This window comes from Chionomys nivalis, chromosome 7 (assembly GCF_950005125.1).
Source record: "Chionomys nivalis chromosome 7, mChiNiv1.1, whole genome shotgun sequence".
In the NCBI taxonomy this organism is placed as follows: domain Eukaryota; kingdom Metazoa; phylum Chordata; class Mammalia; order Rodentia; family Cricetidae; genus Chionomys; species Chionomys nivalis.
This window is the reverse complement of record NC_080092.1, coordinates 46,547,212-46,806,315: the sequence shown is the minus strand read 5'-3', so window position 1 is coordinate 46,806,315 and position 259,104 is coordinate 46,547,212. Positions and strand designations below refer to the sequence as shown.

General features: G+C 45.5%; 2 protein-coding genes and 1 pseudogene across 7 annotated transcripts; 2 read left to right on the top strand and 1 right to left on the bottom strand.

Annotated features, from left to right (window-relative positions):
* The first annotated feature begins 19,844 nt into the window (after window positions 1-19,844).
* Window positions 19,845-170,648, top strand: Arhgap44 (Rho GTPase activating protein 44). 4 transcript variants are annotated; one of them, XM_057775760.1, is made up of 22 exons: window positions 19,845-20,212; window positions 99,080-99,119; window positions 99,961-100,065; window positions 107,804-107,880; window positions 114,487-114,598; window positions 117,113-117,189; window positions 123,017-123,134; window positions 131,679-131,747; window positions 134,013-134,094; window positions 134,491-134,618; window positions 140,885-140,996; window positions 141,352-141,433; window positions 146,938-147,018; window positions 149,581-149,694; window positions 150,255-150,346; window positions 151,318-151,498; window positions 160,478-160,495; window positions 161,273-161,500; window positions 163,289-163,446; window positions 164,990-165,367; window positions 167,672-167,723; window positions 169,587-169,725. In XM_057775760.1, the coding sequence occupies exons 1-21, from the start codon at window positions 20,160-20,162 to the stop codon at window positions 167,677-167,679; spliced, it is 2,313 nt and encodes a 770-aa protein (XP_057631743.1). In that variant the 5' UTR covers window positions 19,845-20,159; the 3' UTR covers window positions 167,680-167,723; window positions 169,587-169,725. The 4 variants fall into 4 exon arrangements, with proteins under 4 accessions (XP_057631743.1, XP_057631741.1, XP_057631742.1 ...); XM_057775758.1 differs by lacking the exon at window positions 167,672-167,723 and having other exon boundaries at window positions 169,587-170,648; XM_057775759.1 differs by lacking the exons at window positions 160,478-160,495; window positions 167,672-167,723 and having other exon boundaries at window positions 169,587-170,648.
* On the top strand, window positions 135,582-136,603 carry LOC130878588 (adenylate kinase isoenzyme 6-like; annotated as a pseudogene).
* A 340-nt stretch (window positions 170,649-170,988) lies between the features above and the next one.
* Elac2 (elaC ribonuclease Z 2) lies at window positions 170,989-192,042 on the bottom strand. Of its 3 annotated transcripts, XM_057775755.1 has the most exons (25): window positions 191,759-192,042; window positions 191,282-191,332; window positions 191,074-191,144; window positions 190,261-190,325; window positions 189,287-189,344; window positions 188,026-188,094; window positions 186,719-186,853; window positions 184,576-184,634; window positions 184,191-184,249; window positions 184,029-184,101; window positions 183,337-183,449; window positions 182,045-182,140; window positions 181,074-181,212; window positions 180,905-180,990; window positions 179,084-179,202; window positions 177,058-177,154; window positions 175,264-175,402; window positions 174,876-174,914; window positions 174,637-174,746; window positions 173,758-173,857; window positions 173,556-173,676; window positions 173,213-173,291; window positions 172,578-172,722; window positions 171,812-172,030; window positions 170,989-171,117 (listed from the first exon to the last, which is right to left on the bottom strand). In XM_057775755.1, the coding sequence occupies exons 1-25, from the start codon at window positions 191,983-191,985 to the stop codon at window positions 171,097-171,099; spliced, it is 2,490 nt and encodes an 829-aa protein (XP_057631738.1). In that variant the 5' UTR covers window positions 191,986-192,042; the 3' UTR covers window positions 170,989-171,096. The 3 variants fall into 3 exon arrangements, with proteins under 3 accessions (XP_057631738.1, XP_057631739.1, XP_057631740.1); XM_057775756.1 differs by lacking the exon at window positions 191,759-192,042 and having other exon boundaries at window positions 191,217-191,285; XM_057775757.1 differs by lacking the exons at window positions 182,045-182,140; window positions 183,337-183,449; window positions 184,029-184,101; ... (7 more) ...; window positions 191,282-191,332; window positions 191,759-192,042 and having other exon boundaries at window positions 171,035-172,030; window positions 181,079-181,180.
* Window positions 192,043-259,104: the final 67,062 nt, after the last annotated feature.

Below are 259,104 nucleotides of genomic sequence, written 5' to 3'. Positions count from 1 at the left end.
GTCCCCGGGTTTTACTGGGACGTAAGTTCACACGACAGTTTGTCTCAGGCATTACTGAGGCATAAGCTCACACTGTTAGCTTTTGTTCTGAATTTACTAAACATTCTATGGAAGGAAAATACAGCCTCCAGGGAGGGCAGGGAAACCAGTTCCTCAGAGGCTCTGGAAGCCATGCCATGGTGGAGGCAACTTCCTACTTGTCCAACATCTATCTGTCAGAAGAGCAGGGCCTATTTCAGCCGATAGAATCCTTAAGGCAAAAGAGAGGGACAAAACCAATCCATTCCAAAAAAAAAAAAAAAGCAACAGCAACTCAGTGCCCCTCAAGCCCCAAATTGCCCCACTGGACTGGTGATCACTGACAACAGCTAACTAGCATTGCCCAAAGAATCCATTCAGAACATGTCACTTTTAACCAGCCATCCAATTGTTGCTGCCGTCTCTACGATCGTCAGCAATGTATAGAAGGTGAGAAGCTTGAATCAAAAGAACTTCATGCTGTGGCTCTGAAATATAACTACCTCTAGTTCCAAAGACTAGAAGTAAAATCATCAGAAAGGCAACTGGAGGTCCAGGAAGTCACACTGGGGCAAGTTAGAATTGGAGAACAATGTCATTTCACATTCCAGGAAAGGAACACCATGGATTGTTATTATAGAACTAATGAGCAGGGCCAACTCCTCTCCCTCCTTCTTTTTTCTTATTATGGACAGAGGAAGCCTCAATTCATCATCTTCTAACTACTTTTCTTTCAAAGTATCGATCCTTAACTGTTCTTTTGGAGTTGATAATCTCCATCTATCTATCTATCTATCTATCTATCTATCTATCTATCTATCTATCATCTATCTATCTATCTATCATCTATCTATCTATCTATCTATCTATCTATCCATCTATCTATCTACCTATAATCTATCATCTATCTACCTACCTACCTACCTACCTACCTACCTACCCACCCATTTATCTCTTTCTCCCACACATGGGGAAAGGCAAGATTCTCAGCTATAAGAAGTTGCCATACTCCTTTTAAAGCCTTCTTTTTTTAAAAAAAAAAGAATATTAAAAGTCCAAACTCTCTTACCAAACTTGTTTTTCACTTGCACATTGATTGGCTGCAAGCAGAATTTACAAGAATTTCCTTAAGAAGAAACTGGGGACGTGGCCTACTGGTCACAACGCTTGTTTTATTCTTGTTTGATTTATGGACAATCTTTGGTTTGTGTTGCTCTGGAGAAATTGGAAATCATTGTAGGGTGGAGAGAGATCAGAGTAACATCTACGGTAGACAGCATTTCAGTCAGGTTTCCGAAGGAAAGCATGATTGCACATTGCAAACAATGGGAGGGTGAAAGACGGTGGTCTTGACAAGTGCTCCTTGTTGCCCCCGTGTTTGGTCTGGGCACAGGGGACAGAGGAAGACAACACAGATTGCAGGAGTCTCCCAGAGGCTCACTGTGGCGCCAGTTCTAGTAATTATAATGTTGCATGCTATAGAACGTAGCTGTTGCTGTTTTGTTTTGTTTTTAATTTGAATCACAAAGGCACTGTTTTCTTCTTTTGTAAAAAAAAAATTCACTGTGCACTTATAGAAAAAGTAATCAACAATGTTGTGAATTTTTTAGAAGTTGTCTTTTTGATAAACCAAAGAGTTAGAAACCATTCCATTGTCAACCTGTAAAAAAAAAAAAAATATTTGAACACTGAGTGTTTTTGGTGACTGCTACTCTGAAAGCCACCACCCTACTGTAGGGAAGAAAACACACGGATGTGCACACATATGTAGTTCTATACTTGTGTGTATGGAATATGTGTATACACACAGGTCCACATAGGTATACAAATGCGTATGTGTGCACATATCTGAAAAGTGACATTCAGAGTGCCTGGAACCCTCAGTCTGCTGTGAATGATGTGTGGCCTTTGCTACTTTGAGTTGCTTATTAACCAATCAGACTCCACATATATGACTGTAGATGACTAAGGACTCCAGCCCAATGCTTATAGCCACTTGCTACCGTGAACAAGCTCCTCCTGGCAATGAATATGGATGTGAGAGGACAGAGCAGCCTCACCATCAGTGGCTGCCGAGGCTAGTGCCTTCTCTTGCAGAGAGTCAAAAGGGAGCATAAACTTTGTTCTGACATTCCTTGATCTGCATTGTGCTTGGAAGGGTCTACGTGATGAACTTTGCGTTGTGTTTGTATGTCCATCATCAGAACCACAAATCCAGAGGCAAAGCTTAGCATGAAGATGAAGCTATGGGGAGAAACCTTTATTGCCACATTCCAAACATTGGTTTGACCTCCAATGCTGATGTTTCATCTGAGTCTGGATGAAGCTTGCTGCTCTGTGCATTTTCCTAGGCTCCAACTGTACCATATATGTTATCTCTTCCTTGCTTCCTTGGAAAACAAACCCACACAGTGTCCTGCCTCCAAACCTCTCATCTGAGTGGTAATAATTTTTTTGGGGGGGGGAATTCCTGCCTGAGCAATTAGCTGGCTCTGTTTTTATCTAGACTGTGGGAGATTTTTAAAGATATTATTCAAACTGATAGACGCACTTCACAGTAGACGAAAGGGAAGATGGCTCTGGTTTGTTACTGCAAGCCAATACAGCTAGAGTGGGTCCCTGGATACTTGACCTCAGCCTGCTCCGCCATCTCCCCAGGCCGTGTTTACTCTGTTTTAACAGCACAGGTAGGAGATTGGAGACAATTGGGAGAGGATTGATTAAGATGGATCAAATACTCATGTTTAGCTTATTCATCTGTTTTCTATTGGTTTTGTTTTTGTCTTGTTTTTTATTTTAACTTTAGGTTTTTTTAATGCAGAGATGGCCACCCCTGGGTTTAGCAGTATTCCTAGGAGCCTCAAGGGACCACATCGTTAAGATGCCTGGAATATCCCCATAGGAAGGAGAGTCTTGGTCATTCCTACTGTGGCTACAGGACAGCAGATCCCTCTAGATCCAAAGGAGCCCAATTTCCCCTCAAGCAAGATCTTCCAGTAAGCAGGGCTCAATAATGATGCCTCTGCTGCTAACAGTGTTATCAAGACAACAGGGACAAAAGAAAGAATTCAGGAAAAAAGGAGGAAAAAGAAGGAAAAGGGAGGAGAGGAGATGGAGAAAGAAGGAGGGGGAGGGAGATGAAAGAACAGAGAGGAAGGAGAGAAGGAAGGAAGGAGGAAAGGGAGGAAAGAAGAAAGGAAGAAAGGAAGGAAGGGATGGAAGAAAGGAGGGGCAGGGAAGGGAACAGAGGAGAAAACCAGGGCCTAGCTTCCTGACTCATGAACCTCTTGGTTCAGCTATGATGTCATAAACAGTGAAACTCAAACTTGGAAGAAGGAAGCCCTTCTTCAGAGCAATGGAGTGATTCTCCCTGTAAACAGGGACATCAACACAGCCTCCATTCAGAAAGTCCAGGTCTACGAACTGGCAGTCTTATGCCTTTCAAAACCATTAACTGGGGACAAAAAAAGAATAAAACCTACCCCGAGCTCTCAAAACAGATCTTCTCAAAAGTTATTTATTTATGTTCAATCAATCAGCTTTCTTAGAGCTAGTCAGGCTGAAAACTCCCACGTGATGCATACCATCCGGGGAGTGGCCTCTGGTGCCTGCCATGTACAGAGCACAAGGACTTTCAGGGTTTGGTTCAGCACAGATGTTGATTGCCTGGGGCGCCACACTCCTCTAAGCAGGAATGCCAAGACTCTTCCAGCCCCTTGCACTTGAGTCCTCTTAGCAGTCATGACGGGGTCTTGTTTTTTTTTCAGAAACAGAAGACTGTTTTCATGAAAAAGCTCTCAGCACACAGTCTTGTCTTTTCTACCAGGGTCACAGGACAGTAGTGTATCTTAGAGATCTGCCTCTCACTGTTTAACCTGGGAGAAGTTTGAGGGATGTTCTAGCAGACAGAGAAGTCCTTTGGAAATAAGGAGTGGAGGGTGGGTATCCATGGTGAGCCTCCCTCCAGCAGAAAAGCTTCGTAGAGCCCAGTGGCCACTTGTTGCTGCTGCTTCTCCCAAGCTCCTTGCTGCATTCCCTCAGGAAGAAGTCCACGGATACTGGGGCATGGTTTGGTGTCAATTAGAAAGAAACTTGGAGTTCTGGTTAGTCTAACACAGAACAGCAGAGAGGTTTAGAGGTAGAAACTTCTGAAACTCCCTAGACAGATGGCATCAACAGACCTGGAGAGTTAGGATCCTAGAACAAGACGGTCCCATACTACTGAGAGCTGATTAGTTGTGTCCAGCAGCCCTCACTAGGAGAAGACAATCTGTAAGGAAATGGTTTCAAGGCAGGAAGGGATTCGGGAAGAACTCTGCAGCTCTCTGCCAGGGATATTGTACTAGCTGGATTCAGCGAGCATGAGTAAGCTCCCTTCTGATCCTAGGGAATCAATCATATTCCCCAAAGCCAGCCCCTGCAGAGTTCTGGTGCTCATTCCAACTACCAGCTTCAGCTTCTGGAGACTATGCTCCCACTAGATGCTTTAGGTGTGCTAAGGTACGAAGGGGTACAGTAAGGAGATCCAGGAAGGGCTTTTAAAGTTTTCCAAAGGAGCAAGACCCCCTGCTGCCAGGGCTCAGTTCCAATGACCTTGTCAAAAGGACCAAGGGCAAAGAATTGTGAGGAGGTGAAAAGTGGAGCAAGGCGGTGTTTTGGAAAGAACAAGGAAGCAAGCATGGTTTTCTTGGCTCCAGTGCGGCGGTGTTTTCATGTTGGTTTCCTTTGCTCTGTATAATATAAAAGAAATGTGATTCACTGGGCGAGCGAAGAAGCAATGGCTAAAATACCAAAGTTGGCATGTGTCCTTTTTTTAAAAAAAAAATGCATATATTTTTAAATAAAATGTTTATTTTAACGAGATGTAAACAGTGTTTTTCTTTGATTAGCTAATATGCCCGGGCTTAATGTTCTTTATATGTGTACTGCCTGTTCTCCTTTCAGCAGCTGAAGAAGTGGTGCCACTGTGACCCCCACCTTGCAGATAAAGAAACTGACGTTCAGAGAGACTAAGTAAACTGTCTAGGGTGGTATAACTTATAAACTAGCAGAATCAATCTTTGGTTTGCCCACCTCCAAAGCCCCTGCCTGTGCTCACTGCTGGCCATACTAACACAATGAACACTTTGTGGAACAGACCCACAAACCGCATTAGCATTCCCATCAAAATACTCACATGTACAAACATGTGTGCATCCTAATCAATCCGATGTTTTCATGACTTTAGCAACAGGTCGAACTAAAGAAGGTATAGAGTAAACTGGGGATCAAGATGGCCTGCTAGAGATAGACACCATCCCTAAGATGTAGACTTTTTGTATCTGCTTTTCTTACTTAAATGTATTTCCATCTGTCATTTTCTCATTGGATAATATGTAACCCGATGGAAGGGCTATGGTGCTGTGGATGACCTTTGGACCAGAGAGAGATCGACAACCTGGTCCAGATGAGAATGGCTATTTCTCTGTAAAGTAATTCTGCCTGCTCTCACATTGTCCTTCATTGGCATTTCTGCACAGCTCATGTGTAATTACAAGATCGTAGTTAATATCAACACAACATAAAAATTCTAGCACAAGAGAACTCATTTTAAAGGGCTTTGGCAGAAATTTCATCGCTGGCTGTCACTAGTGTCTCAGTTTCTCTTGAGTCTCTGAACTCATCTCTGTCACCTGGAGAAGCAGGCACAAGTTGGTTTTCATGGCCTAGATCCCCCAAGCTAAAGAGTAGAGCCATTTGAATCTTATGGACCACCGAGGGGATGGAGTGCTTTTACTCCAAGGGACAATGTAACCTGAAAATCCCGAGACAGATTACCACTACATAAGCCCTGTGTCTTAGTTACTTTCCTATGGCTATAATAAAACAGCATAACCAGAGCAACTCATAGAAGAAAGGGTTTGTCTGGCTTATAGTTGTAGAAGAATCAGTCTATTAGCTTCCAGTAGGGCAGAAACAGTAGGTAATAGGGGCAGGCAGCTAGCGCAGCTGCTGAGAGCTGAGAGCTCTACCACAAGCAGGAAGCACGGAACAAACTGTTCTTAGCATATGACTTTTGAAACCTCAACACTCGCTCCAGGAACATACATATTTTTGCCAACCACGCCATATACCCTAATCCTCTCCAAGCAAACACCAAGTAGGGATCTAAATAGAGTATTTGGAGACTAACTCATTCAAACCACTACATCCTGCTTTCCAAACTTTGCCCTTGTCTAGAGGACAGAGACAAATAGATACAGAATGATGTAGAATCTATTAAGCAAATAGTCTGGACTTCCAGTAGGGTGTTTAACAAAGTCGTGGTGGAAATGGAAGATACACAAGAAGGCTTCAGTGAAAAACATTTGAACAGGGTATGGGTTACAGAAGAGTTAGGAAGCAAAGGAGAAGAGAATATTGTGGGCAGAAGTCCAACCCATGCAAAGACTTCAGATTAGAGGAAATGACCATAGTCAAAGGACCTAAGACATGCTCATTGCATTATAGCCAGGGGATGGGATGCTGTGATTGAAAAGTGAAGGTGATGCGGAGGAAGTTGGGAGCTCTGTTTGTCAGAGTGGGCGTACAAAAGGCTACAAACTGGTAGCTAAAGCAGCAGAGATATTTTTTTGGTTATGGAAGTTTGAAGTCAAAATATCAATAGGGTTGGTTACTTTAAGAGTTGAGAGGGCTCTACTCCAAGCCTCTCACTGTGGCTTATCATTTTGTTGCATTGTGTGTGTATTTATGCACACATGCACACTTGTAGGAGTCAAAGAAAAACTTTAAGAGTTGGTTGTGTCCTTCCTGGATATTAAACTCAGGTTGTCACATATGGCAGCAAGTACCTTTTTCCTCTGAGCCATCTTTCTGGCACTTTCAAAGGCTATCTTCATGGGTTTGTGCAATTTGTATCTTTGAACTATCTTCCTTCTGTATGTCCCTGTGCTCAAATTTCCTGTTTATAAAGACATATCCATATTGACTTAGAGCTGGCTCTAAGGACTTTATTTCAATTAAATTCCCTCTATAAAGATCCTCTCAGTCTCCATGTTAAGGAATGGTGTCCCAGCTTGGAACAGAGGAGTCTAAAAGCTTTCCACTGGCTACTGCTACCCACTCTATGAGATCTTTAAAAAGTTATGGACTCCCTCCTGCTCAGGCCCTTGACCTTGAAAAGTAAGCATGAATTAAAAATGGATGCTCAATTTGGAAGAGCATAGTCTGAGTTCTCTAGATACTCTGCCAAGCCCAGGGAAGGGCTCAGATCCTCTAAGCTTCTGCAGAATAGCAAGCTGGTAAGGGTTTCCGAAAATCACTTTCCCTAGGGTCTGCCAAGGACAAGGTATAACGGGGCAATTACACAATTCATCACCCAGAGCACACGTTGTGGTCTGGGATTAAATGCTAAATCCAACATGAAGTCAAGACAACAGGCACATCCATGACTGTTCAAGGCAAAATCAGGTCACCTAGAACCCACATCTGCATTCTTAAACCCTCGGTATACAGGGGACACACAGAAATGAAGGTCTTTCTGGTGTGATGAAGCAATCTTAATGAGGAGTTTGGTCCTTGCCCACCTGACATCGGGTTTCCTTCTCTTCGTTCTTGAGACAAAGAGTACCTCTATATTATTTAGGCTGCCCTGAATCCTCCTGTTTCAGACTCCTAAGTTTTAGGATTACGGGCATGTATCATCAGGTATCCTTGAAGTTCAAGCCCTCATAGCTGCCCTGAGTAGCCACTAGCTGCAGTCCTTCATATTTTCTCATTAAACGCTTCAGAGCCTCTCCAAGTCCTAGGTACCTTGGTCACCTGTGATTGCATGACTGACTTCTGGGTCCAGTTTTTCCAGCGCTCACCGAAGGTAAGGCAGAATGTGAGCTTCTCCAGTTGTCTCTGTTCAGCATTGCTTTTTTGCTCTCTTTGGGCTTGTGTGGCTGCTGACAAGTCAGGGACTTCTGCAAAGCACACAGTGTATGATTTACACTGAATAATTGTTTTAATTTGAGCATATCTTTCATTATTTAATGCTAAAATCAGATTCAAGCTGGCCATGCAGCTACAAGTATGCCACGACACCTACTGTCAGGTAATGGTTATTGCACCTACTCTTGCTCAAACTTAACCACAGGTAAGATTTCTAATTTATAATATAAATTATAAATTTATAATTTAAAAGGGCAAGATTACAGAAAATTTAACAATCTAAGTACTCAGTAGCTTTCTTATATCGTGTATGATATTATACAAGATTTATATGATTTCTCTCCTACATCCCTCTATTTGATTTGGGGGATTAGCTTTGTCCTTCTAATTTAAAACTTCACCTTAAAAACATGGTTTGATAATAGGGCCAAGAATGAGGCACTTTTAGAAATGATACAGTCTTTACATACTGATAATAACCAACTAAAAGGAAAATTCAGCACTCTGGAGAAGGATGCAGCCAATTTGACAAACAAAACCCAGTCAATGACAGAGGGTACTGAGCATTGTCTGAGAGAATTCGTACTGTTAAATGTATTAATCAGACTCTGTCAAATAGTTATGATAGATTGACTGATAGGATGTCTCTCCAGGAAGGTAATATGTATGCTATAAAAATTATGTCCAAGGATGAGATGTTATCATTACTGGACAGACTTCACACCTTGAAATCCTCAATGAGGGCATTAGAACAGGACACTGAACAGGAGATCCAGACTTTACAAAACGCAGTGGTAAAAAGATTTTAAAAAGATTGAGAAATTTATCAAATTTGGTGACCAGGGACAAAAGGTACAAAGACATCAGTACATACCATACTCTGGGATAGCTTACCCAGAGTTCTACCTGCCTTTCAAGTGATTATCATCAGAAAGAGCATCTGGCACCAAATACCCTAAGGTAGTCAAAGAATATACATGGGAGCCCATGCATATGACTAATCTAAGGAAAATTAAACAAGATATTGTATTTTGTGGAATACATTCATCCTTTGTTAGGGAAATGGTTAAAACGTGGGCTTCAAGTAACAAGACAACGCTACAAGATTGGATTCAGTTAATCTCAGTGGTCCTAGAAAACATACCTCAGCTGCTTTGGAAAAGTTATTGGAGAAAAGAAGCAAAAATTTTAGAGCAACAGGGAAAAGCAAAAGGACTTGAGATTTCCTAAGATCAAATTCTGGATGAGAGATGTAACTCTAATCCACAGGATCAGGCTCTTTACGATGAACACACCTTGTCCCTATGTAGCACAGCAGCTTTAAATGTTTGGGACAGGATTCAAAAACCAGGAAAGAGTATTAAATCATATATTAGGATTAAACAGGGTCAGAGAAAACCCTTGAGTGACTTTTTACAAAGATTACCTAAGGCTGTACAAATAGGAGTAACAGACCGAGAAGCTAGACATGTGCTAATTAAATCTTTGGCTTTTGAAAATGCCAACATAAAATGCAAAAATATCCCCGGGCCTTTAAAGGTCAGCTCAACACCAATGGATGAATGGATCTTACATACATACATGAATGTTGAGACACTTAACTATAGGATTGAAGCTTGGGTAGGAAAAGCAACTTCCAATGGTATGAGTAAACATCAAAATACCAAGTGCTTTAATTGTGGTAGAATAGACATCTAAAAAGGGATTGTAGACAAGAAATTCCAGGGAATAAATGTCCTTGGGAAATGACAAAAATAGGAGGAATCAGCCTTCAGGTTTATGTAGGAAATGTGGCAAAGCCAACATTGAACCAATAAATGTAGGTCAACAGAAGATAGACAAGGGAACAAGATACTGTCAGAAAACTCCTTTGGGAGCCTCTTCCAGGCCCCCATGACAAACATGGTCCAATCATTCCCAGTTACTGTGGAGAACATGTTTCACCAGAAAAATTTAAAAATATGGTGTCTACTATAAAAAACCATACTGGTCGGGATGATAGAATAGATATGGAGGATGAATCAAAAACTCCAATAGGACATAGAAAGCATATATTCCGGTGGATGTCTATAAATGATCAAAGACCAAAACTAAGAGTGTATATAAATGACATTTTTATTAAGGGCTTACTAGATATGGATATGGATGTAAGTGTCATTACTCCAAAATCTTGGCATCTGAATTGGCCTCTTCAAGAGGTAGATGTTCAGTTCCTAGGAATTGAAGCCATATCTCAAGTGAAACAAAGAACAAGATGGGTTTAAAATGCATTAGGGCCAAAAGGACAGAGAAAAAGGCTGAGGCCATATGTAGCTAATATTGCAAAAAATTTTGGGGGTCATGACTTATTACAGCAATGAAATACCCAGATTAACATTCCTGGAGCCCCCAAAACTTATGTTTCTGGGGAAGATATTAGAAGATATTATAGAAAAAGGTTAACAGCCATTCAGGCTGTACAAGAACACAAAGCAATTGACAAACCTTCAGAGGTACTAATGGCTCTGCTTTTAAAATGGTTAACTGAGAAACCAATATGGGTTAAACAGTGACATCTAACAGAAGAAAAGCTGCAGACTTTAGAACAGCTGGTACAAGAGCAACTAGATGCTAGTTAGATTAACTTTAACAGCTGTATAAGAGCATAAAATTGTACATATTAATAGGGCAGTATATGATACCCAATGTATATAGACAGCATACAGAACAACAGGCATTTGACATAGAGAATACTAGTTTTGTATCCAATTTATGATACTTGAATGGGTATTCACCAAACCCCTCTGAGTACTGGATTATGTGATAGATACAAAAAGCTCTTATACTTCAATGATTCCTTTAAGGATTTAAACAAGACTTCCTCTAAGGATTAAGATGCATCTACTTGGCTGCATAGTTTATTATCACCTCCATCATTGTCATCATCAGCTCCATCTTCAATCCTCAAAACTCTTATATTGACCTGAATAGTTTTCTGTACTGAAGTCTGGTTAGTCCAGAATGGTGGCTGAAACACTGAAGGAGATTCTTTGTCAGAGAACCTATGGATATCAGTTTAACTTACTCCAAATGAAGCCATACGAGGTAGAATCTTGCCAGTTCTCTTGTCACTCAGAAGCCACTGAATATTTGTTTAACTATTCAAAGATTGCTGCATTTCTTTAATTTGTTTAAAGATGTGTTGCTGTTTTGCCTTGCTTGTCTAAGCCCCATGATTGGTCTAATAAAAAGCTGAACAGCCAATAGCGAGGGAGGAGGTATGGGTGGGACTTTCAGGCAGGGAGTAAGTAGAATGAGGAATTTAAGGCTCCGGAAAGAAAGAAAAGGAGACACCAGGGAGATGCTAAGGGTCAGCCAATCAGACGCAGAGGAAGCAGGAAAGTAGGGACATATAGAATGAAGGAAAGGGAAAATAGTCCCGAGGCAAAGCACAGATGAAGAGAAACAGGTAAAATTAAATTAAAAGACCTAGTGTGATAAGCCTAAACTAAGGCCAAACATGCATAATTAATAATAATCTCCATGTCTCTATTTCAGAGCTATTTGGTGACCCAAAGAAAATTTCAACTATAAGCCATCTATCTGCACCACAATTGGGCAAGCCCACGAAAGGAACCATTCTCCGATTTCCATGAAGGACACAGAATTGCCTTACTATCCTTAGGAACTTATGTCAAGTTCCTACTAGAGAAGATTGTTAAAATGACTAACTTTAGTTAACCTTTTAATACCAAGGGGAAATGTGGAGAGAGAGAGAGAGAGAGAGAGAGAGAGAGAGAGAGAGAGAGAGAGAGAATCATTAATGTGTACACATGTTTGTGTTTAAATGCATAATCTGTTAGAGCTCATTCACTAACACTCCATTAATAGTATTATTATTCTGTTTTTTGTGACTGATAATGGTTTATGGCTTGGGGTTTCTGTCGTCTTCCCCAGCTGTGGGAACATGGTGAGATCAATGCCAGCAGCAGGAGTCCTTCGCGTTGTCAGCATCAGGATGTTTTTCGTTTTATCTCGGTGTCTGGGAATTCCCTAAATAGCAGAGGAATTTTCTGTTCCTTGAAGCTCTGAGAGAACAGGATTGAAAATATCTGAATCCTCTTTAGATCACCACTCCCCATAAAGCCATCTGGGCCTGTCTGCTTCCGGGAGGGTTGTTCTTTGACAGTTTGTCGGTTTTCTCAGTGCTCTTGCTCTCTTCATACTTCCTAGTTTTTTAAAAACACCTGTAACAAGTCACACTTCCCTAGTGAAGAGAAAGCTTATTTTAAAATAATGAAACATGGCAATGGGAGGGAACTCTTTTGCAATTTAAATTATTTTTGTATCTGTGACTAAATCCTCATTCTCCTTTCTAAAGCTCTGTTTTAATTTTATTTTTGTCTTTTTTAAAAGACTTATTCACTTTCTCCCTTCTTTAAAAAATTTACCCCCCTGAAATCAATCTTTAATAATTAATGTTCTAATCTCTCCCATGATCTGTATCAGGCCTGCTCTACTGGTGCCCACGCTGGACAAAAAGGTGAGAAACAGCTACTGGGGCTGTGCCTCATTGTCTTCTGCATCACTGTTGCTGCCACGCCCAGAGTTCTACTTCTTCTAGGGTTCCCTGCTTCAAGGGCAACAGCACAAATGGCTGCATGAGTTTCCACACCTTTCTGAGAGACTTCTCCCATTCCTGGGACCTCACCCCAGTGTCACTCCAAAGCTTGGCAGAGCTATGAAACTGGTACTGGAGTTTTCCCAGAGGGATGTAAAGCTGGTTGCTCTCTCAACAGACGGTTGAGGGCCATTTTTCCTGGAGCAAGGATATCAGAGCTTACAATGGTGGTGAGCCCATAGAAAACTTACCTTCCTCCATTGTTAATAAGAATAGGAACAGTGCCACGCTGCTGGGTATGTTAGACCGAGCAAAGAGGGCATCCCCTGATGACCCGTGCGATTCATGCATCAACACAATAAAAAACTGTCTGTCCTCTACCCTCCACCATTGTCGGGGCCTTTGATGAGCTTCTCAGATATGTCCTTCTCTTCAGCTAGCGGCAGAAAGTACGGTTGCCATCCCAGATGACTGGAAGGATGGCGATAGTGTGATGGTTCTTCCCGCCACCCCTGAAGAGGAAGCCAATCAGCTTTTCTTAAAGCAGTCTTTATCAAAGTTTGGCTAAAAGCCCTAAGTCTGTTGGGTTGTTGGGGCTGCAGCTGCTCTTTCAACACTGGACCCAAAGATATTAGGCTACCTTGTAGCAGTTATGATCACAAACTGATGTTTCTCTATGTCTCTTGGATAGTTAAATGGAAATGCCAGCAAAACTTTCATATATGTGTGTGTGTGCGTGTGTGTACACACATATATTAACTTTTTAATTTTTTTTTTGAGACAGAGTTTCTTTGTGTAACATTGGCTGTCCTGGACTGTAGACTCATTCTGTAGACTAGGCTGGCCTTGAACTTGCAAAGATCCACCTATCTTTACCTCCTGAGTGCTAGGATTAAAGGAATGCACCGCCATCGCCCGGCTTTTCTTATGACTCTTCACTCTGTGTCTTCACCAGCATTCTGCCCCATCAAATGTCTCAGCACTCTGCTGGCTGGGTCTCTTGGAAATAGATTCTGTGTTTACCACTCAGACTTTTTTGGGCCCTTGCAGGTTTGTGATCAACAAGCAAGCAGTTTAAGAAGCTTGCTTCACTTCACCAAAGATCATCACTTTCGTAGTTGTCCTCACTGATCCATTCTTCTGTTACCCATTTTGGAGAGCAATGGGACTTGAAACTAAACTCTGTCCAAAGCATCTAAGGAACCTAGAGTAACACACACACTCTCAGGACTCTGTAAAATTTTTTTGTACATTTAAAGTAGCTATCTGAGGGAGTTCTTTAAGTATTTTGTTACAAAGAGAAATGTGATAATCTTCTATTGAATGAGAACCTCAAGGAGGCTCCTTTATCTGCCAAGGAGGAGGATGGACACAAAGGTGTGAGCAAGACTGTACAGGTAGCTCACAGCATTCCTGCCTCAGTCTGATGATTGGTGCCTGTGAGCACATCCTATGAGAGGAGAGGTGATGGAGACCGTCTCATTGCTAAACTGCCTAGCAGTGGGCTACCATTTTCTGAAGTTTCTTTTGTGGAAGAACAACAAATAAAACTCTTTTATGAAACCCGGGGAAATAAAGATGAATAATACACAGATACCTGTGGCTTCTTAGGGCAATGGCAGGCTTGGAAGAACAGACATGGAAAAAATGTGTGTGGTCTGTGAAGGTTTAGTGGGAAGCAGTACAGGCCGCTTGCACCACATCAGTCTCCTGATAGCCCTGCCTATGATTAGGCTATGGCTAAGCTACAGATCCAAGGAGGGTGGAAAAACTGGAATTGAGAAGGTGGGCATAGTAGCACATATCCTTAGTCCCAGCACTCTGGCGGCAGAGGCAGGAAGATCACTGGGAGTTCAATTCCAGCCTGGTCTACATTAGCAAAGTTCCAGGCCAGCAAATACTGCATAGTGGGACCCAGACACAAAACAACAAGAACAAAAGGAAATACTAAAGTTGATAATGTAACTTGCCATGCCGTGAGGAGGAGACATACATGCATAATATTCAAAAACTATCTTGAAGGGACCAGGGAGATGGCTTAGTGGTGAAGAGCACCATTGTTTTTGCAGAGGATCCAAGCTTGGTTCCCAGCATCCAAGAGATGGAATTACTTGAAAATAAAAAGTTTCCATACAGCAATGAAAACAGTCGGCAGAGTTAACAGACAGTCCACAGAATGGGAGGGAGTCTTTACCAGCTACAATTTGGACAAGGGACAAATATCCAGAATTTACAAATAAATAAAACACCAAGGAAATAAAATTGTCACTCAACATTTAAGGTTTTTTTTTTTTGTTGTTTTTTTTTTTTTTTTTTTGATTTTTCGAGACAGGGTTTCTCCGTAGGTTTTTGGTTCCTTTCCTGGAACTAGCTCTTGTAGACCAGGCTGGCCTCGAACTCACAGAGATCCGCCTGCCTCTGCCTCCCGAGTGCTGGGATTAAAGGCGTGTGCCACCACTGCCCGGCTCAACATTTAAGTTTTAAAAGTGTTCAATATCCCTAGCCATCATGGAAATATAAATTAAAACTCCTTTGAGATTCCACCTCAACCCAGTCAGAACGGTTATCACCAGCAAATCTGCCAATAAATTTTGGAGACAATATGGAGAGAAAGGAACCCTTATTCACTAGACCTACAATATGCCCCAACTATTTTATTCCTGAGCATATGCACAGAGAATTCTATACCCTATCCTAGAGAGACCTGCATACCCATGTTTATAGCAGTTTTATTAAGGATAGAAAAGAACTAGAATCAGCTTCATTGCTCATCACCAGATGAATGGATTATGGAAAATGTATTCATGTACACTCACATATATGAATACTATTCAGCTGTAAAGAAAAATGAAGTTAAAATTTACAGGAAATGGATGGACTTAGATGTAGATAAGGGAATATGTAAACAAATGCATACATGGGTTACAGTATAACATGAAATAAAGAAGAGAAGAAAGGCTAAATATGAGGGGATGAGGAAGGGATGAACACAGGTAATGGAGAACACGAGATATGAAATAGGATATAAAGATAATTGTTTTTCTAGTTCTGATTCTGTCAAAGAGTATTTTTGTTTGTTGTGGTAGATAGGTGCATATAATATATTCATTACTGAAAATTTAATATGAAGCCCCGAGTTTTCATTCTGAACGTCTATTCTCACTGCACAGAAGGGTTGCGCATACTTTGGGTCTGTTTAATTTGGGTGTCTAATGTTTTTATTTATTTGTAAGACTATTTTAATAATAAAATTTGTAAAATGAAAACAAACAAAACCTACCTCTTTCCCAATACTGTGGGACCTAAGAGGTTGCTTTAGAGGCACACTATTGATGGCTGTGTTTACAAAGGTGATCAGAACCTCAGGAAATCACATAACTTTTTCAGTTGTACACATTCCAGTTGTACAACATTTCAGTTGTACAAGCTTGCTGAACAGGTGGATTAGGAACTTAAACCGTAGAGATTTGGAACTACAAATTCCCATCTGAAGTGATAGAGGGTATTGTAGAAAGTCCTTGTTTGGTAGCTACCTGAGCTTGCGATCTCTTCTTCAGGCTGATTTTCCAGACAAGCATTGCTCGGTGGAGTTTTCTGTAGTGACAGACATGGTTCATTTTGCCCTTCCGTATACTGTAGCCAGAGTCATGTCACAGGTGGTACATTAATAGCTGCTTTGCTATACTTGCTGTGATAATACGATGACCAAGAGTAGAAAAGAGTTTGCTGTGGTTTACAATTCTTTTAGAATAGCATCCACCATGGTAAGTAAGACATGGAAGGCAGGACAACAGGAGCAGGAAGCTGGCTGAGCAGATTTTCATTTCCCCACACGAAGCGGGTGGGGAGGGGGAGAGAAGGAGGAGGAGGAGGAGAAGGAGGGAGGAAGGGAGAGAGGGAACAGAAAGCAGGGGCAGGGCAAAGCTATAAACTCTTAAAGTCCACTCCCTAGGGACATACTTCATCCAGCAAGATTCCACTTGCTAGAAGTTTCACCTTCCAGACACTAACTGGGGATCAAATGACCAAATACATAAGCCTGTGGGGGAGTAGTTATCACTCAGAAACCACGTGTGGTTCTTGGATATTAGAAATATAGTATATAACAGCTGAGGCGCTACTCTTAAACTTTATTTAATTTGATGCCAAAGACATTCTTACTCAGCGATTGGCTGTGAACTTGGCTACCATATTCCTAGGAAAATTTATTTCACATAAATAAAATTTTGAAGAAGATAATATAAACTTTTTTTTGGGGGGGGGGCAGAGTAATCCTCTGACCAAGCCAAAAGTTGACAGGTGCAGGGAATCGCACTCCTCCCATAGATCAAAATCAAGAATACAAGAACTAAAGTGCCTCCCTCCAACCCGCTTTTCTTCCTCATCTCTCATGCAAATGAACTTCACTTTTAAGCATATTTCCTCTAGGTGCAGAAATGACCTTTTAGGTAATTCCATGCAGGAGCTGCAGGCCTTTCTGCTCATCGGTGAGAGCCCAGCTGCTTCACTCCCCGCTCGTTCAGCTTTTGTAGGAACTGGAGATGGGACTTCTGTGGCCCCTCATGGAACTGCCCCTCCCCTACATATGATTTACGTGCAGGGACCTCTGTCTGGGGCTGTGAGACAGTGATGGAGACACTTCCTGTCCTGCTGGACAGCTTCACTACTTCCATTGCCGAGCACGGGCCACAGAAGGAAGAAGGCACAGGCTTCTATCCCAGACACATCCTCCAGAGCGGCATGATGACAACAAACCTAAACCTCTGGTGTAAAATAATCAAGGTACCCTTCTTACTCCAGCCACATGGCTGCCACTGTGCTCCACAGCACCTGAGAACAAATTCATTGCTGGTTTTATTATATAGTGGGAAGGAAGATGGGGGATGTTCTGTATATATTTCCTGTCCACAGAAAGTCACCTGACCTCAATAAATCATAACCCCTCCTGGAGGGATAGGTAGCATCTCATATATTTATTTTTGGATAATGATAGAGTCTGCGTGCTTATCATCTACTTCCCTTTTCCTTGACTTCATCTCCTGAGTCATCGTCTTCAACACCCCAGCAGCATGCTGAGTTCGAGTTCTTTAGGCCGCATGATATTGCAGTTTTTCATAAGCTACATGAAAGTGCCAGTTCTTGGAATTCAAACTCTTTTCTTTAAAAACTTCTTTTTCTTACACAGGTCTCTGAAGTCTGGTTTGGAAGCTCAAAAGCACAGACTCAATGGAATTTCCCCTTTTCTTCTGTGTTATATTTTCTGGAGGACAGGAAGCAGAAGATGCAGTTAGAGCACGGCTGGGGTGCCTGAGATGCTAAGCTCTTCCCTTTATTTAACTGAAATTTCAACAACCACACCTATCCATGGGCCGCTGTACTGAATAACACAGTTGTAAATGTGACCACCACCAGAATCCCCCCAAAACCAGTGCTATTTAAAGTCATATAGTGTTCTTAATGTCTCACTGCTACTTACGTACACAAAGTCACACTTACCAGGGTATTGGTGGCTTTTCCTGTTGCTGTGAAGAGACACACTGACAAAAGCAACTTCCAAGAGTCCATCTGGGCTTACAATTTGAAGGTGCAGTCCATCATAACAGGGAAGCCATGACAGCAGGACCCCAAGGCAGCTGGTCACAGGGCATCAGCTGTCATAAGAAAGAGAGAGATGGATGATAACACTCAGCTCACTCCCTCCATTTTACAGAGTCGGGGGCCCCAGCCCATAGAATGGTGCTGCACATATTTGATGTGTCTTCCTACCTCCATTAACCTAAACCCTTTCTTACAGTCGTGCCCATAAGTTTGCTTCTCTGGTGATTCCAGAGACTGTCAAGTTGAGAATCATTATTAACAACTGTGGTCATGTGTTTTTAAATTCAAAATAGAAATAATTTGCTTACATAAATATGGCGTTGACATTTTAGCCATATCCACTCAGTTAAAAGCAAATGATGCCTTCACTGGCTAATTGGCTAGAACTCTTGACCTAATAAGCAGAGGCTGAATTCACAATTAATTAAAGATTTCATGTTCATTCAGCCAAAACATGCCTCAAACCATCTTTTGTTCAGCTGGCCAGTGAGATACTTAGATCCATATTTAGGACATCCTTTTGCTGTAATCAACACATGCAAAATATCTCTGGTCATAGATGCTCTTTCATTTCTAAGAATAGGAATTATTCTGGATTTTCCCATGGTGCTAACTTTCACTGTATCCATCCCAGTGGACTATACGGTAGTTTGTATGTAATTGAATATGAAGAATGGTACTCTTTTATTTCTGTCTGTTGGAGAGCAGTGATTGCTATCAGAGATGGGGAGACTGGAGATGAAGGATGCCCAGCAGTTTCCCTAAAGTTATAATTACTAGTTATCTGGATGTTTAAGGGGAACTCACATCTGTTTGATCCAAAGCCCCTGCTGCCCAACAACTCTGACTTTACTTGAAACACATGATGACAACCAATTGGGATCATGTGCCATTTTCTTTCTTTTTAATATTTTAACATTGTGTGTGTGTGTGTGTGTGTGTGTGTGTAAGACAACTTGCGGAAGTCTCTTTTACCATGTAGGTTCTGGAGCTTGAACACAGGTCATCAGGCTTAGTGACAAGCACCTTTACCTGTTGAGTCATTTTGCTGTTCCCTGTTCCCTGCCACTTTCCAAGTCTAGCACCACAATTCCTTTCAATAAGCTGGTGGGCACCAGTGGCTGCCAAGCCAATGCCCACCAGTGGGCTTCCCAACCAATGCCCGTTCATAGTCTGGCAGTGGAAAGGAGATGAACACAGCTATGAAGCTAGAATCTAAGTCATACAAGAGAGCTGTCTCACGTTGGGCCAGTAGACAAGATGTCACTCATTCAATCCTATATTAGGTTTTGGTTACCTACTAGGTTTGGAGACGATTAAGGATGGCATTTTGAGATGCCATGCCTAGTTCGAAACCCCTTTGTGCCAAGCTTAACCCTGTAACTGAACACCAATAAGGTGACCTTATACAATTTAATGAGCACATCCCACTTGCATGTCTTCCTCTGAATTCAGCACTAAAACGTCTCACATTCTCTTGAGAAGCAACAGGAGACAGATGCTCATTCTATTTGCTGTTGTGTCCTTGGTTTCACCTTTCAAGCACGAAGATATTTACTGTCCTAGAAGGCTAAAGCTTGAACGCCTTGACAACACTGCCTTCTCCCACCTCTGCACTAAAGCTGTCCTTGCAAACTTTGGACAGAGGAAAGGTGGGAGCAGAAAACTACAAGTCCCAGCATGCACGGCACATTCCGCACAGGCGCAAGGGGACCACCCGGCCAGCTGGCCAGCCAGCCTGCGGAGGCTCCGCGGTTCGCTCGCCCGGCTCGGGCTAGGGTCTGCAGCCCGGGCGTACCGGCGGGCGCCAAGGGCGGCCCCGGGCGTGGCGCAGAGAAGGATGCGACTGGCGGAGTAGGCGGAGGTGCTCTCGGGAGGCTGGGCGCGGGCCAGGCGGCTCCCCAGGCTCCGCAGTGCCGCCGCCGCCGTCGCCCAGGAGGCTGGGCGCGGGAGCCATGTAACCCTGCGGCGGGCTCCGGGCAGCTCCGTCCTTCCCCAGCTCCCGGGCTAGCGCGGCAGCGGGGCCACGATGAAGAAGCAGTTTAACCGCATGCGCCAGCTGGCCAACCAGACGGTGGGCAGGTAGGTCACCCGCTGGCTGCCTGGGGCCGGCACGCCCGCGGGGCTGCATCTACCGGGCGCAGGTGATGGAGCTGCCCCGCCTGGAGCTCCTGCGTTTCTCCTGGGGCCGGCAGGCGCGACCTCTCTTCTCCTGACCCGACTCTTTCTTGCTTCCCGCCGGCCGGTCTAGGCTTGGGTTGCCCAGCTCAGAGAGTGACGCATCCTTCACCTGCGTCCCCAGCTGCCCCTTCACCTCGCCCTCCCTGCCTTTCCCAGGGACTCCCTTTCCCTCTGGCCGCGATTCTTACTGGAAACAGGTGTTTGCTCTGAGGGAGCTGGTGGCTGCTGAGTCGCTGGCTGCCTCCGGAGATCCCTCCCTACCTGTGCCCAGTTCAGGGCTGCTTATGGTCTTAGGGTAGTGTCGGGCCTGGTCGACACCCCCACCCCGCACTCCCCGCCGCGACGTGTTTGTTTTCAGGGACTGTGACTGTACAAGATGCTGGATCACTTTCCTGGCCGCTTTTCTTCAGGGTTTGGGGGTGGGGGAAGGATGGCGGGGAGGGGGAAGGTGCTGGTGGCATGGCGTTGTTGTAGGCTCGGTCCCGAGACTGATTTCAGTGTAGGGAGGGAGGCTGCAGAAAGCGAGGTTCAGCTCCCTTGGAAGACGAGAGGTTCAGAGGCTCGCAGCCAGGTAAGGGATGGGGACAGTCTCCCTCCCTCCTCCCAGTCCAGTACAGCTCGGCCCCGGGAATCTGCAGGACCCAGACTGTTCTCATCTTCGTGAACATGGACTAGATCTGGGCCAGTGTCTTCAGGAGCGGATCTGCGGGGTGCCAACATCTATTAAGGTTACATAAGGATTCTGGTGGGTCTCTTCCAAAGCTAGACATGCTCGAAACACAGGCTTGTTAGGTAGAGGGGACTTTTTCATGGAATCCTTGTGACTGGGGAAGAATTTCTTTGTGGTTGTCAAAGGAATTCAGGTGTGCAATTTAAAGCAATCAGAGAGCAAAGAACCCCAGCCTCGGGTGCAATTCAAGTGCAAGCTTCACACGTGGAGTGCGCTCAGCCAGGTTTGTTGAGAAACCAAATACCTTTCTTGGGTGGGAAGTGGAGCTTGAGCTGGCACCTGGGAGGGTGGGGGTGGGGGACTTCCCTGGAGACTCGAGGATGTCTCAACTCCATGGAAGCATACTGCCCTAGTTACAGTGGGCATTTGAGGGCAGGGGATGTGGTGGCTTCTTTGGGACTCCAGATGGTTTCCAAGTAACAGCGTCTAAACTAGACTTGGATTCATTTTCCCCTTCCCAAACACATGTGCTTTAACATGAGGGGGAATTTATGAATAGCAGAGTCAGATTAGCCCAGATTTTTGGCATGGTACTGCCACAAATATAGCTTCACGTGGACTGTCTTTGGTATGTTGGAGGCTGAGATAGTGTTTTCCTGTACTGGGGATGTCAGGCTGACCACTCTTTACCGTTTTGACTTCTGGATTACTCTCTGGGATCTGGTTTATGTGATGGCGTTAGGCATCTCAGGGGGCAGTGGTCAGGGGTTGCTGTCTTCCATGGTCTTGGAGTGTTTTTTTGGTGTTAGGATCTAAATGTCATGGGGAAAAAGCATTCTTGCTGCCTTCCTGAAACCCGAGTCTTCGATCTTCCTTCAGGACTTGTTAAGTTGTGAGATTTTTGAGTCATGGACATAGTAACCTTATTTTTACACCTTCGTTCATGGAGGAAATGAAAAACGGCAAAGACAAATCGGATTTTTTTTTTTTTTTTAAAAGTGGTTCTTACTTATTGCAAGAACATTCTTAGAAGTACAAATCCATGGTTATACCTTGCTCATCTTCAGGGCCGCTGGAGCTCTTGTATGGATGACCAAGCTGTACAAACCGAGGCCCTACTTGTATCTGTTTTGATGAAGTCCAGAGTGAACCCTTAAAGAAAAACTTAGTTCATGATGCTCCACTGCCCCACCACTCCCAGGGTCATCGCCTTCCACTTAGTAGTCCCCGAATTCCAGTGACCTACATGACCACCTCTGAACCGACAGGCCCCGCTGTCTCAACATGCTCGTTTTCTCTTCCCTTCTCCTGGACCCTGAACCCCTGCCACTTGCTCTCCTGTGCTTCAGACATGTCAAGCCCAGCTCCACTGTAGGACTGTTTTTCTTGCTGACTCCCAACTTTTACTGCCTGGTTGAGGATGTGGTCTTCTCAAATAGCTTTCTCATCCATCAGGACTTGGCTCACAGGCTCAAGTAGCCCCCGCCACCAGCTCTTGCCCATCACCTTTTTCATTTTTTTGCACAGCACTCACTGCTGCTTGAAAGCTTGTACTTTTTTGATTTTTGCCCATCTGTCTCCCATAGAATGTATTGATCGCCCTTGCATGCCAAGGACACACAGCAGCGCCTCGTAGGCAGTTGGTGCTCGGTCAATATTTATTGCCAAGATTAAAATTTTCATCCTGGTCCATGAGGGAAATGAAGGGGTGGCATGAGGTTCCTCTTCCTATTGAGATGTTGGGAGGCATGACCTGATGCATGGGGGAAAGGGCCTGGCTTTGCTTCTTAATATCTTCATTTACTAGCCGCTCATAGGGTTTGTGTTAGTGGTGGTTTCTATTGCTGTGAAGAGACACGACGACTATGGCAACACATATAAAGGAAAAACATTTAATTGGTGGCTGGTTTATAGTTTCAGAGGTTTAGTCCATTATCATCATGGTGGGACCATGGTAGTGTGCAGGCAGACATGGTGCTGAGGGTTCTACATCTTGATCTCCAGGCAACGGGAAGTGAACTGTGTTCCACACTGGGCATAACTTAAGGATAGGAGACCTCAGAGCCCACTCCCACAGAGACACATTTCTTTCAACAAAGCCACACCTCCTAATTATGCCCCTCCCTATGGGGGCCATTTTCTTTCAGGCCTCCACAGGGTTAGAAGTTTGGATGGTGTGTGTGGTGTTATGAAAGTGCTTTGTAGAGAGTAGTTCTAGTAGACGCTCGGTTCTCATTCCTATGGTCTTGGAAGTAGTGACTTTCCATATTTCTGGAGGAGAGGTGCGCTTGAGAGCTGCCCTTCTCCATGGCCCCCCACCTAGCTCACTTCCTGTAACTTGCAGGTTCTGGGATTATTCCAAATGAAAACCTTGTAGGGATTGGCTCGTGTCATTTGCACAGTGTAAGGGTTGCCCCCCTCAAGTATACTCTTGGGTTCTTAGTACTTAGCCTTGAACTGTGCATCTCTAACTAGACATCAACAACTGTGGAAAGAGTTGTTAAGAGCTCAGTTGGTAGGGTGTTAGTCTATCATGTGTGAAGCTCTGGGTTGAATCTTCAGTACCACATGGTGACTCATACCTGTAATCCACGTGGAGGTAACAGCAGGAAGATCAGAAGTTCAAGATCATCTTTGGCTCCCTAGTGAGTTCAAAGTCAACCTGGGATACATGAGGTCCTGCCTTGGTCATATTTTCCAGACAGTGCACTTGCTTCTGCCTTGATCTTCCCCATACCTCTGGAAAAGTCTTCCTGGCCATCTTTTACCTACTGGCTTGGAACACTTGTTATCAAGTGGGCCGTATTTGCTTGGGTGCTTAACAATCTTGAGATTGGCTCTCTGCACATTAGTTTTCTTATTGACAAAATGGGAATCATGGGGGTTACCCTGTGGAGATACAGGAATTGCAATGGCGATGATGTTACCACAGAAAAATGCCCAACATGGTGCTCAGCTTAATGGAGAGCATCTCTGGGATCTTTGGGCCGGTATTCAACTCTTTAGATGGCATGCTTGTGTTTAGTCCCTCAGTATATATAAGGTGGTTGGCTGTCTCCTATGGGCCGCACACCCTCTGCTCTAGGATATTACAGTGCCGGGCAAACAGTCCTCTTTACTGGAGCCTGAATTTTGCGGGTGTGCTGTGCTTCTAAAGGTTCGTTTGAAGTGTAATCTTTAACTTGTCGATCATTTTCCTGACTTGATTTTGTGCCCCTTGGGGGCAGATACAATTTGGCATGTAGAAGGTTGTCTGAAACTCCTTGGCAACTGGATCAGAAGATCCATGCATTGTAAGTAGAGGAGTGGTGGATAGTTTGGAGATGAGGGAGAGCACCTGGCGCTGCTGCTTTGATTTTTGTAATGGGAGTGGGTGCCTAGAGGACTGAGGGGCAGCTGCTGCTGACCTGGGGGCCGCGAAGGAGGGCTGAGCTTTTGCCACATACGTGGCACCGTTTGCTTTTTGTTGTTGTTGTTGTTGTTGTTGTTAAATCTTCAATACAGTCCAGTGTCTTCTGGGGTGTTACCCATCCTGAGAGTTAGTGTTCTTCTTGGAAGTGATATCTGGTTTGTGTTGGGTGAAACAAAGTGCTGAGCTGAAACTTTAGCACCCAAGAGACCTACAGGGTGAAAGAGAAGATGCAAGAAGCAAAAATCAGCCCCTGCTGAGGACGTTTTTTTTCTAGTCTGCATGTTGGGAGCCCAGGAAACCCCCATCTTAGAGGGCTGTGATGAGGTTGAAGGAAGCCTGGCCTGATGAAGGGCTTATCAGCTAGACCTTCAGGTTCTGAGCATTTTCCTTTAAAGCTCTCCCATTCAGCCTCCAGGAAACATTAGCCTTCTACATACACAGTCCTAAAAATGGATTCCAATAGTAACTGCCCAGCAGCTCTGCATCCGGTCTGCCCTTGTAGGGCAGTAAGTTCAAGAGTAGGCAAGTGTTGATGGACTTGTAGGTAGGAGCAAGGCTGTTTGGGCTGCACTGGATTGTGTGGGCTTAGAGGTGCTAAGTTGGGGGCGGAAGAACAAATTTCGTCTCCAGAGCTCTGCTTTCCATTCCTCGACTGCTTGCTAGTGCACAGGGCGGAGCTGAGAGGGCTTGGTCCCTCCTGCAGCCTTGCCAAGCCTCACTGCCTCAGCACCGACTGCACAGTTGAACTGCAGGCGGTTCAGACCTTGGCCAGTGGTCCCGGCTGGGTGTGAGGCCACACAACTTGTAGGAGCTCTGGCATGTCCTGCATTTATGCTCTGTCCAAAGCCACTGAGGACCCTTTCCTTGAAGTCACTGCTTGTCCTTCAGCGCGCTTCTGAAAGCCACCAGCCAATCAATAGAACCGGAGGGGAAAGTCAGAACAAGTTTTCATTAGTCATCACCTGCATTTTGCTGGCTGCGATTCGGACTTTGCAGACCAATGCAGGCTTCTGCAGCCACCTTCTATGAGTGCAGCAGGGCTCTCCAGACCTGAGACTGTGCCCTAGAATTCTTCAGTAGAGTCCTGGGAACCCAGGCCCCACCTCCTGGGAGGTGTGGCTGTGTGATAACAACAGGACTGGCTCACTGCTGAGAGGCTGCAGAGGCAGAGAGAAGGACCTTTGCCCTCGGTCTCCAAACTCCTTACTCTGCAGGCCTGCCCCATCTACCCTTTGCTGGCCTGGTTTCTGCAGTCAGCAGGAGGCTGCCTGGGTTTCTCTCAGAATTCTCTCAGCCCAGACCTGCAAGTCACTGTGAGGGAGCCTTTTTTTTTTTTTTTTTATCTTGAATAGCAATTAATCATCATCTCCCCTCCCAGTTTCCTCCTTGGTGGAATTCATCAACCCTGATTGGTGATCTTGTAATAGTGGGTGATAAGAAGCATTGTTTTTCTGTGGCTTTTTAAGAAAGTAAATTAGTAGCCACATGAATAAAACAGTAATTTGTGGTTATTTGTTTTAGAGGGATCTGTAATCATCCCTTTTATTAGTAGTCAAGAGCAGATTATTTCAAACGCTCTTTCCGCAATGATGGTAAACAGTGAAATTATGCTTGGCTCCGAGCTGAGGATGTTGGAGCTCAGAGAACAGGTTCAGGGGAGAGAGTGAAAGGGCCCAGCTTCCCTGTGGTTGGTGGACCTCCAACCCCTTGCTGCCTTGGGAGGCTGTGGTGCCCAGTAGTTTGAAACTCGCTTTTCTGTCCAGAGAGCAGATGTGGCTTTCATTTTCTAACTGTAGAGATTATTTTTAGAATAAATGTTTATTTTCCCACAGAATTCATTTTTTAACCATGATTTTTAGTTGCATAAGTAATGTCCATCATAGAGAAATGATAGACTTAGGGATCGTTGGAAAAAAGGGGAAATTTAGGGAGGGATTCTCTACATGGAGCCACAGTAATTCTTGGATGCAGTCTGTTAGCAGGCATCTGCAGTCTCTTAGCACGGTGATACCTTGGTTGTGTGAGCTTCCTGGAGAGTGCTTTGCTACTGTTGGTGATGCTGTCCTGTAGGGCCACCATTGTATCTGCAGCCCGTTGTTGATCCATACATCGTCATGGGCACATGACTGTATATTCTCAAAAAGAATAATGACCATATTATGTGTACTCTTGTAACCTTCTTAATCCCCTTCCTGTTACCTTGATTATGCTCTCATACCAGATACATATATGCATATAATCAATAACATAATGTTCTAGGGTATCTAATAGCCCACCATAGCTAACTGGTTTCCTTGTTGATCCTCCTACCTATTTATGTCTCTAAAACGACATTTTAGAAGTGTGATTGTTGGATCAGAGAGCATGTGAGGTTTTAATACTATGTGAATGTGTTGATTTCGTGCACGCATGTGTATGTGTGTGCATACACACACACACACACACACTGCTTTTCTATCCTTTGTAGAATTCTCCCTCTCCCCAACTCTATCAGCAACTAATATATTTTTTAGTGTGTGGCAGAAACCTTGAACTTTTAGTTATCTTGAACTTTTTTGTTTGTTTGTTTTCCTGGATATTTATCGCTTTTCTGAATTGCCTGCACTTGTTTTTGTCTTAATTTCCTAAATTTATGCTCACAATGTTGCTTGATTTTTAGGTAATTTCTAATATCCAAGTATGTACCTGCTTAGTCACCTGGGTGCACATTTCCCTGTAGTTCCCAAGTGCTTTCAGAGTTTGGTTTAGGTTTTTTGTTTTGTTTTGTTTTTCTCTTCATAAGGAAATCTAATATTTGTGGTTTGGGATTTGTTAATTTATAGTTTATGCTTATTGATTAATAAGCAGACCCAGAATATAGAGACACTCAAACATCTTCAACAGTTTCTGGAAGGCCTTGATTTTACCATCCAGTCTGGAATTCTCCAGCCATCCATTCTGATGTGTGATGTGTGTTAGAAGTCATGTTTCACTTTCTGGGTCCTTCTTGTTTTTAATCCTATTATTAAGTGGATGGTGTAATTCATATGTACTATACTGAAGTACCACTATTAGGTCCTTAAAATCCCAAACCACAAGTCTGTGCTTGAGGGTTTCTGACTTGTTTTCTTTCTTGCCTTATCAATTCCATTAGGAAGCTGAGGTGGGCTCAGTGGTGGGCAGTGGTAAGTTGAGTCTCATTCTAAGGCCCTGTTGAGGGGACAGCAGAGACATGCTGGACCCTGCACTCAAGCTTCTGTTAGGGCTGTTCCATGGCCCAGTCATCAGAGCTCTGAGCCTTTGGCTGGAGACTTTCCTCTCTGCCCTGTGGAAGAAAGGTGTTCACCGCCTATCCACATTTTCTTACATGTGGGTATTAAGATGGAGATGTTGCCGTCTTTGCAACTTTGGGTGTTGTGAGACTTCACCGTCCTTGCAGAGTTGGGTACCATAAGCATGCTTCTCAAGGAAGCATCAGTTTATTTAAGCTTGTCTGTCACTTTCTCTTGTAGTTGGTTATGATTTCAGTTCCCCTGGATCATGATTTCCTTTTTGGATGATTTAGACTTGTTGCTGTGCTTTGGGGATTAGAATCTCTCTCTCTCTGTCTTTGTTTCTCACTCTGTCTGTCTGTCTGTCTGTCTCTTTTTCCTTCTTCCTCTTTTTTATTCCATTGCTCTTAAACAATTTAGAACTTGGGTTACAGGATTCTCCAGTAGATCAATGTATCTTTTGCAAATAATAATTTTGTGTCTTCTTCTTAGTTTGTGCTTACTTCTTTTTCTTGTCTAATTGCATTGTCTAGTGCTCAAAGGCACTATGATATTGTGGTGATGTATAGGCGCCTTTGTTATTGACTCTAATAAAAGCACATAGTAGTTATTTTGAGATTTTTTTGACATACATTTATTTATATGTGCATGTGTGCATGGACAACTTGTGGGAATCAATTCTCTTCTTCCAGCATGCAGCCTGTGGATTCTGAGCATCAGACTCAGGCAGTCAGGGTTAGCGTGTGCCACGTGTGTCCCTGGCCCTCGGAAGAGTCTCCAGTACTGAGCTCTCCTCTCCTGTAGATTGTGGTTTGTTGGCTGTTTCTGAATTTATTGTTTGTATGGATTTGTCATCTTTGCTCTGTCTCTCACATTTTAGTAGCAGTGTAAAAATGGATTCTCCAGTCTTCCTTTCTAAGCAGTGTTGAAACCAGGACTTTCTCATTCCTTGAAGCTCATGAACAGTTTTCCAAGGACACTCATTGGATATAGTTCTTTGGCAGGTTTCCATTTTCTTCTCTGGCCATTAGACTAGTCATTTTTTCCTTTTTTTCCTTCCTTGAATCACTTTGAGTAATACATTCTTAAAATATTCATTTTATTATGATTTTGATGTTTAAAACAAGTTTAATAGACTTTGCATATAAATTGGACTTCCAGTGTGGTTTAATGTGAATTTCTCACTTTTTCCCCTTGACTAGCTTTGCCCCTGTCTCCCCACCCTCAAGATCTGCTTTTAGGCCTAGTTTACTCTCGTTTGAATTCTCTCGTGATTTTCTTGGGTTTGTTTTGCCTGCTCTGAGCAGTCAATGTCCCATGCTGTATGTGAGGCTAGGTCAGATCTGCTATGGGAACTCAAGTAACATAATGTCATAGTCCTTCCCTTTGGGCTCATGGGAAATGAACTGAGATGGAGGTGAACTCTCTCAAGGTCACTGTTTTTCTGTGAGGGGTCTGGGAATAGATTCTGATTCCCGCCACTCTTTCCTGGGCACTGCTAAAGGTGAGGAGAGAATAGAGAAATGACATTTCTTAGCATTCTGACTCTTCCGTCTCTGACCTAGAATTCACAAAGGCAGCTCTGCTCACATCTCGTAGACCAGAGATAGTCACAAAGTTCCCCTGGAAATGACCGAAGCCTGGCCACCCCCTCCCAGTTGCATTACCAGGGCTATGTTCTTTCTGCACATCTGTCTCCAGTCTTGCACTGTCTCCCCGCTGCAGATTTGAAGGAGCTGCTCAGCTCCTCCCTAGGGGCCAACATCAGGAAAATAGCCTCGCTCTTGCTGCTACTCCTGGTCTTTGTGCTGCAGTCAGAGGCATTTACTGCCATGCCCAGCTGCAAAGTTAGTTTTAACAAAGGTATTTTTAAATGCCCTTTCTACAGTGAAGGGAGTAATGAAGGGAACAGAAAGTCTCATCCTGCCACCATGACATGACACTTCATAAGATTATTGCTGGGCTTCAGTGAAATAGTAAATACAATATCTTTAGTGTAACACCTGTTTATAATAAGCAGCTAATAGATTATAGTTATTACAGGATCCCTCGCTGTGCTGAGAGTCTCTTGGACGCAGCGTATGACATACAGGTCCCCTTTGCCTGTGTTCCTGAGAACTTGAAACTTATAACTTGAAACTGATGGCCATTTGTCTTCGCCTCAAATCAAATCTAGTTTCTCTGTGTTTAACCAAGAACATGATTCATGGCATCAGTAATGGCAGTAATATAACAGTCAGAGCGTGCCAGATCTTAGTGGCTCCCAGCACTGGCCCATAGAGTGAGGACAACTCTCCTCGCTTCATGCCATCCTGGCCTCTGTTCCACAGTTGCCTCCGTGGTGGAAGAAAAAAAACACAAGACTGCCTTGAATCACACTCTGGCTTCCAACATGTGCCCCGTCTGCCCTTTCATTGGTCAGAGCACTTACTCCAGATACAGCCCTGAAAGCCAACATTGCTGCAGGCATGGAAGGGGAGACAAGGCTGCAGGACCTGTTCTAGGAGCCTGGCTGAGATACTTGGCAAGGACTCTTCTCATTGTAGCTTCCTTATGGATCGAGTGCTGCTTATAGACCCACTTTGCAGATGGGGAAATAGAGGCGGAAAACAGCAGGGCCAGATTTGCGGTGCCTTCGGAGCGGAGTGAGCCCTGATGGAGGCCTCCTGCTTTCTCCCTAGTACCATATTTTTGCAGCCACAGGGTCCCAAGACCCTGTAGTTTAGGTCAGTGGCTCTCAACTGAATGACCCTTTCACAAGGGTTGCCAAAAATCATCTGCATATCAGACATTTATGTTATGATATATCATAAATATATATTAAATATAACAGTAGCAAAGCTGCAAGTTACAAAGTAATTTTAGTTATGAAGGTATGAAGTAGCGACGAAATCATTTAATGGCCGGGGTCAGCACAGCATGAGGCACTGTGTTAAAGGGCTGCAGCATTAGGAAGGTTGAGAACCTTTGCTCTAGGTGGTTTTAGAAATGCTAATTAACTGCGCCTGACTTAAATAAAAATAAAACTGTCTCCTTTCCTTTAAGATAATGGAGTATCTTGTATGGAGCCTTAACCACAAGGCGCATAAATGAAATTTTGTCAATAGAATATTCGTTGCTGTGTTTCCTTTGAGCAGCGTCAGCAGAAAGGGCAGAAAAGCGCCCTTTGAAGGTTCTTTGCCTTCCATTGGGAAGGCAGACTGTATTTCTGCAAAAGCCTTGCAGTTTCTTCCCCAGCTCAGGACAAAACAGCAACCTGACAGCGGCGTCAAGAAGACCAGGCTCTGGCCTCACAGTGACCTCCCTGGCCCCCATCATCAGTGTGTGCATTCCCACTATTGAGGTGAGCATTGTCTCAATATTGTACCCCAAACTTGTGTGTTTACTTGACAGACCTCCGTTCTGCCAGTGCCCCCACTTTCGACATGGGGTAAGGGCAGAGTGCTGTGGCTGCTGCTTATGCAGCCAGTGAGGAAAGACCCTGGGGGCGACATGCCCCTAGCTGCTGTGCTTTAATGGTGGCAGTAGGGAACCGGGAGAGGACGTCTGACGTGAATAGAGTGAGGGCGTAAGTTCTGTGTTGACATAGTTGCAACTATTGTAGCATTTGCTTCACATCGGGGAAATGTGAGAAGATAAGGACACGGGATCCAGAAGTGCACTCAGAGGTGATGTCCCAATGCTAAAGCTAACTGCATAGGAAAACTTGGCAGGAAGTCTGGAGAGAGGGAAGGTTAAGCCTGCAGGACCAGTAGCCATTTGTGATTTCTGCTGCTTGTACATTTGCAACTGGAGTCTTTCAAATAAACACACATTTCATTAAGAAACAAACAACAAAAATGAAAACCTTCCAGGACTCAATGAGAGCAACTGTAGTCATAGTTTCTTGTAATAGTTTATCTTTTTGGATCTGAATGCAGCATGTTTGCAGGTCTTTTGAGCCCTGGTTTCAAATATGGGGGACTGATCATCTCTAGTGTTCTGGACATGATGGGAGACCTCATTTTGTGGCATAGACTAGCCTGCTGTTGGGAAGTGATACGGCCCTGGACTTTTAGATCAATGAAGCTAATCATGTTTTTGAGGGTTTGATGGTAATTTTTATCTTTCCCTTTTTAATCTATCTTAAAAACTTGTCACATTTATGTGCCATATTGGGAGCCATACGTGTGCATGATACATGTGTGGCGGTCAGAGATCAACTTGTAAATGCTGGTTCACTGTCATGTGGGTCTCAGGGATGGGCATAGGTGATCAGGTGGGGCAGCACATGCTTTTACCCACTGAGCCATCATGCTGACTTGCTTCTCTCTTTATAAACAAAAGTCACATAATTTAATGGATATTTATAAGAGACACTGAAAAATCTAAAGTATATAATGTTGAAATCAGGTTAATTAGCATTTTACCTTAAGTCCTAATATCTTTTAATCTGGTATGTAAAAGTGATACTTATTTTCAGGATGATCATGTGATTGTGATACATCTAGATAAGGAGACTCCTGATGATGTTGGTCATGTCTTTATGCAGAAACGCTTCAGAATTCTGTTGCTTTGTGGATGTGCATGCTCCATTGTTATCTGTCAGATCTACTGTGGAGAATGCCAGAGTAATTCATTCTTGTGTTTCATTGCTACCAGGGTTTTCCATTTTTAGAGTTTTAAGGATATGTGTGTGTGTGTGTGTGTGAGAGAGAGAGAGAGAGAGAGAGAGAGAGAGAGAGAGAGCATGTGTGTGTGCGTATACGTACATGTTTGTGTGCATGAGAGAGAGAGGGAGGGGAACAAGTGCCTTAGGAGCCCAGGGGGACTGGATGACCCTGGAGCTGGAGTTACAGGTGTCTGTGAGCTGCCGAGGTGGGTGTTGGGAACCCAACTTTATTCCTCTGCTCTTAACTGCTGAGCCACCTCTCCAGCCCCATTTGGAATGTGGTCAGCACCAGTCAGTCCCTGGGACCAGGGCTTCTACGTGGGCAGCCAGGCTTCTCTGGTTGTAGCAGCAGACTGTGGTCTGTTTGGGAATGGATGGGGACTACTCTCTAGACCAAAGGAAAAGTTGAACGGTGCATCTTGGGAATAGCTCCTGAGAGCCTGGTCACAGGGGATAGAAGACACTGGAGGACTTAATATTATGTGCTGTCACTGGGTCATTCAAGCTGCACAGACCAGAGTCTGATTGGTCAAGCTTGGGTCATGTCATTGGAAGGAGCGATGCCATTCAGCAAGCTCAGATGCTGACTGAGTTCTATAGGCAGCGGAGTTGGAACCCACCCACCTTGACCAGCTTGCTAGGGTCTCTTGACTTTTAAGGAAGTTATTTTTACTTTTATAATCCTGGTTAATTTCTGTGACTCTAACCCTGAAGTAATGTTTCTTCCTCCTTTGACTATGATCTTGGGTATAGCTCAGGCTAGACTTGAACTTGAGACTTCCCGCTTCAGTTGGTAGAGTGCTGGCATTGCAAAAGTATGTCACCCCACTCAGCTTGTCTGCACCTTTTCCTTTTTGTGTCATAACTATAGTTCATGTCTGCAGCCTGAGTGATTGCAGGGACCCTTCTACCTAATCTTGCCTTGAGGTGATTCTCCTGACTTTACACTGTAGTCTTGAACACAATTTGGAAGACTAAATCTTTTCTTCTATATTAAGTTTTCCGAGTGTGTTCTATGACTGTAGAAAATTCTGTGTACCACTAATATATCTTAGAAATTGTTCTGGTTAGATTGTTTCTTTTTCTTTTTCTTTTTTTCTTTCTTTGCTCTTTTCTTTGTTTCTTTCTCCCTCTCTTTTTTAAATCTTGATACGACCTAGGACCATTTGGGAAGAGGGCACCTCAGATGAACAACTGCTCCCATCAGGTTGACTGTAGGCAAATCTCTGGGGCATTTTCTTGACTCATAATTGATGTGGGAGGGCCCAGCCCACTGTGAGCAGGGCCACCCTTGGGCGGCTTGTATAAGACAGCAGGGCAAGCCATGGAGAGCAAGCCAGCAGGCAGCATTCCTCCGTGGCTTCTGCTTCAGCTCTTGGCTGACCTCCCTCTTGATGGAGTGTGACCTGAGAGTTGTAAGTGGAGTAACCCTTTCCTCTCCAGTTTGCTTTTGGTCATGGTGTTTTATTACAGCAATAGGAAGCAAACTAAGATAGAAACTGACAGTCTATTAAGGCTCTGGTAGGTTCTGCAGTCACAAAAGCCTGGTGATGTGTATCTCTAGGAATGCTTTAGTTACAGTAATGACGACTCTTGTTCAGTGTAGCTTACACAGTAAAGAAACCTTAACTTTCCTTTGTAAAAATTTATTTTAATGGATTGAAAACCAAAATAATCCATTTTGTAACAGTGTGAGGTGTCAGCCCACTGCACGGTGGCATAGTGTGCAGGTAGCTATAAAGGAGTGTTACTTCAAATGACAGGCCATCCAGAGGTGGGCCAAGTTCGAACACCTTGTCGTTTGAGGGCTCCTGTTGTCTTTGCTTTATCTTCGTTAGTATTTTGGCCTTCTTGGGCTTTTTTTCATGGTCCAAATACAGTTGCTGTGAGGAAGAATGCCGTGCCATTTGCAGCAAAGTGGATGGCACCAGAAATAGTCTTGCTCCACGGATCACTCCTCAAGGGACTGGAGGCTCTGCCTGCCTGTGCAGACAAGGCTCGTATGTTGAGTCCTGCTGGTGCCATTCATTATGCTTTGTCAGACTCAGAAATACAAGCATCCCGCGTTCTCTCTCATGCAGAATCCGTGTTTGCATCGCTATGTGTGTACCCATATATGTAAGGCACACACGTAGATAGGGTACTCTGAGAGGGGAGAAGCTGTCAGAATGAGTGGGGAGGAGATAAAGAGAGGGTAGTAGAATATGCATGACTATATAGAATATATAGGAGATTATTGACTGGGAGGGATAGGGGAGGGACTGTGTGTGGGTGAATATATACGAAGGATAATGATATAAATGTGTGGAAATGCCACAATGAACCCCTTTCCTGGTGCACTAACAAAGACTTGAGTGAGAACTGAGGTTGTTTGCAAAACAAAGGTGACTTACTTCCGCATTCTTCAATCACAGAGACAGGGAAAGGCACCAACTAGAAGGTTCTGCTCAGGAGATAAGAGTCCTTTCACCTAATCTAAGCACACTTATTACACAAGTTTATGACTGACCTAATTTACGATGGGACAGGGGAGGGAATGTGGTGGACTGGTGGGGCTCAAACCTGTGTCTTTGATCGACTGCCGACTGAAATAGGCACAGATCCATCAGGACTCCTTCAGAATCAGAGAGAGACTGTGGTAGAGGGATGAGCACCTCAGTGAAGTCAGAGCTCACCAGAAAGGAAGACCAGGGGCAGAAGCGGTGGCTCATCCACACAGTGCCTGCCCTCCAAACACAAGGACCTGAGTTTGACTACCCAGAACCCATGTTAAAACCAAACCGAACAGGGTGGCAGTGTGTTCCTGTAACCCCAGCACTGGTGAAAGGGGTGGGGTGGAGACAAGAGGACCTTGAAGCTCATTGGCTGGCCAGTTTGGTTAATTGATGAGCTTCAGGCTCGGTGAGAGAGTCTGTCTCCAAAACTGTGAGAACTCCAGATATTTGAGCATCCGCGGGTGTCTGAACACATACATGTGTGCCTGCACAGCTACACTAATAAGTACATGCCACCTCCCCCCCCCACACACACGCAAAGAGAAAGCCACACTGGGGGTGGTGGCACATGCCTGGAATCCTAGTACTTAGAAGGTAGAGGTAGGATCACAGCGAATCATACATAGTGATTTCTAGGTTAGCCAGCACTGAGGAGTGAAACCCAGTCTCAAGAAACAAAGGCAAGCAAGCCAAATTAACAACAAAGAAACAGAAAGGAAGGTGAGGTCACTGTGGTACAGAGCCAACACTGTTCTCAGTGACTTGCTTTAACCCAGTGATCTGTGGACTGTGTCTTGGGGAAAATCAGCCAGGGAAGGCCACGTGTTCTTCTTCAGGTGGTTTCAACTTTGACCAAACCTTGTTTCTTCTATCTCAGCAATCCCTTCTATTCCAGAGCAATAGTTCACAAGGACGTTTCTGCTTCTGACTGTGTCTTAGGCAAGTCTTTGCACCCTGGCACAGTGTCCACGGTATAGAATTAGTAAGGGCTCAGAAAACAGTTGGTCACAGTTATCTTCAGAGTTCAGCCCTCCCAGTCTCCCCGCACAGCTGCTCTGTATGCATCCCAGTGCTCTGTTCATTCTCTCCTGCGACCAGCCTCATCCCATTTTGATTTCTTGTTGCTGTGACTTCTCTACTAGGGTGGAAGCTGTGCACGCTCACATAGATAGGGTCTTAGGGTCACTCTGGTGCTTTGTGGGTCCTTTTCAAGAATGGGGTGATGAGACCCTCTGGATTATTCTGAAAGGACTCAAAGGTGAATAATTTTTTTTTTTTTTAGATTTATTTACTTAGTATGCATGGATGTTAACCCTATGATTGCCTGTTGGATTCCCTGGAACTGGGTTACAGATGGTTGTGAGTCACCACGTAGGTGCTGGGAATGGAACTGGATTATCTGCAAAAGCAACAAGTGCTCTTAGTCTCTGAGTCTTCTCTCCAGTCCCTCAAAGGTGGACTTTTTTAAATCACTATTTTTGATGATTGTTTCAGGCAGGGTCTCACTCTATAGGCTTGGCTGGCTGGTTTAGAGCCTGCTATACTGACTGGGCTGTCCTTGCCTCATGGAAATTCTTCTGCTCCTGCCTCCCTAGGGAAAAACCAAACTGAAGAATGCTTTTCTTATTTGAAGTTTCCCATGCTAAATATGTAGCTAACCATGCCTTCACTGGAGCCAAAAATGTTCTGGGCTAGAAGACAATCTGACATATCTTTAGAAACCTTAGAGATAATTTGTCTTTAACTCTAAAGCACAGTTTACAAATCTTTACTAATATTCTGCTATTACATAGTCCAATCACAGGGGGCCAGGGACAGTAGAAGGCATGCCTGTTCATGGGGCAAAGATGCCATTAAATGGATCTGTATTTGCAACCTAGTGCCATAGCTTAGGTCCCTGGAAAGCAGATCCTGAAAATAACCCGCAGAGTGTTCGTTAAGAAGCACTCTTAGCATCTCTCTGCATGCATGGAAGGGCACGAAAGGACTGGGCAGAGGGATTTGCATGGTGGTGTGTTTTTCGTGATGACCTCATCAGATTCCATGCTAATTTCCAGAACTAAAATAAGTTCAAAGTTACCATGCATTGAGGAGAGAGGGCAGGAGAGCCTTTGTACCTTTTCCCTGGTCAGCTCCCCTGAGGTAGGACATGTTTTGTGGTAGGGATGATGGTGAGGTCTTGAGGATAACCCACGGGAATAAAACAGGGTCTTGTCCTCAAGGAGTTTGTGTTTCATTAGGGACCAGGAGACTCAAGCACACTGCAGAAGCTGGTTTTTGTGTTTTGATTATGCCCACGATAGCCTGAACAATTAGGTTGTTTGGGAGAATGGAAGCATCACTACATCCTTTTAGAATCAATTGGCCTGGGAACAGAAACCTATTGAACCTGGGCTTTGAAGAGAGCATGTGGTCTTGACAGATGAAGATGAAGAAGAAGCATAAATGAAAACATAGATCAGGAATCTGTATGGTAACAAAGGAGACACACACACCTAAGATATATAGCTGTGTGTGTGTGTAGAATTTAGTCCTTAACTCATTAGATAGATAGTCGGAAGGCAGCGTGCTATCAGAACCAGATCTAAATGCATTAATAGGCAGTTATCTCAGAGACAGGCTGACGAATGGGAGAGCAAGATGAAGGACATTCTATGTTGTGTCTGACCTGGTTTCTATAAAAACCCCATCGGAGCAAATAGCTTCCTAAACACGAGTGGTTACCAGGTTTGTAAATGCGTGGATCGTCTCTGGGAGAATAGACTGTTTATAGCACCTTTGGATAACTGAGACAGGGAAGGGAGTCCCCAGTTTTGACTGCATGCATGGGCTTGTTTGACTCTTAAAAACAGAACAAAACCAAAACCAAGGTAGTAGTCTGCATAGCCTTTTGGCATTTTGAAATACCTTGTTTTTCTTAACCAAAGCAGTAGACCTGGAAATTACATGCTAGGTTTAGAAAAGCCCCTCCTTGCCTAGAGGGCTGTTTTTTTTTTTTTTTCCTTTTTCTTTGTTTGTTTGTTTTTTTCAGTACACAGATTAGAAAATGGCAGATCACATTCAGGCAGGTCAGGACCCTTGGTGACTGGGTCCCTGGTTTTCCTGGGCATCTTACCTGTCATCGTTGGTTGCAATGGGTGGGTCTCCCTGGAGCTGTCCTATACCATTCTGTCCATGCTGTGCCACTTGTTTTGAGAATGCTGTGCATGCATGGGCACTGTGTGTACCGTTGTTCTTGGCTAAGCATACACAAATGTATGGGCATACAGACTTAGCTCCTACTGCCAAGACTCATGGGCAAGTATTCTAGCTTGCTCTATGTTGCTATGGTAAAACACTGGCCAAAACCAACTCGGGGAGGAAAGGACTTATTTGGCTTACAAGTTACAGTCTGTCATTGAGGGAAGGCAAGGCAAGGCAGGAGCTCAAGCAGGAACCTGGAGGCAGGAATTGAAGCCACGGAGGAACACTGCTTACTGGCTCACTCAGCTACCTTTCTTAGGCAACTCTGGCTCACCTGCTCTGGGAAGGCTCTGCCCACAGTGAGCTGGGTTCTCCCACGTCAATCAACAGTTAGGGAAATGCCCAATGATCATTCTGATGGAGGCAGTTCCACAACTAAGATTCCCTCTTTCCAAGTATGTGTAGGGTTGTGTCAAGTCATCAAATCTAGCTGTGACTGAACACGCTAGCCTCAGAGTGATACAGGAAGGCTGTCTTTTCTCCTGGCTTATTGAGCTGCAGCTGACTCTCCTTGAGGCTCACTGCTGTGATGACCTCTTGCCTTGGGTTTCAGATATTGGAAGCTGCTCGCAATACTTGTAAAAGCAATACTTGTCTCTCTCTCAAGATATTTTAGTTCGAATACAAATGTCCTCTAGAGCTTCTTACATGGAGGATTTGTTGCCAGATGAGGACCTTTTGAGAAGTGGTTGGATTCTGAGGGCTGTTATATCACCATTAGATTTTGATGGATGGTGGTATTGTGGAGATATGGTGAGTTCCTAGCATGAAGGTGTTGCAGAGACGTGGCGGGTTCCTAACATGGTGGTATTGTGGAGGCGTGGTGAATTCCTAACATGGTGGTATTGTGGAGACGTGGTGAATTCCTAACATGGTGGTATTGTGGAGACGTGGAGTTCCTAACGTGGTGGTATTGTGGAGACGTGGTGAGTTCTAACATAGCAGTGTTGTGGAGACATGGTGAGTTCCTAACGTGGTGGTATTGTGGAGATGTGGTGAGTTCCTAACATGGTGGTGTTGTGGAGACGTGGTGAGTTCCTAACGTGGCAGTGTTGTGGAGGCCTGGTGAGGAGCAGGTGAGGAAGCTAGAGGAAGGTGGTCACTGGGGGATGAGTCCTTGGGGCTTTGTCCTGCCCTGTAATTTTCTTTGCTGCTTCGCCCCGGTGGCCATGATGTGAACTGCTCTACTCTGCTGTGCCCTCCCTACCGCGATGGGCTGAAGCCTCTGAAACACAGGCCGTGTAAATCTTCCATCCCTTGAGCTGTGTCTGCCCTGTGTTCAGGGATGATGGTGAAAGTCACCATTGCACCAGGGTCCTGGTGGCGTAAAGTTGTCCTCCACAGAAATATTTGCCAGACTTTCTTTTAGTTTTCCGGACCAGGCTGACATGCATGTGTCCCTCTAGATGGGGTCCTGTAGATTCTCATAGCCCTTCCTTTGACAGTGGGCAGCATGCCGAACCACGCATCCCCGTCTTGTCAGTGTCCACACTGGGTGCAGTCCTCTGCTGAGGATCTGCCTCTGCTTCCTCGAATCCCTTTTACCTCCAGCTTTCTCTCTACTTTCATTTGTTCTCCCTGCTTTTTTTTTTTTTTTATTTCAAAATACTTGTTTTACATTTTTAACTGGTAGGTTTTCTAAAATGGTTAACTGTTCAGGTCAGGTTGCTGGGAGGAAACTACCTGACTTTCCCACATCTGGTGACCCTTGACCTTTTCCCTCCTGCTTTGGGCCTCTCGTGCCTGTTCTTTCCAGAGAAGCCAGAGCAGAAGGGCTCTGATGCTGGTTGTTCTTCTGACTTTTGAAAAGATCCCCGCCTTCCCTTCCCTGATTCTCCCTGCCTCCTGGGTCCTGTGGACTATAACAGAGAAGGGTGCGGAGGAGGTACCCCAGCAGTTATGCTGCAAGTGGTTATGGTGAGCAGGGCTATACATAGGTGCCTTTTGCATTCCCTTGCAAAGACCTTCTCCTTATACTCATTCATGAAGGGGCGTGAGCAACCCCCACCCCCAGGCAGCAAATGCTTATTGTGTTCAGTACTGGGAGAAGTAGAAATACAGAAATAGTCTTAGTGGTGGTGGTGGGGGGTGAGTAGAGGAGGCTGGAACAGTGAACAAGACATTGTGACATCCAAAGAAGTGACGAGTAAAGGATAGGAAGGATCTGAGGTAGAACTGCAGTGATCATTGGGACCCACGGTAGGTGTGCAGTGACATGCTGCTTAGAGACATTCCAGTAAATAACAGGCTTGGGTGTATGATGTTAATCCCTGATTTTATCACCTAATCGTGTCATAAGCACAAAAATAATTTGCCTAGGTCTGAATTCTCTAGAGCGTGTTCCCATCACCAGGTATCTCAGGGCAGTGTAAACTGTAAAGCAGGTGGAACCCCTGGACCTCCAATTTTGAGGAGGCGGGCCAGCCAAGAAAAGGTTAAAAACAACGACTCCAAATCGAAGCGTATGACTAGCAGACTAGTGCCCAGTTAGTGCCAGATGCTGCCCAGGTTCTAAACTGGCCTTCAGTGAATGAAGCTAAGATTACAAAAACCTTACATTTCTGTTTCTTATTTGGGAGACTTTGTGGAGGACAAGAAATGTGAAAGTGAACCCTTAAGAAGAGATCAGTCAAATAAGGAGACAAGTAGGCAGTGCATAGGACGGGAGCAGAGTTCAGAGAGGGGGAATAGGAGTTTTGCGGGGCAGATGGAGTGTGTAGGAGGAAGTGGCTGCTATGGGGCTGGTAGCCCCTCACTGGGAAGGTTGGATGTACACTGACATGGGGCCTGCTAGGTTGTGGGAGGAACTAAGGGCAGTTGAAAAGGGTGCAGGATTATAGACATGATTGGTTTAGAATGTAGTGTAACTGAGAAGGGGGAACGGAGAAGGAAGGTAGCCAACTAAGAAAATGTCACTAGAAGGCCAGTGTCATTGAGCCTCTGAATTTGTAGCATATTTGAACTCCGGGAATGGTCTTCTTTATTCCTTCCTTTCCTGATTTCATTCATTGTAAAGCTGTGAACTTTAACAGTGAAGACGGCCTTCCTCAATTAGGAGCATTTGAAGGTAGCTACGCGGTACTCTGTTAATGGTGCTTTATGCTGTTCTTAAGCTGCAGTTAATTTTTGTAGGTAGTGGTGAGGGATTATATTAGGATAAGAACACTGCATATCCATCCCTGTCTTTCGGAGTGTATACCATGAACAGTCCTTGAACATGATAAAGAGCATGAAAAGTGGGAAGAAATTCCAGCCCATCATTATTTTAGATGTGGTTTTCTATGATGGAAGTCCAATCATCTCTGCTGAAAACGATTGGAATTGCTAAAAGTCTATTAAGTTTGCACGGTTGAAAGACAGAGTGGCTATAAATGTGTGGGACACACTAGGCCAGACCAGTGACTGATATAGGGATAACAGGCAGCATCACAAATGGCAGGTCCCACTCTCCAGTGTGACATGACAGCCTTCTCCTGTGCATCATATGAGAACAGTGTTTAGGTACAAACTTGGGCAGCAGTAGAGGAGAAGCAGATGGCTCACAGCGTTCCGGACCTCAACACTCCCTTCAGTTACTCTAGAGTTCTCACTACGGAGAAGTTCGCGATGGTTATGGCAGAACTGAAAAGAACCGTAAGTAATCTGGGTCCAGCACTAAGTGCAGAGTTCCCTCCTGTGCTCATGAAGCATTCACAGAGCTGGCCACATTCTCAATTAAAACCAACCATAAAAAATTGTAAAACTTAAAATTATACAAAGTATGTTCTTTGACCACAGTGGAATTCAGGTGGAAATCGACAATGACTTGATAAAGAAACCCCAAATGTTAAACAGTGTTCAAACTTTTACATAACCCACAGATTAAACAGGACATTTCATAGGGCATAAAATTATTTTGAAATAGAATAAAGATAAAAAATTTGTGAGGTTTGCTAAAAGTTTGGAACTTCATAGCATTAGCTGTTTTATAGAAATTAATAATTCCAGTTTTAATCTTAAAAATTACAAAATAGGTTAAAAATTAAGCAGAAGAAATAAATACTAGATATGAATGGAAATCCTTTTTAGAATAGAACCCAGAAAAAGAGTGGGAAGGAAAACCCAAAACTAGAAGCTAATATTTTGTAAATGTCATTATATCTAATCTGCCCAGGCCAACTATGGGAAGAGAGAAAACACAAAATATGACATCAGTCAAAGAGAGCTGCCACTATACTCAGTGAGTCACTTAAGGGCTTTTAAAGCTACCCTAAACCACTCTGAATATAAACTGAACAAGCTAGATAAAATGATTTCCCACAGATTTCCAAAAGTCCACATAAAGGATATGAAACCATGAATGGTCTCATTACCATGAAGAAATGGGGGAAAACTCCAGGTCGACACTGTTTCCTTGGCAAAGTCTGCCAAGCATTTAAAGAAATAATGTCCATTCTACTGGATTGTTTCAGGAAGCAGGATACTTCCCACTACGTGGTGAGGCCTGTCTTGACTCTGCTGATAAGGCAGGACAAAGGATGCAGCCATTCTTAAAAGCAACCAATCAAGCATAGCAGTATATCAAAGAATAACACTATAACCAAGGGAAGCTTACCCTGGGAATGTGGGCTTGGTCTAACATTTACAAAAGATTTCATGTAATTTTCCACAATAAACTAACTGACGAGGAAATATCATATGTTCATATCAACTTGTATAGGAAACACATCTTGTAAAGTTCAAGATCCATTCGTGATAAAATATCAAACTGGAAGTTAGAGGCTTTGATAAAGGGCATCCCAGAGCACCCAGAGCTGGATTTGTGCACTACATCCACTTCTCTTAAGACTGGGAAGGGTGGGGATGCTCTCCTTCACTTCCGCTTTCTCTTGTGGTGGAGATCCCGGGGAGTCCTAAAAGGGAGATGAACGAAAATGTGTGCAGTCTGAAATGAATGACCATTGTACTCATTTAAAAATCTTTTAAGCTTTCGTGTGCAGCTAAACATTTCCTAATAGAATTTTTGAAATGTCAACTGAAATTGAAAAAGGTGACTCCTTATGGTAGGTAGAGAATGCACTTCCATGCTTACGGGAGTTGAGATTCAGGTTTATTTCAGGGCTATAGCCCGGGAAGTAGATTTGGCAAACTTTTGTCAAGTCACCGCTTGGCATTATTATATAAATAAGTAAGACGAATCTTGTCCTTGAGACGCATGTATGCAATTCAAGAGCCATCGTGCTGGAGAGAGAGGATAGCAAGAAAGAGATTCTGCTTACAGTCAGTGTGTTTTCCCAACAGCACAGTCTCTTTGCTGAGCATGGTGCAGCGTATGGCGTCCAGTGATGGCAGGCTTTCCAAGCGGCTAGTGAAGCAGTGAGAATTAAATGTAGAGCTTGGCAAAGAAGAGGGAGTGGTGAGGATTTTATATCATACTACTGTGATAGTTCCAGGAAAGCTGAGTGCGTGCGTCTTTACCCCCTCTTGTTTTCAGCCAGCATCTCCCAAGTCCTAAGACCCGTGGGATACACGCTTCTTGGCATGGAAGAAGTCAAGGAGTTGACTGTGGTTCATTGCTCTAATCCCACTATTCCCAAGCATGCTGATTAGATATTAGTCTGTATTTGGAAAGATACTTGGCCCTCGTGACAATCTTACCAATTTGGAGGACTTAGGATCTGTGTGAACAAACAGCTGAGTTAGGAGAGGCAGCTCTGGACAGCTTAAGGTTCTGGCTCAATTGGACTTAAATCAATAAGAGTAACTTGATAAGGGTAACTTGATAAGGAGTAAGACACATTCACGAGAGCACTCTGATGAGTAAGGTCTTTGATGACCCCAGATGTTTTCACTCACTGGAATGTCAATGAGCGAACGAGGTCGGCATTCATGCGTAACTGGGGTTCTGAGACTAGACTGTTTTGCATGCTTGGTTTTCATTCACAAACTCATCAAAAGGTTGTTCACAGAAAATGTTCTCAGTGTGTACTGTACTGGTCATACGTATTCCCACATGTCAGCCTTCACACCCCCAAGGAAAATTAAATCCATTGCACTGTATAATAATCATGATTAGAAGACCATTCTCCATGTTGTATGAGGATGGGGCCAGTAGCTTTCCCTGAACCTCAACCCCACAGGCCCATAGCAGTGGCTATCTGACCAGCACTTTGCTCTCTGAATACTAGCTAGAGAAACAGAAGAGAGATCAGGAGCATAGCGTTTATCTTTCTTTTCTGAGTAGTATAAACCGTTGCCTTTGGGCTTTCTCTTTTCTAGTGCCATGTGTTAGGTTTAGTGATAGGTTGTGGTGAAAGTGATGGCAGCCTAGTTTTTCCTTCTCTTCTCTTCTCTTCTCTTCTCTTCTCTTCTCTTCTCTTCTCTTCTCTTCTCTTCTCTTCTCCTCTTCTCTTCTCTCTCTCTCCCTTTTTTGAATTTTTAAAATTTTATTTTTGTTGTTTTATTTATTCTTTTTCAACCTGATAGAAGCTAGGATATTTGGGAAGAGGAAGCTCCATTGAGAAAATGCCTTGATTAGATTGCTATAAGGAAGTCTTAAATGATTGATCTGGGAGGGCCCAGCCTACAGGGGTGGAGGTAGGGTGAAGGAGGGCAAAGCCATCCCTAGGCAGGTGGTCCTGAGTTATATAAGAATGCAGGTTGAGCAAACCGTGAGGAGTAAGTCAATGAGAACGGCTGGAGCATGTTCTCTGTTTCAGTTCCTGCCTTGAGTTTTTGCCCTGACTTCCCTTCCGATAGATTCTAACGTGTAATCTGAAATAAATCCTTTCCTGCCCAAATTGCTTTTGGTCATGGTATTTATTTTAGCAATAGAAACCCTGACTAAGACTCAAAGGTCCAAGGCTAGATTGTGAAACTTTTAGGCTTTGAGAGATAATGCTCAACTTTGTTGTTACAGTGTAAAGACATCATAGACCCTGAGTAGTGACAGCATTAATGTAACACAGTGAGGCTCATCAGACATCCATATTATATTCACATTCCAGCTTTAATTTACACAGATTACAAAATATTCCTTCAATACCCTACCCATGGACCATGCTGGGCTAATAAACCATGGCTGTTGATTATTCAGGGAAAGAAGCCCATGTAGGGTACCAACCATTTGCAAAGAACAAGGGCGAAACTGTCTAATAGGCTGTGGGGTAGTGAAGGCAGAACTTAGGCAGTTCTGTGAGAGTGGAGCATGGGAGAGGACCCACAGTGCAGTGATGGTTCCCCAGTTCCCCAGTTCCCCAGGCTGGTTTATCTACTAGTCTCCATTTCTCTGGGCAGATAGATATCGGACTCCACATACCAAAGGTAATATTTATTCTTTGTCTTTTTTTGTTTGTTTTGTTTTGTTTTGTTTTGTTTTGTGAGACAGGGTTTCACTGCATAATAGCCTTGACTCTCCTGCTTTATAGACCAGGCTGGCCTCATAGTCATAGAGATCTACCTCTGCCTCCTAAGTGCTGGGATTAAAGGTGTATGCCACCACCACCTGGCTGTTTATTTCTTTCTATAGCTTTGAAAACTTCTCCTTTGTATATACAACGTACTTTCTTTGGCCATTTTTCTGTTGATGGGCACCTAGGCTGGTTCCATCACTGGACCAGCATGAATAGTGCTGGCGTAAGCATGGAGGTGCCTGGATCTCTGTGTTCTGCTGACTTAGGTTCCTATGAGTATATACCCAGAAGTGGTACGGCCGGGTCATATGGTAATTCTATTTCTAGTTGTTTTAACCTTTGTGCTGATTTTCACAGTGGCTGCCTCCTTGACTTTCCCCTCAGTAGCATGTAAGGTATCTCCTACCCCACCCCACTGTGAATTCCTTACATCCAACTCACAGGGGCCCTGATTGTTGACTCCATATGTTCCTTTTGCTAGAAGAATTTATTCTTTCACTTCCTCAAACAAGACTATTTTCTTTTTCTTTTCTACTTTCTAAAGACTTCCTTGTCACCAATACTTTCTTTTATAGACACCTTTTCTTCCTGAGAAAATTGAAGCTTTGTTGTTGGATATGCTGGCTAATTTGGCATGTCAGCTTGACTGGATCAAGGGATAGCCAGGTGGTTTGTAAGCATCATGTCTCTGTCTCTGAGGATGTTTCTGGAAGGGGTTTGCATTTGAGTTAGTGAACTGAGTCAGGAAGACATGCCTTCATTTAGTGTGTCTTGGTTTTTGTAAAGTTGATAGTTAACACCATCACAGCTTCCAAAGATCTGTGTGCCAGCTATCCCAATAAATCTTCATAAATCTCCTCCCACCATCCTTCCTGCACTATTGATTTTTGTCCTTCAGCAAGCACTAATACAGATGAGTTTACTGTGCCATTCAGCTGCAAAGCTGAAAGATCTGCTAGCTAAAGCCACCACACCGCCTGTTCTGATGGAGAAGGCAGCTTCATGCTGTCTTCTGACATCCGTGTCGGCTCTTCCTGAACCTTACACAAGTATCCTCTCTCACTTTCACATCCAACTCTCCGTTCAGGTAATTTGATCCCCGAACCTTTGAAACGGTTTGGTCTTTCCTAGCTCACCAACATAAGCTCTTAACCTTCTGCTCCTTGCGTTCCATTGCCTCCCTTTTATAGCCAAACCCTGGAAGATTTGTCTGGGTTCACTGTTTCCACTTCTGTACCACACATTCGCTACCCTGCCCTGTCTGGCTTCTAGCCATACGGTTGCATCTGTACCACTTTCCCCAAGCTCAGTAAGTAGAAAAGGCACCAGATGGCACATTGCTGAATGCAGCACACACCTTTGCATCCTTCCTTGTTCAGGTTCAGCAGCACAGGGGGTTGTGGATAGAGTGATACTATAGCCTTCTGAGGTTTTTTCTGCCTGCTTCATAGCTATGTCCTTCATAGGACAGGATGGGCCTCCTGGGTTATTTTGTAATCTCTCCCTGGGCACTTTCCTTCATGACCTTGGCATCAGTGATGGTTCTCCGCAGGTGACTCACACTTGCTGCTCATCAGCCCCTTTAGAGCTGCAGATGGGCTGTGCAAACAGAAGAGTTTGAATTTTGAGCCAAGGAGCGAATCTGGTTGTGCTGGCATTTTCTGCTGTGTGCCAAATCAACAGCAGAAAGGAAGGAGTGAATCAGGGAACCTGTGAGGCTGCTGCCAGGCTTCAAAGAGCCACCAGAGCTCAGCCAATGCCTGCCATGTCTCCAGATACATGTTCAAAGGTCTCCCAGACTCGTGACATTCAGGACCTAGTTCATGGTCTTCTGGCCAGACTTCCTCATCCTGTGTTTGCCATCACCAGAGACCTGTTTGCCATTTTTTTCTTCCAGTTGGCTATATGCACACTGGGTCTGTTTCTCTCTGATTCTAGCAAGCATACTAGCCAGCCCAGGTTGCCTTCAGAATGTAAACCTGAGGACATAACCAATGAATTCCATTTGTTTCTGTCTCCTCATCTCCCTCCTCTTTCTTCTTTCCTAACTTCTCTTCCTCCTCTTCTCCTTCCTTCTCTTGTCCTCCTCTTAATGTAGCCCCGGGTGGCCTCAAACTGGGTTCAAACTATATAGCTGAGAATGGCTTTGAACTTCCGAGTTCTCTCTTTATGCCTTCCTAGTGCTAGGGTTGTAGACATTCACCACTGTAACCATCTCCTGCAGTGGGGGTGGAACCCAGGGTTTCCTGCATGGTAGGCAGATACTCTACCAACTGAGCTACATCCCAGCCTGAAATACCTTAATCATATATACATATAATATATGTATATATGCACATATCATATGTATCTATGATATATGTGTATATACATATATCATATACATATATACCTATGATAAAGTCTAATTTGTAAATTAGAAGCAATTGTGGATTAGCAGCTATAACTTGTTATTGTTATGATAAATAAAACAATTATAGCAATATAAGGCAATGAAACTTTTGTGAATGTGATCACAAAATATCTTATTGTGTTTTCACTGTTTCCTAATGACAGCACTTTACAATTTATCCTGTGTGAACCTAAATCACCAGTCTTTCTGTTCTTGTACTTTGAACTCCTATTAAGTAAAATAAGGGTTTCTTGGGAGCTGGAGAGATTCCAGATGTATACTTACTTACAGGACTATTTAATTTGTGTTTGTGTGTGTAGAGGTATACATATGTATTCATAGGAGTGTACATATATGTATGTGCACGTACATGTACATTCATGTGTGCATCTGAGCATGGAGACCAGAAGCACAAATCAAATATCTTCTAACAATTGTTTCTCACCTTTTTTTTTTTTTTTTTTTTTTGGCAGTCAGTGTCTGTCATTGAACATAGAATGTACTGATTGACTAGACTGGATCCCACCTGTTATACCCGACCCCGGCACCATAATTACAGAAGCATGCTGGTGTGCTTGGCTTGTGAGTAGGTTCATAGGGTTCTGAACTCAGAAGTGCTTTGCAGACTGAGCCATCTCCCCAGATCCCTTATTTAGTTTTTTTCATGATATGAGGAACTGTTTTAGGATTTGTAGTGATATTTCATTTGTATTTTAATAAATAAATCTTACATGAAGGTCAGAAAAGCAAAATAGCCAGCCATTGGCTCTTACCTCTACCTCAGTCTGAAATGGAGATCCTGCCTCCAGGAATCTGAGGATGAGACTGTGTGTGAGAGCTATCTCCTCCCATTTTATCCTCTCTAGGGCTGGGATTAAAGGCGTGTACCACTACCATCTGGTTTCTCTAGCAAACTAGTGTAACGACTGGGATTAAAGGTGTGTGTCACCACTGCCTGATCTGTGAGGCTGACCCGTGGAGTTGTTTTACTCTGATCTTCAGGCAAGCTTTATTTAAATACAAATGAATTATCACTACAAAGATTCAACAAAGAAAGTGTGTGTGTGTGCGCGCGCGCGCAGTGTTTAGGCTGATTGCTTATGAACAGTCACCCTTGTGATGGTGCAGTGGGTGAGTTTGGCATTTACAGGGTGGGTGCTGAGCTGAATACTCTGTATGTTGCTGTTGTAGTATTGTGTCTGAAGGTTCACTTTCAAGGACCCTAGGTTTTTGAAACCTTTTTTGAGTGGATGAGACCTAGCCACATCATGAATGTTAATCTTATTTATTCAAATCTACTGATTTAGTTATTTATCACATATAAACATAATTTTAAAAAACCACTTCTTAGCAGCATCTAGATAGGTAGTAACCCCAAACTGGATTCTAGGGGTGTTAGGGTTTCTGTTGCTGCAATGAAGCACCATGACCAAAAAGCAATCTGGGGAGGAAAGGGTGTATTTGGCATATACTTCCATTTTGCTGTTCATTATTGAAAGAAGTCAGGACAGGAACTCAAACAGGGCACGATCCTGGAGGCAGGAGCTGATGCAGAGGCCATGGATGGGTGCTGCTTACTGGCTTGCTTACCATAGCTTGCTCAAACTGCTTCCTCTTAGAACCAGGGCCACCAGCTCAGGGATGACGCTACCTAAAATGGGCTGGGCGCTTCCCCATTGATCACTAATTGAGAAGATGCCCTATAGCTGGATCTCATGGAAACATTTCCTCAACTATGGCTCCTTCCTCTCTGGAGACTCCAGCTTGTGTCAAATTGACACACAAAACCAGCTAGTACAAGGGTTTGTCACAGCTGCCATGGCTCCTGCATCTCCAGCATCCATCCAGCCCATGGCATGTGGAAGCTACTCACAGATACTGGATATGGGTTTGGGGGTGTCAGATCTCTGTTTCCAGCCATTGTCAGCAACAGTCTCATGACTACAGTCAGTATGCCCTGTTCAAAAGCCTCTCACCCTCTTGGTTTGACTGATTTACTGTTTTCTGCTCTTCCTCTCTCTCTCTTTTCCTCCCTTGGCGTTTTCTTGGTGTAGCACTAGAGCCAACGTGTGGTTGGAAACATAAAATTTACGTAAGGAGATAATTGAATTTTTATTTCCCAGTGCTCTTAGGTTTCCCTGGCCATTTTGGCTACAGCATCGTAGTGTGTTAATTTTCTACTTCTGAAATCAAACTTTTCATCCTGGCCCTGTCTCCAGAGTGTTCTATTTCTGTCATTGGTGCCAGACACCGAGGCAAGAACGCTGGGAGCCAGCCTTGGCTTTCCCACCCCCGCTCTTCCCGCTCCCTTGTGATTTCAGGATGCTCCTGGGTCTTCCTTGCAGTCCTTCAGTTGATCCTCTCATTCCTGCATTTCTTCCAGCACACTCTACAAGACTCACACCACAATATTGGACTAATTACCGGCACCCCTGACCTGTTCCATCCCAACTGTGGCCAGCAATCCTGGATGGCTCCTTGTGTACCCTCTCCAGTTCCTTTCTTCTCCTTGACTCCCACGCTTGGGCCTCAGGGCTCACCGGGTTCACATCTAGAGTGGATTTCTTTCTTACCTTTCCTTCAGTATAGAGGGCTAAATTTTCTTTATAATGAATGTAATTATTTTGAGTCTTTTTAAAAATACACCCTTTTCTTATTTAATTTCCTCTTTTCCCCTGATAGAAAGTGGGATTGTCTTTGCGTTTGCCTTTTGCCGTGGATATCCTTTAGATATCCCACTGCTTTTCAGTCTCTCTATCCACAGTGCAATGCTAATATGTGGGTCAGGGATTCTGGTTGCTTGTTCTCTGTTAATTCACGGTATTATCTGTGTTTATCATAGTTATATGCTTTTATGGCTATAATACTTCCATAGATGCTATATTGTTAAGCTGTATGTATATAATTTTGTGTTGCTGCTATCAGAAGTTTTTTTTTTTTAATATACGTTATCAGTAACCTTGGTGAAGTTTCTTAGCAGTTTTCATAGTTATATCACTATTAAATTATGCAAGTAATATATGGACTCATATAGCATTGTTGATATTTGTCCTTTTTTCCTACAAAAATTCCAATTTGAGATAGTTTTACCTAATAGTCTGTACATATTGGTACTTTTTTATTCCCTTATAGTGTTTATTTATTTATTTATTTTGCTCTCTGGATTTGCTAGACTGTCCAGAACATGTTTAAAAATCCTTGGCAGTAAGTATCCTGTAAATCTTTAAATACAGGATAATTGTGCATATACCAGTGATGAGTGGATGATTCAACATGAAAATAATCCAATAATTTCAACTATTTCATTTATAAAAAAAGAGAGAAAATCTATACAATTACCTCAGTAGAAACAGAAAAACACTAATACAATTCAATATCTATTATAAGTAGAAAAAGAAGAAAATATCTCATTGCAAATGAGGCCTGTGCACGCCTAGCAGACCTGATCCTGCCACCTGCCTGGGAGGGGGGGGGATGCTGAGCTCTGGGCATGGTCTTAGCTACTTTCCTCCTGACTCCCAAGTGGGCACAGAAGCATCTGGACCTGAAGTGGGTGGGGGCATCAACCCCCAAAAAGAGCCACAGCTGTTCGTGTAACTAGCATGAACAGGGAACAGGAGCCAAATCCAGAAGCAGAGAGAGAGAGAGAGAGAGAGAGAGAGAGAGAGAGAGAGAGAGAGCGCACATGCTTTATATCGGCATTTATAGTATAAGAGGCCACACCCAAGTGGTCTGGTATCTTAAAGGCTACTAGCTGAAGGAACTCCCACAGCAGGTCACTTACAGTTTCAGAGGTTCAATCCATTATCATCATGGCAGGGAGCATGCTGGCATGCAGGCAGACATGGTTCTGGAGTAGCTGAGTCCTATATCTTGCAGGCAACAGGAAGTTGGCTGAAAGTCACACTGAGGGAAACTTGAGCAAAAGAGACCTCAAAGCCCACCCCCGGTGACATACTTCCTCCAACAAGGCCTTACCTCCTGATAGTGCCATTTTCTTTCAAACTACCACAACCTCTATGATAGAAACTTTTGAATGTCAAGGAAAGAAATGGAAAAAGACACTAAAGATAGAAAGACCTCCCATGCTCATTGACTGTCCAAATTAATGTGAATGGCTGTGTTACCAAAGGAAGACAGATTCAATACACTGTTGTCCGAACTATAATGACATCATCACAGATATAGAAGAAGTAAAACATATATGGAAATACCAAAGACCAAAATGGCAAAAGCAATCCTATCTGAGAGAGTGTAGAGTTGGCACTATTACCATACCCAATTTAAAACTGTACTAGAGAGACACAGCAACACAGAGTTAGTGCAGGCTTCGAAGCAGCTAAAAGGAGTGGATCACGAAGTAAGCCCATACAGTACACCACTTAATTTCTGACAAAGGTGCCAAATGTTCATTGAAGAAAATAGTACTAAGCAACCTGGAAAGCCACATGTCAAAGATTGATACCATATCTGTCTCCATAGTGACTTGGATGTAAGACCTGCAACAGGACAACAGCAAAAAGCAAATCTTCAAAATACAGGCACAGGCAAGGATTTTCTGAACAGGAGCCCAGCAGCTTGGGATATAATAGGAGGGATGGACAAATGGGATGAAATGTAAGAGCTTCTACACTGCAAAGGAAATTTTGGACAAACTAAGAGAGAACTTAAAAAGTTAGATGCCCAAAGTCTCACTAATCTGTTGAGTAAATGGATAAATGGGCTGAATATACCTTTTTTTAAAAAAGAAAAAAATGTGCAAAAGCTAATCAGTATGTGAAAAAGTACATATAACATCCTCAGCTGTCAAGAAAATGCACATCGAAACATTCAGATTCTGTCTGCGCTTCATCAGAATGGCTGTCACTAAGGAAACCAATGATAATAAATGCTTGTGAGGATGTGGGGAAAGAGGAACCCTTATCGCTGGTGTGGATTTAAACTGGAATGGCTACTATGAAAATCAGCATGGAGGTTTCTCAAAAACCTAAAAGGACTACCCCAGGACCAAAGCACTGTTTCTAGGTATATAGCAGAAGGATTCTAAATCAGTACACAGAGATAACTGCTTGTCCCTGTTTACTGAGTTACAGACTGATGAAGGGATGAAGAAAATGTGGTGAGTCTATACAGTGGAGTTTTATTCAGCTGTGAATAAGAACAAAATCAGGTCATTTGCAGGAAAATAAGTGTAACTGGAGGTTACCATGTTAAGTGAAATAAGCCAGTTTCAGGAAAGACAATCACATTTTCTTTCATATGTAAATACCAGATTTAAATCCATATGCATGTATTATGTGAGCATATAAGTGGAACTGTGAGGGGCAAAGACGGGACCTCATGTGAAGGTCTGGGTGGGGACAAGAGAGAAAACTGGGGTGAGAAGCCATTTTCAAACACACACACTTACACACACCAAGACACACACACACACACAGAGAGAGAGAGAGAGAGAGAGAGAGAGAGAGAGAGAGAGAGAGAACAAAAGGAATCATTTGTGGAAGAATGGACCAGGAAGAGGTAGGGAGAAGAGAAGTGAGGAGGCATGGATATGAGCAAGGTACAATGATACGTGCTTTAAAATGTCATAACAAAATCCATTATTTTGTATACTGATTAAAAATGAAAGTAGAAGGGGTAGGTGTTTTGGGGACGCAAGCTGAAAGAGAGAGGGTGATGGGTAAAGATGGATAAATATTGTTGTAATCTATTGCATACATGTCTGAAAACACCATAATAGAAGTCACTGTCTTGTGTGACTATTTTAATATAAATAAACTAAAACACCCTTCCTTGTCTTGCAATTTAGGCTTCTTACCACTATGTGGCAGTGTAGGCACTCTAGCTTTCAAGTCCTGAAGGGCTGGGCTTGCCATCTTCCCATACCTTGTTTACCCAAATCCTTTTCTCTGCTAGAAAAGAGGTGTGCATCTCTTCCTCTGATTGCTAAATTCTCTCAGGCTAAGGGATCTGTGTCTTCTCTTCTAATGTTCTGCAGAGAAAACCTTATTAATGGTGATCTTTGCGGCTCAAGCCAAGAGGGGTACATGCCTGACTTCCCTAATTCTTCCACAGCTCTTAGGATTTTATCTCCAGCCCTATCCTGGCAGTAAGAAGGTAGAGAGGGGATCAATTTGTCTGATTTTAACATCCCCACTTTTCACACAGATTTGCAGGCACTGTCTCGTGACTCAGGTTTTATGTCGTCATTGGTCATGTCTCCAGGGCTGTGTTAGACTTCCCTTTACACTGTTGATACGATGACTCAGGAAGGTGTGGCAAGACGAGCTTCTAGGCTCTATGGCATGGGACCTCGGGTGAGTCATTTTGTCCCAAGAGGCTTAAGTCCTTCACTTTACGAGGAGAGGGTGAGGTCAGGAGCCACGGAAGACTCTTTCCTCTAGCACTGAAAACAAAATTCTGTGAAATATGTTATTATTGTTTTTCTTTTGATAGGGAGCTATTCCAGACAGCTCTCATCTGGTGTTTTGCTTAATTTGCACACAATGATTAATTTACACACAAGCTTAGCCTGTATCCCTTGGCAACACTTAGCAACTGCCTGCTTTCAGAAAGTAGTCAGTTGGATGGTTTAAAGAGACACTGTCCTAAATTGTTCATGGTGATGCTTGGCTGTTACCTAGCACTCTGGAGGTAAAGAATGAGAATCAGGAATTCAAGACTAGCCTCAGCTACATATTGGGTTTGAGGCCAGCCTGGGCTATATAAGATTCTATCACAAACCAAAAACAGAACAGAAGAAAAAAGAAGAAAGAGAGACAGAGACAGACAGACAGACATACAACACATAACACACACCCTAATCATGAAATACAGCTATGCAGATAAGGTTGGCCTCATCTGGGGTATATATCTCCTGATATTTTCCATTATAAGTGTATTTCACTTGTAGAGGAACAGGTCAGCCTTACAAGGTCTGGCTTTCAACAGAACAAGTGATCTATGATTTTTTTTTTCTTTTTTGGGTTTAGAACCAAAGTCATTCAAGACTCCAACTGTGGACAGCCAGAATGATCCCCACATTCTCCCGATGCTTTGGTTTTACAAACATAGAGGGTACAGTGCTCCTTCCTTGTCCAGCCCCTGGGGTTTCCAGAGCTGCATGATTTCTGTGAGATTCGATGAACGGCTAGAAGGTTAGCTTCTTGAGAGAACATGTATTGAATGTTAGTGCATTTCAGAGTGTGGTCTCATTTCATGCGGTTCCTATAGTCACACAGTGGTGTTTACCTATATTCCCAGCGCTTAGGATGCCCGTCAGAAGGACTATGTGTTTATAGTCTGCATTGTGTGTTCCAGGCCACATTCTCACACCCTTATCTCAAGAACATTATAAAGAAAACTCACAGTTACACAAACCCCAAATTCAGGCGTAAGCCATGTGTCTAGCAACAGGAGGTTAGTTAGCAGTGTTTTCTCTTTTTCAGAAAATGTCTTGTAGCCACGTAGCTGGTCAGTGGCAGCCTGGTCTTCAGACTCTGGGCAGCCAGAATTCAGAGCCTGTGCTGTGTGCAGCCTCCTCCCATTTCATCCGTCACTTGTCTACCTGTCAAAGAGAGACAGAACTGAGGATTACCAGAAATGATGAGCTGAAGGCTACCGGAAATGGCCCAGTGGTAGATCACTTGTCTATCGTGAGCAAGACTCTGTAGTTTAACCCCCAACATCACCAGCATAAATTAAAAACAAAAAAAAAAAATGTTGGTGCTGGTTAAAAGGTAAAGGCAGTGTCTAATCTCATCAGCAAAGATATCAGGGTCCCATGTGAAAGGGACCACTAAATCCTGTAGGAGGTGGCTGGGCCTTTCAAAGGGAGACAAGCAGTTTGGAGTGGGCAGGCTGGGGCCCAGTCAAGTGGAAACTCACCGAAGGCTGATTGGTGATGAGGCCAGTAGCCTCTGCAGCTGGCAGTGGGAGAAGTTAAGTGTCTGTCCCTGCCAGGGACTAGCAGAGGCATCCTCCTTCCTGAGGGTGGCATTTAGAGGATGCTTGTCAGGTCCTTGAAAAGATGCTTTTGAGTCGTAAGAGATACAAACCAGAGGGATGGGCGAGCCTTCACAGCTACAACCCTATTTAAGTGGCCCCGGGGGCCTTGTCAAGTTGGGCTAGAGAGACAGTTCTTTCTTCAGTAGATCTGGCCTTTCTCAGGCTGCACTGTGGGGGGGGGGGACTGAGTCACCTCCCCATGCTAATGTTTCTTGAATCCAATGAATAGGAAGGAAGAGGATTGACTATGGTTCTTAGACACCATAAGATTGAGATTGAGGTGATCCAGAGGCGAGCTCAGAGGAGTCTAGCTTAGAGTCACTCCTATTGTTTGTAAAGTTGCAGTATTAGAAGTCTGTGAGGATCATTCCTGATTGCTCCTAGTTTAGCATCTTGAACAAACTGGTTCTAAGTCATAAAAATCACAGGTTTTCCTTGCTCAGCTGTAAGTCAGACCTTGTGAGGCTGACCAGTTCCCTCCCCGACAGCATGTTGCTTAGTGGTGCACTTCCCTTACTTGAGCTTAGCCTTGCATGGGACTGTCTGGCTTCCTGTAACAGGCCCAGGCTAGAGCCCAGCCATGGCAAGCTTCCCTCCCAGACACAGCAGCTGCAAGGGACACAGGCCAGGGAAGCAAGGGAAGAAGAAAGGATAGTGCTGGGTGTCCTGGAGAGCGCTCCGGTTCGGGCAGGGCCTCAGTTCAGCAAGTCACAGTTCCTCACTGCCAGCAGAGAACACTGCGTTCCTGATCACCAAGGCCTTGAAAAGCCAGCACCAGCTGAAGCCAGCAGCAGCTGGCCTATACTCACATTAACCTGTTAACCTTCCTGCCTCAGCCTGTCTGGGTCTTTTGGTGTTTTGTGTTTCCTACATTGGGAGTGTTTCCCTGCACGGTGCTGTCAGCCTGGATGCTTTGCACTCCCTATTTCTGTGATACCTACTGTCCCTTTGGTTCACCACCTGGTCCTGCTTGTCCTCTGAATCGTCATCTTTGTCAGGACCCCCATTGCTAGATGCCAGGAGCTGCTCCTCTTTCTCTGCCCCTCTGCCTGCTCTTCTTGCTCCTACTACTCAGCCATGGAGCCTTGGGTTGCTCCCTTCCTTGCAGCCTCTTCCATGTGGCAGCTCAGACTTCTTACTATGCTTAAGGTTTAGGACCACAGCAGTTACCCCTGAAGCACAGGATACAGCCAAGCAAGGGAAAACCACCTTTTCCCAAAACATAAATCTCACTGTTTCATGTTTAATTTAGAAATAACATGCAGGCTACCAACTAGTAATGGAGTGGTTTTAATATCCTGTGACAAGTTAATGAGTCTGTTATGTGGTCTTTCTTAAAACACGGTTTTAAGCACTATATTCCGCTTTTCCTCTGTGGCGCTGTAAAGTGATAGATACAGTGAATGGGAGATGAGATGAAGGGAGGGGATGCTGCAGGTACTCACCAGCTTCACTGCGGGGCATGGGGTAGGTGTTCAGCTCTGTCCAAATCTGTTATTGTTCATGATAAGGTGTTTTAGTTTCCATTGCAAGCCCTGCTTCTGATGTTCCCTTTCCTTTGATGTTAGCAAAGATATTGAAGATGGGGCAACCTCACCCCCTCATTAGCAGCTGCTGGGCCTTTCACTCCGTTGCTCTGGCTGCCTTGAGCAAAAAGACTATTACTCTGACAGATAGATGGACTAACCTTGGGTAAGCATCTGCCTTCCAGAACACTCCTACAGATGCCCTGAGGCGTCTATGCGGAGGTCGTAGTTGATCGCCTTGGCGCTGATGGCACAGCTACACAAAGGACTGTATGAACCAGTTTGTTTGGGGGAGCAGGGGATGACTGCAACAGTCCCCACCTTGTCCAGAGGGGAAGCTTCCTGGCTAACCTACCAGAGAGACTGTGAGGACTAGTGCTAAGAGACAAGGTTGTGATTGGCCCAAATTCATCGCTGTGATTGGTCTAGAATAAACAGCCGAAGCACCCCCTTTCAGGCTATGGAAAGCTGCTCAGGCTCACTCAGTGAGTCAGCTGGGAAACACCCTCTCTTACTGCTCTTGCTAGCTTTGCTTGCAGCATCGGGTCCAATTAAAGCCCCCTCCTCCCCCCTGCTTTGCTCCTTTCCTGCCTGCTGCCAGTAGAGCAGACAGAGCTGGTAACACGATGAAAGAAGTAGCAGAGACAGCACAGAGCGACAGCAGCAGTGCAGAAAATAGCCACATGACTGGACAGGCTGGCAAAGCCACACCAAAAGTATGCCGGCAGCCTTGGCAGCTGACGTAGTGGTGGCGATCTCAGGAGCAAATGTGGCGGTGGCTCGCTCAGGTGCTCGCCTGAGTGATTGTGGCTGTATCAGCAGCAGGTGCCGGATGCCTGGCTCCTGTGCCACACAGGGCACCCGAAACCTTTTTGATGGAGGTGGAAGTGAGCACTCCAAGTAGTTGTGGGTAGTAACCAAGTTGTGGGAGAAGTTAGGCTACCAGCTGTGTGACAGCTGAGCTATTTGAGGGGTGACCAAAGCAGAAAGAAGAGGGGTCGTGACTCAAAGAGAGTGAGAGACAGGCTGAAGGATGCAAGGCTGTCAGCAGAGGTCACCAGGAGAGTTCCGTAGAGCGTCTCATCTTTCAGACCAAGAGCTGCGACACTGACCATTGCAAAGGCTTCTTCCTAAGGGTCCCCATGCCTGAGGGCTTTCTGAGAACTATAGCACTGGAGGCGGCTGCTGCAGGTTCCACCAGCTTCTGATTGGTGGGTGACAAGACTACTACAGAAAGAGTGCTTGAGCCGAAGCAATGGAATAAGCAATGGAATACGTGGCAGTCAATTTTGTGATCAAGATAGCTACAAAGTAACTAATGGGTGGGTACTGTAGACAGTGTGGACACACTGGAGAAAGGATGGATAATCTTCTATAGTGAGATGCTCTGAGATTTCATCACACTACTCAGAATGGCCCAGATTTAAAACTTATGAAGTATTTATTTTCCACTCATTTATTTTGGATGGTAGTTGATTATAGGCAACTGAAACTTTGGAACATGAATTGACAGATTGAGGGTAGGGGCTACTGTGTAGTCTCTGTATGATACCTCTGTTACAGGTGCTGCTCAACATTGGGAATCGGCTAAATTAAACCATAAGCCTAGGTGACAAGGTCTCTTTATGCAATCAGTGTGTCTTCTGTATTCTGTTAGCATTGGGCATTTGAGATGATTCCTTCCTTTCTTTGTGTAGCTTATTTTCTAATAAAAGTGATTTTTCTCAAAAGTGGTACCACGCTTTTAGGTAGTAGAATAATGTGAAAAAAAATCAATGGAAAGCAATTAATGTGGGGAAGTTTCAAGAATATGTTTTAGGTTTCTTTTAGATCTCTTTATTTGTAATCATATAAATATATGATAGTTTTGTTTTTTTTATAGTTGTATTTAGCCCATTAGGTATAATTTATTGAAATCATCTGAAGCTTAATTGATTTTAATTATTTGGAAGTTGTGGTTGCTAAGGAGATTAAAAAGCAAGCTTGTTAGGAGGATGAAAGGGTTTGGAAAGCAAAACATATTTTTCTCCTTCATTCCAAAGCATCTTATATAAGGGAAAGAGAGAGCACCCCTTGAAACCTCATGGCTTCAGCGGCTCATCTTCCTACAAAGCTTAATTTAGAAAGGGCACATCCAACCCAGAGAAAAGGCTTTTCAGCTAAGATATAAACAACAAAATGGTGTCAGCATAAATTTTAATTGGAAACCTAAAAGTCAGTGAAGTGGAAGTTTGCCAACGGTGGCAAGAAGAAAAATGTGTGTGTGTATGTGTGTGTGCTTGTATGTATGCATGCATATGTGTGCCTGTGTGCATGTATGTGCATGCATGTGTGTGCATATGTGTGCATGATGTACGTGTTCATGCATGCGTGTGTGCATGTGCATGCAATTGTGTGCATATGTGTGCATGCATGCATACACATGTGTGTTTATACACTATCTTTAGTCATTGTGTTAGTCAGCTTTCCATAGCCACAACAAAACACCTGAGGTAATCTTGTAAAGAGGAAAGGTCTGTCTCGGAGTGTTGTCTTGGAGGCTTTCATTGACTGATTGACAGTGCTGCTTTGGGCCTGCAGCAATGAACACATCATTACAGGGCATTTGTGGCAGAACAAACAGTGCACTTCGTGGCTTAGAATGAGGGGAAAAGAGGAGGAAGTTATGGCTTCACCAGTCTCCTTGAAGGCTAGCCTTGATGACCTCCCCAGACCTCTTAGAACTCTGTGTCCTCTCAGGTCTGCCAAACTGGAACCAGCACCCCAGAAGCTACTGTAGTCCAGATCCAATTGTCCTATACCTGGGAGGTCACAGCTTGTGTCCCACAAAGTTCAGCTACTGGTCCTCAGAAAACCAATTAAAAGAGGCAAGTTGGTAGTGAAAAACAGAACAAGGAGCTTAATTCAGTGTGGTGATACTGGGAAGAGGACAAAGAAATCCAGTGACTCCCTTCCCTAGTCCATCTTTAGGGTCCTGAAATGAGGGTAAGGATTAAATGGAAGGCAAAGGATGCAAAAATCTAAGCAGTCCGGCCAAGGTGTGGTCCTCCCCACCATTCCTCTGTCATTGTTTGGAATCCTAGGATGTGGCCTGAGAAGTTGTAAATCCTTTCTGGAGATGAATACTTCCACTGGCTGGTGTCTTTGCCTTCTGCCAACATTAGATCCTAGGGAGAGTCCCCTTCCGTTGGCATCCATTGTTTCAATAATCTGATAGATTTAGAGATGTATGTGTCTCTCAGAATATCTTCATTTCTGTCAAGTCATCACATTGTCGTTGTTTTCTTCTTATCTAAAATGTGTAAAAGCATGGTTGGCATTTCTGTGGACTTCACTTTTGCAAACATCTGCTTACGTAAATTTAACACAACTTGTGCTTTTGTTAATTAGCTTTTGGCTTAATTGGCTTCTGAGATCCAGCCAAAGACTGAAGATGAAGAGGGTGTTCCTCTCCCACTGTGCAGCGCTCTGAGGAGATACTCTGGTTTCTAGTCTACCTGAGGTTAGTTAATGTGCTTCACTGAGAACCCAGAACTCATTCTTTGCAGCTGGGTAGAGCAAGTGTTAGGGACATGCAAGGCCATGGGTTCGGTCTCCCATATCGATAGCCCCTCTTTGACCTCACAACTGCTTATTTTGGTTTCCCTAAGCCAGTTTCTCCATTTCTGTCTTTGATGGTATTGTAGAGAATAACAACCATGGGGGCCTTTGAGGATGGATCCTTCCCTGTTTTCCCATTGGACCCTTCTTCCTTCTTTTCTGGTAATACTAGATAGGGGTTCCCTCTTTAGGATTAAATTATCAAATGCAAGGGTAGAAGTAGCTGGGCTTTGTTGAGGCCCATTAGGAAAAATCTACTTCCTCCTGGAAAGGAAGGAAGAAAGAAAGGAAAGAAAAGAGAGAAAGGAAAAGGAAAATCTAAGTTCTATCTGTGTCTGTGGTTGGAGACTTGGCGTTCTGAGCTACATAAGACATTACTCACTCTAGTCTCCTCCTCTTGCAGTTAATCTAGCTGGGCCTGCCAATCACCTGACCAGGAGTCCATCCCCAGGGAAGCCAGTTCAGTTGAAGACATGCTAAGGAGAAGGGAGGACTAATTATGCCCTTATGGACACAATGTATGTATCCTTCAGAAACTTCTCCCTTAGGGCAACTCTTGCAGTGCTTCCAGGAGGCAGACCGGCACAGAGCCCATTCTCTTTTCTTAAGTCAGAAAAGCATAGATTTTCCTTTTCCTTATCTTTGTTTCTTTTTTTTTTCAGACACTGACCAAAAGTTTGAGCCTGCTTTCTCTGACACTCTGGGCTTTCCCACTCACAGTCTGGAGCCCCATTCACCTAGTACTATGCAGCAACATGCTGCCTTCTGTTGTGGAAGCCATAGTTCCTCTCTTTCTTGTGTTTATCTGGGCATCTGCCTAGATTCCTAGATTCACACTTGTCTGTTTTAGTGTTTATCTCTCAATCACTAATAAAATTGCCCTTGAACTTCCTTCTAAATGTGTTTTTTAATTTCTTTTATCAATAATTAGGTACCCCCAAAGGAAACCTTGGTTTCCTCAGTAAAAATAGTAGGTGAACAAGTAGGTTATTTTATTGTACATCTTCATTTCATAACAAATATTTAAGTAGCATCTTATAAAAACCTATTTGTTCCTTTCATGCATATTATTTAAGTGTAATACCTAAAATTTTCACCATTATTACAAGTCGTGTATTTACGGGGTTTCCCTGGGAAATACTACATTGCATAAAGGTGGGGCATATATTCGTTTGTGTGTATATGTTTATAGTTTTTCTAAAGAAGCTTTATAAAATGTCTTGAAGAAAATACATCTGCTTCCCCTCCCATCCCTGACACTCTGTTTTCAGCATGATTGTTCTGTTGCTGAGGTTTGTAACTCGCTTTTATTGAGTTTTTCAACCCCAGCTTCATTTCAGTGTGAGTTTTCTTTAAAAATTTAAACTCTGTTTTCATATTGTCTTAGGATTTCGATTCCTGGGAATAAAACATCATGACCTTGGAGAGATAAGGGTTTATTTCCTCTTATAATTCTCGGGTCACATTCTAGCATTGCAGGAAGCTAGGACAGAAATGGAATCAAAAGTCCTGGAGGAGCAGTGTTTACTGCCTCGCTCCCCATGGCTTGCTCAGCCTTGCTTTTTTATACTCCCCAGGACCACCTGCCTAAGGGGTGGCCTCACCCACAGTGGGCTCTGCCCTCACCCTACAGACTACGCTAAGTCTTATGGAGGCATTTCATCAGCTGAGGTTTCTTCTTCCTAGATGTGTAGGTTTGTGTCAAGCTGACAGAAACCAACCTGTACTTGGTTTGACTCCTTCATTTCGTCCGTCTATTTATCTTTGAGTAGTTTGACCTTGTTTGTAATCCGTCTTTTGGTTTCTTTGTCTGGGAGTTCTTCCAGGTTATTTTCAATAGGGGTTATTACTGTGGAATTTGTATTTTTTTTTTTTCGAGGAGCCGTGTTATTTTGGTTTTTCGTATTGTTTTTTATTTCTGTATTGGGATTTACACATCTGGAGTTAGTTAGTTGGTTGAGTTTTTCTTTCTTTTTTTTCCTATCTTCTTTCAGCAGGAGGGGGCTAATTCTTTGCAGGATTGGGATGTTGATTCCTCTATATGTCTGGCATTTGGAGGTACAGCCTCTATTCCAGGTCTTCTGCTTGTCAACTACAGACTGACAAGTGGCTTGGCTAAGGGGTTTGGAGGAAGTTTCCTCTGGCAATGTAGACTGTTCCTGGGTCTCAGGGCAGGAAAGAACTGGAAGATCCTGGTCAGTCAGCTGTCAGGACTTCTCTGAGTCCTGAGTGGAGGTTTCCCAATCACATGTAGTAGTTGACAAGTCCCTTATAAGGAGGCTGGGAACTGTTCAGGCCCTTGCAAGGGACTGGGAAGAGCTGGTGGTCCCTGACCAGTAGCTATGGGGCTTTGGGGTAACACAACCAGAAAGTGCTGGGAAAGGGAGCGTGGGTCGCCTACCTGGGTCTCATTACTGTGTGGGATGGCCTGTGGGTCCCTGGTAGGGAACAGCCTGGGATTTGATGAGTTTCCAAAGGTAGGGAAGTGGGCCAGGAGGTGGTGATTATATCCCTGGAAAGCAGCTATTGGGATTGCTCCCAAGGTTCAGGGATGGTTGATGAAGAGTGCGTAGACAGAGGGCAAGAGCCAGAGGCGATGGATGACTGCAATGAAACCGTGGGTTTTGGACTCAAGACAGCTGCACGCATGAACTCATAACATCTGTGACAGCATGTATAAGACCCGTGAAAGTTCAAGCCAGGCAGAACCCCAGCATGGACACAAAGTTGGTGTGTAGGAAAAATGGGGACAGATCCGGGAGGAATTGGGGGAATGATGAATGTTATCAGAGCATTGCATGAAGACCTCAGAGAGTTCATTAAAAATGAGAAGAAGAAGGAGAAGGAGAAGGAGGAGAAGGAGAAGAATATCTGAAAACTAAGAAAATCGTTTTAATATGCCACACACACCCTCCTGCCAAGCGGTCAACTTTAAAACAATTATCACTTCCACAGCTTATTCCTGGGGCTTAATTGTGCCCCCTCTCAGGACTCAGGTTGAAATGTCATCTCAAAGTTGCATGCTACTGCTGTTTGGGGATGGAGCCAATCAGGATTTGAGGAGGTGATGAAGGCACTCCCTACCCCCACCCCAGGGCAGAATCTGTGGCTGTGTAAGATCCAAGAACACCTTTGCTTTCTCCCTGCGGTTGCAGTAGGTAGCTCCAGATGCTGCTCTTGGATTTCACAGCATCTAGATCTGTGAATCAAACAAAACAAAAGAACAACAACAATAAAAAACCACTGCCGTGGTCATCAAACAAAACAAAACCTTGCTTATAATTGATCTAGTCTGTAGAGAATAGACTCAGATGGCTACCTTACTTTATGCTCCTAGCCCTTGTTGGACTATGTGCAGTGAGGACTTTACTTAGTGGAGTGACAGCAGGAGCCTGCAGGATGGTTCCTTCTAGGCCGTTTGTCTAATCCCAGAGTTCATTCTTTCTCCCTTTATAAAGCATTGGCCTTTCTGTCTCAGAGCTGAGGACTTGCAGGCTTCTTTGCCATGCATGCCTCCCATGTCCACTGCTCTTGCAAGTGGAGCGTGCTTGAGCTGCTTTGCTTTCCTTTGGTGACCCCTGGGCTCCTCTTACCACTCCTGTGGGCTTCATTAGCAGCAGGAGACACAGACGCCCATCCCCCAGGCACCACAAATAACCCATTGTTAGCAAAATAAAGTGCAGTTGTTTTCTGAAGGCTTTTATTTACCTGGAAAAGGCCTGGTCTCAAATAACATTAGCGATTTCCATGTCTGAACTTGCTGGCAGGTGCATTCATATTGTACTTTAGAGTTTTTCATTCTGCGTTAATAGGAACCTGCAAAACACTAGTTGAAGTTTTTCCAACCATCGACAGACCCCAGATTTTGAGTGACTTTATTGTTTTATATTCTCAATTTGTGTGGATATTATTTTTTTTCCCTTCCCTCTTGGCTCTTAACCTTTGAACCTTCTCGCAGTCAAAGCTCTTAACCTTTGAGCCTTCTCTCCAGCTCAGGTTGAGAGTTCTTTACCAAAGCATTTTTAGGCTGTCCAAGGTTAATACATGAAGTGGCATACCTCCTTATTGTATTCTGACCCCTTGTCAATTTTATGCCTCTTACCTGTCCTCAGTCCAGCATAACATGACTTGGTTGGCAAACTTTCTTAGAATGGTAATTGAGGAAAACTGCATGGGCTGATCTGACAGACAGGTATATTCACATGGCTAGGCATGTCTCCAGGGAGTGGATTGACAGGTATATTCACACGGCTAGGAATGTCCCCAGGGAGTGGAGCTCCCGAGGTCTGGGGGAGCAAGCTCTGCATGCTGCTGTACTCTTGGAGGTACCTGGGAGCCCTGCAGGAGATGCCAGCCCACTGATTTTCCTGTATTTTGCTCTTTTCTCCCCTCCACTTTCCAGAAGCTACTATCGATGTAAAAACAAACAAAAACTTAAAAGTCCCAGCTTATTTGAATTTTTCAAACAATTTCAGCTCAATCCGGCTTTTCGACTGAGCCATTATTGTCCCTAAAATCATTATTGCCCCTGCAGATGCTCTGGCGTCAATACAGAACAGGCTAGCTAAACTCAGCCGGCCTCTTGTAGGAGCTATGGTATTTTCAGTGTGGACTCATGGAATGTGTAGTTTTTCAGGAAAGAGTATATGGCACTATGTCAGAAACATTCGTGTTCTGTAAGTAACGCCAGAGTGATGAAGTAACCAGGAATGTCAGTTAGAATATATTCTTGGCCAAAGACAAACACCAGCTTGCTTCTTGCACCTTGCTGATTTCACTACAGACAGAAGGAAGCCTGCACTGTGATAAAGTATGCCATAGGGTTCTCTGTGTTTCATATAGTAATAGTGCTGACGTCATCGGAGAGAGTGAACATGTCATCTCTCACATCCCCATCTCTGATGGGATCTTCTTGCCTGCCTCCCAGAGTGTAAATTTCCAGGTTTGAAGTGGCTCATTATTTTTGCATGGAAATGCCACATGCCACTTCAACCATATTGTCAACGTCTACCCATGCATTTCTCACCTTTTGTCAAATTTGTTCCCTGGTGTAGTAAAGTGAGAGCCACACACACACACACACACACACACATGTGTGTGTATATATACATACATTGATATATATCAGTTTATTGAGGGGTGCTGGGGAGAACAGAACAGACTCACAGGGTCAAGGGGGCTGGTTACCGGCCACACCCTGCTTCATGCTTCCTGACTCTGATTTTCACAACCCAAAAGTGCGTGCTTCACTTCTCTCTTCCTTTTATGAGATCAGGCAAGAAGCCATGGCTTAAGGCTGGTATCTCAAAGCTATTGGCGGAATGAATTTCTATAACGCTTCTCTTTTTTGTCTAACCAAATAAGAAGGTTCTATACCTAATATAAAACTATGCATAATTAAGAATTATCAAGTATTGTCCAAGAGAAAGAAGGAGTAATAACATATTCAAAAGTGGAACTACAAATACAAAAATGGAACTACAACCAACAAGATCAACATCAAGCAAGAAACACATACTAAATGTTTAGGCCATAGTAATTGGCAAATAACAGAGATTATTCCGATAGCTGTCCTATCCTCAAGAGTCTAAGTCTTGTGCCTAATATGCCTTAGCTAAGATACGAGAGGATTGTAACTGTGACCATCTGGTCTTCAGCCCCATCAAAGATCTGAGAAGGAAAATAATATTTCCTGAGTAAGCAGGAAGTGCAAGCAAGCAACTTCCAAAAGATGCAAGAAATGACAGAAGCAGCTGGCTACTCGGAAAGTCTCCCAAAATCTCTCTGTAATGCTGGGGCAACCAACTTTGGCTATAGGCCTAGAATATCTGGCACACTATTTTCAGAAACAGTAAAATTCAAAAGATTGTCCTACCCTGTGTTGGCAAGGTTCAGCAGTCACTATTGGTGAAATGAATTCCCACAACAGTGTAGAGCAGGGATAGCTTTCAATCCCTGTGAATCTCCTTCTCCTGTACCTCATACCTGTGTCTGAATTTGTTAATATCTGAGGATACTTCTGTAGTTGGTTGTCAGGGTTTTTCTTGATGTTTATGCAGAACTAGACAATGGTTAACTGTCTTATTTTCTTATTGGGCAGTGTCTATGTTCAAGAAGGAACACAGAACTTATGTTTATCACAGCAAATGTTGTCTGGATTCCAACCTTTAGAGTTTTGCCTATAAAAGCTTTCAGAGTCCAAGAGCAGAGACTTTTTAAAATGCATCCGTTCTGTCTCCAGTGAATCCCAACTAGGGTTTGTATGTCAGTGTTCTCCCAATGTCTATAGATTTTGCTAGTAAGTAGGAGGGTTTTTAAACAGGTCTTTTAGAGTCTGTTTAAAAGCAGCTAGCCCAGTATGTCAGCATTCACTGTCATGCCAGCTGAAGAAGGATGATTGTTGTGAATAGAAGGCCAGCCTGGGCTAGATAGCCAGTCTTAAGAAAACAGACACAAGGGATTGATGAATTAGCTCAGTTGGTGAAGTGTTTGCCAGACATCTTGAGTTCAATGTTTAGAGCTCACATGAAGGTGGGAGAAAAGAACCACTCCACAGAACTGTCCTCTGACCTCTGGTCCTGTTGTGGCATAGCACACACTGCCCTTAACACATGGAACACACACATGATAATGCTAACATTTTCTATAAAGGAAACAAATAGCAAACAAGCTGCTAGGCGAAGCCATGATTGCCTCAGTGTACTCATTGTCTGCTCTCATGCTCTGTGCCACTCATTGTCTGCCAGCGGCAACCAGCTTGCATGTCCGCCCTGATGCTCATGACCTTGGCTGGTCTTACTCACCCAGGCCTGACTTTCTGCTTCACTGGAACTGGATCTTCTTGCTGCTGACGTTATTCAAGTGACCACGGCTTTTCTTCTCTCTGCCCTTTTGTCGCTGCTGTTGTTCAGCTGTAGTGTTTCTGTCTGTGTCTGACCCCAATGCATCCTGCTCGTTTTGCTACTCAGTGAGACTGGCACAAACACAGCCTGACAGATGCTGATAATGAGACTTCGAAGGGCTCATGAATTTACTGACTCTGAATTATTGATTCCTTTTGGATGTGCCATGTGGTGACACGACTTGTAAAGACATAAAACATTTCCTTCTTACGGTTTTCCACTGACTGTGAAGACTGAGAAAGGATATGGCTACCTGGGGTCTCAGTTAGGGTTTCTATTGCTGCAACAAAACACTGTGCCCCAAAGAGAAAATTGGGGGATGAAAGGGTTTATTTGGTTTACACTTCCACACCACTGTTCATTACTGAAGGAAGTCAGAACAGGAACTCAAACAGAGCAAGATCCTGCAGGCAGGAGCTGATGCAAAGACCATGGAAGGGTGCTGTTTACTGGCTTGCTCATCATGGCTTGTTCAGCCTGCTTTCTTATGGAATCCAGAACCACCAGCCCAGGAATGGCCCCACCAACAGTGAGTTGGGCCCTCCCTCATCAATCGCTAGTTTGGAACTTGCCCTATAGCTGCATCATATGGAAGCATTTTCTCAATTGAGGTTCCCTCCTTTCAGATGACTATAGTTTGTGTCAAATTGACATAAACCTAGCTAGCGCATCTAGGAAGCATCAGTGGGGCTGGTTGTGAGGATTCAGCTAGCTATCCACAATAGTATTCCTTTTATTCAAAATACAAACAATATCCCAGAAAAGAGAGTTCAGATTTTCCTCCTACTTCAGTTCAGGTGCATCAGGTTTGTTCCTGGCTGTGAGAGACATTGGTAAGCCTTGCCATAGCTGGATGCTTATGATGTAGAAAGACTTGCTCAACATAACCGAAGAATATATTTTTTAACAGTGTATTTAAATTAAGAGCTCTAAACCTTAGACAGAGAGTATCCTTCACCTAGCTCCGTGTTTACAGACAGCATGCAAGGTGTAGACACATGAAGGGACCCTCCCAAGTCATGCTTTCATAGTTACACACAGTGTAGCAGTTGCTTTCCCCTGCTTTTGTGTAAAAACTAAAGGACCTCACATCAGAGTCAGCAGAATGACAAGGAGAGAGTGCATGCTTGAGAAGTGAATTGCCTACTCAGTGTCAAAGGATGGTGACCTCTGCTTTCCGGTGTGCAGTAGAGTGAGCCAGGAGTCCCTGAGCCCATGAGCAGAAGTCAGGGGAATGGCAGAGGCTGCCCTGTACCCTGGAAAAGTTCACCAGTCCTCTGGCCTCCACATCTGTGGGTAGCAGGGTGGTCCCCAGGAGCTCCGTAAAGTGTCTCGCCCCCCACCTTCTTCACCCTCAGTGATATCAGCCTTGTATCCCCTGTGTGCCAATGTCTGCTCAGAGGCGTTGGGAGTGATTCCATCACCCTTGGGTCCCCAGACCTTGGCAAGGGCTCTTTCTTGGCATGAAGCATGTGTGTCGTAAGCATAGGCAAGTTCTGTGTAGGATGATTGGTAAATGTCAGACCACGTTCATGAGGCTGCACAGATTATCATGGTGTTGAAACATGCCACGGTCCAGTGGTCATCGCATCATGACGAAAGGCATGGCATGTGTGCTTGTGGTACTGTCATGAACAGACTTGAGTGGCTGGTCATATAAAGGCAGAATTGTGTACAGTGCATGATGCTTGGTGCTGATGAGTGACTGCTACCTGTTGGTGTGTTTGCTATGCTTCTGTTGTTACTTTAGAGTACTCTTAGAAAAACGTTTACTGTAAACCTGCTTGCTGGGGGTTGCATGTCAGCCTCAAGGTCTCACGCTTCCTTTGCAAGACTCTTCACTCAACCTTTCTCTTGTGTGTGACTTTATCTCCTTTTGTTTTGCTTATGACCAGACAACTACTCAGCTGTCATAAACATGGTCATGACGCACACATACATTCATTCACACCCATGCATACACATGTACACACACAGACATGCATGCACATACACACTTCACATGGACATACATGTACATGACATATACACAAATGCACATATACTTATTCACAAGTGCACACGTATATACCTAGATGTGTACACATAACACACAAGATGTATAGTCACATACACACATGAACACACAGATACCTGCACACGTGCACTTGTATACATACACATACAATAAATATACATGCATACATATGTATACACACGCAAAGGTGTACACAAGTATATACATGCACATGCACATATATGCACTAGTCATGTACACACATACTATGTAGGCCCGTGTGCCCATGATCTGTGATGTGGGGTCAATGAGGAAATGTCTCAGCACTACACTTCTCGAGTGTGTGCCTTCATCAGTCCTTGCTTGACTGTAAGTAGAAAGTTGAACCTGTCCTCACTACCATTTCAACCTGGCAAGTTATTTTGCTTTACCTTAAGAAGACTGATATAATATAGTAGATTTTATATTCTGGCTTAATTACTTCACCACTAAATCATCATTTTTGAAGGCTTTTTATTTTTTCTTAAATAATTTATTTATTTTTATTTTATGTGCATTGGTGTTGGACTGCAGGTATGTCTGTACGAGATTGTCGGATCCCCTGGAACTGGAGTTACAGACAGTTGTGAACTGCCATGCGTGTGCTGGGAGCTGACCCGCGTCCTCTGCAGGAGCAGCCAGTGCTCCTAATGGCTGAGCCATCACTCCAGCCCCCACTTTTGAAGATTTTTTTTTTTTTTTTTTTTTAGTTTTTCGAGACAGGGTTTCTCTGTAGCTTTGGAGCCTGTCCTGGCACTAGCTCTTGTAGACCAGGCTGGCCTCGAACTCACAGAGATCCGCCTGCCTCTGCCTCCCGAGTGCTGGGATTAAAGGCGTGCGCCACCACCGCCCGGCACACTTTTGAAGATTCTTATAGTCAGTCAGAGTAGTTTACATTTCTGGAAATTTAAGTACAAACTTTACTGTAGGTAGCGTTCCTCCTGGTGAGAAATCAGCAGCTGAGGAAGAGGAGGGGTCAGTCATCAAACTCCTGCCACCGTCTGAGGGGAGCCACTCTGTTCTGAAGCACTTTTGGGTGACGTGACGGCTATGGAGTCCACCATGATCCCTTTACTGCCCCTCACCTGTGCTTCTGTAAGGGAGCTGAGTGGACTCATTGGTTCTCCAAGGTGAACTTTTGTAGAATCAGCACTTTGGTAGGCCACTGGTCCCCTACCGGACTAAAGAATTAGTTCACATCTCCCTAGTGAAGAATTTAACTCATTTTAAAATTCACATCTCCCCACTGAGGATTAATTATCCTGTTCACTGTGGAAACACTGGGAAAACTTAGATGAATCAAAAGAAAACATGCTGTACCATCCAGAATGTTCTTAAGGTTGCTTTTTCTTGTGTGTGTGTTTTAAATTTAATTGTGTTTTAAAAACCAGTTAGTGTAGTTTGTGTTAGGATTCAGGCATTTTGCTGGCCTGCCATGTCATCTGGCAGGATTACTCAGGCAGTATCCTGGCCAGCCCAGGGTCCTAGTCTGTATGCAGGTTACAAATGTCTCTTTAAGAGATAAGCTCCGCCCACCCCCTTCTTGCTTTCTTTCTGCCATTCTCTTTGAGAAGGCAGCTTTCTGTCTCTCTCTCCCCCTCTCTTTTCTCTCTCTGTCTCTCTTCTCTTTTCCCACTCCCTTTCCTTTCCCCAACAAAACTCCTCACTTAAACTCTGCCTACATGGCATATTCTGTCACCCATGTGGTCCTCACCTGCCGTGGGACCGGCCAGGGTCCTCCTGCTTTAGCCGATTTACACCAGTTTGTATGGGAAGGCTTTGTAACTTCATTGTCAATATTGACACAGATCCAACAAGACAAATAGGATATTGATGGACAGATGACTCACAATTCTGGAACTCTAGGAGGTACTTACCTGTCTGCTGTGCGTCCCCCAAAGGATCACCTGTCAGGCTTGGTTACCAACCTTGGGTGCTGCTGTTGTGAAGGAGTGAGCCCTCTAGTAGTGGCGTGAGGTGAGAAGACGCTTGGTCACTGGGACAGAACAATGCTGTTGGGATTCCAATGCCTTCTTCTCTGTTGGCTTCTTGGCAGCCATCTTCCTCTATCACATGTTAGTGTCTTGACATTCTGCTTTGTCACAGGTATAAAAGCAATGACTAGGGCTGACCTAACATAGACTCAGACTCCTGAACCGATTCCGAAGGACTCTTCTTTGTTTTTCTTTTCAAGTCGCTTTATCCGGGCTGTAACAGTGGGAAGCTGACTCACGAAGTCTGAATTGATATACCACTGACATTGCTTTGGTAGCTGGTAAAGTGAGGCAGATCTACAGAAAAATCCATGAAACTCATCGTGGAGAGAAGGCCACATTGCAGAGTATAATGATTTTGGAGAAAAGAGAAGGCACATGTATGACCACATGCATGAGCATGCAATGTATAGACATCACAAAGAACAGAATGATGGACTAGAAGGGCTATTCCAGGGGACAGTTTGCTGCCAACTTCGCCCTGCCTGACACATTCCACCTGCATTACTGAGCCCCACCAGAACCTTTGCGAAGATTATCAAGTATTCTCTCCCAGTCTGTCGTTTGTTCATTATTATTGTGTCCTTCCCGCTTGGAGGCAGCTTGAGAAGTTGATGTCAGAAAATTCTTTCTTTTTTTTTTTTTTTTTGGCTTATAGAAGAGAGAGTTTATTTTTGCTTATAGTTCCAGAGGGATTGCAGCCAACCAATTTCTGAATGGGGAGTCCTCTCTGGGAAGGCTTTTCTCTCCATCCCTTTATACACTAGCTGTGTTCCCCTTGATTTCTTTTCCCTTTCCTGTCTTGTTATCTTGCAACTAATTATCACACCCACGTTGATATTTGTTTTTCTGTGTGCTCTGAGGAATGGAATGTGCTCAAGTAGATATCCAGTGTTCCCAGCTCCATCTATCCAGCGATCCGTGGGTCCAGTGTTGTGCATTCTAAAGTCCCACACATCCTTGGAGTGCTTATTAAGATTTGCCTAGCTTTGGGAGGGGGTGTCTCCTTGTGGATAGTAGGCCAATTAAGTGATCTATTGAGGTTGGGCCTTTGAAAAACCACTTGCATGATGGAGTATCTGGAGGGATCCTGGCACCAAATGAAAGCTGCTATTGTCCCATGGAAGCATAAACAACAAATTGTGGATATAACGCCTGGGGCAAGCAGGGTGTATACCTTCAAAATGCCCTATTTGTTGTAGAGCTCTGGCAAGGCCTTGGATTGAAAAAGGCAAAACAAGACACAAACCCTAAGGTGTTTTAAGAAAAGGTGAGGGGGCTGGAGAGATGACTCAAAGGTTAAAAGCACTGGCTGCTCTTCTAGAGGTCCTGAGTTCAATTTCCAGCACCCACAGGTGACTCACAACCAACTATAATAGAATCTGATACCCTCTTCTGGCGTGTAGGTATACATGCAGTGCACTTATACATAAAATAGAAATAAATAAAATTAAATTAAAAGCTGGTTTAAGGGACCAGAGAGATGGCTCATCATTAAAGAAAAAAAAAAAGAAAGGAAGAAAAACGAAGAGGTAAGCTCCTTGTAGAGACTGGGCTAGGCACTAGGCATGTGGAACAACAGCCAGTAGTCCCTGAAGGGGAGGAGCCTCAAGGCGGAGGGGTCATGTGACTTATCTACCTGAATTTTTGTGTCCTTGCCACATTTGTTGCAGTTTCCTCTATACATGATTCATTGAAGCCCCTGGTCTTAGAGGCTACCACTTCGCAACTGTCTTCTCTTGTTTAAATTCCCGAGCCAGTGTAATGACCCACACATCGATCTCTGTCCAGGAATGGGAGTTGCCCCCTGTGTGCAGGGTAACTGCCCCTGGAGGCTTGGAGGCTTGGTAGGTCAGTGCCCTTCCCATTGCTTCCCTACCTTAAGCCTAGAGCTATCCATCTTCTTTTGTAAGCAGTGGGATGCCTCTAGAAGACACTGAAAGCTGGCCCCAGACCATTATGGAGTAGTGAGTTGATTTTTGCATTCCCGTCCTTTACTGTCTTCTGTACTAGAAGGTTCCTCTGCGAAGGCACTTTAGAGAGCCACCCGCTTGACTGACTTTAGCAAAGCCATCATCGTACACAAGGATTCTTGAACTTTCTTCATTTAACCCCTTCTCAACTGAGAAATTTCTACTCAACTCTTGGGGTATAGCTGCCTCTCACATATATAAACAAATTAAACACGTATAAGAAGTCATAAACTTAATTTTAGTCATTTCTTTAGTATGTATATAATTCTACCATTTACTAAAGAGGAAATCAAATCTTCATGCTAATGAAGTGGGTGTTGATGTTTTTCGAAAGGAATGTTATTCAAAAACAAACCAATTTGATACTTATACACAGAGGAATGTTGGTATGAAAATATTAAAATTCTTTGTTTTCTGTAACTCAGCTGTTCTCTAACAGAAGAAACTTTGTATATACACTCAGTTCATACCATACAGTGGTCTCCAGCCAGAGCCAAGGTGTTTCAGGCTGTGATCCTTAGTGCCTTGTGCCATGATGTTGCACAGTGTAAATTGTTCATGCTCTGTGTTCTGAACCAAGAATGTAATGAAGTCACATGATGTAGCCCTCTCAGATGCTGCCAGGAATCCAGTTTAGATCCATTGAGTGTTTGATTTTGAATTGATTTTTGATTATTCATTGCACGTTGAAAACTCTTTTCCTATTGCCATATTTTGGAGGTACCCCAACAACCTCCATATAGCGTCCTGACACCCAGTTGAAGAAGCTTGGGTATAGAAGTTATGGATGTAGCCTGTCGGGTTAAGTTTTTCTTTTTATTTGTTTAGTTGGTCAGGTTTTTTTTTGTTTGTTTGTTTTGTTTTTGTTTTTGTTTTTTTCTTAACAGAGTTTTTGTGTGTGTGTGTGTGTGTGTAGCCCTGGCTGTCTGGCTGTCCTGGAACTTGCTCTGTAGTAGACCAGGCTGACCTAGAACCCAGAGATCCACCTGCCTTTGTCTCTGGAGTGCTGGCTTAAAAGCTCAAACTGCCCAGCTAAGTCAGATGGTTCTTCATGACTTCTCCATTCTTGGTCAAGCTAAGAGAGCTTGCTAAAGCCTCAGTTTCCCTCTCAAATTGCAATTTTAATTCCCTCAGCCTCAGGAGTGTTTTTGAACTGAGAAGCACATGGCCTATGGTAATGTTTCCTGGGAACTTCATAGCCCTGTCCTTACCCCAGAGGCTGCTCTGCTTTCTGCTAATTGCATCCCCCAAACAATGCATCCTTTTGTTCTTCAAGCAAAATTTTTCCTTCACTTTTTGCTACATTTGATTAAAACATATTTGTCTTGTTTCTTTGAACTTTGATGCCATATATATTATTAATTCCCTATTCTAAAACAGACCTTGCTGGGGCTCCCTTGGCAAGCTTGGTTATTTGGTTTAAGGTATCCTGATCCGGCCTGACTGCATGATAAACTCTTACGGACAATGGAGTCTTAAGTTGCTGAAGAAAAGCATGTTGAATTGTGATACTTTTGGGGGGGGTCAAGGAGCAAACACATGAAATAACCAAATGCATCTCACTGGGATACAGGAGCTTAATGACACAAGAATCCAGCTTCCCAAGGAAAGGAAGAAGTAAGTAGCCTTTGCTGTGTTCTACACCCATTAGATCTTACATAGACTCCTTGGGTTCATCAACTGTTTATTTGAAAAGATTTGCGATCCTACAACTCAACCTAGATCAAAATACTTGTGGCTACAATTGGCCTTCCTTATCGATGGGCACATAGCATCCGTATATTCAACCATGTATCAATAATTTTGAGAAAAAAAAAAAACCAAAACATCAGCCCTAAGCGTGTGCCGATTTGATCTTTTCCCATCCCCCATTCCTACTCAGAATCAAAACCAGGGCCTTGTGAATGCCAGGCCAGCATTCTACCACTGAGCCATGTCATCAACTCAGACTGTTCTTTGTTGGCGATATTCCCTAGACTGTAAAGGGTAGTAAATTTGCCAGTGTTTACATTGTGTTAGGTGCTGCATGCAGTCTAGGGAAAATGGAGTCTACTAGATGGACATGGCTCACAGGCAAGAACTGTATCTTAGGGGCTTGCCTATCCTGGGATTGGTATCTGTGGAGGTCCTGGAACTTACCCTAGAGGTAATTAGTTAGGGGTAATTATATTTAGATTAGAAAATATTGAAATAATATTTTTCAAAAAAGCCAGATATATGCAATGAATTGGATGCCCCAGCCTGTGATGTTCCTTCCAACCAATGCTCAAGACTGTGTATATCTCAACCAGTCTGAATGATGCCTGGTCCATAGGCTTGTGTGAGTACTAAGAATCAGGTACTGGGACTGGAGAGATGGCTCAGTGGTTAAGAGCACTGACTGCTCTTCCAGAGGTCCTGAGTTCAGTTCCCAGCAACCACATGGTGGCTCAAAGCCATCTATAATGAGACCTGGAGCCCCCTTCTGGCTTGTGGGCACACATGGAAGGAATGCTGTACACATAATAAATAAATAAATAAATAAATAAATAAATAAATAAATAAATAATAAAAAAGAATCAGGTACTGTTGGCTTGGCATTGGCCATGGCCCAAATAGGGTACCATGGATTCTCACCATAGTACTGTCTCTCTTGGTAGTCACGGACATCTGCTGTTGAATATATCCTCTCTGGGTGCTTTGTTTTTCTAGATTTACGTTCCTAGGGAGAAAAAGAGGCTTTCCAGTATAGCCTTTCTGAGAAGAACATTCTGTAATGGCTTGAAGCTAGCAGACTTCTCAAGGAAATGATTCGTGACTGTGTTTCCTACAACAGGATGCCCTGGCTGCCAGCATATGGATTGTTTTAACTGTTTGTGTTATTTATTCCTTTGTATCTTGCCCTCATCTAGGGAGGGATTTGTAGATTTAGTCAGCAGATATCACCAGCTGTTACTAAAGATTGCGTCTGATTTGAGGCATATCTGCTTTTAGTGGGGGTGTGTCTACTAATAAGCAAGGTGCATGCAGCCACTTTCCATGGCTTGGTTGCCATTAATGGTGCTCTCTTGTTTCTACTGAAATTCCTTGGGTGAGGACTGGGTCAGTTCTCCCTTAGGTATATTTTTAGATGCCAGAATGTACTCGAGCTTGGAAGGAAGGGAGGGAGGGAGGGAGGGAGGGAGGGAGGGAGGGAGGGAGGGAGGGAGCGAGCCTTATGCCAAGTTATAGTAAGCCTTTGGCTATGTAATAGTCCACGGTGTGTGGGCACAGAAATCTCAGGATTGGAAAGTATCAACCATATTTGTTCTTCTAGTTACATCCAGGTTAGCCGTTTGTGAGAATCTTGTGCACATTGGCTTCATATTGTTTCCTTCCTTCACCTCTTCTGCCCTCTGTAAATTGTGAACAAACTGGAGTCCTCCTGAGACAGCCCCTCCCTTCCCTGATTCCAGGTCCCTAGGAGGAAAGAGCAGGAAAGCTTTGTAGGTCACTGTGCAGTGTGATTCCCTCCGATCCACAGCCATCCAGACCCTCTCCTCCCATAGCTTCCTGGTGGCAAAGAGTATGGCAGTGGATGAGAGAAGAACAGCGAAGGACAGACAGCCACCTTGGGTTGGGCTGAGCCATGTCCCCTCAGCTGCTGCCATCTAATCCTAGCACATGCACATTTGACCTGAGTTTGAAGTAGGGTTTTTGCAGATGGCCGGGTTCAGGTGAAGTCCTTCGGCTGAGCCTTCACCCCACATGACAGACCCATACAAACTGAAGTAGAGATAAATGACACAGGGGCCTACAAGCCAAGAAGTCCCTGAGCTATCACAGGCTGGAGTGCAGACCTGGACAGCTTCTGTCTCGGAGGTCTCAGAGGAACGAGGCTTGATCTCAGAGCATGAGGAAATAATTCTCCTAATCTATGCACCATTGTGCATAATACAGGAGTTCTTCATGAGTCCCAAAGTTAGTCTTACTTCCTCTTTCTGGGATGAGGCTGTCATCCCATTGGATCAAGTCAAAGCTACCATACTGTCATCACGCATGTCTTCAAATTGCTGTGAGGTTCATGCTTGGGCTGGCACTAGGGCCTGTAGTGACTATCATCTCTTCTTTCTTTCTATGCGCTTTTCATTCTTTTTTGAGTCATAATGGCTATCTTCTCCTGCTGTAAATTGCACCTGGGGTTTGTTTGGAGAGGACTCGGTGCACAGATATGAAGATGATCACCGCTAAGGAAGAAGGTGTTCTATCACATTCAGACTCACTGGAGACAATACACCACCCGCAGCGCACATCCCACTGCAGGGCCACGTGGAAGAGAGATGAGCTGGCAGAAAGAGGTTGGGAACTGAGGGCGTCTTTCTTGCTGTGCACACTGGAAGGAGTGGGAGAAACCAGGAAGATTTACAGCTGCAATTTGGACAGCTTCGTCAGATTTTGAATGGAAGGCTTGGTCCCCAGAGGTCTGGCACCTGGGCAGAGCAGTCTACAGGGAGTATGGTGGAAGATATGGATATGAATTAGTTGATTTGCATATCCAAGCTGTGCTGGGAGGTGGTTGTTTTTGCCTCTGAGAATTAACAGTTTTGGGAGAAACCTTTCTAGGTCTGCAAGGCCCAAATTTTGAGCATCAAGATGACAGAAAATAATGAATGAGTGTATATGATATACATTTACGTGTCTGTCTCTGCACCTCTTCTTCCCTTGCTTAGACTCTGTAGAATTCCCAGCCACACGTACACAGCTCCTGACTGCTGTGCTCTCTAGGTGGCTCCCTCCTCCACACACGGACTCCTTTCAGAAGACTGTCTAGAAAGTCAGTCTTGTTTGCTACGCCGTGTATCCGTGTCCACCCTTTTCCATGTCTCTCTTCTTCATCTTTCATTAGGAAAACAGAGTTGAAATGCTGTGTACAGGCCTATACTTGTGTTTTTGTTGTTGGTTTTATTTGCTTTTAGTTTCTGGTATTCTAGTAATACAGTCAGGATTTCTTCTGGACATTTCATTTCTCCTCAGAGAACCTGAACTTTTTATATTTGTCTGTTTTCCATCTTCTAGTCTCCAAGGCAGCCTCCCACCTCTCTTCAGTAAGCTACATCATCCCGCCCTTGCTCTGCTTAGAGCAAGTGAAATCTAGCTTTAGGCATGGACATTGCTGCAGTCTGGCTGTCTAGTGTCCTCCTGGTTTCAAGGCTTGGTCCTTAGACTTGTGTTGTCTGGAGGTAGAACCAGGAGGAAGTAGGATCTGGTGGGAGATCAAGGCCTTGAAGGAGGTGGTAGAGACCTCGTCCTGTCTTTTTCTCTCTTTGCTTCCTGGTCATGAGGTGGGCAGTTTGTATCCTACCCGTTTCCACTCTGGTGCTCTACCACAGGCCCAAGCCACAGTAACAGAGCTAGCCAGTTCACAGCTGCCGTGGTCACCATGTCTTCCTTCCAGGGTTGGTGAATATAGTGGATGGGACACTAATGACTCCCTTTCCTTGCTCTTTGGAGCTCAGGGAACGGCTGAGTCTGGAAAACAGCTGTGTGGGGAGTGGTTTATGGTGGCATGTTTTTCCAGGCATGGAAATGCTGTTGCTTCTCCATGGGGCCTGACCTCTCCCTGTCTGCTGACCTCACAGGCCCTCATCACTTTTCTCTGTGAAGGCTGAGTTTGGTGCCCAGTGCGTGCTCGGTTTCCACACATGAATATTCATTGAGCTGGAAGGATTCTTTAAATGTCATTGTGCCCAGTTTCCTTACTCAACACACGTGGGAACTGGGCCTCTGAGCAGCTAAGCGCTTCCACTTGGAAACAGCCCAGGAGAAGCAAGGACTCCTGACTGCTAATCCCGCTGCGCAGCCCCTACAGTTCTGAAAATTCCTTGACCTAGTTCATTCGATCTGCATAAGGGTGTTCCCTGAAATTTGCAGACTCTAGTGTCAGTCCCTGAGATAGCTCAAGATAGTTTGCATTTGTGCATGAGACGTGACATAATGTTTAGCCTGTCTTCTTCCGCTAAACGTATTTTATGAAATGAAATTACCATATTCTGTCAGTCTCTACCCATTTTCTTTTAAACCTCTTGACAGTCATTTTAATGCCAAGGAAGTAGTTAGTGCCAAAATCCTCTCAGAGACCCCCACCAAGACACTAGGACAGATCTGGGGCTAAAACTGATGCTTGAGAAACAACACAATACTGCGCCGAAGTCTAGTACAATCAAATCCCGGAAGATTCTGGGGAGCAGCTGACGTGAGCGATGCTCTTGGCTTCTTCCCTGGAGCTGCGTAAGCTCGTGCATGGTAACTGTTTTCTTTCGTAGCACTGTCATGGGGTTTCGTCCTGGATCTGTTTGGCCAGCACTTGAAGCAGCATTACCTTGCTGTAGCCACCTGGGGCCGTTAAGTTTGCATGCGGAGGCTGTCATGTGAACGAAGGCTTGCTCATGCCCCCGTCTGTTCATCGGCATTGGCTCTCCGTGGAGGACTTAGGAGGTGTTGGTTGGACACCTTCATGTGGTCACTCTATTCGGGATTGACATTGACGTCCTTACACCTGATGCTGTTTGATGAGGGAATCTGAGTCTTTCCAAGGCTCAAGGGGATGAAAGCCAGCTTTCCCTGCTGGAGACTAAAGTTCCACCAGGGTGGGGAGTCTGAGATGAGGATTTTTTTTCTTTTTTTCAGAACATTGGGAAATGAGGGCAGGCTTCGGTTTTTCTCTTGGGTTTGAAATTATTTTGTCAGCTCCCGTGGCCCCGTGGCAAGAATGGTACCTTCCTGAAGACTCAAGGGAAGTACTGTGTGTAGTTATGGTGGCCAGAGATGAGTTCCGGGTTTGTCTTTGTGGGTAGGGAAGGGTACAGGATCCTCTCAGTGCCTCACCTGATGACTTTAATCCTATTTTCTTTGACCCATTTCACTTGGCACCACTGGCAAAGTCTGAGTAGGGGCTGAGGTGCACCAGGCTCTGAGTCCAGAGGAGTCCAGGGCTCACTGAGGGGCTTAGCACCACGGAGGAAGAAATGCAAACTCTGGCCTAGAAAGCACAGTCCTGAAAGAGGACCTTACAGACAGAATGAAAGAAAGCGTAAGTCCAGGTGAGAAAAAAACAAAAGCTTCCCTGAGGTGAAAAGTTACTTTCACATTACAAAGCGTTCTTGGATATGGCAAAGGCAGGGCTACTGCTGAGAGCAGTTACTTTTCAGGAAAGTCAAGGGCACAAATTCTCACAGAGAAAAGATATTCCAAGGAAATACAAGAAATTTGGAGGACAGCTTCTAGAGGCTTGGCATGAGTCAGGCGTTGAAGCTCGTGGACCAGCCAGTGTAGCTGAATTGGCGAGCTCCAGGTTCTGTGGGGGACCTTGTCTTAAAAATTAGACTGCCCGGATGGTTGGTGGTGCACGCCTTTAATCCCAGCACTCGGGAGGCCGAGGTGAGTGGATCTCTGTGAGTTTGAGGCCAGCCTGGTCTGCAAGAGCTAGTTTCCAGGACAGGCTACAGAGAAACCCTGTCTCAAAAAAAAAAAAAAAAAAATTAGACTGGAGGGGCTGAGTCTATGGCTCGCTGGGTAGTGCTGGCTGTGTAAGTAGGAGGACCTGGATTTTAATCCCCAACATCCACCTAAAAAGCTGGATTTGGCTACGTATGAAGTCCATAACCCAGCATTGCAAACAGAGGCAGGTAGGAACCAGGAGCTCACTGGCCAATAAGGCTAGCCCAGAAGGTGAGCGTCGTGTTCAGAGAGAGACCCGGCCACAACAGGGTGGGGAACAATAGAATACAACACCCAGTGGCCTACTCTGGTCTCTGTATGCACCTTCACATTCGTGTGTGTGTGTGTGTGTGCGCGCGCGCGTGTGCGTGTGTGTATCAGGCACACACACAGATACTCATTTTGATTGATTTAACAGTAAGGTGGAGTGGAGAGTGATAGAGGAAAACCCTTGTTAACAAATTCTGTCTTCCACATGAACACTTGCACTTGTGCACACACCACCACACACACACACAAACACACACACAGAGGGAGTTGGAAATAGGAGAGCAACATTAGGAGGTTAAACGTGTTCAAATATTTCTTCTCCAGGATCAGCCAGGATTTATTAGTATTACTAGTCAGGATAATTAGTAATTACAATTATCTAGTAATTAGCTAAATGTAGCCAATATTAGAACTGGCTTCAGTATAGATTTCAGGGTAGAGAAATTACTTTTGGAATAGGGAATCTGCCCAGCACAGGGACAGTGGGAGCTTTCAGGGCTGCATCTCTTTCGCTAGAGTGCTTTTGACCCCACACACTTGAGGGCTTGGCAAGTTGCACTGGGGAAAGTTTATCCCTTCAGCCCAAACCTCAGAAGAACCATTATAGCCATTGCCCTCACAGCTGCAGCCTTAGCCTCCATGTGACCCACAGATCTCAGCCGGCCCTGGCTTCTGGTCCACGAAGACTGCAGAGTCTGGGGAGTACAGAGCCCAATAAGTCTTTTCCTTTATTGTCTTAGTTTCTCCCAGTGGGGCATTGGAAATCAGACTGCTAAGAGGAAAGCAAGATTTATGAACATGAGCAATGAACATGTGTAGACCAGATTGGCCTCAAATGCATGGCAGTTCTCCTGCCTTAACCTCCCAAGTACCAGGATTATAGGTGTGAGCCCCTCTGTCTGGATTTTATAGAGGATCTTAACAAAGAATAACTAGTGAGGATATGGGGTGTAAGAAGTAGAAGGGCATGGTCGTCTACACCTTTAATCTCAGCATTCCGGAGACAGAGGCAGGCAGACTCTGAGTTAGCAACCAGCCTAGCCTACTCAGAAAGTTCTGGTATAGCAAGGGCTACACAGAGAGACCCTGCCTCAAAACTCTGCCCAGTTCTGGAAAAAAAAAAAAAAAAAAGACAAAGGGAAAGGATTTGGGCTCCTCTTTCAGAGAGCTGTGGGAATGTCCCTATGCTGTCAGCAAGGTCAGTCTATATAGGTCCTTCTTGTGACCCACTGTCTGTCTTCTTCATGATGACAAACATCCCTGTTGTTGGAATTCATTCAGCCAATAGTCTTTTAGATACCAGCCCATTAGGACGTGGTCTGAGGTACCATAAGCACAGACAGGAAGAGTGTTTGGCCCTTTTTCCTGTTGTAATTAAAATAGTTTTGTGTAATTATTTGGATCTGATTAGCCAGGAAACAAAAGCACAGTCTCTGTTTCCACTTCCTTACAGAAGAATCTATGGAAGTTTTAGATTTCAGAAGTCTCTGCTTTTGGTCAGAAAGGTCCAGCTTGGGGTAGGCTGCTTCCTGCACCTGTCACTTCATCTTTGCTTTGTCCAAAGTAATGCATGTGTCACACTGGCAGGTTTGGGGGTAGCATCCTTACTTTGGTGTGGCACGTCTTTATCCCTACAGCAGCACGGTTTGTAAATTGATTCACACCTGAGAAAGAAGATAGATTTATTGATAATGGGGGTGAGGGATCATCAGTGTTCTCTGTTCATCCATAAGACAATGTAACAGGTCACAATAAGACACCACAGGCTGTGAGGGGATCTGGCAGAGAAGAGAGGACAGCCAAAGAAAAGCTGTAGAGTACCAGCATCCTGTTCTGTCTGGACATGGACCCTTCTCCTGTCTCATGTAGCTAACAAGGAACTGCATCCTCCCAGCAACTGGCAACCCAGCCCACCCTCTGCATCAGCAGAGTCCACCAGTGCTGGTGAGAACCTTGAAAAGTATCCCATCTCGCCTGAATATGTTCAACGTGATGATGTCTTTCCTTTTGGTTGTTTCATAAGCAATAGCACAACAGTTGTGTGGTAGGTCCTACGTGGTCCAGCAAGGATGACACACGCAAGGCCATGTGTAGGTTCTCTTCAGACACTATACTCTTTCCCATGAGGACCATGTGTGCCTGCAGAATGTGGAGAGCCTCCCTGGATCCAGCCCCCATGGGTCTTGAGGAATGACGGATAAGATGTTGGTCTCTGATCAAAGCGTCAAGGACACAGGAAAGGGAAAATCACATCTAGACAGTGGCACTCTTCTCCTTTGATTCAGTTAGTCCCACATTCCTGTTTGCAGGATCCCAGGGCAGGGTTTCCCAGGGAAAATCTGCAAGTCACACAAATATGCACTGGGCATTTGTCATCTTCTGTGTCATAGGGTTGCATCCTGAAGACCTGGATTTACAAGCCTCTTCCCATTGACCTTAACCATAAGTTTATTTTTACAGCTGTGCCCCCAGAGTCATGGGCCAGAATGAGACCTTGGCAAGTCATTGGGTCTGTCCTCACACAGGAAAGAGGGACCTCAGCCCCGCCCGGGGCACTGTTTTTCAGGAATCTCGGAACATGCTGATCCGCCCTGTCACTCACTAGCTGCGAGGACACTGGGGCTCTTGCAAGGAAATGAGAGCTTGAGCAGAGGGATAGCATGGCCAGGGATGGAGCCCTTTGAGCGCCATTCTGTGACTCTGTGCTGGTGATTATCTATGTTCAGATAACTGAGGTAGCAGTTGTAAGAAAGAGTGTAGAGATGCCTCTGTGTGGCCTTGGTCACACAGCTGGTCCTTGGTCCTCCAGTGAGTCCCTGGTTCGATCGTCACAGTTGTAGAATGACACAGGATTTTTCTCTCATTTTTTACCCAAGCTCAAGATGCCAGCTGGGCTGTTGCCTCTATGGTCCCTCTCCCAGCTTGTGGGTGGAGCCTTCTCAGGCTCAGTGTCCTCTTTCTCTGTGCCCTTCTGTCCCTGTCTCCTCTTCTGGTAGGGACTCCAGTGTCAGTGGATCAAGCTGCCCCCTAAGCCTGTTCTTAATCACACCTTTAAAGATGCTGCCTCGTAATACAGTCATTTTGAGGTACAGTTAAGTTGTGGGATATAACTTAACCCCTGGTGACAGCACTTAGGTAACACCAGCAGTGTATACACACAGTTGGAGAGAAAGAACATTCTTCCCCACCCTCTCCAACTAGCATAAATGGAGAGCACATAAACAGTCTGAGAGGAATCTTAGATGAACAAAAGGGCTGGGAGAGGACTTGGTTGGTAAAGTTCTAGTGAACACGTGACCATGGTAGCCTGAGTTTGCGTTCTTAGCCCCCACATGGAAAAAGAAAAGCAACACACACCTATAATCCCAGTGCTGGACAGGGAGAGGCTGGAGGATCTCTGGGGCTTGCTGGCTGTCTAGTGCTGCAGAATTGGTGAGAGACACTGTCTCAAAAAGTACAGGGTGAGCAATAGAGGAGCACATCCAGCGTTGACCTTTGCCTTCTGCACATGTACACACACACACACCCATATACACATATGCAAACACCCACATGTACACACACACCCATATACACATATGCAAACACACACATGTACACCCACACACCCATATACACATATGCAAACACCCACACGTACACGCACACACCCATATACACATATGCAAACACCCACATGTACATACACACACCCATATACACATATGCAAACACACACATGTACACACACACACCCATATACACATATGCAAACACCCACATGTACACACACACACCCATATACACATATGCAAACACCCACACGTACACGCACACACCCATATACACATATGCAAACACACACACGTACACACACACCCATATACACATATGCAAACACACACATGTACACACACACACCCATATACACATATGCAAACACACAAATGCACAAACCTGTGTGCATGCCTATGCTACACACAAAATATATGCATACATAAGAAAAAATACAAGAGCTTACAAGGAAGGCTAGTGGTAAAGTGAGTGCTTGCTGTGTATACACAAGGCCCTGGGTTCAACCTCAGTTCCACACTAAATAAACACACAAAAGGCACATAATTATTTGGAGAATGGAAGAATTTAGTATAATAAATGTCAGGGCATTTGAGGCGTAGACATCTTCCCTCTGAGAACACACTCCCAAGAAAGGCTCCTGCTTTCCGGCGCTCTCAGAACAATGAAGAACTTGTAGGATTTAGATCAGAGGTTTAAGGTAATGTTCAGGTATTTTAGACACTGCGTGAAAATTCCCATTTTACAACTAGGTTTCGGGGAAATGATACAGCACTTTAAGGTTTTAGTACAAATTTCAGCCTTTGCTTATTAGTTTCAGTTTACAAATTTAGTCCTTTGTTTAATACTAGTGACATGAAGGTGTGTTATTTGTAAGTTGGTTTGTTTATTAACTTATCACACCTGTTGTGTAAGCTGTTCTTTTGGTATTATTTTTTTCTGAATGCCTATTTTTTTAACTGTGACCCCACCCCCACCCCGCACACACACACACACCAGCTTGGCAGCCACCATCTTTGCTGTTCTTCCTGTGTACGGGTACTGTGGGTACATTCTCGTCCTTGCACTCCTGTTCCTCCACCTGTCAGGCCACTGTTTGCTTTGCCTTGCCATTGACACTCTGTAACCGTGGGACCTGTCTTTGTTCCTGGCTCCTGGCCGCCTTTGTCATTCACGGCACAATACACACACTGTTCATCTAGAGGAATTGGGGTTTGAAAGCAGCCGAGGTCTGGTGGTTACCATGGCAATACCTTAATTTGCCTTTTCTGGATATGCATGTGTGGACCTTTTTTTAAAAAGGAGATCTATTTGTTTTTATTTTCTGTATTTTAATGTTTGGCCTACTTGTATGTATGTGGACTGCTAGCATGTCTGGTACCTGCAGAGACCAGGAGGTATCCGCTCCCTTGGAACTGAAGTTACAGATGGTTGTGAGCCACCATGTGCATGCTGGGAAGTCTGTCTTAGTTAGGGTTACTATCACTGTGATGAAACACAACTACCAAAGCAACTTGGGGAGGAAAGGACTTATTCAGTCTATGCTTCCACGTCACGGTTCATCATCAAGGGGAGTCTGGACAGAAACTCAAGCATGGCAGAAACCAGGGGGCAGGAGCAGGCGCAGAGGCCATGGAAAGATGCTGCTTACTGGCTTGCTCCCCACAGCTTGCTCAGGTTGCTAACCCAAGACCACCAGCCCAGGGATGGCCTCACCTACAATGGGATGGGGTTGGGTGGGGTGGGGTGGGGTGGGTTGGGCCCTCCCTATTGATCACTAATTAAGAAAATGCCCTACAGCTGGATCTTAGGAAGACATTTTCTTAATTGAGGGTCCCTCTTCTCAGATGACTTTAGCTTGTGTCAAGTTGACATAAAACTAGCCAGCACAGAACCAAACCTTGATCATCTGAGAGAGCAGTAAGTTATCTCAACTGCTAAGCCATCTCTCCAGCCCCTCGACTTTTTCCTGTATATACTGGTGTGCCACCTTCCATATTAAAATGTTTCCCACGGCTTTACATGTGAAAGAAATGACATTAAAATTTACCACTTAACTAGAATAGATGTTCATGCATTTAAGCTGTCCATTTTAGGGTCTTTAAGTGAACAGACCTTTGTCCCCAGGCCTTCCCATTGGGTTTAGTTCCTCTTCATACAGCAACTGACATGCTTATCCTGCTGCTGGCTTGCACACACCCATCATACATACACACACATAAGCAGGCACACACACACACGGACATGAACACACATGCATGTGCACACACATTCACACACACACACACGTATACACTTAGCATAATTTACTTCTTGCCAGCAATTCTCTTATACCACCCATAGACTTTTCACGCTTATTGCTTAAATAATGTGTGATTTTTTTTTTCACTCCTATTTAAACCTACCCAGTCTGACCTAGTTTCTCTCGACAGGATTTAGTGAACCGTGATAATTGGGAGTCCTTCCATTCACCCCCAACCCTCACTACACCTTTCTTTGTTCAGCTGTTTCTCCCCTGCTCTCCCTCTCCCCTTATCTCCTCCCCTTCCCTTCCTCTTTCTTTCCTTTTTTTAAAAAATATTTTTATACATTTTAAAAACAGATGGTTGCTATTCATTCTATCCTGGGATAATCATGATTACGTCTTCAATACATCATCTATACGTTCCTTCTTGAAGCCTTGAGTCAGTTAGAACTGGATGTGGTGGAATGTGCCTAGAATCCCAGCACTTGGGAGGCTGAGACTGGAGGATCTGAAGTTCTAGGTCAGCTTGTTTACATAGCAAGATGCTGTTCTAAAGAACAAGCCAATGAAGCCATATAAATGTTACCTACTTTCTACATGTCTAACAGGATCCCATCTCATTCTGTTAGGCAGGGTAGCTGAGATTAGACCATGGTTTGTACTGCAGGACTTCTCGGTACCTTTGATATTTCAGTACAACTCTGTTAAATGGGGAACTTACATCTAGTCTTTCCTTAACTCATTTCTCCACAGAATCTTTTTTCCTCCACAGCGTCTTGGGGAGCTGTTCTTTCCTGGAAACTTTTTGGGTTATCATTGTGACCAACCACTTCCAAATATGTGTGACACTGTGACAATCAAGGTTTCCGTGGGTGGCATCGCTTGTTCTTCTGGACTGATGAATAGATCAGAGCACCCACTTTGGATCAGTTTGCCTGGTCCCTGCTTTGATTTTAGTCTGTTGAGCGTGAAATTAAAAGAAAATCAAAAAGTCATGACTTGTACCCAATGTCACTTATACAGTGCCTGTCACCATGGTGATTCATCCGTTGAACGTGGTGGAGAGGGCTTGGGCTGGGTATCAAGTGATGTTTGTCTTGCATGTAGGAAGTTGAGGCTGAGACCCAGCTTTACACAGCCTAATGCTGGCCTCTTTGTTGGGGCACAGCGCCTCCTGTTGTTCACTGGAGCCTGGGGTGCAGCAGCACTCCCCTTGGCTATCTGGCCTTCATCTCTTCCAATTCCCATAGGCCTTTTCCTCAAGCACTCAGGCATGCTCCACAATTCTTAAAACCCCATCTGACCTTCACATTAGTTTCTCAGCCCCAGCTTCTAGGAACAAACTCGAGCAGAGTGTCTCTAGTAAAGGGGCATGCTTGCTGTACTGTCCTAGCTGCACAGCTCCAGGTCTTGGTCCTAATGCTTTCCTTTAGTCTGCCTGATGCAAGCTAGAGTCATCACTATGGGCAGCTGCCAGCGCTGCCAGCAAACTGGTTGTATTGCTCTTCCTGGGCAGGGACTGTGATGGTGCAAGGTGAGGCTCTGCTAGCATGGGTCCTAGGTAACCTCTGTGACCCTTTGCTTCTGAATGCAGTGTCCCTCTAGTGCTTACTATGCTGACTGCCAGCCCAGAGCTCTTGGTCTCAAGTAGGCACAGAAGGTTGGCATTCTCTGCCATGGCTGGCCCTCTAGCTCCCGGCCTTTGGGATCTAGCCACTCTGCAGAAGCCTCCAGCGGTGTCTCCTTGATATTGCTGCTGTGTTTGCTTCCCTATCTACCGCAATAGTGGTTTAATGATGGCACAGCTTCATTCTCTGTGCCTTCTTCTAAAGATGGATGTTAAAAGTGGGGAAGACAGCTTAACATAACCTGTGATTGGCCCTAATGCTGCGGCGCCAGGGGCCAGCTGAGCAAGGAGCAGCAACTTGCCTACATCATCTAGAGAAGGATGTTTGCTAATCAGAATACACTCTTTGCTTTGTTCAGGCTAATCTCAACAGGCCCTCTGCTGGCAACCAGGAGAACTGCTACTACTCAGGAAGTGGACATGAATCATCTAGACATATATGATTAAAAAAAAATTTTTTTTAAAGTTTAATCCAAGCTGTTTTAATTCCTGTGACTGCGCTAAGGCCTCCAGGAGCCAGAATTATGCCCTGGCAGCAAGCATCTGTGAAAGTCATGCAGCTTCCTTGGGGCATCTTGGAGTGCAGAGCCGCCATGCTGCCATGAGGGCAGTCTGACCTTTGCTTGACTGATGGCGTTAGTCAGATGGGAGTAAGTCAAACACTGTTGATTAAATAACTCATTTCCTCCCCTTACCTCCTTGATGATCTTAGATGACAGTGCTTCTGCCATCCACCAATGAGAGTGGGTCCCTTCCCAGGGGGTATCCAGTGGCCACATCAATCTCATCAATCAATATCTCTGATGAACATAGCTACAAAAATTCTCGAAAAATACTTACACACTAAGTTCAGGAACACAGCAAAAGACTAGCAACCACCATCAGGGTGGCTTCATCCCACAGATGCAAAGATGACTTAACACAATTAAACTGGTTATCTTTCAATAGCGTTATTTAGTCTCCATGAGTTTGTGTACTTTCTATCTTTTCTGTTGCTGTTGAAATCCAGCTTACTCATCCATGGACTCATAGACTATGGGATGTGATTCCATTTTTCTAATATTGGTTGAGGTTTGATTTGCTTCCTAAGACGTGGTCAGTTTGGGAGAAATTTCCATCCAATGCTGAGAAGAATGTGTGTGCTCCAGTGTTTGGATAGACCATTCTGTAGTTGTCTGTGAAGTCTACTTGAGTAATTATGTCATTTAAGGCGAGAGTTGCTCTGTTTTGTTTTGTTTCTTTCAAATGACCGTGGCTTTCATAGTCTTTGTTGAAAGATCATCTGTTAGTCTGCTGAGTCTGCATTTATGTGTGACTTGATCTTTTTCTCTTGTAGCTGCCAATATCTTTTCTTTGTTCTGTACATTTAGTAATTTGACTATTATATAACATAGAAATAGGTTTTTTTTTTTTTGGTCCTATTTGGTGTACTATGTACCTCTTGAATAGTTACAGACATCTCTTTCATTAGATTATGGATTTATTCTTCTATTCATCCAAGGTTTCCTCCTCTATATTCAGTTTTGGTCATTTTATAGTGTCCTGGAGTTTCTGTATGTTCTCTCTCTCTCTCTCTCTCTCTCTCTCTCTCTCTCTCTCTCTCTCTCTCTCTCTCTCTCTCTCTCTCTGGTCCCTAACTGTAGAGGGGGAACCTGGAGGGCTGCTGCAGGAATGGGTGGAATGTGTAGTCTAAGTCCTCATGTGAAGGGATGTGGAGGTTGGGCTGCAGGGCTTTGGAATTGACCTTCTGTGTTTCGGGTCTCTACCTGAAGTCAGGATGGAGTATAAACAGTGGGATAGGTAGAGTTGGGCACCTGGGGTCTTCATCTGGAAATGAGATCCTGGAGGATGGTTTGCACTGATGGGTGGAGTTGGCCGTGTAAATCTAGGATCTTTACCGGGATGTGGGCAGAGGTATATTGTGAGACTGAGTGGAGTTGGAAGCATATGTATAGTCCCTACCTGGAGGGACTTGAGAGTGTGGGCACAGGACACTCAGTTCTTAGACATCCTCATTGGGGTGTGTGGAATTGATGATGAGAATCTGAGGTACCTGCTGGAGACAGGGACCACCAGGTAGATCATAGAGATCTGTGAAATTATTTTTAGAAATCCTTATTAATATTTTAAAAGATGTTTTGTGTGTGTATGTATGAGTGTGGTGTGTTCACACACGCGTCTCCCTGTGCAGTGGTGGGTGTGGGGTTTCCTGATCATGAGCTACTATTTCTTTGAGACAAAGTCACTGAACCCATAGCTGGTGCCCTGTAAGAAGAGTGGTCCCCTACTTCATGTCCTCCCAGCACTAGGGTTATATGAGCACACAGCCATGCCCAGCTTCTTGTTGCAGCTGCTGGAATCTGAACTCAGGTCTTCATGCTTGTATAGTAAGTGTTCTTACCCACAGAGCCATCTCCTGCATTAGTAAGGACTCGCTGAAGGAACAGAGCTGATAGAATGAATATATAGATTGGCTTACAAGATGTGGTCTGGGAAGTCCAACAACGGCTATCTCTTACTGGAGAGGCCAAGAATCTGGTTCATTCCATGAGGACAGATGTGTCGGCATTCCTAGTCTAGTTTAGAAGACCTGGGAAATTCCTGGAGAGCTGCTGGTCTTCAGTCTCCATCAGACGCTTGAAGAAGCCAGTTCTAAAAACATCAAAGGAATAGTATAGCATCAGGATCGTGACGTTGTGAGTGAGGGTGAGGTCAAGAAGGCAAAGAGCAAATTTCCTTCTTTCAAGTCCTTTTATCTAACCTGCCTTCAGCAGGTCCTATCCATGTTTAGGGTGGGTCTTCCCACTTTAAATAACATGATACAAGAGTATCTGGTAACCTGTGCATTAGTTAATTCAAGATACCATAAAATTGGCAACCAGGATTAGCTCTTACACCTCCAATAACATTCATGCCACTGCCACACCAATGGGTGCATTACGCCTGGAAGGTCGTTATCGCAGCATGCGAGGTCCACTGCAGGTTAGGGTCATTGGTGACTTTTATCCCGCAGTAGCCCACATAGTGTATTTTAGCCATGAAAGCTAGTGACCAGGGTAAAAATTTCCAGGTCAGTTCCAACTTGACTTTTCTATGTCTTGCAACTGACGAGTTTAGAAACAAGGCTTTACCATCTCATTATGTCAGTCAGCCAAGGAAAATGGCAATAGCTTGCATTGTTTAGAAGGCTCCTGGAGCCTTGATCTTAGTTACTGTTCTCTTGCTGTGAAGTGGCACCTTGATCAAGGCAACTCCTAGAAAAGAAAGCATTTAGCTGGAGGTTTGCTTCCAGTTTGGGATGTTTCTCCAAGATGATTCCATCAGGAAGCAGACAGGCATGGTACTGAGCAGTAGGTAAGAGCTTTATGTCCTGATCTGCATGCACTAGGCAGAGGCTGGGCCTGGTGTAAGCTGACCCCCAGTGCCACACCTTCTCCACCAAGACCAGGACACACTTCCTAATCCTTCCCAAGCAGTTCCACTAACTGGGGAGCCAAATATTTAAACATGTGAACCTGAGGCCCCTAAGAGAGACATACATGGATCTAAACTTCATGGAATGTAGAAAATGACAAAATCCCGAGTAAATTGGGAGCATGGGGACCATGGGAGAGGGTAGAAGGGGAGGAAAGAGGCAGGGAGGGGAGCAGAGAAAATATATAGCTCGATAAATACAATAAAAAAATACAAAAAAACCAAAGTAGTGGGTTTTCATATAGTTTTTCAGAAACCCTTAATTTTGGTTGCCCCCATTTCCTTCAATCTTTCCTATCCCCAGTCTCCTCTTCCTTTCTCTCTCCCATCTCCTTCACATCCCCCTTAAACCTTTCTATCCCCAACAATCACATCTGTTCTGTCATCTTTGCCCTCATTTTTTTGTGCTGTTTAAGTTTACTTTAAACCAATTTAACTTCAAATATGTCTAGTTAGGTATTTCCATTTTAGATTTTAAAATCTATTTTAAGAGCAGACATGCCTATACTCCCCTAGTAGTAAAATAGGAACATCAGAACTCAAGGTCATCCTCAGCTACATTGGCGGTGTGTCTCAAGGGCAAGTAAATAAATAAACATATAAATCTTTGGTTTCCATTGTGCATCATTGAATAAAAGAATCTGTCTGCTTCTCAATTACACAAGAATACTTTTAACATTCTGCCAGGAATAAGGTGTATAACTACTTTTTAAAAGCCAAAGATTTTCCTTTTCCTATTTTTCATGAATATGCATTAGATTGTGTTAAATATTTCTCATTTATGAGATAGTCTTGGTTTTGACAATTAATTAAGCAGTGTGATTAATTACACTAGAGATTCTTGAGGTTAGACTATGTGTGCCTTCTGACAGCTAATCTAACTTGTTTGCAGTGTGCCTGTTTATGTTACAGTGTCATTACCTAGATAAAATTCATATTTTTCCTTGTAGTGCCCTTTTCCAGTTTGAGATTTGTGATTTAAATGAGAAATGTTCCCCCACCAGTTCCTGAGTTTGAACACTTGTTCCCCAACTTGGTGTTGTTATTTGGGGAAGGTGAGGAACCTTCAGGAGGTGGGACTGACTAAAAGAGATGGTTCCCTAGGGACAGGCCTTCAGGTTTTAATGCCAGGCTCCCACCTCCTGTCTATGTTGTTTCCTGACTGCAGATCCTGTGAGCAGCTGCCTCACACTCCCAGCTCCCTGTCTTCCTTGTCATGCAGTTGGGATTTAATAGCAGTAACTAATAGGAAAATGAACTGATACTTGTTTTTATTCTTTTCCTATTATTATTGAAATAGTTCGTGAACATTTGGAGAGCCATTTTAAAGATGGCTTGACCTTCTGTTTTTCTTTGGGAAAGATGTTTAATGGCTGTCTGAATGGCTTTCTGTGTTGGTAGGACTGTTCATGCTTTCTATTGACTCTTGAGTCAGTTTTAATTTACTTTTGTTTTTTAAGCCTTTGGTCCAGTTTGTCTGAATTTGTGAGTTTGGTCATTCTAGACTCTCATTTATCGTTTAACATTTGTGACATTTTTGTGTGTTCTATTTTCTTTTTTGTCCTTTCTCTCATTTTTCTTTACCAAGTGAATCTTGTAAAGATTTGCTTTTTTGTTAGTCCCTTCGAAGAGTTAGTTTATGTGGGCTTTTCCAATCTAATTTCTTCTTTGCTGTTGTTTATTCTGTTTGAGTAGCATTGCATATGCAGCTGAGAGTGTGTACTTTAAGTGCCACTTTGCTGATATGATTAATGTATTTTGTTTCTTAATTCTAAATATTTTAATTTTTTAAAACACAAATTATTTTAGACTTATGCACTATTTAGAGGTGTTTTCAAATTTGCAGTTCAGGGGAAGCGGGATGGACAGGGCTTGTATCACAGACTGGCTTCCAGCTTCCTTGGGTAGCTGAGGATAACCTTGAATTTATCATCTTTCTCTGTCTTCCCACTCACTGCGGGGATTACAGGTGTGCGCCACCACTCCCAGTGTCAAGGATGGAACCCAGGGCTTTGTGCATGTAAGCCAAACACTCTAGCAACTGAGCTGTAGCCCAAGCAAATGTATTTCCTTTCTCGTTTCACCTTGCTCTTTATCGCAATATAAAGTATTGGGGTAGAGATCATTGCCTGGCCTTTCACATCTGTTGAGAATTGTTTCACAGGCTCATCAGCTGGGGTATCTGGAAACAAATTCTTGCCCTCAGGAGCAGAGCGCCTCCCCTTTACCACCAGAGATTATGTATACCTGTCAGATACATCCTGTTGCTTTAAGGTTTCAAGCCCCCTATATCTTCTCTGTCTCTCTGTAAGAGAACGGTGATGCCTGTTGTTATCCCAACATGTTTATACCTTCCCAAAGTTTTATCAGGTCTGACTTGTTTATTTTCTGATCCTTAGAAGTGAATTATAATTTTTTATCATTGCATTGCAATCTTCTCTCCTAAAATCAATATGATTAATTAAAAATAACTGGAGATGCAGCTCAGAAAGAATATGCTTGTCTAGCATGGCTGAAACCTCGACTCCCATCAGCAGCTCTGCAGATAAACAGCAAAGGGAAATTTGCTTGCTATTCCTTCCTGAGTCTGGTATTTTAGAAGTGACTTTGTGTGTGTGAGTGTGTGTGTGTGGTTGTTGTTGGTGGTGCTGCTGTTATTGTTGTTGTTTTCCCTTTTCTTCTCAAGTTTCTTCTTCCTGTTAGATCTTTTCTGAGTAGCACTGAGCTGTCTTTGAGCTAGATTTTTTAAAATCTAGGCTGTGCATCTTTGGATTCTTCCCCTAACCCCACTTGCTACCTGTGGCAGGTGAAGGCGCTGGCCCTACTCTGTACCAGCTACAGCACACAGGAGAATAGAATCTGCACCCCACACTAGAACTGACCCTGTTGTTGGGGTCACAGGTGAGCCAACCCTGGGGGCAGGAGAGCTGACCTCCACCACCTGTTATGCCCCCTCCATCACTCAGGAGAGAGGACACTGCACTTTACCTAGCAAAACTCATATTGCCCTTGGCCCTGGCAATATGAGTGAGGGGGACCTAGATCTGAGGGCCTCAGAGCAAGAGAACTGGCCCCCTCCTTGCTGCAGACCCCTTTGGGTGAGCTAGCTGAGACCCTGCTGGAGAGCTTATCTGGCTAGTGATGATGAGGGAAAGCTAATGGGCTGACCAACTCAGGCCCAGAACCAGAACTTTGAGTTGTCCCACCCCAGCATCCACTGAATCTAGGAACTGTTGGAGCAAGTGAAGGGGGCAAACCTACAGATCCAAAACAACAGAATCTCCATGACCCAGACAACAGGATAAAAGACAATGCGATCTTTGAGTTTTTAACTGGAGTGTTTCATCCGAGTGTGTTTTCCGATATATTAGATATCACGTGACATATATAACTTTTGCTTTATTTTTCTATTTTCCTTCACAGCTGTTGTTTTCCTTTGTTTCAATGTTAAGCTTTACTCTAGTTATTTTTTAGTTACGTAGCCTCTGGTAGATCCATATCCTACTTCTTCCCTAGCAGGGATGCTCTTGAATGTTCATCGTGTCTCAGTTTAATTAAGAGAATCAAGGTGATCGATCACTTCAGCCTTGCTGAAGAATGATGCCTGGAACTTAGAAATTTGCCCAGTTACTTCTCCTCCTGGACTTCTGGGATATTGTCTGGTATCACTTTCATGTTTAAAGAGATTTCTTCTTTGCTTTTAAAACTTACTTTAAGTATGCTGCCTTGGTAGTATGTGAGTCTTAATGCATATGCTGATCTATGTAGCCATCACTGCCAACAAAATTCCACACTCTTATCTCATAGCTGGGTGGAGATAAAGGCAGGTGTATCTTGGTGAGTTCAAGGCCAGCCTGGTCTCCACAGCAAGATTCAGGCTAGTCAGAGGTACAAAGGAACTCTGTCTCAAACAAAACAAAACAAACAGACAAACCCCCCAAACTTTCCCATGCTGCCCCGTCACAGGCAAACCTGCCCCAGCCCCATCCCAGGAGTTATCATCAAAGCTGTTGTTCCCAGCCTTGAAATTGAGTTTTTCCCAGAATGCTCTCTGTAAGTAGAGTCATTGTCTGTGTAACCCGTTATGATTGGTTTTTGTGCATAGAGGATATGCTTTGACCTTGAACTGAGTGTTGGCACGTGTCAGCATTCCACCCCTGTGGCTGGGTAGCATTCTTCAATAGAAATGTTCTGAAACCTTGTCACCTGCTGGAGAACAGAAAGATTGTTCCAGATTTAGAGCATTCATAGGTGTGTTTATGTGTGTAGGATGTGTGAAGATCATTTCTCTGAAGCACCACTGCCAGGTCACATGGCAAGTGTATATTCAGTTTTATAAGGAACTGCCATTGATTCTTCACTGGCTTGAGCTGTTCTATCATGCCCATTCCTCTAGCAACTCGTGGGCTTTTCAAGGTCAGATTCTTTAGAGCTTGAAGTGTGTGTGTGTGTGTGTGTGTGTGTGGGGTGACTGCTATCTGCTATCTTTCTTGGTCATATTTTATTTATTATTTTTGTCTCTCTTTTTTTCAGTAGCAGGGGTAGAAACCCAGGCTGCATGCCTGTCAGGCCAATGCTGTACCCCTGAACTATCGCCCCAACTCTGTGCTTATTTTATTAGAATTTTTTCTTATTACTAACTTGGGCAGTTTTATATATAATTTCCATATCATTCCTTTATCATGTGATGTACAAAATATTTCTCTCTGGGTTTCCTTTTATCTCTTAAACTTTTCATTTCACTAGAAGTCTAACGTACCAATTCTTTCTTTTATGCAGAATGCTTTTCATGTTGTCCCTGAGAACCCACAGCTCTAATGAAGGTCACTATAATCCTTCCTGTACTTGAAAGCTCCATATTTTTATGTTCTATTGAAACCTATGATCTATTGTGATTAATTTGTATAGATTGCACAGAGCCAGGGTCCGCACCTTTGCATATTGTGTTCCGTGACAGTTTGTTAGATTCTTTCTTCTCCTGGAATAGTCTTTGTTCCTTTTTCAAGATTACTTGGTCATGAGTCTGGATCTATTTCTGGCTGGTACATTCTCTCCTTTTGCCAATGCCATCCTCCTGATTATTTAATTTTAAAATCTGATCATGTGACTGCTATAACTTAATTTTCTTTCTAGGGATGCAGTATTCATTTCCCCTTTTATGCATGTCACTGTCATGTTGGAGTTGGTTTCTCTATCTCTACCGCCAGTCCTGCTGTAGCTCCAGGGTTGCATCCCATCTGAGGTCAGTTTACGGAGGAATTGGTACCTTCACTCCGTTGCGTTCTCTAGTTCACAGACATCCTATGTCTCTCCACTTGACTTAGATATTCTGTGAATTTCTTCATAAGCACTCTGTAGTTTGCTGGTGTGTCGGTTACATTTCTGTTGCTGTGATAAAACACCGTGGCCAAAGTAACTTATAGAAAATTGTGTCTGTGCTTATGGTTCCGGAGTGTTAGAGTCCATGATGGCTCAGCGAAGATGTGGTGGTAGGAGGAGGAAGCTGAGGTCGGAGAAGATCACATGTTGATCTGCGAGTATGAAGCAGAGAGAGAAAAATGTCACAAGTTTTAAGCTCTCCAAGCCTGCCTCCAGGGACATACTTCCTGTGGCAAGAGCGTACCTCCCAAACATACCCAACAGTACCACCAGTGAGGATTGATGAAACATCTGAGCTTATGCAGGCTCTTTATAAGTTTTGATAGACTGACACCAAAGAATTTAATCTTTTGGAACCGTTACTAAGAGTATTTTCAAGGGTCTGTTACTAGTATGTGGAGAGAGTTTATGTTTTGTATATTCCTCTTATTTAATACAGTCTTGGTTATGTTATGGGTTTTTGTTTTTGGACAGGGTCTCACTATGTAGTCTTGGCTGACCTACAATTCTGTGTAGATAAGACTGACCTCAAACTCAGAGATACGCTTGCCTCTGCCTCCTGAGTGCAGGATTAAAGGCATGTGCCACCATACCTGACTTGCTGATTTTTTTGATGGGAAGGCATCTCATTTTCTTGTCTTTTCTTCTGCATTGATCATGCCAGCTGCAATTAGGGACCTAAGACTTGAAAGTCCAGCCATGGCCAGAGTCTCTACATTCATTGCTAGGATTCAGTACCGGTTTTGTATTTGCTGTTTATGAATTGCACCATTGGATCCTACTATTTTTGTTTGTTTTTAGGGGCAAGCTGAATGCATGGGTGTGACAGCCTTCTTAAGAAAAAATAGTAGAAACTGTTTGTTGTCCTCGATACAGGTCCAAGTCTGTGGTGGGGCACTACAGAGAACCTTGAGCATTATGCTTTGCTGGCATACTAGTTTGTGTTTCTGGATGATTCTAGAATTGTCTATATCTTCTCCTATTAAGAGTTTCTGGTACTCTTGTCTGTTTCACTGGAGTTGCTGGAGAAACAGTGGGATTTGTCCATTGTGTTCTTACCTAAGTCTGTATATAGGTATGTGTGTATGCACTAACATTTACATAGGAATGTGTATGTATTAGCATATGTATATATAAATGTGTATTAACATGTGTACATCTGTATGTGTGTATGTATAAATGTATGCACGCATTTGCTGACCCTTTTCTCCATCTTCCCTCTAGGGCAGAGAAGACTGAAGTTCTGAGCGAAGACCTTCTCCAGGTGGGTTGCCACTTACCTTGCCTGCCAGATCCTGAAGATGTTTTCCTCTGAAATGGAGCCATTTCTCTGTTTAGTTTCCATGCCTCTGCTGCTTCCCTAGAAACTATTAGGAGTTGAAACTCTGTTGTTTCTAACAGTGCTTTCCATTTTGGCTCCCCAGAGATGCAAGCTCACATCCATGGTTTTAACCAGCTGCATATTAAAAATACTTGGGTAAACTGCTTCTGTACTGAGCATGTGCAGACTTTCCTTCCTGCCATTCCCTAAATAAGTCAGTGTTGTAGCTGTTGTCAAGGGGTTTACATTGTATAAAGCATAGTGAGTAACCCAGAGTCGATTTCAGATACACCAGGGGAGGTCTGTGGGTCGTATGCAAATATGTTTATTTAAGCATATTTGTGGCTTGGTGTTTGAGGGTCTCCTGGTGCCAGTCTCCCCAAGGTACTGACTTAGATAAGATTCTTGGGGGAAAGATTCACAGAGTACCAGGTGTAACGGCGTAAATGAATGCAGACAGATTGTAAAAATATATACAGCTTTAATGGGGAAATAGACTTACAGAACCACAGGTTCCCGCGGAGAACAGGAAAACAGAAGAAGGGGCGGCTGGGAGCACTGCCGGCAGATTTATATGTAAACATTAGCCCGAGGCGAACACGCCCCCTAACGGGCGGGGCTTATCCCTACAACCAGGGGTGCACCCAGGCTGTGGTCACCCCACCCTCGCTTCAGCTCTCCAACACAGGGCATTTTCTGCCCAGAAATCCTTGCTTTTCTGGTAACAGGTCACTATTGTCCACTCCTGCCCTCTGTCTCACTGTGCCTCCCACTGTCTGTGCAGGTAGAGAAGCGCCTAGAACTGGTGAAACAAGTGTCCCACAGCACACACAAGAAGCTCACCGCGTGTCTACAGGGCCAGCAGGGAGCAGAGGCCGACAAGCGCTCGGTAAGTGCCCTCTGCTGAGCCCAGGCAGCTTAGATCCTGTGTAGCTTAGATCCTGTGTCCTGACACCCAGCATCCCACCCCCAGGGCATTGCTTGCTGAGGCTATTCTTGTGTCTGAAGCTCAACCAAGCAAGCCTCAGTGCTTGTTTCTGCTGTGAGGGAGTTTTTGCTCTTTAACCCTGCCTGAAGTATCACCCTCACCAACCAAGCTGAGGCCCCCTTCATAGGGCAGATACCCCCAGGATGTCAGGACCATGCTTAAGTGGTTGAGAGCCTACCTCTGAGGGAGAGTTCCCCTGCATGGACACCTTTCATTGATTCAGCTCCATCATGGATTATATTTACCTTAGTCATATCCATGGTCCACGGAAGACAGTCTACCTTGACTTCCGAGGTTTCCAGGGACCTAGAAAAACCCTTGAAAGTTGTTTTCACTGTAATGAGGTGACAGAATGCCTGCTGGGTAAAGCTACTTCGATGCCTTTCTTTTGAACTGATTTCAGTAACAGTAAGCATTGTGAATACCCTGGTACTTAGCAGTGAGTGGTATAAATATCTTTTTCTTGTCTTTCCTTTTCATCCCTTCCTCCTTCAGTTCCACAAAAGAGCAAAAGATACTTTTGTGTGTGTATGTGTGTGTGTGCGCGCGCGCGCATGCATGTGTATATGCATGCATATGTATGTGCATGTATGTTTGGGGGAGTTCATATTGGGAGTGGTGCTTATGTACTTTAGGTATTGTTCCTTAGAAACCATTCAACCATTTTCTCTTTTTTTTTCTTTGTTTGTTTGAGACAAAAGACTTTTCCTGGTTTGAAACTTACCAAGTAGGCCAGGCTTACTGGCCATCAAACCCCAGGGGTTTGCCTATCTCTGCCTTCCTAGCACTGGGATTATAAGCATGCACCACCACACCTGACTTTTATTTGAAAAAGAAAAAAAAAAAGGTTCTGGGAATTGAACTCAGGGCCTTGTGTTTGCAAGGCAAACACTTACTGGAGCTATGTTGTTTTATTATGGGTATTTTGCAATCTAGGATGGTATTAGTTAGTATTAATTTGTCAGCTTGACAACATCTAGAATAATCTGGGAGATGGGTGGGCATGCTTGTGGGGGCTATCTTAATTCTACAGAGGTGGGAAGACCTGCCCACCATGGAAGGCACCATCCTCTAGGTGAGCTCATGGGCTATAAATGCAGCAGCAGCATGCATTGCTGCCTATTCCTGACTGTGGTAACCCTGTGCCCAGCTACTTCAAGCTTCTGATGTGGACTTTCCTGCGGTGATGAACTATAAATGCCCCGGAACTGAGAGCCAAATAAACCCTTTCTCTCTTAAACTGTTTGTCAGAGTGGTTCTCACTGCTCTAGGAGCGGTGTCTAAGACAGATGGCCTTCCTCCCGTTCCTCCTCCTTAAATTTCCATCTGTGTTTGGTGTCTGTTGGATTAGTTGTGCTGGCTTTTGTTTGCTGGGGTGTCCTGGGGCCCCTGCTTATGTTAGCCATGGCTGTTGAGAGTCACAGAATGAGTGCCCTGGACTGAATGAGTGTGCCCTATGTTTCCTTCAGTCTCTGCACAAATGCCAACACCAGCCACGATTGCTCAGCCCTCACTCTTTTTTCTTTCTTGTCCCAAATACTTAGTGTTTTGGATTTCAAATATTTAGAATTTTGGAATATCTGTGAGCCCACAGGTAACCTGGGGCTCAGACATAAGTGTAACATGAATTCATTTGTTTCGTGCCATCTACTCACACAGCCTGAAGATGATACTATTTAATATTTTGGTGCATCTCTGTTTTTACTGCAAGCTGTCACATGTGGCCGGGTGTGGAATTTTCACTGGTGGCAACTGGTCAGTGCTCAGAATGTTTCAGATTTTGGAGCACTTTTGGGTTTTAGGGATTGCAGATTGGGGATACTCAAACTCTATTTTCCTTTTTTTTTCCTCATTTTTTTTATTCTTTTTTAATTAAAATTTCCAACTGCTCCCCGTTTCCCATTTCCCTCCCCCTCTTCCCACATAATGCCCCCTCCCCCCGCTCCCCTCCCCCATCCCCACTCCTCTTCTCCTCCCCCCAGTCCATTCCCCCTCCCTCTCGATACTGAAGAGCAGTCCAAATTCCCTGCCCTACAGGAAGACCAAGGTCCTCCCACTTCTATCTAGGTCCAGGAAGGTGAGCATCCAAACAGGCTAAGCTCCCACAAAGCCAGATCATGTATTAGGATCGAAACCTAGTGCCATTGTCCTTGGCTTCTCATCAGCCTTCATTGTCCGCCATGTTCAGAGAGTCCAGTTTCAACCCATGCTTATTCAGTCCCAGTCCAGCTGGCCTTGGAGAGCTCCCAATAGATCAGTTCCACTCTATTTTCAATAAGAATCCCTTGTGTGTGATATAAGTAAAACCTCAGCTCTGGAAAATATCTTTAGACATAATCACGCATGTGTCAGGAATTCCAGTAGGGTGGCCCCAAGCAGTCCTAAAGAGGAGCTTGCAAAATACCTTTGGATGTGAACTCCCTTGACCCATGGTGGTCTAATATGTTACTTGGGTTGCTGTTCCAGATAGGGACCTGGAGCTCAGGCAACCTTTGACCAACATCCTTTCTTTTGCTGCAGTATAACTGATTCCAAGTGCAGTATATTTTTCTGTCAAGAGTCTCATTTGACGGTCAAGTGGGATGACACGCACCTGTAACCTCCACACTCTGGAGGTAGAAGAAGGATCATGAGCTCCAGGCTAGCCTTGGCTACATAGTCAGTTTGGAGTCCGACTGGCTATGGGAGACCCTGTTGAAAAACAAAACAAAATGGAAGAGTTTAACTTTAATGTTACTGTGGGAGGCTTGAAACCAGCCTTGGAGGTTGACAGCAAAATGACACCAACATAACTTCCTGGACGAAGACAGAATTACCTAATGTGTGGAGTTTTAGCTGGGATGGGAGTTCTGCCAATTTTATCCAGTTAGCAGACATTGACTTATTCCTAGAGCCTTTGAGGTACGTCCTAGCCAACAGATCTGAAGGCAGGTGCATGGGTGAAGGGTTGTCACTCAGCCCCTGGGAGCAGGGGCCATCCGGGCTTCCTGGAGATGTACAGGGGCAGCACTGGGGGTGACTAGGAAGTGGAAGTGAAGGTGTGAACAGGAACCTTCATACAGTTGCTGAGGGGAAGGAGGGAGGCAGGTGGAGCACTTCTGGTTAGCTTGAGTAATTTCTGCAGGGTATGAAGTGCAAGGCTGTGCCTAGGTGACTGGCCCCTGCCTCCTAGTGGCATGACTGGATAGGTGGATCTTGGCCAGAAGAGTGCCTGGTGGAGCATGGCCACAGGATTGGTTGGTTTGCATGTGGGAAGTATATTCTGACTGCATTCTATGTTATGTCTAGGAATCAGTTAGGCCTTTCATGTTGTGTCTCATCTCCTTTAGCAATCGGTCCTGAAAGCTATGGCTTCTTAACCATAGGGCTGGGCAGTTTCCACTGCCTTGGTGGTGAGAAAAGCATCCTTATCTTGTGGTTGCTGAACTCGTCTGGATTCCCAGTGCAGGACGCAGAGGGGCCAGGATGTGTATCACATTCCCAGCTTGTATTTGTTAGTCCAGGCCAGTAGCTGGTTAGTCAGTAGTTGATAGGGGTCTGAGCTCTGCCTAGCTGATGAGAAGGTCACATACAACACGTAAATGGTGTCTCTCCCCTTTAACAAATATTTAGGGGAAAAAAAAAGAACAGATGTTTGAGATCCCATGTCTGTCATATAGGCTAGTGTATATGTCAAGAAGCACGTTCAGCTGGGCCTCTGTCCTGGAAGGTCCAGGTTAGAGACCAGCAGGTGCTATCATGGGCATCAAGTGCATGGCTTGTCTCTTAGCGCTACAGAGCAGATTACTAGGAATTCCACGGTAGGAAGTGGGCTTGAGATAGACACACACAGGAACATCAGACCAGAAGGATGCAGGGCCAGGGAAAAGTGAGACATCCCTCAGAAACAAAAGTGTGTTGAAAGCAAGTAAACCCCAGAGAAAGAGGAGGGAGGTAGCATAAGTGGGGGCTTGCAGGGGTTTGGGTTACACCTGACAAACTTGGACCTCATCCTTAAAAGGTATCCTGGCATCCCAGTTGCTCACCACAGTGGGCTTGGTAGAAGGGAGGCCGTGATTAGACACTTATGGCCTTGACCTAGATGAGATCCCAAAGAAGACGGGAACTGGAAAGGCCAGCAGGCCTAAAGGATGCTGCTGGCAGAGCACCCTGACTCTGCTTTGCATGAATAAGGAGTGCCTGAAAAGAGGGGCCTGGTTGACCCCTGACTCTTACAGCTGAGATCGTCACCCAGAGGGAAATAGGAGCCGAGAAGACTTGTGGACTCTGAGTCAGGAACCCAGAACCTGCAGTTTTGGAAGCCCTCCTGGGAGAGTCCAGCAAAGTTCTACCCACTGGCTCAGCCTCTATCCCAGATGGCATTCTTTATTTTTCCCTTTCTAGAACCCTCAGTCAGGCTTCCCGGAAGCCCTCCTGGCTCTTTCTCTGTGAATTTCTACTTCGCTGTGGCATGCACTGCTCTGGTCCCTGAGGTCATCATTCAATGGTGGTTCCCAGCACTCTCCTCCCTCTTCATATTCCATCTCCTGCTACCTCTCAGGCAGGTATTGAACATGGGCCTCAGATGAGGCCACTGTCCCTGCTGAGTCCCAACAAAGGGCTCTCCCGTCCACTGTGGAGCAGAGTTTGGACTCCGTCACGAGTCTTCTGTTCATGTTTCTGAGCTCAGCTCTTGCTCCATCTTCCTCTCATCCTTCTCCAACCGCCCTGATTTATTTTTGAGAGCTGCATCCCCGCCAGAGCTCTTGAGTTTGCTTTGGCCTCTGCGTACCGTTCTTTCCAAGTATTTTGGGCCAGTGACTTTTAGTCACTGCTCTTTCCAATCACCACCTTTATCATCAGAGACTCCAGCCACCCAGGGCACGGGCTTCCTCATCTCCCACAGCCCATCATTCTGCTTCATTTTCTTCATAGTGCATATTAGTGCCCGAAGCACCATGATCACTGATCTCTGTCACTGATAACCAAGCTCCATGAGAACAGGGGTCTGGTCTCCACCAGCTGTGTTCTCAGTGCCTAAAACAGGCCCTGCCACATGGTAGGCGGTGATAAAAATAGACTGATGTCAGGAACAGATAGTCCATGAGTATTTGAGGCACAGGATCTGCCTGACACACTAGCCCACCAATTTAAAATAAGAGGCATTTTAGTGAGAGGGCTCTGAAGTCAAGCCTGGAGTCTCCCATGAACTGAAGCTGCTGCTTCATTTCGCCTGACCTTGAGCGAGTGAGTGACTTCCTAAGCCTTAGCTCCTCCATTTGGGAAGTGGTGATAGCAGTGGTTTCTGACCCTGTGGGGTTATTTGTGAGTGTGACAAGGTAGCACTTATAAATGACTATAGTGTACTTAATGCTGCTGTGGCCTGAGCAAGACACCTTGGCTTTTCGGGGATTAAACCACAGAAGCTGCTTTGTAGGACAGAGAACTGGAGGAGAGTGGGAAGCAGTTTTCCTGGGTCACATGAAAGGATGCGAATACAGATATATGTGGAGGAACAGAGTATATAAGAGGGAGATTGTATACCCGAGCCATCTTACAAACCATGCCTCTTAAGCCCAGGGTAATTTTAGAAAGAACAGTCATTTCAGACACGACAGATTGATGCATCGAAACCTGGGACATTCTGTCTTTCCTCGTCTTATTCTGAAGTAGCAGGGGACAAGTTCACTTTAATAGCTCATCTTTGTCCCTGAAAACCACTGCCTGGCTTGAAGCCTGCTACAGAATCCATCCATTCAGCAAGGATCAGGACCAGCGTGGGGGTGGGCAGAGGGTGGGAGAAAGCAGCTAAGACCTGGGTGATGGATGGTCGGTAGGCATGAGTGACTACAGAAGCTGTTTCTGTGGAGTGCCTACCCTTGCTTTGGAATTTCCTTAGAAGTAGACATGAACCCTCTTGGGGTTACAGTCCACCAGCATCCATCCCACCTGCTGCCTTGAGGAAGGGCTCCCCTGTCCCTGTCTCTGTGGAGGTACCACCTATTTACTGCTTTCCTTGCCCCTGATGATTTCCTTCTGATTTCATGATTCCCAAAACATCTATGTGAGTAAAAATAACTGATTTTTTTTTTAACCACCCCTCCCCGCTTCTTCCTGACCCTCAGATTCACCTCTGTCTCTCTCCTGGAGGGACAGTTAAACCATTAGTAAAGGACTTACGTAAATACGTTGCCATTCACTCAGTGATTCCCCTGGTTATTAAAAGCCAAGGAGTCAGCTCTAGATGTGATGTTAGGGAGTGGTATGAAAGACATCTCGACATAAGCAGGAGGGCAGAATGATGTGTTGCTGACCGGCCTTGACACTGTGACAAACCATGTAACAGAAGCTACCGAAGGGAGGATGATTGTTTTGGCTCATGGTTTCAGGGGATATTGGTCTGTCGTGGGGAGAAAGTAGGACTGACAGCATTTTCTCAGATGTCAGAGAGAGGATCAGGATGCAGAGAGCTTGGGCTGGAACTGGGGCTGACCTGTAACTATCAAATGTGTATCCCTGGTGGACTGTCACCACCGTTACACCCACCATCCCGTGACCAAAAGGTTCCACAGTCTCCCAGAACAGCACCACCAGCTGGGACCAACTATTCACACACAGGGACCTGTGGGGAACATTTTGCAGTCAACTGTAGCATATGCTAATGTTTGTGAGGAATATGGTAAAAAGGAACATAGTGATGCAAGAGCAAGATAAGAAGTGCTTAGAATTTGAATAGATGGATGTGCAAGAAACTGGGCACCATCATGGCATCTGGTGAGGCTGAGGGATGTCTCTTCATGTGGATGGACAACATTCTCTCAGCCCATCGACATTTGAACTGTTTCTACCCTCTGGTTGTTATACGGAGGCTGCTAGTCACACTGATGAGTATGTGTTCAGATACTTGTTTGCACTTCAGAGATGCATGTATCCTGAGTGATTTAGTCTTTGGTTAGTATTTAAGCTACTATGAAATTTTGCCACAGTGAAGGACCATTTTAAATTTCCAATAGGAATGCCCTTCTAGGACTGGAGAAATGGCTCAGCAGTTAAAGGCGAGGCCCACAACCAAAAATATGAGAATGCCTTTCTTCACATGCTAAACTAGTGTTTATTTTCTATTTAAATAAGCGTTCAATAGAGCCATCCATGCGGGTGGGTGTGAGTGGTGGCTTGTTGTTTGGATGACTGATTGGGTTTCCTCGGTCTCTCATGAGCTGAGTTGCCTTTTCATGAGCTCGCTGGCTTTGCTGTGCACTGCAGTCGTATGCAAACCCTTTTCTCTGTTGAGTATGCGCTGTCTTGTTTAAACAATGGAGTGGGTAGACTCCAAGAAAATAGTGTTTGGGGAAAAGGAATGCATTGCTCAAACCTTCATGAACATGATTATGAAACAGTCCGTGTTTTTCCTTCCTGTTATCCCACTTTACCTTTGAACAGATGTTAGGCTGTTTCCAGAGTAGCACATTGATACTTTAACTTCCCACGCTTTTTCTTTTCACCTCTTAAGTCTGACATGTGTGAGCCCTTCGGGCTTAAACATGTTTTGAAGTCAGATGTTTCATAGCTGTTTTCATATAATAGCTTTTCAGGCCTTTGACTTTGTCCTTTCAGAGGACACGGATAGAAGTTCTCAGTGCCGCGTTTGCTTCCTTTGCAGAAAAAGTTGCCGTTGACAACACTGGCTCAGTGCTTGATGGAGGGCTCTGCCATCCTGGGAGACGACACGCTTCTCGGGTAAGGGATAGATTGTGTGTGTGTGTGTGTGTGTGTGTGTGTGTGAAATCTAGGTATGTCTCTATCTGTAACGCGGGGACTAAGACTCCTCATGGAGCACCAGCATCATCTGAATTCTAGGTGTGAAAGGAGAAGACTTTTCAATGAAAATCAGAATCCCCAGGCAAAGTGCTGTTGTCTGTGACATCAGGCAAGTCCCCGTGGGAAAGGGAACTTAAGCCTGGCAAAGGTCAGCGAGATCCCCAGGCTCAAGTGGAGCAAACAGGTGACTTCCATCAGGTGTCAGAACTTACGGGGTTCCCAGCAGGAGAAGCCGAGCTAATTTGGAGCTGAAATCATCAGAATGACTTCCACTCAGCAGCCAGTTCAGCACTCTAAGAAGCAAGAATAGCAGGACACAGAAAAGTACAAAACAGTAACTAGAGTGGAATTGTGTAATGAACCAAAGACAAAGTCATTGACAAAGAAACTAAATCATATGGGCAGATTTGAATAAAACAAACCAGTGAAACCCAGAACTCTTTAAGACTGAAAGTAGAGTGCTGGTAAACACTTAACTGAGCTGAAGTGGAGATTGTACACCAATGCAAAGTTGATGAACTTGGAAACAACACAACGACGTCCTAGCCAAAGCTGTGAGCCGTTACATTGCGAGGCAAGAGGGACTGTGCAGCCACTGGCTCTGCCTAGAGGGGGTTCCAAAGAAGGAAACGGGACGTTTGCAGTGGGTGATTCTCAGCTCTAGCTGGGAAGACGAACATCTCTAAAGGGGAGGAGATCTGTAGAAAGGAATGCAGGATTCAAAGCCAGCCAGAGGAAAAGAAGATCACCTACTGCAGGGCGCTAAACTGGTGACAGACTGCTCATGAGCCACATAAATGCCAGGGGATGGTAGAGGATGTGCTCAAGTACCAAGTGACAAGTGAAGAACGCTGGACTTTCATGCTAAATGAAGTCATTATCTAAGACTAAGGGGGAAATAAAGGGATTTTCAGGCAGAGAGTTAGTGCTTACAGAGTCACCATGAAGGGACAGATTGCATATCGAACAGACTGAAGTTTCCTGAAGTGAACTGTGTCCAGAGGGTAGCTGTGACGTGTGCACAGCATGGAAGAACGTGAGATTACTGCTGCAAGGGAGGAAAGGGTTTGTTGTCCCTCCAGCCTTTCTATAAGATTAACAGCTGGCAGCTCGCCAGGAGAGCAGCCCGTCTTCTCAGCACGTGTAGGGCATGCACGTGGGGCTCTTCAGCGATGAATAACCGGTGGTAGGACGTGGGTTTGCACAGCGTCTTGACAAGAGACTAACAGTTTGAGAAGCAATGACAAGACAAAGGGAGAGGAGTTTCTGGGGTGGCAAATTGTGGGAGGGGAAAGACATGGGGAGCTAACAGAAGCCAGGACCAGTTGGCAAAGATTTCAACTTGGGTTCCTGTGGCTCTGTTTTGGGGTCTGGAGGTGCCTGGTGATTAATTTTTGCTCTTCCAGGTAGAAGGGAGGAGGAAAATGTTTGTAAATCTATTTCTTGCATTTAGGTGGACAGTGGGGAGAAAGATCCCACTTTTGATATTTTTTTTTCTTATTTGCCTTCACCTCAGAATAATCCTTATGCCAAAGTGGCATGATTTGGGTGGCTTATTTACTATCTTTCACTATAAACAAAATACAAGCATTAAATTAAAAAAAAAACAACAGTGTAAGAATGATTAATTTGGTGGGTAATAGCCTGGTAAAACTCCATCATTAGATAGTAACAACAGGAGACACTGGGAGGAAGCACTGTCTTCAGATCTTGTGTGATTTGAAAGGAAAATAAGATATATTACCTTCAAATTTATGTGTGTTAGACAAGCAAAGAGAATAGGAAGCCTGGTGTGGTGGCTTACACCTGTGTTCTCAGAGCTCAGGAGACTGAGGCAGGAGGATTGATAAAAGTTGGAGGACAGTCTAAGCTAGCTAGTGAGTTCCAGACTTGGCTAGGCCACAGTGTGAGACCCTAGATATACCTATAGAAGAGATCCTGTCTTCTAGATGTCTTCTAGGTGACAACCTTGGAAAGAACTACCAACACACACAGGGACAGAAGTAGAACGTGTAATGTCTATCTTCCAAAGCAGCAGAAAGAGAAGAAATGACTAGAAGGAAAACAAAAAGGACTGGAAATGCAAACTGTCCACGGAGGAGACAGGGTGGCTAGGAGACAGTGGGTGAAGGCACTGTGGTTTGAGTGGAAAACAATCCACGTAGGTTCGCATGTGTGCACATTTGGTCCCCAGCTGGCGACTACAGGTTCGTGAATCTCCAGGAGGCAGGGTCTAACTAAAAGATGAGGTGCTGTCCTGGGAGGGCCTTGAGGTCTATAGCCTGCGCCCCTCTTGTCTGGCCTCTCTCCTGATTGTGCTGAGATATGAGCAAGTAGTTACTTGTGCTGTTTCTGCCAGAGAGCTGTCAGCTGCCTTCCTTCGCCACCACGATGGACTGCATCTCTTGCAACCCTACGTCAGAAGAAATCCTTCTTCCATTAAGTTGCTTCATGTCAGGTATTTGATCAAAGCAACGAGAAAAGTAACTAATAGAGAAGGTGATGGCCTCCACTGTGTCCCGAGTCATCACAGGTGGAAGTGGAATAAAGCAAACTTTTAAACATAGAACACTGTAGACACATGGACACACTCTGCACATCAGGGAGAAATACAGTGACACCACAGGGAGAGATACAGTGACACCACAGGGAATCCGATCTGGCTCCCTTCTAGAATCCACTGAAGTTAGAACACAGGCATTTTTGTTTTCCTTAAAGACAAATCCACAGTGCTGGCAAAAACAAGGAAAAGACACCAGTGCCATAACTGTGTGAGTTTCCAGGTATAACAATCACCAAGGACAGGCTGGATGAGGCTCAGTGTGCACACTTGCTTACCATACGGGAAGTCTCTGGTTTGAGACTATGGCACTCTAAAGAAAGAAATAACAAGCCAGGAACTTCTTGGGCACATCCCAGTACGATAACCCGACACCAGCAGTTGGCACACCAAGGTCTGGCATAAAGTACAGCGAGGAATTTTCTTAATGCTCAGGAATGATGGTACCAGGGTTTCCATTTGTGGGTCTTTGAGGTGGAATAGGTTATTAAAATAATGGGAGCGTAAATCTTTCAGGTACACATTAAATGCAAAGCTTTCACAGTCCACACCTGCAGGAGATTTCTCTTCCCCCCCCCCGCCCCCAGCATAGCTTTCCCTGGGAGATAAACAGAAACACTTTAAAGTACTGAACTCTGGGCACAGCAAGGTAGCAGTACCAGGCACTAGAGAGGAGGGTTGTGGGTTCCTGAACATAACAGATGTGACACACCTCGGCCTCATGGCTCCAAGTTTTACCCCTCCTGGGAAGGAAGTAGAAGCATCTTCCCTGGAGCACCAAGGAAGGGCCTAAGCCTGTGAGGATGTTAGGGTGGGAGAGTGCCCATGGTTCATTCTTCACCCTGCTCTCAGCTGCCTTGCCACCCTCTCAGGCTCCAAGCTTGCCATCCCCGCCCTTAAACAGAAGCAGGTACTAGATGTCCCCAAGCATCCAAGGGAAGTCTAACCTCCATCAATCCACGAGAGAAATATAATTGGAGAGAACTAGAGAGGGGCGGGGAGGAAAGATTGTAGATGAAGTGTTGGCAATGTTTTCAACTGGTAGGAGAAGGCAGGGGAATCAGAAGGATGTTGTTTACCAGGCAGGAACATTCAGAAATCAAAAGCAAATCTGATTTTTGAGAACGTGAAAACAAATGACTGTAGATGCAGAATTCTCGGTCAAAGATAATTTGGGGGAAACCAGCCAGAAAATCAGGCATGGAGACAAAGACATGGCAGAGAGACAAACTTGGAAAACCATTAGAGGGATGGCTCCAGAAGTCATGTTCAAGTAGCAGGAGTTTTCAGAAAGAGAGGAAGGAATTATGATGACAATAAACAGACATCATCCGAGAGCCTTTTCCAGATGGAAGGGCCTGAGTTCCAAACTTGAAAGGGCCTGCTGAGCTCCTAGAACAGTGGAAAAACCATTAATGTGAGCCTGAGGTTTGCGACCCGGAACAGCGGTGCCAGAAGACTGCACAAGCTCCTGGAAATAAGCCTTGTGCTCTCATGAAAAACCAGAAGTGTGACTCCCCCAGAGCCATCAAAAACAACGAAGGAAGCTGGCAAGTTAAAACAGCCTTCTAAACAGGAAAGAGAGCGTAGAGAGGGATGTGAGGACTGTGGCTTTAAACCATGACTTTGCTTCCCCAGAAGGGCAACATAAATAAATAGAGATGGATGTAGGGTGAAAGATGCAGGGCAGAGCCATGGCCAGCCCCAGAAGTAGTGGAGGAAGATCCCAGGAAGACAGTCGTGTCCTATGGATGGAAAGAGGCTGCTCCACGCTGCCATGTGTTCAGGGGAGATGAGTTCAAGAAAACGTAGCTCATACACATCCAGTGTTTAGTGCCCTGAGCCAATTGGAAAAGTAGCTGGTGTTTGGGGCTCAGTCAGATACACAGGAAGCAAGCAAACTGAACTGTGGTTCACTTTAGGGACGCTAAGTGAGTATGAGCTCGGTGCTCACTACACACTAGCTGTACAGCTTACCTCCAGCACGGGTGGAGTAGCCCCTCTTTCAAAAGCTTGAGACCAGTTTGTACAGTGTGGAATTTTCGTGGATTTAAAATACTTACATAGCCATCACCAGGTAAGTGTCTTTAACACAAAAATCTTAAATCTGAAATGTTTCAAAAACTCAGACTTTTAAACGTTTAAATTTGTTGGGGTTGTAGAGATGGCTCAGTGGTTAAGAGTCTTACCTGTTCTCCAGAGGATCTGGGACCAATTCCCAGCATCTATATGGCAGCTTACAACTGTCTGTAACTATAGTTCCTGGGAATCTGGTGCCCTCCTCTGGCCTCTACAGGCACTGCACATATGTCAGGAACAGAGCAGGAAAAAACTCAAGACATACCAAAAAATTGAAAGTTTGGATTTTTTTTTTTTTTGGATAGGAATGTACAAGAATGCTTGTAATATAGTCAGAATATAAACACTGAACATCTATTAAATGAAATAAGCATGAGGAAATGTGAGCCCAAATTAAATGATCATTTCCATAGCTGTGGGTTAACAGTTGATGCCTAATGTTTTAAAAATCAAGAAGTAGCATAAGGAATATGAAGGAAAGTACCAGAAAGTTTTGTTAAAAGTACCATTAAAAAGGTGCAAAGATAAAACCTTAAGCTGGGACTTGGCATGTATAGTAGCAAATTAGATTCCTTGTTCCATTTCCCTACAGATGTGTGACTATATAAAGAATTGTAAATAAATTCAAATAACTAAGTCCCAGTTCAGAAGTAGCCAAGCCTATGAGGGAAACTTCATGGACCAGGGTTTTTGGAGGGCCTGAGAGAGATGCCGTGCAGAGTCATCAGTTTGACAAGAATCAAGACTTTCATGCTGAGAATTGTTAGGGCCATAGAGCAATGAAAACTCTCAAACATGCAAAAAAAAGACTGCACATGCATATGTATGTATGAGGATATATTATATATGTATATACCATAGCAGTACATATGTGGTCCCTAAAAATTTTGATCTTGGGAAAGCTTCATACATGGAGGTAGACATACTCATTAAAAAGAACTATACATAACAAAATGATGAATTTTTCGTAAGTAAACATGGATAAGCCCTAAAACTAGCTACATATGAAAAGCAGGTAGAGCCGAGGAAGCTCAGTACTAGAGTTCTTGCTGGTCATGCCTAAGTCCCCGGGTTCAGTCCCTTCACTGCGGGGGGGGGGGGGGAGTTGGAGAAGCAATTTGTGCAAAAACCAATGGTGGAAACATTTTTAACTAAGTGGTAGCATCATATTATATGTGAGCGTATTAGAATAGAATATTCTATCAGCTGAGAATAAATTGTGTCTGCTAATGCTTTCATTGATATTTAAAAGTTACCCGAGTTTCAATTAACATGGTGCTGTGTAAAGAAGACAGCCATTTAGGGAAAACTAACATCTTTGAAACAATCTCCTTTTCTCAGAAAACAGATAAACTTTCTCTTGATTATGTCATCTGCTGTTGCAGTATTGAGCAACTCGTGGGGTGATTTTCTGGCTCTTTCCATGGCATAATGACTTAAGTACTGGTCATGTACTAAGTAACTTTCCATGGCTTAGAGTAAATGTTTTCTTCTGATGAGGTCCCACCAGAATTGGGATTTGGGTATTCACGTGAAGGCGTGGTGTGTTCGTGGATTTGTCTCAGCTAGTCTCCCCGGGGATCCCAGAGGAGAGAGAGAAGCAATTGAATTCCTATGCTGGTGGATTTGGCTTGGGTGAGCCTACTTTCTCCGTCCACATTTCTCATAGTTCCCGTGTAGCCCTGTTGCCCCTGGCACCCAGCACTGTTTGGAATAGGTGATAACATCAGGCATAGAAACAATGGGAATAGCTTGGTCCCTGGTAGCCATAGAAACCAACCCACATGTTGACCTGGGGACATTTATCAAGCCAGGAATGATGGAGTCTGACTCCGCACAGTGTGGTGGTCCAGGATATTCAGGATGCCTTTCTCCCTTGCCTGCAGGAAGATGCTGAAGCTCTGTGGAGAGACGGAGGACAAGCTAGCTCAGGAGCTGATCCACTTTGAGCTGCAAGTGGAGAGGGATGTGATTGAACCCCTGTTCCTGCTGGCAGAGGTGAGATGCTGAGTGTGGCTGGGGCTGGGACAGAAAAAAAAAAATCCTACATCCTGCCTTCCACTGTTTACTTCTCTCTTCTCGATCTCTGACTTGGTATTCTGTCAGGAAACATTGTGACCACACCATTGTCAAGATTTTCAAGTATGGCGGAGCTTTCACCTACTTGCTTCTTCCTTCCCTCCCCCACCGATTTCTCCCTTCACCTTCCCATAGATAAACTTACAAAGGCAGCAGCATCACCTCCATCCCTAACCCAAGTCCCAGCTCCCATCAGCCTGTTCCTTCCCAGCATCCCCTTCCCTGCCCATCTCCACCCTCCCCTGCCCATCTCCATGCTTCAGTAGCTGGTGGACATGAATGGCAGCTCCCTTCTGAGGAGTCTGGGAAACTGGCACAAGAACCTCCGTCAGGCCCCTTTGGTTGAATACCTTCTCTGAATTATACAAGATACTGAATTAAACTATTTTACTAAAAAGCTGTCTAAATGTCTGTGAGACAGTTTTTCCAGTTCCCACCTCCTGCAGCTTTATCAGGTGAGACAAAGGAGTGGCTGGGACTTTTATGGGCCTCTTTATGGATTCCTCGGTGGTTTTTCACTGGCCATACAAAACCTAGCAGTTGCTCCACATGGGAGATGCCAACAATGATGGGACTTTCTATACCTGCATAGTGGTAGCCCCTAGCCTTCTTCGGCCATGATGAACATCGAATGTGGTTATTAGTGCAACTTAGGAGACTCAGAGTTAATTATAGCTAACTTCTGCTCCTTTAAATTTAAAATGATATCTTCCCCCATGGCTAGAAGTTTCAGAAGCTTTGTAATATTGCCCAGTGCACATCTGGTTTCATCTCTAGATCGCCTCCAGTGTGTTCTTGTCTTTCCATGTTCTTTCTGAGTCAGTGGTATGGATAAATACTTAAATACCTAAAGGTGACCGAAGAGTAAATTGATACAAGTCAGCCCAGAGCAGCTGTAAGCCCCTTGAATCCCACACTGTAGATGAAATTAGGTGACCGTTGCCCTCCTTTCCATCTTCCCCTAGCCAGGAACACTCCTGAGAGGCACCTGCTGCTCAGAAGGTGGCTGGGGCTCTGGCCAAAGCCGGAAACAACCCCAGAAGTTAGGGGGATTCAGCAGCAAGGCCCACGCCCCTGCTGAGACTTGAGCAGTGTAGTGACTGCCCAGCCCTGCCCCAGCTTTGCAGGTTCAGATGCTGCCGCTTGCTGTCGGAGTCCTCGCACTCGGCACAGCCCTCGGTCGGGCTTAGCTCTGAGTGGGTGGAAAGTGCCTCACAGAGCACCAGGTTTTCCTCACATTTTCCCCTAGTGTTAAAAAAAAAAAAACCAACCCCAAGATGATTTTAGTTCAATTCATAGCCAATTTTCCTTTTTAATTCTCACATCCTGCCCTACTTTTGCTGGGCCCAGAACCAAAATCCTGCGCTGGAATCTTCAAGGAAGGCATTTTTAGAAAGAAAAATATAAAAAGAGCATCCACATACAACCAATATGGGAGAAGTCCTTGCGGAGAACTCCGTGGAGGCCGAGTTACTCACTGCTGACTGTGGGAAATCTTGCTTCATCTCTATAAATATGCTAACATGTCTCCTTTGTTTCTATAAATACAAACTGTATGTCCTAGTGGTATCCCTTAGCATCTCAGGTCTGCTAAGGCCAGGGCTTCTCTGCTCAGTTGCTCATGTAAGTTAGGTCTGCTAGTTCCTACGTGGTGGTATGTCCTTCCTTTCTCTTGCATTTGGTCCTTGTGGAAGCAGACACAGCAGTGATTAGCTTTTTTTTTTCATGCTGGTTTGACTAAGGACAAGCATATAGCCATCCCCAAGTAGGTAGGGCTATGCAGAACCTATAGATGGTATGTCCAGGGAAGAGAGAACAGGTACAGGTTGGGGAAGGAATTGAGCATTTTATCTGCTGCTGGTCCAGGGGACAAAGTTCCATGTATACAAGATAAGTTCGTTCTAGAAATGAAGTAGGCAGCGGAGAGGTGAGGGTGGGGTGGGGGTGACTGCACTGTATTGCATCCTTGAAATTCGAGTGACAGTGAACCTCAAGTGGATTTTCACACACACACACACAGGATCTTGGGAGGGAGAGAAGACAGCAGGATCTGGGGAGGGAGAGAGGGAGGGAGGGAGGGAGGGAGAGAAGAAGATAGTAGGATCTGGGGAAGGAGGGAGGGAGGGAGGGAGGGAGGGAGGGAGGGAGGGAGGGAGGGAGGGAGGGAGGGAAGGAAGAAGGCAGCAGGATCTGGGGAGGGAGGGAGGAAGGCAGCAGGATCTGGTAACACCAGTAGCTTGACATCAAGGCGTACACACAAAGCATGATTCCTAAGGGGAGACTGATTTGCTCTGAAAACAAGGACCAGAAGACCTGCAGCAAACTTTCAGGTGACTGCCAGTAGTAATTCTTAAGTATTCTTTGAGAGCCTCGCTTTCAAGTCTTAATCTTGACCTTGGTCTTGACTGTGTCTCTCCTCTTCTGGAACCACAGGTGGAAATCCCAAATATTCAAAAGCAAAGGAAACATTTAGCAAAGCTGGTGCTGGACATGGATTCTTCACGGACCAGGTAGAATTTCTTTACCTCCTTCACAGCTTCTTTGGTGGGACCATTGATATTTGGGGGAGGGAAGTCTCCTCATTCATCTCTTTCTTCCTTTCTTTTGTCCTTCCTTCCTTTTTTTCCTCCCTCCCTTCCTCCTTCCCTCTTTCCTTCTTTTCCTTCCTTCCTTCCTTCCTTCCTTCCTTCCTTCCTTCCTTCCTTCCTTCCTTCCTTCCTTCCTTCCTTCCTTCCTTCTTTTCTTTCTTTCATTTTTGGTTTTTCAAGACAGGGTTTCCCAGTGTAGCCCTGGCTGTCCTGGAACTCACTCTGCAGACCAGGCTGGCCTTAAACTCAGAGATCTTCCTGCCTCTGCCTCCTGAGTGCAGTGATTAAAGATGTGTGTCACTACCTCCCAGCCTTCATTAAGTTTTTTAAATACCCTGTGTAGCAGGCACTGGAGGTAACAGCAATGACCAGAAACGGATTCCCTGCCTTGAGCCTGAAGGCAGACCCTGGACAAGAGGACGGTTTTAGGCAGTCACACGTTTAAGAAAAAAAAAATCACACTGGATAATTTTAGAAAAGAACAATGGAGGAAGAGGCATCAACATCAGACGGGGAAAATTGCAAAGTTGCTTTTTTGCGTAGGTGTTACTTTGTCTGAGCTCAAACAACGAGGCAAAGATGTGGGACAAACTGTCTACGTAGAGAGAGACAGTGCATAGGCTCTCGGTGCTGTATTCGAGGTACAGGAAGAATGAGCATGACTTGGAGGAGAGTGGGCATGCAAACCAAGAGGCAAGACAGAGCTATGTCATGTGTGCAACACAGAGAGCATGTCTAACTCTGGACATGACATGTGTCAGCTCCTGAAATGGCTGGTGTAGAAGCTTTCTGTTGTAGCCCTTCTGCGAAGGTCCTACCAACCTGATCCCCACCTGCCACTCAGAGACTACAAACTTCCTGTTTCAGCATGCCAGAAGCCCTGATGTGGACTGTGGCCATTATATGTGACTGTAGTACATATTTGCCTTTGATCCTTACAGTGCTCTGTGTTTGTGCATACACATGTGTATGTGTGCACACACAATTGTAAGTTAAAAGAATAAGAGTTCACCCACACTGATGTAATTCAGCCCTAATCACCTCATCTCATTTTCCTTTCATGAAATAAACAAAACTAGGAAGCTCTAGGGCAGAGAGATTGAGGGTTAGGAGTCAGGAAACAAGATCCAGCTCTGTTCTTTTGTAGACCTTTTAGTAGCCTTGACTTAAGCACATCCTAGAATGTATCTCCTCGCCTGTGCACGGGGAGTAAGCGCTGTTGTCATCTGTAGAGGTATTATGAGCATCAAGTAGGTACCGTGTGTACTTCCCCAGTGCTTTCACCTGCCAACCCATGCTGTAACATGTGATTACACTGGGGGCTCACCAGTCAGAACTCTAAAAGGTGCGGGTACGAAGATAGCACAGGTTAAATCAGTGGAGAAGTTTCTTTAGTTGGTGTATCCCAAGCCTCAGTCCCCGCCACCCTGAATAACTTGTTCACAATACATTTTAGAAAGAAATTTTACATCATGGCTCTAAGTTGGAAGCCAATCCCCTTTGCTACAAATAATAAGGTGAGCTTAAAATTAAATGGCTGGAAGCAAATTCAGTATCTTCTAGGGAGGCCGTGGTGGTTTGAATGTCAGCTGTATTCAGAGTCGGGTATCTTAATACTCAGTCTTCAGTTGGTGGAACTGTGTAGGGAGGCAATGGAACCTTGGGGAGATGGCGCCTTTTTGGAGGGTGGGCTTAGGTTTTACAGCCTCTCCCCACTTGAAGTCTGCTTTCTCTGCTTCCCGCATCAGGCTGCAGATGTAGTCTCTCAGCTTCCTGCCCAGTGCCACACCTCCCCTGCCATGATGGCATCTCCCTCAGGAGCTGTAAGCCAGAATAAATGCTTTCTTCCGCACATCACTTTTGGTAACGACATTTTATCACAAAACGAATCAATACAAAGGGGCATTGATAGAATCCAGGTCGAACCCTACAGCCAGCTCCGTACTGTGCCCTCAGGAAAGAGAGCCATTGTCACAGTGCCTCTGTACTACATAAAATGGCATCCCATGGCCCCGGTATTCAGGTGTCCCTTTAGGATCATGGAAGCTGACCGGAGTAGTGCTGACTGCTCTTTGTTGTGATGAGTTGGACACTGTGCCTCTAAGCCTGGGTCTTCACCGTGAGGTCTTTTCTGCTTCTATAAGGAAATGGCAGATTTCCTGCAGGGTTTCTGGCTGGCGGATGGAAGGGAAGGTTAGCGTGGAAGCATATGCCTGTCATCTCGCATATTTTTGTTTGGTCCTTTTATGAGAAGGGGAGTAACCACTGAGCGGCGGCCATGGCTGGTTTTGTTGAGTGATAGTAAGCATTGTGTACATTCTGAAAGCCCAAGGGAGTGCATGCAGGGCCTGTCAGCTGTGATTAGCACACTTTTCGCACCTCAGCCTATCTGGTCTGTATTTGGATCTGCTATAGGGAAAGCTGTAACTCCCCTTTTCCGGTTTCTGTGCTTACAGAGTTCAGCTTGGACCCTGTGTTAGCCGTTTGCTCATGCGCGGAAAGGGGACCCATGGCAGAAAGATGCTAAGTGGGGGAAAGAACTGTTTGGGCTCACACTTTAGGGAATGCAGTCCATCATGGTGGGGATGGTGGGGCTGGGACAGTTGGCCGCTCAGGGATTAGCAGTTAGAGGTGATTGGGCACGTCACGTGCTATTCAGGAAGCAGAGCTTGGCTAGAAGGAAGGCCAGACTGTAAGTTTTTATCCCTGCCTTGGCAGTCATATTTCTGCCAGCCTGGTGTTATGTCCATAGGGTTCCACAACCTCCCCCAGACAGTGCCATGTACTGAGGACCAACTGTACAAACACACGAGCCTATGTGTTTGTGGTTTCTCCTTCAAACCACAGCAAACAAACCCTTGCAACCTTTGTATGTTAGACAAAAACAAAACAAAACAAAAAAGACCCCTTTAGATCATCCTTATGTAAGTACAGTCCTCCTCATCACCTTGGTGGCTTTCTGTCACCTACTTTGTGTTGTGAGAGAGGGTTGCTTGGCAGCTATTGTAGGCAGCTCAGGTCCCTCACCATCTTAGTTGGCTTCCCTTTGTGACTCTGCTTTAGTAACTTAGAGAGGGCTGACCCAAGCCCTCAAGTTAGCAACTTTCTCGTCAATTCAGATGATGGCCTTCAGGGTGGAAGTAACATCCAGAGCGACGGTTCTTGCTCTTGAGCCCCTGATTGTGAATGGTTACATCCAGGCAGGCCTTATCTGCTTTGTTGGACTTGACCGAAAGCCACATCAAGCAGCCAGCCAACCCATGCTTCCTGCCATTTTCCTTAAAGCTGCACACTTAGTCAGCGAGGAGCAGCTGTCAGGATACAGCCGTGAAGTTCACACTGAATTCCAAAGTGATGTTGAATAGCGGGGATCACAAGCTACTCTCCTGGGTGTCCCTACCACCCCCACGCTATTTCTTCCTTCAGCTGCACTTGTGAGGTCCTTATGCAGGCGATGACCTGTGTCCAGCTGTCCAGGCTTTCTTCAGTCCTGTCTGCTTCCCCGTGAACTGTACTGGTCCACAGTGCTGCCATAGCAACCCCCTCCAAAGTCACTCTGCTCTGTCCTCACTCAACGTGTCCTGATCAATACTTCCATGACAGGATCTCTGAATCGTAGCACAATTTCTAGTGAGTCTGTCAGAGCTGTCTTATTTAGTCAGTGTTTAATGAGGGTTAAATCGAGCGCATGCATTTGTCACCGTTTAAGTAATTCTGCCCTGTCTGCTTCAAGTCAATGAGATAGATCTAAATATGCTGAGAGTGACGTGAGCATTGAGCCTTGACCTGCAGCCCTCTGCTAGAGCAGTAAGGCCTGCTGAGCTGCAGAGCCATCTCTCCAGCCTGCCTCCTCCACCCCCCACTCTCAAGCATCTATTACTTGCTTGTCTAGGTGGCCTGGACAGATTGGTCTCTGTATCTTCATCTTTATAATCGACATGAAAGTGTACTTGCTGTCTCATCTAAATTACAGCCACGATGGGGAATAATTTGTATGACCCAAATCCCTCGTTGCTTTAATGTTTAACTTAAATAGCTGACTCTGGACAGTTCAATCGATTCAGAAATGGATCATTTGTGTTGAGCATGTCTCTAAAGGAAAAGGCACTCAGGGTTCCTGCTCAACCGTCTTTACTGTTCTGGCTTAGAAAAAATTGCTAAAATGACCACTTTTCAAATTTCTCTAAGTTCTTATCTTAGAATCAGATGTTCCCAGGGCATGTGTCTCCCTGGTAGCCTCTAACCCGCACAGGTCTGAGAACCTTTGTAGATTAGTTTCATATGTTGCATCCGAAAAGGCTGGGACCCCTTCCCTTTGCTACTCTCTGCGATTAAATGTCCGCTTGGATCCCATACCCCACGTTTTTCCTTACTTTTTTTTCCCTGCAGATAACAAGAGAAAGAAACACCCAACAGAACTACCAGCTCGCTAGATGCTGATTAGATTCTTTCTCAGGACCTGGGAAGATGTTATACCCCCAGTTGGCCAGCTGCAGACATGGTCTAGGCATTAGGGGAAGGTCCCTGTTTAGTTTGTACTTACATTGTTTTCAAGAGAAACTGTCTTGTCACACAGTTCATCGGGGGGGCTCCCAGGAAAAGTTCTCAATTCTCTTGTCAGTTGAAACACTGGGCAACCCCTGACCACATTTCTGCCTGGGCTCTGTCAGTCCATCTTAGCAAGGTGGCCCCTACTCATTTCCTGATTTCCCCAGACTGAAGTCAGGCTTGGCTGCCATTTGTCATCCCGACTGCCCCGCTGTGCTGCTCACAGGCTAGAAATAGCTCTGTCTCTGGAAGATAAAAGATCCAGTGGACAAGTTAAGATAATGGACTGCTCTGGCTCTTCCTCCTACCTGCTGGTCCCTGTGAGCCAGCGAGGTCTCAGACTTAGCAGCAGAGAAACCCTGCCGAGTCCTTTCTTCTTGTAGGCCATTCTGATCCTTCTAGAAGGAAGTGTTCGCACTTCTCCCTCGATGCCATCTGAGTGTTTTCCTCAAGAGTTTTCTTCCACAAAAGAGTTTTTCATGGAAATACAGATGAGGTAACTAAAGGTCGGTAGGATGCTATTCCATACTTAGCAGTGCAGATTCTTGCTTTCAGATTGGCTTTTGATCCTGTCAGTGTTTCCTTTTCACCTCACATCCATTGCTGGCTTCAGCTGAGTAGGCGTGTTTCCAAGCCCAGAAGCCCATGAGCAACTTCACTGAATGACGGGGCCATACTGTGAAAGCACTATTGGTAATTTCAAAATATGGAATGCATTGCTAATAACAATCATGAGCCTGATTAAGATTCAGAAATCTCTTAGCAAAAAAAAAAAAATGAGGTGATGGATATGTTAATTAGTTTGATTTAAATCACACTACAGCATGTATGTATATTAGCAGGTCACACTGCACTCCATAAATGTCAACCATTGTAATTGGTCTGTGAATAGGCGACAGCAGTGGTGACTGTCGTTTGACTTTAGTGTGTAGAAGGTCATAGAGGACACAGTGGCAAACTCTAGGATTTTTGTCCTCTGGGTAAGGTCACCTGACCCTCAGTTTCACTCATCACTTCCTCTGTGGAAAGGTGAGTCCCTCACCTGGTGTAGCAGCAGTATCTCCTGATCACACCTCCTTCCTTGCAACAGTGTAGTTCCCTGGCTAACAACTTGAGGCCAGGTATTTCCTTGGCACTCTGCCATATCCCCAGGGCTCCACCTGTCTCACACACACCCTCTTTCTCTCTTGTTTTCCATCAGGTGGCAGCAGACTTCCAAGTCTTCAGGGCTTTCCAGCAGCCTTCAGCCCGCCGGTGCCAAAGCCGATGCCCTCAGGGAGGAGATGGAGGAGGCTGCCAACAGAGTGGAGATTTGCCGGGTATCTGTTCCCCTGCTCTTCTTTTCAGGGACAGGCTGTAGAGTCCTGGGGGATTGTCTGTGTTGTTCAGTGGAGTTTTCTTAAAGCCTGCTGGTGATGTTCCAGTTATCAAAATGTCCCTGGGTTGCCTACTTACATCTCTAGAGTCCATGATGAGTTCACAGACTCAGGACTGTGAGGGTGACCAGGACCGTAAGTCACTGGGGACCTGGCACTGTAAGCAAAAGAGGCATGGCCTTCATGTTTGTGGGGAGCCTTAGGGCAATTGCATTCCAAAGAATACATTGTAGGTCCCTAGGATGGCTAGGAATTTAGACTGAGCCACAACTTCTGTGATAGTAAAATGTTTGTCCTTGTTTGCTTTTCAATACTACCTAAGTCACTGTGTTGGGTGACGCTTTAAATGTTAGCTGTGGAGGCCAGCAGAGAAAACAGATTTCCCTTTTTAAGAGAGAGAGAGAGAGAGAGAGAGAGAGAGAGAGAGAGAGAGAGAGAGAGAGACAGAGACAGAGAGAGAGACAGAGAGAGAGAGAGAGAGAGAGAGAGAGAGAGAGAGAGAGAGAGAGAGAGAGAGAGAGAGAGAGAGAAATCCTGAGTTCTAAGATCTGGGATCCTATATTTGTGGGATGGTGTCACTCATTGCACATACTACCATTCCCATCTATTATCCCACACACACATACTGTGTAAGACCCGATGAGTCATGCACCATTCATAGTGCTGAGATATATATTTACATCTCTTTACATGCCTTTGTATCAGTTTGGGTTCCTAAGAAAGCTAAACCTATGTAAACTATCTTTTGACCCAAATATTAGAAACCTTGCTTCTTCTACATAAGGTGTGTGTGTGTGTGTGTGTGTGTGTGTGTGTGTGTGTGTGTACACTGGGTATTGGACTCAGGGCTTTATCATGCTAGACAAATAGTCCTCTTCTGAGCTGCATCCTCAACCCATCCCATGGGTTTTAAAAGTCCCAGTTTTTAAAACATGATGCTTCACTCATGGGGTTTCTGTTCTTTGCAGCTTTTGTGACTTGTGCATTGACTTTATAGCCCACACTGTGCAGGTGGCTTTGAGCTTGCGTCCACATGACATTCAGAATTTCCCTCTGGGGTAGGAAACAATGAGGACTTTTAAAGAATCCTCTGTCTCCCAGGCTGCCATCCTGTGGAACCAAGCAGAGAATACAAATGCTTCAGATCCCAGATTCATTGTGATGGAGGCAGACTGGCTGTTTGTGCTTTTGGGTCTATGACAGATCCCTAGCTAGTGCGGCTGGTGTGCCACTTCTGAGGTGTCATTCTCTCTCCTGCTGATTTGGTCATGATCTACACATGTCTATTATACATCCATTTAGTCAGTTCAGAATCTTTGGGGGGTTATATTATTTAGGACTTTTAGCTAATGCTACAAAGACAGGTTAAAAAATTTAGAAACTCCTTCCCATAAGTCAATGTCATACACATAATTAATCTAAGTTTAGTGTATATTAAGTATATATTTTCAATTCATGATAATGGTTCATTTTTCTAATATTTTTCTTTCATTTTTGAGACTATAATTACATATAATTATTCTCTTTTATTCTCTTTTCTTCCCCCAATCCCTCCCATATACACCTCCTTGCTCTCTTTCAAATTCATGGCTGCTTTTTTTTTTTTATTAGTAGTTACTAGTGTGGCCGGGAAAGCACAGGGACAAGATATTCATCATTTTAAGTTTTTTTTTTTTAAGTTTAAATAGATTGGTTTTCTGTATCAGAAAACATTAGAGATTTCCTCCTGTCTCCCAAAGACACCAGACTCCACAGATCAGGCCCTTTATAGGAAACATTGCGGTATTTTCCCATGTACCTCATCTCACCCCATTTCTTGCTGTACCTGATGCAGTGTGCGGGCTGTACTTATAGTTGGGATGCTACACTGTCAGGCACTACTAGAAGTGAAAGGCCTGAAGCATGCCCAGTAGGGTACAGTTTTTCCCTAATACTTGAGATTGATGTTTGTCTGAATCTGAGGGTGCAGGATCCATGATGGGGAGGGCCAGCTGCATCGAAGGTTAGAGCACTTGGAAAGATTTACTGGCAGTTGCAACAAGGTGAATATGACATATCTTGGTGCCTCGAATAAAATTCAACAAATAAGGACGTCATGTTCCAGTAGATAAAAGAGGAGGTAATGGGCAGCGGAGAGAGCTCAGTTGGTGAGGTACCTGTTGTGCCGTCACAGGAGCAGAATTAAGATATACAGGATGCAAACGGCAGGTTAGGTCTCGCAGTGTATGCTCGTCTTCAGGGTGGAACACAGAGGAAGACCCCTGAAGCTCGCTGGCCAGCCAGCCTAGCCAAATCGTTTCCGGAAGAAATCACGGTCTCAACAGAAAATAAGGCAGCTGTCAAGAAAAAAAAACCCTGACTGTGGGCCTACGTATTTATGTGCACATGTATGCATTCTGCGCATCACAGGTACACACACATGGAGGGGTAAAAGTCCCTCATAAGATGAAAAGGATGCAGGGTGAGACTGCAAAAATTTGAAGAAACAACTCCAGTGTGGGAATGTTCTTAGTCAAGAATAGAATCTGCCTTGCGGGAAACTGAGTCGTTGCTACAACTTAAAATTTCCTTACAGAATGTTAGGAGAAATACCCCCAAGAGGAATAAGTCTGGAGAAATTCTGATATGTGTTGAAGATGAACAGTGGAAAAGCTGTGTTTAAATAGTGAAAGAGTCTGAAAAACAAGTCAGGACGCTAAGAAAGATAAAATTGGCCCATGCCAAATATCTCTGTCTCAAATCTGTTGAAAATTAAAAGCTTTGTCTTTTTTAAGCCTTTGAGATGAGTTTTTAAAACAGTAAACACTTTAATTCTAGCTTGAGAGGACCTGTAATGTCACAGCAAAATGAAGCGGAGTATGAAAATAATTCTCACACCCCTGCATATAACCATCCCCACTGTCAGCCAGCTGCAAGACAGAGGTGGGGTCTGCTCACTCTGCCTGCACCAGTTTATGACGGGGCTTACTCCTGGGCAGTACTTGGAGTAGATTTGGACAAATACTTGTTTTTTGACTAATCTATTCAAATCCTTTACCCATGTTAAATTCCTAATTAAAAATAACTAACCTCGGCACTTGATTTAAAAGGGAAATACCTAATTTTAAGTAATTTATCTATAGTTAATGATAATTTCGCCTACATTTAATGGCTGTGTACAAATGGTTATAAAGCTATCCTTGTTTTTATAATGATAATGGGAAACATTAGAATCCTGCGATTGAACACGGATTTTGATGTGGCTGCTTTGTTGAAGTAGTGTGGGTAAAATAACTTGAGGAATATAAATGTGAGCCAAAGAAAGCACGTGTTTTCATAGGACTGGTATTTCCCCATCTGTCTTCATTTGATATTAATCAAAACATAGTGCTGGCCGTTTCGTTTTTTAGGAGGCAGAGATATGACTGTGCACATTCAGCGCTCACTCCCTAGGCAGTGAAGAGTGAAAGGAAAGAGAAGACTCTTCTGTGAGGCCAGGGTGTGGTGGGGCACTCAGCGCTTTGGGATGGAAACTGTATCAAAAAAACTTCCTTGGCCCCTTTAATAGGACAAAAATTAGGTAGGCGGAGTAAACAGAACAGAATGCTGGGAGAAAGAAGCCGAGTCAGTGAGTCGCCATGATTCTCCCACTCCAGACAGACGCAGGTTAAGATCTTTCCTGGTAAGCCAGCTCATGGTACTACACAAAATATTAGAAATGGGTTAGATCAATATGTAAGAGCTAGCCAATAAGAGGCTGAAACTAGTGGGCCAGGCAGTGTTCAAAAGAATACAGTTTCCGTGTAATTATTTCGGGACATAAGCTAGCCATGCGGGCAGCTGGGTGCCGGGGACGTAGCCCTGCCGCTCTTAATACAACATATCCCTGCTCTGTGGGTGCTGTGAGCTCAGGTGGCCGGCTGTTTCTAGTAGGCACACTATCTCCTGCTAGAGAAGACCAGTTGCAGCTCCCTCCTGTTTCCGCCTGTGCGGTGTCTGGTTTTTTGTTTGGCTGCCTGACAAACGGGGATATAACCTGCTTCACTGGTAAGTCCTGTGCATCACAGAGACAAAGTCACCTCACACCCGATTCTTCTGAACTGCTGCTTCCCAGAAGAGACGAAAAGCCTACAAGCAGCACAGAACCAGCTCAAAAGGCCCCAGGGTTTGATTGGCTTATTAATTATAAATGTGTTCTTCAATTCCCGCCTGAGCGTTTGGGTCTGGATTCTGCCTGATACCAGTTTCTCATTTAATTCCACTGTGGTCTTCTCATGTATTTGCCAAGTATGTCTGATGACCCAGAAAGTGGTCCCTCTGGGTCTAGACTGTGTGAGCTTCTGGAAATAGAGTGCATTTGCTGGAGCTGAGGGTGTGGGCCACCTGTGCCACCTGCTGCTGGAGTCTCCACTGTGACGGTGTTTCTCTTTGGAGCTCTATAAGCTATTGAGGAGCATATTTTGATGTTCTGTATTTATACTGAAGATTATTATATCTTATGGAGTGTTGACTCCTCCCTAGTGGAGTTCCTGCCTACCCCTCTCACCATCCTCAATAGCTTCTGTTACTCTAAAGTCTGCTTTATCTGAAGGTTAGGGTTAGGGTTAGCAACCCTCACTTTCTTTTGATTAGTCTTGGCACGGCATGCCTTTTTACATCTGTTTTCTTCCGTGGGGGAGGAGAGTGAGACAAGATCTCATCCCGTATTCCACAGTAGCCTCAACATCTTTCCTTTCTTCAACCACCCAAGCGCTAGGATTGTAAGCAAGTGGCCCCATGATTGGCTCTTCCATTTATGGTCAATCTATATGTGCTTTTCTAAAGGGGGTTTCTTCTGGGTTTGAAAACCAGTAGGCTCGGTGACAGAGTATTTATCACTCCAGCAAGTGAACCAGGTTTGATTGCTAGCACCCCATGGCAGCTCACAATCATCTGTAGCTCCAGTTCCAGGGGGTCAGATGCCCTCTTCTCAGCTCCTGAGGCACACACATCCTGAGGCACACACATACACATGCCTGCATGGCAGCCCAAACACTCTTACATAGAAAATAAAAATAAATCTATATAAAAAGTAAAAGAGGCTTTTCATAGCCAAGATACAGTTGATCAGGCTTTTTTTTTTTTTTTTTTTTTGATACTGTCCTGACAGTTTCTGTCCTTCAGCTGACAGATTTAGAGCATTGCTGTTTAGAGTGTTCACACTTCATGCATACCGCGTGTTTCTGATTTCTATCTGTTGCTCTTGTTCCTGTGTTTCTCTCTCATCATTCTTTCATTCGAAGTTTTAGTTTGTTTGTTTGTTTTTGGAGACAGGGTTTTGCTCTAGCTTTGGAGCCTGTCCTGGAACTAACTCTTGTAGACGAGGCTGACCTCGAACTCACAGAGATCCTCCTGCCTCTGCCTCCCAAGTACTGGGATTAAAGGCATACGCCACCACTGCCTGGCTTCATTTTTAGTTTAAATTGAATATTTTATCTGATTTTGATTCTCTGCTTTAAAATGACAATACCTTCCCATTTTTACTTTTTTTTTAGTGGCTTCTCTGGAATTTAAATTTTTTTAACCCTCTTATTTCACTTATGTATGTATTTTTTATGTGTAAGTCTTAGTGTGTGTGCATACCATGGCACACAGGTGGAGGTCAGAGGACAGGTCTAGAGAATGGGTTTCAGGGATAGATCACAGGTCTTCATGTTTGGATCCAAAGTGCCTTTAGTAATAGACACTTTGAATGTGAATACATTGTTGCTAATAGTAGTTTCTGTGAACTGTCACCCATGAGACCACTTAATAAGCAAAATGTTTATATTTTACTTTGATTATCAGTTAATTTTTTCACTGCTGTGATAACATTCATGGCAGAAGCAACTTTAGGAAAGGAAAGTTTCCTTTGGTGAACAGCTGGAGGGCACAGTGGTTCCTGGAGGGCCAGGCACGGTGGCCGGAGCATGACGCAACTGGCCCCACTGCAGATCTGATACAGAGAGAGATGAAATTCTCTTGGCGTTTTCCCCTTTTATTTAGTTAAGAGCACTGGCCCATGGGATGGTGTCACCCACATTCAGAGTCCATCTTCCCTCCTCAGGTAAGCCTCCCTGGACATGCCCTTGTGGAGATGTGTCTCCCAGGCATTCAAAATCGCATGAGGCTGACATTCTAAATGGAATGCAGGTACACCAACATTCAGTTATTTGTTCTGCAGGGCTTCCTGCTGGGGGCTCTGGGCGTCTGGCCTTTTTCACATTCTATTTCTGTAGAATCTTCTCTAACATTCATTTCTTCCCCAGTGTGTCTGGGGCAGCACAGTTCTTCAGTCTTTGAGTCTGGCCAAGTCTTTGTTTCTCCTTTACCTTTGAAGGATAACTTGTTAGAGTAGGGGATTCTGAGTTGGCGTTTTAATGTTTTTCTCTTAACATTTTAAATAGTCTATATTCATGTATTAGTTTGCATGTGTTCTTAGTTAAATTTAGCTGTAATTCTTTTCCCCTCTCTCACTTTTCCCCAAGGTTTTGTCTTTTTATCTGCTGAAATGTAAACATTATGTATCTGTGTGTGATTTTCATGTGTATTTATTTGCTCAGCATGGTGTTCTCTGCCTTTCCTGGATCTGTGGATTGACATTTGATAATTTGGGGAAAATTGTTTGGTAATTTGGGGAAATCTCAGCAATAGTTTTAAATCTTTTATAATGTTCTTTCATTTTATGGAGTGAGTATTCTGAATAGAAATCCTTAGGAGTCAATGGTTTGGTTGGTTGGTTGGTTGGTTGGTTTGGTTTTGTTTTGTTTCGTTTTTTGAGACAGGGTTTCTCTAAATATCTTTTGCTGTCCTGGAACTCAGTTTGTAGATCAGGCTGGGAGTGAATTCACAGAGATTCACCTGCCTCTGCCTCCCGAGTGCTGGGATTAAAGACATGCACCACCACGCCCAGCTACTATTCAGTGTTTTTTTTTTCCAGATTCTGAAATATTTCTGTATACCTAAGTCTTAAATACACTTGTGTTTTATACGTACCTTGTACAAAAAACATGAAGGGAATTTTTAGCTTATTTGATAATTTCAGACATGTAGGTAATATATTTTACCCTCTCATTAAGTTCTCTTATACACACTCGCACTTGCTGAACCCTGAAGGGAAAATTTAAAAATAATTTATTTTTTCTTGTGTATATGTAGGGTGTGTGTGTGTGTGTGTGTACATGCATGTGTGAGTGTACCATATACATATTTATGTGTGCATATATGTGGAAGCCAGAGGCTGGAGTCAGGTGTCTCTCTTGATCACTCTCCACCTTAGATACTGAGGCACCATCTATCACTTGAACCAGAGCTCACAAACTCATCTTGTATAGCTAGCAGGCTTGTTCTAGGGATCCTTTGTCTCCTCCTCATCATGAACACTGGGGTTACAGTCAGGCCTCGACCCACCTGGCATTTACATAAGCATTAATGATCTGACATCCAGAACTCTTCCTGAAACGTGGGGCTCTCTGCCTCTGTTTGTTCAGGATCTGTGTTGACTTTGCAGGTTACTGCTCTGTCTGACCCACTCCAGTGTGCAGGCTCTTCTTAGGAAGTGCCTCCTCCAGAGGCCATGGCCTCTGGATACAACATGGCTTCCACACACAAGGACAGAGTGACAGCTTCAAGATGCTGTTGGCGGCAGTGTATGCTGCTCAAAAAACATTTGTTATGCATGCTGTGGCGGTCTCTCTGGAACGGAGACCCATTCTTCTTAGAATAAAATGCTCCAGATTCCAGGGCAGCATTAGGTCATTGCCACTGCAGCCCATGGAGATTCCAGGGCAGCATTAGGTCATTGCCACTGCAGCCCATGTAGATTCCAGGGCAGCATTAGGTCATTGCCACTGCAGCCCATGGAGATTCCAGGGCAGCATTCAGCCATTGCCACTGCAGCCCATGGAAAGCCTAATGCTTAAGTATTTTTAACTCTATTAAAGTTGTGTGCAATACGGATGAGGTCAGAATTTGCCAGGTTTTAAACCAGCAATCCTTTCCGGCTGTACACCTCGTCTATACAGGCTTTCTGAAAACCACTGCATTTCTGTGGCTTTCCCATGTGTCCATGGTCATCCAGTTAGTTTGAGGGTGAAGGTGAATGGGCACGTGAAGTGACCCAAGGGAAGAAACAGCAGAGGGAGGCAAGCCAGTGTGTGCTTAGGACTGCTTCAGGTGGAGGGGCGCGCTGTGGAGGGGCGTGCTGTGGAGGGGCGCGCTGTGGTGTAGAGAACCCATTTGCACATCACTGTAGCACCTGCTTGGATTTGCTAGTTAAAGCTCTGGGTAAACTACCATCATGGTAGACTTTCAAAGTCACTCATTTCTAGAGCCAGGGTTGGAAGGCTGTGTGATGTCACATTATTGAATAATCAGGTCCAGCAGAGTTGAAGCCCTTTCTTCCCATGCTGTCTGTGACCAGTGTTAGCCACCCTCTCCCATTCTTCTTTTTCTATTTTTAACCTTGCTTGTATATTTTACCTTGCACAGGACCAGCTCTCTGCTGACATGTACAGTTTTGTGGCCAAAGAAATTGACTATGCAAACTACTTTCAAACGGTAAGGGTCCGCAAAGGCAGCCGGTAATTTCCCACAAAGGCAGGATCGCAGAAAGTCTGTACGTGTCCTGGGGTGGACAGCTAAGGAAGGTGGGCATAAAAACCAGGGCCTTCTGATTGCATGACAGTATTGTGGGAAGAGGTGTGGGTTTGGGGGGACAGCACTTTGCTGTCTCTAGGGGATTCTGCCCTCCACGTGGAGATTCATTTCAGAACCTAAGCTTAAAACAGAACCTGGTCTCTGAGGAGTATCACAGCTTAGTGAGCCCATAGCAGGGCTTCTCAGCCAAAAGTGGCTTTCCCCCTTTCCTGGAGGACCCTGGAAGTCTGCAGATGCCTCTGGTTGTCCCAGCTCAGGAAGACTGTGGCACTGTGTCTGTGTTAGAGACAGGAAAATGCTAACCCTCTTCAGGTGTGCAGGCTGCTCCCTACAGCAGAGTGGCCCACCCCAGGAAGTCAGAGGACCCATGCTGGGAAACCTAGATTAGTGACAACAAAGGATTTGAGAATAGGACACTATCCAATGCCTTACAAAGGCATATTTGTTTCTGTTGAAGATTTTTGCCAAGTTCAAGGCAGGTAGGTAGAAAAGCAGCGGTTGGTGACCTTGGTGGCTGCCTTTTCTCAGTGAAAGCAGATTTAGAGTCCAGAGACACGATCCCAGTTAACTAACTTCAATCAGCCAATCCGGATAAGTTTGGATGCTGGCTCCTTGCCAGAGTAAACATAAGGCTAAATAAAGAAAATCATTGACAGGTAAATCATACAACATGAAAACCAGTTGAGTGTACCTGTTCCAAATGTTGAAAATAAGGCTAAAACCTATGAACTTTTTATATCATGGCCAAGGCAATGATGGGATAAAAATCGAAATGAGTCAGAGAGAAGAGCAGGCAAGCAGACAGATCTGAGAAGTTTAAACTGCTCAGTGGTGTACAGTGGGGGAGCACTGTAGGCTGTGGCACTTTCCCCATGTTATTGGGGGTATAGACTTTTGCAGCCCCCACCACAACACACATACCTACTAAAGAGCTGCTTGTATCACTTCCAATATGGAACATCTGGTTCAAAGCATAGTTGAGAAGTTGTATTGATGAATTCTCTGTTGCTGCAGTCGGTCAAACACCATGCCCCAAAACAGCTCTTAGAAGGAAGGGTTTGTTTGGGACATACGCTACCAGACAGACCAGGCAGGCAGGCAGGCATGGAGGCCCAAGAAGGAAGCTGCGAGTTCACATCCTCACACACAAACAGGAAGCAGAGACAGCAAGCTGGAAGTAGGCAAGGCTTTTTACTCTCCAAACCTTCCCCCCAATGACATATTTTCTCCAGAAAGGCCCGCCACCTGAACCCCACTCCCCGAAAGAGCACCACCATCCGGGGAGCAGGTGTTCAAGTCCCAGAGATGATGGGGACCATTTCTCATTTGAGCCTCCACAGTGGTTTATTTTCGATGCATTCCATTGGTTTGACTTAGGAAATTCTTAATCTGGAGCCACCGAAGCCAATGAAATCACCGGCACCCAGGCTTTGTCAAGCTGTGTCCCCGGCCGTCACGTGCTGTTTTCTTAGGCCCTGGGTTCCCACACTAGTACTGTCGTTTTTCACACTCCATGCCAGACTTTTACTTAGTTTTGGAAAGATGGAAAGCCAGAAAACAAATGAAGTCACCGTTGGCTCGTGAGCTTTCCTTGGCCCGAAGCAACGTTGCAGTCATCTCTTTAATGGCTAGGATGGCAAGGGGCACACCTTGATGGAGTTTGTTCCTGAGGTCCCGTGACGATAGCCAAAGGCATTTCACTTCCCAGTGTATCTGAAGGAGTAGAGCCACGTGCTCTCTGACCACGAACAGGGTCAGCGGACTCACAGAAATCAGTACGCACACAGGATACGCTAACTCCTGCGTATCCTGGGCAGATGAGCCTTAGCGTGGGCTTCCCGTTACATTCACGATCGTTGCATCTTTCATTGCTACCTTTAGCTTTCAGGATGGGCTGCCAGGTGACGTCAGGCGATCTGAAGCAAGCTCTGTAAGCCAGGCTCCAGCTCAGGTGGATTCCCCCATTCCTTCCTGATGTTCCTACCCCCCAAATTTCCACCTGGAGTGACCCCTTTGCCCTTTGGCTGAAGCACATTGTCAGTGGAGGAGGCTGAGGGCAGTCCTACCTGTTCCCTCACAAGCGATTGCCTTCATAGAGAAAGGATGCCACTGTAGAAGACTGTTTGCCTTTGGCAAAGGGTAAGGTTTGTTCTTGTGTTTTCTCAGCTGATAGAAGTGCAAGCTGAGTACCACAGGAAGTCCTTGACACTGCTACAGGCTGTGTTGCCTCAGATCAAGGCACAGCAGGGTAAGTGCAAGCTTCCCTAAGAGCTGAGAGGGTGGGGAGCCTGCTTGCCTTGTGGATGAGACCAGCTCCCGACCTGGGCTCTCCTGGGAACACTCATGTTTAGAAGAGCCAGTAGATCTCCCTGAGCTGGTGTTCACCAGTGACCTAAAGCTGAGCTCATCCCTCCATATCGCCCTCCAGAGGGGATGAGCTGGGTATGTGTAGTACGGACGCCAGTGGTGCCAGGTACAGTTCTCTCCCTACCTTTCCATTTTCCACTAAGCTGCAAAAAAAAAAAAAAATGAACGCTCATCTGGGCCCTCTCTTTCTTTGGTTCTCCGTGTAGAATCTGGGCAAGGGGCATGCGTGGCCTTGGGAAGCTGCTAACTGACTCCTTGCTTGCTCACCTTTCCCCAGAGGCCTGGGTGGAGAAGCCTTCCTTTGGGAAGCCCCTGGAGGAGCACCTCATGATCAGTGGCCGTGAGATTGCCTTCCCGATAGAGGCGTGTGTAACAATGCTGCTGGAGTGTGGGATGCAGGAAGAGGTAGGCACAAAGCAGCCGTGCCTAGCCCCCAGCTGGCCTGTTCTTTCAAGAGCTTCTCTCCTGTAGCATCCCCCACCCTTGATCCCCAAATCAAGGCATTCAGTGATACGGGCAATACCATCTCTTCTGCAGAGACTAATAGACACCATGTTCTCATGGGAACCCTCACTTTCACAGAGAGAAGAGAGGACTATGGGAGGCTGATGCCTGCCCACAAGGACTGTATGACATCGTCTAGACATTTCTTCTTCATATTTAATGTATTTTGGTGATTTGAACAATCTGCTGCTGCTTTTGCTAGTATTAACCTTACTGTCTCCTTTCCTTCCTCATCCTCGTCTTCCTCCTCCTTTCCCACTTCTTCCTTTCCCTCTTTCTCTCCCTCCTCCTCTTCCATCTAATTTTCTTTCTCCTTCGCCTCCCCTCTCCTTTCTCCTCTCCCTCCTCCTGCTCCTCCTCCTTTTTCTTGCTAAGTTTCTGATTTTCAGAGTAGCCATCTTACCCATTTGCATCTGGTCCTTCTGAACAGATCCTCACAATTCAGCTGATTGTGACATTAGGAGCTTTTTAGAAGCCTCGTATAAGGAAGGGCTGTGAGGAATTGATGTTGATCATTGTTGGTCTTGCCTAGTCAGTCATTTGGTTTCATCTGCAGGCTATCTTAGCATCTTTATCCCATTCTCCTTTAGCCTGATGGGCTCAGTATTTGTTACTAAGCAAAATATAAACATGGGATGGGGGGTTATAAATTTACTGGAAGAGATGAGTCTAGCATCTATCCAATAAGGATGATTAGTCTAAGTCAGGCTGTCTTCTTTAATTGATGTAAAGCTAGGTAGGACAACTAAGGGCTGAGGAAGAGAGGGAAGGTAGCACTATGATATCTATGTTGGCTGTTGTGTGTGTGTGTGCACCAGGCCTATTCTTCTTAGTAGGTATTAAAAAATAAAATTTAAGAGGCACATGAACCAAGGTGCTAGCTGCTTATGAAGGAGGACTATTATTATCTTCCTTAGGGTTTCTATTGCTGCAATGAAACACCATGACTAAAAAGCAAGTTGGGGAGGAAAGGGTTTGTTTGGCTTACACCTCAGCATTGCTGTTTATCACTGCAGGAAATCAGGACAGGAACTCAAATAGGGCAGAATCCCAGAACCAGGAACTGATACAGAGGCCATGGAGGAAAGAACTGCTTACTGGCTTGCTTCCACTGGCTTGCTCAGCCCATATTTTTATAGAACCCAGGTCTACCAGTCCAGGGATGTCACCACACATCATGGGCTGGGCTGGGCCCTCTCCATTGATCACTAAAGGAGAAAATGCCTTCTAGATGGAGCTCATGGAGGCATTTCCTCAGCTTAGACTCCTTCCTCTCTGACGACTTTAGCTTGTGTCAAGTTGACACATAAAACCAGCTAGTACAACTAAGAAACTTCTGGACATCCTGATCACTGCTATACCAGGGGCTAGAAAAACCACACTAGGCAACGAACTTGTGTCCAGGTCAGGACTGAAGTAGGTAAACATAGGTATTTAGCTTGAGAAGGGCAGTTATATGATGGCTATGATGAAGAATATGGTAGCTCCATTTTGGATGAAGATAGAGTTGTTGATGAGTTAGAGAAGCCAATGAAAGAAGGCAGCCTTACTGTTGATTACGGTGGTCGTGTTCCTTCCCTGAACACTGGTTTCCTATAGTGTCTGTGTTATGAACAGATGTAGTATATTGTGTAAAAGACATGAAGCAAGAGGTTATAATGAGGAGAAACTAAAAGATAACATTCAGTGGAATATTTTCCAAGTTTCTTTTGAAAGACCCATTGCATCTTGCAAAAAAGAAATTGTGCATTAGCTATCCAGTAACGAACCAGAAAAGCTAGAGTATTATATCAGCCAAATCCTCAAAATGGATTGAGCAATGGATCAGACATCATAACTCTCAACTCACAGACAGGCCAACTGGACGTGGTAGTGCACACCTTTAATTCCAGATCTCGGGAGGCAGAGGCTAGTCTACAAAGTGAGTTGTAGGCCAGCCAGGGCTGCATAGTGAGATTCTGTCTCAAAGGGGGAAAATGCATTGCTACAATACAGCCATCTTTGTTATCACTCAGTCCACGTCAGAGAAATTGCCCAAGGATCAGTAGAAGAAAGCTAGTTTGTACTTCTAGCTGCTGCCTGGATATTTTTCTTCATGAGAACATTTAAACAAGCTCAGATATGACTATAAAATATTAAAGATTAAGACTGAAGATTGTCATCAATCGATAATCAATCTGATTAATGGGAACATATCTTTTAAATTTAATCACCAAAATGTAAGTGATCCCTTAATAATGGAAAACTAAGGGTAAAACTTATAAACTTTAAAGGGGGAAAGAAAACAGTAACTCTGGAGCTGGGGAGATGGCTCAGTCCTTAAGTTCCTGCTATGCAAGCAGGAGGACAAGGATTATAATCTCCGGCACCCAGGTGAAGAAATGGGTACACTCCTGTAACTCTAGTGCAGGGTGGATGGGGGCAGAGATGGAGTTCTGCGGTTTACTAGACTCCTTCCTAGCCACAGACCTGTGAGTTCCAGCCATAGCAAGAGACCCCTTTGCAAGGGACTAAGACAGAGAGCAATAGGGGAAATGTCCTTCTCTGGCATCCTCATGTGGACACCACATGCACTCACTACCCATACACACCAATAAATATGGAGGCTTTGTTTATGCCTTTATGTTATTAAAACTTGATTACAGTTTTCATAGTCGTCAAACAGAGAAGGGTTTCCTTGGTCCCCAAGAACTTCTCATGGTGGAGGCTAACTAGGCTTGTCTTGCCAGACATCTCTCTCTCTTTTTTTCCCTCCCTCTCTGTCTGTCTCTGTCTCTCTGTCTCTGTCTCCCTTCCTCCTTTCCTCCCTTCCTGCCTCCCTCCCTCCCTCCCTCCCTCCCTCCCTCCCTCCCTCCCTCCCTCCCTCCCTCTCTCCATCTCTCCTTCCCACTCCTCTTCCCTCTTCCTTTTTTGAGGCCGACTCTCACCCAATTGCCCAAACTGCTATGGAACTTGCTATACAACTTTGGCTATTTCTTTTAATTACAGAAAAACTTACACAAAGATAAAACAATGAGTGTTTTCCCTAGCCACTTTTTTTTACCTCCACCTCCATTTGCTGCCCCTAAAGCTTGCCTTGGGTATTGAGAAGCAAATCTTATCTGCCATAGTCTCATTATATGTTCTTTATATGTTCTAAGTAACAAACTTGGTTAGCATCGCCAAGAACCTAGCCAGCATCAGTTGGTGAACTGGCCTTTGATATTTCCTGTCTCATCCTTGCTTCTGGTGTCTGCCCTTCCTGGGACATTCTTCCTCTAGACAGACCCCCCCCCAATTTTTGCCTTTTTTCTACTCTGTTTTCTTTCACTAACAAATATGATAGATTTTCTTAAGCCTAAAAAAGATTTATCTCCTTGCAGTCCAGGGAAGCCTCCCATTCCTTTCCTAATCCATTGGTTTTGTTTTCTTATGAAACCCAATTCCAAAAGCACTCAGCATTCACTGCTCATGTGCACACCACCGCTCACTCTGTCCTCTTCTTGTGGTGTTACTTTTTATTGCTGTGACAAGACACCATGGCCAAGGCATTTTATATAAAAAGAAGCATTTAATTTAGGGCTGACAGTTTCAGAGGGCTTGAGTCCATGATGGTGGAGCAAAGGTATAGCAGCAGGAACAGCTGGGAGCTCACATCTTTATCCTCAAGTAGGAGATAAAGAGTACTAACAGGGAATAGCATGAGTCTTTTGAAACCTCAAAGCCCACCCCCAGTGACGTGTTTCCTCCAATCCTCCCCTAACAATTCTAGAAACTGGGAACTAAGTATCCATGCATATGAGCCTCAGGGGGTACTCTCATTCAAACACCACAGCCCCCATCCTGTGGCTCAAATTGCCCTCTTTCATCTTCCCAGGGGGCCAAGTCCAGTGAGCAGCCCCGGCCTTGTTTGCCACACTGCCTGATACAGCTACTGTGGCTTTGCCACAGTCTGGCCCATGGGGCCCCAATATCCTTGCTGAACACAGGCCTCTGCCCTCCTCTGTCTAGTTGTCTTCTGTTATAGTCATATACTTCTCTATCTGTACCTCAGCTTCTCTGAGGAGTCCTCCCAGGGATCCACTAGTTATGCTTCAGCCCCTGTATGAATATCTCCTACATGCAGCCTCCACTGTGCCTTGGTTGCCATTTTCCAGCATATCTTGAAAAGTCCTCTGACACCTTTGGATTGAACTGACTAGCTACATTCATAATCTCCCTTTAATGAAACAGTCTTTGCTGTTAGGCAGCCAACCCTATCTGCTTATGCTGTCTGTTCCCCTCTATCCATACCAGTCACCCGGTAGATGCCCGAAGCATGGGTAACCCAGACCCTGTATTGCTTTGTGCCTTCCTAAGCCTGCACGCACACTTGTAAGAAAGTCAAATTTATAAATTAGGCATAATCAGAAACTGTATTAGTTAATTTCTGGTTAGTTGGTAAAACACCATCACCAAAGCCAAGAAAGAAGAAGGGTGGGAGTCCATGGTGGGCAGGCAGAGCACCGAGGCAGGCACAGTGGCACAGGTGGGAAGCTGAGAGCTTGCATCTTTAAAGGCAAATGTGAAGCAGAGAGCAAACCGGAAGTGTCATGAGGCTTGGAACCCAGCTCCGCTGGCATATTTCCTCCAGCAAATTCCTAAACCTCCCCAAACAGTGTTACCAACTGGGGACCACGTGTTCAAGTGCTTAAGCTTATGCGGACCTTTAGCATTTAAATCCCCACAAAGACTAATAGTAACCAATAATAAAATAGAATAGTTCTAACAACACATTGTAGTAAAAGAATCTAAAGTCTGTGAGCAACTCCTTTCTAGAAATTCCTGTTTAGTATTTCCAGACTGCAAATGGCTGTGAATACCTCATGCTGTGGGAAATGAAAAATGTAAGTAGGGCAGGAGCCATGGAGTTGAATAGCATGGTTCCTCCTCTTTTGTGTTATTCATCTCTAACACTACCGGCCCTTCCTGTGTGGCCACAGCATGGTTATAAGATATAAGCCAATCTTTTTTTGTGTGCTCTGTAGCTTGATGTCCTTGTCACAGCAGCCTGATGGACACATTTGCCCAAGCTCGTTAGCATAACCTCCTCACACATAGGCCAGTGAGTTCTAGACATCCGCTTGTCTTACATCCTCTACTGAGAAAGGAGTCAGCCAACCCCACAGCTCCAAATCTCCATCCTGGACTGGGAATGTTTTCTTCAGGAGCAATGTGGAAGTCTGGGCTTCCATGAAACCTAAGAGGAGGGAGGGTCACCTTCCCAACTTGTTTTTTAGTCTGTGGGGCACCTAAGGAGGCAGAGTGGAAAGCCAAAAGACTCCATACTTCTACAGCCCTGGGCCTGAAGCTTCCTTCCCAGCTCTGGCCTGCATCTATCTTCTCTTCCAAACACGCCTGTCTACCTCAGTTTTACTTTATAATGTGAGGCTGTTCATTTGGCCCTAAGTGGTAGTAATACCAAAATAATGGAATCTGGAGCGTGGCAGACCACCAACATGTTCTTCTCAAGACACCGGTGCTGTTTATTTCGCTTGGTGTCTCCCAGTGTGTATTCAAGTATACACATACACGTGCATATGCACGCATCCTGTAGACCAGTGGTTCTCAACCTGTGAGTTACAACCTCCTTCAGGGATTGAATGACCCTTTCACAGAGGCCACCTAAGACCATCAGGAAACACAGAGATTTACATTACAATTCATAACAGTAGCAAAACAACAGTTATGAGTTAGCAATGAAAATTTGATGGTTGGGGGTCACCACAACAGGAGGAACTGTATTAAAGGGTCACAGCATTAGGAAGGTTGAGAATCACTGCCATAGACATTTGTTTGCCCAGGTTATTAGACCTGTGTGTCTGGCAGCTCTCAGGTAGATTCTCCAAGATATTTACTAAGTGTAAAAGAGACACCCGAGAGTCCAGGGTTCAGATGCCCAGTAAGTCAGTGCATTGAGCTGCCAGGCAGTGAGCTGCTGCAGAGAGCAGCAGGGTGGACTCAGGAGTTGCTTCAGTCTGGAGGAGACACCTAGGAGCAGGCAGCTGCTTCATCAGAACAGGGCCCTGGTTGAGATGCCGAAGAAGGGGTGGTCCAGAAGGAAGAGCAGGTAGACTTTCCAGCTCTCTGTTTTTCTCCTATCTCTCTGAGTTGCTGACCACATTCTAACCCCTCCATCCCATTGGCAGGGCCTCTTCCGGGTAGCCCCCTCGGCCTCCAAGCTGAAGAAGTTGAAAGCTGCACTGGACTGCTGTGTGGTGGATGTGCAGGAGTACTCGGCAGACCCCCACGCCATTGCAGGTGGGTACCCTCCACCTCTGAGCCAGGGTTCCCAGGAAACGGGTGAGCATGGACAGTGTGCGGCTCCATGTCAGGAACAATGGCTTCAGATGTCCACGTAGGGCCCCCTTTCAGGCCGTTTTCTGATCACTGATGGAAGACTACCTTATTAGTACAGTTGAAGGTGGGTAATGTGGAAAACAAGTTGCAGGGCTATGTAATTTTCAACCCAGGTACTCTCGAAGCCTGGTAACTGTTCACATAGGAATCCACTATTTGATCATGTGTGGGTCAAGGAGTCATGTCCACTTGGAGCAGTGCAGGCTGATGCAGTTTGTCCTGCTGTGGTGTAACAGCTTACTGTATTTATTCCCAGGGGCTTTGAAGTCTTATCTTCGAGAGTTGCCAGAACCTCTTATGACCTTTGAACTCTATGAGGAATGGATCCAAGCTTCCAAGTGAGTACCTTATATTGAATTGCATGTGGGTTAGGATTATGAGGACTACATTCATTTGCAGGTATCTGTGGACCATTGGATGCTTAGGTTCTTTATCCAAAGCAGCGAGTATAGTGTTTTCATAGAACTTCATGTGCACTTTAAGCCATCCATAGATTACTTATAAAACCTAATGCCATGTAAGTAGTGGCTATGCTGCATTGCTTGTAGGTTCTCCGAAGTGTGAAAGCCTGTGGTCTCAGATAAGCAACTGCACTCTTTGCTTTCCATCATGAGCATCATGTTCCCAAAAAGATATTGCAAGAATGCAGAGTGTAACTCTGTGAAGTTACTAATGGCTCATTGAGGGGCAGAGGCAGTGCCTCATGTTCTGAGGCAATTAAGAAGCTGATAGGGCCACTCTGGCTACTAGGGAAGATAGGTCTGTTGCTGAATGAAACAGGCAAGTTAATAAGAACACAAGAGGGGTGTGTGTGTGTGTGTGTGTGTTCTTCCATTATTTGAGGTTCTAATGTAATTTTATCATTTTCCTCCTCCCCTTCCTTCCTCTAAGTACATTACTAAAGATAGATTTTTAGAAGTGGCCCTGTGTGTACATTAAAGAAGTTTCTGGAAAGGCCTTACTAGACAATGGCAGTGATTTCTTTTAGCAGAAAGAGCAAGAAACAAATAGTCTTGAGGTCTTTACCCATATCTGTTACAGAGATATTTTAGCCACAGTGGGTAAAGACCTCAAGACTATTTGTTTCTTGCTCTTTCTACTATTGTCTAGTTGAGGCATCCCATGTGGGCAGTAGATACAATTCATGGTGTCTAAAGACTGGGCCAAAGAAGCAGAATTAGCAGGCCAGCAGTCAGTGCCGCAACTATCTTAAAATACAAATGACCACGTGTAGCGAGGAAGTAGACAATATGGGACAGGTGGATTGGCACCAGAGCCCGGGTGGTGGAGAGCAGAGTGAAGATCTTGCGGGTAGAAGAGAAGAGGTGGGGGAAGATTTTAGGAGAGAAGGTTGGGAGCAAAGGTGCCTACAGATGGAAAGAATTCCTAGTAATCTCTGGTCATGGGACTTGGCCATTCAAGGCATCCAGCTGAGCCTCTCAGAAAGAACACCAGAGCCTGTATCAAGGGTCATCATCTCTTTCAATCAAGTGAATCGTCATTCTTTTTAATTGATATGTAATCTACAAGGTTTTAGGGTGTGCTGTGGTGTGTCAGTGTGGATATATTGTGCAGTGGTCAAGTCAGGGTCATCGTTAGTGTACTCATCACCTCAAATGTGCATTGCTCATTATTCTTCCATTCCTTGAAATCCTGGGAGCTCAAAGATAACCAGTTCACCTCAAGGTGAAGGCATGCTTAAATGTATCAAGCTAGAGAAGGTTGTCCCAAGTACATTGCTAGTGCTGTTTGTTTTCCAAAGTACAATAGAGTTATGCTATGATGAACATATGGTCCACAGGTTTTACTATGAAGGGAGGTTTCTGGTTCCATGGTGTTGTTAATAAATGGTGCCATGTGTTGAGTGCTTTTTAGAGGCTTGCCATTGTTCTAAGCTCATAATCATTTTTGAACCATCTAATTTTCATAGCTTTCTGAAGTGGGCTAGGCTGTTACCTTCCCTTTCAAATGAGGACTCTAAGGTGAGGAGTGAGGCTGGGGCAGCAAGTTACTAGTCAGTTAACACACAAGAGTGAGAAATCAAATCAAATGAGCCCAGTCCCATATTGTAGGATGCCTTGTTTGTTCCCAGCTACTCAGCCCCGAAATAACAACATAGAAATTGTATTAATTACACCACTGGTTGGCCTATTAGCTCTAGCTTCTTATTGGCTAACTCTTACATCTCAATTTAACCCATTTCTATTAATCTGTGTATCGCCACATGGTTGTGGCTTACCAGCAAGGTTCTGACTCGTCTGTTGCATCTCTCCAAGTCTGCCTACTTTCTCCCAGCATTCAGTTTAGTTTTTCCCACCTAGCTCTACTCTACCCTATCACAGGCCAAGGCAGATTCTTTATTCATTAACCAGTAAAAGCAACACATATACAGAAGGACCTCCCACACAAGTCCTAGAGTTCATGCATGCAGCCACTGCATTTGATGCCTTTGCAAAACAAAACAGGGATTCTAGTGAGAAATGAGAGCATATCCTTTGATGGAGACTGCCCCTGTTTCTCCTGGATAGAGAAGAGCTCTCGATAAGAATCTAGAGAGAGGAAGGACAGCTTGAGAGTGACACTGGGAATGTTGCAAGACACGCCAGTCCCAATCGTTTTAAAAGGTGGTTGTCTTTTAAAATAAAGGTGTGTTTCTGCCCCTGGATGATAAGCATTTCTAATGCCAAAGATTCATGAGGCATAGTGGAGTCTGCCTTGCATGGTCTCATCATCTTAAGAAATGCCTTTCCCTGGTGGAGATATTCTTCACTGTCCATCTGTATCCATTCTCTTGGTACACTTTCAAAAGATCCCAGGATCTGATCCTGCTTCTTGGGGATCTGGATTAAACTGCCTGGGATTCTTTGTTTCCATGCCCCACAAGCAGCTGAGAGGATAAACCTTGGCCCTGTGAAGAGGGAGTGCTCAGCTGGACTCAGAATGCAGCACTCCAGGCTGATGCAGCATATGTAGACAAATCTGAGGGGGCTTAGGACACCCAAGACCCTGGTGGGTCACGAAAGAGAGGAGGCCAGATTCCAGATCATGACTGATGATAAAGAGGATGCTCTTGGCAGTGAGGACAGTTAATGCAGTGACTCACAACTGGTCACAGAGACCATAATTAGTGCCTGTTGAGGGCTGGGCCTATGTCTGTGCCAAACCTGCTTCACAAAACTCAGGAACATTAAAGGAGGAGGAGAAGGGATGTGAGAGCTGGAAGACGTGGAGGTGTCACTGTGAAATGCAGGCTTCTGGACAGGATCTGGCCCTTGGACTTAAAACTCACTGCAGTTATGGCTAACTGTACAAGAAAGACCTCACAAGACTAAGACAGCAAGATAGCATTCCAGCAGGCTGAACTAATTGAACTCAGTGGATTACATACTAATAAAAAAAGAAGCCATGACGATGGGAGGGAAACATGCTAGAAGGGGTCCCAGGGGAGTAGGATGCAGACGTTGAGATAGATGGGATCCAGACGTATAGTGTATGTGTATGAAATAATGAAAATATAAATAAAATACACTTTTAGAAACAAGGTGCAGACTTACTGGGACTGAGGAGGTGACTTTGGGAACCTGGTAAAATTAAGTACCTCCATGGTAGAGCATGCAGAGATGGAGAATACAGGGTTCCAAGGCTAGGAGACCATCCTCAGAACAGATGCTCTGGGGGGGGGGGGGGATACAGGGTTCTGAGGCTAGGAGACCATCCTCAGGACAGATGCCGTGGAGAAGGATGCGGGGTTCCGAGGCTAGGAGACCATCCTCAGGACAGATGCTCTGGAGAAGGATGTGGGGTTCTGAGGCTAGGAGACCATCCTCAGGACAGATGCCCTGGAGAACCATGCGGGGTTCTGAGGCAAGGAGACCATCCTCAGGACAGATACTCTGGAGGAGGATGGAGGCTAGGAGACCATCTTCAGGACAGATGCTCTGGCTGACTCCTCTAATGGACTGCTCTCTGAGACCTCCGCCTCATGGATACCTTCTGCCTCACCTCAAATGTCAGCTCTGCAGAGGAGTCTTCCAGGGCATCCTTCTTCCCTTTGCCCTATTGCTTCTGCACTAGGGAAAGTATAAATGCCTCAAGTTGTTGATTCTTCCCAGCCTATAGGGCTGTTCCTGGCACAAAGGGACTCATTCTAATATATATCTGTTGACTTACATTCCCTGAAAGGTCGGGTATCATCTGCCCTTTGTCAAAAGACAAATTCAGTTTAAAAATCTAACAACTTTCCTTTTCCATTTTATTAACTGAGCAGCACTTGATTCCACGAGGCAGAATGAGTTCTTCCAGTGAATTCGTCAGGATGGGTTGACTTTACAGACAGAAAAGCCCCAAGAAACAGAAACAACAAAACGTAATTGTTTTAAAGGGACTCCTTAGGGGGCGAGGCAGAGGGGGGGATGATCCTGTAGGCTCAGAGACACTGGGACTGATTCCTGCAAGACTCCTGTTTTAGGAAACTAGTCCCCATTTTCCTAGTTCACTTTGACTGTGTGGCTTTTAGCACAGTGGCCCCATGACAGCTTGGTCTGTTCTGCCAGGCCCAGTACTGTCCGCACAAAGAGGTGACCTCCCACAGACTGCACTGTCACCTTCAGAAAAGCAGAAGACTGGAAGAGGACATGGGACCGTCACCACAGAAAGTGCCTTCACAAGGGACAGAGGGACAGCAATGGTGGCGACAGCTGCAATGCAAATATTTCATGTCTATTGAGACATGCAATCGGACATCAATCAGCAGCAGGGTTGGGGGAGGGGGGGCACTTGGGTCACCTTCTGGTTTAGACTGTTCACACCAGCTCTGTGAGCCAGGTGTCACTAACAAAGGTCAGAGTTTCCACCACTCCAGGGAGCAGAATGGCTGCTTCATAGCTTCCCAGTCCAGGCCTGCTCTGACTAGGCATTGCATAAATATGTTCTGTTCCTTTCTGTTCATAAATGCAGCTTTTAGCTGAAGGGTCTTGTAGAGGTTGCTTGCCTCTATCCCAAGGCAGAAATGAGGGGTACAGAGAATTTGTCTCACCTTGGTCGAGATCAGCAAGAGGACCCTAAAGGCACCCAGCAGTGACATGTAAAGGTGATGGCCATACCTTAGGTATGGGCCTCACCTTAATGCTCTTTACTCTTCAGATCTGGGGAAAAGATTGTTCTGGCATCAGACTTTTCTTATCATGTAGGCCTGGGTATACATTTAAAAAAAAAAACACTTAGTCCTAAAAATAATGCTTTCATTCCGAGAGATTTTACATATATATATATATATATATATATATATATATATATATATATATATATATATATATAGAGAGAGAGAGAGAGAGAGAGAGAGAGAGAGAAATAGCTATATATAATGGAAAAAACCTTTTAGCTAGTGGGAACGATCCACTCACTGAAGTCAAGTTTTGAAAGGTCGGATTTATTTATGTCTGTGTAACTTACGTTGTTTGTTGAGCATTTAGTTTATGCCAGATATGGAGAGATTTAGTATGCAGCAAGGTTGAAGTGGGCAGCAGGGTCAGATTCTCCCAGCTGGTGGCCCGTGTTCTCCTGACAGCACCAAAGTCCTGTGCTCCACGATCGTCTGGCCTCTTAACCTCACTGTTCACCTAAGACCTGTGATCCATGCAGATGAAGTTTTGTTGAAGTAGAGTAGGGCAGGACTGAAGGAGACCATCCAAGGGGAAGTGCTAACAGCCACGGGTACCTAATTCTAATAATTTGCAGTGATTGAAAATGTCCAGTGTCCATGACAGTGACTGGTGAGAAAGACTGGTGATCAGTGCTACGCCAGTTTGTGTTCAACCAATGACTTTTCCTGTCAATTTCCCAGTATTCAGGAGCAAGACAAGAGACTCCAGGCTCTCTGGAATGCTTGTGAGAAGTTGCCCAAGGCCAATCATAACAACATCCGGTAAGAGGGGAGTGGAGAATGTGGATTGGGCTTATGCAAGCCCAGCTAACCTGTTCCCTGGATAAAGATCATGGAACCTAGTGGGCATGGGCACCCTATGGGATCTGCGGTACAGTTAGCATGCCTGTCCATTTTAAGCTCCAAACAGCCTATGAGATAAGGCAGGGACAAATTGATAGGTTTTGCTGTTAAGGACAGGGACAGAAGCCACATGTCATCAGGGGCTACCCAACAGCCATTGGCTAACTGTATGTAGTTTTTCAGTTTGTGAAGAACAAGGAATATTGCACACCCTCTTACAGTGTTTGAGATTAGTGGACATCTAGCTGACCTAGTCTGGAGCCAAAGGAGGCAGATATGACCTTGAGTTAGTCATAGGCAGGGTGGTGAGGGAGAGAGTTCCGGGAACCACTTCTCTGCTGCAGATCCTCCCTCACCCTTGGCTTCTCCTTCTTGCCTTGCCTATTTCTCTCTTGCTTGCTTCCTCTCCTCCCTGTTTCTCAGGGTGCAGATTTTCAGCTTCAACTTCTGCTTCCATCTGCCTGACAATTTCTGTTTCCCTGTTAAAAATCCCTAGAGCGCTGCTGTGGTGTTCCTCAAAGCACTAAACCCCAAATTACCACAGGATGTGGCAGCTCCACTTCAGAGCGTCTGCTCAAAGAAACTGAAAGCAGAGACTAGATATGGGATGCACCCACATTCGCCGCAGCGAGAGTCACAGCAGCCAAAGTGGAAATAACCTAAGTGTCCCTAGGCAGATAAATGGATAAATCTGATATGGAGTGCACACACAGTGCAATTGTGGTTCTTACAGTAATGTGGATGAAAAGGCTTGGTTCCGTATAGGTGAGGTGTTGAGAGTAGTTGGAGTCACAGGTATTGAAGGTGGTTGCCAGGGCTGGGCAGGGGCTATGGTCTAATGCATACAGTCTCAATTTGAAAAGGTCAAATGGCCCTGGAGGTAGATAGATGGTCGTCTGGCAACAATATAGCTATATATAACTACGATATAGCTGTATTACTTTAGTGTATGCCTAAAAATGGATATAGTGAGCTGTAGATATATTTTTATTAAAATTTGCATTTAGAAATATCCTGATCCAAGTCAAATATGCATGACTCATGACATGTTGGTAACCTCGACCCTCAGCCATGGGCAAGGATCCAGGTTGCATGTTCTCAGAGATCTCACATTCTGGTCCAGTCCTAGGATGCTTCTTAGAGGTTGAGACCTAAGCAGGAGAGGCTGTGGATAGAGTGAGGAGAGAGAGAAGACCATGACTACTGGGTTGAACATCCCACTCCCCAAAGGCAGGTGCACCATCTGCTGGGATGTCAGAAGATGAATTAAAAATCCTCCAAGGAGGCTTGGAGGGATGGCTCAGCCGTTAAAGGCTAGGCTCACAACCAAAAATCCTCCAAGGAACTTCCTTTATTGTGACAAAGGGTTTGTTTGGATGGCAGCCTTTTGTAGCTAGGAGTCCAGAAGAAAACACACCCCACGGCCTCCAGGAAGGACAGGGATATTCTAGGTGTGGTATGCTCAAGTTGTTTCGGGGTGTTCACCTTGTACACAGCTTTGTCATTCTTCTTTGAAGAACTAAAGTGACGGAGATATAATTCACACATCACTGTGCCTTTTGGAAAGGTGACATTTAGGATTGAGTCTTCATTCACAGAGTTGTGAACCTGTCGACAGAGTCTGACTTTAGAGTGTTTTTAATCACTCCACAAAGAAACCTGGTTCCCACCATCCTTCACCACCCCCACTCCAGGCCAGCACCCGCTAATCTACCTTCTTGCACTGTGCCCTTTTCCATTCTGGATATTTCACCAATGAAGTGGAATTACACTGTGTGGCCTTTTGTGTCTGTCTTCTTTTGATTGCCATATTTCCGGGACTCATCCACATTGAGCATTGGATTCTGTCAATTCTGTCAAATTGAAATGGTCAATTCTTCATTCTTTTGTTATGCCTTCATAGCATTCTACATAAATGCATTCACCCCTGGAAGGCCATCTGAGTGGCCTTGGCTCTATGCATAGTGCAAAGAATGCCTCTCCAGATGTCTTTTTAGCAGCTTGTGCACAGGCATATTTCTCTCGGGTGTGTTCCCAGCAGTGCAATTGGCGGGCCATGTTCTGTTGTCATTTGCTCTTTCTAGGAAGCCCGAGTGAGGGCAATAATGCCCCAGCGTGTGAATAGCCATAGACACTTTGGTTACATAGGGAAGATGGCAGGTTATGCATGAGGTGACAGGGTTTGGTGATAGATACACCTTGGTCATCCTGTATTAAGGCACAAGGACAGATGGGGCCTGGTTAGTCACTGGTTATTCACTGGAATATGTGAGCATCTGCCTGGCTGAATTCTGGGTCTGTCTGCTTTGGGGAAGAGAATCCAGAATTCCTATTTCCTGATGTGGGTTATTTCTTCATATATGGCTGGTCTGTGAGTCTCCTTATCAGGAACGTCCTACACGAGAAGTTCCTATTGGGGCCTATGGGACGAAGACTAGTATTGAGTCCTAGTTAAATCCAGCTCTTCTCATTGCCTTTCAGGTACTTGATCAAATTTTTATCCAAACTGTCTGAATATCAGGATGTAAACAAGATGACTCCAAGCAACATGGCAATCGTCTTGGGACCCAACCTCCTGTGGCCACAATCAGAGGGGTGAGTCCAGGGAGGGGAGGGCCCCTAGGGTGCCAGGCATGGGCTGCAGGACAGGAGGCCTGGGCCCTGGATCACCTAAGCCTGTTAGCTCCAGTTCTGTTGTGGCCTGCTCCTTCCTGGAGTCAAGAGAAGGAAGAGAATTTCCTACAGTTTTTCCTTGCTGACAGACTCAGAGCTATGGGTCTGAGGAATCTAAATCAGAGTGGACGGTGACAGAGGAAGGCAAGGGACATCATGGCACCAAGCAAGGCAAGCTCTCTTGGGCCCTCTGGAGGCTTCCGTAAGAGGATAGCTCCTAAAATCTAGACCTAAGAGGATATTGGGCTGGCTGTCTGCAAGATGCAGCAGGCTTGAAAAGCAGACAAGCTTCCTTGTGCTGAAAAAGCATTTGTGACTCGTATGGTCACCAGGAGTGATTCTATTCATAAAGCCTCGGGGAGGCAGCTGACAGGCCCAGGCCTGCAGGATTCCAGGTCAGGGTCCTTTTTTGAGCTTAGTGAAACTTAGTGAAGCTGTCCCCCCACTCAGCTGGCTAGCCCACCCCTCTGCTCTGTTGGCAGGAACATCACCGAGATGATGACCACAGTTTCACTGCAGATTGTCGGCATCGTGGAGCCCATCATCCAGCATGCAGACTGGTTCTTCCCTGGGGGTTAGTATCAGAACTCACCTATGGGGGACAGAGGGTCAGAGGAAAGTCGTTATGAGCTCAGAGCCTGTGAAGCCAGGAGTACTTTTACTCCTCCTGCACACAGCCGCTGATGCACCAGGCACTGGAGCAGAGTCTGGGATGCTCCCTTCTCTATCCCTGCCAAGGAGACATTCTAGTACCCGGGTGTCCATGCCTTCTGCTAACCAGGTCCATGGGTTCTTCTGACCTAACATCTACAGTGTGGTTTATTCATATCTACAAAACATGGGAAACTGGTTGAGTGCGGAGTGCCCCTTAGCTCCAAACTGCTCACTTTCCAAATGCAGAGGGTGGCTGAGCCTGCGGTGTGTGGCGGGGGGCAGGGAAGCACTTCCGTTCAGGGCTCAGGCATCATCTGGGCACTGCCTTTCCACTGACTGAAATGGTGGTCTTTGAGTTGCCCCTCAGTGCATAACAGCAGGGCTCCAAGGCAGTGAGTTGCTTTTTGTGTGTGTGCCTGGTTCAAAATTAGATCCTTGAGACAGTTCTCTACAAGGGAATTTACAAGATGTTATGAGCCATGGGAGTGCCGTTACATGCGTGTTTCTCTGTGGTGATCATTTTATGGAGACAGCAGTTGTAATAATATTTGCTGAAACAACAACACGCTGATCCTGTATGTCATGCGGAGTAAATGCTGAGGGTGAGCTTTAGCCACTAACTTGTGTGAGGACAAAATGTGACCAAGGCTGGAACCCTTGCATCATAGTTCAGTGGTCAGGGTTGACCCGGTTATCTTTCTCTATTAACAGCATCGTCTGGCGATTGCCCAGTCTCTTCATTGGCTGATCAGTACAATGAATTAATATCACGAGGTTAGCTGGTATAGACTGTGAGGTGAATTTTTCTAAAGGCAGCCTGTGAGCAACTCTCATCCAGGGAGGGAGTGCCATTAGCAAGAGATCACGTACACTGGTCCTTTCTCCCTGCAGAGATAGAGTTCAACATCACAGGCAGTTACGGGAGTCCGGTCCACGTGAACCACAATGCCAACTACAGCTCAATGCCCTCTCCAGACATGGACCCCGCTGACCGGCGCCAGCCAGAGCAGGCCCGCCGACCCCTCAGTGTTGCTACGGACAACATGATGCTGGAGTTTTACAAGAAGGATGGGTATGAACTAATATCTCTTTTTCAGCATTGGAAATACTGGTTTGGGGGAGGGTGTGTTTAAGAAAACCAGGAAGGCTGTACTTAATGACACTTGAGGTGGCTTGTAGCAATTAATTTGTGACCTCATCCCTGATGCTTTTTTTCTGTGATGTATAGGACAGGTTTCTTTGGCCTGTGTCTCTTTGGGCCAGAGGTAAATACAGCCTTCTTAGCTGAATGAATTGCTATCAGTACAGTTAGTTCTCAGCAAATATATAAATGTTGGTCAGTGAAGGGAATTGATTTTTCAATCATAAACTTCATTTATCTTCTTATTTATTTCAACATAGTCTTATATAGCCCAGGCTAGCCACACACTGCCCATATAAACAGGGATGACCTTAAACTTCTAATCCTCCTGTTTCCATCTGCCAAGTGCTGGGACTATGTATTCGTATACCTGGTTTTAGGCAGTGTTGGGGACTGAACTCAGGGCTTTGTGCTAGAAAAAGGCTCTGGCAGCTGAACCACACCCCCAGCCCCTAAGCTCCTTATTGACTCAGAATAAATACACCGATGTGTAGCTGGGAATCTAGCCCAGTGGCACAACTCATGCTTTGCATATGTGAAGTTAAATCTCAGTAGTATAGAATTTCCAAAAAAAACCATGTATAAATGTGCAGCCATTCCCGCCTCTGCATTGTCTTTGCCTGCTAACCTGCCATCTTGAGAGGCTTCCTTGCATTCGCAGCACCTTTAATGAATAAGTTTCTCTGTGAGAGAGGAAAAGAACCCTCACCTAGGAGAGACCCAAGTATACAGCTTTTCTAAGTTCCTTAGGGTCTGTCTGCTTGAATGCAGTTCAAGTTCACCCAGCCTAGTGGGTGGCATGCCACTCCTGAGCCCATTAAGTCAGTTTACATAATGCCTAATTACACAACGTGATCCCCTTAGTAAGCAGCAGGGGCATAAACAGGTTACATAACCCACCCCAGTGAGTCCTGGCGAACGGTCACCCAGGGACAGCAGAGTCTATGATGAGAGTCCAGCCCACCAAGGGCATCAGCACACCTGCTGCTGGAGTGGCTTACCAGGCTTTGCCAAGTCAGTCAGTTAAGTAGACCGGGATTAGGAATCAAAAACTCCTTCCATACAATCACAGTCTACAGCTGCTTCGGGGCAGGAGCATGGAGCCCCAAGCCAGAGTGTCTGAAACTGAGATGTCAGGAACCAAAGCAGGCAGATGCCCTCTTAAACCAGGAGCCACTAGGCTGTACTGCAAAGGGCCCGGGGGACCTGGGGAAGAGTGGGAGTCAAACTGTCCCTCCTCCTTCTGCATGGAGTTGGCACTGGGGGCTGGAATTTACAGAGGAGCTCTACGGCTGTGTCCTGTGATAGAGGAGGTGGGGGTGGGGCCGCTGTCTTCAGTGGGTTACTGCTCCTGCTTGTGACCTTACTCAACAGACATGATATGTGGGGTTGCATGTAGTTATTTGAATATGTGTGCATTTATGTGTTGTTTGCAGGGAGAGGGAAAATGGAAACTCTTAGGTATTCAAATATGGAACAGAAAAATCTTTACCAAAAAAAGTAGCAAAACTAGAATCAGAGAGACAGAAATCTGGAGCACACCTTGGGCATTTCTTTTAAAACTCATTCTAAGCAGCAGCTCAGCGCCCATGCGACCCCTCGCCAAGCCGTCAGCATGCCCTCATGGATAGATGTGGGTGCTAGCAGCAGTCCAATCTCCATGTGACCCCTTGCCAAGCCATCAGCTTGCCCTCATGGATAGATGCTGGTGATGGCACCAGTGCCCGTGTGACCCCTCACCAAGCCATTAATATGCCTTCATGGGTAGATGCTAGAGCGGCAGCAGCCCAGTGCCCATGTGACCCCTTGCCACGCTGTCAGGATACATTCATGGGTAGATGGTTGTGCTGCCCAAGCCACAGAGAACACCTCAGAACCACTGGGCTTTTCCAAGTCTACTGACCTCTTGCAGTGTACAGGTGTGGCAGCAACTTAACCAATGACATTTCAAGCTGATGCCACATCTCTAGTGTAGTCCTGTAGCTTCAGAGCACTGGGAATGAACTATCCCATCTGTGTGCCATGATGATCTTAGGTTGGGGACTCTGTGAAGCTAGGTGTGTGTAGGCACTTCTGCCAAGCCTGGTGACCTGAGTTAGATCCTCAGGCATCACATGGTGAAAGAAGAGAATTAACTCTCACAAGTTATCTTTTGACCTCTACAAGTGTGCTGTGGTGCATTTATATATATATATAAATATACACACACACAAACACACACATGCACACATGCATGTGCACAAGTGTGCACACACACAAAATCTAAGTTTATAAACTCAAGATTTCATTTCCATCATCCACCCTCCCCGTCTATGTATTGCTGCAGTACATGAAGTAAAATGTACTGTGTGTGTTTTAAAATTTATATTCCACAGCAAATGAGATGGGAAGCATAGTTTAAGTTGACCCTAAAAGGTCTGTCTGACAGGGCATGGTTTGAAGCCATGTACCGCATGATGACATTTGGGTGATGATAGCTCACATACATGACCGTCATATGAGATTGTGTATCTGATGATGTCACAGCCAGCATAGTTTGTAAGTATACTCTGTCACGTGCAGACAAAAATGAAATTGCCCTGTAACAGATATCTAGCAGAATGGTCAGTTCTGAAATTTGAAAGAAAGTGGACTCATTGCTCTTGGAGGGAGAAGAGAATATTCTAAATCCACTGAGTAGCACAGTGTTCACTAATTCTCATCTTCCCCACTTCTGAGCTCTTAATGTATCTAGAGAAAAATGGTCAAGTCTTATAAGTCTCCCACTGAAATGCTGACATTAAATAGATCTTATTGAAGGTTTTTGACCAAGATAAAAGAAACTGTAAACTGTGTATCAATAAAGCTGTTATTATAAAATCAGGAAAGTTGGGGCAGATAAACCAGATAAAACTGGGCCAGAGTGGGAAGTCTTCTGTGAGTGTCAAGATTATTTTTTGGGCCAACAGCTTCTGAGTCCTAGATGTCATGTAAGGCAGCTAGCCCTCCACCGGGCTAGTCACGAAGCCTTTCTGAGTCACAGCACCACAAGTGGAATGTCTCCAGTGAGTCATGGGTCAGAGTTAAGAGCTCAAATCTGTGGTTTTCATCATGACACACAGGATGATGGCCACCTACAGATACGGGGTCCAAATCTGCAGCCTGTATATATTACTTTGTTCTGGAAAAAAAAAAGTCTTTGCAAGATCTTGAAGTAGGAAGCTGAACTGGCTTCTCAGTGGTCCCTATAGGACATCATCTACAGGAGGAAAGCAGAGAACCACAATGCATTAGAGTTGTGAAGGTGGGGCTAAGATTTGCAAGTGGGCTGACACCAGAAGCTGGCACAGAAATAGATCGCATGTCCCCTAGAGCCCCTGAAGGGACCACAGGCGCATGCTGCTGAATGGACCATTGTGATAGAGAGCCTGGAATCTGCTTCCAGAACTGTGTGTTTATAGCTGTTGTTTGCCCATTTTGTGGCGCCTATCACTGCCGCTGCAGGAGCCTAATACAACCATTAGCAGGTGCCAGTGAGTAGCATTGTAGGAAAGATGGCAGTAGACACATGAGTTGTCCTTGCTCAGTGTGAGTGTCTCAGTGACCTTCCCTGGCATCAGAGCTAGCCATGGTGGTGTTCTGGAACTTCTGAGACTAGCCCAACATGTTCTTCCTATGTCTCTGGGGACTACTTATAATATAGTTAGTGCAGAGTCCAAGCATCCCCTGCAGAGAAATTGTGGTCCCAGAGGGATCTGTCCCCAGGGAGCAAGGAGCTGGCAGCCAGCTCTGTCAGGAAGTTTCAACTTTTGAGTGTCATTCCCGCATCTTTAAGGTAGCAGAGCAGTGCACACTGAGAGAATGATAACTCAGCAGTTAAGAGTGTTTGCTGCACTTCCAAAGGACATATGTTCAGCTCCTAGCATGGTTGGGCGGCTTCCAACCTGTTGCACGGGTTTCCGTGCCCTCTTCCAGCCTCCATAGGCACTCTCACATGGGTCTCACATGGGTCACAGATGACAGAAGCACATACATATAAAAATAAATCTTTAAAGGAATGGCATGCCTGGCCCACTCCTCTGCCACCAAGGCATCCTGACCAAGCCTTTTCCTTGCCTCTTAAGTACTTGGTATTTTTCACTGTCTACACTATGCCAAGTATTGGAGCTAACTCTACAAGCATAAAATATACTAAAGCCAAACTGACCAAAGACACCTGAAGGTCATAAAGAGCTCTCTTTAACTTAGAAACCATTCTTCAGGCAGGAAGGTCGTGACCCTTTATAGTCAGGTCCCCTGTCTTCTGTCAGTTTGTTCTCTAGTGAACCTTTCAGCTGAGAGGACAGTTCTTATTCCTGACCCCTCTACCTGCCGTCCAGGGCTGAGCACCGAAAAATACAGATATAATAGTCAGATTCTGCTAATGGAACCAAATCCCTGCCATAGCCAACTTCAGAGGAGGTGAGTTTACTGTGAAGAATGGCTTCAGACTTCAAACTGCTGCTTGGCCTGCTGGTAACCTAATGTCCTTCTATAGGGCCAGCTCCTAAAGGCTCCATCATCTTCCTAGAGGACCAGAGGTCAGGCTTTTAGCATCTAGGCCTTTGGAAGACACTGATTCCAACCATGCCAGGCGGGGTTGTGTGAACTCCTAGAGTCTTCTGTTAGGCTGCAAGTATTCTTTTTGACTGGTCTGACGGGCCAGAGTCCTACAGAACAAAGTGACAGAAGGAAGAAGGGCTCTGAGTCACCCTTCTTCCACGCTTTATTGCTAGGGAAGTAAGAACTCAAATATTAAACCCAGGCAGCATCTTCCCAGTGTCTCCACCTCACACTGTCCCCAGTTCACTAACACAGTATCCTTCCTCACCCCTTCATAAACACAGTCCGTGCCTTTATCAAGTAGACATTTTATTTTGTTTAAGACAAAGTCTCATCCTGTAGCTTTGGCTGTCCTGGAACTCACTATGTAGACCTGTCTGTCTCTGCTTCTTGAGTGCTGGCATTAAAGATATGCACCATCATACCTACTTAGACACCTTTTAAAGTCATATGTACGTGGCATCTGAGTGACAGGACATTACCACTGCTGATTCTTCCTCAAGACTGTCTGTCCCTTACAAAAACAGTTTAGGACTAGAAATAGTTCAAAATTTGAAGTATATGCTTAAACACATGAAACATCTTGGGGGTGAAACCGAAGAATAAAAATGAAATATGTCTCTCATATATATAGATATAGATACATAGATAGCTAGAGATATCCTGAAGGTCATTTTACACATCTTTCCTGCTCCTGCTTTGACTGTCAACACTTGAGGCCACGTGTAGGAATTCTGACATTCTGATCAGCTCACAGAGCTTTGGGATTTGAAGCATTCTGCATGTCACATTCTCAGATGAAGGGTGTTTGGCCTGTGCCTGGTCTCCTTGGGCTGAGGATCTTACGTTCATTATTCTATAAACACCCCCAAGGGAGAGAGGGTGTGGCCCTCCTCCTTCACAAATGATACTCAAAGATGGCTCATCTGTATCTGTATTGTGTAGCTAATAATTGCCAAGTCTGGAATTCATGCCAAAATGTACTGCCTCCAAAGCACACGCTGCTGCCTTGAACAGAAGAAAATACGAAGTCACCACAGCAGAGACGCAATACAAAACAGCCCGTAGGCCCCTCCTCCAAGATAAGTTCTCATTTGCTACAACCCTGCCTTATCACCTGATGAAATACCATTTCCATAGCTGGACACACCTCCTCTCAGACATACTTCGTGTTTATTTCAGTTCACTTTCTGTTGCTATAACTGAATGCTGGGATTGGATACCTTAGCCAGTGTTCTATTGCTGTGAAGAGACACCATGATCATGGCAACTCTTATAAGGGAAGCCTTTAATTGGGGCTTATAGTTTCAAAGATTTATTCAGTTCATTGTCATCATGGCAGGTCAAGGCAGCTTGCAGGCAGACATGGTGCTGGGAGAAGAAGCTTAGGGTTCTACATCTTGGTCTGAAGGCAGCAGGAGTCTGTACTGGGCGTAGCTTGAACAAATGTGAGACCTCAAAGCCTGCCCCCTCATTGACAAGGCCACACGGCCTAACCATACCACTCCCTATGGGGTCCATTTTCTTTCAAAGCACCACACTGGGTAAAGGCAAGAAGTTTACATAACTCGTAGTTTTGGAGCTTCCAAGGCATGGTGCCAGCCTTGGCTTAGCAATAGTGAAGGTCCCCTTGGCTCCATCCCATGGCAGATGGCAGTAGGAGTATATGCGAAAGCAAGAGACGGCATGGCAAGACAGGAAGCGAGAGAGGTTTCGGGAGCATGCCTGCCCTTTGGTGAACCTCTCTCATTTGAGAAGCAGGGTCCCACCAGAAACTTCTCAGGTCCTTCTGAAGACAGTGTCGCTTGTGACCCTATCACCTTGAACCCAAGGTGCTTGGGTACCAGCTCCTAGCATCTTTTACCACATTCTCAGAGGACACACTATAGCCCTCTCCAAACCACAACACCATGTCAAACGCAGAACCCATTCTGTCACTTTTGCCCCCAGGCAGGGCTTTGAGGTATGTCAGGTCTGTTATCAAAAGTTACCTTTATGGTTACTGGAGGCAGGAAAGAAGGATTTGCCTCATTCTGTTTATGAGGAAAGAGTTACAAGAAGTCAATAATAATTGGTCTACCTGGGGCTGGAGGCATGGGTCATCTCAGAACCAATTATTTGTTAAAGTCTCATTAAAAAATCCAAAGTGTAATTTATTGCAAATCTCATGCAAATGGTTGGTGCTTGGTTATATGTGATGACAGCCTTGTAATGCCAGCCCCTGGGAGGTAGAGGCCAGCCTGTGCTCCACAAGACGGTACGTCACAAAAGCCTGTAGTAACAAAGACATAAATGGAAGGTTCTGGTAGGCAGGGAGGAATGAAGCCTTGGCATCTGGCCTACCCACATGAATCCCAGTGAGGGTTGTCTGGCTGATGTTTCCTTACCCTAACAGCAGTAGGAACCCAACACTTCACCCTTGATTCCCAGATTCTGCAGGCACACCCCTTGAGTCCTTACTGCTTCCCCAAGAGAGACCCCGAGGAGCCAGAGCACAGTGCTCCAGGAGGCCCTCCCTAGGGCTTGCTGTGTGCCTCCCGTTTATAGATTCCCCAACCTTAGCTTTCCATGGTCTCCTCCTAACCTGGTATTTGCTCCCTTTCGGTTTTCACAAGAGGGAGTCATGGAGGTGCTGGGGCCTCCACATTGACTTTGAGTTTCCATCAGCAGCACCTGCCGGAGTCACCCACTTCCATTCTGTCCCCCTTAAACACAAGCAGCACCTTGAGTCTGTTCTGATCTCCCTTGTGAGACAACAACAAAGACTTGAGAACTGTCGATTCAGACTTACAGTCTAATCGCCTCGTCTGTGGGCAGCCCCTTTGGGGGCAGCTTTGTCATGGCTGTCATGGGCTGAGTTTATGTGGACGTTCAGGCATACAGAATTAGCAGACTGCTCCTTTGAGTCTAAATGAATATTTAAGTATTTGTGAGCATAGCTTTTACCTTTGCTATTGAGTCACCCCAAGATTTATATAACTACTTGAAAATGTCAGTGGACATGGTATGTGTGTTCACTGAACCCACGATGTTCCACCCATCAGTCTCTCCAGCAGGCAGAGGGGTAACTGGCATAGCCAGCAGCCTCTGGTGAAGGTGGCAGTGTGCACTCAGCTTGGAGTTCTTAGTTGCTGACATTTGCCAGTCATAATTACCAGGGCTCGCTCAGTACCTAACTGATGCCCAAGCCTGCTCTTTCTGCTGCTGAACCAGATCAGCAGGTAGTCTGGGGTCTGAGGTTCCAGTATTGGAAGCTGCCCTTGAAAAGAGAAAATCTCCCACAGCCCTGCTTCTAAGGACCCAGCCTTCCCTCCCTGATGAGGGAAAACCTTCCTAAGCAGAAGAGAATGTGGCCGAGCAGAGGGGTGGGGCTTCTGGACCCCCCCCCCCCCCAGGCTGCCTGACCTTGGACACTAAGTGTTACGGCCTCCCTCCCCTTGTTCAGGAATAAGCTTTTCTCCCCCTTTGTCCTGATAAATTCTGAAACCCAGAAAGCATATTTTGCTGATCCTCCTTGACCTGCTGTCACTACCAGGGGACACTTATGGACCCCTGCTCCAGTTTGATGACATTCCTGAGGTTCTCTGGATGCTCTCTGAAGGTGCTTGTTCAAGATGATGAAAGCCAGTGGGGTCCTGGGAAGAGATTCTCCCCCTCCATTCCAAGAGGCCCTCCTGAAGCCATCTTCAAGGGGACCCTAGAATGGCAGATACAGCACTAAGCATGAAAGGCTCAGGAAGCTGAGGCAGCCTCAGTTGGTTTGGTAGCACCCTCACGGCACCCTTCACCTCAGGTCTGTGCACTAGCTCAGCCCTTTGGACCACTGAGGGAGAAGAGAGGTGATGAGCACGGGTGTGTCCTCTTTCCCCTCCTGTGCTGATAAGCACTAGAGACGCGCATGTCCCGGAGCGCGGCTCGTCCCCACACAGAAGTCCATGTCTCCCTCCATATCAGAGTTCTTGTATTAGTCAATGAAGCTGTTGCCCAAGGACACGGAACCAGGTCTACCTTGACCGAGTGATGGGGTGCTAACTGCTTTCTGTGTTTCATACAACTTGAAAACGAGTAGATGTCTGGCGCTCTGATGATTCCATCGTCCCCAAAGCCCCGGCAACTAGACAGCTCTGCTCTATCCACCAACACGATTGTGGCTTGTGTAGACACAGGAGAGGCTTGGAGGACAACTACACAGTAGTCACCCTGTCACACGATCCAGCTTTATGTCAGGACTCTGACCATCACAGGACCCCTTGCAGACATACCACCTCTGTGTCCAAAGGAGGCTGTAGATTCATTGACACTAATATCTGTATGTTTCTGTCCCTGCAGCCTTAGGAAAATCCAAAGGTACAGTATCCTCTGGTAGCTACGAGGCCACTTGCAGTCTCTTAAAGCAAGCAAGCTGTGTGGTAGTGAGCTCGGCAAGAGGGTGAATGTGCCATGTTTGGTTGCTTGTCCGACTTACTTGGAGCTGTGTGTCCATCATCAAAATAGACTCCGAGCCTGGAGGGACCAGAGGCATGAGCAGCTCCTTCCATGCTATATAAATACGCAGCTGTGGCCTACAGAGGTTGTGCCTTGACAGGATACCCAGCAGTGGCAAAGCTGGGGCTAGAACCCACCTTGCAAAAAGGATGTATTTAGAAGTCTCCTGCCGGTTGGTTCACGTCCTAGACTGGTGCTGTCTATCCATGTCCCACTCTCCTTCATCTCACATGGGAAGAATGTTTCCCTTACCCCACAGGTAGGCCACATTCTGCTCTGAGGACAGCTTGAGTTCCACACCCCAGGATGCTTTGGGGGCCATTATCCCAGGGCCTGCTGGCTTTGGCAGAGGGTGAAAGCACAGCTTGTGGGCTCCCAAGCTGCTGGCTGTGCCCCGTTGTGCGTTGCCACTGTGGGAGGGTGGCTCGTGCCAGGCCTAGGCTGGTCCCCAGCAGCCCAGGAACTGGAGTGTCACTAGCCATACCTCTCCACTGTAGGCATTGCTTCCCAGGGCCCAGGAGGGTGCTAAGGCTGCTGCTCTCTCCTAACACAGATTGCTTGAATGTCTCTGCTTCATGGGGGAGGGAACGCGTCACCTGTCACACGTGGGTAAGCAGATGTCTTTGTGTCCCTCGCCAGCATGGGTGTGAGGGTCATGGACACATCTTGGGTGGCTCGAAGAGGCTCCTCTGCTGGTCGGAAAGCATCCTGCGCCCCGCCTTCCATGCAGCCTCCTGCCCCACCCTCCGAGCTGGCTGCACCCCTGCCATCACCCCTGCCGGAGCAGGTCCCAGACAGCCCCGCCACTCCGGCTCCTGTGCTCTCTCCATCAGCTGCCAGCCTGCAGCCCACCCCTGAGCGCCCCAGGTAAGCCCAGCCCCCGCCATGGAAGGCTGGCCTGTATGCTGGGGTACATGCTAGGGTGCCTGGGCTCTGGCTCCCACCCCAGGCCTCCTGGACTTGCTTACCCCCACCCCGCCACATCAGAACATTCATGTTTGGCTTTCTCCATCCTGCCAGCGCCCAGTCATCTGCATCACCTGCCCTGGATTACCAGGTGAAGCACAGGCTTCCCAAGAGCAGCATCCCCAAGCAGACATAGAAGGTGGCACTTCTCCAGTCCCCGCTGGGGACTTCCCACCCTCCATGTCCCTCTTCCTCTGCCTGCATACATTCCCTGGTTTGAACTTGAGGATGTCAGCATTTCTGCCTTCTGCCTTTACGTTTGTAGGGGCAGTTTTCACTACTAACATTAGTGCAGACCAGAGGTGTAAAGGTGGCAGATACGCAGGGCATGGTCATCTTCGCAGCATGCTGTCTGCTGGCGTTGCCTTTCAGAGGAGAAAGAGAGCATCCATTCCATCACCAGTTCAGTGAACATTACCAGAACTCTCTCCGCCTAAAGCTAGTAACGTGGGATTTCTGTCTACATCTCATGCCCTCCTGACACAACACTAGGCTCAGTGTGGTCCAGGGTGGAAGGCAGGGATACCGTACCTGGTGAGGCCCAGGCAGAAGGCAAGACCTGGAAGTGGGAGCGCACCATGGAGTGGTTTGTTTCTCTTCTCATGCAGCAACCAGAGAAAGAGAGAGGCTGCTTGCTTGGGCAGCTATGCTAGGGACACACACACCCTCACAGACATCAGGTGGGATGGGGTGCTGAGTACCCCGAGCCTTTAACTTAGACTGTTCCTAAATCAGATTGCAGTTATTTTTTTATTGCTTCCTTTAATTTAACACAATCCCATTTCAAAATATAAAAGTGACAAAGGGCAAAGGAGACAACCATGGATTTTGAGAGTGGCACCCAACAACAGGTGTGCTGGAGTGCTTGCTGACTGTAGCTCAGAGAAGCCCTGATGCTGGCTTTGCACCCACAGGACTCTGGGTCCATGGGAGCTGCACACAGGGCAGTGGGATCTTAGAGATGTAGATGTTGGTAACAGTGGTCCAGACAAGCTGGTCAAGAGAGAAGAGACACATGGCCAGATTGACTGAGATGGTCCCCTCTTGCAGCACTCAACTGTATCACTGGTTGTCCCATCTTACAAAAGAGATGCAGTGTGGCTTATCTGTCCATATGAATACTACTCCTGAGGATGGATCCCCTGGGCTCTGAAGGAACTCCAGGGCTATTGTGCATTGGTACCTCTTAGGGACACTTCTTTGGAGGGTATCACTCATTGGTACAGATTATTGCAAAAGCCAGACATGTCTTCTTTGACTGGAGAGCCATTGCCAGAGGCTTGGCAGTAGAGACTATGTTATCAGTGCTTGCTGGGCACACTGACTCTAGGAAGCCCTCTTGATTCTGGTAGCCATGATGATGGAAGGAACAAGAAGATCCAGGTCTTTAGCTTCAAAATGACTCAGATTTCCCTGGTTGAGGACAGCATATAGAGGGGCCACACGTGTGTTCCACGGTGCTCATTGGTCACCAGAGGGCAGAGGAGGCTGGCTGTGAATACCAAGCCGAGAGTGGAACCCACACATCAGTGCTCCAGGAAGGGAGAGGCACCTCCCCTATCCGGGACCATCAAAGGCATTGAGAAGGGACTGAGACAAAGCAGTGAGAGTTAGCAGTGCAGTGAGCAGGATGGGTGCTGGAGCTGACTGTGCTCAAGAGTTCCCTTGTCCTGTGTGTTTGTGTTTCAGTGTGTCTAAAGGCAAGGAGCTATCTCCGGGGTCTGGGCAGAAAGGAAGTCCAGGTTCCATCCCAGGGACAGCCTGCCCAGGGTCGCAACTGGGGCCACAGCCGGCTGCCAGCCCCAGCCAGCTTCCTGCAGACCAGAGTCCACACACCCTCCGAAAAGGTAGGTCCCCTCTGCTGAGCATTCTTAGGCCGGAGATGGACGTTTTCCCCATTAGCAAGGGCCTCTGGAAACCTTTGCTTAATGAATCATTCCCAGTCTCAGCGCTCTCAACCCCACCAGGGAACGTACCACACGTGCAGCAGGTCAGTAGGATATAGATGGAGGAGCAGACCTTCTGTAATGTATCCCGACACTATGGTGCTTCACCACGTAATGCTGCTGAATTACCACACGGCTGTGGAGAAAATCTTGTTCTTCACTATACAAAAGAGGCCCGTTTATTTTTTTAGAAGCTAAAATAATTATCCCCCAAGGCATGCAGGAGCAAGAAGAAACCTGACCCCAAGTTGGCAGAGCCTATCTCTTATCCACACTGCAGGGAGACGAGCCTGGGAAATAAGATATCCTCAGAATGGCTTTTCTTTCATGGAGTGGCTATGGAGAGGGGCAAAGGTGGGGAGGAGGCCACTGGGCCTCTCTGGGGACTTAGATGAGGTCCTTCTAGCATTTGTGCTGGCAGCCAGCCCTAGGTTCTGAAGACTAATGTTCGTGTTCTTGGGGTGTTTGCCTGTCAGCGGGATCTCCTGGGTACTCGACTCCATTGTGGAGATCGTTCATTTTCAATTCAAGGTAGCAGGCATTCTCTAGGATTAGTAATAAAAGGGGAAAGAAGCATTTCAGAGAGGCCGGGGCAACGCTGCGCTTTAAAATGCAGCCATGTGGGGTGTGGCTCGCAGCCTGACCAGTTTCTTACTCCCCAGCACTGCAAAAGAGAAAATGACAATTTGGCCATCCCTACTTGCATCAGGGAATGCAATTCTTAATAAGAAAGGGGTAAAAGACAGTGACCCATGGCCACGGACATGGAAGTGGGGGATGCAGTTACCAAGTCACAGTTGTGAGAGGCGGAGTTCAAATGTTCCATTGCACAGTGGGCTAACTATATAGTCCATATACAGTAATTAATTAGACAGTGCCAAAGAACTAGGGAAGTCTTGGCCAGTTCCCAGTACACAGAAGTGATCACACTTGGAGACAAGGGAATGGTAATGACTGTAATTTGGTCATTATGCATTGCGTTCCATCGATGTACAAAAGCTATTATATCTGTTAACTCAAAGATTACAAACCAAAGCCTGGGCAGCTGGTGCCCAAACATGAGAGGGTATCTGAGTCATTGTGGGCTGTGGGTGTCTGGAGCCGTAGGATTTATCAATGGGAGACCAAGTCATTGTGCAGCTTCCAAGCCCATTTTCTTCTCTGGCACCCCTGAGCAGCTGTGGTAACACCCTGAATTAGAATCTTCCCCAGTAAAGCCAGCCTTACTGACACTCTCTTAGAACTCAGCAAGGAGAGGAAGAGAAGTAAGTTAGCAGCTGGTGTTAAGAAAACTCAGCGTTCTCTGAATTTTTACCAGCTCATTGGCTACTTGTGGCATCACGGGAGGAAGCAATGGCAGCTGGGAACCATCAGGATACACACTGCCAGTCGTCACAGTGAGCTTCCCTAATGATCATTTGTCCTGTGTTGTTTTCTCTTACAGTTTCAAAGAAGTTGGCACCGATTCCTCCCAAGGTCCCCTTCGTGCAGCCAGGGACTGTTTCTGACCAGCCCACTGGCCAGCCATCCCCAGTCAGCCTGTCTCCCACTCCACCGAGCACTCCATCCCCCTATGGACTGAGCTACCCGCCAGGGTACTCCTTGGCCTCTGGCCAGCTTTCTCCTGCCTCAGCCCCTCCCCTGGCCTCTCCCTCTGTCTTCACAAGCACTTTAGCCAAGTCTCGGCCCACCCCTAAGCCCCGACAGAGGCCCACCCTGCCGCCACCTCAGCCTCCTAGTGTCAGCCTGTCGGCCTCAAGTCCACAGTCCACGGAGCACCCCATGCTAGACGGCATGTCACCGGGGGAAAGCATGTCTACAGGTATGCTGGCCATGGCTGTCTGCAGAGCTCCTGGGACACCTAGCAGAATGTGCCAGGGCCAGGAGCAGCAGTCATCTCTGGCCACAAGCCCCCTAGGGAAAGCAGTCCTGGGGAGCAGTTGGTGTGCAGGGGAGCTCTTGGGACTTCTCCAGCCTAGGGATCTAATTCTGTACGGTTGGTGTGACTGAGTCCTTGGAGTGAGACCTCCAGAGAGGCTGGCAACAGAGCACAGAGGCGGTGTCACCTTCCCCCAGAAAAAGTCCAGCAGCTGAACAGTACAGGTACTTATCTGGAGGTTGCCCTGAGGAGAAAAGTAAGCCTTGCTAGGGAGATGTATTTGCAGACACGTATTACAGATGGGTCACCTTCAGAAAAACAAATCTCCTCTTCTCTCACCAAAACCCCTCCAGCAGCAAATTAGTCAGACCCACAACTGCTTAACTGGATTGTACTCTAAATTCAAAATGAAGGTGGAGTTGTCTTCCCAGGAAAATGTATGAAATTACAGTTGTGGCCACTGTTGACTGTGGAAGAAGTGGGGCATGTGAAAATGTCTCCCGGATTCACCTTACACAATTGTAAGGTCAGGGGCTGCTAATGTCCTGTGATCATCCCCTTATTCTGGCTGTCTTGGAGTGTCACAGTACTGTCAAATATCCTGCAGCAATACTACACGTACACTGTCTTAGGGTTCTATGGCCATGATAAAACGTCATGAACGAAAGTAACTTGGGGAGGAAAGGGTTTTAACCTTACAGTCCATCATCTAGGGAAGTTGGAAAAGGAACTCTGGGCAGGAACCTGGAAGCAGGAGCTGATGCAGAGGCCCTGAAAGAGTATTGCTTACTGGTTTGCTCCTAATGGCTTGCTCAGCGTGCTTTATTATAGCTCCCAGGACTGCGATCCCAGACATGATGGTGAGAGAGAACCCACAGTGGCTGGACCCTCTCTCCTATCATCAGTTAAGAAAATGTATCACAAGCTTGCCCACAGGCTAATCTTGTGAGGGCATTTTCTCAAGAAGGTTCCTTCTTCCCAGTTGACTCATGTCAAGTTCAGAAGCCAGTGCACCACAATAAATACACCATACTCCAATATGCACATACACATTTGTATACCTCACACATAGATAGCCCATACCTGCATGTTTACTTAGCACCCACCTACACACATCACATATGGACTACATGCACATGCAGCACACACAAATATATATGCCATACTTGGACCACATGTATACACCATACTCACACACACAACACATATAACACACATACACATGTACATATAGCACGCACAAACATATAACACATGACATATGCATGCACACACATTAAGAAAACCACATGCCTACATGCATTATGTGCCACATGGCCACGTGTATCATATGCCACACACATACAAAGACCACCAACATACTTGGGTACAGTGGGACCTTGCTCAGATACTGCCTTCTTTCCCCACTACATCATCACAGAACTTGACATGTTCCTCCCTAGTTGAGTTGGCAGCCAGCTTTTGGGGGTGAGCTCTTGGCTGTCCATGAAAATGCTACTCAATACCAAGTGCTGTGGTGGGTCAGGGGTGGAAGCCTTATGGGGAGAGCCACCAGGCAACCTGGCTTCTGTACTTTCGGAAGTGATCAATATTGAACACACAGCTGCTATTACCCATTACATACTGAGTAACAATACTGTATTAACCAATCAATATTGAACACACAGCTGCTATTACCCATTCCATACTGAGTAACACTGTATTAGCCAATATTGAGTACACAGCTGCTATCACCCACTGACTAGCTCAGTCAAACCTAGGGAGCGTATTGAACCCGTGGGTGCTGCCCTTGTGCTCCTAGAGTGGGCACTGGCTAGAGGCGCTTGTGGGACTGCACCTTCAGCATTCTAACCACTCCCGGGCAGGGATACAAGGTCACCCATTCTGCAAGACATAGGATGAACAGCGATGTCACTCAAGAAAATGGAAAAGAACACAATGACATAGTGGTAGGTGAGTATCAGCAGTCAAGGACAGTGCCTTTTAGCTTGTGAGGCATAGGTCACTTCCCATAGCCCAGACCGAATGTCTGTGACCTTTTGACTCAATTAACATCTGGCCCGACATCTCTGTTGTTTTAGTGTCCTCTGGGCAGCAGACCATTGTGTGTCGTGTATGTATAGGTCTGACAGTGTAGACTCTGGAGTCATTGTGGCCTATCTGGGACTGTGACATGGGCAGTGTTTTGTTACATGTGTTCCATCCTGTTTGTTCCTCTCTCCGAATCCTATCATTATGTTCTTGCAGCTGTGTGACATGAGTGACGCAGTGTTGGATACGTGTGAGGGGGATTTTCAGGGTAAGCTGGCCCCAGCTCACCTCGCTTTACACCTCCTAGCCGGCCCAGCCAGCCGCCTGGCTACCATCCCTCCCACTAGCCCCTCCCCTCACTGCATGTGGCTCAGCATGCCTACTTCACTTACTGGCTTTCCCCAGCCTCAGGGAGCCCCCTGGCTTAGGAGCCTTTGGCTTTCTGAGCTCACTGGCCTGTCTTTCCTTTCTTTTTCATCAGGAGCTGGGGAGAAACCCAGTAGAAGGACCCAGCCCTTTCTTTCCACCCAATCACCATCATAGCAGATCCCTTCCTCAGGTTAAGTTTACCCAGTTAGCAGCCTGCTGTAATAGCTCCTGAAGTTTCTGTGCCCAGAAACTGTTCCCTGCACCCCTTTGCTGAGGGACATGTCCCCAAGAACACTCACGAGGTGAAGCCTGGCACAGGGCCACAGGTTTGCACAGGCTGATCCCAGTGCCACTCAGCACTAAGGCAAAGCTTGGGTGGTCCATAGGGCAGCACTTCTGTGCTAACAGTAGCCAGCAGGTCCTCTGTCCAACCCTGGGCAAGATTTGGGGGGCATTTATTCATTATCTGCTTGGGTTCCCTCTCATCAGGGATAGATATTCAAATCTAAAAATCAGGCAAGAGCATGGATGAAGCCCAGAGAAATGACAGGATTTTGCCCTGCTGACTAGCAGCGAGGCATCTGGTGCTCACACGTCTGAGGGAAACAGTCAAAGCTTCCCCAAGGGTTCTCCCCTAGGTCCTGCCCTCTTGCTAAGTGACCCTTCTTGCTCAGGCTCCTCCGAGGGCACCGCCAAGGTAAGGTAGAGACAGTCCTGCGCTAGCTGAGCACTGTCTGAACTCTCACATTCCTGCTCCTCAATGCCCATACTCCAGTTTGACAGGTCTGCGAGTCTGCATCTAGAGAGCCCGTGTACATTCCTGATAGAGCCTGCCTCTGCTGCAGCAGCCTGCCCCACAGGCAGAAGAGTCTTTAGGCATCCTGTGGGGTCCATGTTACATACCATAGGGGGCACCTAGTGCTGGCTGGGCCAAGCTTCAGACCACAGATCTGCTCCACCGTTGTGCAGAGCAGGGCTGTCCCAGTGCTCGTGTGTCTGTAGGACGTCTCTGAGGGCAGTGTCCAAGTGTAACGCCTGTATGGTACTTCTTATCCTCAACATGTTTTAGTTTTTTAAAAAGCCAATAAAAACAAAACTCACCTTCTGAGCAGCCCAGGGCTGAGCCCCTGCCAGGCTGGTGTACTGTCAGCTGGAATGCTGTTGCCAGCTCAGGATGACAAAACTCACCCAAGTTCAGAACTCGGTGGGTAGAGGAATGCTAGAACTGAAAGAAGATACCAGGGGACCCATCACCCCAGCTCACTTCCTGCAGCTCAGGGCCTCAGCAGGCTGGGCCCTCCAGGATCTACCCAGTGGCTGAGGCTCCAGGACCACTCCCAGTGTGGTGTTCAAGGGGCTGAGTACCCAGCTGATGGCCCGTGAGGCTGTTTTATCTTCGCTGACTCCCAGATGTCCAGAAACTGAGTCTGGTAACTTCTAGTACATTCATCCTCCCTACCTTGCTAAAATGACCTTCTAGTGCTCCTTGTAAACGTGAATCAGGTGGGGTGGATCCAGCATCCTAAGGAAGATGCTGAGCTGCTGACTGACACACAGCAGTTTCTAAGTGACTGCCTCTGCAGACGATCCCCAGATGTTACTGAGGCCTGCCTGGGGGCAGAGGCTGAGACTGGACCAGGGAGAAGCAGATCAGATCCAGCCACAGCCCAACTGCTAAGGAGCTAGCCTGAGCAGAGCCAGGTCGCCCTGCTTCCCATGCTGTTTGCAATTGGCCCCCTGTCACCTCTTCCTCTCTCTGCAGATCTTGTCCACTTTGATGTCCCCTCCATCCACATAGAGCTGGGGTCAACGCTCCGCCTGAGCCCTCTGGAACACGCACGGCGGCACTCGGTGACTGACAAGAGGGACTCAGAAGAGGAGTCTGAGAGCACAGCTCTTTGATGTGGCCCACCCTGACACGTGTACATACATCCATGGGCCCCCAGACACCACCCAGGGCAGCGCCCCAGGCCTGCCAAGGATTTTCCATCAGCCCTTTGCTGTCATGTCCAACACCAGGGTGGAGATGGACAGAGGAAAAAGAGCTCTCCCGTCCGTGTGGCAGTGTTGGTGGTGCAGATTTTGTTTGTTCATTTTGGGTGATGATTCCAGCCTTTTGTTTGACCTTTGCCTTTTGACTTTGTGCCTATTTTGATCCATCTTTGGCCTATAAGGCAAGCAGCATCCACCTCTTCACTCAAGGGCTTGCCAGGATGGCCTTTGTAGGATGAGGGTGCAAGAGAGGGTCCAGTTACTGTCTTGATTGGTACATCAGGTCCTGCAGCATCACCATAAGGACCAGAGGGGAAGCAGGACAGGAGGAGAGACCCCTTCATAGGGCAAGAGAAGTCCTGGGTACTGTCTATCCTCTGCCTGCTGCCAGAGTCCTGGCCAACCAGAAAGATCTTTCAGGCTACCCTTCATCACAGCTCCAAATTAAACAGCTTAACCCACCTACTTCTGACAGCTTCATCTCCCCGTGTTCCCTCTACTCCATATTGGCATTCCTGAATAGAGGATTCGACCACAGACCCTATGAAGAGCTCCAAGTTCTCCACACGATTCAGGCACACAGCTTAGTAGGTACGTGGGGCCAGACACTCCTCTTCTGGAGGTTACAGCTGACTAGCAATAATTCTGTTCCCCAAAGCAGGTAGAGGGAGTGGTACTGGCCACCCAGCCCATGGTGTGGACTGCTTTGCTCACCAGCAGACCCTGCTCGTTCTTCTCACCATGCCCCATCCAGTCCTGGGGCAAGAGCACAGGGAGCCTGTTCACACTTTGGGATTAAGGGAATAAAATGGATCTGGGCCATGCATGCGAAGTCCATGTTTAAAGTTTGATCCTTTGAAAATAGATATACCTATACATGATATATTTATATATACAAAATCTATATTTGTTTAATTTGAGCCATTCACTCTAAACCAGTGTACAGGTGTACAATGAAAAATTCTAAATGCTTAGTTATTTTTCCCAGCAGTGTAAACTCACCCTTCTCCGAGAGTGGGATCTGCAGACTTTTGATGTTACAGCTTCGCACACTTCCTGGCAAGGGCGGTCCAACCCCCAATTTGTAACGGAGCCTGGGGGTTGAAGGTTATCTTTAAATACATGTACAAACTGTTGTCAAGAGTAATGTTATTAAAATAGATTTATTATCCCTGAGCTTGGCACATGGTCTTGTTTCAGGAGAGACAGCTGGGCATTCACACATCCTGGGCTGCCTCAGGAGGAAGTCTGAAGGTCACCGTCAGGGAAGGCCAAGTGCCTCAAGTGCTGTCCATGCTCTCCTGGGTAGGGAGAATATGTAACTGTTAGAGCCGACTTTGAACATCCTTCCGAGTTCCCGTCACTACCCTGTTTTCAGATCCAACAGGGCATCTAGGCCAAAGTGACACTTCTTCATACTTTCATAGTGATTTTCTTTCTCATCATGGAGCAGAAAAACAGGCTCCAAGATCCTTGCTGCCTCTGGAGCATGCAGTGTACACACACTAGGTACCCAGCCCATCGACGACCCCCACACTGAAGCAGTACCACGATGAAGCCAAAGAACTCAGGATTCCAAACTTGAGCTTTATTGAGTCTGAGTCCTTGGAAAAACTATTCTTGGTGCCTGAGACACATACACCCAATTTCACTTTTACCGTGGCTTGACTCTGGCACTCAGAGGGAGCCTCCTGTGCTAGTGAGTGAGGGCAGACACCTCAATTTCCATGACTTCTTTCAAGACTGGCTTGCTGTCTTCCACTGTGTGACCTCCTGTCTTGCCACTGTGTTCTCCTCCAAGCATGGGAGGCACCTGGCAGATGGGTGCTCCCCAGCCATGGCCATAGAGGACTGCTTACTCCTGATTCCAGACTGCCTCGTGGCTAGATCATGTGTGCTGACTCCCGCCAGGATGAGAGAAGATGTGGCTTCCACACAGGGCAGAGGAACACAGCCTTTAGTCCAGGATGGCAGAGACCTTCACTGGGTTCTGACCTTCTTGCTCTGTGGACTGTGCGGCTCCTCTGCGAGGGCCCGCTTCTGCTGGGGTTCTGTGTCCTCTGGGCTGTCTGCCTGCTGGGCCAGGAGGGCTGCTCGTACCATGCGCAGCTCCCGCTTCTCCCTGCGCTCGACCATCTCTTCAATGTCATCTGCAAACAGGGCCTTCAGTGGAGGAATCAGCTTGGGTACTGTTGGGAAGTCTCCAAAGCGGATCTGATGAGAGACAGGACAGCATAATGAGAGGGGTAAAGGAGTATGGGAGCTGGGGTGAGACCACCTCTCCGTCCTTACGTACCCTTAGGCCATGGACTGTAGCGTAAAAGAATGCTATAGGAGGGGAGCAAGTACAGTGAAGAAGGGCCAATTCCCCACTCCTGGGGAAGAGTAGGGAGACCAAAGGAAAAGGAATCAAATCGTACAGACTTTTCTATCAAGCTCATGCCCACTCCTTTATCTGAGGAGACAAAAGGGGCAAGCCTGACCCTGGTACTCTGGGAGTCTAGCCCCTTTTCCCACCAATTGGTGCTAAGGCTGCAGTGGGAATGGCCCAGGCCTGGGAGAAGTTCTACTATCTCCAGGGACCCTAAGGGCAGGAAGACCTTCAGGAGCAGACTTTGTCCACAGTCAGATTTTGGTTACACCTGGCTAGTGATAAAGATGCTTTCTTTGGTGACCCTAGGCCATAAAAGAAGTGAATAAGGGTCACTTTCCTACCTGGCCCTGCCCCTCAGAACCCTCAGGGTCCACACAGCATACAGACCTTCATGTGGTCAAAGGCAATGCCAACTTTCTCATTGAAGTCAGGGCTGAAGAGGGGAATCTTGGCATAACGCTGACTGAAGTGGTTTAGCATGATAAACTCAGCATTCATTCGCATCCCCACATCAATAGCCTGGGAGGTGGTGCTGCAGCAAGAAGAATGCACAGGATACTAAGCCTCGGTGCAAAAGTCCAAGCCCGTCCTTCCTGCTGAGGGCACCAGGGAGGGCTGGTAGGAGGCCAGAGCCTGCCCACACTTCCTGAGGAAGGCCTGGCAGTGGTTCTGGCTGTCAGTTTGTCAGAATAACACCCAAGAAGACCCCCAGCACCTAGGAAGACTGGTCTTAAAATACCCTGGATTCAGTCATGACACCACTTTACCCGGAAGTGACAGTTTATTCCAGCTGGTTTGTTTTTTTAAAACCCCACAAGCCACCATAGAACCCTGCCTGGGGGATAATCAAGAACAGAGGCAGAGTGCCCAGGAGAGCTAATGTGGGTTCAGGAAATTCCAGAGGCCTGGAAGAAACCAGCCAGTCCCACCTGGCAGTGGGCACCATCTCTCTGGGAATGAGCAGAAGGCTGCTTAGCTTCCATGTGACACAAGAAAGGGTGACAAGCACTAAATGGCACTACCTGTGTGTCTTTTCCACTGCTTCCTCTTCCAAGCCATCCTCCAGAGTGGCTTCGTGTATCAGAAGGTTGGCATCTTTCCCTGAACAGAAAGATGGGCATCAAGGAGGAATTTGGATGAGGACTATATACTCCTGGCATCCATAGCTGTGTTCTGACCAAACACTCATCTCCCTTGGTGCCATGACTTGTTTGCTCTTCAGGACGACAGCCAGGGGACCAACTGGATAAGAATCAGACTGCTATCTGCTGGTATCAGCTACATACCCATCTGCACACACCTGGCACCTGCCATATCCCATGCATCTCTCAAAGATCCTGGGTGAGGCCCACGCCCCTCACTTACCCATCTGGACCAGAGCCTCACAGGGCATGGTGTCCCCCGAGTAGACCACTTTCCAGCCAGACGAGTGTACCAGCGCACAGCCGAAAGCATGTTTGCAGTGCCGTACCAGGCAGGTCTGAAACTGAGGGAGCAGAGGTGGAGAACTCAGGCCCCACTCCCCATGCTGCCCACCCTCTGTGGGGCTTGCACCAGGGCCACTTACTTCTTCTAAGTCACATGTTTCCAACAGCAAGCTGATTAGCCTTTCAACTGGGGGACTGGACACCTCTGCCCCTTTCTGAAGACATTTGGCAGGAATCATACTATAAGACAAAGTGATTGAAAAATGATAATGAAAACATTTTTTCAAAAAGTCACTTACCATCACACTTCAGTTCTTTGGATGAAGAACTTTCAGTGGTTTTAAGAAACATGACTTCTGTCACAGGAATGAAGACAGAAAAATTGATCCAAGCCACACGCCCAGCCTAGCTAGTTCACAGTTAAGACAGTGCAGGTCACAGGCAGCATCTGTCAGCAGGCCTCTTTCTCATCCTTCCCTGGACATAAGCTGGGTCAGCCCTGCTGTGCACCCCCTGGTGTAAACATTTCTGTGCTGGCAGCTGTGTGCTGCAGAGATAGAGATGCAGCGAGAACTGGGATACTTGGAGTTCCTGTCAGCTGGAACACTGGAAGGAGGCAGAAGTGGAAGGCAATAGCTTGGGGTCTGGTGCACAGGGTTGCTGTGAGATATTTGTACGCTACGTGAAAATATATTGCTATGGTGGTGTAATAAAAAGCTGAATGGCCAGTAGCTAGGCAGGAGGTATGACAGGTGGGATTTCAGGACAGATTGAGAACTCTAGGAAAAATGCGGAGTCACCAGCCAGATGCAGAGGAAGCAGCATGAGCAGTATAGAGATGAGGTAATGAGCCATGTGACAGAACATAGATGAAAATAAATGGGTTAGTTTAAGTTAGAAGAGCTAGTGGGACAAGCCTGAACTAAGGCTTGAGTTTACCTAAGTAATATAAGTCTCCATGTAGTTAATTTGAGAGCTTGGCTGGCGGGGCAGAAAGACTCGTTACACAGGGTGCTCACCTGATGTGGTGCAAAATCTCCTGGCACTGGTTGTGATACTGCTGCAGCCAGGCCCTGAGCTGAGTAGGAGCCACCACCAGCAAAGGCTGGAAGGGTTTCCCCAGAGACTCCTGAAAGAAGATTCCAGCGTATAGCCAATAAGCAGACTTCCCAGTAAAAATGGTTTGGATTCAGTTGCAGGTACAGTTAGCTGGCCATGAAGCAGTCAATTACCAATGTCAGTCAGGAGCCTCACTTACCAGTGCGTGCTCTCTCTGCAGCAAGATATTCAGCAAGCCCTGGAAGAGAGCACATGTAATGAGCCAGGTCCAGTGGTCCTTGCCACAGGTCAGAGTCCCGCCGACAAGTGGTTCCTAGCTCACTGACCCAATTCCTATCCCACATCACAGGTGGAGTTGCACATGCTAAGCAATGACTGAAATGGTTACAGGCACAAAAACATAGCTATGTTAGAAAGAGGGCAATGGGCTGAGACCTAGAAAGCTCTAACAGGCCCAGATCCAGGCTGTGTGTGAAGCAAGAAAAGTTGAGTAAAGTCAAAAGTTCGGTACTAGAGAGAACAAATCCCAAGCCCTGACTAAAGGAGCCAGCAGCTCTCGCATGCTGACCTCTGGGTCCCACGCTCACCGTATGGTGGTCCGCATGCAGGTGGGACACAAACACAGCAGCGAGGTTGCACAGGACGCTGTCTATTTGCTGTCCATAATGGCGGCACAGCTGTCCAAAAGTGCCTTCTCCACAGTCCAGCAGCACAGACTTGTCAGGGCTGCAAAAGACGGGAACGGCTTAGTCTGGATTCTCCGAATGGCATTGCTGTGGCCATCCTGGCCCCCGCCTTCCACAACCACACGCCCTTATCCTTTGTGAAGCTCATATAAAAGTCAACTAATTAAATCACACAGGTCATTCTAGACCAGTCCGTCTTCTCTATATGAAAGAAAGATCTAAAGTACCCCGAAGCCTCTAAGGATATACATCAACACAGTGCTGTGTGTGAAAAACAGAAAAAAGAAAAAGATGGTGGAGTGGAGACAGCCCTCACAGTACCCTTCTGCTTCCCCTGAATTGGCCACACTCTGCTGAGAGTGCCACAGACAGCATTATGTCATAGGAGATGACTCCCAGTTCCCTTTCCAAGTGGTCTGCTTTTGTTGGCCCACATCTTCAAATGGTCTTGAGACAGGATGGGCTGCATGAACTTTCTCCGGGGAGGTGGCGAGTGTGGCTCAAGGTTCCTCTTACAGTGTCCACTGGGCAGATCTCAGGTCTGAACTCAGCACTCAATGCGGAGGCTCTACTCAAGTAGACAGATGGAGGTATGCCTCTGGTACCCTTCCTTCCTCTCTCGAGGAACATAGATTGGAAGGGCCACGCTTATCCAAAGACAGTGACTTCTAGGGGAGAGCCTAAATGAGAAAAGGCTGGCCCTGTTCACATCAACAGGGGTACCAGGCTGAATTTAGGGACCAGAAACCAGAAGTCTTCAAGGGGGGCCAGGCAACTCTAACCCACTTTCCTACATTTCTCACTCATGAAGAAAACATGTCCAGATTTGGAAACATTTGACCTCAGGTGTGCCTGGGTACTGTAGCATACACTGTCTGACTCAAGTGTGCCAGTGCATTGCAGTGCATACTGTCTGACCTCGGGTGCACCTGCGTACTACAGTGCACACTTGCAGCATTACCCTGTTATTGCTTGGCCATCACTAACACCCACTATAATGAGCTCTAAGAACTAACCAGCACTTCACCAGTATGCGCTTCCTTGACAAACATGTCTGCAGAGCAGTGGTCATGAACACTTCACAGTGGCTCTGACATATCTGCAGATAAATGAACCTAAGCAAGCCCAGAAATCAACCAGAAAAAAAACAAAACAAACAGAACTCAATTCAGTTCATTAACTGAATATCAACAAATATGCAAGACCCCAAAAGCTTTGAAATGTACCAGCAAGAAGTTGACAGAAACACAGGTACTGGTTTAGACACAAGCTCACAGCCTAGACCTGCAGTTTAGGCTGAACAACTAAAGCAACCTCTCTCAATGTGTCAACCAAGTCAGTAGTCACCTGTCCTTCACAGGCCTAATGTATAAGCTCATTGGGACACCCTGCAGCATTGTGTACAGCAGAGGAGGTTTCAGTTTTTTCTCCAAAGTCATGAGGGGATGGATCTGCATGTTTCCCAGCAATAAGCAGGTAGACACAGCATGCCCAAAACTTGGGAGGCAGATAAAGGAGGGCTGCCCGACGTTCCAGGACAGCTGGGTCACCATAGTGAGTTCTCAACAATATATCCTAAATAAAATAAAACAGCAAAGCCCACTAGTTCCATTCTCAGACACCAGCCTATTGAGTGGAGAGGACTGCTTAGAAGAAAGCTCTGGTGGAAAGCAGCTTCTGGGGCAAACATGGTACCTTAAGTTGATGAGTGTGGAGCTGACATTTCGGATCTTCATTGGGATGGCAGAGCCTGTACCCAGGAAGATAATTTCGGGATACTGGCTTCTTTTCTCTGTGGAAAATACAAGTGCACTTGAGTCAGCATTCTGTCATGTGGTGGGCAAGCCATCTGGTGCAATTCACTTTCCTGGGGGGCACTGGGAAAATGTGTTTCCTTTTCAGTATGAGGCCTGCAAGCTGTCAGGGAAGAACAGCATCTGGAAGATAGTAATTACTCAGGCTTCTCTTTAAAGCAAAACATCACTAAATGACATAGGTTTCCTTAACTCCCAATCACTAGTTCCTCCATGCGGGTGGCACGTCCACCTTGCACCAAGACTGCACACTTTGTGTGTATGTAATGGCCCATCTGCTGCACAGAAACACAGGGCTAGCCCTCAGCTTCACCAGGGTGGCTAGGAACTAACACACCAGGGCAGCAACTTAATCAGAAAGTGGTATTTTATTTGTGTTCTGACAAATAAAGCTTGCCTGGATATCAGAGGGCAGAATTAGCCAGTCACTAGTTAACCATAGAAGCTGGGTAGTGGCAGCGGCTCACACCTTTAATCCCAGCAATCAGGAGGTGGAGACAGAAGTGACAAGGTGGGGTATAGACCTCTTTTTGGACTGAGGAAGGAGACAGGAAGTAACTGGCAGCTGCTCCCAGTTCTCTGATCTTCCAGGTTTCCCCCCAATATTTGGCTCCTGATATTTTTTATTGATTAAATTCATGCTTCAAGAAAGAATGAAGCATGACCCCAGCTAAGACCCTAAACAATATAGAGGGTGCCTGAACTTGCCTTGCCCTGTAGTCAGACTGATGATTATCTTAAATGTCACCATAGAACCTTTGTCCAAAAACAGATGGAAACAGAGACCCACATCAGCGCACTGGACTGAGCTCCCAAGATCCAGCTGAAGAGTGGAAGGAGTGAGAGTATGAGCAAGGAATTCAAGACCATGAGGGGTTCATCCACTGAGACAGTTTGCCTGAGCTAATGGGAGCTCACAAACTCCAACAGGACTGGGAATGAATGACCATGGGATCAAACTAGTCCCCCTGAAGGTGGTTGACATTTGGGGCAGACTGAGGGGCCAATGACAAAGGCACTGGAATTTGTCTCTACTGCATGGACTGGCTTTTTGGGATCCTATTCTCTTTGGATGTATACCTTGCTCAACCTGGATGTGACGGGGAGGGCCTTGGACCTCCCACAAGGCAGGGTGCCTTGCCCTCTCTTAGGATTGGAGGGGGTGGGGGAACGGGTATGTGGAGGGAGTGGGAGGGAAGTGGGAGGAGAGGAGGAAGTGGAAATTTGGATTGGCATTTTTTTTTAAAGTAATAAAATAACTTTAAAAATGCAAGAAAAGAAAGAAAGAAAGAAAAGAGAGAGAGAGAGAGAGAAAGAAAGGAAGAAAGGAAGAAAGAAAGCGTGCGAGAGACAGAGAGAGAAAAAGAAAGAAAAAGAATGAAGCAACTCCCAGGAAACAGACACACATGGGAAGAGGAATGGCTGACCTAGCGCTGACCTTCAGAAAAGCAAAGGTTGAGAAAGGCCATCTGGATTAAAACCCACACCCTTCTACTCTAGCATTTTCTTTATCACTAACTGAAAACTAAGAAAAATCCCCAAAGTGCACAGGTCACAAAATTCTCCAATTGCTTTCCCTGATGGAGCAATAATGTAGCCACCATCTTCCATGGCCCTTCTTAGTCAACCAGGAAAACCCAACAGCAACTGTGGCAAGGGACGATCAACATGGTCTCACAAGTGTTCCCTAACCATTTTCCTACAGGTGGACCCTCAAGAGTGCCCAGACACTGCCACTAAACATGGAGTTTACTGATGTAGGGTCATATGCACAAAGATCTGCAACACCTCCCTCGACCCTCTGTTATATATAATACAGAGAAGTCCCGAGTTAGGTAATCAGGTTGCAATTTGTATGATGGCCTGTTTAAGACTGCAAGCTTCAGGCAGGCAGGACTTTGGCTCACCTTCTGGGGCTGGGCTTTCCTGCACACCCTTCTTATATTCCTGCACACTCTCCTGGAATTTGGGGAGCTCCAAGGCTTCGGCTATGAATTCATCAGTATTGCAGATGAGTGTGGTATCCCTGCAAAGGAAAATAACTTGGGTGACCCAAGGGGCCTGCACAGCCTCTCGGCAAATGCTGACTTGGATGTTCAGAATATGAGCTCTTGGATGATGCTGGGGGAGGGGATGGGGAATCGCAACCTTGCTGGAAGAAGTTATCACTGGAGCTGAACTTTGGGGGTTTACAGCCGACCCTCTTCCAGTTCACTCCTCTGCTCTGTTTGTGGCTGAGGTTATGATCCTTAAGCTCCTGCCACACTATGCCTTCCACTTGCTGCCATGCCTCCCCACCGTGATGAACCCTTGACCTTCTGAAATCACAAGTCAAAATAATTTTTTTTTCCTAGAGTTATTTTGGTCATGGTGCTATTTATCACAGGAATAGAAAAGTAACCAATAGAGGACTAGTAGTCACCTGTGCAGTAGCAGGAGACCCAGGCAGCTGTAGTCTCTGAAACCGTCCTCAACTAAATAGGATGAGTAAGTCCTGAATAACTGTGGCTCGTTGCATCCTCTCCAGCCTCAAGCCTGACAGTCAGGCCTTCCTGGTGCTTGGGCAAGATGAATTCTTCTTACAGTGGAGCTGTCCCTGCAGCACCACATCCCCTCACCTGGCTGTGAAAATTACATGTCTCCACACGAGCCAATGTCCCCCTAGGAGGACCACAAGGGTCTTAGCTGAGAAGCAGGGTTCCAACGAGCACCTCTAAAATTAAAGTGAGCAGGCACACAGCTGGCAAACTGAGACTCTTGGGGTGATCTGCAGAACCAGAACTGGTATCAGCTCTGGGGTGCACCCAGAGAGCCTACACCCTCAGTGAGTGCCAGTGAATGCTGGTACTGCTGGCCTCCTCTCTACTCAGCACAATATTGAGAGGGCTGATTCCCTGGGTTAGCTGAGCAGGAAAGTCCCCCAAAGCTTAAAAAGCAGCTCCAAGTCAACCTGTCCAGTGCAGTGGGTCTGGGACCTCGGAATGACATCTACACTGGCACATGGGCTGAGGAAGGCATGTAGCAATGCCCATGGCCCAAGGCATACCACCCAGAGCAATGACTATTCAACCACAACAGCACGGTGATATTCTATAACAAGATCTGCTCTAACAATGATGCTGGGAGTTTGGGACACATGAGGACCGCACACTCCCACTTCCAAAAGAAGACAAGCCATCAGGTAGTCAGCAAAGACTTCTCACTTGCCTGGGAGTGTGTATGCAGGGGCTTTCCAGGCGGCAATGTATGGTCACTGGTGCCTAAAGAAGTCACACACTGTGACCCAATACCTCACATTTAGAAATCACCTTTAGGAAGCAGAGTTCCAATCAAAGACATATATAAGACATTTACTATTGCATTAAAACAAGAAAAAATATGCACAAGATGAGTAAAACATCAGAAATACCATTAAAGCCCTTTTTACTGGGGCCAGGTATAGTGGCACATATTTTTTTATCCCAGCACTTGGGAGGCAGAGGCCAGAAGATCTCTGTGTTTGAGACCAGCCTGGTTTCCATAGCAAGTTACAGGCCAGCAAGGGCTACAGAGTGAGACCTTATCTTAATGAGCATCCCATTACTGGAGCTGGGCTCTCCGGCTACTGCACAGGTGACTACTGTAGCAGAAGGCACACGGCTGGAAATGCTTTCCAGAACACCGCTACTGACCAGGTCCAGAAACCCCTCCACCCCATAGATGTCCCCACAGATCAGAACTGCACGCACCTCTGCCACTCTCTCTTGGGGCGGAGCTGATACTTGAGGAGGCATTCGCCCCGAACTGTGGGCAAGCTGAGGGCAGAGCCTTCCTCCTGCAAGAGACAAGAACATATTTCCTGGTGAGAAAACAAAGGTGGAGAATCCACAGGCGAGGAAGTTGCAGGGCACTAGCTACCTTACTGCAGAAGCTGGTAAGGCGGGGGAAGATGTCAGGGTGGATGAGGTTGAGTTGGGTTTGGATCTTGTGGCTGCGAAGGTTGTGGACTGAGGAACAATTCTCATTCAGAATCAGGTGCTGCGTGTCAGGACCGAACCTAAAAAGAGACAGCCCACTGTTAACAGTGTCTGTCAGGATCACCCTAGCTCAGGGAAAGGACCGCACACAAACAGGTTAATGTGATGGACATGTGCAGAACTATGTCATATGCCCCAAACAATGACCACACAGCCAGACATAATCCTGATGCTCCTTATCGAAGTCCAGGCTTTTGTCCCTCCTGGGGCTTCCTTTGGAGTATGCAGGAAAGAACGGTGGTTAAACTAAGAACGTGTTAGACCTTCATGTAGGGATATGAAAACATCACTAAAGAACAGGGTATTTGTGTTCTTGTGACTTAGACTCACGAGGAACGAAAGACGGAGCTTAAGACCCAGAACCGTTCAGGGCAGAGAGGACAGGGAAACAGGTGGTGAAGCAGATGGCAGGGCAGCTAAGCAGCCACTTGAGGTCACCAAATACCCAAGACAAACACCCTTCTGGTGCTATTCGCCAGTGCGGGATTATTAAATGATGGTGGACCTTCTCACAGACCTGCTCGAGAAGAAGCCAGAGCAGTTGACATCACACATACGTGCAGTGAGATGCTGAAGCAGGCTGTTCCTTTACATTTGCCGGTCTCTCCTCTGCACTGACTGAGCGGAACATAAAGGAGTCGTCCTGGACAACTGGGAAGTGGGCCCACTTCGCCACCTAGTGGCGATGATTAAACACACACCCTTCCTACAGAGGGACTGGCTCAGAATTTCTAAGACAAAAATCCCAGAGAAAATTCAGGCAGGCTCAGGTGAGAGAGAGCAGTACTTAGTGGACATACATTCAGACACCTCCCACAAGAGTTACCCTATGTCCTGGACTGGTCTCCATACCTCTCCATCCACTGCTGGTACCTGCCGTCAGAAAGTACAGATTCTGGGGCAATATGGACCACCAAGGCCACAGGGGCATCAGCCTCTCCCTGGTACCTGGACAGAAGGAAGAACGGAGTTTCCTTCAGAAAGAGATAAAAGCTCAGGATATACATGAAAGGGGACTGATTGTGCAGCCATGAATTGGAATACTCAGTGCTGGCATGGGTACCACCTCTCAGGCATGGCCTACTAACCTGGTGACACTTCCTTTTAGCTCAGTGGCTGTCTTCACTACCACTATCACACTTAGGCAGACAGACATACACACAGAGCATCTCACATAGGCACAGGGCTCTCAAGTTCCTCTGGCTCACAATAGGATAGTCTGTACCCAGTATCCAAGACACTGAAGCACAAAGAACATGACCAAGGAGGGTCTTGACACTACTGTGGGAAGGTACAGGAGCCAGGAGGATCTGCTGTACAAGTAGAAATCACAGCACGTGAAAGACAAGCAAATACAAACAAGCCACTAGGGAGGAAGTCAAGTCCGACAGACACGAGGCTTAAGGAATGTACTAAGGTGGTAGTAGCAGCACCATACTCGGCACTAAGGAGGCTAAGGCAGGACCGCATGACCAGGGCCAGCTGAGCTTACACAGGGATATCCTGCCTCAGAAAGACCAAGGGCTGGAGATGAAGCTCAGTGGGAAAGCAGGTGCTGTTTTCAAGGCTGAGCCTGAGTACCAAAAATTCATGGTGGAGAAATTTCAAGCCAGGACTGCAGCTGCAGAACAGGCTGTGTTCCAGTGGACACAACACCTGGGCCAGAAAGATGTTTCCATGCTGAGACTGCCCCTAGCACAATCTAGGTCACAGGGTCTGCGACACTGTCCTACTTCATTAGTCTCGACACAGTTGAGGAAGAAAGCTCATATAGGAATAAACAGGTCAGATAATTTATTTGCCTGCACATTCATTCTGGAATTTGATCTAGATTCAGATGTCTCTCTCTTGATCGTGTGTCTTCCCCCTCTTTATGCCCCCCTTCTCTCTCTAAGTTGCAGCTGATTTGTCTAGTCCTTGATGGCTTGTGGCTGTCAGTTGTTCTCAAATTTCATTCCAAAGAGCACTAACTATAAACAATACCCAACTCTTGCCAATAGGATCAAGACACACCTTGACCCCGAAGTTCAGGCCTTCCCAGAGACGCAGTGCATCTCAAGGACATGGTCTGTCTTTGGGACATGGATGCCTGTGCTGAACAGTGACAGCTCTCACTTCTCCCACCCAAAGTCCCTCGTCATTACCTTTTAAAGGTGTCATTCTCACAGACGGGCTGGATGAATCCTTCATCAGGACATTCGACCACGATAAATGCAAGACCAGGGTCTGGGGGTGTGCAAAGCTCTTCAGGAGCAATCTAGACAATGAGACAGGTCGCTGATTGGAGCAGAGTGCTCTTCTAGAACAGTCTTAGCTCAGCCACAACCAAATGTCCCTCAAGGCAACTGTTACCATTACACAACCCACATTTAATACCTGACCTGAGTGGTTGCCACCCACCTTTCCCTGCTCTGTTTGTTCCTACTTCAGCAGATGGGCACTTGTCTACGAAGACATTTCAAACCAGAGTGGCTAGTGGGAGGGACAGCATGTAAGATACCAAAGACACCTCCGTAGACAAAGAGCACAGCTCTGCTATAAGATTTGCTAGCAAAGGCCATCCTTGAAGGCAGGCACTGCTCTGCAGGAACAAGGGGAAGCATCTACAAACACAAAAGCCCAGCAGGTGTGAGCAGACAAGATATAAGAATGCCTGGGCAGAGCACTGAAGGGGTCCATCACTAGGTAAGGGTTCCACCATCCAGCCAAGAGTAGGTAATCCCAACATGTCCCACACATCCTTCAAAGTGTCTGTAAGCTTATGGCAAACAGTGGTTTTGCCCAGCATTCCAGGCCCCACCTGCAAGTGCTAAATCCTGAGAACCAGGAGCCTCACCTCCCTTCCTCCGAACATGATACTCTTCCCGTCCTTGACAGCAGCAATGATGGGTGCAATGGCGGCCGTCCCACTGAGAGACAGAGACAGGCAAGCACTCTGTGAGACACCTTTTTGTAACACAGCCACCCCCCACAGAGTTCCCAAGGGCCTGACACTCACACAGGAAGGCCCAGCTCCTTTGCTTTAAGCACCAAGAAGTTTCCTTTCCTCAAGTGCAGCTGCGAAAAAGGGAAGGCACACACAATCTCAGATGCTGATGGCGCAGTCTGTCTTAGCTTTCTCAGGAAAGGCTCTACCATTTGTTACTTGCTCACAATCATTAAAATGCAGCAGGCACATGTATTCTAAAGAAGGGTTTGTTTGGAAAGGCTTCAGAGTCAGAGCCAGACGGACACAGTGCTGTGCACACTGTCACCTAGCGGTGAACTTAATGAAGTGTTACTCTTCCGTGTTAACAGCAACAAAGAGCTCTCAGAACCAGCACACACCACCCGCTGGCCACCAGCCACAGGTCCACTCACTGCCCACTTCTGCCGAGAATTACCTTGCAGATAAAAGCTACCACTAAGGAAGGGTCCCTGCCTCCTGCTTTCCCGCCGACACCTGAGAAAAAGCACATTTAACAAGGTGAACGTGAAGGCTGTATAGGCTTCTGAAATTACTATTCCTTAATTCTCCTTCAGTCCATTAAAGGGACACTGCTGACCCCAACCTGAAGTAGAAGCATGACCCTGTCATTACTACACACCCCTTTATCTTTCTGATGTGAACAGGCCTGGCAGTGCATGTCTGTAATCACAGCTACTTGGGAGGCTGAGGCAGGGAGAAAAAAAAAAAAAAAAAATCAAAGGCAGCTCAAACAACTGTCTCAAAATAAGGAAATAGAAACTAGTCCAGAGAGAGAATGCTTGCCTAACAGGCTCAAGGCCCTAGGCTCTTCTCCAGTACAGGGGAAAGAGGAGAAGAGAAGGCAAGGAAGGAAACTCCAGCCAGAAAACTCAGAATGGTAAGTAGAACTTTTTACATGTCCCATTTGGCTTAATATTTTGGGGCAGGATAAAATAAGTCGTAATGTTTGTTTATATACATTTATTTATGGGGGTGATGTAGGTGGGGGGAGGAGACTCACACTCTGCTTATGTGAAGGTCAGAGGACAACCTGTCAAAGTTAGTTCTCTCCTTCTACCATGTGGACTTTGGGAATCAAACTCAGGTCTTCAGGCTTGGCAGCAAGGGTCTACCCACTGAGACATCCTGCCAGCTTTCACTGTAATGTTTTATAAACAAGTACATAAAAGAAAAATGAGACAACAGCTAAATGCCTGAAGGAACTATGTGAGTTTTTGTTGGTGGAGGCTGTTCATTCGTTCCCAGCTGCCCAGAACTGAAATAATCACTCAGAAACTATATTACTTGCAATACTGTTTGGCCAAAAGCTTAAGCATATTTTTAGCTAGCTTTTATATCTTAAATTAACCCATTTCTATTACTTTATATTTTACACGAGGCTCATGGCCTACCTCTGGCTGGCGTCTTTCTCCTCTGGCGACTCCACGGCTTCTCACTGACTCCACTTTATCTTTTCCAGCCTGGCTATATTGTGTTAAGCCATTGGCCAAAAGCAGCTTCTTTATTCATTAACCAATAAAGCAACACATATACAAGACGACTTCCCACACCAGGTTTTGGTCCTCTTTGCTTGCCATATAAAATAAGTTTGTCAAGGTCTGCCTTCTTAGTCACCTGCCCTGAGACCAGTAGGAGCTGACCCAGCTGTGCCCAACACTGAAGAGCAGAGTCTGAGTGCTCAATCCTCAGACAGAGCAAGTCTTAGGCAGCTGCCTTCTAAGAGGCTGACACTCTCACTGACCTGTCTGTTGTGTGAGTACAGCAACCAGTCTCTGAGTTATTGTTTTGTTAATGAAGACACAAAAGCCCCCTACACCCAGGAGATCGCCAGGCACTGCTCCTCTAAGAACAAACATCCTGGGGCTATCCAAAGCTACAAACTGGCCTGACACTCAGGACTGTCAATCTCCTTACAACCTTTCATGCTCTCTCTCCCTAGACCAGTGCTTTATGTGACGGGAAGAAAAGCATCTACTTGTGCAAACAGCGTTTTTACAGTGAAGACCCTAACTTAGAGCAGTAAGAAGCGGTAAGATCTGTCGACTGCAACACTGGGCGGAGGCACAGAAAACCGTGCACCGTATGACCTCACCCACATGTGGAATCTTAAAAAAAAAAAAACAAAAAACCTATCTCACTGAAAAATAAGAGAAAGAAGGTTATCAAAGGTCAGAGGAGAGGGTGGGAGGGACAGAGGGGGGGGGAAGCTGATAAAGGAATGCAAAGAATGCAAAGTTTCATGTCACGCTATATTGTGACCACAGAAAACAGTGTGCTGCTCATTTCAAAACTGCTCACATAGTGTTGGAGAGGTGGCACGGTGGGCAAAGCTTGTCCAGCATGCATGAAATACTGGGTGAGGCACTGTGGGAGGGACGGTCACTTAAATAATGCATTTCTAATATGCTTAGCGTAACACATAGCTTGCTGAGACAACAGATAAGTTAACTAATTTGATTCTTTGTACCCCCAAACGTATACAATTACTGTCGGTCAATTAGAGACAATCTTTTGAAAGGACAAGGAGTAAGAACTGCAAGGTGCGCCCCCCAGTTTACCTGTACTGTTGCCATCTGTAAGGTGCTGTCCGTTTTCAGCTGCTGTAGAGTCCGATGATGACTGTGGTGGACTGAGCCTGTTGGGAGACCTTCTGGGGCTCTGCAGTGGCTGCTGTGTGCAATACCTCCGTTCACCTGGGCAGCAGAGGAAGCCATCACATTACACACTTCCCACAGCTGCAGCCCAGGTGTTAACAAGCAAGAATTCCCTAATGTCAATCAGACCAGCACTCCTTTCCCTGCAGTAAGAAATAACCAGCTATTGGCCTGCTGGCCTGGCTCAGGGCCTTGCTCACAGAGAGAGTCAACAGTATGTGACTGAAAGCATCCAGGCTATGAACTAGCTCAGCTACCACCATTCAGGTATCCTGCACAGGCCCCAGGGACACCAGCACTAAAAGGAGCAGAATTCTGCAGCTATTTAGGTATCAAAATCAAGGGGTCGGGAATGGGGCGGGGGCGGCTGCTGATCAAAAAGCTGAAGCACAGCTGCTGGTGTTAACAGAAGCTGCTTTTGCTCCTCCAGGCACGTGACTCAATCAGAACCTGCTGGGCTCCAAGGAAAAACTGGCCTGAAGTGCGCAGGTGTCAACCATTGGATAACACATGACAGTAAACTATCGTGTGCTCTGGAGGGAAGGGTGCTAGAAAGAAATAAAAAAGAGACGCTTCTAGTTGGAGTTGGGAGGGATGGCAGTGAGTGAAGAGAGACCGTAGGCCAATCCCCTTGCTGGTCTTAAGAAGCACTGGCGCCATTGCTCAAGAAACACACCCTTTACCCACGACCAACATAAACTTCAGCTACTCTCCCAGTTCTGCCTTTGTAGGCGCTCTCATCTGCTCTACTGCCCTTAGGAACTTGCGAGATCATGCCAATTTGCAATGTCAAGGGCATCTGCCTACCACCAGGTCCTCCCTTCAAAGGTAGGTAATACCTGGCACCAACTGTTCAGCCAGAGCGATGTGCATCTCTGCTCCCAACTCAAAGCCACATCCTTTGGCCCGGGTACCTCACAAACATGGCTGGAGTTTCGCAGCCCTCAATGCCCCTCCTATAGGTTGCAGTTATTAAAAAGTCTCTAAAAAGGCACTTAATTGCAACAAACAAATGCAGCCCTAGTGCAGTATTGCTATATTTGTTCACGAGAGGCTAAGGTCTGATAAGCAGTATCCAACCTCAAATTTCTAATCATCCTCAGAAAACAAACAGGCCACTCAAACCAAGTCCTCAGTCTCTCCTCACCCACATGTCCCTTGGGTGGGACCAACAGCCACCTCCTCTGGGGAGATCTGGCTCCCAGACTCACTGTGGATAGGGACCTGGTAAACAGTCATGGTCTCGTCCTTGTACTCTGGTGCAGAGTGTGGCCGCACAGCTGCAGGAAAGAAGGTCAAGAAATCATAAGCCTTAGTACCAGAGGGAAAATGAACCTGCAGGAACCCAGCCACAGTCACTGACTTTCCCTAGAATGTTACTGGGAATACGCCAACAAAACCAGGTTTTCTTTAACATTTTTAGAGGGGAAAAAAAAAAGGAAGCTGTACTCAAATCGGCCATTTTTACGGAGCAGAGTCAAGGCAAGTCATGCTATGAGCACTGGGCAGGATTCAGTAAGAAAAATGTAAACCAATATTGTGCTGAAATGCAAGAGCCCTGAGTTAATAAGATTACCAGCCAGAAACTCTCTCATTTTAACCACGAGTACTGATATAAATTCTGATATAAAACTGTCAGTGCTTTACAAAAGTGGGGCATTGACAGGCCAGAGAGGCTTGCTGGCTCAAGGATCCTGCTGTGTCTGCTTCCTGACATCTTCCCATCAAGGGGTTATGGGCCTCATTTTACAGCTGGAGTCCACAGACCCTCCACACCACTTCCTCCTGCAAGGAATTAGAGGTCCCAAGAACCATCTTGGACCAGGGAAGGAGTCTGGAGCCCAAGTGAGAGAAAGAAATGAATGTAGGCATGTATCAGGCTAAAGCACTCTACCCGCTAAGCCAGTATTCTTGAGGCATGAAAAGGACCAAGAGATAGCCAGGCGGTGGTGGCACACGCCTTTAACCCCAGCACTCGGGAGACAGAGACAAGGCAATCTCCGTGAATTTGAGGCCAGCCTGTCTACAGAGCAAGTTTCAGGACAGATTGCAAAGCTACATAGAGAAACCTTGTCTCAAAAAAATAGAAAAAAAAAAAAAAAAAAAAAGGACCAAGATGGGCTGGAGAGATGATTCAGCAGTTAAGAGCACTGATTGCCTTTCCTGAAGACCTGGGTTCAATTATCAATACCCACAAGGCAGCTCACAGCTGTCTGTAACTCCAATTCCAGGGAATCTGACACCCTCATACAGACATACAAGTAGGCACAACACCAATACACATGAAATAAAAACACATAAATCATTTTAAAAAATTAGAGAAGGAACAAGAGAAAGAAGAAACCACAGCATGCTGAATGAAGCATGTGATTTTAAGGTTTGCTTTAAACCAGTTCTTGGTGAATTCCAATTTGAAAAGCAGGACTCATACAAAAAGAAATATGAGATAACAAGACACAATCAACAACATACCCAGGTCTATTCCTTTCAATGGACCAGAAAATATTTTGATTGCTTCTAGATATTTTTCCTAGAAAATAAGCAAGCAAGAAGTTATGTTTTAATATAGCACTCAAATAAATACAGTATGGACTTACTTTATATCAACACAAAACTTAGCAAGCACTTTTTAAATTTTATCTATACAGATACTTATTGTGTTTAGTATCATTAGATGCCGTGTTAGCAACATTGAAAGACATGAAGTCCTTGCTCTCTCATTAGAGATGGAGATGAAGCAAAAGCTCACACAACTCAGCAGCGATTAGGAGCCCTGAAAGAGCACTGAAGATGACACAGGAGCTGACACCAGTTTGTCTGGAGGGACAGGCACAGCTCCGAAGGAAATAACCTTGGAAAGCAAGACCCTCGTGGCTCAAGCTTTACAACACAGGTAGAAATGTGAACAGAGGCCTGGGCCTATGGGACTTGGAGGCCATACTGTGGATCGTAACACATAAGAGAGCCTAGGATGAGAAGTGACACGCTGCATGGACGTCTTGCTCCGGCTGCACTGCAGAGGACGGATTACAGGAAGTGGGAACTGACATGCAAGGCTACTTCGGTAGACAGCGAAAGCTACAGGAGATGGAAACATATTCAGACATTCTGATGGAGACAGAATTAGATGTGTGAGTGAAAGCTTTAACCAAGCACTTCCTTGGCACCAAATGTCTAAAGAGGTGTGGTACCTCCTATGCACCCCCCTTCCTTCACCCTTGACAACCTTATGGGACATTCTGGCCACTTCATAAATTAAGAAGCTGGCGCTGAGTCCCTGGCAGCTCACCGAGGACCTCACAGGCAGTTCTGCACTATGAAAAGAGATGTGTTTACTTCCACTACCTGCCATATCCTGTACGCAGAGGGTTAGTACACAAAAATGAAGATTCTATTATCAACCCTTTTAAAAGGAGTTATTGACATGTGACTCGGGAGAGACTCACCAGTTGTGGAGGTCCAGAAAGAACGCATTTGGGCAGCCCAGTTTCCTTTAATGTTAGAATCATTCCTAAAAAAAGAATGTCAATAAATATATAAATAAATAAATCAGCTCTCTCAACATACAGGCACTGCCTGTGTGTGTGTGGAGGGGGGCAGTGTTTGCCTCTCCTTGATCCAGTTATTAACCCCTATGTCCCTATTCTGGCTCATAAGCAACTATGCCATACATAAGGAGAAAATATTACCAGAAGTACAAGAGACAAGGGATCTTCCCCATGTGCCTCTAGAATGGGCACATGGGGAAGGGAGGGAGCTAGCATGAACCAGGATGGCCACTGTCTGAACTGTCCAAGTGAAGGGGGCCATGTACATCATACCAATAGCAGCCATGAAAATGGGGCGGGGTGGGGGGAACACACACTCTACTACCTCACTCCTTCCTGTAGTCGGACCACTAAGCTTTCAAAATCCGGCCTCAACACAATCTTGATGTTCCCAAGTTGAGGGCCCGAATAAAGAGGCAATCTTGACAGTAGGTGCCTGCATATGACTGCCGGGGGTCTTCATGATAAATACTTTGACTCTGACTCTGATCACCGCTGCTACTCTCTAGTTAAGTGTATAGTCCAGCCCTGGAGGCCATCACCAATGTCAAGCCCTGCTTTTCTGAGTCTGGCTTTTCCCACTCAAGCTGATTAGGCTAGTACACAGGGAATTCTAGCTCCCCTGAGCTGAGAAGTGGAGCAAAGGAGCTGAAAGTCATGTTAAATTCCCAGAGACTTCCCACCAGCTTCTGACCTCCAAAACAAACTCACCACACAAACCCCCGACATTTGACCAATGCATCCGTGTCAGAAAGATGTTGTCCAGGCGAGCGACTTTCAGTCTAAGAAAAAACATACATTTCAGCAAGATGAAACCCAGCTGACCGAAGATCACTTCTGCTGATAAGTCTCACCTGCCTCTCACCTCCGCTTCCAAGCCCATAATCATCTCCACCCCAGAAGCCAGGGGTTGACTCACTTGTGTTCCTGCATAAGTCGCTGGACGCCTTCTCCGCAGTTAAAGAGGTACCTGTGGGAGGAGGATTACCCTACTCAGAAAAGTCTATTTTGCAGAATGCCTTATTGTAGATACAACGCTCTAACTACAACCAGACGACCGTGTTCTGTCGCTGGCAGGTAGGTTTTGAACCTCTCTTTGGTTAGGAACAGAGGAGTGGAGTTCAACATAGGCCGGTGGGAAGAAGCCCCTTTCCCCATCTACTCACCAGCTCGGTCTAGCCTACACACTCACACTGGGAGACCCCTGCTTTGGGATGCTGATACGACACGGGGCACGCCAAAAGCCACACCCGGCGGAGGTAAGGGGCCGGATTGCACGGATGCTTGAAAACCATGCAGACCAAGGGAGGTAAGGGACCTACAAGGCTGGACGAGAGCGAGGCTCCGAGCACGTGGCGGTGCGACCACACGGTCGGGGATGTTGGTCTACACTGACCTGTTGTATTCAGAGAAAACGTAGAGAGCGGCGCCCGCGTCCCGGCCGCCCGCCGCCACCACCTGCAGGTACACAGTGTTCGGACCCCCGGGCCCCCAGGACGGGCCGCGCTTCTCCCGCGTGCGCAGATGTCGCAGCGGGTCTTTGGGCGGCCGTGGCCGACGAGCCGAACCCTGCGACATGGTGCGCAGGCCGATGGGACGCAGTAGCGAGCGCAGCGCCCACATGCACCAGTCCACACCTGGCTGACAAGGCAGCCGGACCCCTCGTGCCGCCACAAGCACCGCCCCTGAACCCCGCACGGCGGGACTGGCCAATCAGCGCGCGGCGACTCGGGCGGCCCACCCACACAAAGTGCTTCATCCAATTGCAAGGAGCCTTGGAACTAGGAGTCTGTCAATCGAGGCGGATATAGAGTAAGCGAAAGCTAGAGAGTCGCCGGAGGCTCCGCCTCCTGACCGGTTCCGGCGGATAGTTTCCGGATACTGTCATTTTTCTGGAGGAGGGACTTCTGGGTTTGTAAGTACCCGAAAAGCAGTACTGGGAAATGAGTGAGTCCTTTCTGTTCATCTTCTGATTTTAGGAGCTGTGTCCTCCGAGGGCTTATACACTGGAAAGATTGTGCCATCCTATTACCTAGCTAAGAACAAGGAGAATGTCATTTGCTCCGGGCTGATTAGGAATGATATCAGGGAAATCACATCCATGAAATCTTGAATATGTGATCTTGGGTTTTATAAGTTCGTGGCTGCATTTATAGTTTGAACCTCAGGAGGGTGTGGATTAACCAGGAATTGATTGTTGCTGGGACAAGTTAAGCTGTAAATAAAAGGGGACTGGTTGCTTTCTTAGTAGTCTCTTGAGGATTTAGGGGGGGGGAAGGGTCTTGTACGGGTCAGCAGAGGTCAGCAGTCTTTGAAAGGTCAATTCGATCTAAGGGATGGCTAATCCGCAGCCAAATTCAGAGTTGCAGCTCTGGCGTCTCTGAGATCACTTGACTCCATTTTAATGTCCCCAAGCCAATGCTGCTCCATTTTAATTTTTCTTAACACCACCACTTCCACAAATACTAGGAATAAACAATCACAAATTCTTTTTTAGTTTTTGAGACGGTCTCTCTATGTGGCCCTGACTGTCTTGGAACTCTCCATTTAGATCAGACTAGCCCTGAACTCACAGAGATCCACCAACCTCTGGAGTGCTGGGATTAAAGGTATATACCACCACATCTGGCACAATTTTTAAAATGTGTTTTTTACAATAAAATCCATGTAGGGGAATCTTTTCATACTAAATCCCCTAGACAAAAAAAAAAGTAGAGTGCTGTTGTCAGTGTCCTAAGTACTTATCTGTCAGAAATTCCCAAACTGAACATACTTAAAAATATAGAAAAGATTGTCACCAGTAGCAAGAGCTGATACACACAGCTGCAATCTGTTGTAGTCCTGCATTCAGAGACCACTGGGTAAAGCTGGGACCCTGAACACTTGATTGAATACTCTAGCTGACTGCTTCAAAGGGGGCTTCTCCAGCTGATTTCTGCTGAATCTTATGAGTACCCCATTTGTATTTCTGTTCTCTCTCTCTCTCTCTCTCTCTCGTTATTTATTCTTTATACTTCAACACGTTGTACTTAATAAGGACACTCCTTCAAACTAAATAAATGGCTACCATAGATCCTTCTCCCTACCATACATACCATGCCTGCTGCTGTATCTGGCTTCTAGGGATTCAGACTCAGGTCCCCAGAGTTAAGTGTTGAGTGCTTTACTCTCTGAGCTGTTTCTCCAGCCTGAGACAGACACAGGTTTTGACTATAAACATGGCTCATCATGGCCAATCTTGTCAATTTGTTGGGATGAAGAATCACTCAGTCACACTGGCGTCTGTGAAAGGATACACGGTGGGGTCAGAGGTACAAACTTGTCTCCTAACTTGCTCAAGTGCAGAACGTGGCTGTCAGAGCCACTGGGAAGTGAAAACTGAGGAGGTGGAGTCTGGCCATCAGGGTTGCTGGGAAGTGGAAACTGAGCCGTGGGCTTTCAGAATCCAATGACACCCTGAATTAATATAGTCTAATCACTTCCCTTTACTTTGAGACTCTTCGTTGTTCACTGCTCTATATAGAAACTACCTAAAACCCCTGTGGCTTCGGACTGCTTCCAAACCCTTTATAGCTCCTGTAGGGGTGTACTCAGAAGAATGGCTTGTCTCTACAACTTGAGGTTTCCCCTAAAGTGTTCACTGGGGAGTGGCATGTCCAATGTGACCTTGCAGGCTGGATGCTTCGGTGTTGACTGTGGGCTGTGGTGCCATTAGATTCTAAGTAGCTTCTCCATCCATGCAGACTGTCCTTATTCAGTAGTCAGGCTGACCTCATGGTAGCCAATCTCCACGAAGCTGGAATGAGACCACAGTTCTGGAGGATTGAACCCAGAACTCAAAACAAGTCTTAAATAGCATTCACCTTGGATACAACCAAAGAAGAGTTAAATGAACTCTGCCTTGTGATGAAAGAAGTTAGTATTCAGGTTAAACAGCGATGTAGCCTTTGAAATAGAAGAGCCAGGCTTTCTTGGTGTCTTCTGATTATCCTATGAGCACCAACAAAGCTAGAACAACTGTCTGGCCAATTTACTCTCGTATGGGAGTGATTTCACTTACACAAATTACAAATGCATACTTTATAACCTAGTTTTACACACACACACACACACACACACACGTTCTGTGTCAATGGTAGAAGTTGGAACAGGAGCAGTGGCCTGAAGAGAGGTGAGTGACTTTAGGTGTATTATGGCCTCACCTTATCTCAGCTCTTCGGGTCAGAACCCATCTTGAATACCACACCTAGTCCCCACCTCACTCCTAACTTTATTGTCTGAACCTATCCCTGACTGACCATCTACTTGGCGGCCACCCAACCCCTGTTCTAGGGTCTCACCTCACCTCTGGCCTTACCTTTCCACTCTGTAGTGTGTATATCTGTACCCTAACCAACTCCCTCTGCTCTAGACAGGCCAGTTATTAAGAATCCTCCAGATACCCACCCCAACCTTTCCCAGTTGGTTTCCTGCTTCCTGCATGAGATGCACAACCTACAAGTGAGATTCTCCCAGCTCACTGTTTTTAGGGGTGCTCAGGACACTCATTACCCATACCCATCAAGGTAGTTATTTTGCATAGGCTCCAGTGTCTACAGAGTGGCAAGACAGAAATATATGATTGCCCTAACTGGAACTGAGGTTCAGTATAGATGAGCAAGTGTCACCTGCCCAGTTTTCTCTGGCAGAACACAGAGGACACTTTTCTAATTTTCTTCCATCGTAGGCATAGTTTAAAAAGGCGGGCAAGTGTGAATCATACCATTTCCTCTCAACCAAAGCATAATGAGAAGCTTCAACTGGTCAGTAAATACACAGCCAATTGCTTAGTCCCCGCACTGCTAGCATGTGCCCCCCCACATACCCCTATTGTCCATCCATCTCTCTCTCCACCCAACAGCCTACTTTAATGCATCTCCCAGAACATGAGGTGTGCATTTGAACATAAATTTTATCGTCTGCGGAGATTTGAATGAATTGCTCCCCATCGTCTTGGGCATCTGAATAATTTGGTCCCAAGTTGGTGGCTGTTTGGGCAGTTTAGGAGGTATGACTTTCTGGAAGAAATGTGTTACTAGGGGCAGGCTTAGAGGTTTCAAAAGCTGTGTGTTGTATCCAGTTATCTGTCTTGGTTTCCTGCTTCCTGCATGAGATGTGCTCCCTCTGCTCTTCCTGCTGCCCCTGTCGTAGTCCCTGCTATGATGGATTCTTATCCCCTGGAACCATGAGCCCAAATGAACCTTTCCTTCTGGAAGTTGCCTCTGTCATGGTATCTTATCACAGAAATAGAAGCGTAAGTGAAACATCTTCTTTGGGTTCCTTGTTTCATTCCAAACAGCAAGCCAGGGCTTCTTGGATGTCTTGAGTGAGGGGGGAATGTGGAGCTGAAGGGAAGCAAAGCCCCAGGCTCTTCTTTGCTTCTACTCCAAAAGCCGCAGCTTGAAGGAAGGAAGGATTTGTCAGACAGACAAAACATGTCTGGTAGAAAGACGGGGAAGAACTGAGTTCCTTTAAGATCTGGGACAGATGGAGCTGGTGGACAAGCAGACAGCAGGCAAAACTGGGGGACCTATGTCCTGTGCCTAAGCAGAACTCCCAGAAAGAGATGGGATCCCAGAGTAAAGTGACTACCCCAAGTGTAGCGAGCTGCGTGAAGCCACACCTGATGGCAATGTAGAGAGCTGCGTGGAGTCGCACATGATGGTGCTGGCTCCTGCCCTTCACAATCCCGAAAGCGAGTGCTCGCTGTGATAATCAACTCCTATGGCTAAAGCCTGACTTATGCTATTATCACGCAATGATTGTCAGCTGCTTGCATATGCATGGACCTATGGGCAGTGCCCACCTGGCAATCCGGGGTTGGTTGCCCATGCCTACTTAAGGGCTGGGAGAGGTTTTGCCCGGAGAGAGAAATTTTACAATTGTCAAAAGGTCCTGAATAAAACTGCAGTGAGAAGAGCTCCGGTGGTCGCGTCATCCTTGCTGGACGAGTGGGGTCGCGACACCCAAGCACTGTACAGAAGTGGGTATTCAGACCAAGATGATGGGGCCCAATACCCTTCATTTTCCCTGCTAATGTGTTCACATCCTCTGTATCCCCACATACAGAACAAATGTGCCCCTTTTAAATCTGTATACCAAAGCTTGATAGAGATTCTGTTTTCTGTGGAGTTGCCATGTTATCAGGCAGGTCTCTCTGGAGAAAAATAGCTCATAGATAAGAAGATAAAAGTAACTGGCGAGCTGGCGGTGGTGGTGCATGCCTTTAATCCCAATACTTGGGAGGCAGAGGCAGGCGGATCTCTGTGAGTTCGAGACCAGCCTGGTCTACAAGAGCTAGTTCCAGGACAGGCTCCAAAACCACAGAAGAAACCCTGTCTCGAAAAAATAAAAAAATAAAAGTAACTGGCTCCCATTAACACGGAACTGGTAAGTTCACAACCTGAAGGGTAGACTGGCAAACTCAAACCTGCAGGGTAGGCTGGCAGGCTGGAGGCTTAGGCTTACAGCCTTGTGTGGCAGGAGTCTGTCTTTCTCTAAAGGAAGGGAATCTTTTTTTCTTACTAAGTCCTTACCAGATGGGAAGAACCTAATCCACACAACAGAGGGCCACATGCTTTACCTAACACACACTCACAGAACCAGCTGAAGTCAGTGCAGAAGAAACTGTCTGGTGCTATAACCCAGCCAAGTTATCAATGTCACTCTTCTTGGCATTGTGACACCATGCTCGGCATGAGAAGGGATAGAGAGAGGGAGCAGGGCCTGTGCTGGCCGCCATTTGCTGGACATTTTCACATCACAGAGGGAACTGGCCATTGTCAAAGCTCCTAACACTTCAGCCATCTGGTAGAGCAGAAAGAACTGCTGGTTTTAAGGCAGTTTTGTACCAGTTTTGCTAAGTGCGTCCCGGGGCTTATTGCCTAAGGGATCACTGGGTTCCACCAGGCCTGGCCCAGGTATGTTCCCTTCCCAGGAAATGATCTCTTTTCCTTTTCAAGCCTTTGTTTGGTTAATTTTTGTGAATATGAATGTGTGTGTGTCTGTCTGTCTGTCTGTGTGCTGGTTGATTTCTGTGTGTGTCAACTTGACACTAGCTAGCTTTTTCTAGGAAAAGGGAAACTTAACTGAGGAATTGCCTCCATCAGATTGGCTTTTAGGCAACTCTGGGGAGGCATTTGACTGATTAATGGTTGACATAGGAGGGTCTAATCTGCTGTGAGTGGTGCCTCCCTCCCCTGGGCAATTTGTTTCAAATAGTACAATAAAGCAGGCTGAGCAAGCGAAGGGAGCAGGCCGCTAAGCAGCACTCCTCCATGGTCTCTGTTTCAGTTCCTGCCCTGACTTCCTTCCATGATAGACTGTAAACTATAAGTTGAAACAAACCCTTTTGCCAACACCTCCAAGCTGTTTTTTGTCATGACATTTTATAACAGCCATAGATACCTACCTGTTGGCAGAGGCTGCTTGTTCGTTTCCTGGCCGCCCAGGCCCCCCAAAAAAACCACACAGAAACTATTAATTAAAACACTGCTTGGCCAATCACTTAAGCATATTGCTAGCTAGCTTTTGTGTCTTAAATTTAACCCATTTCTATTATATTTTACCACGAGGCTCATGGTTTACTGGTAAAGTTCCCAGATGCATCTGTCTCCTATGGCTACATGGCTTCTCTCTGACTCCTCCTTCTTTCTTCCTCTATCTGCTTGGAATTTCCACCTTGCCCTATTCTGCACTGCAATAGGCCCAAAGCAGCTTTTTTATTAACCAATGATATTCACAGCATACAGAGGGGAATCCCACATCACCTACCTTAAGGACAATGTGTGCATGCCTGAGTTGTATGGATATGCCACCATGTTTGTTTGGTGCCTGCAGAGCCTAGAAGAGGACATTGAATCCTCTGAAATTGGAGTTCTAGGCAACCATAAACTGCTTACTGTGATGGCAATGAACTGAACTCTGACACTCTACAGGAGCAGTAAGTGTTGTGAGCTGCTGAGCCATCTCTCCAGATGCCCACCCTACCCAGGATTCCAAGCACGGGACCCAACCAATTTCTGCTCCCGGATCTACAGATAGGCGTGTGTTTTCTAGAGGGATGCAAGAGGGCAGAAATACCTTTGGTCCTTTGTGAGTTTTCACCCGTACGTCTTGTCATCCTCTTTCCCCTGATAGCTTGGGTTTCAGAAAACAAAATCCAGAAGACTTCTTTTCTCTCCACTCTGTTGTCTCTCTCACTCCCAGAGAGGGTGGGCCTCAGTGCTCAGGTGAGACAGAGAAAATGACAGTGTGTACATTTGTTTGTTTTGCTTGTTTGTTTGAGACAAGTTTCATGGGCTGGACTTACACTTACTGTGTAGCCCAGGCTGGCCTCTGTCTTGGAGTGTTCCTCCTCTCTCAGTATCCAAGGTGCTAGGGCTTACAGGTGTGATCATGCCTGGATCAAGTCAGTATCTGTGTGTGTGTATGTGTGTGTGTACATGCACATGTGCAAGGTTGATATTGGAATGTTTTCCTTAATCAAACACACTTTCTATTTTATTATTTTTGCAACAAGATCTGCCACCGAACCTAGACCTTGCTATTTTGGTTAGACTGACTGGTTTGTGAACCTCTGGGACCTGCCTGCTGTGTCCTCCCTTCCCCCGACTCCTAGAGCTGAGTTACAGAAGTGTGTGTTGTTGTGCCCAGCTTTTCCTGGCTGCTGAGGATCTGAATGCAGGTCCTCAGGTGACCTCCCAACACATGGTTGCCCTTTAGCCATGAAGCCTTTCTCCAGTCTCTAAATCAGCGCCTGTAAGGCATGAATTCACCTCACCTGTGACTCAACCACTCTGTCAGTTCAGTGTCTTCTCTTGGTTGTATATTTTAGTGTCTTCCCCATCATAACTTCCCTCCCCTTCATAAAATTATAAACAGAGGAGGGCACATCCCAAAACATCAAAAATCTGGATTATTACTGACTTAAAAGAGAACAATATACCACTTTATAAGGAAGCCTTGCCCGGATTTCCTTGTATGCAGCCATATACTGGTCTTCTGCCCCCTCTCCCCCTCCTCCCTCCATAACTGAAGAGAGTGGGTAGCAGCCACTTTGCCTTGCAGCTGGCAGAATGCCTGAAGAGCAGCCAGTGGCCTGGGTTCAATCTCCTGATAAGTCATCAATTTCTTTCTCACCCAAAACATCTGATTTAGGCTCCTGAGTTATGAGCTAACATTAAATGTAAAAGCTTGCAGCGTCACATATATAACGCTGTTGATTAGAAACATCAAGAAAAGTAATTGACTGGAGGGGACTTCTGTGACCAGCTGGTCAAACATCTGGATCGGATCCCAGGGGTCTGAGCTGAATTCCTAAGCTGGCCATTCTTGGCCAGTAGTACATGGTAGCATCTTTAAAGGTTTTGAGTCTCCTCTTTCTGCAGTGAGTTTCCCACAGTACTTTATACACAATAATATGAATGTGTGTTTTGGTTAGCTGACAAAAAGCTAAATAAAATAATTCCAGTCGTTATCTTCCCACGCATCCAGTTCCCTGGACATTGTGGTTGTCAGCATTTTTTTAGCCTTGTCCTTTTACCAACCTTGACCACTGGGTGGCAATGTGCACCCGCGTTTGCCAAAGGCTATAGTTATTGAGGCAGGGGACCACTGGCTAAATCCAGCTGGTTTGCAGCTAAGCAGCCCTGGGAAGAGTTCCTGCCAACCTGGGCTTTGTTTTCAGGAACTGCCCTGTTGACAGCTCCACAAATCTAAGTCAACTTCTTGCCTTTGACCCCAGCCAGTAACCTGTGACCAGTACCCCAGGGCGAGACCTTGTGTTCTGTGGGCCAACAATAGCCACTCTCTTATTCTTTTCTGCCAGGGTTGACTTCCTACCAGAAAACTAAGGCCTTCTTCATCTTTCCTGGACCATTAGGGTTTGAATTTAAGGAAGATTGATGTAGGATAGTGGTTTGCAGTGTTGAATTGAGAGGGACTGGGAGGCTTCATGGTCCAAGATCAGAGAGTAAGGATACTGTCTTCTCTTAGCCATCTGCCTTCCTCCCTGCCTGCCTCTTTTCCTTATGTTTATTGGGTCCTCATGAAGAACTAGGTACTCAGCTATAGTATCAATATTAAGATCACATTTGTCTCTGTTCTCAGAATTTACAAACTAAACGGAGAGAGAGATGGATCCTGGAACAGGGTCACCCTAGTGTTGAGTGCACACAGCCTTGGGTGTGAATAATAGAACCAAGATGTAGAAGGAAACCATTAGAACCCAGCATGCACACATATTGTTCCGTATTTCCTTTGCTGTGGTGAGGTAACAATTGTCAAAAACGCTGCCTTGTCTCAAGCCAAGCATGATGGTATACCCTTGTAGTCTGAGCACTTAGGAATGGGAATGGAGAAGAGGAGAAATTCAAGGCCAACCTGAGCCACACAAGACCCACCCTAATTCAAAACACAAAATAAACAAGCAAGCCTCCTCTCAGCTGCCCTCCCAGAGGTCGCTGGCTACTGGACTGGCATAAAGAGACAAGGGAGGTGCCCGGGGTGAGAGAGACCGTGTTTAGTTGTAACAAGAAATTCCCAGCCCTGAGATTCTCTTCCTGTGAAATTTAGTCTCAGGGAGTTCCCAGTCATGAGATCACTTGTAGAAGAGGCTGAGAGTCTGATTCTTGAGTGAAATTTCCAAAATAAGTTATGACATTGTAGGCCAAAAAAAAAAGTGATATGCATGAAAGCCAGCTTTGGGCCCTCCGGGATCTCCAGCCCCTGGCGCAGTGGTGCCTGTTTACCTTTGCGGGAAAGACGCTTTCTGCACTCTCTGCTTTTCCAGTCCTTCCACTGTGTCCTCAGTTTGGCTTTTCTTTTTTTTTTAAAAAAAAAATATTTATTATGTATACAATATTCTGTCTGTGTGTATGTCTGGGCACCAGACCTCATTACAGATGGTTGTGAGCCACCATGTGGTTGCCAGGAATTGAACTCAGGACCTTTGGAAGAGCAGGCAATGCTCTTAACCACTGAGCCATCTCTCTAGTCCCTCAGTTTGGCTTTTCATTGTGAACATAGATGCTGTGCAGTTCAGTGCCACCTTGATGGGTCTCCTCCTCTTTCCTTCACCCAGATGCTGATCCAGTGGGCTTGGAGTGGGGTTCAAGAAGTTTCCTCTCTAGCAGATTCCTGAATAATGCTAAGAAAGGTGGGACCCGATGGTGGATGAGGACACCTGTGACAAAGTGTAGCCCTTTAGCTTGTGCCATGGACTTGGAGTTGGCTGCCTTGTTTTCAAGTATAAGTAAAGAAGAGGGCAATCCTGTCCTTTGCCTTGTCCGTAACAGCTTCAGGATTCGGATGGCAGCTCTTTGTTTTGGATGCTGAACAATGATCTGCTGTTTTGAAGCCAAAATAAAACAAAACCAAAGCAAGCTGGCCTGTGGAGGATGATGAAGTCACAGGGAGCAGAGCGCAGTGTTCTCCCTCCTTCCCCCTCCCACCCCTGTGACCACACTAGACTCTCGGTGGGGTGGGTGGTACTCAGGGGCGAGTGACGCTTAAGATGCACGATCTCTGCCCCTGCTTCTGCCTTTTATTATGCACTGAAGTGTGGCTACAGAGTGTCTGGGGGAACTTGTTCAGTTGTAGGCATACCTGAAATCTGACAACAATATACTGGGATCTTTGAAGGTGGCATCAGGGTGGTCTTTGCCACCTGCTGGTCTGGTCTCCCAGAGTGAATCTGCAGCTCCTTGCTGAACAAGTCACCTTGACACCATGGAACACCATCAACCAAAAGCGGGTGGCCTGCACTGCCGCAGCAGTACAGTACCTTGCTGCAGATATCAACGTGGTGCCCAAAGGAAGTTCCATCCATCCAAGAACCAGGGTCCTACTCCCAATCCATTTCCTCCATGGAAGTTGGGAAGGCATAAAACTTGGGATAAGAGGCCCCATCTTCACCTTCATGAGTGGATTAATGCCATCATCCCAAGAGTGAATTCCTTATGAAAGGATAAATTTAGTTCTCTTACACTAAATCTCACTGCCTCTTGACATTCTACTTTCCACCATGGGATGGGGCAAGAATTCTTGTTCTCTATCAGAGGGGTCACTGATCTTAGAACTTTCCAGCCCCAGTATAAGAAAAAGTAATTATTATTGTGTTTTGCTGCAGGGAAGGTCTCACTATAAAGCCTGGCCTTTAACTTACTATATAGCTTAGGAGAGCCACAAACTCATGACAATCTCCTTGCCTCAGCCTCTGAGGTGTCACTATCATAGGGATGAGATGCCAGACCTTGCCAGTCTCTCTCTGTCTCTGTATCTCCCTGTGTGTTTCTCTTTCTGTATCTCTGTATCTCTCTCGGTCTCTCTTTCAATCATGGGTATTCTGTTACAGAAACACAAAGTGGAGTAAGTTAGTCCTCATATCAAGATTTTTATTTAGCCACATCTGTCTGCCATGTGGACATAAAGAGCCCAACTCATGGGCACTGGGAGTAGGGCATGGCCATTTTGTGCAGAGTACACTATGCTCCCTCCACATCACAGGGAGGACTTCCAAGCCCATGACTCAGCTTTCCAGAGCAGACCCATTGTCAAAGGACTTGTTTCAGCCACATCTGTTTCCCTATCCTCATCCCCCAAGTCACAGAGGCGTTCTCCCTGTTCAAATAAAAGTAATGCTAGCTGATATGGATTCTGCACTTTCCCAAGCTCCTGACAGACCCTCAGCTTGCTGACTGCCCACACCAATGGTATAGCAGATGTCGGTTTTGTTCTTGTTTTACATCCCAGAAAACAGAGACAGGGAAGTGTAAGGAACTTTCTATGATAGCACAGCTGATATGATAGAGCAAGGACTCCATCCATGGAGGCTGTGGGAAGGGGGGAATCCCTTCTGCCATGTCTGCCCACATCACACTGGCTGGAGAGTCACACCTCCACATCTTCTTAGTCCTGTCCTTGGGGGCTAGACAGTTCCCTTTTCAACTTTGAAGGAATCAGAAGGTGTCAACCCCACATCTGCCTGAGTGGGACATCTTGATCGTTTCTAGCTGAGGGCACCTGAGAAGTGGCAGAAGGAGCCTTTTGCTTTCTCCTTTTTCCCCAAAGGCAAGGCACACACTTCTCAAGAGAAATGTCCTTGGGCCAGGAAGAGGAAAATGTTATCCCTGGAGATGGGGAGCCATGCCAAGATGAATCTGTGCAAATGACCCGTTGAGATAACTCTGCTTCCTGCAGCAGGTTGGTCCTCAGTGTCCCTTAAAGGGTCCATGCAGCAAAGGCTTAGTCCCCAGCTTGGCACGTGGGCAGTGTTGGAAATGTGTAGAGGTGGGGCCTGAGTGGCGTTGAGGACGTACCCTTGAAGAGGACTGTGGGCACAAGCTCCTTGCATTTCCTCTTCTTCACTCCTGAGGGCCCATGGCCTTTGAAGGCTCAAATCTTTGTCAAAGGGTAACTCGATATAATGGGAATACAAAGACCCAGTCTGCTTCACTCAACTGGAGGTGCCTCAGCCTCAAATGCAGGTTCCCTGTTGGGTCACCTGAGGCCTCAGCTGTAGCATCACTGTGGCTGAACTTTCCCCTCTCCACCTTCCTTATCCCTTACATGTAATCTCGTCTGTAGATTTGACTTGTGATTCCCCATCCAGAGTCTTTTCAGGGTCTCCAGCAGGACACGTCATCTTCCTTTCACACAATCAATGTAATTGTTTCTCTCAAAGAGGTGAGTATCGCTTTTCGCATACTTTGATAGTGCTGAACGATTCTCTTGTCCTGGTCTCATTTCAGTCTCCAATGTACCCTGGGGTTCCTGAATAGCAATGTGTCTCCTTGGGACAGCTTTGCTGGAAACAATCTGGGGTATAAATTTGTTATGGGTCACTGTCTTGGAGTTTCTGTTGCTGTGAAGAGACACCATGACCATGGCAACTCTTATACATGGAAACATTCAATTGGAGGGGCTTGCTTACAGTTTCAGAAGTTCAGTCCCTTATCATCATGTAGGGAACGTGGCGGCATGCAGGCAGACATGGTTCTGGAGAAGCAGCTGAGAGTCCTATGTCTTGCAGGCATCAGGAAGAACAGTACGTCACACTGGGCAAAGCCTGAGTAAAAGAAGACCTCAAATCCCGCCCCCTTTCTTCAATAAGGCCACGCCTCCTGCTAATGCCACTCCCCATGTGAACTTTTGGGGACTAATTACTTTCAATCTACCACAGATACCTGAAGAGAAAAATTCCCGAGAGGCCGATTAAGTTGAATGGAGTCTTTATTAACTGACAGTGAATCTGTTACAAGCAGATTATCAGGAAGCAAACCTGACCTTTAGCTGGCTTGAGTTTTTAAGGGCAAGACGTGTAACTGTGACACACAGAAAGCGAGCAGTGTTTATGGAGAGATAGCAGAGAGAGAGAGAGCAGCTAAAAGGTCGGGCAGTTAACCTTTAGCTCAGGGTCACATTGTATAGGAATTTAGGGCTGGTCCAGGGGCCAGTTTTACCCAATATAGTCTTAGGCACCTAGGAATACTTTCCTGAGCTGGCATAGCCATAGTTCAGTAGCTTACTACAGGTTTACAGCAAAGAATCTGCTTGTCGCGTTAGTTGAATAAGCTGAGTTTTCAGGTGATAAATGGATTTATGGAATAACAATAAATTTATAAGATGTGGTGGTTTCAAGGACAGTACCTCACCAGATATTCCTGCTTTCCTTTGTAACCCTGGCCAGGGTGAACACAGGTTCTTTTGTTCCAGTCTTAACCACCAATAACTCTCAGATCACACATTACAGGTCACCCTATAAATCCATCTGTCTAGATCTCTCTGTATGTGTGCCTTCAGAAAGGCTACAAAGCTAAAGCTGTAGCAGAATTCAAAAGGTTACCGAAGAAGGCTGATAGAAATGTAAATAGTCTATTGATAAGATAACAAGTCCAAATCAATCGTAGGAAGAAATTGCTGCCCTAGTAAGGCTTCTGTGGTTCACAGACATTAGAGAGGTGGAGTTGAGTCAGGCTTCAAGGGTGAAAGGGCAGGGCAGGGCCAGATGGGTGGGCAGGAGAACAGGTCGACGGCAGCTGAGTAGCAACTGGGGGACAATTTGGGTTGAAGCCCTAGGGACAGTCAGAAGGTCTCTGATGGTCCTCCTTGAGGCACACACTGGGTGATCAGATGACAGGTGAGAGGAGCCATCCCTGATGAAATGCAGTGTGCTCACCTCTTTATAAAGGTCAGGTGAGGGAGTCACACCCTCCCCTTACTTGGTGCATCTGCTAAGTTCCTAGGCCTGGTTTCCCTGATACGATTTTAATATGCTCATGGGTCACATTACCAACCTGTCTTGAAGAAATGAATATATTCTAAAGAAATGTGGGGGGGGGGGCTGGAGAGATGGTTCAGCGGTTAAGAGCATTGACTGTTCTTTCAGGGGTCCTGAGTTCAGTTCCCAGCAACCACATGGTGACTCACCTGTAATTAGATCTGGTGCCCTCTTCTGGACTGCAGGGACACATGCAGGCAGAACACTATACATAATCAATCAATCAATCAATCAATCAATCAATCAATCAATCTTTCTAAAAAAAGAAAAAAGGAATACCGTGTCCCTTTCCCTGGCTATCAGATGATTGAAACCACCAAACCCAAGAAATCAGAATTTTCCCAAGAATCTTTGGCTGGGAAGCCAAAAGGCTAAAGCTCCAGGGACAACCAGAGACAACTCCCTACCAGAGGAGGAACTCGTGTCCTAAAAAGAAGATTTGCAAGCTGTGAGACAACCTTATGGACAGACTTGGAGCCGAGACAATGTTGGATGGGGATGGGACTGTATGTATGAGAGACCATGCTTTGGCTAACTACTCATTTGTGAATATCTCTTGCATTTAATTTAAACTCTTCTTTCGTGTCAGGTCCCAAAGACGACCTAGAGAGGCCATTTATCTCTTTGTGCCACATTGAATAAATCATTTCTTTTCTTTTCTTTTCTTTATTTCTTTCTTTCTTTTTTTTTTTTTTTTGTTTTTTGAAACAGGGTTTCTCTGTGTAGCCCTAGTTGTCCAGGGGCTAGCTCTCAAAAATCAGGCTGACCTTGAACTCACAGAGATCCACCCACCTCTGCCTCCTGGGTGCTGGGATTAAAGGTATGCACCACCTGGTCACATTGAGTAAATCTTTCATAAAATCTCCTGTTTGCATTTCACTATTAACTTAGCCCTTTTAATGGTTTATGAAAGATGAATGACTGTCCTGGCTTGGTGGGGCACAGGCTGTGGCATTCCTAAGTTTGGTGATATTCCTACAGTCTCAAGTCATCCTGACATATGGTGGCTCCCTTATATTCCAGAAACAAGTCATTTGTCAGTCTGTGGCATGGCTGGTGCTGGGTAGACAGTGCTCTTTATATATCTGCCCAGATACACAGTCCCCCAAAACAGAGTCTCTCAGACCAAGGCACGTTAGACAAACCACTGGTTTTTTTTGTTTTGTTTTTTTTTTTTTGGTTTTTTTTTTGCATAATCTGAAGAAACTGGGCAAGACACAGCCTGACCTCAACATTTAGTCTGTTTTGTGTATCTATAACAAAACACCTCAGCTTGTAAGTCTAGAGGTTCAACAATATAGGGCCAGCAACATCCTAGCTGATAGCATTACAACGTGAAGACATGTGTGAGGGGAGAGAAGGCAGGAAGCAAGAGACTGGGAAGAAGTTCTTCTTCTTCTTCTTCTTCTTCTTCTTCTTCTTCTTCTTCTTCTTCTTCTTCTTCTTCTTCTCTCTCCTTCTCCTTCTCCTTCTCCTTCTCCTCCTCCTCCTCCTCCTCCTCCTCCTCCTCCTCCTCCTCCTCCTCCTCCTCCCCCTCCCCCTCCTCCTCCTCCTCCTCCTCCTTTTCCTCCTCCTCCTCCTTTTCCTCCTCCTCCTCCTTTTCCTCCTCCTCCTCCTCCTCCTCCTCCTTCCTCTTCTTCTTTTTGTAACTAGAAACACCCTTAGAGCTGACCCACCCCTACCAATCCTGACCCACTTCGCAGAGATGACATTCCTCCAGCCATGAGGATGGAGTGCCTGTGACCTAGTGACTTTCTACTTCTCTGAGTCTTCAAGGTGCCACTGCCTCAATGCTACACACAAGGTCCCGAGCTTTCATCATACCCACAGGTATGTGGAGGACAACACATTCATATCCTGGTGAATTCACACCCAGGACTGACCCCCAGTGACCGCTTTCACAGAAAGAGAAAAGACAGAGCAGAGTGGATTTGTCCCAGCTGACTTCTTGAGTTCAGTGTGCCTTCTCCCAAGAAGCTTTCCCTGCTCATTAAAGCCATTTCCTCTGTGGCCTTTCTGTGGCCTTCTTCCATGTTTTCTAAAACCCTTGGACACAGACAGAAATCACTACATGTATAATGCTTTGTATGAAAGGTGTTTCTCAAACTTAGATTACCGAAAACAGGATTCCTTAGTGGAATCAGACCTGCACACTGTAGTCAGAACTGGGGAAAAGGGAGATCCTGATCTCAGAGTTAAATCCGAGAAATGTCAACCTTCGGCCCTGCTGGCACAGCAAATAAATCAACATTTATAGCTAAGTCTGGGAGGCAGGCATGTCTGGCTGTGTTTTCCAACCATCCCCACCACAATCCATAGGAAGAGCTATCCTTCCAATGGTGATCTGGTGAGAAGACAAACACACACATATGTGAACAATTGCAGGCAAAACTTCAGCAAAATTACTCCAGTCTTTGCTTTGTGCAACTGAGGTACAATAAAAAAGGTATTGCTTCTTTGTTTCTAATACCTGGCACTCAACTCCCCAAAACCATGGAATTTCCTGTCTCTTGTCTCTTGTATGCTAATGAGGTGGCTCCTGGCAGGCGGGAGTGGATACCCTCAGGATGTGGACCAGTTGCCAGAAAAGTCAACCACAGTGATTAGTGATTAGAGCTGGAACTTCCATCCCCATTCCCCAGGCTCCAGCAACTGAGAGACTAAAGGCTGACCCCAGTCTCTGCAGCTAGTGATTCAATTCAGCATCCACACACACTGAAACTGCTATTAGAAAATGTGAGAGTGGCATCTCGGGGCACTTCAGGTTTCCTAAACACAGTGTGTTGCTTAGTGATGGAGGTCGGTCTTGTATTTATCTGTTGCTTTCATTGGTTAAAAGAAAACTGCTTGGCCCTGATAGGACAGAAAATTAGGTAGGCGGAGTAGACAGAACAGAATGCTGGGAGAAAGAAGCTGAGTCAGTGAATCGCCATGATTCTCCCACTCCAGACAGATGCAGGTTAAGATCTTTCCTGATAAGCCAGCTCGTGGTGCTACACAGAATATTAGAAATGGGTTAGATCAATATGTAAGAGCTAGCCAATAAGAGGCTGGAACTAACGGGCCAGGCAGTGTTTAAAAGAATACAGTTTCCGTGTATTTATTTTGGGTAAAGCTAGCCTGGTGGCGGGACACAGTCATGCCGCCGCTCCTATTACATCAGCTTAGTTTTCTTGAACTTGACCCAAACCTAGATATATCTGGTAGGAGGAAAACCTAATAGAGCAAATGCCTCCATCAGATTGGCCTGCGGCTTTTCTGTGTGTGTCGGGGGGGTATTGATTAATGAGAGTGCCCAGCCTACTGTGGGCATTGTCATTACTGGCCAGGAGGTCTTAGGTTGCCTAGGAAGCCAGGCTGAGCAAGCCACAAAGGGCAAGTCAGTAGGCAGCGTCCTTTCACGGTGTCTACTTGAGGTCCTGCACCAACTCTCTTCAGGGACAGATTGTGACAGAAAACATGAAGCAAATAAACCCTATCCTCCTAGAGGCGCTTTTGGTCATGGTGTTTACCACAGAAATGGAAAGCAAACTAGGACACACAGCATTGCCTAGGGCGCGGATGAGCCCAAGTCTATAAGGATGGACAGGGACTTTGCAGCACTAGATCCTTGCAGATGCATTCTGGGTGATTCCCCTGGCCGCTCATTTCTATTCTCATAGTAACAGAGCTCTTTTTGAGTCCTAAGCAGCTTTCTAGCAAATGATCAAATCTCAGCAGGAGTCATGGGGCCCCCGAACTCGTAGTCTGCTGGGGAGAGATGTGTGTGGCTTGCAGCCCACATCTGTTTTCACCTGAAGCTGAGGTGCCACGTGGGACTGAGCTCTTAACCCTGGACTCTATTTTCATCTGAGATTTGAATAAACGGTTGTTGGTGATATAAAACCAACACAGTATATGAATGAAATTCTAGGTTTATTCTGTTCTTTTGGCCTACTAAACTTGCTTTTTTTAAAACCCTGTTTGTTACCCATGGAGCAGATTTCATAACCTCTGTTACCAGAGATTTTAGCATCCAGGCCTGTGCGCCTGAAAGCCCTAACCAGCCGGACTCAGCCACCTGTTTCTACCACACCTAAGAGACAGGTGATAGTGAAGATCAGAGAAGGTTCAATTAACGTGGTCTAAGTCCACCAGTGAGATTCTGACATGGCATTTGGGCTTCAACAGAAGGCAAGAGTGAGGGTCTAGAGAGGTGACTCAGTGGATAAGAGCATTTGCTGTTCCTGCAGAGGACCTGGGTTCAGTTCTCAGCACCCACTTGGAGGCTCACAACCGTCTATTACTCCAGGCCTAGGAGATCTGATGCCCTCTGCTGGCCTCCATGGTCACTGGGCACGTAATTGATTGCACATACACACATGCAGGCAAAACACTAACACACATAAAATAAAAAAAAAGAAGGCATGAGTGAGCATATTAGTAAGCAGTGAGGTGTGGTCCCGCCCACCATTGGCTTGCCTCTGAGCTCCCTCCATGGAGGTCCAGCAAGCTGTCAGAATTGCATGCAGTCTCCCTCTCAGAGGCAAGTTCTTCCTCTGGCTAGCAACAGGCCTTCAGCTTCCCTCTTCACCCAGTGTGGCATTCTTGGAGAAATGTTAACTCTTTGGAGTTCCCCACTTCCGTTGTCTGATGGCATGTCCCTTCAGAATATTTCCTCCCTTGCCAGGACAGTTACACTGCTCGGTCACAGTTCAGGGCTTGGAAAATGTTCCTTAAAGGAACAGAATCATTTTAAGAGCAGTTTCATTGCCAAATACCGTACTTCTCTACAGTATCTAACAGAGGAGTTGCTGCTGTATGCTGATAGCAAATCATGAACAAATGGGTGATTCTCAGTATGGTCCACACTGGCCCAGCACTCGCTTTCATGGCTCTATGGAGAATATTCAGATCCAACCACAGTGGATTTTGCAGTGGGTTTGCAGCTAGTCATGTCCATCACTGCCACTTCACATCCTAGCTCAGCCTCACCTGACTTGGCGGTGTTTAGATACTTACATTAGCTTGCGTTACAGTTCGGCAAAGTCATCCAACATAAAGTCTGTTTTCCAATAAAGTGTTGACCGTCTTCTGGACCCTTTCGCATACTCTGTCGACAGTGACAAACAAGCTAGTTGTAGAGACGTAAGTGTAAAGTAAAAGAAGCCACTAGGCTGAAGCACCGCTGTTGAGTCAGGCATTGTCTGTCATCAGACTCTGTCTGCCATATCCCGGCGCCTATTGGGCTGTCAACCTTCTAGTTCACTATAGGAACCATTTGTCGTGGGGTATGTGATGTCAGGAAAGTAGGGGAAGTTTGCTTTCTGAGTCCATAATTGATCAAAGGGCATCAGATGCTTTTAGATGCTCCCTTCCAGGTGGGGTGACTAACTGGATAATACTTCTCGAATTTAAGGTGTCTCTCTAAGAAAGACGTGCAGGATCAAGTGCCCCACCCAACTCCCACCCCTCCTGCTCTGTTCTTTCAGCAATAGTTGCTTTCTATCTTTTAGATTTTCCTCTTTATGACCAACAAGGTGGAGATTCAGGGAACACCCAGGTCTCATGTGCAGCGCATCCCACAGAGCGAATTAGTCCTGCATCTGGATCCTGGTTCCAATTCCATGTTAATCCTCATTAGCTTCAGTGGGAGAAGGGAACATTTTCTGACCTTGTCCTAAAATTCCAAAGCTGAACCCTTTCTGAAGCCCATTGACCCTTCTGCACTAAATACACACAATAAATCGTTGCTGAGTGATTAAACTGATATTATCAACCACAGTTTTGATTTGTGGCTGACCCGGGCTAACCCGAAACATCCTGGCCTCAAAGGTGGCCAGGATTGTTTGACAGGTCAACTTTATCCAAGACTGCCGGAGGATTGTCCCCTCACTGAGGACGTCTGAGTCTCCACACTCGGGTCCAGCATCACACATGATGTCTGCATGAAACACACGCTCACTCATCCTCCACGTGGGCTGTATAAAGATGTGTTTCTTTCCTCTTGCTCCCCGATCTAATTTAAATGGATGTAACTGCTGCCGGCCACGGAAAGGGTTAATGATCCACGGGTGGGGATGGGATTGGGGGGTGGGGGAGTTCTGTTTACATGACCTTGCTCTGTAGGAATCCAATTTCTCACAGAAGTTGAGCCCAATCAAAAGCAGCACAGGGGGTCGAGGAGGAAATGCTCTGGGGCCCTTAAGACTCTGTGTTCTGAGTTCCATGCTCCCTGCACCGCAGTGAAAGAGCAGGGGATTGTGCCACTGGGAGGAACATGTGCGGAGTGTATGGCCTGCAGAGTAACAACAAACAGTTTAATACATAATGGAAATCACATTTCTCTAATCACAGCGCACATAGGCCCAGGATCACACGTACCATCGGTTGTCTGAACGGGATGCACAGCAGGCAAACAGTCAGGATGATTATATGCACAGTGACATAATTTCTCTGCCCTTGAGTCTCCTTCAGCTGGGCTTCATTCTCTGATGGCAAATTCCAAAAGCGAACCCTTTCAGGCTCTCCTCTCTGATCTTTTTGAAGGTATCTGACAAGGCACCATCTTTTCCCCCTAGCAAAGAGGACCCCAAGGATGCATGGGTGGGGCCCCTGACAGTAATTATGCCCTGAAAGGCTGGGGTTTACCCAGGCCTAGAAAGAAGGTTTCTCTGGAGATGGCCCAGCGAGGAAACGTGCTGAGCTCGAGGCAAGTGGACTGCTGTAAGTTCACTTACAGTGTGAGTTTGCATCTGATACCCTGCTGGAAAAGTGACCAGAGTCGCAGCTACTTTATTAACCCTGCAAGTGCTGTTTTCCTAGTCCCAGGTCTTCTCTGGCTACAGAAGCGGCAGGATTAGGACCTGGGGTTGTGTCTTAAAATGCAAGGCAGGACAAAGTATAGCTACATGTGACAGTGGAAAGAAACACCTTTTCTTTCTTCCCTTTTTCTTTCTTAAATAGTTCTTTTGTGCTTCACATGCACGTGTGTTTCCAGAGTTCAGTGGAGGGAAATGCACTGGAATTTTCATGTACCTACTCCGCCTTTGAAGCAGCCATGTCAGTGGGGCAGTTACTATAACCTCTTCCCAACTTTCAGATGGCTTAATTGCCCATTTGATAAACACAACTGGGGATGGGAACAGCTGGGTGTTATATCTCTGTCTATGGATTCCAAATGAAAATTCTTCCCTGGCCATACTGGCTGTAGGTTCACATAATTCCCTTTAACCAGCAGTATAATCATGAAATGCAGGAAACGCCATCTTTAACCCTAAATAACACAATGAGCAGGATCAGCCCAGCTCAAAGCCATTTGCATTAAGCCTAGATGAGAGTGGCATGGCATTTGACAGTTCCCCCATGTCTTCCCACGGATAATGGCGCACAGCAGGCAGGCGCTTCTGACATGGTTCCAGTGACTTTCCTGAGAGTTCCCCAAAGACCAACATCAGCATCACTGTGAGTTACTCAAATACAGAATCATAGATCTCAGCTCAGGCACCAGCTCTGACCCTATGTATTCTTAGGCTCCCCAAGTACTTTATATACATGCTGGGGCTTTTACCTTACATAGTGAGTTTGTGGTTCATAGGCAAGGATGGGAAGAAGCAAGCAGGCAGAACACACCATGCTCAAACACACACACACACACACACACACGAAAGGGGCATGGTTCTGGAGAAATTTGATTGGAGACAGTGAAAAGAAAAAGTCTGGAACCCAGAAGGACTTGGATACAGCTGCCCGGAGACATCTGCTTTGTGGTCTCCGAGAAACAGAGGCAGTATTGAATTTTGAAACGGGAGAGGATTTTGTGCAATATCATTTGAGAAACCCTGGTGTGCTTCTGAAAGACGACCAAACCAGGCTCAGCAGCTATGCACTGTGATCTGCCAAGTGGGCTGCGGGGCGGGAAGAACACAGGATTGCTTATGTCTTTTACTTAGGCCTGCGCTCTTTCCCCTTCTGGGTGTCTGAAATCCAGTCTGGGTGTGAGGCTTCCAGCTTCCAGGGCAAAGCCTAAGCACTTCTCTCCTCCTGCATGAGACCGGGCTAGGCTGTCTGCCTCTGGACCCTCAGGATTTATGCAACTGAGTTTTATTCCTTTTCAGGCAAATCTGACACCCTCATCCTGCTCTCCCCACCCCACCCCCGCCTGAGCCTTTGCTTGGCCGGAGCTGCCACATGTCAAACAGCCCCACATTCTGTGGCTTCAGCATCCAGGCAAGTGTCCATGAGGAAGGGAAGTGTAACCACTGAGACGTGGCGTGAACACAGCTCCTGCATGCTGTTGCGGCTGGGTATGCTGACTGATCTGCAATGACTCTCCCGGGAGCTGGTTGTCAAATTTTTGGTGTGTTCAGGAAATGTCTGCCACATTTTACATCAACATTTTCAAAGAGCGAGTGAGCGAAGTGTTGAATGGTAACAGTGAGGAATGGATGGATCTCTGGAGCCACTGGGGACCGGCTGCGGTAACACCAAGTAACCGGTTTCTGAATGCGCACACGTGAAGACTTTGGTATCAGACAACTATTCTTGAGGCTTTGCTTCAAATATAAACTCCATCCTGGTGTCATATGCAGTTTTTGTATAGGATACAGGAGGAAAGGATACGATCCCTTTTGGCTATCTACTGTCACTTATATTTAGAGATTCAGAAGGGTCAGTATCAATCAAAGAAGACATATGTGCCTAAGTTTAAGACTCAAGGGCTTCAGAGCTTTTAGGTTACCATTGCCTCAATTTCTCAGGATTCTAGTCAAATTTAAGTTCAGCCCAGAAGAACTCCCTTCTGGCTGGGATGAGCATCCTCTCCTGCCTTCTGCTATAGCCTGCCCTTCATCAGGGCAGGCATGGGCCAGCGGTGAAATCTGCTTACCCTATGTTGACTGCGCATGGGCCAGCGGTGAAGTCCACTTGCCCTGTGTTGACTGCGCATGGGCCAGCGGTGAAGTCCACTTGCCCTGTGTTGACTGCGCATGGGCCAGCGGTGAAGTCCACTTGCCCTGTGTTGACTGCGCATGGGCCAGCGGTGAAGTCCACTTGCCCTGTGTTGACTGCGCATGGGCCAGCGGTGAAGTCCACTTGCCCTGTGTTGACTGCGTAATCACAGGAATTTTCAGTTCATCTCCCACTGGTGGCAGAAGAGGAACAGAGCTGAGGAAGGATGTGAACTCGGAGCTCTGTGCTCCCAAAGCTTGTTCACGTTTCGATGCTGTGGTCTCAGACTGAGGTCTCTTGACTCCTGGGAACTCGCTCGATCCAGGCCCCACTTCAGAATGACGTAAACAGCCTCTCTGGGCAGTGGACACAAGATTATCCATGTGGATCCCAAGCATGTGTGATGGGCACATGTCCCACTCGTGAGCTCTACCCCTGCTCAACCCTCCAAGCCTAGATCTCACTGCATGGTCAAGTGTGGGAAGCATTTTCCTTCCTTTTCTCAGTTCTTCTAAATTATGTATACGTGTATGTTTCTGTGAATGTGTGAGCACAGGTGTCCAAAGAGACCAGAGAAGGCCCTGTGTCCTGTGGATCCATAGTGGTAGGCAGTGTGAGCCATCGATTTGGGTGTTAGGATCGAACCCAGGTTCTTTGTGAGAGCAGCAAGTGCTCTGAATCACTGGGCCATCTCTCCAGCTCCAGAATTACTGTCTCAACCTTGCTGCTGATGTGTCCTGTGTTCTCAGCCACCAGACTGTAAGCTCCTCAGGGGGACACTGCACTAATAGCATTGCTGTGGAAACACAGTACTGATAACACACACACACACACACACACACACACACGTCTCTCAGTTTCAGTCAAGATGACTGGATCTGACCCCCCCAGGTAACAAGTTCAGGCAGAATAAATAATCTCCTGTTGGGGAGGTCAGGACTGGTGGACCTCTCCACACTGCCCTTCTCCCATTTCCCAAGGTCTCCGTGGTCACAGCTCATTCTCACTGATGTAGTCTTATTCGTTCTGCACACAGACAGAATAGCTGTTAGAATGATCCAGTGTTACAGCTGGGAACTCAGACCCAGGGAGGGTGAGTGACACTGATTCTGTGTAGCAGGTTCACCTTGACCAAGTGACATGAGTTCAGGACACTCTCCTAAAGTCCAACCCACAGACCCTCAACACCTGTCCCCACTCTCAACGTTTGCCCGACTCCATGGAAGCAGAAGCTTTACTCTCGCCAAGGAAGTGAAGGCCCTCAGTGCCGTTTGACCCCAGAGAATGCTTGTGTGGGATGCTCCCTTCACGCTTCAGGAAGAGTCATCCCTGCCTGAACCCTCTCCCCTGTCATGCAGCTTCAGGCCTGCCTGGTGCTCTGAGGCTGCGGAACAAGAGGGACTCTGCAGAGGTTATGGGGGAACGCCATGCAGGTTCACATCCCAGCCCAGAAGATCTGTCCGTCCCACTGTGGACTTCCAGGCTCCCCGACTGAATAGCCTGGTCTGCTCCCTCTGGCCCAGCCATCCCTCCTCAGGCACCAAAGCCCTTTCCAAAATGTCTTCACCTTTCACGTGACACCAACACTCAAATCCCCCATCCCAAATAAATGAACGAGAAACCCCTTTCCGCCAGGTTTTGCTGGTGCCCCGGCAAACTCAAAGCCAGGATAAAATTTCCAGGCAGGCGCATGTGTGTGTAATTGCTTCCTGCAAGGAAGACGCTGGAGCCTGCTCCAAATGAGGTGCTAATGATGAGCGCCATGGGGTTGTAAGTGTGGGAAGGCCCATCTGGACGGACTGCATCATACTGCTTTTCATGTGGATGCTGCCCTGGGTATAGACCATCCACCCGGCGTGCAGGAGCATCCTTCTATAGCAAAAATAAACAGAAGCCACCTGGCCTCTTTCCTCTTGTGAGGACTGAACCTTGCTGGCTCTCTATGATGTCCTTCTGTCCTATTCAGGGTGGAGATATTTACAGGAACAGAACTCGAGGCCTCCTTAGAGGATGCTGGTATTGGGCCTTATTTCTTCAGCAAACCACCAGGAGGCAGAATACCTGGGTGTTATCTGAAAGGCGAGGTTTGCGTGGAATTCACTTTCATAATGTTCTGGAAGATGGATGAGTGTGTGGTTTTCTGTTTTGTGTTTTTCCCCTTGTGAAATAGGCTTAATAATACCCCTCTAATCTCATTTCATTCTCCTAAAAGCTCTCAGAGAGGATGTTTCACATCTGTGGAGCAGAGACTTACAGGGCCTGCAGTGAGAACGTATGTTTGGCTACCTCATTTTGTAGACAAGGAGAGAGCAAGCAGCTCAGAGAGGCGATGCTTCCTTTGAGACACAGTCACTGTGCAGGGGGTGAAGAAGGACCTAGAACTTGGGCGTTAAGGGAGATGGCCCTTCATTCCAAGTTCAGCTGGGACAGAACTTGGCTCTTCCTAATGTTTCTCTTTACAAAAGAATCTTCTAAGCAGAGAGCTCAGATCTAGCGTGTTCCTAGCGCTGACATTCGCCAGTGATATATAGGTATTCGATTCACCTGTTTCGGCCACTCAGCTGCCTTCAAACAAACCGTCTCATTATCTAGAGAGCTATGCCCTCTAGGATCCCAGCGAGCCACTCCAAACTCTGAACTCTCTCTATGAGATGCCTGAGCCTGACGGTCAAACATTGGAGTCCAATTGACATCAGTGAAATACAATTCTAATTTATTCTGATCGTATTTTATGCTGTCTTTACTCCATGAAGTTACACTTTGGATTGACTTTAGCTCCTGGCAAGTTATTACGTTAAATCTTAATGCAGGATGATGAAACCAGAATCTAGATGTAGGCTTCATGGATGGCACTGAGTTCCTCATCAGAAGAACCCATGAACTAGGAAATGAGTTCACGTAGGAAACCAAATCTGTCATTATATGGATGTTAGACTTCCAGTTCTGACTTTCATGAGAAATATCGTTCATCAGCCATTCATTCCCTGGCATTTTGTTATAGTATCCCAAATAGACTTAAGACAAACAAGACACTTAACTATGTAAGAATGGGCACCGTAAGAGCTTTCTGATAGCCAAGGCTATCTATCTATGCACATGGAATTGATTATAAGAAAAACTATGGTTTGCTTGCTGAAGCCAAAGGAATGATCGCTGCTTCAGATTAGGAATTCATTTCAGCCAAGTGACTTGACATAAGTTCCCTTTATCTTGTTAAAGGCGCAGAGAGAGACTTCTAGAATATTTGCAGCATGAGGTTAATGGGCAATGCTAGTGTTTTCTAAATGCTCTCAAGAAAGACGCCGTGTTCATTGGCATTCATCTATATTCTAAGGAGGGAGCTGGCTATGGAGCACCATGCTGAACACAAGTGGATATGTTTCATTAAGACTGTAGCTCCATCTTTTAATTAACTTCTTGTTCCTGTCTTTGGTGAAATATTAATTATTTTTTAATCATCACCAGGATGTGCTATAAGGAGAAGCAGCTGGACTCATCTACCCAGAGCTTCATTATACAGATAGGTGTTGTAATAATTAACTTAATTAGCTTGTCACTGCTTGCATAAAATACGGCTGTATTTGGAGAACAGATATTGCTTCGCTGATCCAAGGTTAATTAAAAAATAGAATGTACAAGAGGTCGGGTTATGTGGAGTTGGTGGTGACCTGGTATCTGGCTGGACTGATAAAGAATGTCTTTTCTTTAGCCCAGGACTGGGGACCAGCACGGGAGAGCCCAAGGTGCCCTGGGGTGTCCATATCAAGAAGAAATGGAAGGCTACCAACCCTGAATTCAGTGGCTGGGAACTCAGCTGTGATGACTGCCTCCCTTTCCACATCAAGGGTTCTTATTCTGGACCCCTGGATGGAGTCCCAGCTCTATTCACAGGATGGGAGTGGGTGTTTAAATGTAACACTTTTAACAAGTGGTTCTTTTGTTATCATGTGAGGTCTGGGTATGTCTGAATGAAAGCTGATAAAGCAGGGAAAGAATGTAGCTAGCAGGAACTGAGTACTCTCTGTGCACCTGGAATGGAGCTCGGAGATTCACACAAAATAACTGGTAAAGATCGCCACAGTTCTATGTAGCAAGCATGACTGTCCACGTCTTAGAGTTCTAGAAGCTGAGACCTGGAGACGTTCAATAATTTGGCCAAGGTTACGTGGCTAATTAGTGGCAGAACCATGATTCCTCACACATATTTCAGCAGCAGGAGTTAACTCTTGACCTCTGATCTTCCTTAGTAATTGTGTTCAAATGGAATGTTACTACACCATGTTGCTTGGTCATAGCGGTCAGGAGGTAAATAATGTTCTTCCTGGGGAGAGAACCCTTTTAAAATGCAGTTACTCTGTAGGCGGGAGAACCCACCCTCCCCATAACCAATAAACTGATACTGAACCAGGAGATTTATTCCTAATAATAACACCGAGGAAGCAGGCTGACTCGGGAAGAATTGTTTTGCGTATTCTATGTCAATACGTGGGTGTGTTTAGGTTTATAGCTGTTTTGTTTTGCTTTGTAATTACGCAGCTGGCCATTAAGGGTTGATTTGATTCCATAATTACTCCCATCTTCTAACAACTCATTTGGAAGAATATATGTGCTGTACACAGTTTTGAACACTTCGAGATAAGAGCACCCTGTAGCCTTTGCAACTGGCTCACTGAGTGAGGGTTGAGATGGCTGGAAAACAGTGGACGTCTCAAGCTGAGGTGCTTACAAAATGGAAAAGCACATAGTTAGCATCAGCCCCAAAAGGCTGACCATGCTGTTTGATGATTGGCAGGGACGTCATATCAGACAAATGATACCTGCGTTATGGACTGAGATGTGCTAGGACTGACCTAGAAGATTTATCTAGACTTCTGGGAAAATGGCCCGAAATCATTTGCTCTGACTCCTCCTGGGCGGCTGAGCCTCAGCCCCCAGGTAGTTTGCAGCCTCTGGAATGGATGGCTGAAATTAATCTTAAATGTTACTATTTGCTCAATGCTGCTATTGGATTCCTCTGAGCTGCTGCTCAGTTGCCTGGCAGTGATGTATGGTCTGGAGTGGGGGGTACTGATGTGGCCCGTCCGACAGGATGCTGAGTGTAGGACATGAGTTTGGGAAGGAGCAAAGTAAGACCTGTTAAAACATGTCAGTCAGCATGGCTGTAGCTGTGAATCACAGGCCTCATGTTGCTACTATCTGAACAAATATTGTCCTTTTGTTGAGATTGTGGGGAATTCCATATAAGTATGAAAAGCCATTATGGAATTTTAAGTCCAGAGATGAAACGGATAAACTATCACAGTGTGCAGTAGCTCCCCTCCCCTTCAAGGACACATTCCATCCCTCAGGGATTTGAGAAACTGTAGTTAGTACCCAGCCCAGCACTCTGCTTGTTCTCCCATACAGGGTAACATTTAACTTATAAATTAGGCATAACCAGAGACTAATAACTACAGTTGAGAATAAAGTATGTCAATCCCACAATATGCTCTATTGAAAGTTATGTGACTGTGTCCTCTCTTTCTCCAGCTATCTTACTGCACTGTGCTGTACTCTTAGACCACGTGTGGGTAACCGAGACCATGGAAGGTGGAACAGTGGGCAAAGGGTGGGGGTGTGGGACTGGCAAGCACAGTATGCTACTCCTCAGGGAAGAAGTGATGAACGAAGAGACTCCTGTGCTAGGATTGGGAAAGTCAGGAGCCTGAGCACCAAATAGCAAGAGTGTTCTGGTTTTAGCGGTTTCTTTCTTTGAGCTGATAGGAGAGTGAAGATGTTCCCTGTCTTTACTTTGTCAGAGAAGTAGCCTGGAGGGACAGCATTGGGAGATCTAATGGTTAGCAAACGTGATACATCCAGGATGTGGCACACCACTCAGCAGTAGATGAGCGGGTGTTTTTTGTTTTATGTAGATGACATTGGGTTTGAAAGGTGTTGTGCTAAGAAACAGGTCTTAAGAGCAGGATGTTATAGAAGCCCTTTTCGGTGATATCTGAGAGGCAAGGCAACAGAGAGTCCAGTGACTGCCAGTGGTCAGGCTGCAAGGAAAGGGGACACAGGGAACAGAATGAGGGATGCAATTATTCTGTGTCACCTACAGTTATCGTACATGCTTATGTGCAAAACAAATATGAAGAGTCCTTGCTGTTGCTTTAACTAAATGATTCCCTTCTTTCTATTCTGATACTAGTTTAAAATAATATCCTAAAGGGCTATCATGTTTCTGTTCCATTAAATTGCTCTTGTATTATTTGGGGGCTGGATGTTCTTCAGGGTTTTGCTGGAATAGTGATCCCAGAAGGACTAGAGGGTGTACTTACAGTGGAAAGAAGGGAAATCTCTGCTTATGGAGCCCCAGGCTGGCTCCAATGTTAGAAATGCTGTCCTGTGCAGTCAGGGTTTACTCTCCTTCAGCCTCTCCTTAAACCATGCTTCCATTCTAGAGCAAAGACTGTAAGGACTGAGGGTAGAATATGTTTGTTTGATGGATGTTTGCTGCCTTACAGGACGGGTACTTATTCAAGTGCCAGGCACAAACATGAATGGAAATTTCTAGATGCAGAAGACTGGGGTGATGCTGAACCCAAGAGTGCAGAATGAACTCCTCAGGTAGATATAGTACATCCTAGCTCTGTTTTTCCCACTAATCAGGAGTGAGCTAATGTTCTCATGCATGCCTCTTCCTGCCTCAAGTTTGTTAGAAGACAACCTCACACATTGGTCCTCACCATCCGCCTTGTCTGAGACAGGACTGATTTGGTGGTTTTCTCTTGTATATGCTAAAAAGGTGTTTTACGAGCTTCTGGGATTCTTCTATCTCTGTCTTCGATTTCCCTCTAAGAGCACTGGGATTACTGATGTCAATGTTACCTGAATTCTATGTGGGTTCTGGCCCAGTAAAGAAACATGAGAACCTTGTATGTAAGGACACTGCATGTTGATGGTGGGGGTAGATCGCCTTTCTAATAACAGAGTCTTTGGATTGTAATTAGTATTTAAACAAGTCCCTCTTTTACCAACTCTAACTAAAAGCTTATAAAGTTAAAGATATCCCATTTCTTCCCACCTTGAGATTGTCAGTTTTAGTCTGCAGTTGTTACCTAGAACCATGGTGTAACATATTGTCATGTTTGTTTGGGGCAAGGCTTTCCTCTTTCCTGAAGAATGCAGATGCCAAGAGACAAGGTAGAGGGTGATATCAAATGTGACAGTTCTACTATGGGGAGCCATTGCTCAGTAAATACATCTCTGAGCACAGTAAACCCTATTTTGCTGCTGGGGTCCCAACTTTGAGCCCCTCCAGGTGCCAGGCAAATTTACCTTCCACCACTGTAAGGAACCTGAAAAATAAGTTTAGGACAGGGAGTACTTCCATGTTATGGTCAACCAACCATGCTTTTCTTTGGAATGATTTATAGGCATTTTACAGAATTACTGAGTGATGTGGAGTACAGAAATATGCCACCCTATGCTGAAAGGTAGTTTACCTTTGGGGGAATGGTTCTCAAAGACACATATGAAACTGAGCTTATCGCAACAGCTTACCTTACTGCATGTTTATTCTATACCAAGTAATGTGCTAAAGTTGATTGATTTTGACAGCTCTGTGAAGGAGGTGAATGTACTATCCATATATTAAAGTTGGGAGAACTGACGTTTACAGAGGCTAAATAATTCTTCAAGGGTTGCATCACTAGGAAGTAATGAGACAAGTTTGGGACTCGGAGCCAGACAGACCAAGTTCTTCATCTCTTTCTTTATGCAGTTGCAGTGATTTGAATAAAAATGAACCCCACAGCCTCATAGGGAGTAGCACTGTTAGGAGGTGTGCCCTTGTTAGGGTAGGTGTGCCCTTGTTAGGATAAAGAAGTGTATCACTGGGGATGGGCTTTGAGGTCTCAGATGCTCAAGACAGGCCCAGTCTGTCTGTCTCTTTCTTCTTCCTTCCTTCCTTCCTTCCTTCCTTCCTTCCTTCCTTCCTTCCTTCCTTCCTTCCTTCCTTCCTGCTGTTTGAGGCTCCAAATGTAGAACTTTGAGCTGCTTCTCCAGCACCATGTGTGCCTGCACACCACCATACTTCTCACCATGACAATAATGGACTAAATCTCTGAACTATAAGCCAGACCCAATCCAATGTTTTCTTTTATAAGGCTTACTGTAGTCATGGTGTCTCTTCACAGCAGTAAAAACCAAAACTAAAACATGCAATCTTGGACCTGGGGTATTTCAGATAGCCCTAGACTTTCCCGGTTTCAGTGGAGTAGACAAAATCTGTGTTGGGATAGAGCCTTATGTTGGGGGTCAGGTAATGGAGAAGTAAGTTCCTTAATTACAGAGTCCCAACCCAAAGAGAGGGAGAGCTTCCATGATTCCCGGAAAACTAATGATGACTCTGACTACTTTATGGGGCAATCAAGACATTCAAAAGTTTGTGGAAGTATTCTGTGAACTCTAATTTACCACTCTTGCTCTCAACTGTTCAAAAACACTTGGGACTTGCTCCTCAAAACAACAGATCTTAACTTCTAAGGGATATATGGTTTTCTGTTTCCATGAGTATGGTTTGAGTACATTTTTGCTCCAAAACTCACACTGCAATCAGATTGTGATTGGGTGGTATCAGGTGTGGAGACCTAGTGGAGGTAGTTTGGTCATGAAGATGGATCCTATGAAAATGAATTAATCCTTTTCCTTTAGAAGTCAGTCTTGGGCCTTATAGGACTAGAAAAATTTTGTTGAAAAAGAGCAGATAGGAAGCTTCCTGTCGAGTGTTGCCTCCTCTACATTCACTCTTCTGCCCCCTCCTGCACTGTGAGTTGAAGCAGACAAGTCCTTTACCAGAAGTCTAACAGATGCTTATGTCACATCTGGGATGGCCCAACCTCTAGTAGCATGAACCCAAAGCATCCTCTTAATTTAGAAATTATGTAGTCTCAGGTGTGCTGTTGTAGTAACAGACCATGCCTTGAGACAGTGTGACAGTTCTGATCAGTGACTGCCCTGTGCTAAGAAAGACAGTGAGGACCTGCTGGGCAGGGAAGATTGTGCTTGTACACAGTACTCAGGGGAAGGGAGAGGCACTGAGATCAGGTCTGATTCTGGGCTAGTCATGACTTAAAACAGGGACAAATAAAGACAAAGGAGTATGGTATGATGGGCTAAGATATGGAGAAGCAACTTGCAGACATGGACTGCCAGAAGAACTTCTGTTGGAGGGGGGGTTCCTGCCACCACGAGGGGCTCTAAAACACCTTGAAGAAACCACAGTGGGAACATTAATTCACTCCCGCCCCAGCAGCTTGGATAATTGTTCATTCTTGAGGCATGCCTATCCCTGGCTCCTAGGATGGAGAACTGGGCTGGGAGCCATACAAAGGAGCAAAATCTCCTGGACTGGGACTCAGCATGCGATGAAAAGCTTTGACTGGGGATGAGAGAAGGCGTCCCGGAAGGGAGCGTGTGTGACTGAACCCAAACTCATAACTCACAGCCTCTTCTATTGAAAGCAGGCCTCCTGCCTGTCACTCACACAAATTCTTACTCCTGGCCCATCAGTTAAGAAAACTGTTATGAAAATAACATCAAGAAAAGCTGGAGGCTGTGACTCTGGAGCCGTCATCCGTGCTGTGCTGAGATGTTAGGCCATGACATCTGGTATGGTTCTTGGGAAGAATGTAGGGCTCCAGTTAAATTCGACTCGGTCTGGGTGGCCAGGTAAAACCATAAGGGAGACATGGGACAGGCCCAGAGTTGTTACAACATTCGCACAAAGAAAGTCTCCAAATGAATTTGTAGCACATTATGATCACATCTAAAAAAAAATAATAACCCATATTTAAACAATTTTTTTAAATTAAGTAACTATAGACTCACTGAATGGGAGCAGTCAATGGTTATAATTTTCCTATATATTCTCCAGTATTATTCATATGCATTTCTGTGGAGGAGACCACAGTTGGCTCTCGTGCTACATCTGTACAGTTTATTATGATAGCTGTGCTGGCTAGTTTTATGTCAACTTGACACAAGTTAAGTCATTTGAGAGGAGGGAACCACAATTAAGAAAATGTCCTCATAAGATGGGGTTGTAGGTAAGTCTATGGGGGCATTGTTTTAATTACTGACTGATGTGGGAGGGCCCTTCCCATGTGGGCAGTGCCACCCCTGACAGGTAGTTATGGCTATACAAGAAAACAGGCCGAGCAAGCTAGGAGGAGCAAGCCACCAAGCAGCACCCCTCCATGGTCTCTGCATAGCTCCTGCCTCCAGGTTCCTGCATGCTTGAATACCTGTCTTTACTTCCTCTGATAATGAATTATAATTCAGAAACAAAGGCCAAATAAACCCTCTCTTCCCAACTTGCTTTAGACCATGATGGTTCATCATAGCAGTAGCAATAGTGATCTTAAGACAATAGCCAAGAGATAGAAATAGCCACTCAAAATAAAGTTAGTGTCCTAGGGTTTTATTGCTATGAAAAGACACCATGGCCATATAGAGGACCCTATAAAGGAAAACATTTAATTGGAGCTGGATTAGAGTTCAGAGGTTTGTGGGGAAGCATGGTGGCATGCAGCAGACATGGTTCTAGAGAGGAGTGGAGAGTTCTGCATCTTAATTCGCAGGCAATGAACTGTCTCATAGGACATGCCTTATATATGTATGAGACCTCAAAATGCACCTTCATTCCAGTGACACACTTCCTTCAGTAAGGCCACACCTACTCCAACAAGACCACACCTCCTAATAGTGCCACTCCCTATTCAATCATACGAGTCTATGGAGGCCATACCTATTCAAACCACCACAGTTAGCAAAAATACATTAAGAAATCCAGCCCCTGAGTTGCACCAGCCACTTCTTAGTTGTTCAGAATTAGGCGTGTCTCTTGGAAAGTGAAACGCTACTGACAGACAGCACATGCCGTGGCAAGTATGAACACAGGTCCACACATGTCCACCCGTGGGAACCTGGTCTCAGGAGGTGCTCCTGGGAGGGTTGTATGCATTTACGTGGGGGTCCTTCATGGGAAGGCTGTAAGTGATTGGGGAATGCGGCCCCAGAAAGGGCTAGAGATTCCCCTTCCTCCCTCCCAGCCTTCTCTTGGTTTGCAATGTGAATGTGCGGCTTTAGTTTCCAAACCATGATGTACTTCCCGTCCCTAACAGGAAACCCAAGATATGTTTGCCAGTCTTAGACTTCGATCAGTAAGCCTCATTAACCCTTTCTTATCTCAGAAGTAATTTGTCTCTGACAGTTTGCTATTTGACACAAATCAAACCAATACACAACAGTGGCTATAATTCTGCTTTAAAGTGCTGGTTATGTACCACCTTCTGTGTTGTAACGTGTGGCCAGAGAGAACCATTGACATGGTGTTCAGTCGAGGCCATCTGAAATCACTCCTCTAAACCATGTCTCTAAAGCTGGACATTCAAACTACTTATAGTCCGTCCTTAAGGAGCAAGTGTTCCACAAGCTTTATAATAGCTCTTTAGTTGGCCATTGCTTCTAGAGCAGGCTGCAGCTTCTTAAAGTTGTTTCCATACCTGGGACAAAGTGCTCCATGGCCTCTTTGGTAGTTAAGCAGTGTTATCTCAAAGATGTTTGCTTTGCCAATTCTTGTTCTGTTTTGGTTTCATCTTTGTTTGAGACAGGATTTCCTTTTGGAGTTCAAGCTGCCCCTGAACTCATCATCCTCCTGTCTCAGCCTCCCAAGAGCACACACTACCATACCTGCTCATGTTCTTAGATTTCTCCTGAGATTTCTAACTTACTCTATTTCTTCCTTCCTTCCTTCCTTCCTTCCTTCCTTCCTTCCTTCCTTCCTTCCTTCCTTCCTTCCTTCCTTTCTTTCTTTCTTTGGGGGGGGGTGAACTTTCTTTCCTTTTTTTTTTAAACATAATTTTTTTGATTCTTTGGGAATTTCACATCATGCACCCCAATTCCCCTTTTCCTAGTCCTTTATATCTGCCCTCTACCCTTGTAACCTCCCCCAAAAGAAAATTAGAAATAAAAATTAAGACTAGACGAATGTCTTGCCAACCCCTCTGGGCAAATGACCTGCTCCTCTACCAATTGTGGCCTTCTCTCATCTCAGTCACAGCTGTGGCATCTCCAGTTCAGCCACTCATGTAGTACTCCACCTCTCTGGTTTTCCTGCCTCTCTATAGCATGTTATGTGGCAGATGCATTGGAAGCTGCAGCGGGTCACACAGTTTACTCTTTTCCCAAATAGCTGTACTTGCAAATGCTCCTTACAGTGAGCCGTTGGTCTGGTTCGAGGTCTCTGGCTTCTGTTACACCATCAGTGCTTTCTGAGACTTCTCTCGGATAGCCTGCTGTTGCCCAAGTCACGGAGATCCTGTGGCTGTAGTTCTGAAGGATTTACCACTTTACTGGCTCCAGCAACTCCTAGACAGGGTAGATGTTGGGGTGAGCCCTGGATCTGGGCCTGGGTGGGAGCTGAGTTGGTCAGTCCGGGTCTCCACTGGGCCTCCCCCTCCCCTCAGTGAGGCATCAACGTGGCTTCAGGTGGTAGCCCACACCACAGACATCCACATGGCCTTTGGTGGTAACATGGGTCTCAGACATCAACACAGACCCTCGCTTCCCTAGCAGACATAGGCGCTGGTAGTCTCACTGGCCGGAACATCACCATGGCCCCAGGTTGCAGTGCAGGCCACTCAAGTCAGTATGGCCCTCCACAGCAGCCCAGACCCAGACATTGCCATAGCTTCAGGTGGCTGTACAGGCTCCTTGTACCAGCCCATCCCTCACTGCCATCGAGTCCAACTTCTCTTTCTCTGCTGACGCTCCACCACATACTCCATCTTTCCCCTCTCACCACCACAGATGAGTTCAGGGTAGTGAGCCCTACAGGGCAGACTGGCGCTCAGGTGTCATCTCTTGCATTTCTTCCAAGAGTTGCTTTTGCTGAATTTTTAACTGAAATATTCATTCCTTTCTGAGTAAGTCATACAAGGCCGTATATGTGAGTGAATTAACACTTAGTCACATAACTCCAGAAAGATATTTTCATTTTCTAGTTACTCTTCTAAGATTTCTGTCTTTGATAAGACGCTTTGGTTCAGCCCTTGTAAGGTTCGTGCATGCGTATTGACCATTCTATGACTTACTTTGTTTAAATTCCTAAAACATCAGAACATCTGGAATTTATTTAGGGTGTGGTGTGAGCCTGGTATTTACAATTGCTCTCTAAATGCTTAGCCAATCTCCCCCAAACCATTTGTTGAGTTATTAATTCCTTCTCTACCGATTTAAAATTTCTAATACTCTGTATATCTGTACATACATATTTGGGTCTGTTTTTATACTCCTGATTCTGTTTTATTGCTGTCTTTTTAACTTGGTACATGTAACACATTGCTTTAATTACTTGCACTATATATTACATGCTAATATTTCCTTGGTAAGTCTTAAAACTCTTCATTTCCAAATCACTTTTGACTTTGCGCTCATGTGTGTTCTCTCATATGAATGTTAAAATCATTTTCTGAAGGTCTAGAAAATAGCCCTGTCAGAGGGTTTTATTGGTATGGTTGAATGAAAAATTAACTTCATGAATTTAATTTTTACCCATATTCAGTATCTTCTCATTCAGAAATATGCTATAACATTTTTTGTGGATATTTGTTTAATCTCAGACTTTAACATCTCTACATTTTTCCAGTTGTTTCTTCACTGGGAGCCTGGAGTGTTTTTTTTACTACTACCCTGTCAGCAACTTGCAAAGAGAGTTCATCTTTTTCAGATACCCCCAGCCCTGCACGCTGGTTGGTGGAGATGGACTGGGAACATAGAGAGCGGCCCCTGGATGTAGACACATGACAGCATGTTTTAGCCTCTGTACCGCTCTAGTCTGAGACTTGCTGTACTGCCCAGGCCGGCCTCAGGTGCACAGTCCTCTCCCCTTGTGCTCTCCAGGTGGATACACACCATCATGGCTGTTTCTGAATGTGTTGTTGGAAATATGACAGACAAGGCCTACATTTGAATATTGATCTCATGACGACTTCAATAGTTTTACATCAAGTTTTAATTTTACTAGTGTGTGGGATGCGGTGAGGTGGCACATGCGCCATGGAACACATGTGGACATCAGAAGATAACCCCAGGGAGTCGGGTTTCTCCTCTTATGTTTACATGGGACCCAGGGACAGAACTCGGGTGGCAGGGTTGCACAGCAGGTGTCTTTACTTCCAGTCATCTTGCCATACTCTCTACTTTGCCTTTTTATTTTAGTTCTAACAGATTTCAGGTTGGATCCATTAGGCTTTTAAGAATATAAAGCTTTATTTATTTATTATTATTATTATTATTATTATTATTATTATTATTATTATATCATCATCATCATCATCATTGTTCTAAGAATTGAACCCAGAGCCTCACACATTCTAAGCACATGTTCCAGCCTTGAGCTATATTCCCCGGCCTTTGCTTTCAGAAAGTATTTGTCGATATTAAGACTCTTTACCTCTTTTTCTTACAGACCAACATCATGCAACTCTGAAAGAGCAGAGATCTTTGAGACAGAACCAACTGGGGGAAATTTGAACCGTGCCTCCTACTAGCTGGAGCCTCCTGCAATTTACCCAATGTCTGAAACTCAGTTCCCTCAAAGACAAATAATGAGCCCTCCTTTCCAGGGATTGTGTGAGCATTAAACGGAACAGTGCCTTAAAGCACACAGCCCATACCTGGCACACACAGTTACTATTATTGCCTGTCTGCATGCATTGTCTGGCGCACCCAGAATGTTAAAAAATAATGATACTCGTGGACAGCTAAACTTTAATGGTAAAAGATTTGTTTCCAAATGGAAATACCAGGCCCTGATGATGACGACGATGATGACAATGAACATTTATTAAGCACTTGTGCCCAATTCAGGGCATAAATCACGGGGACGATTGTAAGAAATTACCCCGGCATCCTACAAATTCATTTCCAATCTCACGGCCATGATGCACTCATTTCGTGATTTGATTAATTTGTGGAATAAGAAGTAGTTAAGCGTGTCTGGAGCAGCCCACCTAGGCTGCCTCAGTTCTTACTGTGGGCACTGAGGATGTGGTGTTACCTAGTAAAGGCGGAACAGCAGACTGAAAAGCAGACCCTGGAGGGAAGCTGCATTGAGGGCTCAGGTGTCAAACACCGGCTGAACTGCGTAGTTGTGCACGTTATGGGGCAGCGTGTTTCACGCTGTCTCCCTGTTCATCATGTGGACTACCTGGCTGAGAGCAAGGAATGAGACTGAGAACTGAGAACGCCATGAGCTTTAGGAGATGAGGACTAAGTGGAGAAAGTGAGTAGGTTCTTGAGAGCACCTCACCTCTGGTCCAGACCTTCCTGCCTCCCTCTCTGCTTCCTGTCCAACATGAGGTGAATGGCTGTCATCTACCAGGTTCTTTCACCAACATGATGGTCTGCCTAGATGCAGGAGGGCAAGACTCCACCACGAAATGACAACCAAAACTATGAGTCAAAATAACCTTTGTCCGGGCTGCGCAGTGATGGCACACACCTTTAATCCCAGCCTTTGGCGTATCTCAGTGAGTTTGAGGCCAGCCTGGTCTACAGAATGAGTTTCAGGACAACTAGGGCTGTTACACAGAGAAACCCTGTCTTGAAAAATCAAAATAAAATAACTTTCATCCTTTTAAGTTGTCCTCTCATTAGTAATTAAAACATGGGCAGTGTGTGGCTCTGCCCTTGAGTCATTCGTAGATGGGAAAAGCCATAGCCAAGGAACATTATTATAGCGAAAGAACTCACACAGAACTCACAATCAGTGTGAGACCATACAGAGGGAAATGCTGGTGCCGGCAGGCAGGGGCTGGATGCCCATGATGGAATGCTGGGTGTGGGCTGTAGAGACGATGGGCCTAGGGCTGGCCTCTCAGTCTAATGACTGGGTGTTTTAGGTGGGCAAGAGCAGCATGCTAGTGGCGGGTATGGCTTTTGCAAACCTATTGGCATCATGGAGCCTGCCAGGTACTTTAGTGAAGCAAACTGAAAAATAGATGATATTGTAACGAGAGTCAGCTGGGCACGAAGGAATTATTACCTCGGCTGTTTAATGAGGCCGGCAGAGGAGGGATGGGAAGCAACTGTGCTCTCTTCATGTTCACAGCCTTGATATTCATGGGGGGTGAAACAAAAATAAAGCAAATAAATACAGCTCTTTCTAGAAAAGGACGAAGGACCAAGGACCGAGTGAGCATGTGAGATAGGCCATCTCCTTATGATACAACCAGAAGCCGGTTCCTCCGCTTTCATCCCATGTCTCCATTTTTCTTTCCACCCATAGAAGGTTATTGAACTCTCCCCAGACTCACACGTACATCGTGTGTGCACGAAGGGTGTACCCTGTGGCCCCAGTTACATGCTGACGATCCAGAATCTGGCAATGGATTCATTTCTCGCCCCCAGCCAGCCTCTCTTTTCTCTCCGCACCCTGCTTCCTTCCAGGTATTTGGGCTTGGCAGGCTCTTAATGGGTGGAACCCACAGACACAAGGAAGTGATTTTTATGGTCTTTCTTCTGGGCTCATGTACAATTTTCAGAAATTCCTTTTGATCCTTTAAGATCCCAGCAGCCAACTCTGGTTAACATCACCAAGAAGGCAGCCGCACCCAGCATGGGCCTAGGACCACACTTCTCCTGTGCCAAGCTGCAGGCAATTCTATCCGCTTGCCTGGAACTCGGGGCATCTTGAGAGAATTCATGGAAAGGGATGTGAAGGGAGGGTTTGGATAATTAGCATGTGAGTATGATTAATGTTTCCATCTGGGCAAAGCGTTTTGTACCAAATAAATACCAAATTAATCTCTTAAAGAGTCCATTGCCACCTCCCCTTCTAGATCGACTAAAGTAATCTTTATTTTATATACAGAAATTCTTGACCATGGGCCTAGCAGGAGTGTAAGAGTGACCCTGTTTTGGTCATTTAAAACTTCAGTCTGTTTTCCTGCAATTCTTGGAGATGTTTGGAGTGGAAGCCCCAAGGCCCAAAGAGAGTGAGAGAGAGTGAACTTGCCTGTGGGCTGGGGAACCCTAGCTGCCTTGCTATGCTGGGACCAGTTCTGGAATCTGAGAATCTCTTTGAGGCTCTTATCAGGCCTCCTCATCAGTGCCTTTGGTGTCTTCGCAAGCAAAAAGAAAAGTGATCATGTGTTATTTATGACTGCATTTTTTTCCCCTTGAGGTGAAGCCTCACTATATTAGCCAGGCTAGCCTTGAACTCCTGGGTTCAAGCAGTCCTCTTGCCTTAGCCTCCCAAGTAGCCAGGGCTACAGATATATCCAACTCTGCCCAGTTTGGATTTTAATTTTCAAATGAGAGTACGGCACTGGTTCTATGAAGGAAGTACTAGGAGGCAGAGGATCTTAATCATTGTCTCACTTAACTCATCCAATGTGTTCAAGTAATGCATTTGAACCTGTATAAAGTCTCTCCACATAAATAAAATAGAACACTGAGTGACAATACAAGGGAGAAGGGTTGAGTCTTGTTGACCACCTGGTCCAAAGGATGGACAGAAAAATTCACTGCAATCTAGAATGCAGACCCTAATGTGGATCCCCAGGGTGCCATGCTACAGGATACTTGTTTATGCCATGTTTGGAAGCAGATGTTAGGTTAATACACTGCTGAGCTCATCGAGTGGTTTTGAACCACTCTAGATGGCTAGAGCTGCCAGCCATGGACCGTGATTTAAGAAAAATCTGTTATTATTGCAGACTCAACACATAACTAGGAGAGATCCAATGAGATAAAGCTGAGTAGTTGAGGGGGTATCATTCTCTGCTTTCTTCATAGGAGGCTCAGATCCTACATCTCTTAAATAGTGTTAGTGGGACAGAAGCCACATCCTCTCTCTCCTCCACATAGTGTGCTGAAGGGCTCTAGATGCCATATCTGAGAATGATGTCCCTACTTTCCCAACAGAAGCATATGCACTGAGTCGATAAAACAGAGGTTACAGAAATGGATACCCTCTTAGCGCATTTTTCTACTATTTTATTTTTTGCAGAACTGGAGAGGAAACCCAGGACCTCATGTATGTGAGACACGCACACTTGAGTCCTCCACCAGCCCCCTCCATGTGTTTTAATTAGACAGTCAGCCCCAGGAAGCACAAACGCCTTCTAACATGTGCCTGCGTGGAAGCCAACACATCAAAAACACCACCAGAGCTAAAAATAAAGGGGACTTGAAATGCATTCTTGCCACAGGTTCAGTAGTGGCACTTTAGATGGGCTACCACTTGTGCCCAAAGGAGTGGTTTGGTGCCAGAGGCTCAAATTCATAAACCCAGAGGGACTTGGAGAAATCTTGCTGCCACCCTCCCACTTGGATGTAGGAGGGCATGGAACAGAGATGTCAACTGGTCAGCTCATCCGTTCCCAGGTACTCACTGGCTTTCTCCTGAAAGTTCTGCAGGGAGTGATTGGGCTATTGAACAGGTATTTGCTGGGACCTTTGACATAGAGTAGTTATTTCATTCTGTAAAGCCCAGGGCTGGCTAAAAAAATATTCTACTTAACACATCAGCCTTCTGCTCTGTATGTAAAGTGTAAAACATCTCAGGGCTTCCCCTCCAGAGAACAAGCGCAATCCATGATTGTGTCAATAAAAATCGGCAGTAAGAAGCAAGGCTCTGTCTCTGTGTGAATCCTGCCTTCTTGTGGGGCCCACAGTGCAGCTCAGGCCAACCCAGCGCGGAGGCCTAGGAATAAGGAAACCTGTACATGACTCCCTAGTACTTGGTCTCAAAGCTTCTAAAGCTCCATGTTGGAGGAACAGGGCTTGGTTTGAATCCAAAACAATGACGGAGCAACGCAAAGTAAGCTTAGGAAGTCCATGTCATCCCTTTAACCCATTGTTTTGTGAGATGATGCTGTTAAGGTCTCTGACTCAGGGAGTTACTGAGGTCACACTTCACACATGCTCACTTCCTAGGACAGGTGTTGCCTGCAGTACCCATGGAAGCAGATATGTATGGAGTGGTGTCATTTCCTTCACCTTCAAACCTGCTCTGTGCTTCTCCAGAAATCAGCTGGAAATCCCAGTTAATTATGACTTTAGGTGTCGAGTTCGAACAGACCCCTCAGGTGATATTCAAGTCCCACAAAGCTTCTTTCTACCTCAGACTACCTCAGAGTCTCAGCTCTCTGCTTGTCCACCAAACCTACAGATAAGCCGTTCAATGTGCCCTTCCTCACGTGTTGCAATTTGATAGACAGCTTGACAAAAAACCCAGGCAGCTCTGCCCAGGGCACAGCTTGGAAACAGGAATGTTCAGAGGAAGGTGTGGCAAAGACTATGAAGCTCCCTCTCCCTCTTGGGACTCTTTGTTCTCTCAACGCACCTTCCCATGCTCACCACCCTGCAGGATCTCTAATTGCCCGTATAATGGGGCCTTTATGAAGCTCTTATTATGAGGGATAATTGACGGAGCCACTGGCCACTGGTGATCAGGTGAACCTCTCCCTCTTCAGTTTCTGGAGGGAGGCCAACTTTCCAAACTGGTCAGATCTTTCTAGTGACCAGTCCCTCTTGCTAAAGCCCCAACCCCAAGCACCCCAGCATGCAAATATATACATAGGTCAGTGTTGCAGAACAGAGACCTGAGAACACATGTCTGCAACTTCCAGGCTTCATGCAGAAGCGTCAGGGATGTGAGCCTTGAAAGGGAAAGTCCATTAGTCAATGGCACCTGGAGAACTGACTATCCACAGGCAGAGGCGCCACCCCTTCCCCAGGCTCCTATCTCTCACCAGATACAACAGTCAACTCAAAATGGACCCCAAACCCAAGTTTCCAACTATAGAGCTACTAGAGGAAAACTTGAAAGAAAAAAAAAAAGACCTTAGCTTTTCTTCAGACAAGTTCCCTAACACATGGGCAAGAAAGAACAAATTTAACCAAGTCAGCTGCACAGCAAAGTAAATCGTCATCAGAGTGGAGAAAGAACAAACAGAACAAGGTAAAATAACAGCAGACCATTCACCCAAAAAGGAATGAATCGTTAGATACCAATGGAGAGACTCAGAAAAGGCACGCAATGCAGTCTGCAGATGGGCGGATGACCCAGGAGACACTCATGCGTACACTACAGCACTGTCCACAGTAACTATGACAAAGCCAACCCAGGTGTCCATCAATGGACGAATGGATAATAAAATGTGCCACAAACACCCAGTAGAATAGTCCCCACAAAGGGATGAAATTTGGTTGTTTGTGTCAATGTAATTGGAACCGAGGGACATTAGGCTAAGTGAAGTAAATCGGGAACAGGAAGACAAATATCACATTTTCTCACAAGTAGAATGACCTGGACAGCTAGCATGACTACAGACACTCTCTGTTATAGCAGTATAGTCAGCCGTGTTTGAGAACAGTCAACTTAAAACCTCAACTCTCTCCTTAAAGGGGATGAGAAAAAGTTTATTTGGGGGCCAAATATGAGAGCCCATGGCCCCGTGAACACAGAATCAGGTCCCGCCCCCCAATTCCATTTTGCAATGTAGTAACAGCCTAGTGAAGTTTCTCTAATGACATTACGAAGTCACAAGTCAAAGCACTTCTGAGAATGCAATGGCGGGTGTGTTTCTGTCTTAGTTACTTTTCTGTGGCTGTGACGAAACACCATGAACAAAAGTAACTTGGGGGGAAAGGCTTTATTTCTGCTTACAGTTCCATGCAGCGGTCCACCACTGAGGGAAAGTGGGCAGGGACTCAAGACAGGAACCTGGAGGCAGGAACTCAGGAGACACTCTGGAGAAATACTGCTGACTGGCCCTTTCAGCCTGTTCTCTTACACCATCCAGGACCATAAGCCCAGGGGTGGCATCACCCCCATTGGCTGGGCCCTCCCACCTCAATCATTAATCAAGACAATACCCCCACAGGCTTGCCCACAGCCCAACCTTATGGAGGCATTTTCTCAGTCAAGATTCCCGCCTCTGGGATATTACTAGGTTTGTGTCAAGAGGAGGAAAGCCAACCAGCACAATTTCGTGGGTGGTTAAGGCAAACGGGGTGGCCTGGGTGGTGATCTCAGCTCTAAGCCTCAGATGCTATCTGATGACATGCTAAGCCCTCTGGTTAGTGGAAATGTGGCTTCTGAGTCCTCGTTCCAAAGTATTTACCTAGTGGTTACCTACGGAGGAGGATTACAAATAGCGACCTGGGGCCAATCAGGACCCAAGATAATTTGTTCTTCAGTATTCCAACCTCTCCACAATTGTTGAAGTTCTAGTAATTTAAGCAGCCTTACAAAATGTTCAGTGGAAGGTGTGTGTGTGTGTGTGTGTGTTTTTGCAGAATTTTTTATTCACATAATAATCAATTGAATATTTTCAAATAAGCAGTAGAGAAGATGTTGAATGTCCCTGATATAAATAATGATAACTATTTGAAGGGCTAGATATACAAATTTCCATGATCTAATTATATTACCTGTATATATTAATGAACTTTCACATTATCCCTTATAAATATGTACAGCTATCTGTTAATATAAATTTTAAGACAATAAATGCTGCTGGTGCTGCTGGCTACCTACATGTTTATCTAACATAAGGGTGCGAGACTATGTTGAGTCTAAAGTCACTTTAATTAGACAAAAAAAAAGAGAAAGAAATTCAAAAGTTAAAGAATCCTATGAGAACTTTGGGAAAGACAAGAATGTCTCCATATATCACAGTCTCGGTGTCACCAACGGCTGATCATCCTGGCACCGACTGCGTTATTTTCCTAAGGTGTCCTGTGGAGATGAGGCAGGACTGGAATCTTAGCATTGCTGGCTGAAGGAATAAAGCTGCGGCATACACGTGAGTCTTCGCCACTGGGAAGCCGCCTTTCTGCCACAGCTCCAACACGTTATGTTACTGATCACAACTGTGTTCCCCTATTCAGAGCACTGGCAGCCTTGGCAGCCGCCTGCACCCTCATGTGGGTATTATCTGGGCCACGCTGTGTGTTTATAGGAATTCCACCATTAATGACTGGGTTCTGCTGGAAAGAGGCATGAGTCTGCTCCAGTTCCCATCCCTCGCCTCAAGCGGCTTTCTCGCCTCTCTGTCCCTCTGTTTTGTGTTTTAGATTCAACGGGATCTTTCACGTCTATAACAAGCACTTGCTTTGAACTTAAAAATAAACATTATGAAAGAAAAAAAAAGTCTGGTCCAATCTGACTTGAAATGGCCCAACACGATTAGTAATAGGCTGCGAAACGCCTCCACCTTATCTCTGGAAGCAGCTGCTAGCAGCATTTTGAGGGGCAGGCTGGTTGTTGTGGGGTGATTTTTTTTTGAACAAAGCATAAGCCCCAACTGATTCATGTAGATGAAGTCCCCTTTGTCAAAGACTCAACCTTTCTAATTTTTATTCTCTCTCTTTGGCCTGATCCCAATCATTCATGCCAGCGTGGGGGTAGCCGGGCTCTAGCCTCAGTCTGGCCCGTTTTCTCTTTCTTCTTTCTGTATCTTTGCATTTCTTCTTTCTAAACTCTCCTGGTTAGATCTAAGCTCTTTCTAATTGAGGAAACATTATTTGGGGCACACAGGCCACTGCTGCTATTTAGGAGTCCCCCCCCAAATGCTGTTTGGCATTTGGAAAACTGGCTTATGTACACACATGGGGTCTTGCATGTCAACAACTGCAAAGTGAGGATAACAGGTTTGCATCTTACAGCTTTTCAAGGCCGCATTCAATGGGATTTAGTGAGAAAAAAAAGGGCCAAATGATAGTGGATTTTTTTTCTTCTTCTCAACAGTCTTTTTGAACCAGCTGCCTACTTTATCCTCTAAAAACAAAGACGGAAGAATATATATATATATATATATATATATATATATATATATATATTCAGTTCTCTTAATTCACTGAAACATTTAGTTTAGAATATTAAAATATTTTAATTATTATGTGTATAATCTCCAAGTCTATTGCAGAAGTTGCAGAAGAAATAAAAGATTGCCAGGAAGTTTTACATCAATCTCCAGTTAAACTCTGTTCAGAGAAATGGCATTTAGAATTCAGCCAAAGACGGAGCCAGCATGAAATCTTTTCTGAGCCGTTTACTCTCAAAAGATATCTGAGAAGGGCTAAAAGTGAAAAATAGCACGCATTCATTCTCAGTGAATGTGTAGCCTATTTGGGGAGATGGGACATCAAAGACCCTGTCTCTACACTGAAGATTTTCTTGGGTTCTTGGGTTGATTCCCAAGAGATGAAAAGCATCGGAAGATCACTGCATGGCAAATAAGCACCACAAACAACAGGTATCAGATCCAGGGGACAGGAGCTAGGGGGTGTGGCTATAGGAGTCCATGTGTCGGAGGGAATTTCAAACAAGTGATAGAATGCTTTCTGGATTTTAATACAGTTGGGATGTGGCAGGTAGAAAAAAACTATATCAGGAGAGGAACTAGATGAAGACTTGAAGAAGCATGTTTTAAAGTTGCTCAGGGACAATTAATTTAGTTTCTTTGCTAGCAGGAGAATCCATGCAGAGATGTCGCTCAACAAAAGCATCAAAATCATTTGACATTGGGAAGTGCCCAGAGCAAGAGATTTAAAATTTGTCCACAGAAAACTCTAGAATAAATGGATGGGACTTCATCACCACATTTGGGGAGGGGGTAGAAAAAGGCACAAAAATTATTTGAAAATTTATTTATTTCTAGAATTTATTTGGAAATGGAGAGAGCTAAGAATACGATAACACTAGATTGTAAGGTGTTTTCTATAGCTGTAGCCAGTACGTTTTGCACGTTACTAATATAAAGGGAAATAAACCAGTGAAGTAAGAACTATTAGAAGCTGATCCCCACGTGTTTGTTCACTTATTGCATGACTAAGTTACTAGCTATAATATTGGTGGCAATGTCAATGTGTGCATTCACTTTGGAAAACATGTATATGAGCCCGCAGCTCCATATTTGAACCTACCAACCAAAATGTGTACACATGTATATGAAAAACGTGTCTGAAGAAGCACACATTGGCACAGCATATTGTAGCTTCCATCTTGGCCCATTTTCTGTTGCTGTACCACATACTGAAGCATTTATAAAGCGTACCAGTGTACTTTGCTCAGTCTGAGGCGAGGGAGTCTAAAGACACCAGGTTGGCCTCTGGTCAGGGCCTTCTCATTGCATTTGAACATGGCGGATGGGCTTTCACGGTGAGACAGAGATATCTTAGGTCTCGGTTTGAATCAAGGCCTCTTACAATGAAGGCCACACCTCTTTGTCACCTCATCTTACTGTAATTACATCCTGGAAGTCTCACCTCCACATGCCATCAGCATAAATTTCAGTCATATTTCCTACCTGTTTGCTACCATATCAGTGACAAACTTCAATATATTGTTTTCTTAAAGATTTATTTCTGTTATTTTGAATTACGTGCGTGTCTATATCTGTGTGTCTGTGGGTAGGTATGCACACATGTGTGGATGTTCCCTTGGTAGCCAAAGGCATTTGATTTTTCTGGAACTGGCAGTAAAAACGGTGAATTGCCCAGTATGGGTATTGGGAATTGAACTTAGGTCCTCTGCAAGACCAGTATACAATCTCAGCCACTGAAACATTTATCCAACCTCTCAACACTTAAATTTTAAGGGACACATTCAAATTGTAAAAACTCCCTTTAGACATCAGCCTAACTATCAATCAACAATTGAATCAATGATAAATTACAGTTAATTCACAGAACATAACACTAGAGATCAGGGTTTAGTAAACATTTTTCCATAAAAGACTGGCACTAACCAGGTGGTGGTGGAGCACCCCTTTAATCCCAGCACGTGGGAGGCATAAGTAGGTGGATGTCTGAGAATCTAAGGCCAGCCTGGACTGTTACATAGAGAAACCCTGTCTCATAAACAAACAAATAAAAAACAAACAAGCAAAAGACTGGCACTAAGCATTACTTTGAGGGACTTTCGGGGACATACAACTCTTACCACTATATGATATCTCTGCTACTGTATGAATACGGCCAGAGACAATACATAAGGTAACAAGAATGGTTGTACTCCTGGAATTTCATTTATGAACAATGAAATTTGGTTCTATGTAATTACCATATTACAAAAATATTACTCTTCTTTGGATTTATTCCAACCATTGCAAAATATAAAAAGCAGTCTTAATGGGAAGTCATTTATAAAGTCATGGTTCATGGTACCAAGTATGTTTGGAGGATATAAAGATGAGATCACGTATCCATCCTTGCTTTTATTTTCAGCCTTTTTGTCTATGAAATGACCCAAGATAACAGAGCCAGGTTGTTCTTTAGAGAGTTCTACAGAAACAGGTATAAAAGAGAGGAGAGAGTGCTGCCTGCCACACTCTTCGTGTCCGTGACTCAATGGGAAGAAAACCGAGATTAAAAATAAATGCTGTGTGCTTTGTGATTTCACTTATAGGAAGCACAAAACATACAAAACTAAACTAATAATAATAAAAGCCACCAGTTCTCTTTGGACATGGTGGTCAGGCAGGCCAATCCCTCAGGCACTTGTTAGACAGTAGCTAACTAGGGTGAGCCCTTGACAAAAGCCCATCAAGCTATATTCTAAGCGTATTACACAGACAGTCCTCAACTTCCGAGGTTTCAGCTTTACGATGAACTTTCCAAGTATTAAATGCATTTGAACCTTAGAGTCTGTTTGTCTCACAGCAGGTTATCTGGACACAACCCACTGCAAAACAAAGAGCCTCTGTGTTTCAATAGAGCAGGCTGTTTGTTTTCTTCTTTGTTTTTAAATAATTGAGCATCATTTTAGAGGAGAGAATCATGTGATGGCCAAAAAATACAGAGTTTACAGATGGACAACTGGGTCTGGGTGCTGGCTGAGTCACCGCTGCTAAGTCTCTGCTCTTCTCCTCTGTTCTCTAGTTTTTCAAGAAGTAGGAAAGGGAAGAGCAATAGAACTCACATCATAAATTAATCTGCATCAAGCCCCAAACCGCTCCTCTAGGAACTCTGAATGCTAGCGATCACAGTTTTTAACCCAATGAGTCTTTGCTTTGGGTCTTACAGTTCAGCTTGTAAAGGCACCGTAAACTCTCGACTATGTCATGTATTATGTTTAATTTAGCATTAATGTCAAAATTACATATGCCAGGAGCACAGACTCCCTTCTAACTTGCATGAGACTCAGTTATCCAGGAATAGGACTCAAGAAGAGCCTGGTGGGGAAGCCTCAGCATATGGTAAGCTCTACCTGTTTTGTTAGAAAGGCCCTATTTTCTTGGAAAGGTTTAGTGCTATTGATACTGAGGGCTTGGAGATCTGGAGACCCAAAGAAATGTGTGTTCCTATTGTGAACTAGTTGTTCCCTACAAACCAGAAGGACCATGTTGGACAGGTGCGGGGCCTATGCTTCAGCTGCTTGCTTGTGTTCTACTCCACACTTTACATCCAAGAAAGACAAGGCAGGATCTCCTGGCCTCTAGGCACTTTCTAAGACATGTTCCAGCTCCTTAATCATAATCTTCTCCTGGAAAAAAATTGAAACAAAGAAAGGCAGCCGTGAATATAAAACCACATTTTACATTCTCTGAAGATCATACTGGGTACAGTGCACCTTGGCTTTAAAAACTGAAGCAGAAACAAGGCCTGATGGTTCAGTAGTCCCAGCAGCCTAAGAGGTTGGCATGGGAGGGTCACAAGTTCAGAACCTCCTGGGCTACTTAGAGAGTTCAATGCCTGTCTCAGCAGCTTATTGAGACCCAGCATCCAAACTAAAAAATTAAATATGTAAGAAAGGGGTTGAAGACAGAGCTCAGTGGTAGAGATCCGTCCTAGCATCTGAGAAACTCTAAATTTAATTCTCAGTGCCATCAACAAAAGAAGCAAGAAGCTATTTTTTTTAAAAAAAAAAAAACAGGCTAGAAATATTCATTCATTTCTCCACCCTGCAACAAGTTGTACTGATTAATGTACTTGATAAATAAAAAGCCACTGAAATCCATAATAAAGAGCTCCTTTCACATTTTGACCATGGATTGCCACAACCTTTTAACCACCTCTCAAGTGATACCTGTTTATATCATTGAGCTCATTTGTGGGACACCGACAAAAGGGCCCTTTATTGCTGAATACCAAGCCTTTCTGCTCTTTGCAGTCCTTAAGAACCCTTGGATGGACATTCTCCAACATTTTCACTAGGCAGAGAGACTGGATTATTATGTTAGGACAAAGTCCTAGATATGGATTAAAGGGCTCTTTTCTTTTAATGTGGAAAAAATGGTCTTGTGTCAATTTTATAAATCCTAGATGCTCATAGATCATAAAGTAGTTCCATAGTTGGAACTGATTTTAGGGACAGCAGTTGAAGCCTCCATGGTCACAGCAGACAGAGTGGGGCTGAAGGCCAAGAGAAGCACAATTCACTCTCTCAACTTCTCTGATGTCCTAGGGACCAGCGTTCAGAGGAGACAGGAATGTGGGGTGAAGCGAGGGAGCTTTCTCTAGTATTGGCAGCCACGCCTTCCACTCACGGTTCTCCCCAGCAGTCTTCCAGAGCTTCCTGCCTTGGGCTAATGTGCCATATTGAGATGCTAGGGAGTTGAGGAGCCACGGTAGCAGACATCCCTTGGATCCGGACAACCCAGGTACCAGCATGTTCACAGAAGGTCTGGGTATCTAGGCCCAGTGTCATGTTGCAATCGCTTAGGAGGCCTGGGAGATGATGAAGGAAGAGTGCTGGGATCCTCACTCCTTGTGGTTTATATCGTATTAAAATATTAAGAAGCGGGGCCAAAGCCCTGTGTACTGTTTCCTAGCCCCCTGCTTCTCTTTTCTGGAGAGTTTACTGCCCTGTGTGAGCACATCAGTGAGCAGTGTCATGCAGATCAGGTGGCTGCCTTGAGCAGTGGGTAGTGGGCAGGCCAGAGAGTCTCCAAAGCCCAGCTAGACCCAGAAACAGGGCCAGGTCTCACTGGCTACCAGATAGGGACAAGCATACTCCCCCTGGTATTTTCTTGGATGTTCTTCTTGGATGTGTATTTAATTTGACCAGAATCCATCTTTCCTCAAAATGAAAAATGTAAATATAGTTTTGGAGTCACCTCTAACTTGAATTTAGGGGGAAAACATTTTTCTGTATTATGTAGACACCACTGCACCACATCAGAGTCAAGGCCCCATGGCACTGCCATCCCTTCTGGCTTAGAAACATTCCTGATGCTCGGTAGACAGCCTTCCCACATCCTTCTACATGCATTGCGTTCTTGGGCCCACCTGGACCATCTGTGGCCTCTTCACTGAGGCAGTACTCATGGGGTGGGAAGTGTTTGGCAAAGAAAGCCTCAATAGCTGTCTTTAGGGAACCCACTGAGCATCCAGGCTAGTGGTCACTCTAGGGCAGATGATGGTGGCTCACTTTTGTCCAGAATACAGAAGCTGTCTTTGGCCCACTATAGGGTGAAACATAGTTTTGAAATAAATTTCCAGGGCAGAGATAACACAAGCATATATTTCCTTTTATGGTGGGTGTTACAGCACTAAACATACATAGTGGTAGGTCTCAGATAGTCCATATATCTAGAAATGAGCTCAACCTGGACTATAGGAGGGTTTCCGGTGGTTAAATAAAAGCCATCATCCCTCTGGGACTTGTGAAGTCGTTTCCCTTACTGATGTTTATACATTTTAAAGGCATGCCAACTTCTGGCCTTCCCTCCCCACAACTACTTGTCCTCCTTAGAATCCATGTGATTGGTCCACCTTCCACTCTCTGGCTATCCACCCTCTCTCCATGTGCCTTGCTGTCTCTACAATTCTCGTCCACTCTCGCTCGTCCCCAGCCCTGACCATGCCCAGTCTGCTTTCTTTTCTCTCTGCTCTGGACTCTCCAGATGGCTCTTGATATTTTCCCCCTCTTCTTCACAAGAAAAACCTTCCCTCTAACACTGGAGTGGTCACATTGACAGACTCTTTGTGACTAACCTTCCCTCTAACACCGGAGCGGTCACATTGACAGTCTCTTTGTGACTAACCTTTCCTCTAACACCGGAGCGGTCACATTGACAGTCTCTTTGTGACTAACCTTTCCTCTAACACCGGAACGGTCACATTGACAGTCTCTTTGCGACTCTCCCTCACACACACCTAGGAGATCTGATACACATTTGTTAAAATAACTGACTGACCAAGACTTGGCCCATTGGTGTGCACACACAGGAATGTGCATAGCTTAGCTCCTAGCCACATGGAACATTGGAGAATTTCATCGTGGGGCAGGATGGGTGTGGAATTCCCATTCCATTGTTAGAAAGAAATCCTTTTTTTTAAAAAAAAATTGAATTCCCTGTTAATTATTGCATTAGTGAGGATCTAAACTTAGTAGTAGACCAAAGCCTGACCTGGTTTCAGATGGGGACTAGTTAAAGGGAGGCTGCTGGAAGTTTCGTGGGAAACAGAAAGAGGATGAAGGATGGGGACAATAAGCAGGTGAAGTAGGCTTGGCTCTGGAACATGTGATGCTCCCATATGGCTGTGCAGTTTAGATAGTATGTGTGTGACTGTGGAAGGTGAATACTGTTGACACTCAGTCACATGGGCTGGTGTGTAGCTCAAGTGATAAAACATTTCTGTCCTATTCAAGAGGCTCCAGGCATGACACACATGCACACAAATTCAGCTTCTACAGTATTTTCTTTATTCCAGTGCAAGGGATGAAAACCTGTGACCGGTGTGTGCTAGGCAGGTGCTCTCTCGCCAAGTGAATCCCACCATGGCTAAGGGCATGTTCACTGAAGGAAAGGACATCTTCCTAAGAGGACAGTGACCACTCACCAACTCATGCTTCCACCTGGGGTGGGTTAGGGTGTGGTGTGTCTCTTTCTAATTTGTACAGTGTTCATATAGGACAAGATGACACGTGAACTCAGCTCCATATTGATCTTTTATGCTTCCAGCTCCCTCTTACTTAAACATCTTGGATGTTTGAACAGTAAGTATGTGCTCACTTGTGTCATGCATTCTCACGCATGTTCATGTTTGTGTTCATGCACGTGTGTTTATGTGTGTGTATATATGGGTGCTCATGTATATGTATTGATGTATATATATTCATGTATGTGTATGCTGTGCACATGTGTTCATATATGTGTTCGGGCATGTGCTAATGTATGTGTGTGTCCTTGCATGCATATTGGTATGTGTTCAAGGATATGTTCATGTATATATGTTCACAAATGTTCATTTATGTGTCCATGCATATGTATGTTTATATGTGTGTGTGAGAGAGAGAGAGACAGAGACAAAGAGACAGAGACAAAGAGAGACAGAGAGAGAATGTGTATGTGTGTGTATGTGAATGTGCTGTCAGTGTGATATTGAGAACTGAGTGTATGGTATTAAAATCATTGCTCCTTTTTCCTCCTGGTAGTCATGTGGAGAAAAGCTCTGAGGTATGGGTTGCTCCTTCTCTCCTGGCCTGCTGTGCTGTCTGTATGCATTGCCCCATCCCTGCCAGCCACTTTTCCTCCCAGGGGAAGGACAGAGACACTAGCCTGCCCAGTATACTCATGGTAAGGTCTTGACGGAGGAGCAGCGTGGTGGAGCTATAGATGCCCCAGGTGGTATCGCCTCCTCATTCAGATTGGCTACAGCACCTCCCATCACTCCCAGACCTTCTGTTTCCCAGCCATGGGGAAGGATTTTTTTATTGCTTATAAACTGACTAATAAGGGTCTGAAGCTTGTAACTTCTATGTTTATACCATAAATCTAAATCCATAGAGATGCCCACCGGTAGTTCCCACAATCATCTCTAAACCTCAATTTTCCTATCTTTAAAGTGGACCTGCCGATTGATATCCCCCAGGGTCAAGCAACAGGCCCCGGGAACCCCTCATCTGGTCTGCGTTCTGAGGCTTTGCTGTATCTCGCGGCACAGGCCCGGTGCCAGCATTGCTGTTTGAAGTCCTCCTGGTTCTGCTCCTATTTTATAAGCTGTAAATCATCAAAGACTCAGCACTCATTCCTCTTAGCCATCAGGACTCACCCCCAGTGCCCCATCCAGATCCCTTTCCCTCTTAACTCGTCCTTAATTTATAGACTTTCATGTAAAGAGAGCTATAAACAAACTGACATTTCGAAATGATGTCACATTCCTGAAATCAAACTTCAGGCTCCCAGCATCTTTCCCTTTGAGTACGTGGAGGTGCACTTCAGAGGTGATAATGCTTCTAATGTGCAATCAGGCCCGATCTCCATTCTCCCTCCAGGCTCCACATGGGAATTTAAAGCAGCATCAGGTTCTTGGGTTTGGCTCAATCGTCTTCAATTATGTATGAAATTGTAGGATGGGTGATACAGCAAGGCTGATGAGGCTAAGAGGAGAGGGGTGGGTGTGTAAATCAGGATGCGGGGAAAAGGCACACCCAGTGGTGTCTGAGTAAAAATAAATTGAAATCTGAAGCTCCATGCTCACACATTAAAAACAACAACAGCAACAACAAAACTTTATTGATTTAAAGTATTTTTTATTGTTTTGATTTGTGTGTGTGGTGTATGCATGTGTGTACCTTCATATGGTGGACATGTGTGTGCAGATGTTTTTGCAGATGTGTGCATGTGAAGGCAGGAGTCCATGTTTGTTATCTTCCTCTAACTATTCCTCACCTTAGATTTTTATATTTTTTAAATTCCTTGAGAATTTAATGTATGAAATATGATTATATCCATCCCTTACTCCTCCCCAAACAGTCTCCCCATATTCTCCCAGCTAGCCCCTTCTCCCCTTCTTCTTCTTCTTCTTCTTCTTCTTCTTCTTCTTCTTCTTCTTCTTCTTCTTCTTCTTCTTCTTCTTCTTCTTCTTCTTCTTCTTCCTTCGTCTCCTCCTTCTCCTTTCTTTCTCCCTTTTTGGTAATCTGCTAAATCTAACTAATGGGTGTGGGACTATTCACAAAAGATGATAAATCCACCAGTGGCCACATCCTTAAAGAAGAATGAGTCGTCCCGTCCCCGCCCCCCCCCGCCCCGCAGCTAGCAATTCCAGGAGCTCCTTAGTAAGGGACGGGGCCTGAAGGCACTTTCCCCATCTATGTTCACTGAAATCTTGTCTGGCGTGATCTCAGGCAGGTAACTGCTGCTGTGAGCTCATGGCTGTGATAGCCATGCTGTGTCCAGAGACATATTCAGTGCATCCCTCCTCATCTCCTGACTTTATGTTCTCCACTTCCCTTTCCAGAACGTTCCCTGAGCCACTGGGTGGTCATCTCCCCAGCCTCAAGAACCACGTTAAGATCAAACTATCAGAGAAGGTGGCTTTCAGGGACGTGAGTTCTATGATTCGAATGTGCAATTTTCTACGGGCTTCTGGACACCAGGTTCCCAACTGATGGTGCTCTTTAGAAGGGTCCTGCCTCCCTAGCAGAAGTGCATCACTGAGGTTGAGCCTTGGAGTTTATGTCTTACCATCTTCTTGCCTGAGCTCTCTGTCTCATGGTCACCAAATTCTGAGCCACAGCAGCCACTCCAGCCCAAGCTACTCTGTCCTTCCCTTCTCTGCTTCAACGGCCCATACCCCCAGGGGCCATGAGCCAAGAATCTTTAAAGTCTTCTTCATTCAACTTGTTTCTGCCAGGTATTTTGTGGCAGTAATGAGAAGAATAACAATACAACACATAAATGGAAAATGTACCACTGCTTTGTAAACTAAGGAAGGATAGCTTTGCATTTCATAAGAATAATAGAACCATACTTAAGTTAGTTTCATATGATAGGCATATATAGAAATGAGGAGTGGTGATACAATTGAAATCTTGAATGTCCCTCAAATAAGCAGGTGTTAGAAGCTTATCTCCAGCTGGATACTGCTGTGAAGTGATGGAGACCTTAAAGGTGATGCCTGGTAGGAGGTGCCTTAGGCTGTGGGACATGTGCCTTTTAAGGGGACAGTGGGACACTTCCCTCTTCTCGTTCTTTCTTGTCCTAGTTGTGACATAAACAACTTCTTGCACAGCGTATTCTCCACCATGGTGTGCCCTAAACAACATGGGCAATCACTCTGGACTCAAACCTCAAACTGTGAGCCCAAACACACCTTTTCCACAGGGTGAGTTGATTACCTCAGGGATCTTCTATAGTGAGAGAAAGTAGAGGAACACAGAATGAGGGAGATAATAGAAGGAAAGTTCTAGAAGGATGATGGTAATAGAGGTAGTAGAGAGACAATAGTATGCAGAGAGAATAGAGAAGAGAAAATGAGAGAGGGGGACATAATGACAGGAACTCAGAGATCTGATTGTTTATTATCCAGCCTTTTACAGATTCGGTGTTGGGAATTATACCTTCAGTCCCAAGGCCTTGAATGTGAGAGGTGAGAGCTCCAGCATGTACCTTCATTTGTTTTTTAGTCAGGGATCTTGCTAAGTAACCATGATCCTCTTGCCTCTGCCTCCCAAGTGTTAGAGTTATGATGTGGGATGTCCTTCTGTATATGTGCTGCTTTTATTAGCTAATGAATAAAACGGTTACAGCCAATGGCTTATTAGAGTTCAGCCAGGCAGAAAATCTGAACAGAGATATATGGAGAGAATAGGTGGAGTCAGAGAGATGTCATGTAGCTGCTCAAGAAGCAAGAGGTAACAAACCATGAGCCTCATCATAAAATATAAAATAATAATAGAAATGGGCTTATTTAAGATGTAAGGGCTAGCTAGAAATATGCTTAAGTTATCAGTGAAGCAGTGTTGTTATTAATACAGTTTCTGTTTGATTATTTGAGTCTGGGCAGTTGGGAAACAAAAGAGCAGTCTTCTACTACAGAGTTACAGCAGTGTGCTACCATTCTTGGCTCCCCAGGCATCTGGTGATCATTCACCATTCACTTTGACAGAGTCTTCCAGTTCTGTGTGTCTCTCCCCCCTAAAGCCACTGGAACAGGATGAATGAACTCAACCTCAGGTGGGCAAAGCAGATATGTGAGGTTCACAGTGTGAAGGGGCGTAAACGACCGGCAACTAGAATTAACCAGGCTAGCTTTAATATAGCTTTAATAAGGGTAAGAAAAGGGGACCTACAAAACCAGAGTTCCTGCGAAGCACAGGAAAAACAAAGAGGGAAAACAAGCGCACATGGATGGTTATAGAGGCTATTTGAGGCCCCGGGGGATCACACCCCACAAACAAGGTGATTGGTTGAGATTCCCCATCAACAGTGGCCGTGAAGAAAACCACACAGGACTCACCTCTTCAGAAAGTGCACCGTAACTTGTCTGGTAGAAGGTGTTCTGAGACGGTCGAGAGGATGTGGTACCTCTAACCAGCATCCTTGCATGCGTAAGTTTCACAGGGCATACCTTTAGACAAACATGGTCTCCACTTGTGCGTTTTCAGAGTGGGGACTGAGGGTGAGGGGACCTTCAATACTTTACCAAGGTCACTTAAAGAGTTTGTCACAGATGCACCTATCTACCATGAACCCCACCCCACAGTCAAATCTGATAACCCTTTGTAGGACCTGGAAATATGGCTTTTAATAGAACCCTATTGGGTAATTCTGGTGTGGAAATTCCTGGGATAGAAACGAAGGAGTGTCACTCATGGTGCATGTCAAAGGCCATCTTTCAGTTCTTCGTCCACTCCAGAATGACCAGTCCTCATGGCCTCGACACTCAAGCTCCACTCTTTCTCAGCCTTCATCTCATAATGTCTTCCTAACTCGTCTTTTGGATTGTCTCTTAAAACGATTGACACTTTTTATTATACAAATTCACCCTCAAAGCCCCAATCTTCCCCTACAGATGTGCCCTTTGCTTCACTGCTGTCAAGTTGGCAATGGGAATTGACAAGAGGTGCCTGGTTCTTACTGCAGTCAAACTCAGACCTCAGTGCTTCTTCACCGTGGGGCCTGCTGGCACGCCTCTCTCCCAAGCCTTTAGGCAGTGGGAACCTGCTCTCAGGCCAGCTCAGAGGAGAGACTCTCTGTAGTACAGCTCAGCTCTATCAATTTCCAAGGAGCGTTTATGGCCCCATCGTGCTACAGCTGGGAACCATAAGCTGTGGATGAACATGTGTCCATATTTTGGAGCTGACTTTCGTCAGGAATGTACTAAACACTTCATAAATTAAGTCTTTGGCTCTCGAGCCACCTCTGATATCAGATTAGTCATCTCAAGTCATTCTTTGCACAAAACCCAAGGGATACATGCGTTGGATGGTGCCAAGGATTTTGTGTTTCCTTTTAAATGGAAAATGTGTGCAGGAGAATATGTGACTGTCACAGTTAGGGTTTCTATTGCCATAATAAAAAACCGTGACCGAAGCAACTCACAGTTCATCATGGAAGGAAGTCAGGCAGGAACTCAAGCAGGGCAGGAACCTGGAGGCAGGTGCTGATGCGGAAGCATGGAGGAGTGCTGCTTACTGGCTTGCTCAGCCTGCTTTCTTACGGAACCTAGGACCACCGGCCCAGGAGTAGCCTCATCCACAATGTACTCGGTCCTCCCACATCAATCACTAGTTAAGAAAATACCCTATAAGCTTGCCTGCAGCTCAGTCTTATGGAAACATTTTCTCAGTGGAGGCTTCCTTCCTCAATTGATTCTAGCTTTTATTCAGTTGACATAAAACTAGCAAACACAGCCACCTCTCCACACAGCACAGTTGGGCACACGTTCAGATGTTCCCAGCCCTTCAGATATTGCATCCCTTTCCAGCACATTCTATGTACAGAGTGGAGTGTACTGTAGGATTAGGTTCCTTCCTAGGTTCCATAGGTGCCAGGCATTGTTGCCCACGTGGTATCTGTGTGGAGGAATTCTGCTCCTATGGCAACTTTATAAGGCAGGTGCCAGTGGGACCACCAGGTGGTGCCTGAGAAAATTCAGGCACCCGAGTCTCAAGTCTTGTATTCAGGGTCATTTATCTATTTCATTTAAGGCAGAGTTGGGCTTCACAAAGTCCGCCAGTGTTGGTAAACACCCCTGCGATGCATCTAGTTGACTGGATCATGCTCAGAGCCTGTGGAACAGGAGGTTTGGGGGAAGGAAGAGCACATTCAGTCCCCATATGTGGCTCTTCCATTTCTTCATGCAGGCCTCTCTGCTCCACTGATCTCAATTCCTTTGGACAGAAGTTCCTTCCAGTATATTAAAGTTTATTTTAATATATGAAGCTTAATACATGAAAGATACTTTCTCCTCACACATTGCTGGCTTCTTGACTGGGGATTCTATAGCCTGAGAAAGGGTTAGAAATTTAATATGAGTTTTATCTTTTATAGGGGGCTTCATAAGGAACTAAATCTCCCGAAAACCAGCTAAGCATGTGTATGTCATGTTAGATTGGAGATGAGTAACAGCTGTAGACGAGCATGATTGGACAAAGGGAGTGGGGCTGTAATAAACCGAGGGCTTATCAAAGTCTGCTGGTCCAGGTTCTTGCAGAGCTAAGTATGCTCCTGCCTTTGGGCATATGAAGGATATCCTCAGGATGAGGGACTTGCATGAGCATTAGAGGAGGGGTAAGAGAAGGCAAGAGGGACTTGCTTGCTGTTTTCCCAAAGGCCTTGTTTTGCAGTAGCAGATCCTGAACCCCATCAGAGCCAACGTCTCTTCTGTTTTACATGAGGTTTGGCTATATGAAATTGAGACTCACTAATAAAAAAGAAACCTAAAGTCTGAATGAAGTAAAAAAAAATAATAAAATCTAAATCTAGAGTTGGAACTTTTTTCAGCACCGACATTAAAACATTTATGATTTTTCATTTTGGATTTTTTTAAAATCACTTTTGAGCCAGGGTTTAATTATGTCACCCAGGTTGGCCTTGAACTATGATCATTCTACTTCCTGAGGGTTGGGATAACAGGCAGACACCATGATGCCTGGATGAATTTTAAACTTTTTGATCAGTGATTCTCATTCAGTAAATTCATGCAGGTTGTCACAGGCCTGCGAGACTTCTTGTCTCAGGCATTTTTGGAACTAAGAGTTCAATCCGTAGCCAGGTATTCCAAAGCACAAAGTGTGTCTGTACATACACATGTATTCTGCTATAGAAATTCTAGATTTTCGTATATATGTGCATATGTATATACATATATGTTCTGGCAGAGCTCCTTCACTGATCAGCAGGTGCCACACTGATTGCCAGCACATATAATTAACTTCTTTTTTTTTTTTGGTTTTTTTTTTTTGAGACAGGGTTTCTCTGTAGCTTTGGTGCCTGTCCTGGAACTAGCTCTTGTAGACCAGGCTGGCCTCGAACTCCCAGAGATCTGCCTGCCTCTGCCTCCCGAGTGCTGGGATTAAAGGCGTGCGCCACCACCATCCGGCTATAATTAACTTCTTAAAGTGACCCCTCAGACAGTTCTCAGATGAAGCCATTTTAACGCTGGGCACACTAGAATACCAGCAAAGTCGAGGAAGGCCATAAGTACAAATCCAGAATAAGCTACAAAAAAAAAAAAAAAAAAAAGAGCTTGCCTCAAAAAACAAACAAAACAAGATGGCTGCCACTTTGATTCCTTTGGCTTCCTTCAGACGGCCATTTCTCATGCATGTTTAGGAGGTGCCGGTGTTCTATGGAAAGAAGGGCCAGTAAGGGTATGCAGCAACTGGGTTTCCTCGCTCTCTTTTTTTTTTTTTTTTTGAGCCGTGTATCTCTGACTACCAGTCTGCATGAATCTTTCTATGTATGATGGTTCAGTTACAACAGAGGTTAAATATCGACCATGCTGCACTCTGCTCCATGGGGTGAGCCTGTATTTCACATGAAGCATGTGCAGAATGAGAACAGTCAAAATAACCAAACGCTGGTACCTCTGGTGCCCATGTTCCTGCCAAGAAATCTGCTAAGAAACAGTTCATAGATTGGCTTGCTCTATTGACAGGTCCTAAAAACAGGAATCGGAGTTTGGATCTTGATGAGATACTTAAATGCTTTTCATGAGAATGAGTGTGAGGTGATCCATGCAAGGAAACTAAGCCCAACTTAACCTTCTAGGGTCATGGGAATGGACCTTTGGTGACATACTGGTTAGGGCATCTTTTCTGCAGTCATCTCTAGTGGGAAATTGTCAGACCTTCTTTGCCAAGAGACACCCCTCCTAAACCTTTCTGGGAAAAGCCCGGCAGGATGCAGGTGAGGCCATGTCCTAATTGGAAAAACTTGGGGCTGCTTGCATTTCCAAAGAGTCCAGCTGAAGCTAAGGCATCAATTACCTACCCTGTGTTGCCAATACTTTTTATGTCAACTTGACGTAAGCTAAAGTTATAAGAGGAGGGAACCTCAATTATGAAAATGCTCCCATAAATTAGGGTTGTAGGCAGATGTCTAAGGCATTTTCTTAATTAGTGACCCATGAGTGAGGACCTAGCTTTTTGTAGGTGGTTCCATCTCTGGATGGTTGGTCCTGGGTTCTATAAGAAAGCAGGCTGAACAAGCCATAGGGAGTAAGTCAGTATGCAGTAGGCCTCTGCAATGACTCCTATGGTCAGGTTCCTGCCCAGCTCGAGTTCCTGTCCTGACATCCTTGGATAATGAATTATGATGTGGAAGCACAAGCTGAAAAAAAATCATTCCTCCCCAACTTGCTTCTTGGTCATGGTGTTTCATTGCAGCAATAGAAACCCTAACTAAGGCAAGTTGGTACCAGTACTGTGGGATCTTGCTATGACAGACCTGATCATGTAGTTTTGGGGAGGTTTGTGGAAGGGCTTTGGAACTTTGGGCTAGAAAAGCTTGCTGATCTGATTGCAGGAGCATGGAAGACAAGCATGTTTGGGAGAATGCAGATGGTGGAGGCCTGGCTTGTGAAGTTTCAGAGGGAAGTTTAAAGACTCAGTTGGGGCCATTTATTATTTTGAATTAAGATCCTGTGATTCTGGATAGCTGTGGGCTGAAGAATCAGCTGTGATTAACAAGATACCAGAACTGTTAAAGGGAAACCTTTGCTTTGCTGGGGTACTTAACGCTGCTTGGCTGGCACTAAGAAATTCGTGGTGATTAAGAAGAGACCAGCATCACTAAGGAGAAATCTTCTGGGATATGTTTCCTGAAAGCACAGAGAAACTGTGTTCCGGAGATGGCTGAAGTTGTATCTCATGCTTGTAGCCAAACTTGGTAACGTGAGAGTCACCCAGGTGTTGCTGGTTTTGAAGGTATGAAAGGATCTTGGAGAACAGCTGATGCTTGGCACTTTGAGGGGTCAGGAGAGGCCTCAGTGGCAGTTGATGGCTCAGGGTTGGGACAGTCATGCAGAGAATAAACTGCTTAGCAAGAAGAGCTCCGGTGTTGTGTGTCCTCCTTGCTGGCCGAGGGGGACCGCGACACTGCATCAATTCAGCCAGGCCTCACAAACCCCCATGTGCATGAACTGGCTCTTTGGAGCCCATTTCATATGGAGGAATACCTTGCTCAGCTTAGGTACGGGGGAAGGCCTTGGTCCTGCCTCAAGTGATGGAACAGACTTTGGTGATTCCCCATGGGAGGCCTCATCCTCTCTGAAGAGTGGATGGTGGTGGAGTAGGGAGAAGGAGGGGGGAGTGGGAGGATGGAAGGAAGAGGGAACTGGGATTGGTATGCAAAATAAGATTGTTTTAAAAATAAAAAATAAGAATAAAATGATAAAATCATGGCACCGATTCTGCACATGCAGTTACCCAATAAGCCCAAGTCTGAATGACAAGGACGTCAGGGAGCGAGCACTCAGCCCCTTTGTGCACCAGCTGAGTAATCAAAATTTCAGAGAAGTGCTGGAAGCCAAGGCCTGACAACAAGCTGAGACTCTCTTGAACATAAAGGACACTTTCAAAGTGAGAGGTGACAGATGTTTATTCTCTAGGTTTCTTAAAGACTGTCTTGGAAGAACTGGTTCTGATAACTGATTTCAAATGTCCTTGGGAACAGGAAAACAGGACACACGTGCACTTCTTCACTAGCATTGCTATGAAGAGCAGGATCGGGAGCCAGGATGTGAGGGGTGTGTGGGGTCTCTGAATGTGACAAGTCTACCAGAATCTGGACGTGTGCAGAAGCAGACTCTGGTGTCAGCATCCCAAAATGTTAAGGGACTGCCTAGAGAGCTCCCGACTTTCTACTAACCTTCTTACAAACGCATTTCTGAAGTCCCTGATTAGACAACCCATGACCCTGCCAGCCCAGCCAACTGACCCCAGGAGCAAGTCTAGCAGCAGCCATTTTTGCAGTGTCTTAGCTGGGATTTCCGTCGCTGTGATGAATCACTATGACCAAAGTCAAGTTGAGGGGAAATGGGTTTGTTCAGTTTGTGCTTCCACATCACAGTTCATCATCTAAGGAAGTCGGGACAGAAACTCAAAGAGAGCAGGATCCTGGAGGCAGGAGCTTATGCAGAGCTGTGGAGGGGTGCTGCTTACTGACTTGTTCCCCATGCCTTACTCAGCCTGCTTTCTTATACAGCCCAGGACCACCAGCCCAGGGAGACCACCACCTACAGTGGACTGAGGCCTTCCCAATCAATCACCAATTAAGAAAATGCCCTACAGGTTTCTCTATAGCCTGATCTTATAGAAGCATTTTCTCAGTTGAGATTCCCTCCTCCCAGATGACTTAAGCTTGTATAAAATTGACATAAAAACCCCATCCAGGACAGTTGACCCCTTGTCAACTTGATAAGCAAATGCAAGACTATTAAGCCATAATATTTCCTGCCTTGTTCATCTCCAAGGTTACACATTAATAAAGACATCACAATATAAAACATTTTACAAACTTAGAGTCCCGCAGCCTCACAAATTCAAACACTTTAAAAGTCGCTCTTTAAAAATATCCAGTCTCTTATAAAATCCAAGTTCTCCATAAAACCCCCAAATCTCTTTTTTTAAAGGTTTAAAGTCTCTTGACTGTGGGCTCCTATAAAATAAAAAGTAAATTAAGCACTTTCTTACTTCAAGAAGGAAGACCAGGATCCAGTCACAATCTGTACAAGGTAAAACTAAACTCAAAAAGTATAAATAGTGCATTGTGTAGTGTCTCTGATCCACTCACAATCGTCCAGGCTCCTCCAAAGGGCTTGAGTCACTTCTCTGGCTGCTCTGCCCTCTGCAGCACACACGGCTCCTCTTCTAGACCAGGTGGTGGTGGTGCACACCTTTAATCCCAGCATTCAGGAGGCAGAGGCAGGTGGATTTCTGAGTTTGAGGGAAGTTTGGTCTACATAGTGAGTTCCAGGACAGCCAGGGCTACACAGAGAAACTATGTCTCAGGGAGATAAAAAAAAAAAAAAAAAAAAAAAAAGAATTAAGGATAAGGCCTGGAAGCTTAGGAATGCCTCTGAAGTTTGGTGAAGTGGAGAAACTCATAGTAGGTTGTTAATTTCATGAATCCATAATAGAAGTGGAAAATCATTTGGCAAGCAAAGGATGATCTTTGATTATCAAATTATCATCAGTCAATATCTACTTTTAAAGCACATCAAATTTTCTTGCACTAACACACTCATCTAATCTACTGCCTTGAACTCTTCACTCTTCCCCCTCCTACCTCCATTTTTGCTGCGGTCAGGTGGTGGCCTGCTCTAAGCTTCTCTGTGCTGACCAAACAGTGGCTCCTTACTCTAGAAGACTCCATTCTGAAGGAGAGTGACTGCAGTCCTTGATGGACTCATAACCACCATCCGTCAGGCACCGTCCACCCAGCACAGACTGCTGAATGACTTATTCCTGAGAGCAGAAAGGGAACCACCCTATACATTTATGTGGGTGCCCGGAGACTGTAAGGGACACTTGGGGGTAATGAAACAATAACAGGGAAAACAGACTTGATAATTTACCAGACATACTATGACGAGGAATGGAGTGACTCCCTTGCTTGGATCCCATAGGGTATGGACACCTAGCACTGTGGTGATGACCCACAACACCCTATTTTCTGATCTGGCTTCTCACTCATGGCTGGTTTCTGTAGTTTTACTCCCCAAACTTACTCCAGCAGCTCCAGAAACAGCTCTGTCCAGGTACTGGACTGGTTCATCCCCTTATCAATACAGATTCAGCCCACTTCTGAGACCTCTTGAGCTCTGATGCAGCCTCTACAACTTAACTTGTATGCATTCTGTAATCAATATATGTGTCCACACACACACACGCACACACACACATATATATATATGTGTGCGTGTGTGTGTGATATGAGAGTTAATATTAATAATTAATACCCCAGCCAGACTTTCAAGGTAGGTAGGATTATATGTGAAATTGCTGCCACTGAAACCATTAAATATTATGAGTTCAATAAATTTTCAAATTTTGGAAAGACTCAAATGTGTTGGTCTATGTTTCTGATCTAATGTGTTCACAGTTTCTCCTTCCTTCCTTCCTTCCTTCCTTCCTTCCTTCCTTCCCTCCCTCCCTCCCTCCCTCCCTCCCTCCCTCCTTCTTTCCTTCCTTCCTTCCCTCCTTCCCTCCCTCCTTCCTTCTTTCCTTCCTTCCTTCCCTCCCTTCCTCCCTCCTTCCTTCTTTCCTTCCTTCCTTCCCCTGCCCCCCCTCTTTTGTGGGACTGTTTTGATTGAATCTAGGGTCTCCCTGTGGTATAAAAGCATTCTGCATTCTACCACTGAGATACATGCCTGGCCAACTGTGGCCCAACTAATCTAACAATAAGTGTGTTTCTCTGTGGAGAGGCCACAAACCCAGCAATTGCTCAGTTCATGAGACTGAAGGTCTCAATCTAGTGCTGGAGTCCTGGTCTTTGGTCTGTGTTGGAATCCTGAAGAAGTAAATTCCTATTCCATTAAAGGAATGCCTCAGGAGCCAGGTGGATGAACTTACAAGCAAAAGTGAGAGCAAGCAGGCAAAAAGCAAACAAACAATCAAACAAACAAACAAATAACCCAAAGCTTCCTCCTCCCATATCTTTTACACGGGCTACCATCAGAAGGTATGGCTTACATTTAGGATGCGTCTTCCATGGCGGGCATGCATAGCTGCATGAGTTTTAGCTGATCCTAGATGTGATCGAGTTTAATAAAAAGATTAGCGATCACACTCTAGCTTGTATTCATCCTGTGACTCACATGTATGTGCATAGACATTTACACAGATAGGGTTACTGTGTTCTGTGCGGTGTGTAAAACGACAGTTAATATAAATAATCAACATTGGAACAAGGGACCCTGCATTTTCCAGGGCCCGGATTACTAATGTAGGTAGGATGATGTGGTAGATTCTGCCACTGAAACCACCATGCCTTGTGAATTTATTGCGTTCCGCTAACTCTGACAGCGTGGAAAGACACAAATGTGTTGTCCAATGTTTGTGCCTGGCATGGTGCATGCAAGACAAGTGACTCACAGTGACTCAGTGACAGGATTGGGAGATTTGAGTCTCTTTCTGGAAACCAGATGCAGTGTGGGGGTCTGGGCCATGGATCCACTGATCCCAGAGCTTCAGGGAGCTGCTCTGGTTTGGGCAGCACACCTGTTCACAGCTGTGCTGCTGTGCAGACTCTTCCTTTTGCTTTCCCACTCATGCTCATGTCACACAGTCATGACCACGTCACGTTCCCTAGCCTCTTTCCATGGGATGAGATGGCTCATGATTACTGTGGGTGACACACTAGACAGATCAGAGACACAGGACAGACCTTCTGGATGTATCTTCCCCAAACCCCAAGCTGATGTAAACTCTTACTTTTCATTCCTGTAGGAGTCTGTAATTTAGGCACATAAGTAACCAATCAGAGAATGTTGTATTTCTTTTAAGACGTTGAGCTGTAACCAATCAGAGAATGTTGTATTTCTTTTAAGACCTTGAGCTGCGGTTATTACAGCAGGAGCTGTTTGGGTCCTGGCTGGTTTTTCCACTACAGTAACGGGCACAAGGCTATTTAATATCTACTTTGGTTAAACAAGTATGGCGTTACACTAGACTACAGAACATAAGCTTTGCTAAAGCAGACGGCAGAAGCACACTAGTCTTCCACTGTCTCTGTACTTTGAGTTTGGATGCTGTAAGTTAGAGCCCATGAACAGCCCAGTCTCTCTTAGGAAGGTACTTTGTGGCAAATGGTGAAAGGCAGCCAATCCTCAGACCATGCTCAAGGCAGATCCCCATGTAAGTCTCTGCATTATTTCTGTATCCATCTAGACACACATCTGGACTGAGCTCTCTGGATACCTTTTTGTTCCGAGCACTGCCCAATTCTCAAACTCATCCCATCATCAAATCAGCTCTGCTCAGCATGATTTGCCTAAAGGTTTTCTTTGAATACTTTCTTCCAAAGGTCTGAGCACGCATTGAAAGGCAACACCAGGTAATTCCAAGCTGGTGTCGGATTTACACCAAGGATTTGAGAGCACTGTGGCGTATGGACTCTGCCTCAGAACTTTAAACAATTGGTTCAGAGTAGGACTTTGGGGTGGCATTTCTTAGTCCCGGGGTATGTGACACCATGCAGTGAGGCAGCTGTGACTAATGGGAAGTCCCGCAGACCTCATCTGTCACATTCAAG

Coding starts and splice junctions, on each gene's coding strand:
- Arhgap44 (XM_057775758.1), top strand. CDS start 20,160: ATGAAGAAGCAGTTTAACCGCATGCGCCAGCTGGCCAACCAGACGGTG. Junction 123,135..131,678: donor ACAGAGTGGAGATTTGCCGG/GTATCTGTTCCC, acceptor TACCTTGCACAG/GACCAGCTCTCTGCTGACAT. Junction 147,019..149,580: donor GCCAATCATAACAACATCCG/GTAAGAGGGGAG, acceptor ATTGCCTTTCAG/GTACTTGATCAAATTTTTAT.
- Elac2 (XM_057775755.1), bottom strand. CDS start 191,985: ATGTGGGCGCTGCGCTCGCTACTGCGTCCCATCGGCCTGCGCACCATG. Junction 190,326..191,073: donor AAATGTCGGGGGTTTGTGTG/GTGAGTTTGTTT, acceptor TTCTTTTTTTAG/GAATGATTCTAACATTAAAG. Junction 173,677..173,757: donor AAACATGTGACTTAGAAGAA/GTAAGTGGCCCT, acceptor CTGCTCCCTCAG/TTTCAGACCTGCCTGGTACG.